Raw genomic sequence first — 288358 nt, forward strand, 5'->3', positions numbered from 1 at the left:
CGGTGTCGAATACCTTTCCAGAGTCCCGACCTTTAACTTCAGTTCGTCTGTCGTGCCAGTCTTGCCAATTTGCGCGCCGGAGAGTTTCTTCTTAATTACTTGACCAAACTTTCTCCAGTCAATCCTCCTTCGGCCTCTGAGGAGTTTGGATACCTCTGCGGCGAAATCTAGACAGAGAAGCATCCTACTATAATCTGAGAAGGATCTCTGATCAAAAGCTCTCCAGTTCTCCACCTTAAGAATTCTATTGTCGGCTAGTAAGGTAATATCACGGACTTCCTGCCAACCGCCACAATTCTCTGAGCAGGCGAAATGGAATGTTGGTGTACTGCCCCTATTACACACTGATAGATTGGTAGTAATGGTAAAATCAAAGAATGACTCACCTTTTTCGTTGATTTTCGAGCTGCCCCAAAGCATATGCCTTGCATTGGCGTCGCAGCCCATCAACAGGTTGGCCTACTTTGTTGGTATGGTGCTCGTCAATGAATTTTAATGATCATCCCGTTCTTCCACTCCCTGGGAAATGTCTCGGATTTCCAAATTTCCATACAAGTGGAAGTAGCAAATCTGAGGTAACTGGAAGTGTAGCGATAACTAACTCTGCGGGAAGATCTTCTAGCCTAGCGGCTTTACTCCTTTTGAGTGCATTGATATCCAAAATGATTTCTCTTCTGCTTGGAGCAACAATTCGTATCTGCATGTTACGGTGAATAGCCATTTCATCCACAAGAGTGTTCTTCCCACCTTTTCAGTTGCTCGTCATCGTGGATGAGAAGTCGACCGTTTTAGTCCTTCACAGGATCATCAGAATATTTGCGACCACATTGAAGCTCTTTTGTGATGCGACATACATTTCTGAAGTCATTGCGTTCTGAGTAATCTTCCACTTCTTCGTCCAGCAGAATAGTAAAACCCTTTTTGCCACGGTACATACTACCATAAACTTCTAGGGATTTTGTTGGGTATCAGTAGCAGTCAATAGAACCTTCAACCTCTTTCATTCATCAATCCACTTTACCGATTCCCTAGTTAGCCAGATCTCATGACGCCCCTTCGGGACGTAGCCGGAAACCTGTGTAGCACCCGAGAAAAGAGCACTGATGGCAGCCCAATGCTCATCGATATGCTCAGGTGGGTTACTCAGTATATTTGCCGTCCGATCATATAAACAGTCGATGTTGAACTTGCATGGTTGCAGCTCCCCAACCATGCGAGAAGTGGCGGACGCAACACGAAAGCGAGCGTAAGCAACCATCAGATGGTGATCACTTTCTAAGACGATATCAGTGCCATTCTTGTTCTGCACCTACAGGGGACAACTTCTAAATCTACTGTTGATCGCGAAGTGGTCAATACAGTTTTTTATACGATGGGGTTGGGTTTCAACTACCCTTATGCTAGACTCTTCGCTCGAACAAAGTGCCCCCCATTGACGAAGTAGTGGAAGCTGCAGAAATCCACAAACCTCCCACCATTGTCGTTACTGTTCCCAAGATCGTACTTCCCCATTACATATTCCGGAAAGATATTGTCAGAGCCCACCTTGGCATTCAGACCACCGATCACTATCTCTTCTCTCCACTATATCGGAAGTCTCCTTATATAGCACTGTACAAATTTGTTGCTCCTTAACATGGACGGGAATCTTTTAGTTAGAAGTTTGTCTGCAAAAGCATACGGGAACCTATTTTGTCCAAAAATATGACAGTAAGTTTGGGTTAACTTGTCAACTTGTATTAAGGAACAAACTTCATTAATTAATATTGAACAAATGAGAAACTGAGTTAATTATTTAAGTCGTAGTCCAAACTGTACCATTTTCTCCTGTTAGTTTATCTACAGTAGTTGTTAGTTCAGATGTGATAGTTAACCCTTTGTACGTTTTATGTACCAAGTACCGCCCCTAGGGAATAAATAGAATTTCCCTTCGCCACTTCAAAGAGGGCGGCCCCAATCTGGAATGGGCCAGTGCTGATGTTCCGAAGCAAATTGCAGAAGGGCACGCACATATGGAAATAAAGGTTTTTTTATTACCTCCAAAAAAACCATACTATCATCTCCAGGATAATTGTCATTGAAGGTATTGTTGAGAAATTCGCTGAGCCGTAGATTCCGACACCTGAATATTCCGCTTTACCGTACTGGTTTTGGGTAGATCTTTTTAGTTAATTCGTTCTAGAGATCCCTCAAGCCTGTTTGCCTTTCTTTAATACCGGTATTTTTCCATTTTGCATGAGTTTTCCTTATGGCTGAAGGAGAGACAATAAACCATTCCAGTTCATAACACTCTATAGTCGATTAAATAGATAGATATAATTGCAGGAAGGAAGTTGCAGTTCATCTACTCAAGAGCGATAAACTAATTAACTCTTTATAAAAAAATATATATGGCGGTCGTTTAAGGGGGAAACCATATTATTTCAGGATCAATTTTTTTTTATTACATAGATCGATAAATTAGCTATGCCAGAATATCCTAAAAAATCGTGAAACGAAATTCCTGTTCCTTTTGATTTTATGAGCGCGGAACCGAGCGTTTATCGGGTACGGCTCAGGCTCGGGAGAACAGGATTGAGTTGCTTTATGTCGTTACACTTGTAGCACAATGTAAATAGTGTATTTATAAATACTTGGCGTCAGTCCTTTATACGAATGTATTTGAATTTGTTATAGCTGCATTTTGTCAGCAATTAAGAGTGAAAAATGTTCCATTCCGAGGGGGCCTGTGGGATTATTTTTTTTTTAAGACGTTCCATCACAGGCAGGTGAGCATGGGGTTGGTCATGGATGTTCCGGAACGTAGGTTTACAGGATGTTAAGCACCACACGTGTTGTCGGTTCGTTTATTCTTTTTTCTTTTATTTTTCCGATATATTATTTCATCTTTGTATAAGTCCCAGATACATCAGAGGGGGAAGCATAAAATTGAACTCACTTTTCCGAAGCGGTTAGTAAAAAAAACAAGCAAATGCTTATCGATGAATCTTCTGTGGAGATACACAAAATGCTGACAACTCTTAATTATTTAAGAGCTTTGCCTCCCTTGTTGACGATAATTACCACGAATATTCATTTTGAGTATAACCAACTAATTAAAATTTCTTAAAATAAATTTCAAATGGTCAACAATGCCACTTGGAAATTACTTGCCGAAATCAGCTTCTATCAACCCTGGTATAATCAAAAATGGAAAGGTGACCTTACATTGTTCTGGGTGACTTGCCTTCATCGGTGTTACATAAATATGTGACTTGCGGTTTTATCATCAGACGCTCAGGCCTGAATTTTACTACACGGTTTTTGCTCACCGGGAGCAAATGCACCTTGTAACCACTTCGGCCACGCTGCTCCCAGGACAGAGGTGAGGCAGCGTCTGATGAGTTGCCTCTGCCCTGGACGAAACCGCAAGTCGTATACTTTTTGCAAGTTGGGTGCTTGCCGTGGACCCCAATTGTGGAAGTATATGTTGCTTCCCAACTGGTCCGGTCCGCGTTAAGATAGGGTTCGAAAAGTAACCAAAAGTCAAATAGATTGTTACAGGCAATCCCATGGTGAAGTGAAGAGAGGGAGTGATTACATCACGCCTGGAATTTTCATGGGGGAGGAGGGTGGGATATAGTCTTGAATAAAATTTGATCGGTAGGGACCGATGTCCGGTTTTTGACGAACCACCTTGTCCGTAAACAAGAGACGCGTGGCAATTAGGTTGGCTGAGCGTTTGCCTCTCGATTTTATTGGTTTTGAATGCCGTTCCTCATGGATGTTCGTTTCGTCTTATGTAAGCTAATCACTTGCACAGCATTTAAACGTGATGATAATGAAACTGAAAGGCTCTTTGGAAATAAAATGAGAAAAGTAACAATAATATCGAAGAGACTGTGCTGATGCTCTTGATTCCACAAAGGAATGAACAGCAGACATACTATAGGTGTACTTAGCTTCTCAGTAGAGCAAAAGTGTTTGGCCAAATAGTTCCATATGTTTCACGGGATAAGCTTTGGATTCTGGAGGATGAAATTTTAAATACAGAAAGGCAAGTTATTTATTTTAGAAGACAGTTAAAAAAACACTCAGGAATGGCAAGTATATCCGTTAATTGGTTCAGACAAAATTGTACATTAGGCTTGTTAGTGGCCATCGAATAGGAGCGAAAAGTCCTAGTGAATTAGTCAGTGCCCGTTAGAACACTTCCTTCCGGGATAACCTACAATTTTCAGCCCCTGGGTATGTTGAGTGTACTTGAAATAGTGGGAAAATCAATGTAGGCAAATTTGTCGAAGCTTTTCTTTAGACGCACATAAACGGAGTGTCGGTAACCACCCATAGGTTTCTCACACTTTTCCCCAATAAGGGAAGAAGGTATCCGGGATCTTCTCAGAGGCCCGGAAATAGAAACTAGCAAAATTAGATCGGATTAAAACTTTGGAGGCCTGCATAGTTTCCACTCCGGTTTCGTATTTTCTCTCTATGGCCTTATTTTGCGGTTTATGTAAGAAATACCATAGCAAAACCATTGGCAAATCTCGCTTAACATAAAATCACAAAATGATGTAAAATTGTTAAATTGGTGGGACATTAAGGCGTGAAGATGGAGTTTTACCCTGTAACTAATTAAGACAAGGAACGTTGTTCATACCATCGAATTCTTAATATAAACACGAATAAGGCTCCATAGAGACTCAAGACTGATCTATTTATCTAGGCGCTTGGTGCGTTCCAATCATTCCCTTTAGTGGGCATGGTAACAACAGAATCCTAGCTTTCTCTTGTTCGTCGTTTCCGAGTTGACATTAATAGAATCAACTCGGAAACGACGAAGGGGAATAAATAAAAGACTGCAACCTCATTACCATACTCGAGCAGAGACAACTTATCCCCTGCCTGGCGTTGAAGCTGGATTTAATACAGCATCGGAACCGGATGTGCGCCCAATATACTCAACGTACGTATGGTAAGAGATATTATTCCTCTTTGGTTAGGAGGCCCTAAGGCAGTTTGTGTTGGGTCAGTTAGAAAGTAACAAAAATAACTTATCCGGTGTTGCGTGTTTTTCATGCTTTATGTTTTTGGCAAATCTTGGATGTTTGACAAACACCAAATTTCTCTGCGCTAGCTTGCAGATTTTTTAAAAATATTGATGTACATATTCGCGTCTATATTTCCCTTCAATAATATCACATTAGCCACGCCGTCCGCTCTGTAAGAGACATCTCACCATAGCACTCCCCTTGTCATGCATTCCACCTATCGCACGGAATAAAAATTTTGTCAATGAATTCAATTAAGTAAAGTAATTTGAGTTTGCTCAGAACTATCTTTTTGAAGATGATATACTCTTTGTCGGCGAGGCTAAATTTAATGTATTCTCCAGCGATGGAATAGTAAAAGCATAGACAAAGCCTAACACAAAACTGTAGCCGAAAAATCTGAAAATCACATAAGATGGGAAATGTTAGGGTGCGGTACTGGTACACGTACACCTTCTTTTACCCCTTTCTGAGCACAGCGTACGACGGTGTCCGGATTTCAATTTTTCTCACCGTATGTTATAAAAATAACTGATTGAGATCCTGCGTGGTATCAATAGTTGATCATTTTGCTTCTAAAAGGACATTCATTTAGAATGATTTGGATTCCGAACTTCAGCTTGTATCGATTTTCGGTAACTTATTCAAGACTATAAACGGTTGAGACAAAATTTTAGAATAGAAGCGAACTTTATACTGGGAATGAGCCCAACTATCCTAACTTAGTAAATAACACGTGTTTCGAACTTCCTATCGCCATTCATTTTAATATCTAAAACAAAAAAAAACATCAACTCTGTAAATTAACCAATATTAATAGTCGTCTTTATTTTTAAATACAAACAATCTATTCAACCAGTTTTTGTGCCCTCAAGGATGATGACCTGTTAACACGAATGGCACAGCCAAGAAAAATGAATCATTCAATTTTACATATAATTTTGTCTTATTTCACTACTTCTCTAAATCTAAACGTTCCAAAGCTATTTCATTCATTCCAGTCATTTTTTCTTGGTGTGTTCAGCTTATCGAGACTATTTTTTCTGAACCATGTTGAATATGAATGTCACCGGTTCCAACCGGAGGAACTGGTGTTAGAAAATGCAATAAAGTTTCCGTGTATTTCGGCAAATATACAAAACTAGAGAAGGTGACCAGGGCAAGAATTACGATAACAGCTCCATCTGAAAACAAAAAAAAAAGATAAGCATCTCAATACACCTTTATGGTTTGTATGTATGATACTTTAAAGTTTAGAAACATAGCTAATTTTTATTGCCAATATATTCGTAGGACGACTTCGAATTTAATCATCAGCTCCAATGGAGCTGACTCAGTCGGCAATTTTGAGTCGCCGCCGCGAGGATCCTTCGAAACGTCCCCGGATTTTGATCTTCGCCGAACTTGCAACGCGCCTACTTAGACGTGAAACTTGCCCGTCCCGTACAGATCGCACTGGTTGCGGACTGAACCCAAATAAAGGGCTGGCAGCGAAGTAGAACAGTAAAGGCCACGGAAAGTCCCACGAGCCCAGATTGTGTAACTATGGGTTGCTGGTGGACTTGCAAAACAAGTCCCTTATAGATCCCACGACCAACCTCAATTTGTCGGGCCAAATGGCATCCCACCCAGGTAACAATTTTTCCGTACTTTTAGAAGACATTACCGACTCTCGTGTTCGGGCACTTCTCTAATAGTTCAGCCAGATTACCACCGGGTGTAGTCTCTCTAAACCAGTGAAGCTCAATGTGCAGCACCACATTAACACTATTGGTTCCTCGAACTTGCGGTGCGTCCTCTACCACCCCAGAAACTGGCTATTGCACGGAAAGAGTTTGAACAACTTTGAAGACCCTCAAACAGCTGCTGGTCTTCCCCACTGCATATGGTCCCTAAGCCAAACGGCGAATGGCGCCCCTGTGGGGATTACAGAAGGCTAAATGCACACTGTTCCAGACCGATATCCAATTCCGCTCATCCACGACTTTGCGCATAATCTCGCAAATTGCCGCATCTTTTCGACCTTGGACTTAGCCAAGGCATATCATCAAATCCCTGTAGCTTCAGAAGACATACCAAAGAAGGCAATATGCACACCCTTCGGACTCTTCGAGTTCACTTCGGATTGTGCAATGCGGCGCAAACCTTTCACTCAGTCCTGCGAAACCTCGATTTCTGTTTCGTGTACTTGGATGATGTTTTGGTCGCTTCTTCCACTGAGTCTGAGCACTTATCTCGAGTGCATTTTTCAACGTCTCCTTGAGGCCGGTTTAGTCCTAAACGTTGAGAAATGCAAGTTCCTTCAAAAACAGGTGAGATTCCTCGGCCACTCCATTTCCCCTGAAGGAATACAGCCCGACCCAGGCAAGGTGCAAGCAATTACAAGCTTCCCGCGTCCGAAGACAGTGAGGGAGTTGAGGAGGTTCTTGGGCATGCTAAACTTCTACCGTCGTTTCCTGCCCAAGGCCGCCCAACACCAGTCCGCTTTGAACGCGTACTTGTCTGGCCCCAAAACAAAGGACACACGAGAGATTGTGAGGTCTGAAGAGGCTGCCTGCGCGTTTGACAAATCCCATCAACAACTGGCCGACGCTACACTTTTGGCATTTCCTCTGCAAGATGCACCCCTAGCCATTTTTGTTGATGCCTCTGACATCGCAATAGATGCTGCTCTTCACCAAAAGGCGAATCAGTTCTGGCAGCCGTTGAGCTTCTTCTCTAAGCAGTTGAACCCCGCTCAACGGAACTACAGTACCTACAATCGTGAACTGCTCGCCGCGTACTTGAGCATCAAATACTTCCGCTTCTCCCTAGAAGGCAGGCCGTTCACAGTATTCACGGACAATAAGCCTCTCAGATATGGTTTGAAATGAAAGCCCGACAAAGCGTCCCTTCGTCAGCTTCGACACCTGAGCTTTATAAGCCAGTTTACGTCAGACATCCAGCATGTGACCAGCAAGGACAACATAGTTGCTGACGTTTTTTCTCGTGTCTCCGAGGTTTTCATCCCCGTCGCACTGGACTGGACTATTGCCAAGGCGAAGGAGGATGACGCAGTAATTCAGAGCCTCAAATCCAACCCCAAATACAAATTCCGGCTAGAACCTCTCTCTCTGCTGCGAGGACTCGGAAAAGGGACCCCGGCCATACATTCCAGCCACTTTTCGCAAGGAAGTGTTCCATGCGGTTCACGACTTAGCGCATCCAGGCATTAGGACAAAGATCGGCTAGTCACCGAGAAATACTTCTGACCCTCCATGAACAAGGATGTTAGCTCGTGGGCCAGAGAGTGCATCGCATGTCAGAAGTGTAAAGTCACCAGGCATGTAAGGAAAGAAGTGGACTCATTCCCTCGCACTACCGAGCGGTTTCACACCCTATATCTCGACATGGTAGGACCTTTGCAAGGCTCGCACGGTTACAAATATTGCCTTACAATCAGCGACAAGTTTACGCGGTGGCCTGAGCCAATATCTCTCCCTTTTCTCCGAGTTAGGCAAACTCCTGGCAAACGCCAGTTGACTACGGCATACCACCCGCAATCCAATGGGATGCTAGAACGTTGGCACCGGACGTTGAAAGCCGCCATTATGGCACGCGACGATCCGTCCTGGATCCAAATCTTGCCTCTCGTCCTACTTGGCTTACGTACAACACGCCGAGAGAGAGCTGGTATACGGGAGAACACAAGACTCAAAAGTGGTCCGGTCTTCGATAAGAGATCGGGTCTCAGAGTCGTGATTGGTGCGTCTGCTGAGGGACAATCTTCGACGCATCAAAGCCACGCCTCCCACCCAACACTCGTCCGCACCTGCGCCCAAGGAAATGGACACGTCCTGGACAGGACTGATGCCGTCCGGAAGCCTCCATATGAAGGCCCGTACCGCGTTCTCGAGCGGGGAGAACATTTCTTCCAGCTCGAGATCGGGGGACACGAAATAAATGCTCAATCCTGCTGCGCCACAGATTTGCAAAATAAATTCAACTAATTCTTCAGTTCAATATTTGACACATGTGAAAAGCCTTCCATGGGCAAGAAAATAGGGAAAACTAAATATAGTATGTATGTATGTATAGCATTCAGGGTTAGGTTATTATTTCTTTTAGAGCCACTCGCACACTCGCTGCCTATGAAGAATGTTTCTTCCCCTCTGAAAGCCATTGAGCTCCAGCGACATAATTGTTGACCCCCACTTTCATTTCTTAGCGTTTGACTTAGAAAGTTATTTTTGGGTACGATTTATCTGAAATCACCAATTCAGTACAATTAGACATGACCGGATGTATACGGATATAAACCGATATATTTATCGGCGACTAAGTCCTCCATAAAACGACTCTTGTAGAGAACCATTAAAATGAAGGTAACGCTGTTGCAAACCTCCTGAAAATCAACAAAGATGCTTTAGCTCTAAGTGAAAATCTGCGCATATTCAAATGCCGTTTGGGATGTTCAATAAGTATAATTCTGAAGATAAAATAGTTATCGCGGATGCATTTTTGAGATTCCATGAAGTTGAAGCGCCTTCAAACAAATAATGTAATTGGAACCACACAGAGATTCAACTAATGGAAAAAGTGGGTTTTCAGGGTAGGAATCTGCATTTTCGCGAACTTATCTGAAGGGGCAGCAACCGAATGGTATCAAACCAATATTTGTAGCCAGAACTTCACTTCAGCTCCACACATTACGGTCTTTTTGATTATCATTGTTGACGAGCAGAAGCTCACGTATCTTATTCCAAAGTTCTAGACCTTAAATATAGCAAAGTGCACAAACGGTCGACTGTGCCGATGAAAATTCTAGAAACTTTCCGCAGTTTAGTAAACTCATTCCTTGATTTCCGCTTCGGTAGTAACATAAAAGAGAAAAACTAATTGATATTAGCAATCACGGCCAGCCATAATTGTCGCAATCACGTTCCAGCGCAAAATACGTAACTCATCGTCATCCACTTACTAATCAATTTCCGCTCCCAGGGCTCGAACATGTAAATGCAAGTGGCCAGCTCATAATGGAGGTACAAGTAGGCCATCCATTTCTTGATCAGCTCCAGCATTGTCGCGCTTGTTGTCCTCCGACCTCAACCACGGATTCTGCGGGCACTTATTCGAATCGATGCAAGGCCAATTTTCACTTCCTTATCGGGCGAGTTACGACTTGTTACCGCTTTATCAACGACCAAAACAAGACCTTGTCTGCGCAGTGCAGTGACACTTGTTTACAACTTTTGTCTCATGAGTTTGACGTCTACGTCGGGAGAAATGACACTAGCGCCCCTGTGGTGATGGTATCTAGCGGTGCCTAGCGGTAGTTGAAGACAGTTAACCAGAATTCATTGTGAACACCCATAATGAGGTTTACGTTTATCATCACAGTTTGCAACTAAAAACAGGTCCGAATACCTGAAGCTGGAGGCTGCAAGGTTTTTGTGCTTATCTTACGTGAGGAATCTTCCTTCCACGTTTTCTACTCTTAATAATATAATAATAATCGTTGGCGCAACAATCCATATTGGATCAGGGCCTTGAAGTGTGTTAGAGCACTTCATTCAAGACCGCAACGGTACACTAGGAGGCAATGTGGTCAGCATTGCGCTCGCCCGAGATTATTACCCTGATTTGACTCAGGTACTCATTCCCAGCTGAGTCGACTGGTATCCGACGTCAAATCACGATGCAAATTCCACTGCCACCAGTGAGATTTGAACCGCGACCTTCTGTATGACAGCCTAGTGCTCTAACCACTGAGCTATCCGGACACTTCTACTCTTACATAGCTAAAAATGCAAAATATTCCGTCATATATTTCTAAACTTGAAGATCATAAGAAATATATACAGTTAAGAATAAGGTTTGTGTAAAACGAAACCATATTAAAAACGATTTACTGGCGGTCTGTTTGGCTGTCTGTCACGCGCACTTTTCTCCTGAGCGGCTAAACCGATGCAAAAGAAATTTGGTATGGGAACTATGAAATCTCACTCCAGGCAAATCAACAACAGACTAGATTTTTCCTCTGTGGCAAGCGATAGAAAAGTTGTTGGATGGTAGCACCATCTTTTCATTGACTTTAAAACCGCCCATGACAGCATAGCCAGGATAAAACTACACGGCCATGATAGAATTCGGTATGCCGACAAAATTGGTAAGACTGACTATGCTGACCTTGACCAATGTCGAAGGTCAGATAAAAGCAGCAAGATCACCCTTGAGACCATTCGACATCAACAATGGTGACAACGGCAATCTTGTGTTGCAGCCGATTTAGTAGCTTTGGCCACTAAATTTATTGTAAGTGGGTGAAACTTGTTTGATTGGAAATTCCAAATAACACACAACCGCTCGAGTTAGTGATATTGTGGAAAGGGATTCTGATATCCTCAATGGTTGTAGACAGCACCAAAAACCAAACAACCAACAACATCTGGCACTGGTCAAACGAGAACAATAAAGATAGGAGACTACAACTTTGATAATTTCTCCAATCTAGAGTCGAAAATCACAACCGATAACAGCTACGACTATGAACGGTCCGGGAACGGTTGTTGGCTGCCAACAGAGTATATTTCAGCTTACAAAAGTTGTATCGCTTGAAACGTCTCACCATAGGGTCAAGGTAATGATCTTTCCAGTCCCCATGTATTCCTCGGAGACCTGAGTTCTTAGCGAGAAAAATTTCGAACTCTTGGCCGCGTTCAAGAGAAGAATCCTCTGAGGAATTTGTATGAGGATGATCTAGAAAGGGTAATATTAATTGTAGAAACAAGGGTAATATTAATTGTAGAAAAAGAAGACGAGGCAGGCTCTGCCTGAGATGGACCGATGGCGCAGGACACCAGACAGCTTTTAGAGATATCGAATTGGTGTCTGAAGTTCCTTATCAAGGCAGGCTTAGACCGGTTGCTGCGCCGTTGATGATGTTTGTTTGTTTGAATTTGGGGTGGCCTGCGGCGTCTAGGTGATTTTCTTGATCACATAGAAGAGTCCCGCGAGGCCGGTTGGTAGGCTGTGCTAGCGATATCGATAATTTTGATTTTGTTTGAAATGACTGCTATTAAATTATATGTGCATATCCGTTTGTGAGCATGTATTTGCATTTCGGCCTGGTGCTCAGAGGTGGCGGCGAGCAAGATTGGGCGGCAACCCTATCGGCCAAACCAAAACCAAGTGGCCGAGGAGAACCTGTAATCACTTTGGTTTGCCGGCCGTGATTCAGTAGGCGAATGCTCCAAAGGCCTAATCAGGGCGATCAGACCCGAGTCTGCACGGGGACTCATCTGAAGTGGCAAATTGGTCACGAAACCTGACCAGGGGTATACTAGTACCATGGGAACCGGGAAAGCCCCTGGACTCACATACTTCGGGTGAACTCCTGTTGTATGTGAGGACAGCTCGGTTATTTGCGGTTGGCCCCCCTAGTGGGAGTTTCATGGTGGTTGTGGTTGTGCTCAAGTGAGAAGAGACTTTCGGGCCTCGACGTGGTGTTGCGTATCAACACGGGTGCCGTACCCCATAGTTCGGTAGAGATTTAGGTAATTCTTGCATCCACCAGTATGAATGCTAAGCCATGCACTTGGTATAGACTGGTACCATTGTTGCTTGTCTCAGCGGGGCTCTGATTGTGGTCACAAAATCAATCCGTGTCTTAAGAGGACCGTAGGATTAAGTCTCACGACAGGTACCTACGTGAAACACCATTGACTTAACTGTATTTCAGCCTGGTGTGGTATCACATCCATTTAGTAGCTGAGTAGGTGGAAGGGGAAATTGTTTCGCTTTTGTTTGTGTCCAAAAAGTTGGTTTCAGGTTGTGACACTGATGAATGCTGTGTGGTATTAGATATCAATATTTGAGCTTCAATGAAAGATACTATTTTTATCATATTATCGTGTTTCATGCGATGCAATTGGGAGACGGGTTAGTTGGAGTGCTGTGTTCCAATGTGGTTTTGATTTTGGTTGACTTGGTGGGTGAAAGATATTTCCAAGGGCTCTGAAAACAGTGCGTGTAACCATTCTCAGCTGAAAGGTTTGGATAGATATTCTCAAAAACTTCCTGTTGTAGGTTTTAATTTGATGATTTCTTTTGCTGTGAGAAGTTGGGAGGCTGTAAATATGTCCAGTTTCTTCTTAATACAATTTTTCAAAACATGGACATCATAATAATTGGCAGAATTCCATTGGACTTCTTCAATTATTAAGTTCTGTATGCTAGTTATGTGATTATGTTGAGCCATTTTGGACAATCTTTACTCCGAATTTGGTTATCAGGGCTGCTGCAAAGCGAGCATTTAGGGCTTTCGCATGGATCATTGCATGCCGCGCTTTTCCCACATTTTAGATATTTTTCATTGGAAGCTTTGCACTGGCTAGAAGAGTGATCTAATCTTCCACATTTGCCGCATTGTCGGGGTTGGAGAATGTGGTATTCTACATTCAGCCGTGTATAACCAAAGATTTTTCGGAGAGGTCAGATTCCGAGAAAGTGGATTTCGCAGTAATAGACGGAAGAAACTGCTCGGGGTTTTCCCTTCCACTTTTACAACTTTTATTGGGGAGGTGATTCCTTCGAGGATTTCCTCCTCCGTGAAGGAAGTTGCTATTCATTTCATAATACCGAAGCGATAAATATAGTTTTCAGGTATAAAGGCTCTCAGGCCTTTCTCTTTCAACTTTTCGTCTTTGACAAAATCGTTCGCATTTTTAGGGGTGTAAAGGGTGACACGAAAACACCTATTTTCTTGGCGCCGGTGATACCATTTAATTTGAGATTTTTTATCGCTTCGAAAAGTGGAAACCAACCTGGTTTTTCCTGGTTTCGTCTGGGCAAGAAACGAAATCCACACCGAACCCTTTTCATAAAAGGTTTAGAACTTAGAAGGTTAACACGGAGAACAACATTACCTCTAGGCAGTCGAGAGTCGTCACGGGAGTTATGTTCATTCTAGTGCAACACTAACGGAATATGGGGAGATGTTAGACGACTTGATGTTGAACGCTAAGGACAACAGTCTTAAAATTATTGCCATCGATTTTAACGTGTGCGCCTTAGACTGGGGAAGCCGAGTGGTGAAGATCAGGAGCCAAAACCGGCTTGAAACTTCCACGGAGCTGGGCGTTGTACTGGTGAACGTTGGATACGTCCACTTTTCAAGAGAGGGCTAGGCTCGATTGTCGATCTGACTTACCTCATTACCTCGTTAGCAAAAGGGATGGTCTGGCGGGTGAGTAAATGCTACATTCATAGTGACCACCAGGTCATCTGTCTCGACATTAGCAATGGAGGAGGCGACTGTCGAATGAGCAATAGAAGTGGAAAAATCTGGATAGCTGGCTGGCCCACTGGAACTTTCGAGGAAGAGACATTCCTGGCGGCTTCAGAAGGAAGTCACGATCTGAAGGGGATGGCACTGGAAAAAGTGAGCCAGCTATGCCAGCGGGTAGCTGAGGCATGCAGCTCAACAATGCCGCGACACAGTAAGAAGCCAAACTACTGGTGGAACTGTTGTTGAGAAAATCGTGTCTGCAAGCGAGAACATCCGCATTCGGAGAAAGAATACCACGATCTTTGAAGTAGCCTTAAGAAGGGTATACGGGAAAGTAAGCGGAATTGCTACAAGCAGTTGTATCTTCAAGCAAATATGAACCCGTTTACAAGGTTGTAATGAAGAAGATTCGTGGATAAAAATCATCCCAAGTGACGTGCCCGCGACTGTTATTTAAAAGAATCGCAATCCTTTTCTCATAACGAAAAGAAAGTGGACCTCAGCCAACGGTTCAGGACGTTTTCCTAATCCCCGGGCGACTGAAGAGGAACTACGAGAGATATATGAACGAATTGGGGGTAATAGGGCTCCGACATTGGAAGGGATTCTGAACAAATGGCTATTAAAATCAAACAAGCACATTTGAATCATGCCTGGTGAAAGGAGTGTTTCCCACCCAGGGGAAAAGGTACTACTCAGACCTCAAAAACTAACCGGGGCACCTTCTTCATATGGCCCTCTGTTAGACACTATGGAGAAGATGTTGGAAAGAGTGATTTACAACAGGCTGCTTTCGTTCGTCGAGTTAGCGGGTGGTCTAACGAAGCGACAGTATGGGTTTTGCAGAGCGCGATTCACGGTCGACGCAATAGCAACGGTCGTGGACCTGGCTCAGGAGGCATCGGCCACTGGTAACTGCTGCACAGTGGTGACACTGGATGTCAGATATGCTTTTAACTTGAGTTGGATTAAAGACACCCTAGCTAAACTGGGTGTCCCTGGTTACTTAGCTCGGATTATGGAGAGTTACCTCTCAGAGAGAGGTTTTTGGTACGAGATGAATGACGGGCCGAGGGAATATGTTATGACAGCAGATGCTCCGCGTGCCAAAAGAAACAACGTTGATTTGTTTAGCAGATGATCTGGCGGTGGTAGTACTTGCAAAATATCCCGAGGGTCGGCTTACCGACCAATTGCACTGAGGGCGTGCGGCGCATATAGGACAGTATCCAGTGAGGGAGTGTGTGTCGTCGCGGGATGATTCCCTTGGACTTTTAGCGAATGAGGCACACTGTCTCTCCCGAAGACGGAGGGCGAATCTGTACAGGAGACAGCAGCAATGGTGGAATAATTCCGAAAAATGCGGCGGCGCACATATACTGATGGCGTGTATTGAGAGATGAGTCAAGCGAAAACACGGAGAATTGAAATACCATTTAACAAAATTCCTTACGGGACACGGTGGATACAGGAAGTACTTTGGATTGGATGAACCCTCGGACTGTCTCGAATGTGTTGCTACACCCAAGGACCTGGAGCATGTTATGTTCCATTGTCCAAAATTCGCGATTGAAAGAGAGAGGAGAAAGAACGCCTTCAAATCACTTATTAGACCCCATAGTCTTTCTGAGGTTCGGAGAAAATCGGAGTCCGATAAACGCAAGAGCAACTGCAATTCAGGAAAAGCTACTTGAACTGGGTCGAGGCTGGAAAGCGTGGCTTAGTTGTGTTGGTGAAAAACAGAACCGTTCTTGCGGAATAATACTTCACGGTGGTTCCGCGGGGATATGGGCGGAGAAGTGGGAGTGGTTTTAGTTAGTGAGAAACTCACACATTGCTCCAGCCTGGCGCAGTAGCGTTTCAAAAAATATATATATATTCAAGTACAACCCATTGGGGATCTCAGAGGCAATGGGTGAGAACAGATGAAGTTTGTTAAGAATCTTAGCCAGTATAGTGGAGTGCAAGAGTTTGGCGAAAGATACTTTTAGTGAGCTGTGTTTAGGTGCGAGTGTACCTGCACGGCCGCAAATCGGAATCTTTGCATGCAAATTTTAGCCCTGTCCTTGTAGCTCATAACAGTCAATGGAGAAGGACTGCACAAAGTCAGTGCTCCAAGCTTTCACCAAGCATTGCTAAATGCAAACCCAAAAACAGAAGAGAATCGGAATAGTTGAGATCATCTGCATTCCATTTGCTTCTCTTGAGGACCTGCAAAACATGTTTGAAATTAACTTCTAAGGAAAGATATATTTTAATTAAAACGCTTTATTCAACTTACATTTTTTTCGTATTTTTTTCACTTAAATTCTTAATTATGTTTATATAAAATTCACAATCGGATTCTCATTATTCTTTCTTTCGGAATGGTTGGCTTATAAAAAGAGGAAATTTTCAAAATTAATAATTCCTATTTTGAGTATTGCATTAAATGTTTATTCAGACTTTTCAAACTTGAAGAAATTGGATAGAATTTATTTATTTAGCACTTGGTATTTGGGAAATATCTTGCTAACTTTAAAAGGAGGATCAGTTACGACTTTAATTGACTGTGATTATGAATATATGTTTTCAAACTGTCAAAGCCAAAAAAGAAAGTAAGATAGAGTAAAAGCATAAAATAATTTAAGTACTTAGTACTGATCATATACATTTCAAATCGGTCCTAGCCATTTCATTCGTTGTAATATTTAGACTTTTAAAGCTACGGCCAAAACAAATCCTTTGATAGGAGACCATCCTATCAGAAGTTGATTGAAGATTCCAGGCTACTGTTTTTCATTTGAAATTCGAGTATTTTGGTGAATGAATTATAGACGAATTAGTTCAGTGTTTATATAACTGGAAATCTGTGATAATTACTTTATTTCTAGGATTTTGTTTGTAACTTCTGGGGGTGGAACTGTATTTTCTCACCAGTCTCTGGAGCCCGTTTTGATGAGTTTTGTATGCCCACATAAAACTAAGAGTTATTTACATAATTTATTTACACATTGGTAGAATATACTTTCAATAGTCTTTTGATAATTTTTCTCTAGTTTAATAAATCTATTTCACTATTTTTTACAATAAGTTGTTTGGAGAGCACTTAAACAAGTTGGAAACAACCATCACTTATTTATACATTTTTCACTGTCTATAATTTATTAAATACATGAAGCATGTATACCCTTAGGAAACTTACACTTAAGGTATGAATTAATAATTAATATCACACTCTACCGTCAAGAAATTTCGAAAATTTCATGGATTACTTTAAAAATAATTTTATTTTTCGCTTGTTTGATTTGGTAAGCCATTACATAGCATGGGCGCAGAATCAAAGTGCTTACTGGGAATGTGAGCGATATTTAATTTTAAAATTTGTAGGATTTTGACTGATTTTTGCCGAAATATAAAAACCTATTAGGTTTTTAGTCTGGATGAGAACATGCTTACAAAAGTAGTTTGCGAGTATAAACAGGTTGTTTGCAACAGGAAAAATCTTAAGAAATTGCACGTAGAAAGTAGCTAGTGAGGAAACTATTTATGAACATGTATAAAAAACTACATCGTAGGCAGGCAAGATCTATTTTTGAGGCAAATGATAAAGTTCTCGGCGATATCTTAACGTTAATAAAATTCCAATACTTTATTTTATTCTCGATTATAGACAATTATTTAAAAAATAGGCAACAATAAAACATAAAATCTCTATACAAAAAAGATAATTCTATCCGACTTACGAAGGTAATGCTATACGTGATTTTTATTGTATCTTACTGGAAACTATGTGAATAGATACAAAATTTCAAGGGGAAAGCCTTCCAACTGAAATCATTGCGGTTTAAGTAGTTGAAATATTTTTTTCGAGCACTAGCACTATTATTACAGATATTAGCTCAGAGGGAATGGTCACGTGAAATCACTTCTATTCCTGTCTGTCTAGTGAATAAATAAAAATACAACTTAGCATGTTTTAACAATTTCACATTCGCTCGAATTATTAGGCATACAAGTAATTAGGCGCAGTGAGGCAACAGCACCAGTTTACCGATGAAAAATATTTCGTTTTGGTTATCTTCAAAACTTTCCACGGATCTTTGTGTGACAGTCATGGAAATCCTCATTCAATTAATGCTGATGCCTCACTGTAACTTCACTTTCATTTACTTAGCACTATATTAGCATTAGCAATTAAATAAGTCTGTTACAAAGATAATATTAACATCTAACTAGGCTAGAGTCACATGCGATAATAAAATTTATCTCAGTTCTCTGCTTCATACATGTACAGTTAGCACTTCGGAATCGACTATGGCCGACGGAATCGATTGGCAGTTTATCGACCGCTTACCAAAATCCTTGTGCGGACTTTCGATTGAGCCTACAGTATTCTTCCTCATATCTGAATTTTGTGTTTTATGTAGAAGGATTTGTGAGCTTCGTCGATTGTGCTGAACTTTCGGGTTCTCGATGTCTTTATCGAAATCGGATTCGCAAGGCGGATAGAGAGGTTGAGATCGATGTAAAGCACTTGGTCCAGCTATAGTGGAAATCGCTGATACTTCGGGAGCTGGGGTAAGACTTAATTCCATAGCACCTCGTAAGGAACTCGAACTTCCCTTCAGCGGGTTAGCGTATCTTCGAAGATTCTCCTCATTCTGTAAATTATTAGATTTTTCCTCGTCATGTCGGGAGGTGTCCATTGAAGGTGAAAGGTTAGCTCCCGAACCAGAGCGTATTGAAATTCTTTGTTTCCACACCAATATTAGAAAGGTTGCGAATCCAAAGGTTACTATTGCAGCACCGCATAAAATTCCAATTAAGAGTCCGGAACCACTTCTTTCATTTGATATTAACGCCGTCTCTACTTTTACTTCCAATACAGACGTAAGAGCAGCCGCTTCGGGTTGATTGCGGCTACTATGTCGCGATAAAATTTCGCCCATCAGTCGAACGGCCAGCGACAATTGACTATCTTCAATGGTCGATGAAGACTGTAAATTAAAAATACTTTTTTACAATTGCAACTTCATAAATAAACTTCAAGGCATCTTACCATGGTCACTTCTATAGTATCGTTACTTCCACTTTTTATGTCACAAAGAATGATCAACTGAGCAGTGGACGATGGATGCCTGACCAAACGAGCAGATAGTAAAGAACGCAGATTTAAGCAAATCCCTTCAACAGAAGCTCCACTAATTATGTGCTTAGTTTCCAGAAGTATTGATATTCGAGCACAATTTTCATTGAGTATTGCTTGATTCGGCCAGCAATCAGGCGAGGCGGGCAGCTTTGGTGGTGCAACTCTTTTGGATGGTTCCAGTGAACGACAGTCGCCGCGGGGCTCACATGGCGGTGACAGGCATGTTTCCTGCAATGACGGCACGCAAACCTAGAATAAAGAGATATTTATTATCAAAGTTCGGACTGAAAGTTTCCATAAAATTAAAAAGAGTCAGCCTATTTACTGAGAGGTAGGGAAGGTTAAAAGAGGGAGAAGATTGAGCGAATTTCGATCAAATAAAGGTAGGGCGATTATTTAATTAGGGTGCTCGCTGACCGATGATTTGAGCGCCGGAAATGAACTTCGGTACTAAAGTCTCTAGGTTCCCATATTGTCCTACTGAGAAAGCAATAACATGAGTTGCTAGCTTGATCAACCAGCTTAACGTAAACACAGAGGAGTTACTTCAGCAACTCCAGTATTCTCTATTTTATTCGTTAGTAGCAGCGATCATTTCGAAAGAGTTTACTTGAATGGCGCGGAATTAGGAAAAAACCATACCACAATGAAATTTCTAAAGTTAATTCATGATTGGGAGTGTATTACTGTGCTTGATGAAGGATCACGAACGGAAGGTGTATGTCGACTCCGTAGAAAAGAAAAATAAAACACATCTTGAAGCTTTTCTTGTAGTGAGTATCCACCGCTTAGAACTTTTCGCGAGCAAGATCGCAAAAGCTACTGATTTTAAAATTGCAGATCTTAAACTAACCACAGGTTGTGTCGTAATTTGTGGAGATTTATCGGATTTACCAGATTCCGTTCGGATTCGTACCGCAATCCTGGAGACGCGCGCGTGTAGTATTTATACCGAAAGGAGCTTTGGCTAACTAGCGTCACTTTTTCGTGACCTTAGAGTGCATCCTGGACATGCACTTAAGGACGTTCGTAGAGATGAAGCCACATAGAACGCTGTTCACGAATTAGCAAGGTTGCGTGATCGTTACTTTACAAGCAGAATACCTCAGCTGCCTTCATGAATTTTACACTCATTCAAAAATGTTGGTACCAAGGCCATTAATTAGGCTCAGACCAAAAGAAGCTTGGAGGGATTTCTTACGCATTGGATAGTATCCATACTAAGAAGTAGGATAATCAATCAGATCTGAGAGGTAGCCACTTGACCAGAAATGCGAGAAGAGGGACGCCCCAGGGTGGCGCCGTATCTCCGCGGATTTAGTCGAGAGCTATTAATGAAATTCTACCGGCATTGATCAGGAGCGGAGTGAAGGTGGCAGCGTATGCCTTCGACCTGGTGGTATTGGGGGGCTCTGTTAGAAGTGAAGTCATGGATGGCGCTTTGGAAAAGAGTGTTGTTACACTACGTGAGTCCGGATGTTGGACAACGAAGCCTTACAGCACTAGTAACATCAGAGACGAAGTGCCTCAGGAACTCTGAGCACTCCCAACGCCACAGAAATTTCGATGTGGAGTTTCCAACCAAGTTTATGATATAGTATTCTTCGTTGATGGATCAAAGATAGTCTGTGGAGTCGGGGAGGGGTTTTCTCGTAGTAGCTGAACCATACGGTTTTCCATGATTCGGTACTGTATTCCAAGCGGAGGCAGAGGCGTTACTGGAAGCTTGTTCATAGCTGGGGCGTGATGGGAGCCCCAAACGTAACTTAGTCATTCTGATCGATGATCAGGCGGCCATTAGGAGTTTGTAAACATTGGCTAGTGTCGCTATGCAGGGACGCGCCGAATGGACTATGCGGTAAGCTCAAAGTCACCCTGTTTTGTATTCCCGGTCATAGGAACATATAGGGGAATAAAAGGGTTGCCGGACTGGCCAGGGAGGCCTCTATTCTTGACAGTTCCCAGGTAGGTGCAGTTGCCATCTCGGTGGCGACTGTCAACTGTGAAATCTACTCGGACTACTTAACAGCCGCTGACTTCACATGGTGAAGGATCACCACCTGCGCCATGTCAAGGAGGATTTGACTGTGCTAAAACAAGGCCCTGTCGCGAAAGCTTTTAAGCCAGATGGGTGCAAACGTGTACCGGGCTGCAAAACAGTTTGCACGGGGCATTGGCTTATAGGGGACCATGTCGCCCTGAAAATTTACATTGTCGAAGTTATGGGGAGGAGGACGAAACCCTCAGGCATTTCCTTTGCGATTGGCCAGTTTTAGTTAGAGTCAGGTTTCGGACACAAAGTAAACAATTCTTTGGCGACTTCAAAGAGATCTCTAGTTGCAGGATGGGGGAGCTGTTCCAGTCATGTAGCATCAAAACAGCGCACCACAGCGCTAATTGGACTCCTGGCTTTTTAGTAGTTAACTTAAAAATCCTTGTATCCTAGCTTTCTGGTAGCTCTCAGCTTGTATGTGTCTTGTTCACTCCTTTTGTGGAATATAGCGCGTCCAAGGTCTCTTTTTTGATATTCGTCTTTTATATTTTTTGTAGTGTACTTCAGTTTCGCTATCATTATACTTAATGTTGTGCAAGTGGTAAACCTAAAACAGCGGGTTAGTATAAAGACAAATACAAAACGCTGATATTCGCCCTCTCGACTATTGCACCGCCTCAATATGATTTTTCCAAAAAGTGGCATTCCGATTATGCCAGTTCTCGCCATAGGAAATGGGTAGACTGAAATGCCGAGAACCCCCGTCATCACGACCTAACTACATAGCTAAGATATTGGCAAGGAAACATGTGTCGGTCAACATCTTTGAGCAGCTATATTTGAATGCGTGTGGACCTGCACTGACACCATAGCCAATTTTCATACCAATACCAATACCCGCTATTTGGCGGTTGAGTTCTAGATGCCTGTAACACCTTATACTCGTAACAAATGGCGCTTAATGTAAAATTGACAGCAGTAGGCCCTAAAGAAGCAACACTCATGATCTGAGGCTATTTTATCTTCAAACTTTTCTTTGGACTGCTTGGAAGATAAAATGCAAAGCTCAACATTTTGATCTAAACTAATTTCCTACCGCACTTATTCGGTTTCTCTGGGAGAACCGATCTAGCAATTGATTGGTTTCAGGACGAATTTCTCGTAAAGCAAATGTAGGGTACAGAAAAGTTGCTTATCCTTTAAGAGTATATCACGATTTCATTTTCGTTATTGGAATTGTTATCTGTCTGCTTTGCCTTGAACTGATGCCTTGAAGGTGAAAGTATGGGTTTTCGTTGGTAGAAGCATTTTGACTTTCGAGCATTCGAGTTGTTTCTTTACCAACCCTTTCACTTACAAGGCACCTCACCTAATACTCCCACGATGTCTTTGATGCATGACTTTGTTTGGTCGCGACTGCCTAAAGGATGAGTAGATGACTTCTGCTCTAAAAGAAAGACAGATGGGAAGCTAAATGGCCCCAGACAATCCCCACTACGCTCACCACCATGCCATTTGTACAAGACCTACTTTCTCTTCTGATATCAGAGTGCAAATCCTGCGTCCCTTGAACTTCAGCAGGTAGTTTGCGTTTTTTGCCGATTGAAGATTTTGGAGAGATCAACATTAAAATTGAATTGTCAATTGTTATATGAAGACGCATACATGCTTCTTTATCGAGATCTTGCTGTTTGGGATTTGTAAAAATGATCACTCTATCGGATTTCTGCTTTAGTAGAGGCAGGTTCATCCTCAAATAAAAAGCATATGATCGTTTGAAGGTTGTTGAGATGGATATAAAATTATGAGTTAGATTTAGAGTAGAATATTCGTCACGAGACTTTGTGTGTCCAGAGAGTCCATTTGATGTGGATCTCGCTTTCTGTATTACCGATATTCTGCTTGATTTAAGCAGTTGGCTAAATCCTTGTGAGAGCGGGCATGATAAATTGATCACATATAAACTGCCGCTTAATACGACCTCACGGGGGCCTTGAGTTTTCTCCGATCTAGAGGGGTTGGAAATTTGCGACGTCATCAGCGATACCATTTATAAGAAAGACTTTTTTTTGAAACGGGGCCTAGTTTTTCTGGTTGTGGTGTACCAAACACTTTTATGCTATAATGGCATCGATAGTCAGATCTAAAAAAAGCTGGAAGGAAACTTTCACCGGATTAAGAGATAAGCTCCCTTGCTGTCATAGCCTCAACTTGTTGAGCTTTTCAAAAGATCTGATCTTGTTTTATCAACAACTCCTCATTTGGCATTTACTAAACTACCAATGACCGTAACAAAGTCGGCTTTGTTAATCTTGAGGCTGTTACATATATGATAACAATATTAGCGCACTCAAGCACGGGTAGTCGGAATTGAGGAGGAAAAGAACATGGTTCCTCGTTTGCGTCAAGGTCAAGATGCAACCGTTGACTCTATTGTTCCGCAGTTCTAATTGGCGGTTTGCTTCAAGTTTACGTCCAGCTTGTTGGGGTGACGAGCGGAATCTACTTGTACTAGCTGTCTTTTGTTGATTTCAGATGGCTCATATTCATTACTTTGTGCTAAATTTTTGTGAAGAACTTCCTAAGGCACAATACAGACACCGTAGTTTATAAACTAGACACGCTCGAATGCTCACAGGATCACAGTGATTGATACTTGGCCAATATAAGAAATTTCGATGAGGAAGGCAAGATGTAGCTCTAGTTAGTATCAGCACCGGACGTTAGGTAAATCGTTCTTTGGGAACCTCCACTCCATTACTTTGACAGCCGATAGCGACGGGAGTCTCCAAATAAAGATAGATATTTCACCTGATAATTATTTAAATTAGGGTTCACACATTTCAACAACCATGGCTACATTATGTAGAATACAAATTTTAATGGAGGGTTATTTTTCAGTTCTACCATGCAAAGTAACACAATCAAATAAATTAGATGAAATAGTCTACACTTACCTCGTGACTTTCACATGTCGTTGAATTAGCCAAACAATTTGGCAGTCCACACCAAATATTCGTGCATTTCGGTCTTCCACTTTCGCAGATGCATGCATTACAATTCTCCTCGTTTGAGCGGTTCGAATCGGTTGTTTTATTTATTTCGTTAGTTGGTAACCCGAGGGGGTTGTAAGGAGATAGGGTCGTTGTATTCAAACAAACAGATCCAGGATCTGAAAGCACTGTAAAATGTAAAAGAATTGTTTTAGTTTAGATTAAGTTAGCATTCTTGTGCTGAATATTATAACTTACATATCTCGCATCTCATCCCATGCCTTCCAGGTGGGCAAATACAGGTGAATCCTCCAATACCATCCTGACAGGTGGCCCCTCCAAGGCAAGGTTGTGGAGAGCATTCATTGACATTGATACGACAATCTGGTCCAGAGAAACCTCGAGCGCAGACGCATCGAAACCAACCAGGACCCGATTCACAAGTACCTCCATTATGGCAGGGCTGACCTTGACACTGATCTACCGGCTCAGCACAAAATTGACCGCCCCATCCTGAAGTGCAACGACACACTGATACTTTATTTATTGGCACGCATGATCCACCGTTCAGACATTGTCCAGGTAAACACTGAGTAGCTCGTTCTGTACAGATTTTACCTGGAAAGTAATTTTCAAATTACATCAATTTATACGTAGATACAGAAGAGAACAGGTTTCACAAAGCATAACATTGAAAATCGCCCTCGAAACGCAACATCAAGGAATCTTTCACTATACCCAATATGCAGGCACTTTGCACGCCCAAGGATCAAAGATAAGCTTATCCATACCACGATTAAGAATTTAATTAAAATATTTCACGTTTCGGAGCCGCCGGTACGTGTGGAGAAGAAATAAATAAATATGAAGAACGGGTAAGAACTGAGAAAGATATGCTTGCAATGTTCAATGTTGCAGAGGACAAACGAACGTGGAACAACCATGGAATCCAGCAGATGAGAGATACCTGTGATTTTGTATTTATTAATGGATGAGTTGCCGTTTAAACTTTGAAGCATATGTTCGGCTAAAATCTCATTTAATTTGCAGAGTCTCCTAATTTAGTGTGTTAGATAATTCACGAGGTATTTAGGTTTCACTGTATTAATTTGATCAAATATTGTGAACCACAAGCAGAATAACGAGCATTGGGAGTTCCAATGGTTGAGTTTTTGGTAAATACATATATATGTATGTAAATTTGTTTCCGAACAATCAAATTTACATAATTGGAGTTTATATTTACTAACGAATGAAAATTGTACATACAAAAAGTTAAATATGTAATCGCCATTTAAATTTGCGATAAAAGTTTTTAGTATTAGAAAGTTGCTGGCTTAAGTCTTTTGTTTTCATTCAATAAATTTAGGATTATGGCGAATGAAATATACTTTCAGCATTCACAAGACCGCTAGCAGTTATGCGTTTAGCAACCTGAAAAAATGAATAGCGTAGGAAAGGTCTATAAACTAGTTTGCTGTGAATGCCATAATGGAGTTGACAACACGTCTTGCTAGCAAGAAGCGAACGAAATACATATATCCAAACATATGAAAATATTGGTTCTTTTGAGTTAATAGTCCAAACGAAAACATCCAGATTTTATTGTATTGTTCCCACATCAATCTATCAATGCATAAAATATGACAACCCTGGTCATCCACTTTCCTGCTTCGGAATAGGTTAGATAAAAATATGCTTACCTGTCCATCCTGAGGTGCATTCGCATGTAAAATCACCATCACCATCCAAACAGATTCCACCATTCTTGCATGGATTTGGAGAACATTCGTTAAGATCTGCAAATGGTGTTGGAGACAAGAAGAGTTTTTAATTAGCATTATCCACTTTAGACTGGCCATAAAACAATAACAGCAACAAAACAAAGCTGATATTGGATATTTTGAGTCAGCATGCATAAGAAATGAGTAACAAGTAATGCTTAAACTTACTGTGTTCGCAATATAGTCCGGTGTAGCCTGAATGACAACTACAATGAAAGCCACCATTATCTGTTGATTCGCATTTACCATGCCCACTGCAGGGTACCGAATTCAAGGTCTCATTAGCTGGCGGTGAACATCCATCTGTAAATTCAAATCTTTTCAGTATCAGGTGAAAATGACAACACGAAAAAATGTTTTAAAATTCTCTTGATTTAAAAGTCTGGCATTTTTGATTCTTACACCAAGGTTGGACGGCGCTAAGGGTATGTGTACAGGGCACGTAAGCATGGTAATTTTAACAATTCTGCAGTAACTAGGTATAAATTGCAGAACGTTCTCCCATAAATATAGTACCCATTTCATTAAATTGAGCTTTATTCAGAATTTGTGCTTCAAAGGAGAGTATTTTCTTGGAATAAGTCGAAGCTACAACCTAACACCTTCTTCTTTATATAATATAGTAATTTCTGAACTGAGTGATTAGGACCCAAAATCATTTTTCGTTTTTATAAACCCACCCTAATCTGTGCATTCAAATACCTTCGTGACAGCGTGTTTGCTATCACTATTCCCGGCTGCAACTTAAAAATCAAATAAAACCCATATACAACTATTACAGGGCCTTCAGACGAACCTAAAGGTATCCCATCGAATGGGAGAGAAAAAAAGAACATGTGAATCTGTGGCTGGAAAAGAAGAAATAAGAAGTGGAGCCTGAAACGTAACGATTGAGTACGGTCGTTCAGCGGGATCGATTGGCTTCTTTTTACGGATACAAATTAGCCACAGCTTCAGCAACTGGCCACCCGTTGTGAATAAAATGAAATGCTTGAGAACTACGAAGTAATAAATTTGAAGCATATGCATGTGTATCCTTTTTGGAGCGAGCGAGTCATGTGATGTTATGCGGCATCAATGATTTCAACGTAACGTATCTGCTCATATGTACATCTTTTTCCACTAGTAAGGGAAACGCTATTTATGCTTCTAAAACGATAAGGTCAACGGGAAGATATTTCAGATTAAGTTGAACAGGTACGACGTGAAAAATTTAAATACTATTTTTTATATAGGCAGTTTGTGAGGCGTATCTAAAATATGGAGGGCATTGTGGTACAATTAAATTTATCTTCTTCGAAGTTTCGTGCCAATGAAGAATTTATATTTCGCGTGAGATTTGGATAGAAGCAACGAAATGATAAGCGGGAATTCTTACGAATAGTTTCTGTGCATCTCAAAGAAATCTATGATAAGCTTGATGCACTGATGGAAATTCGAATATAAAAGCGGCAATCCGAAATAGGCCCAGAAAGCCAAAAATACCAGAAACCTAGAAAAACTATTAACTAAAGTTAAAATGAAAAATATCGGACTATTCGACTCCGCGGATTGATCCGAACTTCTCAAATGGAGGGAATTTTAAATCAGTTCGCCTCTCCCTCATCCAGAGATGTCATCAGGTGAGGCTTTGGGAAAATCAAAGTGACTGGCCTTATAATGTAATCAATCTAAAATTTGTAGTACTGATGAAGGGAACAAGTGGTTCCCGAAATATCAGTATATGCAAATATAATAAATAACACTAGTGGGAAAGCAAAACCAAGCCTTAATTATTATAAACAATCTAAATGAGGACTAGATCAGGAGCGGATCGTAGACCGGGGGTAGATAGTGCGATTAGACGGTGGAACCAGAACGGCATCTTCAGAATAAGAATGTGCCACAGCAAGTCTAAGTGCTTTGAATACTTCGGCAGAGTACGGGAGTTGAGCCTACCTTCTCTGGATCACCATAAACGGATAACCATTAAGTTGAAATTTGTATCCACGTTTTTATTTTTTACATTAATTATAGATTAAGATAAATTTTTTATTTTCTGTGGCATACAATTGTTTCGGGGACCATGTGCCTCCTTCATCAGTGCTAATACCTAGGCACGTGCTCCCTGAAACAATTGCATACTATAGAAAATAAAGAAAAAAATACAGAATAAGGAAAAAATTAGTTCTTTTCTTAATCAATGTCTAATGTTTCGATCTTGTTTCAGGATCCGTAGTGCAGCTTCCGCTTTATTAAGAGTACATAGAGAACTTCTACCAGCACTAACTGGTCTTGAGTAAAGTAGTCATCAGCATGAGACCCTGGCTGGCTTCACATTTAGCCTCAGGAAGAGTCAATTTGTTATGAATATTCACTACTTAGGACACATCTCCGGTATAAGGACTATTTGTTTTGGACCAATCTTGACGAGGTACGTAATATTTCGGACTTTCTGCTTCCGAAAATTGTCAGATAACTGCGACAGTTGCTCAGAATGTGTAGATATTATCGATTTGTGTCGAATTACGTTTCGCTAGCTGCACCATTGACGTACATGCTTCGGAAAAGTGTAAGTTTTGTTAGTCTGAGGAAGCTCAGCTTGACAAAACGGTTTACCGCGAGCATGAGAACAAAATAGTTGCAGAAAAGAATGCTTTATGTGTTTGGGATCCCAGAGTCGAAAAAGATCGCGTATATATCGGTGCTGATTATCTTTTGTCTGGGCAGAGGTCCAGAAACGTAACCAACAAAAACGGGACATAAGCAGCTCTTCAATCTAATCAAGCCGATCAAAAATCCATAGGATAGGTAGGTATCAGTAGCCGCGGCGAGAAGCCTAATGAGCGCTGTGGTGCGCCGTTTTAATGCCACAAACTCCTAAGATCATGACTGCTGTGGTAAGAGCAACGAGTCAGGACCCCAACGGTTCGGCATACACGAAGGATAGCAGCTACCACACCCTGCAAGTAAAGATTTCCTTAAGGTCCTCAAAGAATGGTTTACCTAATGTCCATAGCCTGGGTCTAGATAGAGCTGAACAATCGCGAACGAAGTGCCTAAAGGTTTCACCCCCTTCTCCGGCAATATGTATTGTCGGGTAGGCGAACTCTGGAGCTTCATGTTCGTCTACAGACCACCGTACTCTTGTATGAATTTACATACGTTTGGTACAAGAGTTCTTGCAATCTTGCACCACTAAGTACAAAATCTTAATAGCCGCTTTCCTGTCAGTTATAATGGGTGTGTTACACTTGGGGCTCGCCTGCACTTTAGCTTGAAATACACTAGTGAATTTTGGGAGACCGTAAGACTCGGCTATGTTTTGTGTATGAGAGAAAACTCCTGCGGCGATTCCACAGACCCTCTGGGATCCGTCGGTGAAGAATAATCTTGCAACACGTCGCCGGTCTTCCACTCTGTCTTGCTTGGAAAATCCAGAGCAAAGTCGCTTATGAAGTTCGGTTGGCTTGTAGCGCAGCCCGTAGAGAACGTCAAGAGTTTTTGGTGCCAGTGTGGTACGACCAGGATGCTTCAATGGTCGCAGGATTTCACTACTCAACATCCGGACTCACGTAGTCCGCCAGCACTGCACGCCTATTAAAGGTGGAGTTCTAGGAGAAGGAGCAGTATATTAAGGGAATATTAAGAAAATCTGCCGGGCATGCAGCACTTTGATGCCACCTGTATCAGTACTCCTTAAAATGCAATTAAGTTTCTTTCCCGGATGCAAGACTGCGTCTGCTTGCTTTCGATATAAAACCACGCACGTATTTCCAGGAGTGCAGTACGTATCCGAAACAAGTGCGATACGCATCCGAAAGGAAAGGAAAGGAGATTTACGTACGAAGAAATTCTGGGCTTTAACCACCGGCTTTTATCCGCGACAATTGCTGATCTGATAATCTCACATGACTGACGCTGCATACCCTCCAAGTAAGACTTTGACTCACAGGCCTCCTCGCTCGTAAGGAAATGCGTCTGAACTAAGAGCTCCAGGGTCTCCGTGCAGGAGCCTTACGACGTTTTAAGAAATTATGGACTCCCATGTTTCTTGGTATGGCTTGGCTGAAAAATTGTTTAATTCAGATTTATACATCATCATCATCATCAACGGCGCAACAACCGGTATCCGGTCTAGGCCTGCCTTAATAAGGAACTCCAGACATCCCGGTTTTGCGCCGAGGTCCACCAATTCGATATCCCTAAAAGCTGTCTGGCGTCCTGGCCCACGCCATCGCTCCATCTGAGGCAGGGTCTGCCTCGTCTTCTTTTCCTACCATAGATATTGCCCTTATAGACTTTCCGGGTGGGATCATCTTCATCCATACGGATTAAGTGACCCGCCCACCGTAACCTATTGAGCCGGATTTTATCCACAACCGGACGGTCATGGTATCGCTCATAGATTTCGTCATTGTGTAGGCTACGGAATCGTCCATCCTCATGTAGGGGGCCAAAAATTCTTCGGAGGATTCTTCTCTCGAACGCGGCCAAGAGTTCGCAATTTTTCTTGCTAAGAACCCAAGTTTCCGAGGAATACATGAGGACTGGCAAGATCATAGTCTTGTACAGTAAGAGCTTTGACCCTATGGTGAGACGTTTCGAGCGGAACAGTCTTTGTAAGCTGAAGTAGGCTCTGTTGGCTGACAACAACCGTGCGCGGATTTCATCATCGTAGTTGTTATCGGTTGTGATTTTCGACCCTAGATAGGAGAAATTGTCAACGGTCTCAAAGTTGTATTCCCCTATCCTTATTCTTGTTCGTGTTTGTGTTTGACCAGTGCGGTTTGATGTTGTTGGTTGATTCGTCTTCGGTGCTGACGTTGCCACCATGTATTTTGTCTTGCCTTCATTGATGTGCAGCCCAAGATCTCGCGCCGCCTGCTCGATCTGGATGAAGGCAGTTTGAACGTCTCGGGTGGTTCTTCCCATGATGTCGATATCGTCAGCATAGGCCAGTAGTTGGGTGGACTTGAAGAGGATCGTACCTCTTGCATTCACCTCAGCATCACGGATCACCTTCTCGAGGGCCAGGTTAAAGAGGACGCATGATAGCGCATCCCCTTGTCGTAGACCGTTGTTGATGTCGAATGGTCTTGAGAGTGATCCTGCTGCTTTTATCTGGCCTCGCACATTGGTCAGGGTCAGCCTAGTCAGTCTTATTAATTTCGTCGGGATACCGAATTCCCTCATGGCCGTGTACAGTTTTACCCTGGCTATGCTATCATAGGCGGCTTTAAAGTCGATGAACAGATGGTGCAACTGTTGTCCATATTCCAACAGTTTTTCCATCGCCTGCCGCAGAGAGAAAATCTGATCTGTTGCTGATTTGCCTGGAGTGAAGCCTCTTTGGTATGGGCCAATGATGTTCTGGGCGTATGGGGCTATCCGGCCTAGCAAGATAGTGGAGAATATCTTATAGATGGTACTCAGCAACGTGATACCTCTATAATTGCTGCACTGTGTGATATCTCCCTTTTTATGTATGAGACAGATTATGCCTCGCTGCCAATCGTCAGGCATTGATTCGCTGTCCCATACCTTGAGCACAAGTTGATGAACCATTTTTTGTAACTGGTCGCCTCCATATTTAACCAATTCGGCTGTAATTCCATCGGCTCCTGGCGACTTATGATTTTTTAGCCGATGAATTGCACGGACTGTTTCTCCTAAACTTGGTGGTGGCAGTATTTGTCCGTCGTCTTCAGTTGGCGGGACCTCCAACTCGCCGATGTTCTGGTTGTTCAGTAGCTCATCAAAGTACTCAACCCATCGCTCTAATATGCCCATTCTGTCGGAAATCAGATTTCCCTCCTTGTCTCGGCAGGATGAGCATCGAGGTGTATAAGGCTTCATCCTGCTGACTTGTTGGTAAAACTTCCGCGCCTGGTGCGGTTGCTCCCTGTACTTTTCTAGTTCACAGACTTGTTGGTTCTCCCAGGCTTCCTTTTTCCGTCTGTGAAGTCGCTTCTCCGCTCGACGGAGTTCGTGATAAGTCTCTGCGCGTGCCCGCGTTCTTTGAGAATGCAACATTACTCGGTATGCGGCATTCTTCCGTTCCGTTGCTAGCTTACATTCATCGTCAAACCAGCCGTTCCGACTCCTTTTGCGGCTGGGGCCAAGTATATTTGTGGCCGTATCCATGATAACGTTCTTCAGGTGGTTGTGAAGATCATTAGTTGTTGCTTCATCTCCAGGTCCTCTATTGACTGCGGTTATTGCGGCATCCATTTCCCTCTTATAGGTGTCGCGGAGAGTTGTGTTGTGGATGGCTTCAGTGTTCACTCTCACCTGATTGTCAGAGGGGATTCTAGGTGGTATTGTTATTCGAGCTCGGAGCACCATGCCAACGAGATAGTGATCCGAGTCTATATTGGCCCCCCTATATGTTCTGACATTCATCAAGGCTGAGAGGTGGCGGCGTTCGATCAACACGTGGTCAATTTGGTTGAAAGTGGTCCCGTCTGGAGAGGCCCACGTATGTTTGTGGACCGCTTTCCGCGCAAACCAGGTACTTCCAACAACCATTTCGTGTGACCCTGCTAATTGAATAGTCCGCAGTCCGTTATCATTTGTTTTTTCGTGTAAGCTATGGGAGCCAACGTATCGCCTGAATACGGGCTCCTTCCCTACTTGGCTGTTAAAATCCCCAAGTATGATTTTGATATCATATCTTGGACAGGCTTCGAGGGTTCTTTCTACTGCCTCGTAGAAGGTATCCTTCTCCGACTCTGCAGTCTCCTCTGTAGGGGCGTGAACGTTTATGAGGCTTATATTTCTAAACTTGCCTCGCAAGCGCAGAGTGCATAGCCGTTCAGATTTATACAGTGCTTCGAAAAGAAAAGGCTGAACGGAGGACAGCAAAATATGCAGAAGAAGTGACCAATGGTGCGACGATCGACCTGGTTGAGCAACATACTCCTAATCTCATTATCCTCGATTCGAATTTCGATTCTTGACGAATGTTTGCGTTTTCTGCTTTGTATTGGTCTGCTGCTGTAGGCTTGTCACTTGCATAGTATTATGTTTAACGATAATGAAACTAAAACACAGTCTCATTGGAAATCAAACAGGAAAATGAAGAAACTGCGGCGATGTGCTATACTTCATAAAGGAGTTAATAGGAGACTAACAAAAGATGAAACTTGGCATACTTCAGTCCAGAAAATCTTCAATATATGATATTTTAAAGACTTGCCCAATGTACGTCAATTTAGGGTATCTCTTAACAATACTGATTTGCACAGTCCGTTTTTATTTGATGCCGACTTATATTATGATACAAAGAGCAGGGGTCTAGATAATTTGGCAGTGTTTCATAGTAGTGTCATGATTCAAATATTATCTACATATGTTCCTTTTATGAGGTTCTATCAAAAGCAACAATTGGTTTCGTTATAAGCTGTGCCACGCAGGAAATCCAAAGCTCAGTACCTTAAAAACTGCGTTACCCAGATTATGCTTTTTAGTGTCTCACAACAGAATTATTCTCAAACACATTCGAATTTGGGACTATGATAAATCTGAAGATAACAGTGTCTCCGTAGTCTGATCCCAATGAAGCCAACATACTGACGGTTAGTAATAGAGATTTAATTGAAACTGAGCGCTTTACGTATCTCGTATTTTCCATTGCGATTGGCGCATTAAGAAACGCTTGAAATAAATAAAATAAATTTGCTGTTTTGTTCAATCTAATCTTCGTCTTATTAACTGGCCTCTCCGTTGTTTTATGCCGTTATTAAACAATTTTCTGGAAGAAATCAGAAATTGGTAGGATGACCTGACACCTGACAGTTTATGCAGCTTTGCTGATTTTCTTTCATGCAGGTTATCCACAGCAATATCCCAGCGTAATATGTAAAATAATAAACTTTTAATAGATCGTATTTCAATCTTTTCGAGTTGAATAGTTTTCCATCTAAGCTATATTTACATGAGTCGGTGAGAAGTGTCGCGGCTTAAAACCTTTAAGACGTGTTAAGTCGTTCTTCCAGAAATTACAAGAATTTTTCCTTATTCTTTAGGTCTGCCTTAGGTTCATTATACCCAACACTGACTACTATTTCCTTATTGAGCTTCAAATCGAAAGAACTGTAATTTTTACTAGCGACACCATTAAAGCTATATGGTAGTAACTATGGACCGTATTTTAATTTCTTGGAGACCCTCTGATGATGGCAGCTATTTGCACCTAATCGGGTTATTACCAGGGTATTAGAATTTCTTAGCTATTGGAAAGAAGTCAGTTTTTCCCAGTTCTATGATTTTCTCCCCAGTTTCGTCCCTTATCCTTCTTCATCAAACTAATCCATTACTCGTTTTCTAACACTCTCTCTGATAACACCATAAAACATTATATTGTGTAAGGCCCTGTAACCTTAGCGTACAAAGCACCTAGAATCCAGCGCACGCAATAAATCATATTTTCTATGTTCATTTCGAACGCGTCTGCGTGACAAATTTCTCCCGCAACGTATAATTTCTGTACCAGAGAAAATTTCACACAAGATGTTCAATTAAAATCGAATACGATCTATCTTCATGAATCTTGCTTGTTCCAATACTTTCAGGTGTTTATCGACAGGCAAGATACAATTCGTTGTAGCGTTAACGCGTTTATGTCACCTTTATTGGGAGAGTAATTTAATACGAAATACAGTTTGCAGAGATGCTTTTTGAACAGATTACCTTAGTGAATTTGAATTGGTAATTTCACAGGGTCTGAGCTGGTATAGCATCAATTCGAACATAATTTACTAATTCATAGTATTTTAAAGTAATTTTTTAGTACGAATGCTAAATGCCAAGCTAAAGAGTCTCATACGGATAGAAACAGATTTAGAATTTATACCGGGCATTGGTATTTGAAATGTCCTTTTGCAAACCATGTACGATATGCAGCATTAGGCAGTGTTTCTTGTACCTTCTATAGCATTTTCATCAATATCAATTTTATAAGCAAAACTCAAACATTTGCCGCATATTCTTCTACGGCCATCTTAGGAGCCTATCTTGCGTGCAACGCGAAAAAGCGAATTAATTCGCTAAATTCCCTAAATAAAACTTGTATGAAATCTCGCCAGGTTTAGGTTTAGTAAGCGTCTGAGCTTGACTACTGGCTCATGAGGCTTATCGGATAAATGAGATTCTCTGATGCTAACACCGACAAGCGTTTGGTCAGTCAGCTCATTAATTTATTCATTGTACCTAGTCGCCAATAAATTTGTACAACTCGATGTTTTCCACCGATATCTGCTTGTAGGCTCCTTCATCTTCTTCTTCATAAACGGACCTAGACATTTTCTACTTACATAGCGTCGGCTACGAGTATTTTCGTCTTGAGCTTGAATTTCTTTTCATTTATTTTTTTGGTTCCGTCCTATGTAGAACTAAATACCCGACAAAATTCTACATGAGGTTGTTGTGTTACAGTCCCCAATACAGCATACATGGTAGGAAATATTTGCAAAGCTAAAGACTTATTAGCGCTTATTGGCGCAAGAGGTAGAGTAAAAATGTGTGGGGTATCACGCAATGTCTTAAGGAATGGTCTTGAGCGTAGGCAATCTGGATACACATTAAGCAATTATAATGACATAAATAGCAAAGGAATCAATAGGTGTTCTCAACAGGTTGCCCGGGAGTAGCTACTTACTATTTATATATACATAAATTGAAAATTAAGGGTAAAACCAAAGTTTTTTATCTACTGGCCTAAGTCTAATCCAACATATATTATTTCCATGTATGACTACTCTAACCAGAGTTCCTTACATCAATAGTCATCCTAGTGCTGATATTGCTAACATAGAACCCTGAATGAGACTCCGTATGTCCCCCAGATTCATCCAACACAAAGTTGGACGTTCACATTATTATGGAAATGGTTGCCATGATCAGGTGAATTATAAATCCTCCGATTTAAGCTCCCCATAAAAAAGTAACATCGATAAGCCGCCGAAAAAGCCAACAAAAAACGATTCTGTGTATTTTTTTTCTGTTCTTTTATTAAATGAACACCAATTTGAAGCTGTTAAAATTTCGCGAGATTAAATGGATTGGATGCGCGGAATCTCCTCACTGGTTTCCTTTCGGTTAAAAGTTGAAATGATTCTGGATGATGTGCTCCTCGGCCAATCTGCATATTTTAATTAAAGTAATTTATGATTGTAATTCGAATTTAATTCGATGGTTGGTTTGGGTTGAAACATTCGACATACAGCAGGCAAAACGTAAAGATTATATTATAGGAAATGGTATTTTTTATCTGTGTGGAAATTATACGTTGTAACGGGGCCATGAAACGAATTCATTGTATGTACAGATTCGGATGGATGGATATAAATTTGCCGTAGAAATGGCTGCATAAAATCAGGCAGCTTCTGGTGTAGAGATCAAAAGGCGGTTATGAATTAATCAATTCGGGGAAATGTATGAAGTTGTCAAAATTAACTTTTAAACATCATTGTGGCTACTTTTGTGAAAGGTTGTTGCCGTTTTGTCATGTGCTCTTATCTCGGTCTGCTGAAAAAGATCAATGCATCAAAACAATCTGATTCGCAACAATGAGTTTGATATGCAACAAGGTAGCGTTTTGGATTTCTTTAATGATGTGTTTTTGTGGAACAAGTTCTTTTTTCCTCTGGCTTATTAATACGGTGAAATTGACCAGCAACTGATCCGAGTTGAAATTTTGAAAATGACGTTCTCCCCAGGAAGACTAACTTTTTTGATAGTGATATGTGAAATGAGAGAAAACACTATACTATCACCAGACAACTTTTTACAATCATATAAACTGAAAATTTTAAAAATGTCTAGAGTGGTGTGCGTTGACGTAATATATACGAAGGAGGGTGACACTTTGATGAAGGTCGTCAAAAATAGTTTTTGATAATGAAATAACATTTTTGAGACTGCATGAGAAACTTTAAAAATGCTTTCGGGATATAATTTACCACTTAAGAAGTGCAAGCACGTTTTGTAACACAAATGAATTATTAAAAGTTTCCTGAAAACCAGATATTCCACCTGGTAAGTGCAGTAAATCCTTCGTTTTTTAACAAACTGTGGGATGGTCACGCCTTTCTCTATTTGTTTTATGTGGTTCAAACATTGACGCGTTAAACCCAAGGTGGTTGGCTACATATCTAGACTATTTCAGACCATGTTCTTGAAATCGAGAACTTAAACACTGGGCAAATTACCTAGACTGTTTATTTTAATGCCAAACCGGGGCGATAACTCAGACGATAAAGTAGCGGACTCTAACGCTTTTATAGGTTTTTGGCTGTTCTACACTTCTTTCAAAAGTTACATGGTGTGTAAACAATTGAGTTTTAGTGTTGAAATGAAATGAGTGAATGAAAAACATTCAATAATCGCAGGACAACAGATAACACTTGATGGCCACCATGAAAAGTGGAATGTAAAAGGCTAAACCAAGTTTGTGTAAGCAAGGTCGAAAAAGTGGGACACTTTATAGACGATAGGAACCTTGATACAACATGGTTCAAAAAGTCCTTGGCCCAGAAAATTGTTTTTTGAACAAATTTCGATTTATTCTTTAATATAGTCTCCCAGCTATACAGTCTCATTCTTCTCCAACATTTCTAGATCTATGTATCTGAAAAAAGGACTTTGCTTGCTTCTCAAAAAACGCTTTAATGGCAGCGATGACTTCATAATTGGGTTCCTTTTCTCTAGAGCATTCTTTTGGACATTTGAAATCAGGAGACGTTGCTGGAGGCTAAATCTGGAGAATATGTACAGAATATATGTAGTATGTGCCGAAGCGATGGGATGTGTAATTAATGCATTTAACCATTGCTGCAATGGACTTGTGACACAGTGCATTGCCTTAATAATATAGCTCTTCAAGTATAGTGATTTCTGTTCTAATACTTCAATATAATATTCGCGGTTGATAGTTATTGCTTTTTTAAAGTAACCGACCAATATTATATCACGTACATTCTAAAATACAAAGGCCAAATGTTTTCTAGCTGGCATTTCCGTTTTTAGTCGCTTTGGGCTGACAATACTGACCAGATTGCCTCCAAGTGTACATTACGGTCCCCAATGACGTGCTCTAAAATGCTTCAAGGGCTAAATCCAACTGGATGTTTGCACCAATGAATCGTCGGCGCAATGTTGTGCGTTGCTTGATTATGATAAATTATTAGTACAAACCCTGTTACAAATATCACAAATATTGTTATTTTAGGAAAAAGTTGCCTCCTGGCTTAGCGCTTCTAAAACTGTAAGGATTATAGTGAAGACCTTAAGAATTATTTCCGAAAAAATTTGACGTTTAGAATCCTGTTCGCGTTTTTCCAAGGCATAACAATTTGATGAGGACTGTATAACACATATAATTTTTGGTGTTACTTGAATACCTATCCACTCATAAACGCGTTACGGAATGCTACATAATACAAAATATGTTCCAACAGGTGATGGTTAGGCAACACCGAATGCTCACCTAAGAATCAAATGTCCATCCCTATACATTTTTCTCGCAATATCAGACCTACCCAGATGTGAAACTTAAAAATTACTTAGAAGACACCAAACTAATACGTGAAATTCAAACACATTAATAATAATAATCGTTGGAACAAGAATCCAATTGAATCAGGGCCTTGAAGCGTGTTAGAGCACTTCATTCAAACCCGTAACGGTACATTACAGGATTACAGTACCCCTGTAGGAGACAATGTGGTCAGCATTGCGCTTGCCCGAGATTATTACTCTGATTCGACTCAGGTACTTATTCGTAGCTGAGTCGACGGGTATCCGACGTTAAATCACGATACAAATCCCACTGCCGCCAGTGAGATTTGAACCGTCACCTTCCGTACGACAGCCTTATACTCTAACCATTCAGCTATCCGAACACATTGCATTTCAAAACTGAGGTCACTCAGGAGTTACCAGACTATTAGCATATATTAAAAATTATGTTTGAGGTAACTTTGAGTTAAGTGAATGGGCTGTTAACCAATTGATTACTGCATAGACCCAAGCGCGGAACCGAGTTCATGTATCTAGGTCCCTAACAAAGCAGCGCAACTTCGATCGATTCTCTACCTGCATGCCTTTTTGAGATCTACCAATTTTCTGGATTTTTTTACGAATCTCCAAAAACTATTAACCTTACCTGCAACCGGTATGAGAAACCGATTCGTAAAAAATCCAGAAAATTGGTAGATTGGTAGATTGGTAGATCGGTAACGAATTAGAATTAGAATTGGAACCCGAGCTTCTAGGTGGTGAACCTAATTTACAACGCTACATCAACCACTACACCATATTGTATATCCTAACGCTAAAAGACGCACAGTCATATAATCTGTTACTCCTTAACAGGATAGATGACAAACTGAATCAATGTTTTCTTTCCTAACTAAAATGCCCACCTCCACCTTAAATTGCGTAGACTCCTTGAAAGCAGACGGACTTTCCACATTTTATTAATGACGATTACATAGTCATCACTACTAACATTAAAAGGACTCTTATTTAATTCTCAAAAGAGATAATATACAAACTCTACGCTAAAATGAGGATTTCGCTAAACCGTAAACTAACACTACCGTTGTTATTTACGAATTTTCCACACCGATCAAAAATTTCTTCGTCCAATTAATCGAAAACACCACACCCTGCTTGTTTGGAGACCTATCATGGGTTATTTCCAACTAGTCTGGAAGTGGATTTCTAGATGAGCTATCGCAAACTTCCTTCATTTTGTTCTTTTTTTTGTAAATTTGAACAAAACCGGGACTATCTATACTTGATGTCAAACGTAGCAAACAATTGGTGTGGAAATTGAGAAAATAAATCCTTTCAAATGAAACTGAGGGAAAGGAGGCGTAATTGTGAATTGCTCATATTGAGTTACTTCAAGATTAGAACTAAGGATTCAATTGTCATAAAAGCAAACACGTGCAAAAATGGTTCATCAAATGCATTCACATATTTCACCAGATCTCCCATTTGTGTAATCGCCTGGGCTCATATAAATTTATCATCGGGAAAGTTGTTCGTTTTATCTAACACAACAGTGGTAAGATCGTTTAGCTTGACACCGTAGGATACATATTAAAAATAGTATGTTATTTGAAAATCAACGGCGTAATGGTTGCGGAGTTGGTTTCTTCACTTGAAATAATTGCAACCAAATAACTCCAAATTTGACAAAATATAGTATTCGATACCAATCCAACTATGGACCACTACTGAGTCCTCTTATTTGATTTCTGACTGAAATGACACTCTTTTAGGACTATCAGGGCAAATGTAACCAAATGAACACGAATGAAGCAAATAACGCTCACGCGCAAGAATCTGCAGCGATACTATCCCAAAGCATTGGAATCTCCCATCTCCCCAACCTAACGTATCGTCACCTTCAACTCCACCTCTCACTATCACATTTCAGGCATACAATTTGCTAATCACGAACTTTTTAACTTTTTAAACTAATGTCTTCTTCAAGCCAAATTTATAGGTCACGCTTTTTCATTTCATTTGGCAGATCATGCCGCCGATCATGATATGGACGACAAGAACGAGGATCGTCATCGTTGGAATAAAGTGCTATCATTATCTTCAATGCAGGTATTGGATGCTAGAGGCAAATGTCGATGCACTGGTGGGTACTTACCATTACACGATGGATTTGCACATGGAGCACGTGCCAGCTCACAGTGTTTTCCGGATCTACCCGGTGGACAATGACAATAATATCCTCCTGGAGTATTCAAGCAACTTCCCTCGATACAGGGTGATGGAGTGCAATGGTCTTTCGCCTCCTGAAACAAAGAAGGGTTGATGATAATTAAAGGGACATAGTAACTTTTAAAAACTAATGATTTCAATATGCGTAATGAGATGTTAACAACTTATAATAAATAGTCTATTGGAATATTCCGGTGTATTTTCTACACATTTAGCAAGATCTGAAATGCATTTACTTAAATTGTGCATGTTTTCCTAAAAAACGTTAGTCTCAAAGGCAGCGCTTACAGGAAATAGTACTGCTTGAAAATAAATGCCAGAGAAGCATCGTTAACGCTATAATTAATGGTTTTCATTCATCTCCAGCACAAATCTTTTCAACCAAGAGATTTATGACAGTAGGTGCAAGTTTGTGTGAAACTGTTGCTCGTAAAATAGTAAAATTCTTTCCTATTTGTTAAATTTTTACTTTGCCAAGTATTTCTTTAGGAAGCAGAAAGGGAGGAGAGAAAAGGGAGGAGACAAAAGACAGGAAAGACAAAATAGAGAAAAACTTTGGAGACAATCAAAATGTTATATTTGAGATGGTTTTCGTTTTAAATAAACAAATTGACTAAAGTACGTGCTCGCCCACCTTCGAACAAACACAATAAACAAAATATAGGCTGGGTTGAGAAAGTACAATATGTCAACGGAACGACACTTATAAGATTTAAGATAAATCCATTTTCGTGATCTTCAATCAAATCTGTCTATAGCTTTTTTCAGAAATTGAAATCTTTGACTTGAAAGTGATGAATGGAGGATATCTGTACAAATTCTATTGCTGTATTATTTTCATATCTTACGTGGATTGAGTAAATCTTTCTTAGCTAATCAATTAGCACTTTTACTCCAACTCTAACTCCTACGCATATGTTTTATTTTGTAGCTTGTACTTTGAAGTTGATGAGTAATTTTATTCGGGTATAGCCATTACCATTTATTTGTTCACTGGATGTTTAGAAATGAAGTGAACCGAAGATGCTTTTAGATGCAGTCATCATAGGACTTGTATGTAGAATTGATTATCTATGTACATATCGTGGAAACTGAAAAGGTTGAGGCAGGGAAGATCATGAAGTCAGTTGAGGTCGGATGTTGTTATGGTTTTAGCCGAAATGCCCCGTATATTTACGTAAAATATACAACCGAATCTACTAAAATAAAACCAGATAAAAATAGTTATTTTTTTCCTAAAAACTAGATGTTTTATTTTATTGGTATGCACGCATTCCGGGCATCAGTTCTGCGTCCTTCAGTACATAATCAAATCAATGTTGGTGCCCGAAATGCGTATATAAAATAACAAATCCCGGTTTTACGAACAGCCACTACTGTAAAATTACAGATGTGTATTTGAAACGGATCTATAATGTGAAGTGTAAATATTGCTGCGGAACATAAAGAAAAGTACTGATTGCACGTAATGAGAGCTTTATTACAGAAAGGACACACAAAGGAATAAGAAATAGAAAGGAATAAATTAGAACGGCTACATTATATTGAGTGAAGTTTAATGTTACAGTGCCTAAAACGTACTGCATTGATTTTTGTAGAAGAAAATGCGTCAAGATTTCTAATGTTATTATATAATGTACTAACTTGTTAATACAGGGGAAAGATACAGCCGCTTGCTTCAGGTATGAAAGGCCTCATGTTTTCTTATGTGGGGGACCATCCTTTGGCATTTGATTATAAATAAGTAAATTGTGCACTATTTTTATTTGAGGATAGAATGATCTTGGGTTCGTTATCTACATAATGGCAGACCGCACTAACTTTGAAGAACAATTCCTTCCTCGTAGTGCGCGGGGCCCCTTTTTTCTTGGGGGCAATGCCCAATTCTTCAAAAAAGTTTTCACATTTAACAATTTCAGTCAATTTTTTTTAAATCTCTCTTTCCATGTATGGAAAGTCCTTTTTTAAACTCCAAGTAAAAGATAACATTCATTGCATCCGTGGAATTTCACAGTTTCTGTATGTCCGTCAAATTTCGTTTCAATTGACAGAGACGCTGCGTGTGACAGACAGGTATTAAGCAGAGGCATATCATGAAAACATAGCCCAGATTTAGAATCTAAAGAGAATTCAGTTGAATATCGTTAATAAACGATCTACAGCGGAAAGTTACCAAATTAGTAAGGAACATTATTACAAATCGATTAAGGTCTTATTCAAGTCGGGAAACCGGAAGCTGGACGCTTCAGGTATGAGAGGTTTTGTGTATTTCTTTTATAAAGACATTTGAGTGTGAATTTTTCCCATTAGTATGTAACACGTAATATACGCATATATTATGTGAGAATATTCACTTTCGGGTGATATTGAAATTCAAAATCTTGAATTTCGAAAGAAGTGACAACTTTGACCTATTATAACTTTGTTAGTAATAGTGCGATTTCCACCAAATTTGGTAGGATCATGCTCTATGCTGCAACTTACATTGCTGCAAATCGTTATTCTCGGAGGAACTTAATGGGGGTTTTGCAGCCAATTTTATTTGAACAGATATCGGTATGGAAGGTATTTCAGAGCCTAGGCCATATAGTGGCAGACTCCTGATTTTGTTTCAGATTTTTCGGTTGTGTAGTTTCTGAGAATGGGTTCGTTAAAGAAATGATCACTTTCAACCCCCGAGACTCCCCACCTTTCCAGCAAATGTCAAAACTAAGAACAGCTTCGAAAAGTGCTAACCGAGACCTTCCATTTGACACCCCACGTAACTATATTTGGTGAAAAAAAATTTACACCCCCCTTTTGCCTGCATGGGGACCCCCCTTAAATTCGACGTAAAAGGATGTAATTCCCTATATGCGTGAGGGTTCACAGTTCTCACCATTCTACCAAATTTGGTGTCAATGGCTATAACCGTCTCCGAGAAAAATGCGTGTGATGGACAGACAGACAGATGCGCCTACCGAACAACATCTTATGAGGCAGTATGCGGGGATGATTCCAGTAGATATTCTAACCGATGAGGCAAGTCGTCTGTACGAAAACTAGGAAGCGAGCCTAAACATGCAAAGTGAGCATTTGCGGTTACTGACTGCATGGCAAACGGCATGGGACCAGGCGGAGAATGACCGGTGGACACACAGGCTTATTCCAGACATAAGCATGTGGACTAAGCGGAACTACGGTGAGACGAGTTACGATCTGACTTAGTTCTTAACTGGACACGATGGATACAGGAGTAACCTCTATAGGTTCGGTCTAGATGACTCCCCCGATTGTCCTACGTGTGAAGGTACAGCCGAAAATCCAGAACACGTGTTCCTCGCCTGCCCCAGATTTCAAAGCTCAAGGAGAAAGCTTGAAACAGAGCTAAATACCCGTTTAACGGTGGAAAATCTGATAAGGTACATGGTGCAATCAAATACAACATGGGACGCGGTAGTTGCAATGGTGAAACGGATCCACCAGCAACTAAAAGCAGCAGAAGTGCACCGGAGACATAGAAGGGAGGCTACTGCAATTAACGCCACGCAAAGCGGTAGCAGCTCGTTTGGAGTGAACAGCTAAGAACTGAACAGCCCCGCGAAGCAATACCGAAACGGTGGTGCCGCGGGGAGAGTGCGGAGAAAATATGGGAGGTTTTAGTCGGTAAGAGTGCGGCATGCGTGTCCCAGATTCCGGATGCGTATCTATGATCGATTTCCTCCAGCCAGAAAAAAAGACAGACAAACAGACAGGCAGTAAACCGATTTTAATAAGGTTTTGTTTTACGCAAAACCTTAAAAACATTCAGCTTATGGATAGAGGCACTATTGGGATAGCTAAACGTTTAATTTTAATGGTTGACAGATATACTTAGGATCAATGTGAAAAGTAGATTTGGCGTTTACAACACAGAAAATAGAACCTGAAGGAAATCAAGATGATATTAAATGAATATCTTAAACGATTGAGCATACACACCATGGTTCTGTTTACGCAACGATTTTTTTGTAGTAAAGGCTTTTCCTCACTCTAATAAGAAAAACTGCCTGGTTTTAGTTGACAGGTTGTTTCGTTCTGATGAAGTTAAAGCCTATAAGGTCTATACCTTTTCGAGTTTAGAAAAGGCATTTTAGATGTCAAGCAAGTTGGTTTCTAAAGATTTTCTCAGATCTAACCATAAATGCAAGCTTCTTGTGCTGCGTGAACTTATCAAATTAAATTGGCAAAAAAATTTCTCATTTGTCTTGATTTTGTATGTCGTTTTGGTACTTGGTGGGGACTTTGAGGGAACAGAGCTACCATCTTTGGATACATTAAAATTGAAGTCCAATATTTTCCCTACAAGTCTAGATTCTGCTCTAAATGCTCTTGGCCACGGTTTGTGAGTGAGAGCGATGCATTAATTGTAACAAAAAAGATGAATGCCACGAAAAATGTGCACTTATCGTGGAAAAAATGCCAGAGAGGTGCCTTTGAAGTTATGGACATGTAATTCACGATCAGATCTTTGACCGAGCAAAACGGTTAAACCGATCAAGACAAGCCGACTCTGATTTTGAATAGGACAAACATTCAAGAGCAAGCGGATGTTGGTAAACAGGCGGCCTTATGCAAAGTCCTTCAACTCAAAGGGTTTGTGTTTTATCATCAACGATTCTTGCAAAGCCGTAAAAGCAGAGCAGTAAGGTCGAAATGACATAACGCGAATAATCCAAATTACCCTAGTCTCTCAAATCTCAATGCAATCAGTCAACAAATTTTCAAACATGCGATTCTCTATCCCATCTATTACCCAACTTTCCTCTTTGAATAAATTTGATAACTTGGTAGCTACGACTCCGTGCAATATATCGCATGAATAAGACAACTGGCTTAGTAATCAAGTTAAAGCGACCCTGCTCAAGACTGTTAATAAAACTCTATTGGATCATCAAACTATCCAATAGTTTTGAAGGGTATAGTTGAAGCTAGACTGGAAAACTTCCAAGTCCTTCTGGGGCGATTATATGCCTACAGAAGGTTTAAGTTAACCAGTTCATGTTTCGCTCCTTCCTGTTGCGGTAGAAAAAAGGTAAAAACGGAATGTCCAAATATGCTTATCAAAAGGTTGATATCAACTTTCTGCAAAACATACGTCTGTAGCTTTTCGTGCAATTTGAATTATGAAGTTACAATTCTAAACCATAATAGAACAACTAACAAGGCTGCAAATTCACTTCCGTCATCTTAAATTTTGATATGGTCTTCCTTGAACTAAATAAGCAGATGATCCTTCTATTGCCAGAAGATGAAGTAACATTTCCAGATTATGCTTCATAGTGTCCGTGAGTGGTCAAATTTACACATAATTGTTCTCGATAAAAAGGGCATTTTTCTTTAATTACACAAAATGGTAAATTTTTCGTTTCGTGTAGATGTTGTTTTAGATTGATTTTGAAAGCGTTTGGGCTAATAAGGCCACCTTACTCTTTCTAGATAAACATGTATTCTCCATCTAAGAGAACGGTAAAGCAGGTCACGTTAACAGAAGTGCTTGGAACAACTCAAAAGTGCTGCAAATAGTAAGAAAGGAAAGGCATATTTTGAAAGGAATTAAGAGGGAGGGCATTTCGCCATTGCCATGTTAAGTTGGAAGTGAACTGTAAAAGAACATTTTGCAATTAATAGAACGGAAAATTTGAATAAAAAAAAAATTAAGTAAGGAAGCAAAAAGAGTTTTGCTAGACTTCTTATTTTGTCTTCCGAAAATGCCCCCATAATATTGTCGTCAAAAGTACTTCAAAAGAGTATCTTCTTCCTGAATGGGAATCTAAGGCGCTCTATACAGATTTTACGTTTCTGATTGGTGCTTTGTTTTTTGTCCCTACTCTCAGCACCTACTCTCACCATGAGTAATGAAGACGTTATCTCTGCTAAAAAGGATAAATGTAATTTTTGTCATTTCCTTGAGCTTAGATATATGGATGACGCTGATTATGGAGCTCATATTAAAAGGAAAGAGGAAGCTCGTCAAGAGAAGGCCAAAAACAAGTCAAACAATGATATTGTTTTCTGCGTTGATCTACAAGCCGTATTGAATGCTTCGAAATTGAATGTGGCTTGTACGTGTTACAAAACAAAACTATTTGTTCAAAATTATTTACAATTCAAAAACAAACAACAGATCCTGCTACGTTTGGAGTGAAAGTGAAGGAGAGGAGTTCGCCAGCATTGTAGTCCACTTTTTTAATTATCAAAACTCTTCCACTCGCTTCACTTGAGAATCGAAAGGTCTTTATGTATAGTGATGGTTGTACAGCTCAAAATAGGAATCTCACATTGGCAAATGCATTGCTAAATCTTTCCATGATTCAAAATATTATAATTAAGCAAAAATATTTGGAAATCGGACATTCCTAAATGGAAGTAGACTTCATGCACTTGGTAATTGAGAAAAAAGTCAAACCATGGGATATAGATATGCCAGCAGATTATGCCGAATCCGTAAATACACACGAAGGTCCCGACCATACGACGTTTACTACTTCACATATACTTTTTAAAAAGTTTCAAGGAAATTGAATTTATGATGACGATATGACCTGGCCTTGTAAGGAGTGATCCCAAGGCTTTTTTTATTTTTATTTTAAATGTTTTCACGGTAACTGCACACCTTTTTAGGTAACAAACATACGGGCTATTCAACCCGGATGGTTTTAAGGTGCGAAAATCTTATCTAGCCAACACAACCTAAGAGATGCATTGGGCTAATCAAGTCAACTCCTAATCCAATGTGAGGTGTATGGATAAGATACTCTACAAAAGGGAAGTGGAATAATTAGGCAGGACATTGTGATTAAATTGTAGATTTAAGTTCTTTTCGGATTAGGAGGAAGGAAGTAGGGAGAATGAGCGCAGATTTGCAGTTTTTTTAAAAATTAAACCGTATGCGGCGAAATTTGTACTTGTCAGTGCAGAAAAAGGATTGGAAATTTTTCATATTTTCAATATTCTTGACTTCTTAATGAGCAACCCTTCGCAAGTGAACAAGTGCCAATCTTACGCCCAGCATTTCAATTTGTTGGGATAGTGAAGTGAAATATCTATATGTAGCGTCGACGCCGCATGCTATCCTATTTTGCGTGTCTATCTTCCTAACTTCTAATAGTAAAGTCAACATGTCCGCTTTATACTGTCAGTAGTGGAGAGTGTTCGGAATTCTGAAATTAGTTGCGATGCCCAAGTTTGATAACCTGACTGTATAGCCCTTTCCAATAAAGGGGGGGGGGGGGGGGGGAGAAATTGCGGGATTGAATTTGACTGTCAGGTCCGTTAGTATCCAAGTGCATGGATTCAGTTCTTGGTCCTTCATTTGTTCATCTGATACTTCATCCTGATTTTTCTTCCTTTAATCCTGGCATCCAGGTTGTTTGGCTCCTCCCACTCGATAAAACCGTTTATGCGGGTGCTTTGTTGAAATTACATTTAGATGTCCGCGGACTTTGATAGCCAAGAGTCGACTTGGATTACCGTTCTGAGCATCCTAAACCAACCGGTTCATTATTGTTGGCGTTGTTGTTATGCAGTAGCCAAAAACACATAAATCGTCTTCCTAGATGCGGCGTTTTCTTTGAGTCAGATACCGTGGTCAATTTCAAAGGGTTGAATGAATGAAGGGCGGCTAGCTTCGACTTTATATTCAGGAGGAAACATTTTGGCGATATAATTGTTGCCGAGCCTTGGAAGTAGCATCTAACTCTAGAAATAGCAGATTTTTTGAATAGGTCGGCGATATGATGAGTAGTGGGCCACGAACCACTTCTGGAGGGTAACTTATCTGCTCAACTAATTAAAAGTGCTCACTTTGGAGAGAGAATAAAATTATCGATTGGCGGTTTCCATACTTAAGCTTGGGGATGCCATCAGCTAAGAAAGATGCCTAACGTCAGAATGAATAATGGAAAAATGTGAAATGTGTGATGCAGTAAGCGAATGCTCCAAAAGCCTAATTAGGGCATCCAGACCCGAGTTCGTACGGGGACTCATCTGAAGTGGTAGTAGGTTACGAAACCTAACCAGGCGTACACTGGTTCCATGGGAACCGGAATAGCCCCTGAATTTACATGTCTCAAGAGAATTCCTGTCTCATGTACATTCAGCTCAGTTATAGCGGCTGGAGTTTCATGGGGTTGTGGTTACGTTCAAGCGAAAAGTGGTGTTGCACTCCTTAGTTCGGTAGAAATTTAGATTCACCAGTCTGAATATACTGAGCCATGCACTCATTATAGACTTGAAGTCACAAAATCAATCCGTGTCTTAAGAAGACCGTGGGGTTAAGTCAACTCGACAGATATTCACGTGGACCAGCAGGGACGTAACTGCAACTAGTTATGCACATACAAAGCAAAATAATATTTAATAGGGCAAATTGTACACTTTTAGTGTTGATCAACTTTCAATTTATATAAATTTTTTACTTAACTCTTCTCTGAACAAAAATTTTAAAAATCTTCCAACTTACCTCACATAATGTTCCTGAATATCCAACCGGACATATACACTTGAAATTTCCAATTAAATCCACACACTCGCCACCATTTCGACATGGTGAATTAACACATTCGTCGATGTCTGTCTCACAATCGCGACCTGAATAATAAAAGCCAGAAAAGCGCCGTCAAAAGAAATGTTGATAATCATCAACGCAAGATGAAGAATTAGCTTCTTATAATAATAATTACCTGTAAATCCCGTCGCACAAGCACAGTGATAATCATTCACCAAATCAATGCATGTCGCACCATTTTTACACTGTCCCACACAATCATCTAAATCCTTTGCACAGGTGGGTCCGCCCCAGCCCTCAAGGCATTCACAAGAAAAGGCTCCAGGCGTATTATGACAAGCTTGGGCGTTAATGCATGGTCCCAGGCTCGAGGCTGGATTCGAGTCGCATTCGTCGACATCAAGTTGACACACATCTCCGGTCCATTCAGGTGGGCATTCACATCGAAAGCCACCGATCAGATCGATGCAGGTGCCTCCGTGCTCGCATGGACCTCCAGCGCATTCATCGATGTCTGCAATGGACGAGAGAAAAAATTGAAGATGTTAAAGTGGACAATTTGAGTTGCTATACAACATAAACTTAGAACTAAAGAAGACTTGAAGGCAACCAGCTTTTTAAGTTTTAAAAATAAGGCATTATTGTCATGAAGAAGATACCTTTGTTAGTCAATAGTCAATCCTGAAAGTCAAAGAGGTTCATCGGAGTCCATACAAAATATTGACTTCAGACCTACCCAGTGGAGGGCTAGGTCGAAACGGCAACTCTTACTCAAGACATCCAGAAATTAATTTAATAAGCAGAAAAAAAATTAAGCAGAGCATTAAGAAATGTTATAAACAAAAACAACAAGACAACAGCAACAACAATCAAAAAACAAGTTATCAAGTGATTTCTCCAACGAGTTGATTTACACATCAAGAAGTGCTCAGGGTTCAAGTGGTCTCTTGACATGGGTCCGAATAGGAACTCGAAGCTCCACCAAAACGGTCATTTGTCCTGCACAGACTGGGTATTGGGTACTGAGAGAGTACTGTACGTACTGGAGAGTAGACGCAGGTTTTTCATATTTTTTTCATGATTCTTCCTCGTGGTTACTTAAAGAGGTCTTAGAGAAATCAACATTTCTTTTTTTGTTTTCAAGCAACTACTTGACGACTTTTTCATTCAGTCTTTTGTATATGACGAGAAGTTTGTTTACATGAGCATTTCTCAAGTGATGTGTTTTATACAAAAGTGCATCCATTTAAGTATCTTTTAACTGCCTAGTTTTTAGCTCTCCAGTTGGGAGTTTTTTTGTATCTTTCTAGGCCGGCATGTAAAGTAAAAACAGTGGACAAGACTGCGGATAGCTTTACGAAGAAATTATGTAGTGTGCTAGTACGAACATGCACTTGGAAGTCCATTAACGCGTGTTAAATCACTCAAAAAGAAAAATAAAACAAAATATGTACAATAAAAGTTAAAGAAAATTTGAAAAAAAATTTAGGCTGGACTTCTGCAAGTGTTTAATGTAATGTGTTAATTTCTTTCACACATCAGTGACATGTAAACAAGTACATTATTACATGTTTCTATTCATATTGGACTTCAATTTTGGATTGAATCCAATGGGGACTGCATTCCAAGCCGGTTTTTAGTAATCGGAATTACTTCCATCTTTTTTCTTGTGGTTCCTATGAAACAATACACGAGTTTTTCAACGAAATTGTCATAATTCTAATTATATTCATATTTCTCAAGAAATACTTGGAAATCTCTTCAGATGACTCAATTCATGCCAACTGGAGACAGTAGAAAGGAATGAGGACGTGCATTGAACAATATGAAAATAAAGTACATACTCAAGACGAGGTTTTCTTCTTTCAATATATAATATTTGCGTTCGGTTGAAAAGAAATAATATTGTATTTGAAAGTTGACATTTTACATCTCTAAGAGGAAACGTATTTCCCATGTGAAATTGATTTTATGCTTTATATCTAGGACGCATGTGAATTTAATGGGAATTAATTTATCGAGAAAGTTATACACCAGCATCTCGAACGTAGCTCGAGAAATGAATCAGTGGGAGGCAGACAAAAACAAAATGTGACCTCTTCGTTGTGCCTTCTGGATAACCTAGTTCCGCCACAACTGTCCTTAATCATCGGTATCAGAATTTTTTGATTTCCATGCTTTCGCAGGCCTTCTCCGGACACTTTTCGTCCATCCCAATGAAAATTATTATACTTTCATTGAGAAATGCCAATGAATGCTTTAACTGGTCGATACCGATCACTTGAATACATCGCCCTTTACACATGAGGAAAAGTTCACTATTAGGCCAGCACACAATACTCAAAATCATTACCAATTTGCTTTGAATAGATTGGCAGAAGACTGTCAGTGTGATAATCGTGAAACTTGGTATTTCCAAGTGTCTTGGCTCAGATTGGGAGCTGCAGTACTGAAATGGAGTCTCGATTGGTGTTCATCGAGTGTAAGATTCAAGACAACGCTGCCAGTTACCAACAATGCCTTCTAAGGGCAAGCCTGATGAGAGGGGTGGAAAGGGAATGATTCCTCGGGCTTGAAGTTTTCAAGAGAATTTAACAAAATGAGGTGGATTTGAGGTTCTAAGTCTTCTACCCTGAGATCGAGAATCAGGTCTCTGTTTAATCGTCAAGATTCTTCATAATCAAAAGTTGACCGAGAAAGAAGAATATAAGTGTCATCTAAGCATTGGTGGCTTTAGTAGTCCTTACCATACCATATATGCATGCTAACTGATAATTTTTTAGTATTTTTGGGTCCCTATTTTCTGCATTGATGTTGCAATAATTAAGTTGAGGAACAGCCTTTGGTTTTGTACTCTCCCAGGTTCAAATCATGATTTTGAATATATGTACATATGTATGTATAAATGTACATGTTCATTTCCAGAAATAAGGTGATTTTAGACAAATTACGACAACATTATTCTAGAAAAGGTAGATGCTTATTTTTAAGGCTTTTTTGGAAACAAACCCCCGGTTCAATGTCTGTCTGTCTGTCCGTCTGTCACACGAGATTTAGTCCTAAACAGCTAGAGCTATCGTGACAAAATTTGGTAAGAATATGTGGTCTGTGCACTGCTACACGTGCAACGAGTGGCATCATTTTGTGTTGACTTTAAGGGGGGCGAAAGATGGGAGCAACATTTTTACAGAATATAATCACGTGTTAAATGAAAGAGCTCAATCAGTATTTTTCGAAAATGGTCTTTTTTTATATTGGATAAAACACAGAGGACAAAAGGTTCAATAGATCGCGTTCACAGGACCTATCACACCGAAAAATCTGAACGAAATCACAGTGCTGCAGTTATACAAAATCTAGGCCTCAAAATACAAAAATGCATCGATATAAATGATAATAATAATAATAATTGTTGGTGTAACAATTCATATTTGGATCAGGGTCTTGAATTGTGTTAGAGCACCTCATTCAAGACCGTAACGGTACACTGTAGACAATGTGGTCAGCAGTGCGCTCGCTCGAGATTATTACCCTGATTTCACTCAGGTATCCGGCATCTAGTCAAGATAACAAATCCCTAAACCACCAGTAAGATTTGAACCGCAACCTTTCGCTATGAAAGCTCAGGTCTCTAGTCACTTGAGTCATCCGGACATGACAATAGTATATATAATTAATAAAGTTATAGAAATTCAGAGTTTTGTATATCATGTCAATTTAATGCACTCCAAGGTGTGTACGACGTCACCGTCATATAAGTGAACTTATATGAACGGTGGAGTAGGAGCTTGGAGACTTATCAACGAAACGCGTGGAAAAACGCGGACATGGAGTTGCTCATATAAGATTAACACAAAACTTTGATACCCGAAGCGTCCAGTTTCCGCTATTCCGACTTGTTTCTAGTTTTGCAGATAAATTTTCTAACAGGATTTTTGATGCAAGGACTAGTACCATTTTAACCAAAAGTGTTTTGCCAATTATTGTAATTTTACCAAGAATAACATAATATGAAATTGATTTTCAGCACATAAGCTGAATTAGGAAGCTGGAGTCGTGAAGAGTCTTCATTTATATATATATTTATATATATACATTATCTCTTTCTTCGTTGCTAGTTGTCATATTTTATATTCAGTGAGATTGTGTTCAACACCATTAGATTTAATACTGTACCAGTGATGAACCTATATCAGTAGGACAAACGCATGACGCAATAGGATTCGAAGTCAGAGTTTGAAATCAAGGGGATGACGTTCAGCGAAATTGGTCATCGACTTCATTGTAAAAGAAGCCCATAAAAGCTTTCATACCTAGAAAGCTCACTCATTCGATATGTTAAGGTTAAGGATTGTGTCCTTTTATATTTCTCATGAAGCTAATCCAATCAGGTATTATAAGATACTATTAACCATTAGAGTTAATTTCGTTTTGAAGTAATTTTTCAATTCCTTATAAACTATGTATTTTTTGAAATGAAATATATGCAGAGATATTAATTTTTTTCATTTTTGATTTCTAAATTTTCATTAGATAAACTCCCACCGTATTTCAAACATTCTAGGAAATGTGGACAAGTAAAAATCATTGGCGTTAACTGACAAATCAGCGAAAAACTTTTTCATCAAAAGGAGGTAGCAATTCTACATCTAATATTCATACATATTTTCACGGATTTGCTGAATTAAGCACCATCCATATAAATACTCTCGCTACAGACTCCCTCTGAAAACGTTAAAATACCAAACAAATTTTCAAATAAGACATCAAAAACAGACACCATTATCCACTTCTCTGATTCACTATCAATTTCATTGGTAGAACATGAAAACATCTTATATGATAATTTTTCCCATAATTTTAATTAGTTGCTCTGCAAATCCCACATTAGCTAATCAGTTTATATCAAAAACATTTCGCTCATCGTGCTGGGACTACAAAAATGCAATAACAAGTTCATGTCGTCCGTTTCTTAATGTTTATGGTCAATTAAAAATTATTTACAAAACATAGCGTCACATCAAAAACGGAACTTTATTGTTACTTTTTTATAGAGTCTAGTATTTTCATCTTTGGAATTTCTGAGTCGTATTTTTGGGTTCTGTAATGGAGTTCTTGTCGTGCTCGGTTAGACAGTTAGTGGCGATTAGGACGAGAATGAAATGTCGATTTATCGGTACAAATTTAAATAATTGGAATGGTTAGTCATTTTGTAATTATCGAATGGTTAGTTTGTGTTATGATATCTAAATTGATATCAAAGTCGAAACGTTGCGATTGCATGCATTGAAGATGACGCTAAGTTAAATAACTTTACGACTGAACCTCCTGTTTTAAATAAGCCCCTTTTCAGACGCAATTGATTGACATGCATCACGTTGCGGGCTCTTGATGTGACCAGGGCAAAATTTCAAGATTTGTAGTCATTAATCTAAAAACAGGTAATTTTTTCCTCTTTAGGATTTCGGTGTGAACCCGTTGAACCCTGAGGCCATTCTATTGGTGCCATATCGTTTAGTCAGCAAACCTGTTGCTTGTGAATGATTCTTGTTTTACAATAGAACATCTTTCCGAAACCTGTATATTCACATATCCATATGTATCCATGTTGCAATTTAGCTATTTAAAGTTTAAAGTTCTTTTGAATACTTCTGGTGATGTTAAAATGAGGTGGCATGTTTCCTAACACTTTTCAGACTTTGTTTCTTAGATCATAACTTTATGAAGCCATTTATAGTTTAATTGTACAACACGTTCATTGAGTGTAGGGGTTAGTATGACAGTATATATGTAGGTAAAAACTTACGGTTAAAAATCGTAAAAAATTGACTTACTTATTTCGCATGTAGGTCCTGTCCATCCTGCGGAGCAAGTACAAGTAAACTCCGCAACTGGTGGCGGTGTAACACTTTTTAATAATGTACTGCTGCTAGAACTTCGGCCATCCGCTTTTCTTCCGCTACTCCCTACAGGCTTACCCATTGAACTCATTCCTCGCATCCCACGTACAATCATTGATGTAACTGAAGACGATCCAGAGCTACCTCCATTCCTTTCGGCTGATCCTCCACCACCTCCAGAATCGTTAAAATCAGATTCCTATAATTGTTAATTTTCGAAGCTATTAGTATCACTTAGAAATATAAACAATGGCTTCATCGAGGATCTGATCAACTAGTTCAAATATTTTAAATGGAAATCGTGTATTACCTTCAGGGTGCACGTGCCACCGTTCTTGCAAGGCTGCGTTGCACATGGATGTTCAACAATCTCGCATCGGATACCAGATAGGCCTTCGGCGCATGTACACCGGTACTGATCAGGTGCTGTATTTTCACAGGTACCACTGTGCATGCACGGTTCATGGGTTCCACAGTAGTTGAGATCTGTGAGAAAAATGAAAGGAAAGTGTTTAGTGCAGTTTTGTCAAGGTTACGATCGAAGTACAGTTCTAGATGTTGAAATTCGACATCACTTTTGGTCTTAGTCTCACCGGTAAGGACACAAGTGCGCAAGTCGGAAAAACAATTTAACTACTTCTGCAATTTTGTTACAGTGTGTCGTTGGGTAGTTGGTTTGTGAATTTTGCTCATCTTTATGAACTATTGGGAACATTAATTTATTAGAGGCTATCCATCCTGTCTATCACTGCTGAATAAAATTGCTTTCAAATTTAACGTACATACCACTGCTTTTTCAAATACGCAAGAAGCCAAGAGTGCTAAATCCATGTCAAACCACTGTACCCAATGTAATTTATTCATTGATAAACTGACTTAAGAATCGATTTGCTCATGTATATATCTGAACGAGGTAATGTTTTCCGAATACTATGTCGGGTAGACACTATGGAATTCCATATATCGCTTGCGGCTCTCACGTTCTCAACATTGTAAATCTCCGGCTTACCTTGATCGCATAAAATTCCGCCCCAATTTGTATCGCACAAACATTGCCATGCACTTCCATTGCACGACCCATGTTTACATCCTGGATAAACCATACATTCGTTACATAACGGTCCTCGCCAACCTGGTCTACATCTGCAATTTAAGAATAAAAATGATATCAAAAATTGGATTTTATTTGACTTAATGATATTTATGCAAATCTTTTTCGGGAGAGTATGGTTACAGTTGAACAAATCCAATCAATTAATCAACGTATAAATCAAATGAAGCGAATACATATTCAGATATTCGAAGGCATCTTGTTACTATGTATATTCTCTGGAAGTGAGATTTAAATTTCTTCTTCTTATCGTCACCTCAATCTGATTTAAATTATTTTCCATAAGATGAGTGTCAAATATGGAGAGTTTAGTGACGCGATAGGTATTTGGTTCGCGATTTCTTTATCTGATTTGTGTGGACAAGTATTAGAAAGTTGGTGCAAAAAATGATAAGAGCCAAAAGTATTAATAGCTCGAGAAGGCTAAATTGACAGATTTGTAGCGTTAATGGCGATTGACGTGACTTTGCTTCTCACTTATATGTCTCTGTCTGTCTGATACTTGATCCTTTTTCGCTAGGGGAACAAGTTTTCAACATAGTTAAATTATTTGGTTAGAGAATGGTCAATAAGTTTTAGTTGACAAATTCGAATTAGTTCATTTGGTTTTTCGGAAAATCATAAGTAGATACAGTACAGAAAGACTCGATCGCATCTCTGTCATAGGTTGTGAAGCTTTCATCCGACATTCCTACAGGTCAAATTTCATCTTAATCCAAAGACTTCCATATGTAACATTTAAATTTGACAGATTTTATTTGATTGGACATCCCAAATGTTTCGAGTAATATTTGCATGCTCTTCAATTCTAGTATAAAAGAGTGTGTTTTAAAGAGTTGGTGATGAGGAGTGCTTGAAAGTTGGGTCCTTTCTTAGAAGTTATTGGAAAAAGTTTATTGAAATGGCTGTGTCTTCTGCTCCACAAACAAACTATGAAAATCAATTATACCAATTCCTATTGGAACTGAGAAAACCTCTTCTGGTATTGTCAGGAGGACCATGAGCAGAGACAATTTCCACGTATAATAGTTATGCACGCCCTGCACTGTTAAAAAATCTACAGACAAGTTGTATTTAAAAAATACGCCAACCAGTTGATTGGATTAAAGGCACCATAAAACAACTAGATAGACTAACGGGAAATGTGAGCTTTTGTGACTCAATGATTTTCTGGCTTGGATTTGATTTTCAAATAATATAATATGTATCTTGGGGTATCAAGTTAAACAACCTTAGCACTGTAGATAAGAAAGGGACACCGAGAACTGAGTCAAAATGATCACCCTAAGAAAGTAGTAAACGTATTCCCTACTCGACTTCTGATGATTTTATTAAAACGTAGTATATCTAGCCCAATCGTTCAAGGGAAAGTGAATGGGTATGGGTGATGCCTAATCGAATGGCTAACTCTGACCAAGTTATTATAATGTATTGTAGTTGGGTCATGTCAGGCACATCATCATTTGCGGCCCCATAGAAGATTGATAAAGTGAAAGGACTGGAGGAATATTTACATTATTTCCAATAAACACGGCCCACAAACTGACAAATTTTCAAGTTTTAGAGACTAATTTTTATAACCAAAATACGAAAAGAAAGTGATCGTCCTCAATTTGTGTAGGCTTCAAACAAAAATTAGTTGAAAAGATAGATAGTTGCGTTTCTATATGGACATGTAACTTGTTTTTCAACATAGTCGTCATGCTTTTTTCCGTTCGCCACCTCACGGCAAGGGGGAATTAATTTTTGATGCCTCGTCAAAAAAAGTCTCTATCAACTCCTTTTCCACCTATGTGCACCTTCAGGGAAGTAGACAGATGACAATTTTAAGGCACTAAGTCAGGGAAATGCATTGGGTAGTTCTAAAAGTCCCATCTAAACGAGTTTAGGAGTTGCTTCGTGGCGTTCGCCGCATGGTGTCTGGAATTATCTTGCAGCAGGGAAACTCCTTTGTCAGCATGCCCTTCCTTCTATTTTGAATCGCCCCTTTCAATTTTTTCGAGGTTTCACAGTATCTTGCCGCAATGATTGTCTCCCTCTTGAGCCAGATATTCAGTTAAATTTATGCTTTTATAGTCCCAAAACATGGATGCCATGATTTTTTCGGCTAAAATTGTGGTTTCAAATTTTGTGGCGGTCGGTGAAAGGTGTGACACCGTTGTTGAGACTGTCTTTTGATTTCAGGTGTAAAGTGGCCTCTGATTAAAAATGTCAACTGATGTTTTCCCTTCACAATGAAGTAGTGGATTTCACACTTGGCGGCGGGAACTTGGATCGACATTTTTTGCAAGAAATGATCATGGGAAGCAAGTTTCCAACACATCTTCCGGTCGTGGAAGCCCGTTTCACTCACTTTTTTTGAGGTGCCTCGTTTGCCTGGAATAGAGCAATCCGATCAGTGAAGTTTTACTACTACCTCCTAGCACAAGATCCGTCAATTTTATAGAAAACTGGTCAGCTAGGCCTTTGAAAAAGCACCATCTCTAAAAAACATTTTTAAGAAATAGGCTTTACTTATAAACTTTCTGGCACGAATTGGTTAAACTTAGCACTTGAAGATAGACCGCATCATTTCCGCCAAGCACACAACCCTAACCCCGGAAACAAAAAAGATATCGGATCCGTCGAGTAAGAGACATCCGAAAAATGTGCAAAATTTGAGGGTAAGCCAGGGATATGCTTTGAACCCTATTTGTGAAATCTTTCTTGTTCAGAGCAGGTTGCCAAGAAATAATATTTTTATTGTTCAGAGGTTACCTCATGTTGACACCATAGTGTTGGCCGATTTCCGTCAATCGTGTATAAATCATCATTAATTTCAACTTCTCTGAAGAAATGCTGATATAGTATGGAGGCACTTAAAATACGGCTTGTGAAGCAGTCATTTAAAAGGTGTCGATGTTCGAGTTATTAAGGTGGGGTATTAATGCAACGATTGACATTACACGATGTTTTAAGGTGCAGTAAAAATTGATAACCTCGGATAATTGTAGTTTCTTCCCGATTTTGACCGTTTCGAAAAGATAAAATCAATCAAAATTACTTTTCCGGGAATCGGAAAACGATAAAATGTGAGTCGATATCAGCAACGAATCAGGCTGACAAATCGCGAAAAGGAGCTTAAATAAACTCTCTAACCACCAAGATGCTTAACTTCTTACATACAAAAAGATGCCTAACAAAAATGTTATTACCTCAAATGTCCTGTCGCAACTTGACAATGGGAGCATATCCTCTTCATAAACGATAAGCTGCTCACTGTAGGTGTGGTTGGCAAGGGCTCCTGCATCTTTGCTGTTGTTAGTACTGTCAGAGTTCAAAGTCGGTATAATATGGAGCTGACGGCTCTTGCCTTTGTGGCCACCCCAAGAAGACTATATACAGGAGAAGGAACTCCGGCGGCAAAGGGACACGGAATATCATTGTGGACCTTTCGGGTATGGACGAGGTAGGTAAGTGGTGCAAGACCCATGTGGTTAATGTAATGGTGTCAATGTCGTCTAGATTGATCTTGGATGCATTTATTTATTTCCCCCTCACTTCCTAGGAGAGCAAACATGGATCTGTTGCCAAGAATGTTGCGTGTGTTTGTTTCCATTAAGCTTCCCATAGAGGAAATTTGAAGCATCATTCGCTCAGTGATTCCACTAAGATTCACTACCATCAATCCGAAATAAATCTGTGAGGAAGCTCTGTCTTTGGTTTATTGCTTTGACAGATGCTGTCACGTGCTCGCAACAATTCGCAGCCATGTTTTCGCAACCACGTGGGCGTACACGCGTCAGTCGAACCTAGGGCAACGAGATCGAGAGGCCATCGCTCTAACTCTTCACTCCTCGTGCAGTCCATAGATTTAATATTGGAGCCAAATATTTTTTTAGATTTTTGATTGAGAAATTTCTATGAATGAGTCTGGTCCCATTATGAGCCTGCGCTTTCTGACGCATCTCTTTCGCTCTTTCTAAGCGTCGTGGAAAAATTTTATAAAGCACCAATCGATTTCTTCCTATATAATACAATGACAGTGGGGGGAAGGTATGGGAAGCGATAAAAAGCAAGGAGTCCTAAATCAAACCTAAAGAATAAGGAAAGAATAGATTGCATAAGGGAACGGCAGATATTTTTACAATCAATTTCAAAGTTTGAAAATTGACTTACAAAGTTAGTTGTCTGCACCACTAATTTTATTGTTTGTTGAATTTTACTTTACAAGCTTTATATCACAGTTTGAGACCTATTCATAGTTCTCAATAAGGACTTTGTTAACTTATAGTCATTTATTTATTTCTTTATTTAGAGAAAAAATATACAGAGAGAACCTAGTTGAACACAGTCCTCAGAAAATGGGCCTACGCTTAAAACTATAATAGGAGGAGTGAGCTGTAATGAGTTGTAACACCGTCGCGCCTTAGCCTCGGGGAGAGGAACTAAGAGCCCTGGTATTCCGAAAACTTCTGCGTGCGCTATACAAAGCCATATGCGACACAAAGTTATAGGCGATCTCAATAATAACGGAACAGTCCATGAGATGGGTAGAGAGTTTAAAGAGAGTACACAAGTATATTGAGAAAGGTTCTGCCCGCTTAAGGTAAAGGAAAGGATACTCTTTTTAAAGAAGGTGGAAATTACGTTCACCTTTTTGAAGGTCAAGGCAATCACAGATGGACGAAGGGGTTCAGATCATGGAACAATATTTTATGATGGTTCAAATGAGGCTTTCTCTTTTGTTTATTGCTTTACTAACGTGCAATCGTATATAAAGAATAATTGCTCTCCCACCCACAATAATTTTTTTCAAAGCGCTGAATCCCTGTCATAACAAAATTCTACAGATTTATGTACAAAACAAAGCTATGCATTTGTTTGCCGAGAAATATTGACCATGTCTGAGAAAATAAGAAATTATAATTTGATTTTACTATTCACCTCATTAACTCTTCTCCAATAAGACAAATATTAGATGGAGAAAACATGCAAGAGACATGAGTGATATTATACGTATGTCCAGCGACATTTTGCCGCATTCACACTCAATTGAAGGCATTCTGTTGGAACAGCTCTTGTGTTTACTGAAATCATTAAGATCGTATTGGTCATTGCTTTTGCCTTGTTTCGCTCTGTTTAATGGTCACCATATGTGTCAATATGTATTTTTTCTAGAATGAGTGCCATTGACCACTTCAAACATTAGTACTTTTCCTTCTAACGCTCTTTTGAGCACTGCAACGTGTGGACAAGCAAACCAAGAAAAAGTGATATTACACAGAACTCTGGACGGCTAGTAATGGGTTAAAATAAGAACATACAAACAATGGTTATTTACTGTAGGACTATGGTGTTTGTGTACTCGCTTTCGTTGAATGATGGAAGCAATGAAAAATGGATAGAAGATTCTCATATTGTAAACCTGATGAGCTGGGCTTTACAGTCATATTATGTATATGTATATATAGAATTTCTTCTCAGTCACCAACACTGTGTAGTTAGGACAGTTTAAACACTAAAAATAGATATAAAATGCTACGGGAACTTAATCAACTATTATTTTCAACACGTTGGCTATTTGTAAGAGCTCTCATTATGTTTGGTAAGAACCATGGTCGTAATGAGAAAATCCGGTCCCTGGGCTCTGGAGAATACTCCTAGTCCAGCGATGTTCCATTCACACCCTCTTTCGTCAGGCCTGGTAAGAGAGAACTTAGAAACTTGGTCAACATATAGGAAGCACATATGTAACCCTTCGTTCAAAATCTGTTGCGTCAAACAGTTATGATAGAGTGTAAGGGTTTGAATTGAACTGGGTATAAAGACAGCCCTTACAGTGAGTTATCGGCCTCAACTATATGAAGAGTTTGCAAAAAGCTAATGCATTAAGTGGATTGGAACTTCGAACGACTTAAAATTTAAAACACTAGGAAAGTGCACGATGGAACCTAGACCATGATAATCGGTTAGCCGGTGGATTCAGGAAATTAGAAGGCTTACACTGTGGGCTTCAAGGGAGTTAACGCTTATTGCACATACAATCAACTGGGTAAAAGCTGAACAAAGACCTTCATAGATCGGATTGTTGCAGAATTTGGCGACGGGAGCTATTCCACAGAAACATTTGGATGTTGGCAACATTAGTGTAATACATATGCCCATTTCGAAATCACATATTCGACCTACGTTAATTCTATTTATAACAGTAAGATTTGCACCGAACCTCTCAGTTTTATTCACTATATTAAGGGTTTATGGGACTTAATAAATCCCTCAAGTCACTGTTAGACTATCTACATGATTTTCGATTTCATCCGAGAATATTACTGGCATTTATTTTGCAGCGCAGCTTTTATGCGGCACTTTACTTGACATAAAATTCTAAAACCTTCTCTGGTAAAAGGCAAGCGAAATGAAAATAACAGCAGAGCGTTGAAACTGTAAGGAAAGCACTATATAAAAGATTCAGTTAGAACTACTGATTGTTAACTAGGATAAATTTGATTCAGAAAAAGAGGGAAGGGGGAGTTGCAGCAGCAAGCAATCAGGCTCAGCTCATCGTTCTAACCTACCAGGAGTGACTGAACATCTATATTTGTGAATCTGTGAACGCCTTTTTAAACCAGAAAATGCGAGGGTTCTTCATTAAAAAAGACTTTCCCAAGGTTTTTTTTGAGGTCTGGGAAAACCGGGCCACTGCATATGGAGCGCAAGGCCTTTGTGACCTCTTCTACATATTAGTTCAAAGCCGAGCCTACCACGTAAACTTTCTTCAGATGGGGGGACAGTGTCTGTCTTATTAGAAGTCTTATTAAGACTTTCGTTACCCTCCTTTTAGAGGGATACCAAAAAGTCATTTTAGAGGCATGAGTTTCCCCATTTGGTTGCGAGAATTTTTCGAACTTTACCCTGAAGAGCAAATTTCAAAGGGGACGCCGCTTTAGGCCTACCACTTGGAATGTTAACTTGTAGCGCCAACTCGTCAGTTTGTTCGATATCAATGATGTTTCAATGACCTAACACCCATATAAGGGATGTCCACACCAATTGGCTTGATATGTGTTGATAATGCCGAATGTCGGTCGAAACAGATTCGAATGGTGGTCCCAGCCAGTTTGCGCTGAAATTCTATAATTTTATGGCTTCATATATGATTGCAGATTTGTATTCATTTTATTATCTTTTAGGATATCATAGTGCGTGACAAAATGAAATACACACAGTCAGTGCGAGAATAAACGTGTACTTTGATTGTCAGCTTTCATTGCTAAATATACAGAATTCAGATGACCAATTTAGAAGTGAGCATTCACAAAAATGAGAAGAAGTAACGAAAAGGAGTTAGTATGCAGGTCCCAGAGAAACGAGGTAAAACGCATGGTGGATGGAAAACCCTCTACAGTACTATATAGGCTTCCAAATGAAAAACTGCTGGTTGGACTTCGAGACAACTTTAGGTACACTGACGTATAACAGATGTGAATCAATATATTTAATAAAATCTTCTCTAAAATAATAGAACACCAGCTGAAATATTAAGCAGACGTTATTATTTGTGAATAAGTAGACTTTTGAAGCGATCTAAAGACAACAGATCCGTTATTCTAAGTGACATAGGTGGTGGAAATTATTGAAAGAAAGTCATCATGGAAGCATGGCGATGCCCCGGCGTCTATTCTATTCAACCTGAAATTGAATTATGGTACATGTTTATAAAGAAATTGCAGTTCTCCTTTGGTCCTGTCAGAAAATTTTGGCAACGCTGATTGGTAGTGAATTAACACAGACGAGACTTTGTTAATAATGGAAACTTTTCTCGTAGTGTCTGTTTGTGTGAAATATGTCCATAAGAATGCCTGCCAAGTGCACACTGTAAACAGGTTCCTTCTCGTTGAAGGGTAAAACACCGATCGCATTTTTTTCAAGAATCAAAACTGGTTATGGGGAGCGTTTGATGAAACGAAGGAATGTGAATTTAGGGGTATAGGAAATCCTAAAAATCTTAAGAAAGAAATTGAAGAAACAGACGGGCACGTTGACGAAAGAAGTGTGGCTGGTGAATATGGTGATATTTTGAACCACTCCACCTACTCCCCTGTCACTTTCCACCAAATTTTAAGTCAATAGGTGTAACTGATTCTGCGAAAAGTGCATGTTACAGACAGACAGTCGGACAGAGGTACAGGTGGATGGCTAGACAGACAGTAAACCGATTTAGTATCCAACAAAATCTTAAAAAAATAGTACTCTTGCTTTCGCGCTGCGTATGGTATTAGTAAAGTGCTAATTAGTCCTTAAATAGAGTTGTTGATTAAGCCAACTTACATATTAGTGTACATGGATTGATGGCATAATGACGCTATTGATGTCTCAAAATCTTAACCCATCTCGTAATCAAAGTCAGGGAAAACATTACACCGGCCCCATTAGCCAGGGATGAACCGTGGTAAAAATACAAATGACCGGGACAAAAATCAGTGAATCTCATAACTAAAAAAACTTGTTACTTAATCCTCCCAACAATAAAGTCAATAAAAGTACATATGAAGAGATCAAGATCAATATGTACATATATATCAATCATAAGACCTACGTTAGTATTATGTACGGATGCGGTATAACCATGTCTGGTAGATAATTTGCAAGAGGCAGCAGACGTTTTTGAACAGTAAGGAAAGGTTCAGAATTGGATATAACATACAGTATGCCGCTGAGTTGCAGGATTAGAAATAGAACTATCGACTCGAATCGACTCTGGTGAGGTTATGAAAACTGAAGTTCTGAACTGAAGGTCGAGAAAAACAGTCTATAGGACAACCGTGTTAAAGGGCGATGACTCAATTACTGCCGACAGCAGATTAATTTTGAGACTAGAAAATGCGATCATTGAGCTGACAAGGTCGGTGGTTCCCATATATGCAAAAGGCGGCTTGGGGTGAAATATAGTCATGAGGGATACCAATTGAAAGGCCTTGATTAGTATTTTCCAAAGTTGGACTCATTTTTGACAAAGCAAGAACGGGAAAGTGGCCCTTGCTTTCAGGAACCTGAAGCAAAGAAAACACAAAAATGCCACTATATAATTTGGACATGAAAAAGCTGTGTGCAAGATTGATGGCGCATTTGCTCATACTCGAGCAAAAACAGTGTTGTGAGGAGGAGTCAATTGAGTGTTTAGCGAAGTTTCATTGGGACAAAGCAGAATTTTTGCATCGTTTCATAACCATGGGCGTAACATTGGTACACCTTCACACCCCAGACAAAACAATCAAAACTATGGATTCCAAAGGGAGAAAAATTTTCATTGAATATCTAAAAGAAGGAAAAACAATCAACGGCGGAGTATTACGCGAAATTATTGCAACATTTGAGCAAAGAAATCAAGCAAAAACAGCCACAATTGTCTAAGAAGAAATTGTTGATTTATCAAGACCATGCACCAGCTCACAAATTTGTTATTGTATCGGTCAAAATTAAAGTTTGAGTTGCTACCTCATGCACCCTATTTGCCAAACTGAACTCTCTCGGATTATTTGCTGTTCCAAACTCGAGAAAATGACTAAGTGGCCAAAGATTTTGCAACGACGAAGAAGTGGTGTCAGTAGTTAATGGCTTTCAGGGGCAAGTCAATTCTTATTATAAAAACGGTATCGAACTTATTGAACATCCGGCAAAAGTACATAAAGTTGAAAGAAGATTATGTTGAAAAATAAATATATTTTTTCCAAAATGTTTGTGTTTTCTTTGTCACAACCCTCATATAGGGCATGATACTACCAAGTTTGGTGGGAATCGCACTATCACTAACGAAGTTACTATAGGTAAAAATTATCTTTTTTGTGCAAATTTACTGCAAACTAATACTGAATGTCAGCACCACGCTGAAGTGAATAGTCTGACGTATTCAATACTATGACGAGCTAGGCATAAATGGGACAAATGTACACTCAAATATTCTTACATAAGAAACACGCAAAACCTTTTATAGCGGAAGCGCCGAGCTTTCGACTTGTTTTGAGGTAATTAGGTTTTGAAGGCAGTTTAGTCTCTGACCCTAGGCATGAATGTAGCCGAAAAGGATCCTGTTGATGCTATATATAATTCCCGCAAGTTTTCTTAAGTGAAAGTATCAATGACATGAACATAAATTTGGGCAACTGCTGAAGATAGAACTAGAAATTCTGCGATTCTCTGGCTCGATCCTGTGAGTCCCATGATAGGGTTATAGGGACTTATAATGCAGGAAATTTGAGAATCTGTGAATATTTGGGGCATACAACAATGATTGACATAAAGAATTTAGTGAAGTTAGCCACAATTGGCCTACAGTGTACTGTCCGGTGGTGGAAGTATGGTGGGGTAGTGTCCTGCGAAATTTCGGAGAAGAAAGCGGGCCAGGAAACGAGTTCTAATAGGTTACAATATCACATTGTGGGTTATGAAGTTTCTCATTTTTATTAAAGAACCAAGAACACATGCGATAGATAAAAAGGCGATACGATTGTATTCGGTTACCAAGATAGGTAGATACTGTAACTGTAGAAAAATATGCTTCTATGCTTAGGAGAAAGACGCGTGACCATACTAACATTGGAATTCACATATGTATTTTCGTTGTTATACATTTGATCACTACATTGCTAATGATAATCAAGGAAGCTATCATGAATTGACAACCATGAAAGATTACATTGTGCTCTCGGCATTCCAAATGAATTAACCAACTTACATTTCTAGTATGTAAGCATTTAAGACCTCCACGGTTTGCCTAGGCATGCTCAATCATCCAACTGCATTTCTCATCCTAGGCACGACTGTACACAATATTTCATGAAACATGTAAAAATCTTTAAAAGCAACTACCATTGAGTCATACACCCATATTGGAATGCGTAGAGAAGTTCCGTGGAGAAATTGCAGAAAAACTTTGTCGTTGTATATTTTTGTAGGCACCGTGGGACCATTTAAAAGTGGCATACACCAAGTAATTTGCATTTATCTGGCGATTCATCAGCAGGTTCTGCACAAACGGAAGGCTGTCATCTGCATTTCGTTCAACATGTCGATTTTTATACTTGAACCACATTGTTTTGCTACTGGGCGTATCTGCATCTGTATGTACGTTGGATGTTGATAAATTGTGCTACGCTCGTCTGCGCTATGCATATAAATAGGCAGAGATGTTTATTATTGAAGATGAACTGATCATCCACTGAAGTGATCCGTAGATGCTAGGTTCAAGGCGAAGCAAGTCCCAGAAATCTGCATTTATATTCTAGGATGAACGAAATATCGCTTTAATTAAACACGTGCGATCGCATTTTTATGTAAAGTCGATACTGCAGATGAATTTAAATAAGCGGAAATTGTTTTTCATCCGAATTCCTTTGAAAACAGCACTCTAAACCCACTTTTTCTGAATTCCTGCATTCTTTATAAGAAGTTAAGTATGCACCGAGGGTGTTGATTTAACTAGAGCGCGTAACATTAAGATGTGGGGCAGAAAACGTCCTGAAATAAAAAGAGAGCTTTGTTCTTTGATTTTTTCATATTCGTTCATCCTAGAACCACACCTTATTGACAAATGCCTGGTTCAAAGAAAGGAATCCCAGAGGAATGATCCGGAGCTGGCATTTAGACTCACTGAAATCATATGTCAAGCAATCACACTGCAGTCAACGTGTGCATATCATGAAGAAATGAATGAATAAATTCAGTTTCAGTTTTAATGCGATTTCCATTCAAATGCTAATGACGTGCAAATATGAAGGAAGCCACTGAATCGCAAACTCTTTTCATTTAATATGTGCACATCAACGACTATTTTATTGCGTACTCGTACAAATGGGCCTCCAAGTTGTTTTACCACACATTCTGCTTTTCTGCTTTTTCCACCCGTTCTGCAACGGCTGCCACACAGATCATGAAGAAAATGTCGATTATAATACTTGTGATATCTCGAATACCACAAGTACAGCATACACAGCATACAAATTAAAAGAAATTATCTCGTGATCTGACACAACTATTGAGCGTCTGACTTTGTAATTAGCACATTCACTTAAATAATAACGATAATGTTTGCAGGCATTTGTATGGCATAAAGTATAAACAATAAGAGATTTCCCCTACGATCTGAAGCGGAAGTTCATGTGTTTTTGTGTTTGTTTAGCAAATGTGATAAAAAATTGAATGAATGAATGAATTTATGTCAATTGGATATGTACAATATTTATGCGGTTTACGTACGAGTAATTGATCAGCGGCCAGCATGTGAGTTTATTTTCCGGAGAAAGCTGATAAAATTTGCAATAATAATTTTATAGTTGATTATGGAAAATTGTTGATTTGCTTTTTAATTTTTCTCTTGAGAATTTCTTCAAAACCTATTGTCAGGTAGACCTCTTTTGAAAGGATCAAGGAGGAAAAATGAACACTGCCCTTCCTTGGGCTTACACGGCATACAATTTTTCGGCGTCCATCCCGATTACTTACGTGACGACTCTGAGTCTTTTGTTGAGGATGGCGGGAGCCCTGATTCCGCACCCACTTGGTGACGGACCGGACCACTTGGAAAGCAACTTTCTTCCTTTTGTAGTCCACGGACTCCACGGTGCGGACTCAGGACTCCCGGCATCCTCAACAAAAAATTTTACTTCGGCCTGGTTTAGGTCTGGACTTATGACGGATTTCACTTGAATATAATTCGTACCCATAACGTGTTTGTAAGATTCGCAAGATTATATTTAAGTGGAGCGATTTACATCTGTCTTTACTTTCGGTCACGCTGCTCCCAGGGCAGAGGTGAGGCAGCTTCTGATGAGTTGCGTGCGCCCTGGACGAAACCATCAGTCAGCTTTTTCGTTCTTCTTTGAAGACTCTCAGTCATTATAAGATCCTAGTATTACTTCCTATGTGTCTGGATAGACCAGTGGTTAAAGCACTAAGCTATTGAAGGGAAGGTCGCGGTTCAAATCTGACTGATGGCAGTAGGATTTGTATCGTGACTTGACATCGGATACTAGTGGACTCAGCCGTGAATAAGTACCTAGTCAAATCAAGGTATTAATCACGGACGAGCGGAATGCTGACCGCATTGCCTCCCACAGAGTACCGTAATCTTGTAGTGTACCGTTATGAATGAAGTGCTCTAACACACTTCAAGGCTTTGGCCAATTGGATTGTGCCGCCAACGATTATTAATATTACTTGCTATACTATCAGTGTAATAGGTGTCCAGTTGACTCTCTCTTATATTCTTCTTGTTACCAGTTTTATTCTCATAAGTTTCCTAAGTAAATTCAAGTCAAGGGAGTATGTTAGTTAATATTTGAAAAAATGTTCAATATTCCAATACTATATATGTGAGGTTTCGCACTCTGGGGTTTGAGTTTTTGGCTCCGACACCTTTCCCTTTTAATTTCATCACTTCAGCTGGTCTTATGATTGCAAACGTGGAGTGCGCTCCTGAGTTCGTGGGACCGAGAAGAAGTGAAGTAGTTGACCTAATGGACAGTACTTCAAAGATGTTAGGTTTGGTTACACACTAGCGGGTGCTAGACGAAATCTCACTGTGAGATCAGCGATACCTAGAATTCGGTCTGACTACTGCGAACTGTCCGTAATACAACGACGTGTTCCTAGGAAAACGGATTGATCAAAGTGAAGTAATGAACTTCTAGGCAGCTCCCTAGGCGACTAAGGACCTTGGTGGAAACGCGGACTGCAAAAATTCAGGAAATCAACCAGACAACTTTTGAATCGTGCTTGTAGAAGCAATAAGAACGAAAACTGAATGACAATGTGCCACTGGCAAGATGAAAATTGTAATGTAAAATTAATTTGTTTATGGAAAAATGGATGCCCGTATCTTTGCTTATTGAGATTGGGAGCCATTCCGGTTTCGTTCACATTTTGGAATTAAACATTATACTGTTCTTTTTCGTATCGACCTTAATTCAATCTAGGTGCTTCTGTGCCACATTTGGCTCAGATACTTTTTAATTCAAATCTTTTGTAGCTTATCTTTCTTTATGAAATAATTTCTTATCGCGTTCTTTAGTTCGTCTATTAATTTTTTAATTCCTTAGTTGTCCATTTCGCTTCGCCTTGAGTGTCAAAGGTACCAATTAAATTCTTGCGAATTATTGATATTATATTCATTTGAGCCATTTGTAATACGACTCTCTCAGAATTTAAAGAGTATGGTATCGTAACGGGTGAATGCCTATTTCGACTAACATAGAAACAGAAGCATGGTCACCTAGAATACAGAATGAATCTGGCTACTTTATTTTAGCAATAAGTCCCAACCATGGCGAGCGTATAGTCGATTTAGCGGATACACATGACCTTGTTATTATGAACGAATGGTTTATCAAACGATTGTCTCATCTTCCTACATTTTATAGTGGGAACCATAAGACCCAAATCGACTATATTTTCATAAGACGCCGACATTTTGCCACCGTCACTGACTGCAAAGCCGTTCCCTATGAGACTGAATCAATCAACCGATAGAGCAGTGAAGAACGCATTGGCCCACCGCATATTAAATGTTGGCGATTTCGTGAGAAAAGAGAGGGAATGATCTCACCTACGCGATTACCAATCATTACGAATGTGGAACAAATTTAAAGACATGATTTTCAGAGCGACCTATGTAACCCTCGTGATTACTAACCGAGGTGAGCCATTCATCAACCGATATACTTGGTTTTGGAATGACGATTCTCAAATGAAGGTCCGTGAAGAGAAACGCCTCTATCGCTATCTCGACGATAAAACGGCGGCAAATTGGCAAATTTACAAGAATACCAACCGGAAAGCAAATCGAGTTGTCACTCGAGAGGTCCATTTCAATGATATATACGATAAACTGGACACTTGGGATGGCGAGAGAGATCTGTATCAACTTGTCAAAAGCCGACAACAATGTGAACATGATATCGAAACGAAAACGGTACTTTGCTTACCAACCGACGGATATGACGGATATATGGCGAGAATATTTGAAGCAGATTTCAACTTCCACAAACGTTGCCGAAAATTGGAGTAATTGCAACTGTTAGCCCCGCTGAAGTCGTGAAAGCAACAAAACAAATGAAATCGGGGAAAGCAACAGGCCCTAATGACATTGCATTTGAGGTCTGGAAAGGGAAGAACTGGGACCCAACACTGTGGCTTAGCGAATTCTCCAATCGGAGGATTAAGGAAGGTAGACCACTATCTGACTGGCAAGAAAGTACCACAGTTCCAATAAGAGAAGAGAGAGCTAGTCAAGCAGAATGTTCAACATACCACCCCATCCAGTTGCTGTCCCATACCGTAAAGATTTGAACGCTTTCTTTACAACCGTATTCGCAAAATTGTTCAAATAACTGTGAATCAATACGAGTTTATCAAAAACTGCGAAACCACTGACGCAATACACGCTGCGCGGTTAATTATAGAGAAACACTGCGAGAAATATTACCCTCTTTACGTTGTCTTCCTGGATCAGGAGAAAACGTTTGACCGTGTGCAACATCAACTCATCTGGTTTGCTCTACGACACCACCACCAGAGGAACTCGTGCGCTGGGTTCAAATAGAAGGATGGAATGATCGCCTCATGTAACACGGTTTCAAATTGAATCTAAATGTAACAAATCAAAAATTGACCGCGATGCTGTCCACCACGTCACCCTCTATGGTTCTGAATATTAAGAGACTATAAAATACTATAAAAGACAATGATGGGAAAACTGTTGGAATATGGACAACAGTTGCACCATCTGTTCATCGACTTTAAAGCCGCCTATGATAGCATAGCCAGGGTAAAACTGTACACGGCCATGAGAGAATTCGGTATCCCGACGAAATTAATAAGACTGACTAGGCTGACCCTGACCAATGTGCGAGGCCAGATAAAAGCAGCAGGATCACTCTCAAGACCATTCGACATCAACAACGGTCTACGACAAGGGGATGCGCTATCATGCGTCCTCTTTAACCTGGCCCTGGAGAAAGTGATCCGTGATGCTGAGGTGAATGCAAGAGGTACGATCCTCTTCAAGTCCACCCAACTACTGGCCTATGCTGACGATATCGACATCATGGGAAGAACCACCCGAGACGTACAAACTACCTTCATCCAGATCGAGCAGGCGACAATTGGCGCGAGATCTTGGTCTGCACATCAATGAAGGCAAGACAAAATATATGGTGGCACGTCAGCACTGAAGACGAATCAACCAACAACATCAAACCGCACTGGTCAAACACAAACACGAAGAAGAATAAGGTTAGAAGAATACAACTTTGAGACCGTTCATAATTTCCCCTATCTAGGGTCGAAAATCACAACCGATAACAACTACGATGATGAAATCCGCGCACGGTTGTTGTCAGCCAACAGAGCCTATTTCATCTTACAAAGACTGTTCCGCTCGAAACCTCTCACCATAGCGTCAAAGTTCTTACTGTACAAGAGTATGATCTTGCTAGTCCTCATGTATTCCTCGGAAACTTGGGTTCTTAGCATGAAAAATTTCGAACTCTTGGCCGCGTTCGAGAGAAGAGTCCTCCGAAGAATTTTTGGCCCCCTACATGAGGATGGACGATTCCGTAGCCTACACAATGACGAAATCTATGAGCGATACCATGACCGTCCGGTTGTGGATAAAATCCGGCTCAATAGGTTACGGTGGGCGGGTCACTTAATCCGTATGGATGAAGATGATCCCACCCGGAAAGTCTATAAGGGCAATATCTATGGTAGAAAAAGGAGACGAGGCAGACCCTGCCTAAGATGGAGCGATGGCGTGGGCCAGGACGCCAGACAGCTTTTAGGGATATCGAATTGGTGGACCTCGGCGCAAAACCGGGATGTCTGGAGTTCCTTATTAAGGCAGGCCTAGACCGGATACCGGTTGTTGCGCCGTTGATGATGATGATAAAAGACAATGAACGGCGTATTTCTGTAATGGAGACGAAGATGTTCCGTTGGACTATTGATGTAACACGCCTTAATCACATCCGAAATGAGGATATCCGCGATCGGTATGGGGTTGCACCCATCGCGAAAAAATTACGAGAGAGGCGTCTTCGATGCTATGGCCACGAAATTTGCGCTAACAAGAATTCACTTGCCACTTGGTGTGAACATTGAAGTCGATGGTAAGCGACCAACAGGCCCGCCGACATAATGGTGGCTTCATACGCTGGATGGTGATTTGCAGTCCTCGCGAATATAGCCAAATCAGGCCTTCGATAAAATAAAATGCGGCAATTGATCCCACCGAGCCGATCCCGCTTCTGAACAAGACAAAGGCTAAAGAAAAAGAAGAAGATCGTCGGTTTACTGAAATATCTATTACTGAAGACTACATTATTTTTCTATTGCTCTGGACTATGCTCCAACTTCATGAACAGAAACTCTATTGTCAATGTTTCATAATTAAATTCCTATCTAAACTATAACGGCGAATATTCTAATAACTCTCCTTCGAATTTAAACTAGAGAGTGAAGAGCAAGCAAAAATTGTCATAGTTCATTATAAATTTCTATCATAATTGTTCAACTAACATCCATGGGGTGGAAAATATTAAAGAAATTATTATTAGAATGGCTAACTCCTTCAACATCAAGGTTAAAAACGACATGTTATGGTTCAGGGGGAAATATTTGCTAAAACTAGCGGATCGTTAACATAGTTTAGGAAAGGACGACAAGCTTGAGGAAGGGGGGGGGGGGGGGGGGGAGGGTAATTCAGTGTGAAATTTTAGTATGGGCCGAAAAGGCTGATGTAGTGTTGATGATACGTCGTTTGAGAGAAATATACTGAATGGTGGAATTCCACATACTTCATTTAGTAAACCACTAGAACGCTTGAATCCCACAATCCGCTTTCTCTGCTCTTTGATATGAATTTCTTCATGCTTCGCGACTAAACCATACCTGACAATGAACAAATTGCTACTTATACGGTCCGAAAGAATGATAAGCAATAATAATGTTGTATGTCATTATAAAAATAAATAAATCACCTGTCTGTCACCATCACCTGTAGGCGAATTCTAACAAAAAGAAAGGATGAAAAACTAGTCGACGCCAATCTTCTCAGCAGACCAATGCACTATATCATTTCAATGTTGTTGCTTCCATTCCATTTCTCCATCAATAGAATGAATTGTTGACAACTGTGTCGTCTATTTAATCGTTTTAGAACTACAAGGGTTGGTGATTCAAGGAAGGAAAATCACTTTTTACCCGTGCGATTACTGAGTTAGCAACAGTTGTTTGAAGTATTGAGTTTGAGTAATTGAATTGTTTTGATTTTGGTGGCACAACTGGTCAGATTGTCTATAGGTTTTCGACTATAAGGACATAAATTATGTTTAGCATCTAACATTAGCGTACTAGTCGACTAGTTATCTAATCACTAGCAAAACCAATATTAATCAAGCACGATGGTCCACAATAATATACTCTAAAAATACCTTTCGGAATGGTTTTTTTGAGTTTGCTTTTTTGAGCCCAATAATTATATTTTTGGATCGACTTCTCTCCTGATTCATCAATTCCAATCAATAAATCGGCAACTCTGGTGTTGTTTATATTCAATGTTGTTATATTCCAGAGCGAATTTCTTACAAATGTTGTGACTAGTTTAGCCTCCAGTTAGCCAACTCGTATGTTTGTAAGTTATGCATGAATTGCCCTCCATACGTACACTTATATGTGACTATACTGCGTGCAAGTGCAGTACCTTAATGTCTATAGAATGCAGGTCTTATAATCCACGCAATTAACAATTTCCTTCTGCCTGGACAACGTTGACGACAGACAGAATAACGACAACGTTTTCTTTCCACTTGGCGTTGGATGGATGGTTGCATCTGCAATGACAGTCATCAATCGAATTCACCTGAGATGGTAAATAAAGTTGCAGAGCGTCTTCGGTCCAGTTGGTAAGGTGCTTGGTGAGCTGATATGCTGGCGGGTTCCGGACTCTATTCCAATATTGTAATGAAATGGTGCGTTGGGTTTTCTCTCGTTTTTGTGCCCGTTTAATTAGATTTTCTTGGATTATAGCGAAGCGGAAAAGAAGACGAGCAAGAAGTTAGGGAGTGCCAATGGAGGCTTTGACGGCCGAGCAGTACATTCATGGACATGATGGCCACTATGATATTATTACCGAAGCAGCTTCAATTAAGCGGAACGCAGCAGACTTTGGGAATTATTCTAAGGGTGAGTGTATAGTTAGGTGCAACTAAGATTAATCTACAAAATATTGTATCCCAGCAAAGTGAGCAACAATGATGCTTGACTCATTGTAGTCATATTGTAGACAAAGTTTATGTCGCTAATGTGATATCAAAGCAGTCAAATAGGTATGTGATATGAACGACATAACTGATTAGAGTATGAAATTTTGGAAGGTTACGACAAGAAGAATGAGTTCAGTTCCTTCCAATTTAATTTGGGAGAACTAAATATGCATCGCACACACAAACTCGAAACGTCACGCCAATTTCTTTATTAAATTATTATGTCGAGTAAAAACTATATTACATTCTCGCAATTAGCCCGACAAAGACGACTTCGTTAGAATTTTACTTCCGGAACTTGAGTTCAGGGGTTCCATACGAACGACAAAATGATTTGGTTTTTATCATTTCATTACTTTTGATCAAATTATAATAATGCTCAGTTCCATGATTTATATTTTTGGTAAATAAAGGGTAAACTGCCGAATATTACAAGTCAAAAATAATCTTCTATAGTTTTCAGTGTTGGTCGACTATAGAAGACAATGAACGGCGTCTCGCGGTAATGGAGACAAAGATGTTGCATTGGACCAGATGCATAACACGCCCTGATCACATTCGAAATGAGGACATTGCACATGTCGTGGAAAAATTGTGGGAGAGGCGTCTTCAATGATACGGATATGTAATTCGGACCCACGGGAACTCACTTGCCAATATCAGTCTGAACATCGAATTCAATGGAAAGCGACCCTTCTATCTCAAAAGCCTTCTGTTTCTGTATACAATATAATTTTGTATACTCAATGATTACCAATGATCCTGAGATTTTTGGTGGTTCAAATTGAATAAAGTTCATCATCATAGCCACTCACATTTTGTTCATTTTTACTTATGTGTTACCAGCCTTTTTAGGCTGAGATCGATGAGAAACCAGTCAGTCGCTAAAGCTAGAGAGATGAACCTAAGTGTATGTGGAGCATAGCCTAAATAGTTTGAGAGACTAATTTAATTTTTATTGGACTGCCTAAAAGCCAAGCTTGGGGTTAAAATATTTTTGAATTTCATTAATGATGTCCAAATGGGACCGTCCGTCCTGTTGCAGTCTATGATTCTGAGGGTTGGCCGACTACAAAAGACAATGAACGGCGTCTTGCGGTAATGGAGACGAAGATGTTGCGCTGGACTAGTGGCGTGATACGTTGTGATCACATCCAAAATTAATATATTCGCGATCGTTATGGGGTTGCACAGATCGTGGAAAAATTGCGGGAGAGGCGTCCTCGATGGTATGGTCACGCAATTCGTGCTAACGAGAATTCAGTTGCCAAGATTGGTCTGAACATCGAAGTCGATGGTAAACGACCAAAAGGCAGGCCGAAACAACGGTGGCTTGATACGCTGGATGGGGATTTAGAAGCCTCGAGATTGCACCCAAATCACGCATTCGATAGAGCCAAATGGCGAAATTGATCACGACGAGCCGATCCCGCTTGTGAACGGGACAAAGGCTGAAGAGAAAGAAGAAATTTTTAGACATACATCATTCCGAAACGATAATGTCCGGCTGAAGGGCACCCATCCAAAAATAATGGTATTCGCAAAATCCGACTTAAGGTTACCCGCAGGTTGTTGGACGTAAAACCATGTGGTGGCCTTACCTGGCCAAGAGGAGAATTCCAGTTGTATTTTCTGCCACGTACTGTACAACCTTTGGAAGTTCACTAGCTTTTCAAAATTCTTGGTACCAGGCTCATGGCAGCTAATGATTATAATGAAAATCATACTGAAGGGTAGGATATAGCTGACCACAATAAGAAAAAATTGCAAGTTTGGCAATACCTCGGGTGGACATCCAACATACTAGATGTCGCCGTGAAATGCCTGATTTTATAGATTTTAGTGTAACGATAAACACTAAATGAAGCTAACTATTAGTACAACCTGATTTCGACAAGAATTGTGATCGTCCATTAGCTTTAGTATCGTACGGTTACGCATTACAAATGGGCAGATTTTGAATATAAAAATGATCAATGGGCGAACAGTTTAATTTGAACCTTGGCCTTGAAGTATGTTAAAGCACTTCATTTCTAAACCGTAGCGGAAACAGTATGGTTGGCATCGCGCTTGACTGGGATTGTTGTTCTGATTTGATCCAGGTAATTAGTCCTCGCTGAGGCGATTGATATCGGACATCCCGCCTACAATACAAGTCCATCTGATGCGAGTCAGATTTGAACCTTTGTGCTTAGTAAGACGAAACCTTTCAAACTATTTGAAAAAAAAATGAAACCAATCAGGTTAAGTACCACGAATCGGGTTAGGTATCACAATGATGCTATAATGTTCTTTCTGCAACACGGCACATTAAATGCTGAGTACTCACTTTGATTTCCACCAACTTGTTTAAAAATGAAAAAGTGGAAATTAATACCTGCATTGTATTTTAAATAAATCGGATGACCATAATCTTCTGGGGCCCTATTTTAGCGAAGGAGACTTTTTGTCAAAGGTTGATTGAATTAATGAAGGATCAATCACTCTCTTCTTAGAAGACAAACAAACGGACGGATACGCAGAAAATCGCAGTTAATAAGTTCTTGTCTCTACGAAATTATAAATCTTTATTTTCCAAGCGTCGCTTACTGAGCAGTCACGGATACGGTGGTTGTGATGATTGAGCATCAACCTTTCGATCTCATTACCTCGGGTTCGAATCCCGGTCGTCTTGAATGTTTTTGTTCGTATTCATGCTGCCCCAGTGTTGCAGACTTATGAGTACCATAGCATTAAGTGTGATGATAGTGTAACTGAAGCACAGTCAGACTGTCTACTTCACAAAGGAGGAACAGGGAGAAATATATATATATACTGAGTAGTTGAATTTTTACCCTAATATGAGTTCTCAGCATAGAAAAAACAAAAATCAGCCAGATTTGCTTTGAATTCTGCTTTGATTGCCCTCAAAATGTCACGTCGTGATATCATAAGATATTGGATTGATTTTGGTGAGTAGATGTCCTTATTATGGGACTATATTCACAGTAGAATGCGAGACTGAATCACTTCTTCCTAAATACAATTTGCAGAAGAAGTTTCGGGAATTTTTGTTGTTCCTTCAGTTTCTAATAATCGTTAAGCGACATCAGATACAAGAAAGCACAGATTTTTTCATATGAGACTATAGCCCAATGTCGGTCCTTAGCCTTTCAAATCTTCGCTTCCATTTTCCTTAGTCAAACTGCATGTGGCTCGGGAAGTTATTGAGTCTTCTCATCTGTTTCTGACTTTGAGTAAGCATCAAAGAATTCCTTTTATTATCTGTGCCTTCTGCCTGATCCACCTGGAGCTTTCATTTACTCCGGGTGATTTCAGTGTTTCTAATGCCCACCTTAGCTTAGATTCTGAGCATATCTCTTTCGCTAGTTTCCAGTTCTCTTTTCTCCCCGTTTTGTTCATTGTTGGGGTGTCAGGGTGAATGTTGAAAAGGACCCCGGGATATAAATTCTGAGAAGCAGGTGTTTGTCTTCCTCCTCGGTAAATCTGTTATCTTCTTTATTTACACAGAACATATTGCTCTGTCTTTGGCTATAGCTTTGTATGTATGTTTACCGGGTTGTTTCCAGTTTTGTTTCTACGATCGCGCTGCTATACCCAGTTAGTGCTTTTTTGTACCTCGGCTAGTCTCGAGTTTGTTTTGCCCGGTTGAAGAGTTTTCGTACCTCTGTTTTCATTCTGACTAGGTTCCTTGTCCACCAGGGTACATTCCTTGATAACCTATTTTAGCCGGACAGCTAGCCTCATAAGTGTCAACGGTGACTTTGTTGAGGTATTTCATCAGTGTTTCCAGTTCCAGTTTAGTCCTAATATCACAGCCCCTCATTAGGAGAGCATATTGTTGCTCAAGTACGTTATATGGGAGTTCCAATCCGTTCTTCGGGGTTTCCCTATTATTCTTTTTATTTCGGAGTTGCCCTCAAAGTGGAATCTGATTATTGTGTGATGTGACATAAAAGGCATATCCAATACCCTCCAATTTCTGATCAGTCGGTTTATCAGCGTATTCACTGGGATTATATTTGTTATTCCTATTGCTTGTTATTCAACGTCATTACCTCATTCTGACGAGAATGCAGTCGTCGCAATTTGCTCTGCGATATAGCGAGGCCTATGTTCTTTTGTGAATGATGCGCAAAAGTGAGGCAAAGATGACTGCCGCAAGCGAATTTTACCAATCAGCGTTCTCGTATGTTATATTATGTTACAAAATTATTATACTAAAAAAATCATAGTTACATTGTTGCAAAGGTATACTTAATAACCGCTGGAAAAAAAAATGTGGTGATGATATAGTTAAAATTAGCGTGCAGAAGGCTCCTTATATACACTTTAAAGCCGTTATTAATCATAATGGACACTGTCTCACAGCGAGCTCTTGGCATTCTTGAACATCACTTACGTTATCGTACAGCCACCCTTAACCCAACTCTAAACAACATCTAACAATCAAACATAAATTCCATCTTTCTGAATTTGATAATCTCATTACAGGCATACATTTGATGATCAGAAAAATTCAAGGCAAATTCTAGACATTATTGCATTTTCGAGCGTAAGCACGATACCGTGGCAAGAAAGAACATCCTTTTGACCAGAACAAATTTGATTATGACTTTTGGTTTTTATTGTTCATCAACAGCAAATCAGTCGAGAACGGGGAGAACCAATTCTTGAGCATCCAATACAGATTACGTCTTTACGATTTGTGAGGGGTATATAATCCAATTACCAGGAATAATTTTCTTCTCATCTGTAATATGTATTAGGACTGTGTTGGTTCGAAAAAATTTGTAAGATGATTTGACATAATTCATTAGTTTTTTCATAGGCCGAAATTGTCGGGTAGCGGAGAGATAGGGCAGTTTGTGGTAGTCCTTTTTATTGAAAAGTGTGAGAGGAATTTGTCGAACTGCCGAGTACCATATATTGTGTGAGTTCCTTTTAGATGAATGCAACTGCATCTTCCTGAAATGAAAATCAAATCATCTCCAGAATAGAAGGGGTATTAGTCCCAATAAAAAAAGTGGGTGATGAATCGTAGGGAAAAAATCCAGGTCCAGATTGAAAATGATGCGACCTCAAACCTAATTTTTTTCAATTGCTCTATTTTGAGGCCCTGAGAAAAATTAGGTCCCGGGGAGCCAATCTCTCACTCCCTTTCCGCTCATTGGCGGGCCTGTTCAGGACTAAAGTAACATCCTACTTTTCCAAACTCAACTCCATAAATTCACCCTCAATCCTCCACTCCTCTACTGAAACTCTTATTTTTCAAAACCTTGGACCCAAATGAATTGACGAGTTATACATCAATAAAAGAATCGTGAATAAGACGAACTGAAGGTGTTAACTTGCAATACTAATGATGATTCGGGTAATTTAATATAATAGTACAAGAAGCTATGACCAGCAAATCGCTTTTTTCTCAAAGATACTTCATAAGAACAAACACAAAAATGGCTTGTATTCATATCTGAGATTAGATTAGAAGTCGGTCACATTGTAACGATCCATACAAAGCACATAATCAAGAAGCAACTGAAGTAACCATGGTGCGCTTGAGACCAAATTAAGAAGAACAGGTTTTCGGAATAGTGCGTTGAAAAAATGTAGATATCATGTACTACACACAATGCATACATAGATTTCAAGCATTTGTGAATAAAAACTTTTGGTATTATGATGACTATATGTCAACGCAATTAGTAAATGTACAGTATAAGTTGGCATTTCGAGGTGTTGTCAACACCTGGACAACTACAAATTGTTTTCCATAGCGAAATGTGAAAATGGCAAAGTATCAGAATGAGAAATTTAATTCCCACGAGGGATACCATGGATGCTTAATGGCGGCGACATGTGCTCCACAGCAACCGTGGAATGCTTTGAGTTAATGACAATGATATGTCGTAAAATGTGGGATACGTTAAGAACAAAAACAGTTAAGACCATGGTAAACTTGCTCCCATTTTCTCAAGTGGTTAGAGTTCGATTTCGGTGAAATTTTAATTGTGATGACGAGAAACGGTTAACAACTAGAAAGTTAACAGGTGACAATGTGAAGTTCTTGTTGCTGGAGTAACTACTTTTATTGGTGCTTTGAAGTCATTCAGTTACTTGTTGGATGTTTGAAAGTACGACTAGATACATGTGCGCTATTCCGTAAGAAAATGGCATATAATACCTTGAATCAATTCTGATGTTATTTAAATAAAAAAACTCCAACGCAGCGATTGAACAAATTGTCAAGAAGCATTCCTAAGAAAGACCTCCAGTTGCAGAACTAATCGTATATAGGAATCACCGAGATAGATTCAGTCCTATTACTGTTTGTATGTTGAAGAAATCCAATGACCGTATTGCACGACGCTTCTGTTCCGAGCTAAAAAAATGTAAGGTACAACCACGGAAACAAATCAATTTCTTCACGAACGTCTTGTAACAAAAATGGAATTGAAAATAGATAAATAACATGAATAGGCAAAGGAGTGCACATTTGCACTATATATGCGAACCCTTTGGTACTTGTCTCCAACTATCTAAACGCGATTTTAATTACATCCTCGCGTCTGCACATTCAATGTTTCGCGCATCAAACGGCTGGCATCAAGCAAGATTCGCAACATGGGCCAGTTGTGTTTTTTCTTGCGCCCAGTCAAAGGGAAACAAACGTATCACACGCCGTCAACTACATAGATACGTGCAGGCGCTTTTCAAGACGAAAGGCGACCACTGATACTATTCTCCTTCGCCAGACTGATAGCCATTTGCATAAAGAAACAGCTACGAAATTTGCCGTTGCTCCTTGGCATCACTAACAACAGGAACCCGTAACTGCAGCGTCTTGTCGAAGAACGTAATTGGACAAGCTTTTTGTGCATAAAATGCTTTGCGATGGAAAAAGTTTTGTGCAACATTTGGTTGATTGTAAAAACTGTTTTTCCTCGATTACGTAGAAAAGCCTACACTCCGTTCTTACTACGCTCTTGTGTTCCTATTTCACAATTACGATAATTGCTTCGGCAACACAAGACCATTTACATACCAGGAAAGCGTATTTTTTTTCGTAAAAACCACGCGGTGGCCAACAGTTATTTGCGCTGGTGGTACGAGAATGCGAATTAAATTTTGTAGCAGAAGCATGTGCTGGGGCGTTTCTACATAGTAGAAAGCAAAAGACTTGGATGCCTATGTACTCGTATGCAGGAACCCTGTTATTCTCTGAAAGTGATTAACACCACGTCAAGCAACTAGTCAGGGGTTAAAGTTGGAATTATGCAAGTCAATAATTGGAAACGGGAGAATTGATAGTTTGTTTTAGTTGGAGGACGGTACCGGCTTTCAAAATGAGTGATAAAATCTTCCTGCCATCTTAGTTTTTTGGTTAGTTTCCGGAAAATTCCTCATTTCGTTGCAGTGTTTTATGTCGCAGCCATAAAAGTAATTACAGGCAAAGTGTGAAATGTGATGAGTCGCTACCTTTGTTGGTTCATAGAAGCGTCAGAACACTACCATTGTTGCCTAAGTGGATAGAATGACCAAATAGGCCAATAAAAGTGCTTGTATTCCGTTGCCTTTTGTCTTGAATTTCTATTTAGATTTAGAATTCAACCTCGCAGAGGACATCCTCTGAAAAGAATCTTTTTCTGTTTGGTAGATTTTTCGTAAGTGTTATTTGATTCTAGATCGATTAGCTTAGATATTTTTAAACAAATTTATCATCCCCTCCTATTTCCCATGGCTTTAACCTCATAACAGAAAAACTTGCTTGACCCCATGCTAGATTTCTGGGCTCAAATACAGTATCCAGTGTCCATCGAATTATGAATGGTGAACTTTTTTGAGAAAATTTACTATATCACTGGGTTTTTGATTCTGAGGAAAAATCAAAATGTGCGGTCACCTCCACTTGCACTTCCACTACCTATGGCGGGATGTTAAAATATAATTAGAACCGTTACTGATTGGCACACCGCCTGTCGCTTCATTCTGATCAAAATCGTATTCTAGCAGTATTTCAGGACAACAATAACTTTTCGTGATTATTCTAGGGAAAATCGGGAAGTAAAGCTTAGGAAAGTTATTTGCGAGGTTTGTAGTGTGCTCTGAGTTTTATAACAACGACAAATTAATAGGAAATGGGTTAAAAACACACCAGTGGCTGAAATAGCGTGAAGATTCAGTATTGCTCATGATAAATCCGAGGTTTTTCAGAGTAATCGAAAAAACTGCAAAGGGAAATGGAAGTCTAGTCAAAGAAAACCCATTAATTCTGCGAAAATTTCAAGAGACGCTGAGAGAGAGAGACGTTGAGTTACACCATCATACACTATCCAGGCGTTTGAAAGAAAACAGGCTGAAATGAGGGAGGTCCGCTAAAAAGCCGAAGTTAACAGAAGCTATGCGGATAAAAATAAATTGGTTAAAAATGCTTTTTTCGTTTTTAAATTTTTTTCTTTTTAATTTTTTGTAGGCAGTTTTTAGTTACGAAGGTCGCCTAGAGGCGATGTTTGAGGTGGCAAATTATGTTTGGAAAAGAAAGGGTGAACACTTGTTTGATGTATGGTTAAAAAGATTAAATATGCATTAGCAGTAATGATTTGTAGCTGCATTCCTGAAGAAGGACTCGATTCTATACAGTTTATTGAGTATACATTGCGCAACATAGAATCACTACGCAAACAAATTAAAAAGAAAACATAAAGGATACGTGGTATATTGGTGTTGATTTAAAAACAATGGTTAGAAAATGGATTTGCAATAAACTTGATCTTAAATGTTAAGAGATGTTGGGCTTCAACAATATTACACACATATGTCACTTAAATGATCAAGTCATGTTCTGTTAATCTAAAATGAAAACTTTAGTTTATATAGCTGCCTAAAGTTAAATTTAAAGCAAGGGAAATGATCATACGTGGTTCATAATCTATAGCGTACTATATGCATCTAATATGCCAGGCTAATTTTTTCGTTCCCCATGTAACTTGCCGTGGAGTACATTCAACGAAAAGACGCAACTTTGATCTACTATAATTTTGTTGATATTAGGAGTATCTGCACTAAACTTTCCATGTGCCTTATATTAGAGCCAACATTGTAGCGATTTTGCACCGCTAGTATGGGGGCTTCCATTTGACATATGCCAATAAAGAGGATACTTTGAGGCCTAGATGTCATATAGGGGCATCATCCTAATTTTTTTTCTTTAAAACAAATGACCTTCTTTTAACCCCCGCACTTCCTTCCTTTACAACTGAGCTCAAATTTAAGTCAGATTTCTGAAAATATGGATATATTCGGTAAAAAAATGTTACCCGTCCTTTTCCATGCATGGGAATCCGTCCCCCTTAACCTCAACTGTAATTCACTGCATTTCTTGTAATAGGTGCAACCGTTTCTGAGCAAAGTGCGTATGACAGACAGAAAAACTGCCGGACAGGTAGAGAGTAAACTGATTTTAATCAGATTTTATTTTGCATAGGAGATTCTGAACAAAGTGTGTCGAAATTTACGATTTACGATGGATAATGAAGAATATGGGAAACTCCCATTTCTAGATTTGAGAATTTTTAGAGGAGACAAAAAAGGGATTTTCTTTGACACGAACGAACGATTCCTGAAAATTTTTACCATTCCCGTTCACATAAAATGCCGCCATTTCGTACAACGATCCACAGATTGTTCTAAGGAAGGAAGAAGAAATATATCATCGACACCACGGTTAAGAATGGCTTTAAATCGGCCATTGGAAACCTCATGAAGAAAAAAGCGAAAAACTAAGAAGTGCGAATGTTTACATACCTATTGTCAGGTTTTATACTTCGCTCCTGCTCTGATTTTGACTCTATCCAACCCCCTTCGCTCTCCTCAATTCCCTCGTGAAGAATACTCTGGAGTACTGCTCCGTGATCTGGTCACCTTCACGTAACGGTGATTGTCTTGCACTTGAAAATGTGCAACGTAAATTCACTTGTTCCCTCTTCGTTAAGAAAAGCTTCCCTCGTGTGAACTATCCCTCCTGCCTCCGCCTTCTGAACCTCCATTCCTACAACAGCGTAGATTCTATCTGGATTTATTCACATGTTTTAAACTGTCCTCGGGTTTGATGGACTGTTCCGCCGCCGTCCTGCGTCTTATAACACACGTAACGGAAACATTTACAACGTGCCCTTCGCAGACCTCGAAGCCTACTTCCATTCCCCGATTCCTAGGCTTTGTCGACATTACAATACACAACAGATTTGTCCTTTTAATTTCTCTACTATAAGTAGTTTCAAACATAGGATAAGATTATTGCTGTCTCCTTCTGAGGATAATAAGCAATTGGAGTTTACTCTATTTGCTGTCCGTTAAATAAATAAATAAATAAATACCTCGTGGACAACCTCAAATGAAGAGAAGATTGATGAAAGGGTTGAAAATTGACATGATACCATTGAGTAGGCTCAGGGAATCCAGGGACATAGACTGGTTTCGGTACGTTGGGGAAAACACCCGAACGAAGCGGAAGCGACCACAAAAAATATAAGGAAGAGCGCATCTCAGAAGTTGAGTGTAGCACGGGATATCAAAGAGGAAGAAGATAGCGTCACATGGGACCACGTGTATGTTGTTAGGGGATAAAGCAGTAAGTACAGCACTAATTCATGAAAACGGAGAATTATTAGGTCGAACTGCTGCAACACCACACCATCGTCACTGACCAGTAGTTCATTGGCGGACAACGTGAAGCAAACATGCAGGCTATAGAGGGCTCATGTAGTAATAGTAGTAGTAGTTTTGATTCAAGCGACACGCTTAGTTGTGCGAAACTTACATAAAGACTGAAGATGCTCGATCTAAGCACCGGAATGTATATTGAAATATGTATAACAAGTTGGAAACCGGGAGCGCGGCGCTTCAGGTATGAGAGGTTTTGTTGATGTTTCATGTAATAATATTCGGGAAGGGAGTAACATTTTGACACAACATAGGCAATCTACTGTAACTTTGTTAATAATAGTAGGGTTTCCACCAAACTGTAGAAAACTAGGAGTGGGGTATTTGCTAAGTGAACTTCGGACATGCCGTGTTTACCGAACAACATCGGGAGAAGCAGCATGTGTCTGGGAGTCCTCCTCATAGACATTCCAGCGAAGGAAGGCCGGCGTCTCTACGATAAAACGTATGCAGCCGGCGAGCCTAGCACATGGCGGGAATCTGTCGTAAAATGGCAAAAGAAATGGGAATTCGGAAGAAAATAAGAAAAGGAGAGAACCAAAACGAGACGCAGTTAGGAACTGATCCAGTCCCGGGACACAGTGCTTTAGAACAGTCCCGCCGGAAGAGTGCAGGAAGAAGGAGGTGGTTTTAGTGAGTAAGAGTCTCACATTACTGCATAGCGGGAACCGGCAATAGGTTTCGAAACTTTTCACCTTCCAACGCTAAAAAAAGTTAGACAGACAGACAGTAAACCGATTCTAATAAGATTTTGTTTTCAACAATAAGATACCGCACCACTCTCTAGCGGATCTTTAGATATTGTCTTCAGTTTATCCTTTGGTGAGTCGCATTGACGTCGGTGGCAAAGTCGATCGGGAAATTTGTTGTTATTCTGCTACTTTTCCTATTCTTATTTGATTCGTATACACGGGAGCACTCTTATCTTTTTGTTGTTTCAACCCTTGAAGATTGTTTTAGTTTTTACCACGGCACAGAGAGCCTCCGTTTGAGTATAGCTTGAACACAATCAGTCAATGGCGTGTATAATTTAACTCTGCAATTCGCGTTCTTCTTCGAGGAGAGTTTAGTCCAGTTGACTCATGCTACGGCTCGAAAGTTTATGTTGCTTTGAGAAACTATTTCGGTTATTTGTTACTAGAATTGAGGCGAATTGGACCATTTGAAAACTATTCCAGGTTGTAGAGAGCTTCACAAAATCAACTTTCACTGAGTGAAGTTACACTGATGTTCTACATATATTGAAATGATAATTTGATAGAAACTGGGTTTCTGATTCTGACTTGATGATATTTGGAGCTAGTCAAATCAATTTTTATTTTACCCAAGGAAAATTAAAAATAGGGGCGTGGTACCTTGCATTGTTGGGGAGGTGGATTACTTTATTTTGTTTACACCCAAAAGATAGAAGTAGTATTCAAAGTGAAAGGTATGTCATTTTAAAAGAAAACAAAAGTAAGGAAATCTAGAAATTCGAAAGGATCATCATTAGAAATTTTTCTGATCACAGAGTAGATTTGTCACAGGTGAAATTACCTTTCCCTTTCTTTATCTACTCCAATCTCTTAGCCCCGTAGAGGGGAATCAATATCTTGTTAAATGTCATGATTCAGCATACAAAATTATCCCTTTCCATTAACTATTGAAGTTTTGGAAACTTCTCATGAACCGCGGCAGTGCGGCAGAGATTGTCTTAACAGTCACATTTGCCTTAGGACCACGAGGATTCTTCGCAGTTCATGCATTTGTTATGTCTCTTTTGTTTTCTGCGTCCCGGACCACATTGAAGCCATCATCAAGCGTTGTAATCTTATCACATGTATTACTTTACTGATCGAAAAAGAGGGCACTCCGAGATGTCCACCATTTATCTTCATTTTTATATTGGGCTTAGTAGTCGACATAATTTCAATTTTCTAAGGGGACTGCTTACAACGAAACACTAATTCATATTTGATTCGTCTAGTATACACAGTAGTTGAAAAATAGGCAATTAGTTCCTCTTATTTATTTCAAATAAGCTCAATAGCAGTAAATTTTACTAAGCGGCTTGGATCCCTTGTTGAAGAGCCCTAGATATTCTCTTTTCACCAAAATTCTAATTTATCTAATTTAGAGCCCCTTTTTTGAAAAATCAGATATACCTAATGAAATTGGAAATGAAATAATAATTAAAATAATGTCATCTATATCGCATGAAAAAAAAATATTATAAGTTTCTCTGCTTGCGAAACTAAGAAAACTGTTGTAAATATAATATGAGCTTAATCCCGAATAAAAGAACTAATTATTGTCAAAGAGGGGCGCAATCTGCATAAGTTGAAAGCTATTCAAAGAAAAACGTTTAATACAATCACTTTTAATAGAGTGATCGATTCACTAAATGATTTGTTGAGAAGTTATGGAATTTAGATGAGATAAATTCAAGATCAAGATGGAATTGGTTTTGGCCGACTTGAGAATGGAATCGTGGACTAAACTAGGCATACACAAAACTTTAATTTGACTCGTTGGTGCAATAATCCAATTGGATCAGGGCGTTAAGATGTCTTAGAGCACTTCATTCAAGACCGTAACGGTACACTACAGGATTACAGTACCCTCTAGGAGGCAATATAATCAGCATTGTGCTCCCTCGAAATTATTACCCTGATTAGACTCAGGTACTCTTTTCACAGCTGAGTTGATTGGTATCCGACATCAAATCACGATACAAATTTCCCTGACATCAGCGAGATTTGAACCGTGACCTTCCGTTCGACAGCCTTGTGTTCTAACCACTCAGTTATCCGGACACTCGTTGACAAATTTGGTGTGGCTAATTTTGGCTGACTATGTTAGTTGGTTTAAAAATATCTCAACACAGATAGGGTGGTAGCTTTCTAATTTTACCTCAATTTTCAAACGAATTCAAAATTCCGAATGGAATACAAACTAGGTTCCGCTAGATATTCTAAGAAAATATTGGGCAACCCTGTCTTCCCTCTTTTTCATCGTTTCATTTATCTGTTTTCCTAAGATCTTTCCTTTAAAATCAACCCCAGCTCATACCGCAGAGCCACCTATGCCGTTTTGCCATCTTTGTTATCCTGCTAACTTTCTCATTCCCACTTTATTCATATAAACGGGAGCACTCCTAACTTTTTCTTCTTTCTTTTGTAAAATGGTAATTTGAAGGCAAGACAAAATATATGGGGGCAACGTCAGCATCGAAAACCAACCAACCCCAACAACATCAAACCGCAATGGTCAAACGGGAAGAATAAAGATAGGAGAATACAACTTTGAGACCGTTGATAACTTCTCCTATCTAGGGTCGAAAATCACAACCGATAACAGCTACGATGATGAAATCTGCGCACGGTTGTTGTCAGCCAACAGAGCCTATTTCAGCTTACAAAAACTGTTCCGCTCGAAACGTCTCACCATAGGGTCAAAGCTCATGCTCAATAGGTTACAGTGGCCGGGTCACTTAGTCCGTATGGATGAGGATGATCCCACCCGGAAAGTCTATAGGGCAATATCTATGGTAGAAAAAGAAGACGAGGCAGACCCTGCCTAAGATGGAGCGATGGCGTAGGCCAGGACACCAGACAGCTTTTGGGGATATCGAATTGGTGGACCTTGGCGCAAAACCGGAATGTCTGGAGTTCTTTATTAAGGCAGGCTTAGACCGGATGCCGGTTGTTGCGCCGTTGATGATGATGAATTTGAAGTTAACGGAAATTCTCTTTTCCCATTGTTTGCGGATTTCCTTAAACATTTTCTGGATTTTTCCAAACGCCAACTACTTTAACGTTTTTCTAAGTAACAATAAAATGTTGGTTTCTCTAATGAGGAATTTGTCCGAGTATTATATTTTTAAGGTCCGCATTGTTTTATTTTTCCATCACCTAACAATTAAGGAGGCATCTCTAGTCTATTTTTTTGGGAAAATCGATTTCCCAAAAAAACTGGCATAGCGTTCAGTATACATTCAGAAACAGAGTACAGTAATTTATTCAAGTCTAAGCGCTCTAAAAATGTATCTATAGCGTATATTCTGAGCGTAAGTGTGATTTTGAAAAAAAAATCGACAAAAAAAATATGAAACCTAAAGTTAAGACGGACACACTTGCAAATAAAGTCGTGCTAGTGTTGTCAAGATATTACGAATTAGCTGTTCGGCGAAATCCAAACTTTGTTGAAGATATGAGGAATGATATTTGGGCAATTTTCTACCACAAGATTTCGACTGATGATAAGCCCGAAAAGTCTATTAGGGCAATATCTATGGTAGAACAAGAAGACGAGGCAAACCCTGCCTGAGATGGAGTGATGGCGCAGATCCGGACGCCAGACAACTTTTAGGGATATCGAATTGGTGGACTTCGGTGCAAAACCGGCGCGTCTGGAGTTCCTTATTAAGGCAGACCTAGACCGGATACCGGTTGTTGCGCCATTGATGATGATGATAAGCCTCAACATATGAATTGCCCTGCTGCGCCAGACTTATGGTGTAAATACTGATTTCTGAAGCTACCGGCAAATTGGAAAATTTTGTACACCCTCCCGCGCTAGTCGAAGAAATTCAACCTATTACAAAAGATTTATGAAGACCTTATCACCGACGATCTACTAGAAAGGTACATCGGAGCACACACACAAAACAGAAATGAAAGCTTCAGCGCTTGTGTTTGGAATATAGCTCCAAAACACATGTTTTCTTCAAAGAAAATCATTGAAATTGCAACCCATTGTGCTGTGTGCGTTTTTAATGAAGGACTTCAACCAAAAATTATGGAAACCATGGGTATTTTGATTGGCAACAGCAGCTCATTTTGTGCAGAGATAGGATAACAAACGGATCAAGCAAGGCAATCATCGCTGCATCGAAGCTTCAAAAGAATGTCGACTGGAGCTTAGGAACGTTAACGCAAAGGAAAATGAGGAAGGAATTATGTATGGAGCAGGTATCGCTGATTGAGCGTAACATGCTTATTTCTTAATTTTTTTAGACAGTTTAAGAAAAAATATTTTAAACGCGTTTTTCATGAAAAAAACGTTTTTTGACCTGTTTGACACGATATTGCAAAAACTATTTAACCGATCGAGCTAAAACTTTAAGGGGCTATTTGTCACATATATGGCTCGTAGCAGAATCATTATCCGTTGTCATTTGAGCGCCTTTTTAAACAACATGACGTCAAAAAATAGGTCGACAAGTCGAAAAGTCCTCCGTTTTGTTATTTTTCACTTAAATTACTTGATTTTGGTACGGGCTATAGCGACTTACTTATACTTTAAAATGCATTTTGAATTTTTGTTTTCAGAGGTTCCTGAGTCGTGAAATCTTGTCATATATGAAAAAAGCAGGCTTTGCAGTGGCAGCCATATCTGGGTCATATTGAATTATAACAATTAAAAAGAAATGTACATTTTAATATGTGTTTTTGCATTTGTGAAAAAATTAAACTATGGTAATAAAATTTACTGTAAAGAAATCTTGAAAATATGTGCAAAAAACTAGAGATGCCCGCTTAACTCTAATTTGTTTTTGTGTGAATACTGTGATATCTTTGAGGATTAATTATACTTCTCAACATTGGTATTCAAAAATTTATCAAATTCAAAAAAATTGCCAAGCTTTTGGGCCTAGCCAATAAATAGAATAGAGATGAATGGATACTGTCATTAAGTTACACAAAGATACATCTCATTTGTTGATTACGGGTTTGGTTTACACTATTATTCCTAAGGTAAACAATGATAAGTAAGTTTCTACTCAATAAGTTGCGAAAACTAGCGAAAATTCTGATATGTCCCATTTTTTGTCTCGAGGTCTAATATGGGAGGCCAAGGGTGTAGCGTCCGTTTTTGATACAAAAAGATTCCATTTGCATAGAAAATCCTATCCTATTTTCGTATTTGTGGAGCAAAAAAGAAATTTGCGTAATAATCCAAAAAGATAGATATTACTCTTTTGAACGGCGTTTTTGAAACCTTGAGATTGTATGTTATTTACTAAATGTGGCATGAATAATATAGGATAAAATTATTCTCAAAATACTTACTCGCATTCACCAGGATTATCACATTTCCCATGCACTGGATCGCATCCTAGCTTACAAATGGCTTTCTCACAGTTAGCCCCCTGCCATCCAGGGAGGCAGACCTTTTGACCTTCATCGCCGCATGTGTAATGACCAAATTGATCATTTCGTGGTCGACAAAATGTCGTACACGTCGTATTGTAATATGTAGCAGCGCATTGCACTCTCACCCTGTACGTGATTCGTGCATTCTTTCCTATATGATCTAATGTTTTCCATTCGGGCGAAGGCAATATTACGCCCGAGAACGATGTTTCCTCAATTAGTTGTTCAGAAACTGATCAACGGCGAAGCAAGCCAAGATCGCGTCGTATTCAAGATGATTGCAGATTGCAGAGTAAACGACCCGGAAAATAAAATGGAAGAAATAATTAGAGAAACGTATTTAACTGGCTGTAGAAGACGTAAAGTACAAAGGTAAAATCGGGGTTAATTAAACCTACAAAAGCATCCTCCCTGCATTAGTACTAATGGCTGTGGTGTGGCGCAAAGATCGATTGCGCAATATGCTAAATAGTAGACCGATCGGTACGACAGGGAGAACATAGCTTCCCTAACGATGACTACATTATAAAATGGCTACAGAGGAGTAGTGGAATAGTGTACGATAATTACCTGGATAGGAGGTGTTATACAAATCCAAAGCTTGTAGTATGAGCGTAAATGCTTTCTGAAATAGAAGAAAAGAAAGTATTAGATGGCGGTGAAATGCAGATGCCTAGTATGCATGTATAAGTTCACTAGTCTTATTATGGAAAGTAACGAGCCAGAAAGTTGGTTTATGTCCTTCGAATTGCAACTGTTATGCAGATCTGACTATAGTCAGACATGGAAACAATAAACTTACTTTAACACAAATATGTATTGTACAAAAGTATGTACTCTTCGAGTAGATACAAAGATACATCATGTAACTTGTTGTATTTCCGCAGCCTAAACTTGAAGTTTGCTGGAAAGTTTGTAAATAAAATAATTTTTTCGCACCGATCTCCATTCAAGCTTTTTGAAACCAGCGTTCATTAAGCGCTTCCATTCCAAGCATTCATCATAACAAACTATTTTATGGTCAAATGGGAAGTGCCTAAATATTGATGCGCTACTTATGCGTAATTCGATGACAATAGTTGCGTATGATCCGCACACAATACCCCCAAAGTCGTATGACAAAATATGTCCCGGCTTACGCGATTTCGCCAGTGATGATAATCACATGTGATGTGTCTGGTGAGATGATCATGTATGATTGTACTTACATCCATACACACGAACGATTATCAGAAAGAGGATGAGATCGGTATCCGTCTTAATGAGAATTTCCTGGCTTCCAGTGACGGAATATCTTTGCATTAATTGCGCTCCGTTGGAGATTCCAATGGATCAATGAATGAATGCATGTCTCGATCATTCATTTTAAGCGTATTCAACTCATATAAACACACAATGATCACATCATACGCGAGTACGGTGAAGGAGATCGTATGTACATTCATTCGAGTATAATGTAACTATGCAGGCTAATTGCGACCACGGTGGTATCATGGGGATTTGACTGTCGTATGACATATGTACGCTTGAATTGAATCAGGCACTAGCGCTCTTCGAATCCAACATCCAAGATCATACGTTGATCGTTTGTTGGCTAACTTTTACACTTGACTTTTCACATGTGGGAAACCGGCATTTGATCACTTGATCATTTCAACAATAAATGTGCCATCGTGCGATCCATTCAGCGTTTAATCGTTAAGTTTGTGTCGGTCGAGCATTTTACTCATGTATCTACCTTTAGAATGTACTTTGCAAATTTATTAGTAATCATGGAGTAGTTCAATGGTTACTGTACAGACATACATAGTTAAATGATGGGGCTAAGTTCTTACACTACAGATTTCTACACATGTGTAGATATTAATTTTCATGAATGAATTTGGGGTTCACTTTTACTGTTCGTTCGCAAGTGTCATTGTTTTTATAACTCTGTGGAAATACTATAATAAATGCTTAGTAAATCGTGACAATGTCAACTGCTTATTCTGTTTGCATAACACTGAGATGGCTTAAAAAGTTATGAAATTTGGTAGAGATTTCGGAAGTGTCAAAATCTAAGCGAGGAATGAAAAAGTTGATTTATGTGATTTTTTTAGAGGTTTTCTATACATGCGAAAATCGAATAACCTTTTTATGATACTTAGATGTATCTATTTCTATATTTTCTGAGCATAAGTACTCATACTTAGCAAAATTTCATATAAGCTTCAATGGTTTAGAATGAGAGACAAGAAACAGGTTGCATGACATTCATGACGGTAAAGTTCCTTTGCCAGGTCGACGAGTTCAGAAGCGAATTGGTACTGGATCTGCTTGTGGAAGTGAAACTAGCACCTATATACGGTATGACGTTACTGAGTAACTATATATTAACGAATGGAACAGATCTACAAAAACGAACTCAAGGTCAGAACACTGGAGATTAAATGCAAGGCTAAACTAAGAGCAAAGGTTAAAATGAGGAATGAGGAAAGCATGAAAAGTATCCCATGATGGTTAAACTCATGATGGGATTGAACCACAAAATAACATTTGCAAACAAAATATCGAAAAACTGATCCTGAGAAAAGTTATCAAGTATCTGTGACCAAAGACTGGATTACATCAAGTTGAGGAGCAATTTGAAAAGTGGAAAACTACTCTATTCTTCTAAGTGGGACTAGTTGGAAATAAAGCACAACTTGTGAGTTTATAATCAAGGAGAAAAGTTAGCTAGCTTCCTTTTTTTCCAGTTTCTGAGAATGTGTTCGTTAAAGAAATCATCACTTTGGACGCCCTGTACTTCGCGACTTTCAATCAAATGACAAATCTAATACTGGCTTCTAATGGTACTAATCGAGACTTTTCATTTAATAAGCACCATACTTATATTTTGCATGCATGGGGACTCCGCTTAAAATCAACCTATAAAGATGTGTGTGGGGCATTCACAATTCCCACCTTCTCGCCAAAAATCCTGTGTCAGCCGGTTTAGCCGTTTCTGAGACAGACAGGCAAATAGATATTAAACCGATTCAATAAGGGTCAGTGAGTCCGGAGGCTGATAACAAGATTCCATTAACGCTCTTAATGAAATTTGCGATATTATCTGCAATAGGCCAGGTCAGTTTCGAGTGGGGGAGTACATTTTTTTTATTTATGCCACTCATAACCGTTTGGTCCTCTGCCGATTATATAAATGGCGTACGTGTTATTTGATGAATGACAAAGTAGATAGAATAGTAGTTTCTGATGAATTTCCTTAAGGAAGCTGACAATAATAACATTCTTCTTCAAATTTCTCCTCGATTGGTCCGGTCTGCCATCAAGTGGATGAAGGTCCTCCCAAACAAAAAAATAGATTAGCTTTGGTCGGCAGTTTTTACACCGAAAATAATTCATACTCATATCATGCTTATGAATTTTATATAATGGAGCAAACAATATCCGGAAACTTTCTCACCAATTGATCTAGACCGCCATTAAATGGACGGTGGACTCAAGAGTTCCTCATATCCTAAACAAGAAATTAAACAAAGCTAGTGTTATTAACAACAGATACGACATTGGACATTCATTAGAAATTTATAACGTAGGTGCTCTCGAAACTCTAACTTCTATGAGCACTTCTCGGCCCTCGGCAAATAATTTAAATTTGAGACACATTAAAAAAACTTGAGAATTTTGTTAATGATGCGTGTCGCGACCTTGTACATAAATTTAAAGACATCTGTCTTTCTAAGTAAAAAATTGTTGATTAGTTTTTCCCATAATAATAACTGCGGTCTTCTTTTCCATAAATAGATTCAGTTTTACTGGAAGTTAAGCTCCGATTTGGCCTGAAGAAGATCCTTGTTTTTAGGATACCTTATAATGGGGAAACGGCTTGGCAAGACGGTTAAAGACAATGGACATTTGATCTTAGTTCAACTTATCTACTCACGAAGCAGATAGAGTTGATTTTAACGAAAATGAACAAAGTAAAGATGAGGAGTCGTAAGCAGCATCGAAAGTACATAAGACAGTTCTTAAGCTTTAAAATGAAGAAAGTCATTATGTATCAACTGATTATTAAGCGACATAATTTATGCTCAACAACAAAGGGAATTATAAATTTTTGCGCCAAGATAAATACATTTCTATAGTTCGGAAGGGAATGATGTGTACTAAACCCGGTGTTATTGCGCTATAAATCCTACTCCTGTTTTTATATGAGACCTCATAGCACTTATGGAACATGTAGCGGAAGGTGAAACAAGGTGCTTAAAGACAAATACCTAAAAATTTCCCATAGAGACCACAAAAATAGAAAGCACTCTCTTTAACTGAAAGGATAGCATAATGAATACAATTAGGTCATGTTGGCTTAGGAAAATGGGGGAATGAAAGTTCAAATATCTGGGACATAATATGTGCATCATAATACCAATTTTACGTGGCGCCTATTAAGATAATTTCTTAGATTTGATGATTGTAAGCAGAGTTATGGACGCCTCCTAAAGGCAGATACCGTGTAGGCAGCAGACCAACTCAAATTTGAGGTCTAAAATATAACAAGATGATTTTGATTTTACGAGAGGCAGCATTAAAATAAGCGAAAGTATATTTCTCCACGTATCAATTGACTTCAATCAGACACTGTTCATGATCAATCCGTCAAACAAAACCCGCACTTATCCACTAGGACAGAACCGTAGAAGGACTTTTATTTGCCTAGGGTTAAATGTAGCGGACACATTCAGACATAGAACGACGGTGGGAAAAATTCTATGCAGCCAGAATTCGATTCGGGCTGAATCAAGGAAATGGCCTGGATCCAATCAACTCGACATTGGAATAAGTATTAAAAAAATACTAGTTGACACAATAGATATGCTACTGATGACATAGATATAATTAAGCCATCGATGCATTATGCGAAGCAGGGATTTTTGGATCTAGATTCGGTAACAGAGGAAGTTGGGTTAAAAATAAACAAATTAATAATAAAAATATTAAATCAGAACTGGTAATCGAATGTTGGGAATAACGTATACGGTATAGAACTGAGTTGTAGCATTGGTACGACAATCTACTCGAACTCTTGTAGAGGAAGTGCAGCGTAATGACAAATGCAGATTCCAGAGTAGAATCTTTACAATGCACAACTTTCAATGTGTTAAGAAAGATCTAGGGCGGCCAAACGCACTTAACGCTTTCGAGTACACACCAGTTGAAGTTGGTGGTAAACATATTTATATTTAGGTGAAGGAGTTAAGCCATGTAGTGGCAGGATAGGCATTTTCTTCTTTGGCTTTGCCGTTTTCAGCAGTTGATCAGGCTGATGGGTTGAAGCTGTTGTAGACAAGCCCGCATTAGCTGTTGCATTATTTTGTTTGAACATTGCTCGTGTAACATCCTCATGGTTTTTAGCAATTCTCTGTTGAGCTGCTTTGGTGCTCAGAGGTGGCGGTGAGGAAGACGGGGCAGCAACTCTGTCGGCCAAACCAAAACCAAGTGGCCGATGAGAACCTTCTTGTCGTGGCACCGGGAAACGCTGTATACACTTTGGTTTGCTGGCCGTGATGCAGCGGTGAATACTCCAAGGCCTATCAGGGCAAACAGACCCGAGTCTGCACTTGGGATCATCTCAAGTGGCTTCGGTCACGAAACCCTGTCAGGGGTATACTGGTGCGATGGGAATCGGGATAACCCTTCAATTCATATGTTTCCGGAGAATTTCTGGAGGATATCAATTCAGCTCGGTTGTTGCGTTTTCCCCCCTAGTGGAAGCTTCATGAGGGTTGTGGTTACGTTCAAGCGAACAGTAATCTTCGGGCTTCAAACGTGGTGTCGCATTTCAACACGGGTGCCGTACTTCAAAGTTCGGCAAAGATTTAGGGAGGTCAGTATGAATAAAATGAGCCAAGCATTCAGTATAGACTGGTACCGTTGTGCTTATTGCAGCGGGTCTCTGATTGTGGTCACAAAATCAATCCGTGTCTTAAGAAGACCGTCGGATTAAGTTCACCGTAAATCCACAGAGACGTAACTGTGGAGCTGTATTATAGAGAGCGCCTTTTCAAACTTTTTCTTTACCTTTCAAATAATCTATAGTAAAGTCAAATTTCTATAAATCACGTCGCATTCTGATAAGTTTAAATAATGGATTTCTCATGCTTGTTTAGTATGAGACTAGTGGCCTGTAGTCAGTTTTGACGACGAAGTAATTTATACTTTTCTGAATTAAATTTGAAGTTTTGAGATGTCAATTTTTGAAACAACCAATTACGATATCGATGTATAAAAATGCGGTTTCTCTATAGTCATCATGCGCTGAAATTATTTGGGTTTATGTTAAGCCTAAATGGCAGTCTGGTATATTGATAGTACCCAGTGTTTGTAGAGAATGCGGTATATTTTTGGGAGTTTGTTTCTAGAGGTATCTGGTGGAAATCTGACATTAGGTCAAGGGTGGAAAAATATTTTGACCTACCCATCTGGTCTAGTATCTCGTTTATGCGAGGCAAACAGAATTTGTTCCCCGGAACCTTTTTGTTCAAATTTCTGAAGTCTATCATTAGACACATTTTTGGTGTGGTTATATTTTTCTGGAGTAGGAGGATTGGAGAGTTAAATTCTAATGTGGATGATAGAACCATCCATCCAACCTGTATGATCTCGGAGAGTTATTCGTTGCTTGTAGAAATTGTTGTGGGAAAAGGGTATGTTTGGTGTTGCGAAAAGGTCGCTGTACTTCTGGTATAGTTGTTTAAGGTCGTTTAACATGTAAGTAGGAAGATTTAATTTGTCTATTATTTGTTGGGTATTATCGGCTAATTTTTATTGATAGTCTGCTAATGATGTTAATTCTATTTTAATTTAGTTTAATTTGAAGGCAGGTAGGACTCTGTCCACTAAAACTAAAATCGGGAAAGTACGCATTCAACTTCACTCTCCTCTTATTCCTGTATGGTGGTGCGAAAGTCTGAATTATGTGCACTGGTACTAAGGAGTCGGACACATGACAAAACGAAAGCAACTAAAGCTGTGTTTTGTTAGTCGCACCAGCTAAAACAGCCCCGTTAAGCATATCGCGCAAAAACATTGGCCAGGTGCCCTAAATCTATTCCGAATGGAAAGAAAGAACTGAGATGAATATATGCAATTGATGATGCAATTGATAGTTTTTAAAAGAAATCTGCTTTATATTTGAATATTTTTGTTGTTCTGCCGGACACATAATCATAGTTTCGGTAGTTACAGGATTTGGAGATTTTCATGTTGTGGATATCAGAGGCAACAGGCTAACATACATGAAGACTTGTACAAAAATTGTGAAGGAATGGACACTTTTCTAGAAATGCCAGTGCCGGTGGATATACACAAACACTTTTCACCATTTTTAAGGTTTTGTGTAAACTCAAAACCTTATTAAAATCGGTCTGTCCGTCTGTCTGTCCGTATGTCTGTCTGTCTGTCTGTCCGTCACACGCATTTTTCTCGGAGACGGTTATAGCGATTGACACCAAATTTGGTAGAAAAGTGGGAACTGTGAACGCTCATGCATACAGTAAATTACATCCTTTTACGTCGAATTTAAGGGGGGGGGGTCCCCATACATGCAAAAGGGGGGTGTACAATTTTTTTTAATCAAATATAGTCATGTGGGGTATCAAATTAAAGGTCTCGATTAGTACTTTTCAAAGCCGATCTTGGTTTTGACATTCGTCGGAAGGGTGGGGAGCGCGGGGGGTTGAAAGTGATTACTTCTTTATATTTGACTACCAAACCGAAAAATCTGAAAAAAATCAGGAGGCTGCCACTATATGGTGCCGATATCTGTTTAAATAAAGTTAATAATAGTATATTACTACAATTTTTTGTAATTGGTTGGAAACCACCCTTAAGTTCATCGTAGTACCATGAAATTTTGCAGTGATATAGGCTATATTGTAGAGCATGATCATACCAAGTTTGGTGGAAATCGCACTATTAGTAACAAAGTTATAATACCTCAAATCTGTTGCTTCTTTGAAAATTGAAGACTATGAATGTCAATATCACCCGAAAGTGGATACTCTCACATAATATATGAATATATTACGTGCTACGTACTAAGAAATACACAAAACCTTTCGTACCTGAAGCGTCCAGCTTCCGGTTTCCCGACTTGTTTAATATTGAAATTTAAATCTGCTGCTTCTTATTGCAACAGAACAGATTTTTTTGATAGCCTGTTCGTCGTCTTAAGTGTCTCAATTTGGTTGGGCATTTGATTTTATTTAGTCACCTCGACTTGGCTGCAATGTCATGTCAAGTAAGTACTCTAGTTAATTAAAAAACGTATATTGTGTAATAGTAAGAGGACGTGATTACACCAATTGGGGGTATGGACTTAAATTTGTGCCGCAGGCTTGATGTTGCATATCAGTCGACTTAACTGTAAATAAGTATCTAAGGGACATAAGTTTAATAGAGAGCCTCCTACTGGGTCATTATAGCTTTGAAGAAAATTTTCTAACACCTTTCTAGAGCTCAATGCTAGGACATCATTATCAATTTGAATCTACCAAAAATGTGAGAATTATGTATGCATCAAAACTTGTTAACTGTATTTTTGCCTATTTTCAAGGTAGTAGTAGTTCGCCCACTCTGTTTAAATATATGGAAATCAACGAGTGCCAACCAGTTTTCTTACGAACTTCTTACCATCAACCCCGGGACTTACCCTTTTTAGGATGCTTGTTTATATGGGGCTTGTTTCCCAGCGATCCCTAATTGCAACACATATGTGCTAAAAGATTTCCAGGCATAAAAAAACAGTAATAATAACAACAAGGCAAAAATTCTTCCTTTTTAGCGGTCCAAGCCTTTGCCTTCGGCTTAAAACGAATCCCCTAAAATTAGATCATCTTGTCAAAGATACCGTGAAAATGTCAAAGGAATACCAGGACCATAAATCTTTGGAAGGTTTTCAAATTAAATTTCAATAACTATGATGGTGGCTGTTAAAGCCCATTAAGTAGTTCCTTTCCAACAAAACTTAACTGATGTTATGTTATGTTATGTCATTACTGCTTTCCTACTTTGTATTCTCTGACCAAGGTAATCCCGCTTCTGAAAACAAATGGTACAATTTCGTGTTAGTTACTCTTACTATGCAAAATGTTGCAATATTGAATAGTGAAGGAGTAGTGACTTATAACGCACCTGGAAAAAAGCTAATGTGCTCCTCCCACCTATTTCAGATAAATCGTATCCATTTCAAGAACCAGGTAGCAACAGAAATGTTTAATCCATTAGGCAGATGATAATGCCGACAAAACGATCAACTATTGTCTACCATTCCTCAAGTGTAAGCTGCATCGCCGGCTGATGTGACAATCACACACATCGTTGCACTCTATTAGCATCTTGTATGCAATTGAATTGCAATGCTAACTAACTACCGCAGCATATCGTACATTCTTGACAGAAGTGCAAAAGAACTATCCAAATTCTGAGAATTCTTCCTCGATTTGATGGAAGCACTCACCCAAGGAGACATGGCTTTTAAATAAGCTGTCTTGGGAAGCACTACCATCCAATAGCGTGGCCACTCTCGGTACTTATGCTCACCGTACCGGCATCCCGGCACACAGTACACTTACTGAGTTTTCATCAGTAATCGGTTTGTTTTGATATGGCTGATAGGCTACGCGATATTTGGTATGCAAATGGTGTTTTATTGTTCCCTTGAAATTTGCGCACAGATGAAGATAACGTGCGATGTGGTGACTCGTATGAGGTGATGGAATGATCATGGATAATGGAATTACACTGCCGATGGATAAATGTTTATGGAAATTTGATACGGACTGCGTTCACAAGACTGATATGTTTATACAATTACTGCCAATGGTTATGATATGTAGTGCCGGGAAATGGGGGAATATGAGAATATTTTTATCCTAAACGAACCTGTAATTAAAGTTCTAGGTCATAAATTCAATTTAGTCCAAGATATTGAATATGCAGATGTCTGCAAAATATCTTATAAGTTTATGAAAATTTTCAAAGCCGATCTTCAATTAACATATTGAATTCAGGGATTTGATATTATTTGTGTTCAGATTTTATAAACTCCGAAAATGATCCTGTACAGTCGACTGCGAGTTTCTTGCAAGAGATATACTTTCTGTATTATCTTTTTTATAACAGAAGACTTCAATTCCCATCAAGCCAGCCAATTCCCATCCGTTTCCCACAGCTCACCAGACAGATACAGTTTCCTAGCACAATGGCATGAAAAATTGACAGTTTATGCCCACGTAAGTCATGCCCGCGTTCTCGTCGCTGAATACTAAATGCACAATAAATGTGTAACAATATCATCTGCATAAAATGTAGAAAAATCATAAAACAATGCAAATATTATTTATCCGTTCTTATTCGTAATAGTACAAGTATGAAATGCTGTTGCCGCTGTACAGGACAATCAGAATCGTGACTTTGAAACTTAGTTCGCGCAACAGGTACACTGCGACATTAAAGATACTCGAGTTTGGTAAGCATTTTCTTTATAAATATATCAGAAGAACAATATGCCCACTCATTGGACAATTTGTGTAACGAGAGCGTAGAAAGGTTCTATTAGGACGAGCAGTGAACTTTGAGGGAGTAAGTATGGTGAAAGAGTATCTGAGGGCGGGGTAGACGCTTTTATTTGGTTGTACTTTATGAGAAAACATTGTTATGAAATGTCATGAATATTGGGTTCGGTATATAGTGATTAGAGCTGGTTTCTTTCCAGGTATAAGAAGAGCTATCATCCTCTGCAGTTACAGAAATATGGTAAAAAAAAGGAGACTAATCATTTTTTTATATGGCAGATATGAAATATGTGAGAGTATATTTGAAATGTTATGGAGAAATTTAGTGCTGCGTAAACTAAACACTGATTATTCAAATTTTGATTTCATTAAATTCAAACCTCTAATAGACGTTTTGGGGTGCTTCATTCAGGACAATTATTTGCTGTATAAGGAGGTTTTCAATTCTCTATGAGAAGAAGCAACCAAATTATATCTGAGCTAAATTGCTAACTGGAAGGTAAAAGCGAAGGATACTTTCCTTCTCATTTTCCGAAAAAAATATGTATTTTTTTCCTACGAATACTCCAGCACATTTAAATTTAAAAAAATAATAAGTTCCATTCTGATTTCGAATATAGTATTGAAGGTCACATTAAGGGAGCGTGATATTGGGTTGGAGAAAAAGAAATGTCGTATTTGCGATCGAAATTTGAGGCTTTATTTAACATAGAATTATCCGATTTAAGTCAAATATGCGTCGTTTTGTTCGCAAACTTGTTGGCATTTAGAAGGCAATTTCAATTCAATAGAGATGGTAATCACTTGGTGCCGGTGGGTGCAATAGGACATCCCATTCGAGTTCCGGTAGCTTCTGGCGGGTCATCAAAAATGTGTGAGGCCGAGCGTTGTCCTGGTGGAACACAACACCGTTCCTATTGACCAATTCTGGCCGCTTCTGGTCAATCTCCTGTTTCAGACGGTCGAGTTGCTCACAGTGGAGGTCCGAATTGAGGGTCTGGAAATAGGTGAGTAGCTCATAGTGGATGATTTCCTTCCAATCCCACCAAACATTCAGCAAAATCTTCCTGGCCGTCAATCCGGGCTTGGTGATGGTTTGGGCCGGCTCGCCACGATCTTTTTCACTTGAGGTTTTCGTACGTGATTTCACTTTTCATCATCCGCTTCAAAAATGGGTCGAATTCGTTCCGTTTCAGCAGTACATCGTAGGCGTTGATTCGGTCCAAGAGATTTTTTCCGTCAACTCGTGTGGCTCCCAAACATCCACCTTTTTTTGGAATCCAATCTTCTGCAAATGGTTCCAAACGATTTTATGGTCTACACCCAGTTCCTGGCTAATCGAACAAATGCTCACATGTCGGTCTATTTGGATGATTTCGACGATTTTATCGGTTTCTACGACGATTGGCCTACTAGTACGAGGTGTATCTTCGACATCCACTACACCAGAATGAAATCGATCGAACCAACGCGGTGCTATGCGAATTGTTACAGTATCGGGTCCATAAAGTTCACAAATTTTTTCGGCCGCCTTCGTTACATTTTTACCTCTCAGGTAGTAGAAACGTAAAATATGATGAATTTCTTGTTTGGTGGACTCTATCTTTGACGCGCTATATTTGAGATTGAAACGTACGATCACAAAACTGTCAAAGAGGCACTTAAAATCGCCGTATAAAATGACCCGATGCAATAAGTATATTTAAGTTTCGCCATCTATTGACAAAATACGACATTTTTTTTCCCCAACCCAATATAATACGGTTGACTAAAGTGGTTAGTTTTAGCCAGCAGAATTCCAAACAATACTCCGAGATTCGATTTCTGGTCTGTGCAAGTCCTTCAACAACTAGGTTAATTTTAAACACAATTAATAGGCGACATAGTTAAAATTTATCGATTTCAATCAGCCAAATATTCCACAATCAGATACCCGCTACAAAATTACGATAAAAGAAGCTAAAAGTCAGGATATGGTTATAGACTTCATCTCCTTCTTCCTCTTTAGCCTTTGTCCCGTTCACAAGCTTTGAGTCAATGGAAGAGAAGTTATGGGGTGATATCAATAGACCCGTGAAATCCAGTCGAGAATTTCGTTATCAAATCCATATCACAACTACATGCAATTGCTCTTCGGATGACGATCAGACGAACATCAGGAATTTTCAGCGGGAGCGTCATAACAGGACTTCAAAAGTGCGCATAGATGAAAATACAACCATTTCCCATCAAATCAAGGCAATAACCGGAGATCGAGTCGAGTCAATGGTAAATAACAAATAAGATGTATGCCCTATCCAAACAATTATAAGACATATGGTACGATATTACTATATTATATGTTAGTATCGCTATATATTTGATGTCTATTGTTCACTCCTTTGGAGAGTGAAGTTTTCAGTTTGCCTTGCAGTGATGATTAATATATATTCTTTATTAAATCTTATTTTCAGTGAACAGAGTTAATGCTGTGCGAGTCCTAAGTTTACAGCAGAGAGACAATAGTCAAAGATGAAGACAAACATCCATGACCAAGTAGAATTCGAACCGTGGGTAACAAGATTGACAGGCTGGCTCAATTAACTCAGGCGCCGCACCATCCATGAAAACTATGAAACCAAATAGAAAAAGGTCCTAGATTATTATTTCTGTGGCGGACTAGATGCCCCGCTGCAAATAACATAAACCAAAACGCTGGATTATGTTACCGGGAGTGACACTGATATCACTGACAGTAGTAGTCACTAGTTTGCTCTTTTTAACTATGCCCAACAATTCAGTTTGTTAATGTGTTAATATATATATTATCTGTCTGTGATGGACTTTCACAAAATTTATATTTATATTTTTTATATTTTATATGTGAATTGTAATCCTTTCTTCCAGAAAATCACACGCTTAGCTTACACACTTTACAAAGATTTAATCTAACCTATACTATAGAGTGGCGACCTTCGATTTCCGAAGAAACTTGGTAGCCAAACAAGGAGTGCCGTTTTCTTTGCTCCTATTCATCATCATGGCAGTAAAGGAATTAACTTCCTCAGGTGTGCTATTAGTAGCAAAGATGCAAAACTCAAGAGCGAGCATATTACAGTAACAACTGATTTTGCGAAATTAGAAACTATCGCCTATCGGCAGTCTCCTGGGAGTAATGAATTTCCATAGACTTTCATAATTAAAGGCGGCTAGCAAGTAAATAGTTCTCTATGAATTAATATCAAATTCAAAGAAAAAAGGCCAGCATCTAATAACAACTTTTAAGACCTGCAAGGCGTCTCTACATCTGTCTACAAAGAATATCAAACATTTTTGTTTCATGGTGGAGCTTCAAGTTCCAGATTTTCCGACCATAACAACTTGTCAGAGAGGAAATAAGCCTTGTTCGCAGCAGCTATGGCAATAGGACTTTATAAGTCAGCTCACAATCAACTTGGTCTACGTATCCGGCAACGAATACCTTATTGCGAGTGAACGTTATACGATTGCCTAGAGGGTGTCACCTGAAAAACTGAAAATTTGATTGACAGCTGCAAGCACTGGGTGATGACTAGTCTGAACTTTCAGAAACTTTTAATTTATGGAAGTAATACAGTGAATTATTGATATATACGTCCTACGTGCAATTCGCAAGATCGGTTTAAACAGAGCATGGTAGCTCACACCCTAGTATTAAGTTACAATACAGTCATCTGGCACCAAACCATATTCTGGCAAAAATCAACCGAGTTTCGCATATGCACGTCAATATCGGCGACCTGTTGACCCAGTTAAAATTGGATTGTGTAGTTCAGCACATCCACGATAATCACTGCCAAAATGGGATCACACTTTAAGTCAAAAATTTTCCGAGGGTTCGCTGCTAGGGTGATCCAAGACAACAGTTCCGAACGGCAGGATCGGGCGTTGCTATAGGTTGCTGAAAACAAAAACTATATACCGTGGATTCAAATCTGAGTTTCGTTCCAGTTTCACGGATTGTCAAATAACATCCTTAAGAGATGATGTACGGGACGGCATTAGGACTCTTAGAGGTGCTTTTCGTAGACCACAAATCGAACGACCAGTCACCAATTTCTGGTAGAAAACACTAAAATTGTATGTGCAGCCTGTACGTAATGCCATCGGCTCGTCACTGTAGACGTTTATTCTAAAAGTCGTTGGGCACCAACACGCAAGTATTCGTGCCAGGCAAAGCGAAAGAAGCCTTTTTACCCCCGTACAAGTAACTCAAGGGATGTCAGATCGCGTTTTTACAAGTCGTAGAGAAGCTAACTACCACCGTTGATCATTTAAAACCAGCCTTTCTGCAAATAGAAGGAGAATCAACATCAGAAAGAATCAACTATTCTGATTTATATTATCAGCACGTTATAAATTCGCATCGCGCCTTCGTTGGCAGTGCCCTGCATCTTACATCGATGTTGCTTTTCAAGAGAGTAATGTGGGAACATGGGAAAAGCAAAGAAACTGATCGACAGGAAGAGTAGATCGTCTTAAAGAACAACTTCTTGCTCCTTTCTCCTTCAATAAGTGGATGCATGTGATCAAATGTTAACATGTATCGTTGATTTTAGTTAAGCCTTTGTTCACTGAATTGTCTAGTGATAGAGCGAATATCGATATCGAAGCCTTGCATTAACTTGAACATAGGTAGAAAATACGAATGAAAGTTTCTAGTAACCGACAATTGTAGCAGATTCTGGACGCAGACTTTCTTTGGAAGAGGACGGGCATTTGAAAAATTCGCATATGTATGTTTACTAGAAAAAATCGTCCAATTGATCAAACATGACATCTCAATAAATATTAAAATGATCGTTTTCGACTACAAAGGCTAAATTTCAATGAAAGGGATGATGCAGCGATAACCGACACGCTTGTGCCAACTCGATTGCTCCTTCAAAGAAACGAAAAGATTTCTTTTGGATTAGAGACAACCCTATTGTATTTAACTGCAGATATCGATATTTCGGGAGTTTACAATTGTAAGCTTTGAGGAAGGGGGCAATTGTTAGCACTGAGGAAGAGAGTAACTGCCTCCCGAAATATCGATATCTGCAATTAAATACAATAGGGTTGTCCCAACCACAAAACATAACCTCAGTGTTCCTTCAATTATCGGTTATACTATTGCAATAGTGTGTGCAATTTCATTTCTGGTTTGATTTTCTGATAAACTCCTTTGAATTTCATCCAATGATTGTAAAAGCAACGATGTAGGTCATAATATAAGGCACAATATTGGAAAATTTGGTGTAAGTCCTCTCCTTATTAACAATGTTATAGAAGATCACCGTCTGTTTCTTGTCAATTTACTGCATCTTAAGACATCAAAGAATGACAGTATTACATTTAAGTGAATATTCTGACATGTATCACCATAAAGTACATTAAAAGGTTCTTGACAGATAGAAATGTTTTTTGGCATGCACCCAAAATTAATAAGAAAACCACTTTATTCCTGAATCGCCTATCTTCCGGTTTCCAACTTGTTTTAAAATCAGTGAACAAATTGATAGATATCACGAATCGAAATTAGGGATAAACAATTGAGCACTGAAAACTCTTAAGGAAAATAGGTGTATTTCGTTGGAAATCAATGCATGTTTCCTAATTACAGTAATTCCCTAATTGACAAGAAAAAGAAATTCGTGCGATTTCCACGGATATGTACACGTTAAAACATAACTAACAAATACGTGAATTATTCTTTGCTTGGCTTCGCACGGTTGAACCAAATCATTTAAGATTTTTGAAAGACATTCATTACAAACGTCTAAACTTTGTGTGTCCATATCAATCACGCACGACGAGAGCAGGCTTCAATTTATTCAATTACTGATTGAGCGCAAGTAAAGGTCCAAGTTTCAGAATAATTGCTTGTTTCATAATGACCGCGTGCGTAACTAATTCAAGACTTATTCCATTTTGTGAATTAGATTCTATGATTATTTCTCCGTATAGCATTGCACTCAACCAATTATTACTAATATCGTGGAGACAACTATGCGTAACGTATTTTGTCCCTGCAATATCCGCTAACCGGCTCCCAACCACTGATCTCTACTTCAACTGGGAAACGCCAACTTTTAGCATAAAAACATATTTCGAACCTTTAACAGGTCTGTTATGTAAAAGGCACAAGATCATGGAAAACTTAACTCTTATTTTTATTTAAACGTTCAAACATTCAGAATGATTGATTGTGATCTCGAGTAATGAACGGACGCATCATAAGCTTCACCGCATGATTTGCCGTATATTCTCCGTGTGAAGGTACCAAAGATGAATGGAACGGATGAAAAATTTGAACAATTTATTAAAAAAAATAGAGAGCTGTATTTTTTCATTGTAAGTTTAATCTAAGCTGTAATTAAGTTTTGGCAATGGGCGTAGTTAAAAAAAATACGACCGAAAAAGTGAAACTGACATAATTTATTTGATTCAGTGCGCAAGATTGTGAGTCGAAGTTGGCAAGATCAAAGATACAAGGTGAAGATCTCGTTTGGTTGGATATAACAGTGAAAAGGTTTAGTGGTTTTAACTTAAGGGATTCGGTACTTTCCAATGTTAGCAAAATTTTATATGCTGCCTATTGTGTCTTTTGGCTAATTCTTCCTTCTCTAGGTGCTCTTTGACTTGAGCATGCACCAGTCGTTTTGTCTGGCCAATGTATATTTTGGGGCAGCTATGACATTTCATCCGGTATATCCCGCTTTTTTGTTTGTCTTGCTTCCGGCCCTTCTCTGTGGGTAACCGGTTCTTGAGCGTATATTCCCTGCTGGAGCCCACTAGCTCGATGTCATATTTTGACAAGTTCGTCCACATCTGGTTAAAAATTCTTTAGAATAATTGATACCTACCCTATATGATTTCCATTTACTTTTTTCTTATTTGTATAAGGTCATACGGAAGGTAACGCTTCAAATCTCACTGGTAGCAGTGGGATTTGTAGCGTGAGTTGACGTCGGATACCAGTCGACTCAGCTGTGAATGAATACCTGAGTCAAATCAGGGTAATAATCTCGGGCGAGCGCAATGATGACCACATTACCTCCTGCAGTGTACTGTAGTGTGCCATTACGGTTTTAAATGAAGTGTTCTAACACACTTCAAAGTCCTGATCCAATATGGGTTGTTGCGCCAACGATTATTATTATTATAAGGTAGTGTAATTTTTTGTTGGTAGTTTTGATTGTTTTTTCTTTATTATTTGGTCTATCATTCGGGGGGGCAACAAAAAACGGACTCAACCGTGGGATTGCATAACCCACTGGTGAAGGTAGCAAATTGCTACCAAAATGTACAATACATTTGGAACCATAAACCGCGTACAGACTTAAAAGGAATAATTTTGGTTTTTCCAACCAACTTATTTGGAAAATCTCACCAACCCACTTGAGTGGAACTTCTGTCATATTGGGATTGCAGCTTATGTGGCAGCATTGATCTTCAATGAAGGTTCTTTGCTATACTAACCTTCATGCAAAGCCTGAGAATCAGTAGTGGACTAAACGCCCATGAATGGGCATGATAAGGTAGAATTCGTCGTATTCAGGAGCATAAAGGTGCTACAAACATCATGGATGATAGCAACATACTTTATGGACCAAGCATCAATTATTCAGTGTGAACTAAGCTGATGAAACTCAGTTATGAACGTTCCATTCCAACTTTTTTTGGTGTTTTTCCCACAACTCACGTTTTTAAAGTTGGTGCCCCTCATAACTCTAAAATGACTGTACCGATTTTGAACCGATTTGAAATTTTGAACACAATTTCTGTACGAAATTTACAAGGTAACGCTTTTCAAATATAATATGTTAATATTTTCTGTTATATTTGATATTTTTCACTCCAAAGTAAAAACTGAAATATCGAGAAATACTCCTAGCGTCACCTGGGGCAAGCGAGCATCTAATGAAAGGACGTTGATTTGTTGATTTCGAATGATCCAGCATCAAATTATGAGGGGCATGGCAATCCTACTTTTTTCGGAGACCCTTCAAAAATCACAAAATTAGGCCTGTTTTTGCATAAATTAATGTTACAATTCCCCATTCAACCTACAGTTTAAAGAGAATGATAGAATACTCTACATTATATTTCTAAACTTTGGTTTGAGTTGTCGGTGTACCGCTTCCAGTTGAATTTTCTATCAAGGTATGTTGTCAGGTATTTAACGTCACTTCTTTGGAGCATAGCCATGTTATTGACTTACTTTAGGATAATATATTTTTTGCATAGTGGGGCTTCAGCCTCCACATCTGAACCCCGATTTCTACTTTTTTCAGATACCAGTTCAGTAGTAAGAAGCTAGTTTTGGGTGTGTGTTCGAGCTTAAAATTACGATCAGCAAAGGTATTGCGGTTGTTAGCCGATAATTCGGTGCATAGATAAATATTGGACCCAACATCTTTCTCCGAGGAACTCCTGGTTCTATCTTATTGTTCAGTTAGTTGGTATTTTACCTTGAATCTGCGTTTCGCTAAATATGACATAGTTTATGGTTACAAGCCGTTACGACCCGTATGTAAAATCTTGTAGAATATTTGTGTCACATCTAGGAAGATTGCTTTGCAATATTTTTTTCTGTTTCTGATACAAAATGGTGAACATATTAGAATATGTTGTGCTGCTTTCTAATATGAAGTTATGATCATGTTTCACGTTGCTTCCTTCTAGGATTAGCAATAGTTTCTGGAGTAGAACTCTTTCAAATACTTTCGACGGGGTGGAAAGACGACTTGCCCGGCTGTACGGTTTCGTTTGAGTGAACAAATTCTTCTTCTAGATGAGCTGCGTTGTTCTTATTACTTTCGGGCCAATTTTCTATCATGCATTACTGGAGGCATTTTACAATAACAGAATAATCCCAACCCCATTGACGTCGATTCTAAAAAATATTTGCGTTTAAATTTTTGGCTATATATAGCCCCTATCCTAATTCGAACACACTCGAAAAGCTTTGTCTTCTCGACACGTTCAACTAAATTACATCTTTTACTGAAGATATATCCTTATCGTAAAAGATCGGTGTACACCTGTATAACATCTAAAGTTTGCTTAATTTTTGATATGTAAACTTTTTACCGAACTCTGTTGAGGCAAGATATTGTATTAGACATTTTGTGTAGAAGGCGGTATCAAGACAGCATCACCATATTCTATTGCCGGCTCAAAGGATCACCATGGATTGACCAGGCACGGTTTATCACAACCCATGCTCAGAAAATGTTTGACCAAAACGATCAATTATAATATGTGCTTTCCTTTGTTGGCTTATGAGAAAAATTGGTTGTAAACTCCGGATATCACATTGATGCTTATTTTGTGGTGTCTTTCTAGTTAATTTGTCCTTGGCTTTTCGCGCTCGGGACCATCGTTAGATGATTATTCACATTCTTCCGATTATTCACATTCTTCCGCGATTTATATTACTTTACTTGCGATTGGATAAACTTAATGGTTTGGGATAATTTTGGTCCTGTATGTAAAGGAAAATTACTTTAAGTTACCTTATATCTCCGGCATTTATTTCAACAAGCTTCCCCGATATTTCAAAATGAAATGAATTTCCAATGGGGTCGTAGGCTGCTACCTATTGGAAAGTTCTCCGAAAAAGGGGCAAACAACTTTCTTTGTACTTTTATCTATAAATAACCCATTCCTTTCTTGACAGATTAACAAGAAAATAAGAGATAGACTCATCGGGGTCAAAAATAGGAGCGGAAAAAAATGTTTTTTGTTGTGTTCATGTGGTTTAGAACCTGCATGGCAGTGCATGAAAAATGTTCGTAAAAAATTGTTGGTGTTCTTATTGCATTGAAACCAAACTGAGGGTTGTATATTTTAATTCTGAAATAAGGAAACCTTTCGCGCATCTTTTGCACTGATCAGTATTTTTCGTTTGATAGCCGCGTATGGTTGTGTTCGCGAAAAAAGTTTTACAATGTCCACTCAGTTTTAAGATATTACGACGTTGCGTTGTCTATTACGTGCTCGCCGTTTAACAGTTTCTACACTCCCATTAACTCTCATAAATTGCTTCTGAATCTAACCATAAACTGCTTGTAATGGAATTTTATGTTTTTAAGAAAACCATGTACGGTATTTCTGTAGCATCCATTATTATATAAAGTGTTAAAAACTCTCAATCTGAAGTTCGTAGCCCCTTAACTCGTAAGCCCAAAACCACAGTAGCGAAACTCATCAAGTACCTACTCTGAAAAACCCAGTGGTCGCGTCGTATTGACTTTCGTTTTGAGTTATTGTTTCATGTGAAGGATTTCAAAACTCATTTGTATCTTAATGACAGAGCGTAATTGCAAAAGGTAAAAAATCTGATATACATAGATTGTGGGCCGAAAAGTACCTTACCTGGAAATTACAAGTTATCATTAGTCTACATGTCTCTGATTTAGCAAAGATCTTAGGTAAAAATGAATGAGCAGCACATTGTTGACCTCGCCACCAACATAATTTTGTGCGTAATTAACTCACAAAAGTTATGGTTGCAATTCGACAATTGTTTTAGGAACAATTCGTTGAAAAGGTTCACCGAAGGAGTGTTTCGAAGGTAACTTTGTTAGGTAAGATCATTAGCTTTGTTGTTTCCAGTTCAATCAGAGATATTGCAAAAGATTTGTGTACGCAGTTATCTGGAAACAAGCGTCATGAACTTGATTGGTCCCCAGCGTTTGTTGAAAATTTTATTGTGTTTTAGTTGATTGGGACAAATTAATTCGTCTTTCTGAAGAAGAAAAGCAGTTATTTAATTTCGGCACAGTCCCCCCCTAATATTTCAGTTGATGAATGATCAGCAATGATTGATTAGGCTATGGTTAAAAAACCCCTTTTAAACATTCAAATTTCAGGAGGGACCGTGAACGATGAAACGTAGGCGTGGCTGACGCGCTGTGCTCCATTTGAGGGTATAGGTATATACATATATGAGCCAAATTCAGTGAAATCTAAATGCTATTTCTTATGGAAAATAGAAATCTGGCTGCATTTCTTAAGGGTTCATATTTTTCAAAGCTGTTGTATCTGACTGCTTATAGCTGTAGAGAAAACACATATGACTACCACTATATAAGGAAGATGTTCAGCAAATCTTCTATACACGAACTAGCAGTTCATGCAGTCTTCTATATGTTTTCGGTCTTTAGTGTGGAAAATCAATTTTCATTTCCTTTGTGGATAATTACGAATCGGTTATCGATTCTTCTGAATGCGAATGGATCGCATCTAACATTATGTCGGGAAACTCTATATATAGTACTTCTGCTCTTGTTGCCGCTCTTCCTTAGTTGTTATTATTGCACTTTCTACGCTACCAACGTATCAATCTTCTCGCGAACGGTTGCCATGAGGTCATTGTTTTAGCTGAAACAGAAACAACTACAACTTTTCGAAGACGAAAGAACGGTCGATTCAAATTCACCATCGTCCATCCTATAGCCACGGAATGGAAACGGCAATTTGGTAAGTAGAATGTACGAACATGTACATATGCACACATAAGCTGGTACTTTCAGGCAGGAAGGCTCATATCAAGAAGTGGTTGAGGTGAAATTGAAGTCTCGGAAGAGTTATTAGCAAAGATAGAGAGATTGGCGTAAAGATGCGATAAATGGGAGTACTGTAGAATTTTAATAATTTCGATGGAGTTTATGTGAAAATTTTCCAGTAGAAACGTGTTTTTCCCATCGGTATTAGGAATAATGGCTTTAAATTATTGCAATAAATATATACTTATATCAGTGTAATTTATGTTTAATTCATAGTTCTTCATATTAGTTTGCTTTTCATATAAAGCAAAGTAAATACAGAGATCGGTGCGTTGCAGGAACCTCTATCAATCTATTTTGAATCTCTTGTTTGAGGAAGGTACAGTTTCAAAGTACACTTGATACCCTAAAAAATATACACCCATATATACCGAAATGATTATTTTTAGTTAATAAGTCCGTGAAAGTTTTCTGTAAGGTCGACCGATAAGTATGTTGTAATTCTGAGATCCGTTTCTTAATCTCCGGAAGCACTATCTTCTAATATCTGAAACTAATTGGATTATATTTAGTAAAACGGTTGGGGTTTCAAAAGTTATCCATGGATAATAGGGAATAATAAGGGTCTAAGCACGAAACCCTGCGGGGGGTGTGATTAACAAGAATGTTAAGATCACCATATGAGAAAAATTATTCGTTTGGCTTTGGGGTTCCCAAATTTTGTGGAAAAGTCTACTAATCGAGAACTGGAGACCTGGTTTAGTAGCCAGAATATTATTGTGTTGATTTCCCGAAATATTCCATTCTATTTAAGGACAGTAATCATGGTTTTAAATGTGTATTTCAACCCTCTCAACATTTTTTTAAATTGCCAAATTAAATTCAAGCTGTTCAGCAAAAGAGAAAACCTAAGAACCGGCTGCAAATTCTGTTGAAAATCTGGGTTCAGAATGAAAAGTATTATTTGACACGAAAACCTCTACGGGCTTATTAGACTTCAAGAATTATTTCTTCTATTTAAAATTTTTCAAATTTCTAATTAACATTTGATCTTTGTAATGTTCATATCGAATTACGGGACCTCGGCGCAAAACCGGGATTTCTGGGGTTCCTTAGGGGGGGCAGACCTAGACCGGATGCCGGTTGTTGTTGCGTTGATGATGATGATGATGAATGTCCATAGAATTCTGGATGTATAAAATAGACATCCAAGGTTACTATTATCAACCACAATGGTAAAGCAAACCGAAAAATTAAACAAGTTGGAACACCCGAAGCTAGACGTATAAAGGTTTTCTGAGGAATTCCGTATTCCCCTTTTCCCATCCGCGTATACCTATAATTCAAAATATTCCTCGATACGCATATGTATTTCCAAACTGGAACTCCACCGTTCATATGAGTTCACTTAGAGTGCCACAAATTCACATGAAATACACAACTTAACCCTTCTATAACTTTGTTAATAATAGTTGGATTTTTGTCAAAATTTCCAAAATTATGCACTATATTATTACTTATAGGATGGACTTAAGTGGGGTTTTCGGGAAAATTTCTAAAATATGGTAATATGGTATTACTAACTTTATTTAAGGAGATATCGGAATGGGATTTGTGATTTTTCGGTTGGATAGGTTGTGAGGTTCTGGGGATGGGTCCTGTTTTTGGGGCATACATTTTGAGCCTTCACTCCCCTATATTTCAACCAGTATCAAAAATATCATCAGTTTCGAAAAGTACTAACTGAGCCACATTTGATACCCCATACGACCAGATTCTATTAAAAAATAATTTACACCCCCTTTCACATATATGGGGAGCTCCCTCAAACTCAACACAAAATGGCACCCTTTGCATATGTAAAGAGATTCATAGACCACACTTTCTCACCAAATTTAATGACAATTAGTTTAGTCGTTTCCAAGTAAATCGGGTCTAGACATCGACTTGATTCTAATAAGCGAAATTAGTTATTTAGTTAATCTTTTGCTTCGACGGTAAAGTAAGTATTATTTATGTGGGCTATGCCCTATCCGTGAGTTGGCATATTATCGCGGAACACCTCTACAGCTTAATATTTAAATTTCATGATGATGTGGTGAGCTCATGTGGCCACCTTTACATGGTTTGGTGTGCACTCCGTATAGAGCCATTGTGTTGGAACTGTTAAGGCAGTTGCTTTTTGGTCCATTATCCACAGGGATTTACTAGAATGCAGTGATAAATCTAACTATCAGGAGACGACTAAAGATTCCCTCGATCTAACGCAGTGGATAAGTCTCCCTCATAGTGACTCTAACACCTTAGCGTGGGTAATGCCAAAGACGCGCCTTACCAGGTTTCATCCCAAAGGTATCCGGCGAAAACCAGGCGATTTGCTACTCCCCGAAAATAACCATTGATAATATCCTGTCAATCTCCGAACAGAGGAGCTAGATATGTCTTAAGTGCTCAGTTTCAAAAGACGAGAAGATGTTAATGGCAGCATGGAACCTTATTTGCTGGTTGGACGTGTTGATTTTCGTCAATGGCATTTTCCACTAAATTAGACGAAGATGCAAATAAATCAGATGTCGGTCCCGTTCATACAAAATGAGCACCAAGATACAAGTTTTGTGTTAAAGACGGGATGAGGATTATAGACTTGTGCTATTAGGAAACATGATGGCAGTTGAAACAGGCGTGCGGTGGAGTGGTTTATTCCCTCAGTAGTGCTGAGATCAATCTTCACTTGTTCCCCACCGCCTACGATGATTTTATTTACGAAATCCGCAGACAAACAGCTAACGGTGGCTAAAGTGTTGATTAGACTTGAGACCTTGTGCTACGCTGTGTTACATTCGCGTGTGGGTGAATGACATGACATAGTCTCCATTAGGAATATGGTGTTTTAGGCAACTGGTAAGAGAAGCCGTCGAAGCGTTTCAATGAGCCCAATGGTTGGGCCCAACATATTGTTGGGCAATTTCCCACAATTCGTCAAAATTTTCTGTCCAGCTCGAGTCAACGACGTGTCAAGTCCCAGATGCTCAGGTTTGACAATTGGTTGCTGTACGAGTTCGCAACGCTGCTCGCAGGGAACACTATATTAAACCATGGCCATAATTTAGCACAGACATTATCACACTATCACAGCCTGCATTCGTGCTGTGCCACAAGATCCACGCTACTTTGAAACAAGATCTGGCGCACAGTCTTAAAAGTTCCACCGGGATGGTTTTTGGCTGGCAAACGAACATCTTTTCCAAAAATCTGGCCGTTCGAACACGGAATTGAAGTAAGATGGCAGAATGAAATTTGGGCGGAGATAACACCAGCGCACCATTATAAGGAACATCCACGTCGTGGAGCAGAGCGGGATGGTAATTGTCTCCCTTTAATCTTGTTGAAAATGGCAGTTCCAATAGGAATGCCCGCTTAACTTTCTTGGCTCATCACTGTGAGATGGAGTAAATCGGGGTGGTAATTGTTTTCGCGTTAATTCTAGCGAAAATGGCAGTTTCAATACCGCTCCGCTTAACATTCTTGGCCATTGTGTCAATGGCGACGACTTCAGCCTCTCAACTTATTGTGACGTGCCCTGCAAACCGTCGGTTTGGTATGACTCCTGAGTGTGAATCGTAGGGTGATGTCGCCTTCTTCAATTTAGGTTATCTATCCTCCGCGAAGCTTCTTTAACAACTCGGACAGATTTCTACTCTTCCGCAATAGCTGGGCATATTCACTAGGCAGACTGTGTCAGCAGAGCAGTGTCTACTGGGTTTTATCTTCTATTTGTTATCGCTGCACACGTTAGTGGAATTTCAGGAAATAAAGGTGGACTAGGTAGCACTTCCTGATAGCCGTTGCGTTCTGTTCGCTGAAAACGAGACTACTGTTAGACAGTGTACTAAAATCAGTCCGGTAGGCATATGGTAAACTGCGATGGGAGAAGGATAAGTCCGGTAGATATACAACAATATTCATGCAAAACGATAAGTGCAATGCAACAATTGATATTATTAATTTTTTCGGTAATTTTTGCGATAGACGCAAACTTACAGGACGTTTTCCTACAATTCCATGTTGGGTCACTCCGTATGTGTCGATCAACCCAGTATTTAAGTGACATGATACTTCATACCCAAAATTTATGTTAAGTGCAATCACACATGTTTGCATTAAGAACAGAAATGGCACCACCTCCGTATTTCATAGATAATTTACCCGCATCGACCTCGTCGATCAACCTATTTAAGGCCACCATTTAAAATATAGGTAGGGAAAGCTTGAGAGAGAGAGGCAATCGTCTACGCGACGTGGAGTCTCAGGACGAACAAACAAATAGTAAACATCTTTGGGAACACTATTAAAATCTCCACTGCACAGCGTGGAATGAATCCGGGAGGTTTAAAGGGAAAAGGTCTGCGAATTTTGCTAGCGAAACTGACTATCTACCATACATTCGCTATTGGTGAATCTAAACGATGGCCGCTATTTTAGTAGTGAATAATAGGGTTCATTTGGATTGATAGAGAGCCAAAAAGGCAAAATTATGCCATATTTGGAAATTAACGAATATTGAGAAGTGCTAGCCAGAATTGTGAATGTAGAATGTGCGTTAATTATTTAAGCTCCTAGTCTACCCCGCACAGAAGCGGAAACTTCACTGATAATGGAAGCTACGAAATGTTACCTGAGTTTAAAAATAGCGGCTTAACCGCTCGTGGAGCGGCAAACGACGGAGGGAGGATCCATGGTAGATTATATGCACACTCAGTGGAATCCATTTAACTGGAGATTCCCACCATTTAAGTATAATTGAGGTCTTGAAATGACAAGGTGGAGGAGGACACTTTTATCGTCATCGCACAGTGATAATGTTCTGAATTTGATTTGATTATTTTAATCAAAGAATCCAAAATAGTCCATTTAAAGGAGGTCGATCTAGACGTCCTTGGTGAGTGCTGTATGCAACTTTCCAATGTATCTAGTACCGATTGGTAGTCCAATGGCTGAGAATAGCATATTAGTGAGAAATTCAAGGTGATTACGCGCAAAGGTGTCTAGTTGGCTTGTTCCAATAGTATGGACTCTAAGCCTATATACGAGGAGATACAGGAGTTCATCAAGGTTTAGTTGAGGGCAGAGCCAACTTAATAAGCTAAATTTCATGAACAAATAGAGATAGAAGTTGGGATAATATTTTATTATCGTCTTAAGCATATTTGGCGTTATTTTAATAGATCTGAGGGAGTAATAGTTACATGTATTCGAAAGCTAAGAACACGTACAGAATAGCATAGATTGATATCATAAACTAAACTTTCTGTGTTGTATAATATTAAGAACCGAATATGCGTCTACACAGTTTCAAAAAAACTACGAAAGTTATCGGGTTTTTCCTGGCCATTTCTTACCATGAATTTGGTGAAGTGGAGTTTGCAGTCACTGACATCGATATTCCACCAGTTCCACCAGTAAAACATTTCATGGTATACACGAAAATATTCCTATTAAGGTCAACTTCTGACACCAAGGCTTGTTTGAGTGTGAAACTCACCTGAGAGTTTAATTAAACATGCTCTACATTTATATTCGACAGAAACTCCACTTCCGGCCTATCATTGAGTCATTTCTCCAAAAGTATCCGCTAAAAGAATTCTATTCGTAATTACTTCTACTTCATCTTCGCCGCAATATGACTGCTCACACACAAAAAGTGCTTTCAGATGTTAAACTAATTTTGGCATTCCGGATGGATTCCTCAAGTAAATCCGAATGATACTTTATTCCAACGCTCTTGAAAAAGAAAGCTTGTTATATCAATTTATACGTCGTGTGTGCACACGATATAATGCTCTATAGAATGGACCCAGAAAAGTTAAAAGATCTTAAAACACATTTCGTTCATTTAGAATATTTTTTTTGTGGCTTTTGAATATTCCCAGTGGAAACTGTGCTTATGGTGGAATATCGAAGAGGAGACCATATCATAACGGTCTTTCGTCTCCATCAGCATAAGATGATTGTTCATCTTGCCCAGCCACAACAGCTTTAACCTCTTTTGGCTTACATTCCTCTATTAACATTATCTTAAATAGTTTTTGTTGGTTTTCAGATGTACTTATGCTTGGCAGAATGGATACATATACAGTACATCTTGAAATTGTGTACTAAGTTTAGGAATGATCTGAGAGACAAAGTTGTGTTCAGAGTTGATATGTTAGTTCCTTGGTAACTTCAAGGAGATGAAGCCTGATGAACTTAATAATTTGTTACAGAAATCCTGTTGCGATATAATACCATTCACTACGCTTAATTTAACTCACCACTCGGAAGAATAAAACATTTGCTCGGAGGTATGACTAACTCATATAGGACTGTGGGAAAGTTTGAAGGGTCTTTGTGAATATGGACGGGATTTTACTATCATCCCTGTTACATATACGTGAATTGCTAAAGTCATCCGTGGCATTTTTTCGTGAAAGCAGGAAAATGTTCTACCAGATCAATATCGACCTGGGAAGTTTTCTTCAGCACAAAAAAAGATTCTCGAAGATGTTTGAAACCATATTCTAAGATTATTTGACTCGTGTTCCATCCGAAAAGACAGTTGAATCGTGATCTCAGCGAACGATAAATTTTTCTGTTTGAAAACTCTCATATTGAGACCATGCACGAGGGTCTGACATATCGACTTCCACATACATATACCCATTACTAAAGATTCCGGAGCTCTCGGGGTCCGACACCAAAAAAGTAAGTTGGCTGAGTTTGAATGATCTTTCACGGGAAATATCTTCAGCATGTGTACGTACTTCTGCGACGACTACCTCTTCTTGTTCAGATCTTCTTGGATCGTTCCAATGTCAAGCTTGACTTATTTTATTCTAGCACTTGTTTTTATGCATAGTCAAATAGAGGACCCATATTATCCACTTCAGCGTTGCTGCCTTCCAAAGATCACTACTTGTATATGAAATCGCGTAGTCATGACTTTGACAAGAAAAATTTTCATATGACTGAGTGAGTCGATCGGACAATGAATGAGCATTGAATGGGCCATAACTAAGTGATGAAAAGTACAATGGCCTAATATTTTGCCTCTTTAGGTGTAATCAACATCATCAGAAGCAATGGACATGGACAGATCGTGTTTCTGTGGAACTGATGCTAGAACTGGAGATTTTCCTTTCAGATGGCATGATATTTTGGACATTTACGTTTCGTATGTGAGTTACCAGTTTAATTCAATGTTAGTGATGGTAACCCAAGAACTGTGAATTCTGCTCTCCTTGAAAAAAGCTCAAATTTTAGGGTATTGTGTTGATAAGTGTGTAACCCCCATAACCATTGTTACTGTCTTTGAATAATATCATATATCTCTTCACCTGCATCCACAATGAGTCGCTCTAGTTTAGTCTTCCCCTTTCAGTTTACCTTCGCTACCCATAAGAAGTTGCCAACCCCTTTTGGAAATCCGCAATAAAAAGCTTGGAAACTTTAAATGGTAACTCTTGCTGTACTCCAAAGTGCCTCTTCTAGTTCAATTCACATCGAAGAAGATCCCAAGACGTCCGATCAAATCTACCGATCAACAATCTGATCGCGGTGATTAGCTTTGGAGCGCGGATCTTTTTCCTATGATGCATCTGATTTACAATCCGGACATTTTTATTGTTCGTTACGATAGATTTATATATATGTATACACACAACAGCATTGTAATCCCTTAGCCGTATCTAAATCTGAATCCTCTAAATTCAAGACTGACTAATTGGATAGCAACTTTTCGGTTTGTTATCTGATATGACTTGGCTTGTTTCGTGACTACTTTTAGATACGGAACAACCAAAATATTTTGGAGGTGTCTAAAGATACAATAGCAGGTATAATGTAGGAGAGAAGCCATTTGAGGGGGTTGAATGATCAGCTCGGGTGATATGGTCATCTGATCTGCCTGGTTAAAGTGTTGAAGGTATTACTTTTAAATTTATTTCGACTGTTGTAGTTTTCAATGACATTTAATGGCAACTTCGGAATTTTTTGTTGGTATGGGATAAAATACAATAAATTGGTTCACAAGAGAACAACAGGTAAAACATCCTTTTGGGATTAGATTGGGGCTCGGAATTGAAATTCGGAACTAAATCAAATGTGGAACGACATTTTTTAATAGAAATCTCCTGCCTAAGAAATATATTTTCAGAGCGGATTAAAAGCTTTTTAACTTTTTTAAAGTAAACGTTTTCGGGCTTTCACTGAAACATTATGTTGCCCAGTTGGTTAAACGTCATGGTCTCATTGCAATAAATTCGAATCCCAGTCCGTTATGGATATTCATATTGGTGCTATAGGCTAACTTCTTATAAAGCGAACGACGTAACAACTGTCCGTGTGTCCTATACTTTATGAAGGAATGAGTAGGAGACATAGTAGCTCCCAGCTTATTTGATACAGTGACTTTTTTTCATGTTATATCACTGTTATATCGAAGCTAGCAGACTTATATATAAATTTTAAATGCAGATGTGTAGGAGCATATTCAATAAGCGAGTTTCAAGTAAGCGGAATCCCTAACAATGTTGTTCGCTGCATACAAGGCAGATATTCTAGTTAGTCTGCCAAATTTCAGCTCACAACTTATTCGATGCAGTCTCCTTCAGTTTCAGACAGCATTCGTTTGTCACACATAAGAGCTATCTTTTGGTTTGCGAGTTTTTTGTTGTGTTTGGATCAGTGTTGGATATTCCAACATCACATTTTTTGAGTGATTTTGGAAAACTGAGTGCAATTATTTTTTTCTAGGTGTAGTCGTATACTTTTGTCACACAATTGAACAACGTTAAAAGGAAGAAAAGGAAATTGTCTGTAAAACTACTGAGTAACGGTTCAGCGCATAATTGAGGGCTTTGTACATCGACCGATTGTAAAATAAGGGTAGACAATTTTTTTAGCGAGTCAAACGAACGATGCATTATTCGAAAAATCAAAGCAAACCCCAAGCTATCTGCCTCGTAGTTGGTTACTGAGGATCATGATGAACTGGGAAAGTCATGCAGTGATGAAACAGTTCGACATTTGCTGGTTTAAACCATAATTTAAATGCCTGAGTAGTTCGAAAGAAGTCTTTTACATGACAACAATAAACTCGTAACGCCGACTTGCCTTTACCAGGAAGCAAATAAGTAAGGATTGTACGTTTTCTGCTGACGAGTCAAAATTTAGCATTTTCGGCCGCGATGGAATTTCTAATGTCTGCCGCAAAGAAAAAACGACCGAAACAAAGAGAACCTCAAAACAACTATGATGTATGAGGGGTGGCCACATAATAGTTTGGACTTGCTTGTCCCCAGCTGGAGTGGGTAGCTTAGTTTTTATTGAAGGTATAATGAACAAAATGGAGAACCTCAATAGATTAAAGAAAAAGTATTTCAAAGTGCCGAAAAACTAGGCATGCAGGTAGACTTCCTCTTCTATCAAGTTAATGCTTTCAAGCGCAAGTCAGGATTTGTGCAAACTTGACTGATTTGGAACTGGCCGCACTTAATTCTACCAACGACGCAGTTCCCTGATATAAATGTTATCAAAAATGGGCAATTTTGGAGAACAACCTAAGGAAGTATAACGTTTCGAATAAGGAAGACCTCAAACAAACCTTGCTGCAGAAGATCTTAAGGTTACAAAAATATTGCGTATCAACCATGGGTTGATTGTAAAGAAAGTTTACATAAAGAGCACTTTGCTAATTAAAACAAAACCGTGACCATGATCTTTTCATTGTTGCAAAATTTCGTGGTGCTGGGATTAACTTAAGAGGGGTTCTGCAGACAATTAATTTGAATTAAATTATAGTAATATACTATTATTAACTTGATTTGAAGGGTTAACCGGTATGGAAGGTATTTCGGAGCGTAGCCACCATATAGTGGCAGCCTCTGGATTTTTTTTCAGATTTTTTGGTTGGGCAGTTTCTGAGAATGGCCCCGTTAAATAAATGATCACTTTCAACTCCCCGGAAAGACCTTTCATTTGATACCCCATATGACTATATTTGGTGGAAAAAAATTTACACCCTCCCTTTGCATGTATGGGGACCTCCCCTTAAATTCGATCTATCAGGATGTATGCGTGAGCGTTTATAGTTCCCACCTTTCCACTCAATTTGGTGCCAATCGCTACTACAGTCTTCGCGAAAAATGCGTGTGACGGACAGACAGACAACAGCAAACCGATGTTTGCAGCTGATGTTCACTTCTTCATACCCACTTACTTTCATGTAGTTTGAGACCATTTCGATATTGACTTTGGTTCTTGGGTGGGGATCATAGCTCTGGTTTTCAGCCTTTTTACAGCCAGGAAACTCTTTGTATTTTTTTAACGTTTATTGTTTCTATTTTTATTCTATATTTAGGAGATCTGGAAATATTAGGAGCAATTTACACTCCTCCTTAATTGAAAGCGGCTCTTTAGGCAATATTCAACGTACTTTACAAAAGGTATTCCCATGTTCCGTGTATCCATATCCGGATAGCTGTCGTACGGAAGGTCTTCGTTCACTTAGCTGTGAATGAGTACCTGAGTCAAATCAGGGCAATAATCTTGGGTGAGCGCAATGCTGATCACATTGTCTCCGATAGTATATTGTAGTGTACCGTTACGGGCTTGAATGAAGTGCTTTAACACACTTCAAGGCCCGGATCTCCAATTGGATTATTATGCCAACGGTCATTATTATTATTATTTTCACGTTGCATACCGAGAATTTCGGGAAATTAACAAAAGACGATATTTCAGCGGCATTTGAAGAACAAATTTTGAAATGATCCTGACGACCAGTACCGATTTCAGTCTCGGTTCAGGACCATGTTTTGAACTTGGATTCATCGGTTTGACCCAAAAACCAAGCAACAAATGATTTTTGAGGCATCATCGAACTCTGGAAACAAGGTGATTGACAGTGAATTATCTAGATTGAAAAAGAGCTACTATAATCGCCCCTTACTACACAGGCCAGATAATAAGGTTACAGGGCTTACAATTACACGATTGATTATCCACATCTGCCCTCGACATCCACTACTACCCTTGCCCTAAAGAACTGGTTCGAGGCGGAAGTTTGAGGATGACAGTAGTAGAATGGCTGCTGTAAAAAAGGTGTTTGATCCACAAGGCAAAATATTCTTTTAACCTCTATTTAAGCTTTAGAAAATAAATAGACCAAATTTATCGATCTCTTGGGCCAGCCATATGACGCCTTTCAAAGTTGAAGGTGGTTTTTCAGTGGATCCTTGAAATAAATAGGATGTGGAAACCTTTTTTGATATCTGTTATATATGACCATATTATATATCTGTGCGCATTGTCCACTTCGCAATAAGAAGCAGGAACTTGGTTCCCATTCTCCAGGATTAATAGTATAGTCATAAGGTCATATTGCGTAAACTTGATTTACCGTGATGTTTTCTAGTCATACACTCTTGTAAACAGGATCCTATTTGTGCCACTAATGACTGCACGGAAGATTAAATTAAATTCCAATTTATAGCATAACCAGCCGCACCCTGACCATCGGTATGGCTGGCTGGTATCTGAATAATATCGGTGGATAATAGCAGCTCAATAATCCCTGTGATTTTGGAAAAAAGGTAGCTATCAATTTCATACATACAGCCCTCTGTGCATTGACGCCCACCAGTATGAAGTTCGTGTAGCCAAATTGGACAAGGACAATTTGTGCATTCGAACGACGTCGTATTTGATTATGCTGTGAACACAAACCTGCTCGATATTCGGAACATTCAATTTGATTGCTGCTACACCGGAAACCTTTATTTTGTAAGCAGGAATAGATTTAATTATTTAAGAGCAACAGCACACAAAAGGATAGAAATACCAATTACGTATTGGGAAAACAAATATATTTTGCTACGTTTGAAACTAAGAAGAGAGGCATAGCTAAAAGATCCAGCCAGGTTGGAACACCGACATAATCACGTAACCAGGGAATGAAAGCAGGTATTGAGCTCTTCAAAGGAAACCTGGAAAATGCCCGCAGTACGCACATTATGAGAAGTAATGTGAAAGATTATGTCGGGTAATTACAGACTTTGAAACGAACACACTTATTGAGCAGGATTGAGGTTGTTGTAATTAGAGGAGATTGAGAGTGCGAAGCCAACATGGCTGGTGTGCATGGGGAAAGTTCCTTTTCAATTGAATGCCCACAATTGTGGAATGAATATTAAATTAAATAGTAATATTCCAGGATATTGCCAACGGATGGCTGTTAAGGAGGGCTGGATTGAGGTAAAACCGGAAGAGACGCGCGGCATAACACCACATAGTGGGGAAGTTCTGTTTGAATTCTTTGTCTAGATCCAAAATTTTTTGATCAAGGTCCATGGCTTGGTGATTTTCTTTCGAAATTTATATGAAACCTGTAATACTACTCTTTTTTAAGGCTTTCAAATCAATTCAAGATTAACACTGTCAAAAAAATGGAACAAACAGGAATAGCGCAAAACGCAAATCTAAAGAGAACTATTTTGCTGTATCATTTTTTCGTTTTGGAACTTTTAAAAAGTCTCAGTTTTCTAAGATTTCAAGATAAGTAACTCATGAATGTTTCAATTCTGCACATACGGCAAAGCGTAATTTCCACTTTTAGATGTTTGGTAGAAATTCGGTGGAATCCGGTTCTCTCTCTGAAGCACTGTGTACTAATTGAAATTTTCATCTTTTCAATTTGGATGGTATATTAGTAAAGCTCATATTCATTGGTGTTACCCTCAAGCACCTGCCAAAGTGCTACTTTTACTTCAAATTGGGAGGGCTTTCCATAGACCTAAAGTTGGATCTACACAGTCTATCCATAAATACTCCCCGGAGCATGGCACAACGAGAAATTATAGCCTCCATACGCCATGGTGGTAACAGTATTGAGAACACTTTTGATGCTCCCCATATACATTTATAACTTTGCGAGCCGTAGCAATCGACACGATGGAGTGGAATAAGTATCACATTCGCGTAACTATTGCTGGTTTGTTGACGTTGGGGCAGAGCGTCGCAGACATACATAGTACAATAAGCAGAATGATCGGCTATATTATCACTCATCATATGAAGCCAAAGACAGAGTTCCACGGGTCCAACGAGGTCGCCATCCTACGTCTGCGATAGTTTGGTGAGGACTCTCTTGGAAAGATGTCACTCTTAGTCATTGCTGCACTTCTGGAGTCAAAATTGCCGCTAAAATTTACGAAGAAACTATTCTCGAACGAGTAGTCAAGCCACTCAATGATACTCTCTTCATTGGTGAACACTGGTTCTTCATACAAGATTCAGCGCCGGCGCATAAGCCGAAACGTTGTCAGCAATGGCTAACGGATAATGATCCAGCATTTATCCGTGCTGAAGCCTAGACGTCTGGAACGATAGAAGCCCCGACGGAATCTTCTGGACTACGAACTATGGGACATTTTGGGGCGAAATCCATGCCAAATACGCTATCCAAATCTTGAGTCGCACGAACGAAGTATCGTCGCAGAAGCTGCAAAAATATCGTTAGAGACTGTGCGTGCGTTTATCGCTAAATCGTCCGAGGGTTTACGGCTCTGAATGATTTATAGCTCATTCGAATTGTATTTTCTTCCTTATTGGAAAAATAGAAAACAAACATTTTGCGTTCGATGTTTTGCTCATGAGGTATGGCGTTTTGAAGTACTGACAGTATTTATGGTTAGACTGTGTGTGATCATTAAAGTCCAGCCTCCCCCGCAAACTTGCTGAAACTACATGAGCTATGTGATGCGCTTTCGAGGAACGTAATCGGCAAAATTCATTTTTGTTTTAAAGGGCAACTCACGGTGGCTAGCCAGGAAAGCAGTTTTGCAACATCCATTAGCGTAGTCCTTCATGTATCCTGTTTATTCGATGGTTATTTTTAACTGTTTCATTTTGAATGACTCACTTAGCTTATCCCCTTATCTGGGCAAAGTGATAGGAGCATCTACTGGTATTTGGATCAACAATCTTGTTTATACCATTAATTTTAAAAAAAAAATATTTGGGAGCTACCAAGCTCGCTGGTGCAGTTCACTGTATGTACAAGGTAATGCTTGGTTATCTGCAGCATATGGGCAAACTTCTGTCGGCACAAGTTAATCCTTTATTTTTTGGTTCCTCAATTTTTCAATTGCCTTGCAGGACATACAAGTCCAGTACAGTTGATCAGGATCGCATCAGCTGCAGTAAAAGCTCCTGTCTCAGGATTCGTCGATACTTAAAAGGTAAATGATTCTGCTTGGGCGGGTTAGTTCCGAATCAAGTAGTTCCGGTCTAGAACATCGCTACGAATACCAGTGAGGTAATATGAGGTAGTCGCCTCTGCTCTGGATGAAAAAGCAAACGAACTCCACTTAAGAGGTAAATATTCAGTGGTTTCGCATGGAGAAAGCGATCAAGGGAGATTTCGCATTGTCAGCAAGAACTGTCCTCACATTACAGAGATTTAGCAGTTTAGAAGTTCAATCTTATACGAATCACGATATAATAACTTTTGTTGTATCAAAATAGATTTTAGATTTGGTATGAAATTTTGAAATTTTACGTTAAACCTGAACCCGATTGAGAACAAATAAACATGTAACCTTGTTTCAGGAAACAATCTCAAAACGGAGTAATAAATGTAAGAATAATTCATTTTTCCAGTTTTCGGTCTAACATCATTGTATCTAACCTTAACCCTCCACGATCTTGAAGCAACATTTCAATTCAGCGTTTAAATGAATTTAACGCCATCGAGCAGTTTCCAGATTCACATGTAAATCACATTTTTATGACATAATGCGCTATGACAGAATTTCTCACCGTTCCCATTTTTATATGTGCCTACCACCGTCATTGTAGAACTGCATAGTCTTGTCTGCAATTCCCATAGCCGTCACCGACATGTTACTCGCTAACCTGGCTGACTACTCGGATCGAAAGCGTACCGCTAGAAAGAATGTTATTCTATTATATTTCTTCATATTCCAAAGCAACCTGTCACTGATCCATGAACCCGTCAGCAATTCTCGTAAATTAATGCAGCAATAAAATGCTAACGAGGTAGAAGGATTCATTCGATAAATCCATACATGATTAATTTACAGCATTTAGTTAGTCGCCGATTATGTGACGTTCGCACAGAGCAATTTAATCGGAATTGGGGAAAGAGAAAGAAGGTTGACAGAGAGTATCGGAAACCTAAATCTCGGACTATCGAGAAACTTGGAGAGTTATTTCTACCGTTAAATCTTCCGTGGTTTATTCAATTGGACCATGAGCTCATTTTTCAGATACGAAAAACAAAATCCATGAATATAAAGTATGGGTACCACAGCTCTGATATCGATTCTCAAAGTCTCTAGCTAGACCCTGATACATAGCTTTCCAGAGACAACAAGTGTTTGGAAACATAATGTTATTATACATTCCATCGCTTCGCGAGATATAGTAGTTTATGGAGGCGGTTGATAGCCGTAATAATCAGAAAATATATTCACATAACAATTAGTGGTATACTTCGAGTAACAAATCTATCGGAAACTACAAAAGGAAAGCCTGTAGACATGGGTAGAACTCGTTAAAATATTGAGATAATTTGAAATGCCTGGAAAGTAGTTCAATAAATCACCTATCACCACGCCTAACATGTTGATTTACTTGAAAATAAACTCACTTTTGTCTTTATCAATTAATGAAAAAAAGTTACCGCTGGTAAGCGGAATAAACAGGAAAGGATTAGGAGCTTTAGTTTACTTGTTCGGTTGCAAATGAAGGAGGACTTTTGGGAATAAATTTACAAGTGAAAGCGAATCCTCCATTAAAAGGAGAAGATTGGTTCAAAGAGTGGGGTAGATAATTTGAAAGAGATCTTTACTCGACCGCAAATGGTTTTATTTTTTTAAAAGAAGCTCGTTCACCAGTTTACCAGTTTATAATAAAAAAACTGAACGGCGGACTTAATGAAATTGTTCTGAAGACGGAGCACACTAATTACACACGCTATTCCGCACCACTAGGCGCTGTACATATTTACCAGCAGCACTGAACTCTTCCTTGCCTCCAATGGGACTCTATGTCGTCATTACTATGATTCTTCCATTCTTACGATTTCACGCTATTGTATAATGACTGGATGGTTGCAGTAGAGCATGAGAATGTCACCTTACTCGAATAACAAACATCCACATATTGTCGCCATGACCAGCAAGAAAGTACTATAGATATCATAAAAAAAAACCAGTTGTGGTCATATCAACCTCCCAACCTGGAAGCCAACTGGCTCAAGAGCAGCCAATATTACTGTCTAGTTAATTGTCCAGCTTGGCCGGTCAATTCGTAGAGTCTTGGTGGCCAATATGTTGACATCTCTCTTTGTGTTCATAAGAATATCAATGGAACCACATGCACCATATTGTGCCCCGTTGAAAGTGGTCCCCTCATTGGGAAGACCGAGATGACTTGTCGTCTTCTTGGTGTTTGTATTCATACAATTCACTAGCGTCGTTCTGCTCAGCTGATTCGCGATAATGAATTTATGTAATCAGTTTGCCACGCTTTGACCATGTTATTGTGTTAGGAAGAGAAGGATGTTATCAAGCAAGCGACACCCCCGCATTTCGGAAGCAAGATATCAAATTTTCAGTTTTTTGCTGAAAATTATCAGCATAGCCCGTGCCATTGAAATTTCTAATGTACATTTATTTTACAATTAAATTCAGTGCGTATCTCTGTAGTATGTTGGTATTTACTGAGCTATCAATTCAAACCAGTTGTTTTTAGTTTCAGTTCAGAGATGTCTTTAAATAATATTTCTTTTTGAATAATATGCAAATAATTCAACTTACCGTCCATCGAAAGGTAAATGGCAATACTATTGAACCTATTTCTGGATCGCTCAGCACGAAACTGGATCCGCCCAGTATATCCGTACTAGCATTTCCAAACGAACATCCAGTTAAGATGCCTTGTTCCGCTGGCATCGAACTTTGATATTCTTTTAAACACAGCCTAAACGCGGTTGAACATGGCGGACAACCTGAAAAAAAGAGGAATTATTTATATTTTGAAATTCTACCAGTAGCGCAAATTTAAAATCTAGAAAAATCATTGCTGAACAAATAATAAATTGTTTTCAAGGCTAAATGTAACTCATTGCACTAACCCCGAGATAGCATATGAGATCCTACCGGTTCAATAGACGCAAATGTCAGATGATGAAAGCAATAGACGCAAGAGTTGCAGGAATCAGCGGGCAGTATTGTTACCAATCATTTGCTTTATAGTTCGTTCACTGTAAATTCAGATAATTCGGAATCATACCACCAAAATTTCTAGTGGCGAACCCGAGTTAACCAAGAAACGCTCAATTAAACCAGGGAAAACCAATTTCCAAGAAATTATTACGTTCTTAGATTTTCCAAAGTTGTGAATGTTCTATCGCTACAGGCCATTATGTCTACTGTCGAAAGTCTCGGGTTTGTGAGGCAGCAAAAGTAAAACACTCAGAGAGAAACCAGTATATGAGGAATAAAATTCATTATTCGGTATTTTAAAAATAAAAGTTGTCTTGTTTTGTTCATCACTCAGAGCGGTTTCTGAAAGTCAGTGACAGTAAGATTATTCAGAAAAGCCCTTCGAAATAATATTGACTATTCTGCCCGGTCTATATTTCACTATATACTGGCAGTTGCAACATAAAATGCATATTCTTAGCTTAACTTTGTGACCACTGTATGCAGTCGGACTACAGTGAATGAGGAAGGTTACTGGTAGTTTGTGTCATAAAACAGGGTATTGTCCGACTAGTTCCAAACGTAAGGGGGGATGAAGTAACAACTCAACCCAGTTGAAAACCATTGCTACGAAACTAGAAAAACAACCTCGAGCAGGATACCTTCAACGGCAAAAATTTTAGTAACGGAAAATGGTTTATTACTTTGAACCTTGGAAAATAGGTTACTTAAATGCAATCGGAGTTTTGTGAGAATTCTTCAAGGAAGGTTCGAGTACAACATTGTTTATTCTGACTTTCCAAGAAACAATGCTGATGCCTTATTACTTTAGCTAGTGATCCAAATATGGCATCCGCAAATAGACCGGCCAACAACAAATGGTTGCATTTTAAATCAAATGGTTCATGAATTGGTTGGAAAATGGGTATGAATACATACAGCATAACTACTACTACATACGACACTACTCTGCAGCGTTGACTGCGATTTTGATCAATTCTCAGTAAGGACCATCTGGAGGCGCTTTAATGCCGCCTAACTAAAAATTATCACGTGAAATGGATGAGGCCTCAAAAGTTTGAACTAAGTAAACTGAAAAAACATAGGGAAGTGGCAGAATATTTCAAAAAGTTATCCAACTATTTCGACAGCAAATCGCAGTGAAAGTGGATATCGAACAAACGTGGAGGAAACTTAAACACACAATAAACTGGTCTCGAAACCAAACCTATTCATTATGGCTGGTTTGGCAAAGAATGATGCAATTAATAAAAAGGTCATGCTCATCACAAATATAAACGAGAATCTTGTGTATAATGAGGTTAGACGGACTGCAAACCGAATACTTAACAAAAAGCATTGAAAATACAACGAATTGTATACCCTCTAATGAAGGATTTTGAACAAAGATTCTCACTCACTGAGAATTAAATAAGGCTCCGAGGATCGATGGTACTCTAACTGAATTGCTGAAGAATGAGGGGAATTGATTGGCTACTGAAGGAAATTCAGCAGCTTATTTTAAAAAATTAGATGAAAGGAAACTTCCCTATCCTACGGCCAGCGCATGAGCGTAATCTGTCCAATAATAAACCTGACTTCGGCAGCTACAAAAATGACCCAAGCTACCCATAATTAGCGAACACGGTTTTCAAAAAAGACGATCTACGATCGACCATATTTTTACAGTGAAATGTAGAATAGATATATATCAGCCTTTTTTGTTTTTCCAAGTGAAGTCCTAGAACACATCTAACATCATGCTAACTTCATATCCACGAAATTGTTCGATTTACTGAACGCACGGTGGCCAAGCAGCGGTACTAGGTGGATTAACGCAGGGTTTCTGAGGAAAATGTGTGGCTAAAATAAAGAGGTGAACTTGCCGCATGCCCTGCTCCTTAATATAGCGCTTAAGTATGGTCTTTGTAAGTTATCATTGAATAAAAGAGGAACATTTTTTATGAAATTTCAAATTTTTGGATTCGCTGACAATATAAATATCGTAGTACGATCCATTGCCTCTGCAGAAGAGGTATTATTTGAACTTAATGAGGCAGCGTTAGAAATCTGCCTAAAAATCCATGAAAATAAAATTCATTGCACAAACGAGAAGGCAAACAGACCTCAATACGAAAGAACTTCGCAATGGACGACTTTAACTTTCCATGAATTCGTTTACCTTGGTATAAAGCTAGCGAAGGATGGTAGTGGGAATAACAAGTTGCGCCGGTGAATAATAATAATGATGACAAACAAGGCTTACTACTGAGTGGGTCTATTGAGAGTGGAGTGGAAAAAAGGAAAGGTGGTTCCACACGAGCCCACAATAAAGATTTTAATGAAAAAAGTGATAACTGGCGGCCCGGGCAATATTCATCGCGGCCCAATTTTTCTCTACGGCATTGCTATTCGGCAATCAAAATAATGGATAGTAGAGAAGTTCACAGAAGAAATAACTTCCGGATTGTCAAAACCATAATAAGGCCTATTGACAGGTTCGAAAGTAAAATTCGGCGAAAAATTTTCCCGAACGGTTTTCGAAGTAACTAAAGGACCGCTCAACGCCCGGAATGCAGCTTGAATATCGCTACAGAAGGCGATGCACCTGCCCTTCAATCGTCCTTTAATCACCCAGGTTACTGTCCTTAGACTCACATACACTTCAGCCTGAAAGACCGTTACATGTTGTCCCAAGGGAAAAGCCTATTACTCGTTTTTAATCAAAAGGTAGACTCCTGCCCCAGAACTCTGCTCTATTTTTAAGCCATCAATGTAGAAAACGTCAGTATATCCTGACACGCAGCCTTCTGATCCGTCTCAATTTTCAACATAACTTCACATTTTCTCGCAAACAGATGTATGGGGATCCAAGAATCCGAATCCATTGCGAAAAATGGATTTAGTGCTGCCAATAATTCCTCCAATACTTTGTGCCCCCCTACATCCGTTGTTTCTTCATAGGTCTAAGCGAATTAATCTATGAGCTGTTCTCATTTCAGTACTTTGAATAAATACATGCAAGGCCTGCAAATTGATTAATGTATTTAGAGCTACGCCGAATGTCGTGCTCATGGCACCGGTAATGCTCTGAGACATTACTACCTAAGGTCAAAGTCCCCATGTCGAGGCAAAGGTCCGCCTACACAGACTATAAGCTTTAAGAGCTTGTTTCATCTTTACCTCTACATGTTTGGCCAAAGAAGATTCTTGTTTAGAATGACTCTCAGATATTACACTTCTTCGGAAAGTCGAAAGGGGACAGAGTTGGCGAAAATAGAAAAATGATGGTACTAAAAAATGTGGCAAAAAGGTACTAAATGCTACTTTTGTATGATCATACCTATGGGACGAGGCAATGAATAGACCAAAACATTTATTCCCACGTAATGCGGATAGCACAAAGAAGGCAAAAAAATGAACATTTGAACAACAAGAAAAATTCAGGGATTCTAAATGGAAACTAATCAAATTCGAACTTCTATTTTTATGTTATGTACGCAATTACCACTTTGAAGCAATGCATCGAATTGGAAAGGTATTGAATCAGATCGGGGGAAATACCTTTATGAAATCATATTTGGGAGATGTGCCATGCATTGACCTGGAGTTCGATCAAACCGATTGAGGTATAACCATTTTCGTGTCGAGAAGGAAGTGTACTTGGGGTTGTTGTTATATCGGAACACCAACGGGTGCTCTGTGCCTAAAGTGGCGTTCTGTAACAAATTAAAGGCCTTGAAGCCTCAGCTAATTCCCACCGCCGTGTTTGAGGATTTCGTGTACTAGTATTGGCTTACCTGTTGTCTCCATTATTTTCTGACGGGGCGATAATGAAACTACGCTACCTCTAAGTTCTAAAAGTGAACATGCCCACCCGGACATGTGGTGATATCTTCCAATGTCATAGTGTTTTAAACGGACTTTTATGAAAATTGTGCATAATATCACGTTGTTTTTGAACTGCTAGCTCCGCAGTGTGGCGTGCCACCTATATCCCACTTAGTGAGTTATTTTATACCTTTTATGATGTGATGGATTACATTCACCGGAAAGGCTCCTTTGTTTTTGCGACTTTACGAAAATTTGGACATATTTCACGAAGTGACCATAGGCAGTGAAACATTATCAGTCCAAACTTTCGGTCATTTAGCAGAACGTGATATTGGCAAATATTAACTTTGATTTGGATTCTGTTGGAAAGTCCTATTTTATTAAAAAAGTACTTAGAAATGAGCAAAAGTACTAAAGTGTTGACGAACTTCAAAAGATTGTACCCCTTATCTCTGGAAGGCACAGACCATTTAGTTTCGTCTTTTTTGTGAATAATACCATCCTGGTTTTATTTTGATTTGCCTGAAGCACCAACAGTCAATCAAATCAACGGCGCGTTGTGTATTTCTACCCACCCTTCCGAGATCTGGATCATCCGCATAAACTTGAGCGTTTATTGACAGATTTTGCAGTTCGCAGTTGGTAGTGAGTCGATCAACATATTCCACAGATATGGCGTCATCATATCACTTTGAGGGACGCCATTCGTATGTGTTAGCATAGCCTAGATCCACTTAATGAAAGTTTCGTTAACACTATGCTCGCTGGCGACATCACAGAGCTGCCCACGAACATCCCTATCACGTACTCGCCTTTCAGAGTTGCGTCCTCTTTTTTTGAAACCGAAGAGTGAACAGTAGACTCCGAGGACTTTTCAGGTTGATAAACGTGTTTCAATTAGTGTATGCGACCTAAGCGCCTTCTTACGAATGTGACGCTCAACCAGTCTTTCCAGACATCTCAGCGAAAATGATGTTAAGCTGATTTGTCTGAAGTTGTTTTGCATTTCAATACTCATCTTTCCGAGGCTTAGTTATGAAGGCCATACCATTGCCAAGAGGAAGGCTTGTAGCCCAGACAAAGATATCCACCTAAAAATGTCTCTTAGAAGCTGCTCTAAGTGCTTAATTCCCTATTTTAGCATCGCTGAATAGATGGCATCTGTGCGAGATGTTTTGAAATGTTCAGAGGATAAAATAGCAGCTCTGTTGTCTCTTCATTGGTGACAACCGCTCTCGCTGCGTTCCAATTCCCTTTCCAACACTTTCATCTTGAAGGGTTTGTAGAAACCGCCAAGTCTCTTTCCCCCAATTCTGTTACCTGTTCTCCCGGATGGTGTACTTTCAAAAGAGTCTGGATAAACTCAACTCTGAAGTTCGTGAAGATTTCAACTTGGGTGGAACTACTTTATCTACCCGGTCATTGTGTTGTAGATGGAAATGAAACCTTGGATGCCCTAGCAACAGAAAGTTCTAGCGTTCGAGGGAATTGCTTGAGGCTGCTATCAAAAACTGGGAACAATGTTGCTAAACACACCAAACATTTCGTGTCAGAACCACACAAATATACTGGAAACTTTATTCTGTAGAAACACAGGAAAATTTGCAGAAATATTGTGGGCATTCTGATTGGTCATAGTTCACTAGCTGGGCATAGGGATTCTTCAAGATATGTGTCCATCTTATAATGAGGAAACGGGATCCATGGAATATTTTCCATGCGAGTGTCCCGCCCATCGACGTCTCGTGCGTAAAGGAAATCTTGCGATACATAAACGAATTCGGGATATTCCGTCAGATGGGGGAATCGAGCACAATGGACCGCTATTTGTTTTATTTTCAGTTGGAAAATGTTTCTTGTAAATGATGTTATTCAATCTTGACTGCTAAATAGATAGAACAAGCCGGGAAACCGGAAGCTAGACGCTTCAGGTATGAAAAGTTTTGTGTATTTCTTTTATAAAGAAATTTGGGTGTGCATTTGTCCCATTAGCATGTAGCACGTAAAATATGCATATATTATGTGAAAATATCCACTTTCAAGTGATATTGGCATTCATAGTCTTAAATTTGCAGAGTAGCGACCATTTTGACCTAGTATAACTTTGTTAGTAATAGTGCGATTTTCACCAAATTTGGCAGAATTATACTCTATGCTATAGTCTATATTGCTCCAAAATTTTGTGATTCTAGGGTGAACTTAAGGAGGGTTTTCCTGCCAATTATTAAAAATTATAGTAATGTACTATTATTAACTTTATTTGAACTGGTATCGGTGCGCCGAGTATTTTGGAGCCTAGACACCACATAGTGGCAGCTCTCTGATTTTTTTTAGATTTTTCGGTTGGGTAGTTTCTGAGAATGGGTTCGTTAAAAAAATGGTCACTTTCAGCCCCCCGCACTCCCCACATTTTTAACAAATGCCAAAACTAAGAACGGCTTCGAAAAATACTAACCGAGACCTTTAATCTGATACCCCACATGACTATATTTAATGAAAAAAAAATGTACACCCCCCTTTTGCATGTGTGGGGACCCCCCTTAAATTCGACGTAAAAGGATGTAACTCACTATATGCGTGAGCGTTCACAGTTCCACCCTTTCTACCAAATTTTGTGCCAATCGCTACAACCGTCCCCGAGAAAAATGCGTGTGACGGACAGACAGACAGACAGTAAACCGGTTTTAATAAGGTTTTGTGTAAAATGAGAAAAAAGAATGCAAGCTAGTGCAATTAACTGTGAGCAAATAAACTTCTGAAGGTGGATTTCGTAATTATTGAGTTAAAAAAAAAATGGTTAACTGCTATGTTATGTTAGATTTGCATTAAATATTGATTTATCAGATTTTTGCTCATCTATGACCGTATTATGATATCCTATTGGGCGTATTTGCCCTCAAAGTTGCCCTAAAGGGTCAGTCATATTTACATATATATGTATATATATCTTAAAAAGAAATAATGAGAAAAATGTTTAGCCTTGCGGAATATGCTACTAAAAAAACCTATTTCACTTTCTAAATAAACAAATTGTTGTTTTTCGTAAATGCTGGTCTCTGGTAAACAAATTGCTACTGTATCTTAAAAGAAATATTGTAAAATATGATATAATTAGGAAAATACAGAAAAAAGATAAACAACTTACCAGTAGTTTTTGTACTTCTTATTTCTAAAGGAACACCACAACAGTAACCAGATAACAGGTGACTATTTGTGTTTGATATTTCTAATATTTGCAGCTCGAAATTTCCGGCTGTTAAAACCTGAAAAAAAAACAAACAAAAAGTAAGTTTAAAATATACGTTAGATTTGAAAAAGCGGAATATCTCACGGACCTAACGTAACATCTTATTTTCAACGCAACCTCAAATTCGACATCCATTCGCCGCTCAAAGGGCATGGAATTTTTGCCAATTTCATGCTAAATTATCACATAATTAATCCGAATGTGAACAAGAGGAAACCATCTGACAATGAGTACGACCAATGGATGTACTGACGCTAAGGTTCAAGCGCAGAAATTCGGAACGTACTGTAAATATGGGCACTTTTTTTTTAGATGTGCCATATAACATTTGTGTATGGAGGAAGACAAAAAAGGCGACGCTATGGACATTATAAAATTTTAAATATTAAATCCAGTTTCACAAAATGTTTAGTAACAAATATTTGGGTTGAAATAATGAGGAAGCTGGGAGGAGGAATGATTTGCACCAACGGTTTGGCGTTTAAAACGGGTGATAAAGTCTACCGTATTAGAGAAATGATTCTCTTTTCGGACCTTTAAAAAAATGAGGTGAATTTATTGCAATCTTTTTTTTCCAAATTTGGATCAAAATTTAATTGAATTTCTTGGGATCCCAAGGTACCCATTTGTACTGGAAATAATAGTTTGGTTTTCTCAAACAAAAAAACCAGAGTATCCTTCCCTCCCAATAGTAACTTATCTATTCTGTCCGTCAAATGTTCATGAGCGTAACAGTACCAAATCGTAATTTATCCCAGCAATTGACAGGCGGAGTGTTTTGTGCCAATGGTAATTTAAAAGAAAAAGGATGCGCATGAAATCTACAATATGTGTGTAGTCAAATATCCAGAATGGTGTTCAAAGGAGTGGTGTGCAGCACCTCCATCAAATCCAGATTGGATACGAAATCGGCTTCTAGAAAGGTTTAATTTTTGATTTTCCACGGAATATAAACACACAAGACAGAAGATTCATCTGGTGTTTTATGAAAATGTTAAAATTGATAATTTCCAGATAAATTATTATCCTCTTGAGTGCACGCTGAACGTCAAAAACCTCTTGGAATAATTGAAATCAGCAATGGATACTTCGGCACGGTGACTAGTGTAGCAAATTGGCAAAAATGTAAATGCTGATGGAAAAAGGGTTACGGTATTTTGTATTTTTACTTTATTTTACGGCTATTCGGATAACAATTGATGTTTAATAAGACAATAATTAATTTTCCGCTGGTCCCAAGATCATATTTCTTTAAATTTTATGGCGCTGTTAATTGCGAAATTCGTTAGGGGTGGGAAATGTTAGTAATAAATTTTCATGATAAATCCTCTATGGCGATAAATGTTGTCTAGTTGATTTATATCCATTTCATTTAATTAACTTTTTGCGATATTCTCGTCTGATAAGGAAGAAGAACATTAATGGGGTTTACAATAAAGCACACGTGATATCAATACTGGCAACTTTTTTGTTATCGTCAAATTTTTGAAAAGACGGATTTGAAAGATTGGAAATGTATTTTATGTTCTAACACAAAATAAGAAGATATTCCAGAATGAATGATGTATAAGGTGATGTTATGTAATGATGTAAAGGCAAGAAGACGTCCTTATTGAAGTTTCCGAGGTCTAAAGGAAAATTTCAGAGGAAATTAATGGTAAAATTATGAATGCCTGTAAAATTATTTGCCAATAAGTATACCAGTATAAATCAGTGACCGTCACTTCAGTCTAATAAAAGGAGAGAGTCCAAATGAGAAGTTGTGCAAATCAAAATCCACAATGGTTGTGTTCCAAAAAGTTTAGAAACTTTAGAATTGCAGTTGTGTAAAGGTAGACTTATTCAGTCTTCGCAAGCCGGGGGCATTTTGGGAATCCACTCTTTACCATTCAACAATCCACGATTTTCTCCAGGGAAGACAAAGCGACGAGAGTCCCACATCGGTGAGGTGGTTAAGCCTTTCCTATGACACTATTCAAATCATATTCGCAGAAAGTTTGACAACCAGGAAAGTGTGCAAGAAGGTTATCCCAACAATTTCGACTATAAGCAAAAAGCGAATCGCTTGCAAATTTCAACAAAAATTTTGAAATAAGTTAGTGAAAACCCAAGTTACTGGGCACGAAATTTGTTGCTTGCAGATGCGGCTCCGGAACGAAACGTTAGAGTTCACAATGGCATACAATCAACTCTCCTGGTCCGAAAAACCGGACAGGATAACCAGCTCCAATTTAAACACCATGTTTTTGGTCTTTTTTGATCATCGTGGTGTCAATCACATTGAATTGAAACCTCTCGGACAAACCATGAATACACAATTTGATGTAAAAGTGCATAGTTGCTCGCGAAAACCACACATCACTAGTTTGTAAAAGGTCCACCACTGGGCCACACCGTTATGTTGTTTGTCTAAAAGGGGCCACGAAGACCTGACGATTCGACTACATAGAGAACTTCCAAGCCGCTATAACAAGGATTCTCAGCAGGATTAGGACAAATGACTTTCAAAACGGATTTAATAACTGACAAACACCTTATACTTGGTAAAACCAACCAAACCAATAATTTGAGCAATAAATTACTTAATCATTCCTACTGCAATACTTATTGATCACACCATGTATATATATGGTATATCCTTTTTCACCCATTGTATTTTCTATGACAACAATTAGTTTCCGCCTACTCTCCAAATAGAAAGCTTCATATTTTTCTAGATGGTAGTGCAGATATTTTGAAACTACCTGGGTAGCGGCATCTGCATTTAAAATAGCGTTACTATTTGCAAACGATGGGATTGTCAAGTTGAGTCCAGTTGGTAGATGAGATAAAGGGTCGGCTCTTGAGGAATTCCTGCCAGAAATGCTATAGTCACGTGACCTAAAGCTTATTGAATTGACAAAAACTACCAGAAGCATGGTCGTTTTTTTATTCAAAAGAGCAATACACAGAAGGTGACGTTCTGTCCTCAGAGGAGTAAATAGGTTATTCTACGCCCCGAAGGAAATTTCGAAACTGTCCGCACTACGTCCGCTGCGAAAAGTAATGCGGAAAATAATATGCGAGAAGGGATAACTGTTCTTTGGGCAATTAAAGAGCTTGAAAAGAATGCACACATGAAAGAAGATTTGGTGTTGTTATAGGTGGTGTGGGGAGGGATGGCTCCCACAGGAAAAATATTTTTTAAATAATAGGGATAAGGTTAATTTGCGCCATACAGCGTCAAGATCAAGACACGTTGGCGAAAGGAAAAGTAAACTCAAGAATTGTTGCAGGAGTTGAAAAGTGTTGAGGAGGGGAAAGAGAAACGTAGGATAAAACCAGAAATTAAAGAAACACGATTAAGGATGTCGACAGAGTGAGGTTTGAAGCAAATCATGTCGTCCAAAGTTAGACCTAGATTTTGCAAGGAGAAATGATAGAGGTTTTTTACCAAGAGAGTATGAAAAGAATGTTGGGAACGATTTGAATAAATTTCTGACACTTAAAGTCAGACTGTTCACCGAGCCCCAAACGCACCAAAATATCTTATTTGGAACGCAAGAAAGTACAAAGTAAGTAAATGAAACAAAGGTAAACCATTTAACGTTGTTTTGGCAAAGCAAGCACGGCCAGATGAAAATAGTAGTAGTAGTATAGAGCCTTAGGGAATGAGAAACAATTAAAGAAAAGTTCGAAGAGTTTGTTAGAAAGGTAGAAGGCGAGGCATGTGATAAATCAAGGGAGAGAAGTCGAGGAAAGAGAGTTTGGAGAGGAGGATATTGTAGTCCGCTAAATAAAATGCCTTAGTATAAATCTCGGTATAAATGACTTCTACCGTGAATTAAGACATTTAGCAAACGACGCTAGTGAAATCGAGAAATTTAGAACCAGTAATTTGATGTTTCATAAAGCCATGTTCCTCGTTTGCTATCGTCGACGTGTCTCTTAAGGATGGGTAGTCCACAGCTAAAGTAAGGTTACTGCTTCTGGGAATAAAGATAGTAAAGCCCTTTTCTCAAAGGTGTGGAAAGTGGCATTATTCGAGACTTTAGTTGAAAATTATGCATAGCAAGAGGGACTATACTGTTTAGAGGCTAGGGAGCCCATTGACACCAAGAGGGTTGTTATGGGGAATTAGCAATGGAGGATATTTGGAAGCCAAAAACTTCTCCCATTGTGCGTATTTCAGGCGAAAGTTTCTGAGGATTCCGTATTTAACTAACTTGAATAAGAGCGCAGATATGTGGGAGAAGAGGGAACATAACAGAGGAGGAGATCGGAAATGATGTAGCGAATGCTGAGAGTAGCTTATATGCCATACCAATTGATTGATGATTAACCTGAGTTGAGAACGTCTAAGCTGATATTACAAAATTGAACTTAACTCTTTTTTGTGGAAGGTTGGAGTTGACCGACTCTGCTTCGAATTTAAGGACTTGGTAGTAAGCATCAATTTAAAATACATGGATTAACTAAGGAAATATTGATAAATAACCTCCGGGCAGGATGGAAAGGAAGAGATCCAGAACGCAGTTCAAAAAGTAGTCTTGTGGGTAAAAATGGGCAGAAAATTGAAGTACATAAACAACAAAGCGAGTCCTCAAACAATTGGTGAGTTAATGAGTTCACGCTGAAGACATTTAGCTTAATTTGTAAGAAACTGCAGTAATTTATCCAAATAAATAAAGCAATTTAATATAAACAGAATTGCCCAAGAGATCCAGCAAGAGATATTTGAATTGAAGTAAACGCACTTCACATATTTTACTAGAAAGGTTTGACCTCAAAGAGACTTTCGCGTTGTGAAAGAATCAATTTTAATTTCCGTTAATGTAAGCTAATATAAAGGCAACTTGTTTTACGCCATAAATTATTTACCATTTTCCCATTATGTTTGGCGACCTCAAAATATATTTTTAGACTGAATATTCCATTAGTTCATCTAACTTTTACAACCAGTTAACTAGTCTTCTCTGGCCACTTTCATCAAAGGTTCGTGATCGTTCCTCGAAATAAGCTATGCAACAGAACGTAAGATAAAATTAGAATTTTGGCTCTAAAAAAAACTAGACGGACGACGCCATCACCACCACGTTACCACCAGAACGTGTAACTTTAATAAGTTTCAAGTTTAATCCGAAGTAATTATGATACACGTATCGTAGCAAAATTTTCGTTTTGCATTCAAAATTCAATATTCATTAATAAAAATTTAGTCTTTTCGGCAAAATTCAACTTCCCCTCCTGGAAAAAACTAATAGCTGGCATTAGCACGTAGACTGATTGACTAGCTTGTCTTGCTTTGCCTTACAATCCAGCCGGTTGTCTGGTTAACTATCTTTTCTTCGTCGCATTTACAATTTGTGTCTATTAAAATTCTGGAAAAAAAATAGAGACACTCAAAATCAGAGGCATATCCCCATCTTAGAACAGCACTGGCCTTACTATGTTTCAGATAAAATTAAATTGAAAACCAGTTCTTGGTCTCTCAATCTGATTATCTTGATCTTTCATTTAGTCGAAAACCGAAAACTGCGAAATTAATGGTAGGAAAGATGGTTGAAGAAAAATAACAAGTGATTGGTGGTCAGCATTGGTACAAAAATTTGGTAATGTATGGATCATCGTTGTTGTTGTTATTTTGTCGCCGTAAATACCATTTTGTGTCCGTTTCTCATGGCGGTAAACTATGTTCCACTTGATGGATACACAAGTCAATATCTTGTGTCCGATGATATCTTTTTATTTTCATTGTGAGTGATTTTAAATACCAACAGATGTTCTAAACTTGGAAGTAATAGCGGGCAGGATCCGATTTTGATTTGCATATAAGGCACTGGTTGCCTGAACGCTGCCGCTTGCCTTCAATTCGAAAATTGACGCAAGGACAGTGAAAATAGTTACGCAAATTTTGTTGGTCCTTTCATTCGAAGGATTCTAAGGATCAATGAGAAATTAAACCAAAACAGCTCAACCACCAGGTCTGCTAGGCAATAGCACCATGCATTTACTTTGCATATGACAGAGTCGTGGCTACCGCTGAAGCAGAGGCTACTTATACACTCGAACCACATGGCTTATTAATGAAGGTATATTACGACAGAGGTATTGCTAGGAATTAATAATAATAATAATCGTTGGCGCAACAATCCATATTGGATCAGGGCCTTGAAGTGTGTTAGAGCACTTCATTCAAGACCGTAACGGTACACTAGGAGGCAATGTGGTCAGCATTGCGCTCGCCCGAGATTATTACCCTGATTTGACTCAGGTACTCATTCACAGCTGAGTCGACTGGTATCCGACGTCAAATCACGATGCAAATTCCACTGCCACCAGTGAGATTTGAACCGCGACCTTCCGTATGACAGCCTAGTGCTCTAACCACTGAGCTATCCGGACATCCTATCCGGATTGCTAGGAATTGGCTGATATAATTTCGATTTGTGGCTCCCAGTTTCAGGTTAATAATCCTGAACCTGCATAGTGGCCTACTTATAGAAGAAACATTTCTAATCTCATCGCCTTTATTGTTACTAAGAGCATCAATAGATTAACAAAAATAAATATCCCAGGAGCATCTCTTAATCTAATATTGAGTTTATTATCGCGAGGGAAAACAAACTTCGCAAAAAGTGGTATCTGCACTGGTTTTTTAAACCAAAAAGACTGCTTTAATCAATGCTTGAACAAAAGAAGCCATCTGGAATTATTTGAGAACTAGCCTGTCTTTCACTTCAGAAATTGCTACTAAAAATCTTAAAAAACCGCAATAAATTGATCTAATAATAAGACTGGCTATGGATGATAAAAGCCTGAAGAGGTTGAGCCAAATAACAGGGAAATAGAAACTATTAATGCAGCATTCAACTTGAAGAGAATAAGGCCTTTTAGAGTCAGATACAAATTGGCCTATGAAATGATTAAACACAGCTTAACACCTGAATAACGCGGAGACCGAAAACTCCATCTTTCAGGTATAAAAGAATTTGGGCTCAAGGCAGCCAACTTTGGAGTTCGGCATCCAGTTACAGTGTCGTGAATATTAAAGGAGTGCAGTTAGGAATGATCACTTACACATGCTAATATTTTAGCGAAGAAATTGGTGGTGATCTTGAAGACTTAACAAGTCAGAAACAGGGAGCTCGGCGCTTCCAATGCCAAAACTTATAACTGCAGATTGCAAAATTGTTGACCCTTACTTTTGTCAACTTATTGTTATTTAGTCGAAAGATGTCGGTTAAGATCCTTCCGACCATCCGACCATATACGATACGATATACACACAGCTATTGAACCAACATGTGCCCGGATGGGTCAAGTGGTTGGAGCGCTGGGCTGTCGTAGCAGAAGGTCGCGGTTCAAATCTCACTAGTGACAGTGGGATTTGTTATCGAGATTGGATGTCGGATACCAGTCGACTCAGCTGTAAAGGAGAATCTGAATCAAATCAAGCGAGCGCAATGCTGACCACATTGTCTCCTACAATATACTGTAGTGTACCATTACAGTCTTGAATGAAGGGCTCTAACACACTTGAAGGCTCTGATCCAATTGGATTGTTACACCAACGATTATTATTATTAAGTGCAGTGGCATATTTGGATTCACTAGGAATATCTCTGAAACTTATGGTTACGAGCTACTCCATTATACTCTGTCATAAATAGTTATAGTATGCGCTCGCACCGCGGGAATAGTTTAACTGCACATACAGCTATCCTCAGACTCTATGGCAACTCAACAAACTCTATCCTATCCTGAATTGAGATCAGTTTAAATAAATAGAGATTCGCCACACATACCTCAATTTTCTTTCTTTGATTCCAAATGAGATGAGATCAAAAACGTTGCGAAATATTATCCATAGCTCCGCCTCCCGACTCTTGTCCTCATTTCCACATGGGGACCACTGAATGTCATTTGTCAATTGCGAACCCTTGGCCGCGTTCGAGAGAAGAATTCTCGGAAGATGAGATGAGTATGGACGATTCCGTAGCCTACATGACGACGAAATCTATGAGTGATACCACGACCGTCAGGTTGTGGATAAAACTCGGCTCAATAGGTTACGGAGGGCGGGCCACTTAATCCGTATGGATGAGGATGATCCAGTCCGTCAGTCAGTATCAGTATATAAGGGCAATATCTATGGCAGAAAAAGAAGATGAAACAGACCCTGCCTGAAATGGAGCAATGGCGTAGGTCAGGATGCCCGACAGCTTTTAGGGATATCGACTTGGTGAACCTTGGCACAAAACCAGGCTGTCTGGAGTTCTTTGTTAAGACAGGCCTAGTTCGGAGACCGGTTGTTGCACCGTTGATGATGATGATGATTCAGCGCCGTGAAACAGAACCCTATTGGACTAGTATTGCAGGGAATCAGCCAGGGAAGGGGAAATTAGCCTCGATTTAACTAGTCGTTTGTTCTGTCCCGAGTCTCGAACTAAATTTTTTAGCAATCGTTTTGTATGTTGGGGGAATATATTATCTAATCGTTCGTTACTTAGAAAGAAATGACTGAAGGACCTCTATAAATAAAGACTGGCGTGATAAATGAATAGATTCAAATGAATTTTTCTTCATCTTTTCACAGATCAAGACAGAATGGAAGTGAATATATTTTAGTTTACGAAGACAAGGTAAGAAACCTTCCTAACATCGTGACAATGCCTTATTAGCGATGGATGACGAACAAAAAAAATTGAATTTTCTTTTTTGCATAATCTGAAGTCCGGGTCAGTGAACCTATAGCAGAAATGTGTAAAATTAAAATTATAGGAGTGGTGTGGAATCGGCAGCAGAAGCAAGAATGAGGACCTCCTAAGTGAACTTGAATTTAAGATAAATGGAAGACTATACCATATAGGCGAATTCACGAAGCGAATTCAATTGCTGTGTTAGAGACAGTCGTCATTTTTCATTGAATACAAATTGGCATTTTTTTTTTTTTACCTGAAACTGACGACTTCACACAGAGTTCAGTATATTAGCGCTTCACCATAGTGTATGAACCATGAATTGTCCTACCGCAAGTCTGCTTTTCTTGGGAACTTCTCAACGTAACCACTGCAAACCAGCTTGATAATATAAATGATACCTTTACGCAAGCATAAGTTTATTTATGTATAATGCAATGGTCAATACTAGCGCTATACCGCCTCGGCTGCCCAAATCTCTCGTTCAAACTACAAATGCTGCTGCCAATCTAGTAATCTCTTCGAATCAAACTATGGATCCTTGCCATCGCAGCACTGCAAGCTACACCTAGTTTCACCACTCAAACATCTAGGCGTATCCTTCTCTTCCGATTTAACGAAACCAGCTCATCTACGGTGCCTCTCTCGTGTATAAAGCTGACAAAACATAACACTTCGGCTGTATTACAGCTCCCTTCAAGGTGGCGTATCCCCACCGACGCAACCCTATAGCCCAGGCTTTGTTCTTACCACAGGCGGTTTCCATCAAACGCTAACAAAAGAACGAACTATCTTGCCGCCTTGCGCAAATAAATTGCCTATTAGCTTAGGAATTCTTTTGCCAGAATATGAGAGGTCTAACAACCAAGCTGTTTGTCTTGGTTTCCTAGCATCACATAATTTGTATTTCTAAAATCTGGCTAGATGGTAAGATTTTGAATTCTGGGCTCCTCGAAACGCACTCCGCCTTTCTCTGTGATTCTGATCACTGTTGATTTTCCCTTCCGTGCCGAGCCCATTTTTCTTCGTCCGTTTCTCCTTACAACTGTGTTCCCACATTCCTTCGATCAACAGCGGCTCATTTGTTATATCCTATATGCCTTGTCTTAATCAATTTCATCTGCACGAGTAGTGGGGTAGTGCGAGAGATTATAGAAAATCCTAACAGCAGTTTTTCCATCTCACTCCTTGATTGTTTGTGGTGACTCCAATTTTACTACGCACTTGAGAGAGTTATATTTACTCTGTAAATATTGAATTGGATCTAAAAGTTGTGTGTTTAGTGTTTTTTTTTTGGGAGGTTTAGTCTACTGACACCTCAGCTCTCGTTCATCAGGTTCCCTAATGATGCCGAGGAGACTAGAAGAAATGTCGCTATTAGAACCTGATAAACGTCAGGGCAGAGGTGAGGCAGCGTCTGATGAGTTGCCTCTGCCCTGGACGAAACCGTCAGTCATTTTTAATTTTTAATGCTTGGGGTGCTATGCTCCAAACTAGGGATCCATGGGCTAGAAAACATGGGAGTAAGTTGCTCCTCATTTAGTCCGGTCCACCATCAAGTGGATGTGGGCTTAGGATCCCGCATATCCTAAACAACTACCTAGTCTAGTTACGGTTAGATATACCTGAATATAAAATAGATCTATAAACTAGCTGCCTTATAAAAGATGAACTTACTAGCAATGTTTCAATAATATGGCACACCTCTATTATACTATCCTAACACAATAAAGGCCAAATCCATCCTCTCACCCCTTAGTCTGCATTTTAGAATAATGGTTTGCAATTATCTATTAAATATTTCTAATTTGGAAAGGCTTTCACCCGTACACATACAACTTGTTGACAAACTCTGCCCCCTTTCGTACTATACTGCAAAGAGGGAGATTCCTCAAAACCTGAAATGCTGACCAACGGGGTCAAGCGTGTTATGATGTTGTAAGGAACAAATTTAAGCTTTGTGGGATCTCTCACCTGTGTGCACTAGATGCCTTAACACAAAATCATGAAGATTCTGACCACTCTAGATGCCGGGAAAAACTTCACTTCAGCATTGTACTAATGGCTTGCGGCTCCAGAAGAAATTAATTGGCCGAATTAATTTTTAATTATGTTATAATATTGTGATAAGGCAGATTTATACGTCATCATTTTTACAAAATCTTTAGAATGTCGAGTTACAGGAAAGTTCTAAATTGATAAACTGACTTAAGAATAACTTCATGTAGCTATGTATCTTTTTCTTCTAATTGAGTTTCTAAGCTCTTAAGGAGGAAGATAATAATGATCTCACAAGTGCATGAATATTTATGAATGGAAGAATGTGGAATAATAATGGGTAAGGCTGATAATGGTAGTTAGAAAATCGTGTCTCTAATCTTCTTTCTCTGATATTCGGAGAACAAATGTAAAGTAGGAAACCCATTTTAAGATCGCAGCGTAATCTACTTATAAACCATTGCGTAGAAGGTATTTAAGCAATTTGGAAGGGAGAATACTTTTGAAAATTTAATGCGGAGCTGCAACATATTGCCCCATGATAATGTATTCACATTATTTTAGTAGCCTGGCGCTTTATTTATTGCATTTCAAAGAATGAAAAATGTCCGATTCTTTACAATATTTTAGATTGGATTTTCGAATGGCTTCCAACTACTTGATATATCTCAAATTTCAATTTTGGCCTTGGCCTCTACAATGAACTGCTTGACGAAAGTGCGCTACTCAATTCCCATCTGTATTCATCATTTTCAACCCCCGAGCGACACATAAATTACACTAAACACCACATAAATAAACAATCAAATTCAAAGAAAGTCACACCTGACGTACTTTCAACAAAAGTCAAAAGGAAGACTTCAGGCGATACTACTGTGCGGTGGTTATAATAACAACACAAACCACATAATAGGGCCGGTATAGGTCTTTGGCCCATTCTGCTGACCATAAGATTCTGTGTTTTTTTTGTCCTCTTCACTTGTTAAATCTTCATCACAACGTGAGTATGGCAAACGAGCCCTTTCAATTCAAGTAAAACGTTTAAATATCCATAGCATATCTGTGGATGATGATATGGACCTACAACAACGTACAGGTTACAATTCGTGCAACAAATAATACGGTCTTTTTTAAAGTCGTTATGTTGTGTATCATAGCATTTTGTATAATTCAGAAAATTGGCAAAGAGGAAACCAAAAAAATGTGACTATAGGCTGTGAACGGTTGTTGTTGTCTTTCAGATTTGTATTTTGGAATATCTTTTTTGGGAAAAGACCCCTGCAATATTTGAGTTGAACGTGTTCAGGGAGCAGAGTTTTTAAAGCAGTCATATTATTTTGCCGATATTATATCAGATAAATTGATGGATAATTATCAATAGACCTGAAATATAACTCAGGTTTGAATCATTAGGACGGGGGCCTTCAGTAAAAAAGATTTCATTTAGAATATTCTACTTATCCCTTCCGTCTTTTAAGTGATTATATTACAAATCGCTCGTTTTAACTCCAATTGAGTATTTGATTTGGGAGGAAGGATTTAAAGTTAAGAAAATACTACCATAGATTTCAAATACCTCATATAGCTTCAGTAATCGCAAAGGGGCCCTGTGTGAAAATACGATTGCAGAAGGCATTGCCTTTTTGCTTTTAATTTAAAAAGGAAAAGGAATAATGTCAGACGCTGATGGTGATTATACTGAACCGAATTTAACAAGTACTGGCTTCCACGCTAAAAAAGGTGGTGTTGGCACCTGAGACCAAGAGATTTAAAGTGTATTGAAATTTTCGAAAAGTATGGAAATTGCGGGTCTACAGTAGGCCCAGAAGTATGTAATCAGATGAATTGGTTTTTTTTCAGACTGGTTCAGATTAGGAAAACCATGGACATTCATGACAATGGAGTATTATGCGTATGCGATTAGCTTAGCGAATTATTGTCAAATTAGTCGAAGGAAGGTAGATGGTTAATTAGGATATTCTGATTTGTCGATGATTTGTCTGAGCCAAGTTCCAATCCAATTTGACGTTAACAAATGGTTTAATTCCTAATAGCCTAAAAAGTTTGCCAACCTTTCCTTCCTCCTTTCTAGTTGAAATAACGCGTGGCTGCTAGATAGATAGATGATCACCATATATCGAAAAATGATGGAAAATCATTTAACATTAATGAGCGTAGTCAGCGCTATGTATTCAATAAGAAGTCGGAAGCATGGTGTAACTACAGCTCAATGTGGGCGAACATTAGCCCGAGGAGTCACTCTATACAAGGTCGGTTCTTAAGGAAGCATCGTAGTGGCACCAGCTATTAGCGTTTTCAAAATTAAGTAAATGTTTCTACCTAATTTTTGGGTTCCTACCTTTCTTCTTTCGTCCTTGTATCGAAAATTTAGTCTTTGGTCTGTTATGTTCCTTGCTGGCTGTCACAGAGTTTTTCTGTCATTATTTAGCATTTAGTTTTTCTGTCTGCCCGTCTCTTTGCTTAACTGCCTGTTTGCCGGTCACACGCACGTTTCTTAGAAACGGTAACAACTATTGGCTCGAAATTCGGTAAAAGGTTTGGAACTGTGAACCTCCACACATACAGTGTATTATATTGCTGCGTTGAACTTAAAGGCGGTCCGCACACCCCTAAAGGAGGGGTGCACAATTTTTCTTCACCGAATACAGCTAGGTGGGGTATCAAACGAAAGGTTTCGATTAGTAATTTGTAAGGTAGTTTTGACAATGTTTGCATGGGGCAGGAATGCCGGGTTCCGAAAGGGGGTACGTACTTCAAGGATCCATTCTGAGAAACCGCCCAAGTAAAACATCTGAAAAAAATTATGGTGTTCCAAGTGCATGGAATCAGGGCATCGACACACTCTTTTACGATGTCTGCTCAGATAAAGTTAAAGTTCGAAAATCCACTTAAGTTCATCCTAAATTCGTAGAATAGAAAGTTTGGTGGAAATCTTATTATTAATCATTAAGTTGCAGTAGGTGAAATTTGCCTTTTTTGCGTCAAATTACTACTTCCTAAGAGATAAAATGTCAGTACCACTTCGCATATAATAATCATAATCGTTAGCGCGATAATCCAATTCGATCAAGGCCTTGAAGTGGGTTAGTACACTTTATTCAAAACCGTAATAGTATACTGCAGTGAACCGTAGGAGGCAATTTGGTCAGCATTCCGCACGCCCAAGATTATTACCTGGATTTGATTCAGGTACTCATTTACAGCTGAGTTGAATGGTATTCGATAAGAAATCGCGGTCTCCAGTAGAAATCGAACCGCCAACTTCTGTTACGACAGCCCCGCGTTATAACCATGTAGCCATCCCGACAACATATAATATTGGGTATATTGAACGTAAATACATTGCAAGCTGTTTATAGATGGAGCCGTCGTGTACCCAAATATTATTACACAAAAAGTCAAGAAAACTTTCCATATGTGAGGCGCCGAGCTTGCGGTTTCCGACTTGTTAAGATTACCGGGAGAGTCCTTAACACTTTCCTTAGTCTCTGGTCTGTGATTTGCATTTCTTCACCGAATAATATTTTAGATATGATTCTCAGGCAATTCCATAAAGGTCTTTTTACCATATAGCGGAAATGTCTTGCCATACAACTTGAAAACTCAAAACTCTGGGTTGCTCATTATCTGCAATCTGTCAATGTCATTCTAATACTGATAATGATGCTTCCCAGATATGTAGGAGTTAAGCCACTGTAGCGCCTTAACAAATGAGCCCATTTTGGGTTTTTTTTTTTCAATGGGCTAATGAAGTAAACTAAAATTCTGATAAAGGATCATAACAATGCATACGATAATCTATTATATGTAAATTACTTTTTTCAAAACAATGCAAAAGAAAATGGCGGCTACATAGCTTTTCTTCGAAGACCCTTTCTTTTTTTAAGGTCCCGCGGTCGAACCAATTTTACTTGCAATCTTTAATTTATGGTGGACAAAGAAATTGTTTTGATTATATACATTCATAGCTGTTTTGATTATATACATGTAGCTGGCATTAACAACGTTCGTAGGTATCTCTTACGCGACCTCTTTTCTTAATCTCTCCTACTCCTCTACTCCTCTGAGTATGTTATTTTTAAGGTAATAGTCCTTTTTTTCCGCAAAATAAAGGATGGATTTTTTCAAATTTCCACAGTGGCTCCTTAATAAATGTTTATTGTGCTTATTTTTAATAGGTAGTATTTTTATATTAATACTTTTGAAATTAGTTTGAATATTGCTTGTCCTACTGTCGCCCTATTGGTGTCCATTTGGTTCCTCTCGATTGTGCGCTGGTTTTACTTACTAATTTATTCAGCAATGTAATCTACAGTATTGGCGATAGCTGATATGCTTGTTACCTTGTCCATGAGGAAGAATCCACATGCACCGCAACTATACAGGTCAGCAAAGTCTGCATCTCTCTAGAGTACCTAAATTACTTCCTATCAAATGCCTTTTACTGTCTGGGATTCTTATATTGTTTTATATATATTCAATATGCCCTCAAATTCAACGGATACAAAAATCTCTATATGTATTACTCGTTGTTCTCCAGTCGAAAGATGTTTATTCTCCCCTAAAGAGAGGGTTGCAAAGAGCGAGTGCCTGAACTTTTATCGGGAGCTCGAAATATAAGTTTCAATGAAAAAGGTGGATAATATGTGGACTGACATCATTTTTATTCCAGACTCCTATAATTTCATCTCGGATTTCCTCTCTAAGGCACTACGGCCACTACATAGGTCAATTTTCCGGTTGTTGTTCGATTTCTACAATGTAACTATAAAGCTTTCGATTGTTTTTCATTGCGAATTTCTGTTATGTATAATAATATTGTTTAAGCGGGTCATCCCGTGTGTCGGATATATGGGCAAAGTGATTTCGTTCGGAAATTACAGTGTTAAACAGGTAAAATGTCACATGCCAGGTTTATGTCGATCGTGATAATAACAGATTAACGGTCATTTAAGATTTAATGGTTGAAAGTCGCATTCTACTTTTTAAATGCGTTTTTCTCGAAACTGCATGTTGAAAATCTGCTGCCACCATAGCCTAAAACTATCTAAAGAAATTCTTTGAAACTTTCACGAACATATTCAGAACATATTTCTACGATCCGCTAGGATAATTAAGGAAGCCTTGAAAAAACACCAAAATTCCCAAAAAAAGTTGAGTTTTCAATATTTTTTAATAATCTTAGGTTGCGGGCAGTGGTTAAGTCTGCACGTCAAAATGCCGTTTACATTTTTTCTTTAAGATGGTCGCAGCACTCTTTAGCGTGGCACCAGCAAAAGATCTTTTTTTGGAGATGGGTGTATAAGTTGCTCTGTACTTCAATAACGAACGATGTTATCATGCTGAACAAATTACTACACATACTCGAGACATTAATAAATATATGATGGAAAATTCATATTTGTACTTTTATCCAGTTCGTCACAAAAAAATATAAAAAAAAACAAAAAAAGGACCTTCACACGGGATGTCCCCTTTAAGTTATAAATTGTTTAGGATTGAGAATTTTGTTTTAAGTTCTCTTCTTCTGACTGCTTCTTCTCATATTCCCTCAGAGATAATTTTTAAGGTTTTACGTACAGAAAGATTTCATTAAAGTCAGTTTACTGTTTGTGAAACGGTAACTGCTATTGGAACGAAATTCGTTGGGAAAGTGAGAAATGTGAACCCTGCATGCAGAGAGTAAGGACAATTTGGGGGGGGGGGGGGGGGAGGGTATGGGGGAGTCCATATATGTACTTGCATACAAACTCGGTGTGTACAATTTTTTCAAACTGAATATCGTCATGAAGGGTATCAAATGAAAAGCCTCGATTGGTACTTTCCAAAACTAGCAAAGCTTCGCTTCGATATTTAATGCAGAAGGAGGGGGCTGGTAAGTGATTATTTCTGTCACATACGCATTCTCAGAAAACACTCGACCGAAAAATCCAAAAAGGCCTAAGGAAACTCTCTTCTAACCGATATTTCCTCAAATAGAGTTAATAATAATATGCTATTAATGTATATTTTTTAGAGATAGACTGGAAACCCCTTTAAATTAAACCTAGAATCATTAAAAGCTATCGTTGTCATCGTTTATCACTCGCGACATTCGATACGCCTCCATGACCCGTGTCTGCTATTGGATCGTCGTGGATGTTGCTGTCAATTTGACAGTTCTCTCGTCACTCGGCCGAAATCATAAAGGTGAATGTAATTTCAGAGAATCTAAACTCGAAATTTCTTGCTGCAACTAAGTGAGTCCAAAAACATGCCATGGCAGTTCAGATCGTAGTGCTATTCCATGTGAAGTGTAAATCAAAAAGCGCAAACTCAAATGAAACGGTAATCATCGCAGTCATAAGCATTGACCCCGCGAAAGCCACATGATACGTGGGTAATATAGAGCATGATACCACCAAGTTTTGTGGAAATTGCACTATTATTAACGAAGTTATAATAAGTGAAATTTATCGCGTTTGTGCAAATTTACTTCCATCTAAGACTTTGATTGTCCGTATCACACTAAAGTGAATAGTCCGACGTAATATATGCAAATACATTACGAGCTGCGTACAAATGGGACAAATATTCGACCGCCGTCCGGTGATTATTTTGACCACAAAGAAAACCAAAATCAGTAGAACTTTTTTGGAAAAATTGAAGCATTTCGAAAACCATTTGTTCACTTTGACCAAGTACCAAATACTGTATAAGCAATAGGAACATAAAATTTAGCAAAGCAAAAGGTACCGAACAATCTTCGATTGGTTTCTAATCCAAAAATTGTCCTACAAATATATTCCATATTCAATGTAGAAAGCGAGATTATTATTTCACCCAATTGACACGCCCCCACATTTTGGAAATATTCATTGAAGGACTTACGACTTTTATCCATGAGCAGGAAAGGACCCTTGTTTCGACTTTTTGCAACGGAAAATAGAAAAAAATACTGTTGACGGTTTATTTTTAGGACAATAATTAACACATATTATCTTCTGAAGTAATTTTATTTAATACTTTCCCAATCACTCCCGTGTTTTACTTCGACGAAAATTTTTCAGTTGTACGCTAAATATCAGTTACCGGACACGAAGCCCTCAAACCAATATTACAATATAACCCACATTGTATTATTTAGATGTTTATTGACGAGTGATTAGCTACACTATTAGCATGAATGACTTTATCAAATAACTTTCCCTATTTTTGATAGTTTTTCGTAAAAAATAAACTCGAGACACCTGTGACATACCTGGTTCCCTAAGAGGATCTTTTTTTCTATCCTGGAGGTCATATCAGATCATTGTTCTTGTGGGCATCAACCAGTATCACTTTCAGAGTCCGATAAAACTGATACTGGCTAGTTAGGGAAGGGTATCAATTTCAAAATCACCGGGATAAGATGTCATCGGCTACGCATTTTTCACTTTTTTTTCCACACAAGCCATATTGTCTCCGAAAAAATATCGTACATTTTTTGAGATGAGTGTGGACAGAAGAAATGAGTGTGTGATACTTGGAGATAGTATCTCTTGACCTGTGGACTAACCTGTTGCTGTTGTTTGAGGAAAGTTTTTGTTTAATTTTATGTTATTTGAATATGTTGAGTGAATGAACTGTAAGTTTGAGTTTACAACTTGGCCATTGCATTTGGTTACCACCTACATGGCAGAAGAAAGAAAGACAGATCCATGTACAATCACATGTAGATCAATAAACCATGCATTGAATTGTCAATGCGGCGACATTTTTGAATAGAATCAAATCCATTCATCAATGAACGACTAGATTTGAACGCAACGAACAAAAAGCAAAGCATGGGAACCTTAAAACGGTCCGCCTGCCAAGAATAATAAATAAATTCTTATGGCGTAATGTACTGAGTGTTTGTAGAGCAGAGGAAGGAACGGTTGGCTTGTGCGTTGGAGGTTCATTGATTGAAAGTGGCGGCGATCTTCAATGCAATATAGAAAAAGTTTGCTATACTTGGAGCAAATCTGCAATTTGTGAGGAGCTTTTTCGATACTGGTCTTTTATTCAAAATAATCTTTTTTGATTGGGGCAAATGAAATAACCATTTTTAGCGGTGTCCGAATGAAGCACGCGTTACTGAAAAAATATAACAGATTTTCCCTTTAATTATTTCCTCTCTTTTCTCACTATCCCCTACTGCACTTGTTCAGAATAATTTTCCAGAAACGAGGCTTCAGAACTGATAATTTGCAAGATCGTTAAAATAAGCAACCCACAAAAAGGCGCAGAGCCATTGTGCATAAATTTCAGGTTGTACACTACAACCAGGCTACAAACATTGCACAGTCACATACCTTCATATACTCGAAAGACCATATCACGATAAAAACTGTATGAAAAAATTCCTTGGCGATGCAGGTTGGCTCTCACATAAAATTCTAAATAAAAATTAATAAAACTTGCGAGGAAAAAAATAAGACGGCCAAGAACATGGGAATTGTATAAGATTTCTGATTTTATAACACCAAGATTACGTGGGTTTATTGAACGAAGAAGCGGCGATGCGACGGTTTGGGCTGGAATTAAAACGAGGGAAGTGAAAAGACAAAAAATATAAATTAAATGAAAATATTGCCAGTTAAGAAATGCATCAATCAAGAATACTCAATCGTATCACGTTGCCGATTTGGGTATAATTAGCGTTTTAGTGCTAAACGTTACTACCAATACTAATTTTTGTTGATTTGTGAGATATATTTTTCAGGTTTATGGTTCAAGTTATTGATTAAAGATTTATTGGACCGAATGATTGGATATTATGTTTGAGTAAGGAGGTTGTGCTTTATAAGCTTGTCTATATTCAGAAACAAGATGTATTTTGCATATCTAATTGGTTATATAAGATTTACAAGATTGCTCCTTGTTCGAATTTGTTCGAAATACTGATGGATGTGGGCGTACTAAGAAAAACGCGAATATTTTAATCAAATTATACTTTTTAATTGGAGTAGTGTTTTTTCATAGTAGCTTGATAATGATAAGGAGTCCACGTAAAGGAGGGAGAACGCAAAGGCCTTGAAAATGCACAGGGTAGTAACTATGAAGTTTTAACCGAACATATTTTCGCATGACACATGAGTTATCGCTTATCAATTATTGATTGTTTGCAAGACCGAAGCAAATGCGATATTTCTAAAAACACTACCTCAGACATCATTCTATAGAGAAAACCTAATCATTTTATAAACGCAAGTATCAATGGAAAGCTCGAGAACTAAACATTTCTTTTGAAAATTCTTCGAAAGTGGCAACTTTCCACAAATTGTATTTGCGAATAGCCAGTTTGTCGAAACTCAACATAACAGAGGTTGCAACGAAATTGGGGCGAGATCTTCTAAATTTGGAACAGATTTTGAACAGTGTTAGCATGTATTTTTCTAAAATTGGAAAAAATATAATATGACATTGCAATTTAATTGTTATTTTTAAAAGGCAATACATCTCTAGAACAAATTTCGAATTTTGTGCGGAACAGTTAACCATAGAATAGTTAGTACTAAAAAGGCAATACCATAAGGGAACAAAGACATAGACAAGACATAGGTAAGATTCTGAAGATATCAAAGGGCCCGAGAATTTGCAAGATAATTTGGATATGAAAAAAATTTGTTTCAAATGGGTGTCGAATGGCAAGGCAAAATCTCTGTTTCACCAGGATAATGCGCCGATTCGCCGAATTCGATGAAAACGATGGGAAAATTGCACAATTTTCGATTTGGATTGCTCCCATACCCCCATATTCACTAGATCTGGCTCCATCTGACTTCTATTTGTTCGCAGATCTCAAATGGAAGTTTCAGGGAAAGGGATTTGGCTCCGATGAATTTATGGCCTCAACTGAGGCCTATTTTCAGACTAAAGACACAATGTTTTATAAGAAAGGCTTCAAAAGTTTAGAAAAACGCTGGAATGATTGTATCGCTATGGAAGGCAAAACGAAAATATGCGTTTTTATTAGTTAGTCTTGGGACTTAATGGTCATGTTTACATGCGCACTTTCATCGCTAGGAAATACAAAAATATCTCAAATTTGCGTCTTAACGATTTTCACGGCCAGAGTTGTCCACCATGCTGGTACGCGTATTGTGCTTTCAGTACAACAGGCGACTGGATGGACTGTCGACTGTTCAGACATAACTGAGACGCCTGCCGGATTATGTATAGCCGGTTTCAGTTTTGGATTCAGAGCATGAATGATGTTTTAGTGACTATGAACAAAATAGAAGACCTTAAAAAACCACGGTGCACAAAAATTGAAAACACAATCTGGAAGCCAAAAAAGAAAGGTGAGTTATTCATTCTAATAATATGACTAGATTGAAAACTCGAGTACAATTTCTTTAGAAAACCAACAATCCCACAGCATACGTCAAACACGAATGGAGCCCTCAACTTTACCGAAAAAGTGGAATACAAGTTACAGCTTAAAAAATATTAAAGATACAAACAATCAAAGTCAACCAATAGCTGAGAACAAGACGGTAATCTATGATAGTAAAAATTAAGTAGTAGATGCCGAGAAAGGCGGAATTTATAAAATTACTTATTCAGAGTGCAGCATAACAGAGGTAGGATGAACAAAATTAGTGACAAATACAAAGGTCGCAAAGCATATCAAGGAAGTTAAATATGCATAAAGCTTCAGTTATTATCGCTCCCAGCATCAACATTTTGCAAACCGAGGCCACAAACTCCTGAATCCTGACGATAAGTAACACGGGGGTGTTCTAAGCAAGAAAAATTGCGAACTCTTGGCCGGTTTCGAGAGAGGAATTCTCCGAAGAACGTTTAGACTTCTACATGTGACCTATATAAAGATAAATCTCGAATCAATAGGTGGCGGTGGGCGAGTCATGTGATCCGTATGGGTGGGGATGATCGAGCTCGGAAAGCCTACAAGAGCAATATCTACGCATCTATCTAGAAAAAGAAGATGAGGCAGACCCTGCCTCAGATGGAGCGATGCCGTAAGACAGTTTTTAGGGATATCGAATTAGTGGACCTGGAGATATTTGGAGTTCTTAATAAGGCAGGCCTAGATCGGATATCGGTTATAATGCCATTGATGATTATGATATTTTGGAAGGAACAAACTAAAAATTAAAAACCTTTCACACTGAACAAGGAAAGATTTGGGAAATTAACTTACGACCTAGGCTAATGATGAATGAACATTTTTAGAACAACATGATTAAACGCCTACTAAACCGTTTGGAGTATGGCAATAAATTTGATGGACTATAAGGTTACCGCCCGTGTGTTAGCTAGCACCAAAAAATGACTTGGTAATTAAAATATCCACCCTTTTTATTAGTCCACGCTATGGAGTTTGCTGATGACAGAAAGTCATGGGAATGCGTTGTTTTTCACATAAAGATTACAAGCATTGCAGAGTTTTATTAAATGTATCATATCTCCAGATTAAGTTAGTTTAAAGAAATCAGGGAACTGTAGCTCTAGGCGCTCAGGCATTTTATTGTTACCTGAAACGTTCTTTCAGGTGGTTTCCAACCTGTGGCGCTCGCAGATTGTTCCTCCCCTAAAGGGATGAAGCGAGGGACTTTTCGGTAAAGAAGACCTCTTGAGCGAGGTCTTCGTTTGAGGTCTGAAACAGTCGAGCTGCTGTACTTGTACATCATATGCCGAAAAAAGCGCAGTCACGATTTAAGATTTTAGGAAACCTAATAATATTTTCATGTCTCCCTTCTCAAGAAAGCCTAGAATTTATGCTCTAGGTGCTTCAGGTTCTTTCACGAATATTTTCTCTTGACGAAATATGATCAAATTAATCTGGTCATCTTTGAGGCTTCCTCCTTAAGAGCAAACTTAACCCCCATTGTGAACTCAAACCACTGACCAGAATTCTTATACTAACGATTTAGTTAGATAAAACACAACTCAGTACGACTTCAAGAAACTCTTTTCATTAAATAATTTTCGGACCAATTGTTTGCTGGTATTACTGGATAATTTTAATTATAGTCTTGAATAGCCATCCTTTGTGAATGCCACCTACCCATTGGTGAATCAATTCGTAAGGTGATGCTTCAATCGTGTCAAGATTTTCAGGTATCTTGTCTCCCCTCTTTAGAACATTAGCAATGTTTCCATTCTGTTGTCCGTCAGGGACCATTTCCTTTACCCAGACTATATTGAAGGATAGGTATAGCAATTCTGCAACTTCATTTGCATTAGTTTTAAATTCACCGGTAGGCAGGTTATCGTTCCCTCTCCTGGATTGCATTTATGATTTCTTCAACCAATCAACAGTGGGTCAATTTTCATGAATTTCAGAGATCTCCTGATATCGTCCCTAGCTCCGTCAAAAGTGGAATGGTATCGCCGAACTATTTTTTATCGATAGTTATTATACCAATTTGCCGTATTTATCAGTGATCAGCGGATTGTTTCTTTGTTCTTCGATGTATGATAGATGTCCCAAAAGCTTTGTACTTTATATATGTTCCCTTCACATTTCTTTGTAGAGTATAGAACATCGACAGTTTATCCCAACTTACTATATTTCTTTGCCAATTTTATTTTAAACGAAGTGTACTTCAGTTTAATTATCATCGCACCTAACGCTGTGCAGGTGATAAACTTACAGCAGCTGTCTAGCTATATATATATTTATTTTAATGTGCATTAAAATGTCGGACATTTTGGAAGTTCACAAATAAACCCATTCGAAATGTGCTAACAAAAATTAAAGCCAGGTTGGACGCTTCTTATGGGAAGTGTGTCCTACTAGTCAGCTAAATTTAAAAGTAATGTAAATTTTTTAAAAATTTGAGGGTGTCCTGTGTTTGATATGGCGGACAGGACTATATGGAAAGAAACTTTCTTTCACGTTTTCTGGTTCACGAACCCTTCTGTTCTGGGCTAGCACACCAAAATTAAAAAAATAGACGACTTCCGGTTTCGTTCAGGACAGAGGCAACCTATCAGACGCTGCTTCTGCTTCTGCCCTGGGAGCAGCGTGACCGAAGTGGATTCTGTTTGTTCCTTTATATATAATTCATAAATAATCATGGCTGTGAACTATATTCATGTGACGAAAACACAAGTTGTCTACCTTTCAAATTTTGGGCCCACAGAGGGGCTCGTGGACCAGAAAAGGGAAAGAAGGAAATGAATTGATTGTGCATCCTTCATTTTACCTCAAGGTAGCCTCGAATGACTACTGGAATAACTGTACTGCATGAAATTTTACGTAAAGGCTCAGATCGGAAACAATCCGCGAAATTAAATAATTTTTTAGGGATGATAGATAGATAGGGGAACCTATTTTATTTGGAGGTCACACCAAGCATCTGGAGAATGCGGATAGTAATCACTAGCGATGTATAGTGATTTTATGGGCATTACCTTAAAAAAAGAATACAAAACCCTATCAACAAAAAAAGCCAAATTCACAACAATGTCATACAGGCCGCCCTTTTTAACTAAGTCGGGTGACTTACTTTGAGTGAGACTCACATGACACTTCTATCATCCAGGAGTACTTTCCATAGGTTTTGTGTTACCTTCGTGATGCTGTGCGATGCAAATGGCCGGATCTGTCGAACAGGCAATTGAAAAGCTGATCATGATAACGCATCCGATCATTCTTCACACATGATTCAGAGCTTTTAGCCAAAAGGAACGCACACGTTATTCGCAAACCCGGATTTTTCTTTCCTCGCTTCCAATAATAACTAGTTTTTCTTCAAGTTGAAATGCTACCCAATTCTAGATCAGAGAGAAAAATGCGGCTTGCACTCCTTGCACCTTGCACACTTCCCTTGCACAGCATTTTAAAAGTTAATTACCAGCCTTGCTTTCGGCAGTGGTAGGACCGTTGGGAAAAATATGTCACAGATTAAGGGGAGTACGTTTAAGTAGGAAACAATGTCGATTTTATAAAATGCTAGATACTTTTTAAGGAAACTTCTTATGAGTATGTTGAAACTTGAGTACCTACAATACTATATTTATTGCTGTTTCATTTTGCTATTAGCCAGATTACGTGATTTTAAGTTGGACAATCAATAGGCATTATCAATGTAGAGTGCAGAGCAGAAATAAGGGATAAAATGTTGGATCATGAGCGAAAGTAAAGAAGCGAGACTCGCTTGTAATTTATAAATACACGACCAATTTTTTTAAACACAGTAATATTTCTGCTGTTCACTGCTTACTTTCTTGTATTGTTATTTTCTTTCTGTCTGATTTTCAGTGAGACTGTGCTTCCGATTCATTATCTTGACACTTAACGCTATGAGAAAGATAAACAGATAGAAGCAAGCGGGACAAATACAAAGATCCACGATCAAGCGGGATTCGATCCTGGTGCAATAACATCGAGTGCCTCGCGATCAATCAACTCAGCTCTGTCGCTTTGGAAAAATGGGCACATAGTAATTTTGCTAGCAAAAGGACCTATTCACATGAAACTATAATTTCACCCTTAAAATGTGGACGTATCCGATTTACCAATTTCTTAACAAAGGAAACTTTTGTTTTCCTAAAACAAGACCTTGATATAGTATGAAAATCTTTTTATTTATATCAACAAATAATCCGGAAATTACCCTGATATTTTTGCTAATAATTAATTTTAAAAAAAAGGTTATTGTTATCAACCTTCCACTAATATCATAAAATGGACGTAGAAAGCAGTTATAGAAAAAACTATTAAGCGATGTCTTTTTAGAAAAAAAAACTTAAAATCAAACCAATAGAAATATGACCTAATCAGTGCCATAAATTGTTTCTTTATTGGGCATATATATATACTTATGTATGAAGCTGATGATTTCATCTCAATAACTTTTATATATATCAACCAGTATTCATCAAAGCTTTTGTTTTTTGAGTTTAAAATGCGAGATATTATCCTTTGTGTAAATGTTAACAAACACGCCGACTGTTTATGTTTGATGTTATCTCTGAAAGTGTTGGCAATGAATGACTTTATGAAACTATGGCTCAATTAGGAGCGAATTGACATTAATAAATAATCATCTGAAGCATGGATTGCTTTTCAATAAGATTAAAGAGCAGATGTAATTATTTTCACATTTTGCATGTACCAATATTTCGGAAGCAAAACACTTCTTTCTTTAGCATTTTTACAAGGTTTTGTTTTACACTAATATTTAACAAAAGCTCAATAGATACAATATCGTTATATTTCATGATATCATTCGCTAGAAATATTTTTACATTCAACTTTAGAGGTACATTTTAGTATAGTACCAAGTCAAAAAAAAGTCAAATAATGTTCTTCAAATAGTTAATCTCAGATAAACCCGCATACAAAGTAGAAACAAATTCGCTTAATACGCAAATCTATAGATCGGCCACTGCTGTTTATCGTTTACATTAAACGAGAAATCGATTACAGATTTCAAACAAATAAAAAATTCAAAAAGATTGGAAGAAAATCTGAATAATATGTGTCCTAACAAGTGATGCTCATATGTATACATAAATGCATTGTATATATACTACTTAAGAGATTATCTTGTGTACAGCAGCATATCAATATCAGCGGGGATGTGAATACGCATCTGAACATATTCAATAGCATTAGATCAATGGATAAGATTTAAATCAATCAATGGATAATCTCGCGGATAAGAGTGTGTGATTAAATGGCATTACTATCGCTGCGATTGAAGCAGTCAGATATTGAAGGATTAAAATGCCACAAATATGGTTGGAGATTTCACAGGAATAGTGAATAATCTGCAGAAGCCCATGGTTTCGACTATGAGCTTCATTTCATTTCCCATTGAAGTTCTGGGGGTTTCTGGGGACAGCATTTTATGGTTTATTAATTCCTTCCATCGTTTATTGATAAATTTATCAAGAAAAAATATCTGAAACCTGCGTATTTCATCTTTATATAGAAGTTTTGCTGAAAATACAATACGATTTATTAATCTCATTTAAAAATGAATCGGAAGTAAACATGCACAACTTTCATGGGTACTACATTGCACACAAAACAGTTTATCTAACGAACACAATTATTTTACATTATCTGAATATTACAAAATACATGCACAATCTTCTATTTGATGACTGTGTACAAAAACCGGCGCATACTATGTATGAAAGCAGATATAAACTTAGCTTAACGCCACAATATATTGTGTGTTACATTTATGACAATTTATCACTTGCTCGCATGCCATAGTGGCATGCCAACAAGATAAAAGTACTCAAATAAATGCTTATTTTGGACTCAGCATATTTTCGCCTATTAAGTGCAGATAACACAACTAATCAGTTTTAATTTAATTATTTTTCATAGAGCATATGAGTAGATGAGTTAAAATACATTGTCTACTGAATTTTTAGGAAAATTTCATTTCGATTTGTTTAGGACGAGCTGGTCACAATGAAATCTTAATAAGGGTATTATTTGTAGCATTAAAGAGGATTCATGAGTGAGTACTATCTCTTTTAACCTCTATATGCAACAAATGCATTTTCAGGCAACAAAAATTCACCTATTATAATATAATCAGATTTAAACCTCTAAACAATGCTACCTTGTTAGCTAAAGTGGCCAATGCATGATTTATCAATTTCAAATTAGAAACAAAATAACTAATTTAGTATTTAATTCAGTTTATCGAAGGTGATAATTGTGTCAGCAATATTTCGACCCCAACACCTTTGCTGTCGGTAAACAAAAGACTTAAGCGAGAAACCTTGTGATTCACCTGTTTGCATCGAGTTCCTGTTAAAATTTGTTGAGAAAGGTATTAGCTGCGCATCTGATGCCATTTATTGCTGATGTCTTTTCATATCAAAATATTGTATCTGATTATGCAAATTTAATTAAAATGAAGCTAAAATTCCAGCATTTTCTATTCATTACAAAAGTTGTGTCTGAAGTGAAGAAGTTCAATGTTCCGCGGAAACAAACATTCAAAACACCGACAAACCTGAATAGGTACCATGAAAAAGACCTCACTATATAAAGAAAAAATGTCTAAAACGGAAAAAACTGGAAAAGGCTTCAATAGATCATAGAAACACAGCAGAAAAAATCAATCTGTATTTAACACTCTTAGGAATAATAGCAAACTATAATAAATTTTGCAATTTTCTCATTTTGTTTTAAGTTATGTTGATAATTTACGATAAGTTGACATTATAAAATGATATTTAATATATTATTTTGGTAGTTTATTGAATTTCAAATATATTATTGATTTGTCGGTTTGGTTTTATGTGAAATTCCAATGTGCATATTTGCATATGAACTAAAATAATTTGCACTGACTTTATCATGATGGATTACAATGGGCTGCTAAATGCCAATATTGCACATTGCTATTTGCAAACTGAATGCATAAAACAAAGGAATAAATCAGAATGGTGTGAGAGATAAATAAAATTTTCACCATAAGTGCCAATTTGTAGTGATTTAACGCTTGAAGGTGGTCATACTTGAATAGTATTGGTTTGCTAGAGGGTGGCTTCTTGAATACAATTTATTTGAATAGATGTTATCTGACTAATCTTGGAATCTTCCTAACGTACAATGGGTTGATTAGGGAAAATTTAAATGCTTTTAGGATTGGAATATATGCATAGTTAATATGAGAAGCAATTTATATTCAGAGATGTTTACCCAATTAAATTTGGTGGTCGAAAGAAATATATTTAAACACGGTCTGGGAGTTTCTTTTTCATTCTCACTAAATCGACACTTTTAAGTATCTACTTTGCGGTCCGGGCTAGCCTCAAACTGGGCTATTGCGCCATCGATTATCATTTGCTTTGTAAATCTACAATCAAAATTATGCTATCGTCCACTTTCTAAGCTGCCCTTCTATGTGAACCTGCCAAAAATTATCAGCACATATATGCCATTCGCTAGAAAGTGCTGTCCAAATTTTCCTAATATTTAAAGTTTGGATGAGTTCCATAGAACGTCATTATCCTAACGAAATTGCCAGGCGCTTTACCGGCGAAAAAAAATCCTCTTCATATAAAAAAAAATTAAAGCTCCCGATCAATAAAAAACGTCCACAGTCTTTTCTTTGCTATTCTTTTTTCCCATTTAAATTATCATTAGATTATGCTTCAGTGTCACTGTAATTACACTCTGCAAGTAATAAAGCTACAGCTGCGGGACAAGCACCAGCAAAAATCCTATGATGCCACCAGATTCGAACCCGGGCAAGAAACTCAGAAACAGATATTTAATAACTTTAGCCATCGCATGTTCATCCATGCTTGCCAAGCGTTGGATAGCATCAAAGTAGGATTCCCATGAGAACTAGTCGGAATAGTAATAACCAGGACTAAAACCATTAAGGACTAAGCACAAATTCAAAACAATTCCGCAGAAAGCTTTCTAATGAAGTCAGGGCTTATACAGAGAGATGATCTCCCTCTACGACTTTAATGTCATCCTCGAGCCCGTATTCAGAGACATCGGAAGTGTGCTGTTTGTAAAGTCCACATAACTGATGGCGTATGCAGACACTAAGATATAGGCGAAGGAAGTGCACTAAAAATTAGAAGTTGATGAAATAAGAGACGGAGTCAACGAGTCAAACCAAAACACAGGGCAGAACATTAGGAGAGGAATACAATTTCGAGCACTGTGGCTAGTTCACCTACTTAAGACATCTACTTACCAGGGAGAGCAAGGAAGCTTATGAAAAAATTTGAAAGCGAGATTATAAGAATAAGCCCCCTCAGCCAAGGCGTGGAAATATAGGAGATCTTGATCAACACAAACGAAGGATTGCTTCCACGGAGGACATGCTTCCGGGAGGCTAAGCCTCGATATGGCCTGTAGCGCCACCACGTCATTCATCAAAATTTAGGTTTGGAACAGGTGATGGTAGGTGAACTTCAAACATTGTCGCTAAATCCTTTAGGGTTTCCAAGATAGTCTGGAATTCTCGTGAAATTGTTTCCACATGATGTAAGAAAGCACCTTCCCGGATGATCTTTTATCTTAAATTAATGCAGGATGCGTTGCCTTTCAATTGGTTATGATTTATATTTGCTAACCGTATTTTATTTGGGAGCGGTCAGCGTAAGAAATTTGGTGGGGAAACTATAACATCTCATGCATGCAGTTGCTGCTATAATTGTTGGTTGAGTCTATGGGAACTAGAAAGGAATTTAAATCCAATTCGGAGTTTTGTCGGAATTGTATTCTGTGACCGATGTTTTTTCTTCTTCTCGTTATTCATATCCATCATGCTACCTTCTTTTCGGAGAATCAGTGTCTTTTCAAAGAATAACGCTTTTTCAGTTCTGATTATTTGGCGCTAGCAGTGCTATGGTTACTTTGCAAACCCTTCTTCCCCCCCCCCCCCCCTCCCCTTCTTCCCTTTGTGCAACATTGATTTCAGGTAGTGCCAATTAACAATTTGCTCTTTTTCGACACATTAACTTCTGTAATGAACGAACCGATCAATAACTTGTCAAGTGAGTTCATTATATAGAAATGACAGGCGACGCTGCAAAATATTCTTTGCCAGGCAACTCGGACTCATCGTTCAAGTGTGTATTGCCGGCTACGAAACCGTATAAAGATATTTTGACAGGTAATGCAGTTCGTGGTCGCGTCGCGTAGCCTTGATACGGTCGTACCCGAAGGGAATCACCCCCTCTCCCGTCCCCTCAGTTATGAGTGGAAGGAACAATTCACCACAATTCTCACTAGTATAGCATCCAGTGATATTGCACGTCTCATGCTGTCGAAATATTAGGGTACGCGCAAAAGTATAAAAAACACCTCGAAACTTTTGTTGAGAGATAACAGGAATATGGCATATGGAAGTAAATCTATTTTAGTACCAAGTGTTTCATACCAATGCTCTGCTATGTGGGGTAGCACATGAAGAAAGATGAAAATTGTTACTCAAAAGTTTATACCTCTCATGGAATCATGTATGGACTCAGACAATGACATATGAAGAACTTAGTTGGCATACGAGTCAATTGTCATGGACTGGTTGTTAAGAAGGTGGAAATGGCAGAGGATAGGCCACATATTGAGAATAGGCGTCCAATGGCCGACGAGAGGGTATTGCAAACATCAGGCGTAGAACAATACAGAAAGAGTACAAGCTTATCAGAGAAGTTAAAGAACATTGTCATAATAGGTATGGTTGGCACGCCGTGATCCAGATAGGACTTTATAACAACCATTTAAATTCTTGCTAGTTATGAACTACTGAAAATCACACGAATAAATAAAATTAAGTTTGGAGACTTCATCCCTTATAGTTTGCCACATAAGAACACCACAAAGCTCTTTATACTGCAAGCAACAAATTTTCTGATTTCCGTATCGAAAATAATAACTGACAGGAAACGACAAGAGTATCTCTAGGTCAATCAGCATCTGCTATTAAGTATTCTCCCAAGGGCATTAACCTACTTTGGACAAGCGCTGAACACTGTCTAAGAACATGTATGGAGGTTTCGCCACTTTGCTCATAGAATCTGCAAACAGTGTTCGTAGGTATTCGTAGTTTTCCGGGTAAAAATTTAGCCTGCAATAAGCAATGAGTGTTCCTATCATGGTCCTAAGGTTCTTCTTGGTGAGATCCTGCAAGAGTTTGGGTTCGTATCCTCCTATGACCACCTTGGACTATTCCATTTAAGTTTATTCAGAGGGAGAAAAAAAATCGGGGGGGGGGGGGGTTAAGCAAGGCGATAGACCATAGAAGGGATGGTGGGATATCCTTTCCTCGGTTGGTTTAGCTTTGGAGGGAAAAAATGGAAGTTAAAGGCAAAGTTAACCAAGAGCATAAGTTGATGAACTCCTTGGTGTGGTCTGTCGTCTCTATATTTAACCAGTTTCGCTATAATTCCATCGGCTCCTGACTCCTTGTGAATTTTAAGCCGATGAATTACAAGGGCCGATATTCTGGTTGTTGAGGTCTCGACAGGATGAGCATTGGGAGGTATAATATATGGCTTTGAAACACTAGTGGAACTAAGTCACTGGAGCCGCGGGTATTAACTAATTTCTTTAGTTCCGATGACAACCTTCCTTTGCTATTTTCTTTAAAAAGAGGTAAATTGGTAACAACGTGAATGGTCAATTCGCATTTCAAATTCAGAAACAAATTCTACAAAGTGGACACTCTTAAAATCAGTTCAATGTCTGTTTGTCTGTCGCACGCAATTTTTTCCGAAACGGCTATACCGATTGATACAAAATTTGGTAAAAAGGTTGAAACTTTGAAAGCCCGCATATGCAGTGAGTTACATCTTTCAACGTTGAGTTTAAGGGGTAGTCCTCATACATGCCAAAGGGGGTGTAAAATTATTTTTCACCGAATCTAGTCATGTTGGGTATCAAATGAAGGGTCTCCATTACTACTTTTCGAAACCGGTCCTCATTTTGACATTTATTGGAAAGGCGGAGAGTGCAGGGGGTCGAAAGTAATTTCTTTAAAGGATTCATTCTCAGACACTGTCCAATCAGAAAATCTGTAAAAAATCATGAAGCTGTCTCTATTCGGTGTCCAGGCTTCAAAATACTTTTAACATCGATATGTACTCAAATTCAATGCTCCATATAGGGAAGCAAATTCCAATTTGTTCTGAAATCTTTAAAACTGGACTGAATAACTTAACCTTTTCTAAGGAATGAAGCTTAAGCCGTAAACTATCAAAAAACAACTGACAGTGTTGTCGAAACTCTACCGAAAAATCCCACTCAGACCAATGACACATTTTTGATGTGACTTGAGTGAGTGAGGGGTCCGAAAAATCACGTCTGAGGAACAATTACTCCCGAATTTATTAACATATTTATATTGTATAGTATGTTAAAAATTTCAAATTAGATTAATTAGAAACATTCAGAATTAAAATGATGAAAAGAAATTTTTCTCAAACCCATTGAAATATATCTGGCTTTTATCTTCCAAGAGTATTTTTCTTCTAAGCTATTAATTCTCGTTGTTTCTCAATTATCCGAAAAGTTTAAAAGTTTCTGAGAAAATGGGTCCATCTAATCGTGGAATTTTTCAAGAAGGTATTAGCAATTTGCATGAACTTTCACACATGCCGGTATTTTATCAGCCCAAATAACAACACATCAGGAATAGTAGAATAAAATTAATATAAATTATTATAAAGATGGAAGAAGGCATTCTCAAACATATAATTAATTTTTAAATGTGCTTGTCTGTAAAGACGGCCGTTTACGAATTGACGAACATGCTAATTTTAACACAGAATAGATAAAATATGAAAAATTGCACGATCAGTATATCTAGAAAGTTATTCTGAAACTATTTGCATAAAGCTATAAAGTATGCACGTTTTCTGATCTATTCAGAGATTAGACATTAGAATCGCTGCCAAATCGCAGCAGAACTTTCTAATTTGACAAGGCTAATTCTTGCGACACAATCTGTATATTTTTTCATAAAGGCAGCAAACTAAAAGACAAAAAAAGTAAATAAATTAATAAAATATCCCTGAGGCAGGTATACCATATATTTGCATAGAAGTCTCAACCATAACTACAAATTCATGTGTGTTATCACTTGATCACTCAATTAGATTATTCTAAAAGTCTGTCATCATCCTTGCGTTTTTAACTCGTGACTGGCATTCATTTAAATAACAAAAAATGATTTTCTTCAAATATCGTTTGTTGTGATAACTCTCGCAGGTGACTTTTATATCAGAGCTATCAAATTCATTTAAATTTAAATGAATGTCCAATAATATTAACTAATCAACTAGGTCTCGGCAACTTGCTAAACTTTGTCTATTTTAACGATCTTAGCCGCTAACATTTTGGATTTTGTCACCAGTGTACAGTTATGTCTATTTATTAGAACCTAATGAGCTTTCTGTATGTGGAATGCTTTCAAACATATTGAAATGTAAATCCTAATGGAAATGGGTAAGGTTAATTCCTAGCATGGATACATTCGCCATTTTTTTACTAACAATATAAAAAATTTATTTGGATTACTGGGCGTGAAAATTCAAGTGTTTCCATTAATGAAGTGAATTTAATTCAATTAAATTTTTTATGATAATTTTTGAATGAAGAACGTCTGAAGTTACCGAATTTGAAACAGGAAAAAACTTGTGTTTCATTTTAATTTAAATGACTGACCAGGTGAGAGGGTTGAATGAAAACATGAATGTCAAAGACTAAGTTCTCATAGTCTATAACCTGTTCCGTGAAACATGAGATTTCGGGGAGTCTGTAATATATGTTCGTTGAAAAAGCCGAATAACATAGAAATAAAACATAAAAAATTTGAATACATACAATTTTATAGTTTTTGAGATTTACAAGATCAAGGTTAACAAACAAGAACTTTCAGGGTTCGCGATATAAATCCTATTCGATACCGAATTATAACTTAAATATCGTGTCCATTGTTTGACACAATAAAATATCCAAGTTTTTGTTACATATTACGTAAATGACATTTAATTGTCTCATTCTCTTTCATTTTCCTACTCTCGATGACACAAATGCCATAAATAATAATTAAAATAATACTTCTAGACTTTTTTGAAATGAATGCGCTTTATATTAGTGTATAATGACCGAAGACCACACAACAGTGAAGCAGCGGACACTATGTTTACAATCATAGTATCGCATTGGCATGAGCACCAGTCATTAATCTTTTCAGTAAAGAAATTGTTATCGTATTTCAGAGTTTTGTGGTGAAGACTTCGACTCACTTCCGGACTGACAATATGCGGTCTGCAATTTAAGGTAGCACCTTTTGTTACGAATTTCCCAGAGAGTGGGACGTCTATACAACCTTACGTTTGCAGTAAAGGAAATATTGTGCTGCAGTTTTCGATTTAATATTTTCCTTCGTTAAGGAAGTGTCGTCTTCTTACCGCTCTTCGCACTCCACTCGTCTATACGCGGAATAGTCACCTCATGGAACACGTACAACGAGTAAGTTTCAAGACAACGGAGTTTCTGGCGATCGATCCCAATGATCACTGTCAGTTGCCCGTTTTAAGTATCTCAAGCCATTAGTGAACTGAATCACAAAAATATTTCTCTATCAATTATCATCGAAATTTCAGCTCCGTAGCTGTCGTGATTTCCCCATACGTTGTTGCCCTCTATGGTTCAGTATATTTGACAGCCACTAAAAGCAACGACCGCCGCCCAGAAGTCATGGGGGCTCTAGATCAGTGGAATAACTTGCTATGGTAATATCCCAAATTAAATTTTTCGATGAGTGACGTGTCGTAGAAATATTGCGACAGAAACACCTTTGATGATACGGTAATGTCGTACGCTCTAATGATACTTCACTAGCTAGCATTGTCCTGAAAATGCAAGTAGAACAAGAACCGAGAAATGAAGCCCTGTTTTTAAAAGCTTATGACCAAGAGCTCAAAAATGCAATAGATATGGGTCGACCCCGATATTAAATGGCTAAGGCGAAACCCGGTAAGAAATACTCCTTCAGTTCATTTTAGCAACTTCCTTATCTTGCATAAGGGCTAATAAATAAGGTGCAGCTAGAAAGTCGTCACGATCTCACAGTTATTAATAAAGTATGGTAATGAATTACAACGCAACACCGTCTTTGTCGCTAGTAGGGACGATATATCGGGACCAACTTGTTCCGGGAATATCGATATAAGTCAAATAAAAGTCACTACTAGCGACCGTCACGTTTTAATCTATAAAACTTTCGCTAGAAACACCGTCAGGACACAGTGATTGTAAAATCCCATACAGCATACAAAAACACAACGCATGTTATAAATTTATATCAGGAAATCTGACAGTGAATAAGGAGTATTACTTGTATGCCATGAAACGCTTGTGTCAACCTATTCGTAAGAAATGAAAGGTTATGTCGGCAAATAAGCCGTAGATTTCGTATAACGACAATACACTGTCACAAAATGCTATTTGCAATTCAGTAGCCATCAAGGTCAACTGGCTTGGTCCCTTACGATTTCATCCCACAATAGGAGATGAGGTAATGTTCACATCTAGTAAGTGCACCACCGCTTTTTCATCATCAATTTAGGAGACTTTATTGTTTATTACATAAGAAGAAAAACATTCCAGTCTTTTCTTAGCACCGCTCCGTTGTCATCTGGAACAATCATGTATATCTTTATACACTTTCTTTGGTATATCACAGCATTTATTGTTTGACTGATAAATCTTCCATTCTGCATCTTGAATCATTGGTTAAAATTCAACCTTAATGAAATTATCCTAATTTATTACTCCCTTAAAACCATAAACCCTCAGTAAAGCATAATGAGCATTTGCTAATATTAAATACCACTTGCTATTATTGCCATGCTATTGCTGTCACTATTGACAATTAGATGGATGGTTGACAAATTATTTGTTTGAGTTGATGGTTGTTGTCCAAGCGGATTCGAAAAAGAAACGAGAAAACAACCAGAGAAAACTTTTCTTAAAATTTGACAAAAGACCACATTTCTACTGGTCGGTTAAAAAAACGTTGTTTTTATGCTCAGATGGATGGATTCTTTTTAGATTAAACCGAATAATATAGTTAAAATCGCTAACTAATGGCTGATGGGCGGTGTTTCTAGCGAACAGGTTTAAGGAAATCCAACATGAAGTGGATGTGCACTTAGGACCCTGCAAAATATGTTCAGGTCTGGCTAAGCTTTAGTCCAAAGTATGGGCGGATTTACGCTCAATATAATTGTAGTCATGTTGTGTTCTGCGAATTATATAAAGGAGAACTTAACATGTGCGAACCGCTTCTGTCACGCTGCTCCCAGGGCAGAGGTGAGGCAACGTCTGACGATTTGCCTCTGCCCTAGTAAGAAACCATAAAACCGTCATCTCCTAACATAATTCAAATTTAATTTCCTTAAAATCACAATTTACCTTTTATGATAACATGTAAAATATAATACTTGAATGCAACCAAAAAAATTATTTTACGACGATTTCCAGTGTAAGTTTGAAGGAAATCCTGTTATTATTCACGAAGTTATAGTAAGAAGACATAAAATGTGATTTTCAAGTAAATTTACTGCAATTTAATATTTATCAATATTATGAGAAAGAACGATATCTCAACGGATGGTTATTTACCCTATGCCAAGTTGCCGCAGTAAATTCGGACGCCTTCACTGCACCCAAGTTTTAAAAAAACACAAAAAATCTATGTAATGACAATATACAAATTATTGTGAATTGTGGAAAGAATTATAAAAACATTAGTCCATGAATGCGCATACGCATTATGAGATAAAAGGGGAACGTTCTTTCACTAGCTCTAAGATAAGAATAAGTTGCGATAAAAGCAATGCTGAGATGTGTACAACAAATTTTTAGATAAAATTGCTATTAATACCGCTCAGTTTCTAGATTTTCTTTTATCATAAATGTGTAGTGGCTGCAAAAAGTGGATTGCAAGGTGACATCTCCAAGTATTTTCAATATATTCAGTGAGTCAATGTTACCCCGGTTAACAGCCGTTCCTCAGAAAAAGGTAAATTTATTAAGTTCGGTTATTAACCGCAAGGAAGCTATCATGAAGTGGAGCTATTATAAGCGAAAAACGCTGAAGTCTTTCTCTTATAATAGGCTCGTATTTACGGCAGCTTCTATCCAAAAAATTGCTTAATGTCTCTTTCTGTTTGGGTATTATTTCCGATAGGGATCTTTAAAATATTGATAAATCGAGGGTCATCATTGCAGCTGAACAACTCAATTTGTTGTGGGTGTGGTTTCAGTTAGGAGTTGGTTTGTTAACCATGGTTTAGATAAAAATTACCGGGTTGAAAGGACCTTTCTTTCCTGGCTAAAAATTTGATGAAAGAGCAAACACCGTATTTCGGGAATCAACTGACCCCTGAAGCTGCGGTAGACGGCCCATCTAATCCATATAGGTGAATATGATCCAGCTTGGCAAATTTACACGGGAAATATATATGCCCCAGATGGAGCGATAGCCTAGAGTAGAAAGCTAAACAGCTACTAGGGATAATAAATTAGCGCAAAAACGAGATGTTTTGATTCCTTACTAAGGAAAGCTTAGACCGGGTGCCGGATGTTGCATCGTTGATGATGATGAGTCAAAAGTGTACACTAGCTGGAAGGAGAACTCGAAAAATTACTGAAAAGCATACAAGTGGCGGCCTAGACGACATAAACAACTGGGGAAGTAACTGACGCTATCACTGAAAAGTGTAGAGTTTGTAAAAGTTGGAACAGCATCCATACGACAGAAGTAAAGAAGATCTAATTTCCTTAACGAATAAATGAAAGCACTAATTGAAAAATCAAAAACGAACCATTGAAGCAAGTTTACATCTACCCTATTAGCTCAGAAGGACTCGGGATATTCTGCGGACGGTTGCAAAGGAATTAAGAAGATAAAACCTACTAATTACAATCTTTCAACAGGGAGAATGGTATCCGGGTAAGGGGTTCTAAAGAAAAGACCAGATTATTTGCAAGGCACCTCAAAGAAGCTTCTGGACGCATAAACAACTGACTGCGTAACACCACTTCCAAAGGATCATCATTTCCCAGTACAGCGAATAAGTCTCAACGAGCTCAAGAACGAAATCAAACTGAAGATGAATGATGAAAAGATATCAGGCCCCCTTTAAACTCTACGCAAATTTAACACTTACTGTATGTGTGGGAATTTATAATCCCTACATGTCTACCAAATTTTGTTTGAATCGGTGTAACTGTTTTGGAGAAAAGTCTGTCTTACAACCTTGAAAACGATCTATATTTCGGTAAACATGATGTTATCCTTAACTTTAAAAAAAATATCTGGCTTTTTCTTCGGCCGCACTGCCTAAGGCAGAGTTTGTGTTCTCCATCCATCTTTCTGTACGCCAATGACCTGTCATCTTATGATTAAACTAAAACAGGGACATTGCTGGCGACAGTAACATACGCACGACAGCACATCTGGAAGTGGGGAACATACTAAAGTTCCTGACGGTTACAGGCCTACTTGAGATACTATGATCAACAGGTACACTATAACCAGTAAAAGGGGCACAATAGTTCTTCAAGGATGCGGTGCGACTTTCCCTTAACAGAATAATAATAACATACGCACTACAGGGCATATATAAACTATTCTAATTGCAGAAAAAAGGACGAGCTAAATATCAGATATGGACGAATATGCTGGCTTATAGACAATAAGCTATCGATTTATAATTAGACTACAAATCCGGTTTGGATGGCATCCAGTTCTGGGAGTATACAGACTATACAGACATTAAAAAATAAATTATTAGGAATTATAGCGGAACATCTTCCTACATAATTATGAAGACGTTGATAGGAAACTATTATCTAAACGAAAATGAGATGGTTTAGATTTTTTTCAGTTTCGCGAAACATCCATTCCGAAGGATTTACTTGAAGCTCGCAGATATCAGATAGGTAACATAATAAGTAAGACATACGATGTTTGAACCGAAAATCGGACAGAAAAATGTGACTGCGTCAATCGTTTATATAGAAAATGGTAGTTATATCCATTTATGGTGAATTACTTGCTATAAAAGCGATCGATAAGGAAAACTGAGAATCCTTTTTTTTGCTTGCCAGAAAAATCCCGCTTTTCACCCAATTCTAGTTTGTTTTATTTAGTGGTGGTTGTCCGAAAGTGTTCAAATTATGTATTGATCTGATGATGCCACGATCCACTTATTACGTCGAATGTAAAAGTTTCCCACGATGAAACTTTTAAGCTCAATTTCATCAGTTTGACTATGCCTATTGAAAGTTTGCTCTTCATTCCTTTGTATAGTACAGGACATTCACATGGTTCCTTGGTTCTTATTGTCCTTCCATCCATCAGTGAGATTGTGTTTGAGTTTCAGTATTATTTGACGCTATACAAGTGATAAGCTCACAGCAACGAGGTAAACACAAGGTGAATACAAATCTCCATAGGTAACTAGATTGAAACGCTAGCGCTCTACCTCTCAACTATCGCACCTATTGGCATTGACAGGTAATTTCGCCAGCAACAGTCTGATTGCTGAAAAACATTGAATATTGAATAACATAGTTTCTCCCACCGTAGGCGAAGCATCATCTTCCTTAGAGGAGAACTTAGTTTGGTACGAAGCATGATTTACTTACCGAAACAGACAGGCCTTCATGATCCATATAATTATCAGGATCAAACCGTCTCTTTGCCAATAATGATGTCACCATAAAGAGCGCAAACGTTGAGGGAAAATGTTTTACCTCGGTTGCTTATTCTTCTTCTACCCCATGACAACTCTTGTCTTTATGAAGTTTTCGTCCACGCTCTTCTCGGTAAACCAATCGCATCCTCCAATTTTGGAAACCGTGCAGTGTGAAACTTGTATTGTCCTCCGATATGTTTCAGAGTTTTTCAGGAAGTCGATTACCTTGCTTTTGAATTGACGTCCGGGAATTCTCTCATTGTTCATCGCCCTACATAGACTGCGCATTGAAGTCTTTGAATATTAATATATTTCAAATAGACACTTCTGGTTCATCGTATAATAAATACAACTCACTGTTGAATCCAAAATACAACTCACTGTTGAATCTCATTCGTCATCTACATCCGCCCCCCCCCCCCCCCCCCCCCCACCTTCACTGGGTCAAAAGCTACTCCTGGGGATTCAACATTCAAAAGCATTGACGTTTTGCACTCAGGCCTGCTTTGCTGTTCACTTCTTGGACCCAGCGAATCCTAGTTCTATATATTATGAATTTTGTTTTCCTGTGGACATTTTTATTTTTTAGAATTAGTAGCACGAGGTGGAATGTTCTGCTGACAAGCATGGACCCTCTATTGATTTCGTCCATTTCATAATTGTCCTTGGTGAAATCTGTGCCAAAGCACATCAAATTGTCGACTTATTCAAAATTGCAATCGTTTAGTTTCGTGTTTTTTCATGTCATGATTTTGGTATTTCCTTCCTGTATTTTTACACCAGTTTCCTTCGCTATATCATCAAATTTAGATGGTGCCAGGATACTTATACTAGCCGCGTAGGCCATGTTTTTGATTATTTACTCCAGAATGGTATTAGAAAATGTTAGGACCAGCCCATCTCGTTGTTGTAATTCGGAGTCTGCGCCAAAGCTTTTCATTTTGATGAGCCTGATCAGATTCGCCTGAACTTCAATATTTTGTACAGTACTGAAGAAACGATACTGTCTTATGGTTGTTTGAATCCGACGAGCATTTGATGGACATCGACGTTATATTCTCAACACATCTTCAGTATCTTTCAGGGAGAATATCAGATTAATTTTAACTTTTCACATTGGAATTCTGTCAGATATTCACTAACGATATTTTTTGAGAAGGGTTCGAGCCCTCTTTTAATTGTTTTTTAAACAAATTTGCAATATGTCCACAATAACCTCGGTAGTTCTCGCAAAGCTTGTCATCTAGGACAAATGACACTTTTGCACAATGCTTCCGACATAGTTTCGTCAAACCAAACAGCTCATGAAGCTTGATCGCTATCCCCGTACTCTTTGTTTTTAGTACCTCCAGAGGTATTTCATCCACAACAAACGCTTTCTTGCTTCTGAGCGTTTTAATTCCGTCTTCGACTTTTTGATTGTAGGGCGCACCATAGGCATAATATCGTCTTCCTCAGATGAGAGTGTTATTTGGTACGAGGCATTGTTTGCTTATCCGAACTTAGACGTTCTTGGTCCATGTCAGAGTAAGGTGTAAACTGTTTTTTCACGAATAGCGTCTTCACCGTCAAGAGCACAAATGTTACTTCAGAATTAAAATAAAATAAACAAAAAAGCTGTCGAAAGGATCCTGCTGTTTAGTAAACTGATAAACTTCATATTTAAGGCTAGAAGTAACTCATATTCAAAATTTAAAAACTTGAAAAGGTAGTCAAAACAGCGATAAATAACTCGCTCACTTCCAAACCCAGGAGTAATTTGTACAATACGCTATATTGAATTTATTTAGTTTTCATCATCATCATCAACGGCGCAACAACCAGTATCCGGTCTAGGCCTGCCTTAATAAGGAACTCCAGACATCCCGGTTTTGCGCCGAGGTCCACCAATTCGATATCCCTAAAAGCTGTCTGGCGTCCTGACCCACGCCATCGCCCCATCTTAGGCAGGGTCTGCCTCGTCTTCTTTTTCTACCATAGATATTGCCCTTATAGGCTTTCCGGGCGGGATCATCCTCATCCCATATTTAGTTTTGGTGACCCTAATGGATAAAAATATTTTTTACGCGATTTAAAGACAAAAATTCACAAGATTAAAGAAGAGGATTTTCGTTGGTGTCGTCTAGTTTTACTCTTACAAGCCTCAAGGAGCATTGCAAAAAAGTATTGCAAGGTGTTGCGTTGTATCATTGGCGGAACATGCCTTGATTACATCCAAAATGAGAATATCAGCGATTAATATGGGGTTACACTGATCGCGGAAAAAATGCGAGAGAGGCGTCTTCGATGGTATGGTCATGTCACTCGTGAGAGAGTTCATTTGCCAAGATTGGTTTGAACATTGACGTCGATGGTAAGCGACCAAAACGCCGGCCGAAACAACGGTGGCTTGATACACTGGGCGATGATTTAAAATCCTCGCGCCTGCATTCAGATCAGGCCTTTTATAGAATAACCGATCATGACGATCATCCCGCTCGTGAACGGAACAAAGGCTAAGGAAAAAGAAGATTGCCGAAAGTCAACATTGATTGCATTTCGTTGAGTTTATTTAAGATGAAAAAGAATTTCGCTTTTAAAGGGGTAATACCGTATGAAGGCCGTTTTTTTTTTGCTTTTTTTTCTAGATTTTTTTTGTGAAGAACCGAATAAAGATACAAATACGAATATATATTAACATCTTCAGCATGCGTAACAATTTTTCCAGTCCGATAGTATAGTTCATTATTGAAATACAGAGGAACTTATACACCCATCTCCAAAAAGGTATTTTTCTGCTGCGTTGTGATCATCTCAAAGAAAAGAGTAAACGGCATTTTAACGTGTAGACTTAACTACAACTAGAATTATTAAAAAATATTGAAAGCTAAATTGTTGATGCTTTGTTAAGCTGTTTTCTTTTTGTAATTTTGGTGTTTTTCCAAGATTTCTTAAATGAATAAAAAAAAGTACTGAATGAATAGCAATTATCCTAGTTTGCGAACCGTAGAGATATGTTTTGAATAAGTCATGACAATTTCAAAGAATTTCGTTGGATAGTTTTTGGCTATTGGCGGCAGCAGATTTTGAACATGCAGTTTCGAGAAAAACGCACTTAAAAAGTAGAATGTGATTTAAAATCTTAACTAATCATTAATCTGCTATACCGAAAGCATAAACCTTAGGTTTCTTGAAGAAACAGGTGTAAACCTTTGGTTTCAATTCTTGTCCTTTTAGCGAAGTAATTCGAACGTCATTCGGATCGATAAATACGCGTTTTATGGCATGTGACATTTTACCTGTTTAATACTGTAATTTCCGAACTACTTCGAATATCAAAAAATCACTTTGCCCATATATTCTACACTATATCTAGATACAATTGATGTCATAAAAAACAGATTCCTCGGATCCGACAGGTGGGATGACCTCCTTAAACGAACATAACAACGCGATCGTTTGGACAACAAGCAGTCTTTGGAGAAGAGTGGGGTTTTTAGTTATTTCCGTTAATATCTGCATGAAACTTGTAGAAAATAAAATTTGCTGTTTATATGTAGAAAATAGACGAGCACTTCATAGTACATCGTTTGGGCCCATCTCTGTCACCGATTTCAGTATCAGGAATCGCCGGCTTAAAACTATTCTAGGATCAACCAACAACCCAATCGATCAAGTGACCAAATCGGGTGTAGACAGATCCGAATAAATGTTGAAACGAGGCTCGGTGAGTAGTCAAGGAAAGCGGAGCTAGCAGGAAAAAAGGGTCAACTGATTTCTGATCAAAATTAGAAGAGCACATTGCCTAAACGACCTTCTCCTTTTCCAAGGAAGATGTAAAAATACGGTAGATTCCCAATAACTCATGGGGCTGACGATTTGGTACGACATATCGGGATTGCAAAATAAAGACAGTTAACTCTGAACCGGAAAATTCGTACGAATTAGCCGGAAGTAATCGAATAATCGATGTATACATTATCGAGATTCCACTTTATAAGGAAAGTGGACGTATCGGAAAATATAAAAAAACCGAGGCAACGAATATTCCTGGCTTTTCAAGTTTATCAGGAAACATACTCGAAACATCAATTGTATCTATGCCATTCTCCCTGGGAGATAAAGAAACAAAAGGTAATGAAAATTCAATTACAGGTCAAGTCTTTACTCATCCAGTTTGTAAAGCGAGAAACATGAATCTGAAGATTCTAGATTGCTTTCTTCTTCAGAACTTTAGCACTGAGAAAGGCGACAAGTAGTATATGCGAAAGGAAACAATTCGACCTTTAATTTATTTTATATCATTTGACATGGCATACATTTTGTTAAGTAACTTGCTTATTTTTTTGTAAATGAAGGTCATGTTTTTCCAAAAGGGAGAATTCTATGATTTCAACTACTTTTTTTTGGGCTTCATAAATGATTCCATAATCTAGCAGGTAAGTTATTCTCCATATTATGTAGCTCGCCAGGGGAAAATTACGTAGCTGTCTGTAAAAAAGGAGGTTTTAACTAAATTTGGCAGTTCAATGAGGAAATCATCGAGAAATTCGTTCACTGGTTGAAATTTTCTTTGAGGAGAATGGCTTTTATGTCCTTTCCATTCTATCAGGAGAGGCACTCTGTGAAATGTTCAGAATTTACTGAATAGAGCTCTTTATTTTACCCACTAACTGTATAACATGCTTATGAAGAAAGTAACAAATAGAAAATCATATTTACCTTATTAACTAGCGTAAAGAGAACAAAAGCGACTATCCAAAAACAGTCGCTTCGCCTCATTTTTCTATGAATTCCTTTAAACATTCTAGTCAGTAACATTATTTAAGTACTCCACAAATATCCTTGTGGCGTTGTTGCTAAGATTTAACGTTGAATCTTTCAACCCCGCGCGAAACCGTATCTAATCCGTTTATTCATTCAGAAATTCATGAGCACTTTCCACTGATAGGAAATATGTTTGAACGAGACGTCGAAGGACGCAGCATGATCACACCGTCTAAGATACTCCACTATAAATCAGCGAGACAATTTCATCCTTTTTCCATCACCGAGAGAATTTTCCAAATTTATGGAATTGTCGTACACGATTTCCGTTAAAATGCAACAACAAACATGATATCTCATTATCAGTTGGGCACAATATGAATCCCGGTCACTGGCACTATTAACCACATCCTTAAAGCACTTTCGAAATCAGGTTTCTTAGAAACTATCACCGGTGAAAATCCGTCAGAGGCACACGTAATCCTTTGTCACCGAGTCAGGTGTAACGAACAGATAGTGCCTCCTGAACACCAAAAATTCCAAACCTTTAGGGCAGATGTCCGGATCTGAACGAGCAAGGATCCTCGTTACGGCGCCAAATTATCCAATTTCGAGGGGACATGAAAGTGTAAATAATAGAAAGGGTTGGTTGGTAGCACGCGATAGTCGCCGTTGCCGGCACCGTCAGCGCCGGTCTACAAATTCTTGCACTTCCTTAACAGAAACCTCCGTAATCCACACTACGAGTCCCCGCACGGAACTGCGTTCAAACCACAAACTGACCAATAAAAGTGAAACGGACGCACAAAAACAAATTTAACCCTTACTTTTCAGGTGGCTACAAATTGTAGTTCATTTGACGTTGTATACTCGCTTTTCTGCGGTTTGTCCGGAAAACCATTGAAGAAAAAATGTTAAACGCACGGTCAGATAAAAGGACACCAAAAACTACCGGATGCGACGGAAGTAGCACTTCGGCTGGAAGGGACGCACAAAAGATGATCCTTCGAGGCACAATAATAAATCGAGTTACACGCGCAGCGACAGGTGAATCAGGTGAATGCAATAAAACACTGAAGGTTCCACAGGCGCACAAAGCAAACGTAACGACTAAAAGCAAAAAACCAATCCCAAATCTGTACGCGTACGACGCAACCGCGACTCAAACCACACAAACGGCAACGTGAAACTGTTTCCGTAATTCACAGTCCTCGGGCAAGACCCCAGGGTCTGGGCGGAGCAGCTTACTGCAGCGGCGGTGGATTCACGGCTTCTTCGCGGCTTAACCGTTCACCTTTCTAAGCAGTTGGCGCGAAAGAGACGGTCACCAATGGAAGTGGAGGCGCTGCGAGCACTCAAGATGCTGAGAACGGAACCGGATCTAAGCTTGGCTTGAATCGGCGGCAACAACTCCGGTCGCGAGAGAACCCCGGCTGCAAAGGGGCAAAACAGCCGCCGCGATTGGTTCGCCGTGAACACGACTCTCCGCAACTGGAATCAACGCCGAGGGGAACTGGAAGCGAAGAAGCCGACCAGTGCACGTTCGCACTCAAAGTGGGAAACGGAAAACCCCTCCTGAGCATCTTAAATCTGAAATCACGTTCAGAAGCATCTTTTCAGCCCAGCGTCGCTGCATCCGTACATGCGCGGATGCTGGGAATAGGGACGCATGGACCGTGGACCGGGTGTGCTCTGTGCGTGCGGCGATACGTTGCGCTCTAAAAATAACTTCTTGGGAGTTGTGCCGCGCTCGTCTGAATCTAAAATGCGCCTGGAACCTGATGTGGAACTGTTGCTTTGACCCGACTTCCGACGAGAAGTCGCCCTTGCCCGAGGGTTGATCATCATTCATATCTCGGATGCAAGCCTTCAACCCGGGGTGCTTTGACCTTTTGTTTGCGTCCGAACCGAAGGCGGTTATTTCTTGTTTACAATGCACTAAGGTGAGGGTTGTCGGCAGTATTTGAGCCAATCCAGGCCCTCGTTAGTTTCGGCGACGTGGTTTGGCTGAAGTCGATGGTGAGGTGATAAGTTGCTGTGATAAGTTAATATGCATTGGAATTGAATTAATTTAAGATTTTTCGTTTAATTTGAATGCGTTGCACAGTCGTTGCATTGAAACTACAATTAATTAGTCCCGAAAACTGATAAAGTAGTCTGTTGATTGCTAGTCCATCAGTAACTACTGAGGATTGGGTTTGCTATCATTTATAGGCCCAAGTAACTATCTTGAAATTGGAAAAGTATCGAATGCGAAATTTATAGAGTGGAATAGGGAGCTGAATTAATAACCCAGAGGACCACTGTTGTATTCCTATGTCTTGTTTAACAGAATACTCAGTGAAGAAATGCGATCAAATATTGAAACAGTTTTCTTTAGAAATGGGTAAGTATTCGGAAGGGAATTAAGTGTGCCAAAATTACCTCAAGTTAAAAAAAAATTAGATATGAAATAGGAATGCCTCAGGTATGAGAGGTTTTCTGTTTCTGTTGTATCTTTGGGAGCACTACTTTTCTATATGTACGTATAGCGGCCAGCCCAGGTAAAGGAGGAGGGTTTGGGGCAACGTACTCTGTACTTTCTTCAGTAAAACAAGAATAGAATGCTAAGATCAAGGAAAGTGGTAAATAGAGTATAGTTGGAGTTATTCATTATGCTAAATCCTACCTGATCTGGTGACAGGTCCCGCGACAGGCAGAAAATGCATACAATGTCGTTAGAAACAAGATAATTGGATTGAGTCACAAGCCTCGGAGAAATGCTAGCACGTCCACCTCAGCCGACGCGGCAGGACAGGCCCCGGTCCCGTCGAGAAATGGGCAAGGGTTCTTGATGCATGGACGGCCTCAGGACGTAAGTAAGTTAATGCGAACAAAACGAACAAAACAAATACGTGTCTGCACGTTAAATGTTGGTACCCTAACTGAAAAGACCGGGGAACTCGCAAGAGCACTTCGGAAAAGGTGTACTGATATCTGCGCTCTGCAAGAAACCCGATGGTCTGGTGCTCGGAGGATCTGGGATCGCGATAAAAATGGCTATAAACTTCTCTATTTTGGTAACCTACATACTTAATATGGTGTTGGCATTGCCATCTCAGGGGGTTTCCGTGATGCCATTAAAGAAGTCGCACGAAAAAGGCAGACGGTAACAGGTGCCATGGGGGAAAGGGGTTCGGAACGCGTAATGAGGGTGGCAAGCGTATAATCGATTTTGTGGACACCCATGACCTTGTACTTACGAATATATGGTTCATCAAACAATTGTCTCATCTTCCCACATTTTATAGTGGGAACAGTAAAACGCAAATCGATTATATTCTCGTAAGACGCCGACATTTTACCACCGGCACTGATGGCAAAGTCAAAACCTCAACATCGACCGTTGATTGCCATCCTATGAATTAAGCCACCGATAAAACAGCGTCAGGGACGCACTGGCCCCCGCGCATTAAATGGTAGCGATTTGGGGCGAAGAAAGAAGAAACGATCTCAGTCATACGATTGCCGACCATTGCGAATGCGGAAGAATCATGGAACCAAATGAAAGACGCGATCCATAAAGCCGCCTCTGGAACGCTCGGGGTCACCAAGCCGGTGCATCAACCGAGATACTTGGCTTTGGAATGACGATGCTGAAATGAAGGTCAGTGAAAAGAAACGCCTCTATTACAAATTTCTCGCCGATAAAACGCCTGCTAATTGGCAACCGGGAAGCAAAGAAACCGGGTCCCTGTCACCCAAGCGAACCATTACAAAAATCTTTACGATAAAATGGACACTCGGGATGGCGAGAGAGATCTGTATCGACTTGCTAAAAGCCGTAATGAACGTACACAGGATATCGAACACTTCTGTTGCGTTAATGATAAGAACGGTGCTTTGCTTACCAACCGTCGAGCCGCAACGGATAGATGGCGAGAATACTTCTAACAGATTTCAACTGAAGAATTTGCTCATCCTCCACTTCCATAATCATTGCCGACATTTGGAGCAATTTCACCTGTCAGCGCAACTGAAGTCGAGGAGGCAATAAAACAAATGAAATCGGGGAAAGCAACAGGACCTGACGACATCGCATCTGACCTCTGGAAAGCGAAGAGCTGGGACCCAACACTGTGGCTCAGTGAATTCTTTCACCGGGTTATTCAGGAAGGAAGAACACCATCTGACTGGCAAGAAAGTACCACAGTTCCAATATGGAAAAAGAAAGGTAGTTCAGCAGAATGTTCAAATTACCGTCCGATCCGGTTACTTTCCCATACCATGAAGATTTTTGAACGCATTCTTGACAACCGTATTCGCGAAATCGTTGAAATAACCGTGAATCAAGCCGGATTTGTCAAAAACTGCGGAACTATTGACGCAATATACGCTGCGCGATTACTCATGAAGAAACACCGTGAGAAGCATCGCCCTCTTTACATTGCATTTCTGGATCTAGAGAAAGCGTTTGACCGTGTACCACGCGAACTCATCTGGTATGCTTTACAACAATACTTAGTGCCAGAAGAACTCGTGCACTGGGTTCAATTGCTTTACCACGACCAGAAAAGTAAAGTTCGAAGTATGGCGGGTGTATCAAAATCGCTTCGTGTCTCTGTTGTTGTTCATCAAGGAAGCGCCCTCTCATCACACCTCTTTGATTTTATTATGGAAACCATCGCACGGGATATCCAACGCCCTGCGTCCTACACATTGCTTTATACAGATGATGTTTTCCTAGCATCTGATCGCAAAAATGATCTCGAGCAACTTGACCAAAAATGGAATGATCGCCTCATGCAACACGGTCTCAGATCGAATCTAAACAAAACTGAAATTTTGAAGACTGATCCATGAAACAGGTTCAATCACTGCAGCGGCAGTGATCTGCCCAGAACTGAGCGATTTGAATACCTCGGGTCAACGCTGTCAGCCAAGGGAGAACTACGTTATGAAATTGCTTCACGCATTAACGCAAACTGGATAAAGTGGAGTTCCACAACTGGTGTTCCTTGTGATGACGTATCAACGAACGTATTAAATCTAAAATATACTGCAATGTTGTCCGTCCTGTTGCTCTTTATGGTTCTGCGTGTTGGCCGACTATAAAATACAATTAACGACGTCTTGAGGTAATGGATACGAAGATGTTACGTTGGACTAGTGACGTGACACGTTTTGATCACATCCGAAATGTGGTGCTCAGAGGTGGCGGTGAGGAAGACGGGGCGGCAATCCTGTCGGCCAAACCAAAACCAAGTGGCCGAGGAGAACCTCCATAGTGGTGGCACCGGGAGACGCTGTACTCACTTTGGCTTGCCGACCGTGATGCAGTAGCCGTATGCTCCAAAGGCCTAATTAGGGCGATCAGACCCGAGTCTGCACGGGAAATCATCTAAAGTGGCAATTTGGTCACGAAACTTTACTAAGGGCATACTAGTACCATGGGAACCGGGATAGCCCCTGGACTCTCATACTTCGGGTGAACTCCCGTTGTATGTGAGTGCAGCTCGGTTGGGGGACTGTTGGTTATGCTCAAGCGAAAAGAGACCTTCGGGCCTCGGCGTGGTGTTGCATTTCAACACGGGTGCCATACTCCTTAGTTGGGTAGAGATTTAGGTAGGTCTTGCATCCACCAGTATGAATGCTAAGCCAAGCACTTGGTATAGACTGGTACCGTTAAGATTCAATCTGAGACCGTGTTTCATGCGGTGATCATTCCATTTGTGGACAAGCTTCTTGCTCTTAGCAGACTTGCGGGTGTGTCAACGAACGCTACATTCATAGCGATCACCAGATAATCTTCTTTGAGGTATGTATGGAACCACAGAGCATCATGCCCGAAACCGAGAAAGATTTCAGACTGGTCTGCAAAAGCTTTGAATGAGCAGACCTTCACAGATCGGATCATGGTAAAGCATTTGAAGCCAGCCACGAGCTCTTCTGGCACAAGGTGTTGTCTTAGAGCATACCAGATAAGCCGGTGTGCCACACGGTCAAAAGCTTTCTCCAGATGCAACGTAAAGAGGACGCTGCTTCTCAGGATTTTACTTCATTAGTAACCGCTCGCTGTGTATTGCGTCAGTTTTTATTGATTTTATTTTCAAAATCATTTTGATTTAAACCAAATATTGAACAATAATAATATAGATCGAGAAAAATGAATGAAAAAACAATCGTATAATCTAACAAGAAAAAAATGGAATAAACATTATGGCCACTGAGGGCACTCCGCTATCTTGCTCTGCCGGACAGCCCCATATGCCCAGAACCTTATTAGCCCATACCAAAGAGGCTTCACTTCACGCAAATCAGCAACAAATCAGATTTTCTCTCTGCGGCAAGCGATGGAAAAACTGTTGGAATATGGACAACAATTGCACCATCTATTCATCGACTTTAAAGTCGCCTATGATAGCATAGCCAGGGTAAAACTGTACACGGCCATGAGGGAATTCGGTATCCCGACGAAACTAATAAGACTGACTAGGCTGACCCTGACCAATGTGCGAGGCCAGAAAAAAACAGCAGGATCACTCTCAAGACCATTCGACATCAACAACGGTCTACGACAAGGGGATGCCCTATCATGCGTCCTCTTTAACCCGGCCCTTGAAAAAGTGATCCATGATGACGAGGTAAATGCAACAGGTGCGATCCTCTGTAAGTCCACCCAACTACTGGCCAATGCTCACGATATCGATATCATGGGAAGAACCACCCGAGACGTACAGACTGCCTTCATCCAGATCGAGCAGGCGGCAATATGCCCGAGATATTGGGCTGCAGATCAATGAGGGCAAGACAAAGTATATGGTGGCAACGTCAGCACCGAAGACGAATCAACCGACAACATCAGACCGCACTGGTCTAACAGGAAGGATAAGAATAGGAGAATACAACTTTGAGACCGTTGATAATTTCTCCTATCTAGGGTCGAAAATCACAACCGGTAACAGCTACGATGAGGAAATCCGCGCATGGTTGTTATTAGTCAGCAGAGCCTATTTCAGCTTACAAAAGCTGTTTCGCTCGAAACGTCTCACCATAAGGTCAAAGCTCTTACTGTACAAGACAATGATCTTGCCAGTCCTCATGTATTCCTTGGAGACTTGGGTTTTTAGCAGGAAGATTTGCGAACTCTTGGCCGCGTTCGAGAGAAGAATCCTCCGAAGAATTTTTGGCCCCCTACATGGGGATGGACGATTCCGCAGTCTACATAACGACGAAATCTATGAGCGATACCATGACCGTCAGGTTGTGGATAAAATGCGGCTCAATAGGTTACGGTGGGCGTGTCATTTGATCCGTATGGATTAGGATGATCCAGCCCGGAAAGTCTATAAGGGCAATATCTATGGTAGAAAAAGAAGACGAGGAAGACCCTGCCTGAGATGGAGCGATGGTGTAGGCCAGGACGCCAGACAGCTTTTAGGGATATCGAAATGGTGGACCTCGGCGCAAAACCGGGATGTCTGGAGCTCCTTATTAAGGCAGGCTAGACCGGATACCGGTTGTTGCGCCGTTGATGATGATGATGAAAATGAGCACAATACAAAATAGTAAAATAGGAGGAGGTGAAAGTAACACCCGTATAATATTTATATTATTTACATAGTCCCACCAAGAAACAAATGGCAGAACTGAGCACGGCCGCCGCTAGGCGCACCATTCAAATCTGTTCCGACAGTCGGGCGGCATTATCAGCACTAAATAGTAACGACATATCAAGCCAGTTGGTGTGGATTTTTCATCAGGTGCTGCTGAAACTTGGCCGACTGAACGAGGCATTCCTGATGTGGGTGCCGGGGCATTCTAGCATCGCTGGTAATGAGGAGGCTGGCAGACTGGCTCGCCGAGGGTCTGGATCCACAATGGTGGGGTCAGAACCAGCTCTTGGGATCCGACCATCTACTGTCAGGTCTACTCTGAAGGGTGAAATTGCAAGGATTCACGCAGCCGCATGGAGAAATTTGGACTTTTGCCAGCAGGCGAAAATCCTTGTGAAAGAGCCTAGAGCCACTAGAGCGGCATTTTTGTTGTCCCTTAAGAAGTGGGACATGAAAACCCTAGTAGTGCTTTTAACGGGACACTGCTCCTTAAACTACCATATAGGAAGCATTGGGGTAGTGGTTTCGGTTATGTGCAGCCAATGTGATGAGGAGGAGGAGGAGACGGCCCTGCACTTTTTATGCAGCTGCCCGGTATCCTCAGATCTCAGACGAAGACACCTTGGCAAGGTTTTTTTCAGTGAAGAATCTTCACACTTTCTGCCTCCGGAGAATGTTCTCAGATTCGTTAAAGCCTGCGAACACCGTAGGCTGGCGATTGATCTTTTGATAAATTAAGCACTAGGAGGTTTTATTAGTTAGTAACAGTTGAAAAAGTAGAATGAACAATCTACCACCAACGACCTTAATTGAGTTTTTAATAGACCTGCGATTACCTACAAATCATATGGAATTGTTGCAAAAGGTTTAATACGATGGAGTTTCGAAAATTTCAAGCATATTAATAATTATGGCTATGATCCGATCAGTTTTCCGGCTTTTATTAATTTTCGTATAGTCAAGTGAATTCTCCCTTGAAGCAGGACTCACTACCCATTAACTCAACGATGTTCAATGATCCTTGACTATTTTATTTCCTTCTATTTCGCCATCATACTTCCTTCCTAGATACACATATATCCTTCTATAAAAAACTACTTCATAGACCAACTGACACACTTTTTTCGGAGTAATTTAAATGCACCCTTCGCCTGTATGTTCACAAATCTGGCAAAAAACTGTGTCAGTTGCCACTTGAGAAGGTTCTCGTCTGTTAACTTTTTTGCAATACGCACAACTGGACTCTCAATAGAAACGGAACAGACGAACAAGTGTTACTGTTCCCTGGTAGAATAAATGTCACGCTTATGAACCCCTTTATCACCAAAAGTATACGTATCTATTTCTACTCAAGAGTTTCAGCTATAAAGGGAAGGGTTGATTTTATAGATATGGGCGGGTTAATTGTTGGTTAAAGGTTAGTTCGTATACAAATTTTCATGTTGATTTATGCGGCAATAAAAGGGAATGAGAAATGTATAATTTGTGATTTATTTGAGTTGTTTCGTGTTTTATGTGGTAAATATCTAAAAGTTTAAAAATGGGGATACAGTTGATCAATTTTTGAGAATGAAAAGGGAGTGATGTGTTTTCATCCTTCTAATAAGTTAACATTTACAGTTTTAATACAAAGATTTTTTCGAGGAATTATATATATGTTATACACATGTATGTGCGCAGTAAATAACTTTCACTTAGTCATAAATCATACGAATGTTACTATATTATATACCCGTACATATAAACTTATAATTTGTTATTAATAAATTTAACGGAACGGAAGGCGAAGCGAAAATCATCGTTTCTCACTCTCCTACTATCATTGTTGTCATACTAATCAATTTATCGGATAAGACCCAATAAATAAACGTTAAATCGATTCAAATTTTCAATCATAATCCATCAATTCACCACTAGCTCAATGAAGCACAGCAGTTCCGATAATATCCTTAAAATTTTATTAGCGTTTACCTTATCTAACGTGATTTGTCAAATTTTCCCTATTATCCTCTTTTTGGCGATAAACTAACAGAAAACTACCGAACAATAGCCTGCTAATCTCATGCACCCTTAGGGTAAGTTACAAAGTTACAAGTGGCCGAGGGTGATGATGATGTTCCTTGCTCTCTTGCTGATCTGACCTAATCGCTAAACAATTGACGCTTGAAGTGGTGTACCACAAGGGTAGGAGGGTCGCACTTTGATGTTTTGCCAAACTGACATTGAGTCTACTTCTTCCGTGTGGCAAGTGCAAAGATGGTATCGAGGGTTGAAATCGGTGCCGTTGTGAGGGTGATTTTTCAATAATGTCATTTGGGCACTGTTCACATACAAACGTATGAGTTTGAGATAGTTGAAAGGAAGGTTCATTACTTCCGATATAGAATAAGCCTCTAATTGTTAATTGTGTGGGCAGATGTTGTTATTTTGTCGGGTTGGGGGCAGTTAATCCGAGCAAGAATCTGGACCAGATGATAATGTTTTTTATTGCATTTGGAACCTTTGCAGATGATTTATTGTCGTGCACTTGATCATATGCTTCAAATTATTTTTGAACTGATATCATTGATGGATTGGTTTAACTTTGTCTTCTAGCCTAAATGTGGTTAGAAAAACGGATTCGAGATGATGGGGATATTTTGAAGGACAAATCTGAAAGAAGGAAAAGTTAGTTTGTAAAAGTATGTCCTGTTAATGCATAGTAAAAGATTCCTCACTGTAAAATCTAATAAAATTGGAAAAATTCAATATGGAGGTGAATATGAGCCAACTATTAGCTTTCTGAAATGGCCGCCAATTCCATGCGGTTATCGTGGCTTGGCATAGAGGGGAATGAATCCCGGATACCTTGGCAAAAAAGGATACAATCTCCTCTATGGCAGGACTGGAATCAGCAAGTCCGTATCAGTACCATTAGCCAATGCCGCAATCATTAAATGGAAACGGGCTTACTGCAAGGACAAGTGGTAGAAGCTCAATGCCGTTAGACGCAAAAAAATGCCCGTAGGAACCACTCAAACTGGTCATCTGTTCAGAAGAAGAATTTTGTGCAGAAGGCGATATGACAGAGTTCCAAAGGTACATAAACGAATCCAAGATTTTCCGTTAGACATTAACCAACTACAACTAAGCCCTGAGTGCTCAACCTTTCCAAAACACTCCCTGCGATCTATAGGTGTAAGAGGAGTTAAGAGAGGTGTTCAGTAAATTTTCAAAATGTAATTATATACTTTTATCAACTTTATTTGAGCAGATATCATAACAGAGAGTATTTTGAGGCCTAGGTACCAAGTGCATGGATCACCATAATTTTTTTCATATTTTTCGGTTGGGTAGATTCTGAGAACCGGTTCTTGTAATAATTCATCCTTGCGAACCCCCGCACTCCTCCCCTTTGTAACCAATGCCAAAATTGATACCCAAAATAACTGCGCCCTAAAGAATTTAGAGTTCCCACCTTTCCACCAAATTTCGTATAAGGTGTGACAAACAGACAAACAGTAAATCGATTTTAATAAGGTTTTGTTTTCAACAAAACACCTCCTCCAATCAAGGGTGTCATGCAAACCATGGCCATTCGATAGCTTGCAGTAGCGAGTTAACAACTAAATACGAGCGGAGATCAGAATGTTCGACGTCAGGAAGGAGTCACGCCTCATGAGCGCAGGAGATAAATGGTATCTCCGTTATCTGAATGAAGGCCTGAAGCCAGAACAGGTCATTAAGAAGCCTCAGCACTGACCTAATCTATCATTATTGGAACAAAGCCGAAAACAGCGGAGATTAGCCCACATGCGGGAAACGCCCGGTAAAAACAGGGCATATTACCGGAAACATTTCCGGAGCAAGTGAGGAGTAGGGAATAATTGAGGACATCATGCCCTGTGTGCTGGAGCTTAAAAATACCCTCAAAGTCTTCCCTACTTGTCGCAAGAGGCAACTAGAAGGGATAGATAATTGTGGACTAGCATCCAGCATAATTTGAAACTTGATTCCTAGATAATATTTAGAATTTCGAGAAAAGGAGCTTAATTCGTGATCACTCGTATAGAGGAGAGTTAGGCCTTTCAAATGGTATATGGGTGTGGGGGTGTAAATGTCGGGAAAATGGCCGGAAAGTTGAGGAATCTTTTGAAAAATGTTAAACACTCGTATCTCGGTTAATATTGAGAGTTGCGAGAAAAGGAGCTTAGTTCGTAAGCACTCGTATAGAGGAGAGTTAGACCTTTGAAATTGCATATGGGTTGGGCGGTGTGGATGCTGGGAAAATGGTCGGAAAGTGGGGGAATCTTTTGAAAAACTTTAAACGCTCGTATCTCCGTTAATATTGAAAATCTCGAGAAAAGGAACGTCCACAAGGCTTCGAATAAGGGCTGACCTCAGGGCGAAGACCTTTGCCTATCAAAGACTATGATTGGTTTCTGGAATGTGCGTACGCTCTTCGATGACGGTAACGACCCCCTGGGCCTTAGCGAAGTAATATGGTGGGATTCTGGAGAGTACTCCTCTCCCTCTTGTGGCTATCTGGTTTTGCACTCTGGAAATTCAAGTGGTAGCAGACGACTCGGTGTCGGGTTTTATTTTCAGACGGCTACTGCAAGGTGCCCTCTCTTGACCTGGACACCGGTTTCTGACAGACTGCAAGACCCCGGTCCAGGTTAAGGAGCATCACAATTGTACAATCTAAAGCCCCAACGGAGATTATCGATGTAGTGGAGAAGAATGCTTTCTACGGGCAATTACATGCAGTTCAGCGGAAATAAGAGTGCCTCCCGTAAGGTCAGTTGTGTTTCAACTGATCGGTAGCATACGAGCAATCAGATCAACCATTTCGCGGTCAGCCGTAAATTTACGAGCTATCTGCTGGTGCTGATAGCCGAAAGCCGTCATAAGATATGTCTGACTGCTGAATCGTGGAAACGGATCGATGAACGGAACAGATTGAAGGCCCTAGTAATCGCTGAGAATGACGGCAGGTCCGTCCTGCACTCCGATAACGAACGGAAACCCGGGAAGTGCAGTGTAGTTTGTGCCGTGGCAAGAGAGAATTTACAATTGCGCTGGTTAGGGAAGTGGAAGTTGCCTCAGAACGCAATGGTTTCAGAAGTGTATATTACATCATGAAAGAGCTTCCAAATATTTCTATGGTCCTGTGAGAGGCGTCAATGTCGACTTTTAATCCACGATGCTGAACAACCGACGAAGAGGTGGAATGAGCAATTCGCCACGGTCCTTAACCATAACCATGTGGATAAAATGGGTAGTCACCGTGCTATGCGGATACCGACTGTACTTCCAAGCAGAAAAGCAATATTTTTGGACATCAATGCACTCAAACGGACTAGAAGCGCTAAGCTCGACACCTCCCCGCAGAGTTATTTATTGCCGCACCTGCAATTACTGCAGATTTGCTACTTTCATTCGTGCGGAAATGATTGAGAGATTGGAAGATGGAGGTCATCATTTAAGATTCCAAAAGAGAGCTCTGGTTTTGAGTGTGATAATCGGAGGGGTGTATGCGTGCTTCTTGCTGTTGCAAAGATAATGACTAAAATATTCCTGGAATGCATCAAAGAACATCTAGAAATCTCGATCGACTGAGAGCAGGCTTGTTTTCCCGTGGAATCCACTTGCATTGACCATATTCGCACCCTACGGATCATTTTGGAAGAGTTCGCGGAGTTAAGATCTTCTTTGTATTTGTTCTTCATCGATTTCGAGAAAGCTTTCGATAGCGCGAGCGTATCTGGCTAACAGATATTATTAGAGCGCTATGGGATGGTGCGAAATGTCATGGGCTGCACCGAGGTAAAATCTCAGAGGAATTTGAGGTCCAAAACGGACTCCGACTTCTTCTTATTGGTAACGTACTTTATGCTGCTTTTTCCGTTTTTCCTCGAACAGTTTGCTTAAGCTGATGATATCTGCTTCTTCTCTCATCGGGTCATGAACCTTCGGCAAATGGCTGCTGCTATGGAAAGAGAGGCAAGTAGAGTTGGACTAAAGATAAACATTAACAAAACCTAGGTTCTCAGTCCCAATCGGCATTACCCTGTCCGCTACTGCTTTGATTTGATCGAAAAGCTCATCTTCGAGTTGAACATTAAACTAAGGTATTCAGCTGGTTTTGACTCTATAGTTAACTCGCCGATCGATATGGAACTCAGGGGCGCGAGATTCTTTCTAGTCAAGATGACTTCTTCTTTTTTTCCAGCGCAAAGTTGAAACCATGAGCAATCATCCATCCGCTCACTTGTCGTATCAATATACCAAGTCTGCTTTGCGCCCCGTTCAACAGTGCATCCGACAACAAGTGCCGCAACGTCGTTTGCATAACCGACCAGGCGCAACTCTTTTGGCATGGCCAGTCTTAGAAGCCCATTGTAGGAGGAGTTTCAGAGATCCGGCCCTAGGATGGATCCCTGTACTACTCCCGATCTGATCTTTATCCTCGTCTGGCCGTCTAGAGTCTCCTAGAGTAGGGAGTGATGTTTCAGATAATCCCTTAATATTCGAAGGAGATAGCTTGCATGTGGAATGAGTTTTTTAATGTGCCTAGCATATCTGTTCATTTTTGACATCAAGCGTTATGAGGAGCACCATCCGTTGAGATAAGTGGCTGTATGCCTTGGTTTGATGAACTGCATGCACGACCTCCATAACAGCATCCACCGTGGATCTCCCTGTTCTGAACCCGGACTGTTTTAGGGATAAGTCCCCGGTAGCGTGGATTACTTCAGTGAGTCTACTCCTGATGAGCTTTCCCAGCACTTTCTCGGTTGTGTCAAGCATGCATAGCGGTCGGTATGCAGACGGCAGCGACGGATCTCCTTTTCCATTGCTGATCATCGCGAGTGTCGCTACGTTCTAGCGACAAGGAAAAATGCCCTTGAGGTGAGTGTTGAACGACCCGAGTAGCAATTCTGGCCGTTGGCGGAACCCCAGTTTGCAAACTTCCACCGGGATACCATCAGGATCTGGCACCTTCTTTTTTTCATAACGCGTACCGCTTCTTCGAGCTCTCTCATTGTAAAAAGGGGGCAATTCTCGACACTTCCCGTGCTATTCACATCAACCCGTACGGGATGTCTGTTGAATAGTGCCGTACAATGCGGTCCATTTGGTCGGTACTTAGTATGCAGGGCTTTTGCAGAGGCCCGACTTTCCGGGTGACAACTTTATAGCCAAGTCCTTTCGGGTCCTCATTCACCACGTTGGAATCTTCTTTTTGCTGATTTATACTCTGCCTTTATGGCACATGCTTCTTCGTTGACATCTGAACGTTGTGCCAAACGGCAGAACTTATGACATTCCTCTCGAAGTCGGCAATTTTTGCCGAAGGAAGGCTTTTCACGGAAGGAGCCCATCCGGGAGCTGGTAGCCTCACACGTTGTTGTTATCGACTCTGGTTGTTCCAAGAGCGTCGATAGACTTCCCCATGTTCGCGCTCGCGACGTTCCACAGGCATGGGGAGTGTCGTGTTGGTGCACGTCGGCAAGTAGCGTCAACCACTTCGAACACTATGTACTGGTGATCCCTTTCCGAGAAGGCTTACAGGAATCGCGTATCACTTCGGGCACTTTAGTCCTCGCTGCCTCTTTTGCTGATCGCTGCGATGAGCGACGCATTTTTGTGCTGCGCCCAGTCAGCTCCTCCTCCTTCCCTGCTATTTCGTCGACTTTTTTCGTGTTATTATTCTCCACGGAATTTTCATCAGCGCATCGTGTGCCAGGGAGCGTGCCGCAATAGTCAGGTACTTCAGTTCCCTGAGTCCTGGACATGAGGTTTTTGGACATCAAATTAACGTTTGATAACACATCGCACACAGACACACGAGATACCCTGATACATAAGGGAGTGGCCTTTTGGATGCGTAGCATGTTAGAGAGTAGGTAAATAAAAATACCGAGAGGTATACACTCTATTGTAATGCATAGTACTCAAGTTTGTCACCAAGATGGGTACTATAACCGCTTATGTGGATTGTGGTAGTGGATGAACTCCTAGGAGAGTTAACAAACACCGGAATACAAGTCCACGGTTACGCTGACGACATTGCTTTAATCTCCAGGGACAAATATGAAGATATTCTATGTGATAGAATCCCAACTAGACTAGCACTTGGTGCAGGAAACTACTGTAGTATCATCCACTAGGAAGCGCAGGCTTGATCACTTGAGAGCCACTAGATTACATAACATGAAGGAGAAACGGGAAGCCTTACCTTCATCAACCTCCGAATGAATTATAGGGGAAGAACGTTGCTATTTTGATCGGCAACCAAACCGCAATCAAGGCGTACTCTAAACTGGTATGCCTTGAGACACCTTTATACTGATCAGAACCCTTCTGTGGAATCGGAAACGGGTTCATGACTCTGACATTGAAAAATGAAGAGGATCCGTTGAAGGAACTATACTGGGCGAATCCACCAGGGGCAGTTCAGGCTGCTCATGGGTAATACAAACCTAATTGCTGAAAGGATTACTTCAACCACACCAAGAAGAGATCACGTTCAGCTCATAGCTTAGAATAAAATATTTTTGCACTTTAGTTACCCAAATGTTAACGTGGTTTGAATACCACATTCTCCGCAAATATTTGAAACTCAATTATCCTTATATTTATTGCATTAGAATGGTCATCAGCCATCCATAAATAATCGATTGAATTCCAAATGTCTCTTCCTTATTTGAAGTGAACAAACTCAATTTCAAACAAATCGAATTTCTTGCAACACGTCGCGTCGCCCTGGAGCAAAAGGTCTCCCCAAAACAATGCGACATTCCTAGACTTAAATAGTATAGCTGAAGAAACAATAAGAAAATAACAGTGAGGCATATTACAAACGGTTTGTACGCCGTCTACAACGACTGTTTGTATGTGAAAAAAGAAAAACTGTGTTGCTCTCAGGCAGTCATCCGGAAAAACTACAAATCCGTGAATTAATTTGAATACGATTGTTCACTAATTAGTCTCCGTGTTTTTCCCAATTGTTCGCCAGGAGCTTGCGTTGGTTTCGGTTTAGCTCACCAGCCAGACCCAACTTAGCATATTACATGCGCGACTTTGACTATGGAGTCAAGTAAAAGATGAACAATTTCGCTCAAAATGTTGTGTGGGGTGGCGACAGTAGAATGTCTGAATTACAACTATATTGGGATTCGAGTTGTCATTTGGGGGCAGATTAGAAGGATACGTTGTGGGTTTAAACAACGCCACAAATTTATATTAAGATACTCCTGTCGGTATAGTTAAGTAGCGCCAAAAGTTCGATAGCAATTTCGCAAAACGCAGGATGAACAAAATGGTGCAGTCAACATTGTGAACACATCTTACTAGGGAAGAGATTTCAGTTTACTTATTTTCATCCCCATTCGAGAGAAATATTATTGAAATTACAAAGCTTCATAGTCAAGCCCTTTTCTTTGGGTTACTATTCAGAGCATCGTGAATAACAAATAAATGCAGATACTTCAGAAAATCGGGGCAAGCAATTTCTCTCCAATGATATTACGAATCATCAGCCGAATGAAAATATGTAATACCTTCAATGGCTTTCTAGTTGTTTCCAGCACGCTGGCCATAATACAAAACAGTAGCCGTTTTTAAACTAGTCCAAAGAGCAAAATCAACTCACTTCTGACGTTTCATAAATATAAATCAACATCATTGCATTCATCTCAATTGCTTTCGAGTGCACTCAGAAGACATCGTTTTTGTGGTTTAATAAACACTCGAAACCTGAATATGAAGTGCGGAGTGTCCAAGAATAACATGCGGTTTCCTCCAGGTAAATCATTTGACCGAACCGATGTGCAGTTGCACTGGTGAACAGCATTTTGTTATTGATGTTTGTGATTTGATTTGAATTAATATGGAGTGATTTAGGAGATAATTCATTGTGGTTGTTTCAATGGTTTCAGTGAATAGCTTTTATGTTTGCATATAGCTTCAGCCTGTTGCATTTTTTGCATCACAGAAGTTGTCTTTCACCATGCATTTTTTGGTATATTTTCTCACCAATAGTAGTAGATGAAACAATTAGGGTTTTGCCCTGTGTCTAGCATAGTAGCAAATGGTCAAATAACAAGTTAATTTAAACAGAGATACCATAGATGTTAGCTGTTGAAACTGGAGTATATCAGCACCAAAAACCTGACGTCTGATGCGTCCATTGGCAAAGCATTTTGTAGATCCTGCTTTTTAAGGTTTTGTGTGAAACTAAACCTTATTAGAATCGAATCCAATGTCTGTCTGCCTATCTGTCTGTCACACCCAATTCATTCGGAAATTGCTAGACCGATTATCACATAAATTGATGAAAGCATGTGCTCTGTTTTTCCCTTTACAAATAAGTGGCACCATTATGTGTTAAGTTTAAAGGGGGCTCCTCATACGTGTGAATGGAAGGTGCAAATTTTTTTTTACAAAATGTGGCCATGTGAGGTACCAAATCAAAGGCCACACTTAGTACTTTTCAAAACTGGTTCTTATTTCATATCGGATGCAACGTAGGGGAGTGAGGGCTCAAAATATGACCCTCAGAAAGTGTAACAGGTCTCGGTCTCACAGCTTATCCAATCGAAAAATATGAAAAAAATCACAGTTGCGTATCTAAACGAAATCTAGGCCTCAAAATACAATACATCCCGTTCCCAATATCTGCACAAATAAAGTTAATAATAGTATATTAGTATATTTTAGAAATTTAATCGAAAACTTCCCTTAGGTTTTTGCTAGAACTACAAAAGTTTGCCTTTGCATAGGGGATAACATTAAGCATAACCTTCAGTTTGAAGGAAATCCAACTTTTATTAACAAAGTTATCATCATCATAAACGACGCAACAACCGATAGCCGGTCTAGGCCTGCCTTAATAAGGAACTCCAGACATTCCGATTTTGCGCCGAGATCCACCAATTCGATATCCCTAAAAGCTGTCTGGCGTCCTGACCTACGCCATCGCTCCATCTTAGGAAGGGTCTGCCCCGCCTTCTTTTTCTGCCCTTATAGACTTTCCGGGCTGGATTATCCCCATCCATACGGATTAAGTGACCCGCCCACCGTAACCTATTGAACCGGATTTTATCCACAACCGAGCGGTCATGGTACCGCTCATAGATTTCGTCGTTATGTAGACTACGGAATCGTCCATCCTCATGTAGGGGGCCAAAAATTCTTCGGAGGATTCTTCTCTTGAACGCGGCCAAGAGTTCGCAATTCTTCTTGCTAAGAACCCAAGCCTCCGAGGAATACATGATCAGTGACCAGTTGATCAGTGCGGTTTGATATTGTTGGTTGGTTCGTCTTCGGTGCTGATGTTGCCACCATGTATTTTGTCTTGCCTTGATATGCAGCCCAAGATCTCGCGCCAATTGTCTGCTGCTCGATCTGGATGCAGGCAGTTTGTACGTCTCGGGTAGTTCTTCCCATGATGTCCATATCGTCAGCATAGGCCAGTAGTTGGGTAGACTTGGAGGATACTACCTCTCACATAAACCTCAGCATCACAGACCACTTTCTCGAGAGCCAGGTTAAAGAGGACGCATGATAGGCCATCACCTTGTCGTAGACCGTTGTTGATGTCGAATGGTCTTGAGAGTGATCCTGCTGCTTTTATCTGGCCTCGCACGTTGGTCAGGGTCAGCCTAGTCAGTCTTATTAATTTCGACGGGATACCAAATTCTCTCATGGCCGTATACAGTTTTACCCTGGCTATGCTATCATAGGCGGCTTTAAATTCGATGAAAATATGGTGCGACTGGTGTCCATATTTCCATCGCTTGCGCAAAGAGAAAATCTGATCTGTTGCTGATTTGCCTGGAGTGAAGCTTTTTGGTATGGGCCAATGATGTTCTGGGCATATGGGGCTGTCTGGCCTAGCAAGATAGCGGAGAATATCTTATAGATGGTACTCAGCAACGTGATACCTCTATAATAGCTGCACTGTGTGATATCTCCCTTTTTATGTATGAGACAGATAATACCTCTATGCCAATCGTCAGGTATTGATTCGCTGTCCCATACCTTGAGCACAAGTTGGTGAACCACTTGGTGTAACTGGTCGCGTCCATATTTAATCACTTCGGCTGTCATTCCATTGGCTCCTGACGACTTATGATTTTTAAGCAGATGAATTGCACGGACTGTTTGTTCTATGCTTGGTGGTGGCAGTATTTGTACGTCGTCTTCAGTTGGCGGAACCTTCAATTCGCCGATGTTCTGGTTGTTAAGTAGTTCATCAAAGTACTCAACCCATCGCTCCACTATGCACATTCTGTTGGAAATCAGATTTCCCTCTTTTTCTCGGCAGGATGAGCATCGAGGTGTGTAAGGCTTCATTCTGCTGACTTGTTGGTAAAACTTGCGTGCCTGGTGTGGTTGCTCCCTGTACTTTTCAAGTTCACAGACTTGTTGGTTCTCCCAGGCTTCCTTTTTCCGTCTGTGAAGTCACTTCCCCGCTCGACGGAGTTCGTGATAAGTTTCCGCCCGTGCCCCGAGAATGCAACATTACTCGGTATGCGGCATTCTTCCGTACCGTTGCTAGCTTACATTCATTGTCAAACCAACCGCTCCGACTCCTTTTGCGGCTGGGGCAAAATATGTTTGTGGCCGTATCGTAACGTTCTTCAAGTGGTTGTGAAGCTCATTTGTTGATGCTTCATCTCCAGGTCCTCTGTTGACCGCGGTTATTGGTGCATCCATTTCGCCATCCATTAAGTTTTGCGAAGGGTTGTCTTGTGGACGGCTTCAGTATTCACTCTCACCTGATTGCCAGAGGTGATTCTTGGTGATGTTCTTATTCGAGTTCGGAGCACCATGCGAACGAGATAGTGATGCGAGTCTATATTGGCCCCCCTTCATGTTCTGACATTCATCGAGGCCGAGGCGTTCAATCAACACGTGGTCAATTTGGTTGAAAGTGGTCCCATCTGGAGAGCCCCATGTATGTTTGTGGACCGCTTTCCGCGCAAACCAGGTACTTCCAACAACCATTTCGTGTGACACTGCTAATTGAATAATCCGCAGTCCGTTATCATTTGTATTTTGGCGTAAGCTATGGGAGCTAACGTATCGCCTGAATACGAGCTCCTTCCCTACTTGGCTGTTATAATCCCTAAATATGATTTTGATAATTTATCTGGGGCAGGCTTCGAGGGCCGCTCAACTGCCTCGTAAAAGGTATCCTTCTCCGACTCTGCAGTTTCCTCTGTAGGCGCGTGAACGCTAATGAGGCTTATTTTTCTACACTTGCCTCGCCAGCACAGAGTGCACAGCCATTCGCTTATGTTTTCAAAGCCGATAACAGTAGGTTTCATTTTTTGGCTGACTAAGAAACCTACTCCGAGCACATGGTTTACTGGATGGCCACTATAATATATGGTGTAGCTGCTCTTCTCCAGGAAACCGGTCCCTGTGTGGGAGCTTTGTTTTATTATCTTAGCTTGAAAACTACAGTCTCACATTGGCGTCATCTTCACTATGCATGATGCCAATATTGAGACGAAAACACAGCGGATAGACGGATTCGTACAAAACAATTACGAGACGCATCACCTGCAAATTTGACAGGGACTGTGTTCGAGAGACCAACCTATCGTTTCGTTTTCGTATTCGTGCTGTCCGGCTGCTTTCACATTAAGTGCGATGTCAATGAAACTGAAGTCGGGGAACATTGAAACCTGGGCGTCCAATACTCCACAAAGGAGTGAACAGGAGAAATACATACCTTCAAAAACGTATGCTATCCTAGTATAATTAATCTCAAAATTTTTTGATGTAACTTTGTTTATTGTTCTTCCAAATTATTTTATTTTAAAAACTTAACATAGGCATAGCAAAAGCGACATCTTTCATATAGAAAACGGCAGCCTTTGAAACCACCTGCTCCAGACTAAATTTTTCTATACTGCTTAAGTCAGACACTTTCCATATATTTTGCTTCAAATGAGATGAAACAAAAGGTACACTTAACAGAAAACGACGGCCATAAAGCAAAACTTTTCCAGTTTGATCGAACCCCAGGCTTTGCACCTGAATAACGCCGTTAGTCATCAATAAGTAATTATCTGGTTCTAAGGCGGATATCGACATATCAGGCAAACAGTCGATTTTAGTTTTATCCCGATTCTGCAATTTAATCACCATTTTAGCCAAATCCCTTAGCGTCCAACTGCTTTCTGACATCTTTTTCATCATCAGGACTTCTGTTCTGTCGACGGATGAGTGGAACTTGAATCCACCAACGTTTTCCAGGCATTTATATTTAATAAGTGCCTCCTCCAGGTGCAAAAGATAATGCACGTTGTGGTCCACATTATCGTCTCCATAGAGAATTGCGTAATCTGCTACAAACCGTCGTAGTAAAATTCCACAAACCTCATAGTTTGCCGCTTCACAATGTTTTGGATCCAAAGCAATTCGCATTGCGATACTCAAGTAAAAAAAGTTTAGGTAATGGGGTGGAGATAAAACGTTACGTAGGACAAGAGGTCCGTAGTAAATCAGGAATTGTCGATAGTCGTATGCTGTCCAGAAACGATGGTTTCGTATTCCTTTTGGCTCCCATTGGAATTCTACTGGGCATGATGGGCCGAAATGAAGTAATGCGGCGTCAATGGAGTCAATTTCCTTCGGGGTGAATTTATGCTGCAAAACCCCGGACATCCAAAAATTGATAAGATTCTTGACGACTCCGAGGCACACAGTGTATTTATAGTCGATGACAACATCCGAAATAAGCCCTATCCCCATCCGCAGGAGAACAGGAGTCGTTAAGTGATGCTCCGAGTTTTCCATTTCAGAATAGAAATCAGAATCGCGGCGTAAGTCGCTAGCCACTGTCGTCGGAAAAATCGTTTTATTCGTTGAAAACTCGAAGGTTGTTTCGCATTTGCATTTACTACATCCATACAGTGAGCTTGGCCATGCTGTGCAAGTTACCATGCTGTTTGTAACAGGATCTGTGATTAAAGAGTTAACAGCGAAAGATAAATAGCGTTCTCCGAAGCAAATATAGTTATTCTGAAGACATTGCACTTCGTCGACTAAGGGCTCAAGTGTTTCGTTTATAGAACTGTTGAGGGAGAAACTCCCATAGTAAATACCAATGATGAATGATCGACCAGAGCCCAATTGCTGTCCATATATTACCAAATACTTTGGCCAGGGAGTACTTCCTTCTATCACATGTACTACATACATTGCAATGTTGATTTTGATAATTGTTGCAGAGGGTTGCGCCGGTTCTTCGAGGTACTGAGCAATCCCGAAGTGCACATATGTTCCCGAAGTGCATTCCAACACGCGGCAGGGCAATCGTAGAATATGTTGGGAAAAGTCGTAAGGGGCCTCAGCGAAATTATTCTGCTTCATCAAAACATTTACTATCTTCGAAATTTTCGTAAGCATTTTACGTGGAGGATATTTCACTAACTTTTTGTGAACGATGGTTTTTTTCGTCGTCCGTTTGGCAGATTACCCATCTGTTTTCTGATGTATCTGGAAGTAGTTGACGTCTAAATAGAACGTCCAGAAAGTCTTTGCGATCTTTTAGTGGCTTCGTCCCGTCTATCCACTCATAATGAAAATGATCCGTTAATGCACAAAGCTGCTTTGCTATACGACTTTTGTTACTAGTCAAATGTCCGGAAACTTTTTTTGCCATCTTTTCCCTTTGAAGTTGTTTTCATTCAAGAATAAACCCAACTGAATGTATAATCCAAATTATTTAAAATTTATAAGTGTTATATTTGGCTTAAAAGTTAAAATTCTAAATTTAGAAATTCAAGGAAGGATCACTTCTACAGGTAACTACCCTGTGAGGAAGGGTGATTTTCAAATTGATAAAAGATCGGCAGGGATACTTCAATATGTATGTATATCTGTTGGTGGAGTGTCAAATTAAATTTGAAAGTTTGTCTGAAGAAATTAGTGTTTTTCCTTTTATTGCAATAATTAGTAAATAAGTTTGGCCAGGAGCCTGAAGAACGATGAGAATCATTTTTCATCCATATAAGATTTTTATGCACTTTGTCGACATTATTCCAAACAAGTCAGAAACAGGAAGATTCAACTATTGGAGATTTTGAGGATACCTTATGTAAGAGGATTTGTGCGTACGATGGTTGCATTCGCTCTCATATAGTGCGAACTGTATACGTGTTAAGTAGACTTCTCCTTTTACTTTGGCACTAGCGTTACTGATTTTTTACGGTGCAGTGAACTTACACGGAAGAGCAAATTTTATAATTTCCACCAAACTGTTCAAAATGGTCTTCCATATTACGACCTACCCTACCGAAAGATTCAATTCGGGGGTGAATTTAAAAGGGGTTTTTAAATTAATTAAAATTAAGTAATATAATGCAGTACCAGCTGGAAAATTCGGGAAAAGAGTTTTGGCTAATTCTATTTTCTTATAATTTCTAATTTCCAAGCAATTTTGAAAACGCCAAAATCCGTAAACTTAAAGTTAGGAAAAAATAAGATTAATTTATTTGGTCTGGGATAGCTAGGATATTGAAAGAGCTTTCGTCAAGCTATGTTTGAAAGACTGTTTAGATTGGGCTAGAAAATAGTGTACGCTCAGTGAGTTGAAGGTTCGACAGCATCTATTAACGGGTTCGTTATATCCATAGGCGGTCGAGTGTATTCCTTGAACAGAGTTGTATGCCTAGTGCGTCTCAGTTGATCATTGAATGCAATTTTATGGGCAAGAATATCAATCACTGCTTAAGGGATTGGAGCTTCAAGAATGGCTTCATCAGAGTGTGTGTGGATGGCACGGTGTAGTTTCAAGTCATCAGCATAAAAAAGATGGGGGATATCCGATAATAATCATGACAGATATGAATATATTGAAGAGAAGGGGAACAAATGGCTACCTTGTGGAACTCCAGAAGATGCGAGGACATTTTTAGATATATGACCTTGATATTTGACGAATTGAGTTCGATCAAGAAGATAGCAGTGAATCCAATTAACAATTGGACCGGATATACCAAAGTTGTATAATTTGTTAATTAATATTCAATGGTCGACCCTGTCAAAAGCCATACTAAAGTATAGATTGTATCTACTTGATATCCCTTTTCCGTTTCACAGAGGTCGTCAGAAACAAGTATTATGAGGTTTGAAGTAGTCGATTTGCCCCTTCGAAACCCGTGTTGTTGTTCGTTGAGAAGAAGGTCGACAATGGGCGTGAGTTTATTACAAACCAATTTCTCGAAAAGTTTGGGGATTGCTGACAAAATAGCAACCCCCCTGAAAATTGTCCACTAATCGCTTACCACCGCTTTTATGAATAGGTATGAAATGCGAGCATTTCCAAACAAACGGGAAGATACCTTGTGAAAGTGATTTATTAAAAATTATATGTAAAGGAATCAATAGTTGGTCAACACACTGCTTCAGAAAGTGCGGAGGTATTAAGTCAGGGCCGGGTTCCTCCTGAGTGAGTATTAATTCTTTAATAAGTGGGGCTGTACTATCAGTTATAGATGTCGACGAGCTCGGAAGTTTAGGTTGGGAGTATGCGTTTTGGAAATGGTCTGCAAAAAAGTTGCAAATTTTCTGTGGAGACAGTGGTCTGGTCATGGAAGCAGGGAAACCTGTAGTTTTTCGTTTCAAATTAACGAAGTCAAAGAATTATTTAGGGTCGTTGATAATGTTGTCTCCCATTGAGTTCACATATAACTCATATATTTCGCGGGATTTAATCAAAAATTCTTTGGTTAGCTCATCATATTTCTTCTTTGAGTCCTCGCCGATGTTGAGATTGTTTTAATAGCCTTATAAAGTTTATTTCTTTGGTTTTTTAATTGCCTTAGTTGTCTATCTAGCCAGTGTTTTGCAAGTGTGTTACGTTTCCTTATTCTGTACACATGAATGTGATGGCGTGGAAAATGATCTTGTAGAAGGAAGATATGGATGCACCTAGATCTAGCGATGACAGTGTGGTTGCCCAATCTACAGTATCTAGATAATTTTTTTTAATACTTCCATAGTCACCATTTAAAAAATTATATACAATTTGATTGATTTGATTGAGGAAAACAAAGATGTGTAGATGAAAGTTAAACCGTAAGGCCGAAATGATGAGCTGTATTATAGAAAAGATTCTCGGCGTCCATAGTTGGACTAACAACTACTTCGTCATAAAAATGCGTGAAGATCATATCTAACCATTTGCCATTCTGGTTAGAAGTATTAGTATTCAAATCCGGTCTCGCTGTACATTTTTGAACGTACTATTACCAATTTCAGTCTCATTTCATCTTTTGACTTGGTAACAAGTGTCGTCCTTTATATAATTTATTGCTAATAAACCTAATAAAAAGATTAATTAAATGTGCGCTGATCCTTATTTCACGCCCTTTGAAGCCAAGTTACGGGCCCAGGGCATGAAGTAAACCTAAACGAAAATGAGGGTGCAAGCTTGTTCGGAACAGAATCCCTAACCTAGATAGACGTAGATAAATATAATATAAATATAATAATATTAGCTAGTATCTGATCGAAGGATTTAAAAAATATATAATTTTCACAAAATGCCGGAGAGTCAAAGTTAATTGTTAAACTTTTCACTGAGGAAAATATCGTTTCTGGGCGATACTACTTTTTCTATGTATGTTATGTAACAAGCCTGACAAATTAAAAAAACATCGGTTCTTGTAATTTTGGTCACCGGTTTCAAACATGTCATTTGTAGAAAAACCCATTCAACTATCACATCTCAGTCAATTTTATTCGCATCGACTTGAAATTTTAAGGGGGTCATCCCGTGTGAAGGCCGTTTTTTTTGCCTTCCTTTAAAAAATATTTTGGAGGACTGGATAAAGATAGAAACGTGATTTTTTCATCATATGTTTATTGATATCTGTAGTATATGTGATAAATTTTTCAGCTTAATATCGTAGCTAGTTTTCGGAATACGTGTCAATTTATGCACCCTCTCCAAAAACAGGTGTTTTTCTGCTGCCACGCTGGAGGGCGCTGTATGCATCTGAGGAAAAAAAACTAAACGACATTGTAATGTGGACAATATTCCACGGTCCGCAAACTAGGATAATTAGAAAATATTAAAATTATCCTAGTTTGCGGACCCTAGAAATATGTATTAAACAATTCGTGAAAATTTCAAAGAATTTGGTTGGATAGATTTTGAACTATGATGGCAGCCGATTTTCAAGATGCAGTTTCGAGAAAAACGCATTTGAAAATTTAAATGTGATTATCAACAGTAAAATTTTAACTTCTCATTAATCTGCTACACCTGGTCCATAGAGAGCACCCTCCGTTTCTTCAAAAAGTCTTGTAAGCCCGATTGTTGCTCTCTGGTTTCAATTCTGGCTCTTTTAGCGAGGTCGGTCGATCGTCGTTCGGACCGCCAAATTCGAGCTTCATTACGGCGGTCGATATAAACTTGACATATGTGACCAACTTGACATCCCATTGTCACCAGGATTTTAAGAAGGCCATTAAATCCTTCATTGAAAATAATTACAGCCTGAAAAGTGGCTATTTCTACGACTTTAGCCCCAGAATGAAGGTGTTTAGGAGGGAAAGTCCAGATCAATGCATTTAACGACTCATGGTTATTTTGGGTCTCCGCTCCTGAACATCTGTGCAAGAGATCATCTCGTGACAAATCTTCGTAGATTGGTTTGATGACTGTTTGAACATCTTCAGTCAAAGGTGCCTTCTCGTGGTGGAAACTATTCAGTTCTCCTTTAGCTTCCGCTATGCGCCGTTTGCACCATTTGCACCAACTGGCCTCGTCTGCTGGACAATTTTGATAGTTGCCCAAATTTCTTGCTTCATTCCTTCTATCGAATTTGCGTGTCGACGAATAGCTAACCCAAAAAATGTAGTGAGGTCGTTAATAACCTTATCAGTAAGTTTTCCAGCTCCTTTTCCACCAATGCCTTTATGATTCTTCTTTGCATTTCTAAGCCGCGTTCCCATTCTTTTCTCGACATGTCCTACGCATTCCTTTTTTACTACCACGTATATTTTATTATTTGCAGAAATACCGGAGAAAACTCCAGTAAAATCCAATATACAATATACAGAACTTGTCGCAATTGGAACATCCATGTTCATGCTTGCTAAAAGTTTCTTTGCTGATGTTGATGCGAAGTCCTTTTTCTTCTCTGATAAGTATCGATTCCCATGAAATACTCTTTTTTTATTGCGAGCATGACGTTGAACGTTAAAGCGATCTCCCTTCGTACGATCCATTTAAAAAAATCGCTGAACACACAAACAGCACAATACTTACAACAAAATATAACTGAGTATAGCTTAAAAGCCTTTCAGTGCTCACTTTAGACTGGATTATCCTTTTTATTCCAAACAGCAAATAAGTTTAGACAATTGATTGGTTTTCCATCTTTTTATATTTATACCTGTGTTGGAATTTATAAGGCTCAGGTAAAAAACTAACAGGTAAAAAAAGATTCGATGCTCTTTCTCATCGAGTACTCTATCCGCGGCTGCAAACTCCTTACCTGTTTAACACTGTAATATCGGACTCGGAATATTGGAAAATCCCTTTGCCCACATATTCTCCACTATATATAGATACAATTTATGCAAAAAAAAATTCGATTTAGGGAGGTATTCTCACTGATAAAAACGCAATAAGAAAATGGATTTTTTTCATAATGGCAAGTGAAGTTAATCCTTTAACAAAGACAATTCCGATGTGTGAAAACACACTTGAAACCGGAACCTAGGCGCTTTAGATATAAAAGGCTTAGTGTTTCCCTATGTGAGGAACGATGAGTGCATGACAGTTCCGTGTGTACATAGTTAAAAATTCAATTGCCTTCTATTTTTTAAAGCGCCATTTATGCAAATACTTTGATCTGGAAGGCACTGTATGGATGGTTTAGTAAGTAGTTAATAGGTAGTTGGTAGGTAGTTAACCGCATGCGCTTCACACTAGTTCGACATTATTAGCAAACGTGAAGAAGCTCATAACAGATAAAAACAAGTCAGTAAACCGGAAGCTAAACGATTCAAGTGTGAAAGGTTTTGTGTTTTGTTTATATAAGCATATATTATACTTTAATAGGATACTGACATTCAAAGTCGTAGAATACAGTAAGTATGTTAGTAATGGCGCAATTTCCACCGTACTTTATAGTATCGTACTCCATAATATGTTTTTTATTACTGCAAAATTTTGTAGTTCTAGGACAAACTAAAAAATATACTTATAATGAATATTGTAATATACTATCATTAACTTTATTTAAATAGGTATTCGTATCGAGAGTATTTTTAGGGCTATATACCATGTGCATGGACTACCATATTCTTTTCAAATATTTGTGTTTGATAGTTTCTGAGATCGGGTCGTTGAAGTAACTGACACTGTTCGGGCCCCCGCACTCTTCTTTGCAAGCAATGTCAAAACTAATATCGGCTTCGGCAATTACTAGTCGAGGCGCTTCATTTGATACCCCACACGACTACAGTCGGTGAAAAAAAAATGTACACCCCCTTTTGCATGTATGCGGACCCCCTTTAACTGAACGTGGAACTATGCCTTGTGCATGCAATGAAATTCACAAGTTCCACTTTTCTACCAAATTTCGTATTAACAGGAGTAAGCGTTTCTGGGATATAATGTGTGGCAGACCTACGGACGGACAGGTGGACGGACAGACAGATATAAACCGATTTTAATAAGGTTTTGTTGTAGACCTTGAAAAGAGCTGGTTAGAAGTAGATTCGTCATGAATGGAATCTTAATATTTAACTCGAATGTCAATTATTCTCGTTAATTATGATGTCGGCATGGCTTAAGATACAATAAATTCTCGCGAAGCTGACAAGTTTGAACTGTTATAACTTTAATTCTAAGAACCGGATTTACATGAAGTTTGGCAGTATTATGCACGAAATTATCCTTCATGCTGGTACAGAAACTAGTACTCCTAGGATGAACTTGAGGAGGGTTTCCAGTCAATATCTAAAAGTTGGTAATGTGCTATTAGTAAGTTTATTTGAGCAGAGATCATAATGGGATATATCATATGAGCTCATTACCCTGATTTTTTTTTCAGATTTTTGGGTTGGTTAGTTTTCGAAAATGAGTCCGGTCTCACTTTAAGTGTGCACATTTCGACCCCTTACTCAGAAATTTTACAATTTAGGTCAAAACAACAGTTCTGGAAAATACCAATCAATACTTTTCATTTAATGCCCCAAATGACTACATTAACTCAAAAAATGTTTACATCCCCCAATTTCAGGTATAGGGAGCCCCCTGTGAACTTGACATAATTTGATGTCACTCACTGTATGCGTGGGATTTTATAATTCCCATGTGTCCACCAAATTTCGTTCAGATCGGCATAGTCGCTTTGGAGAAAAGTACGTGTAAGGGACAGACAGTAAATCGATTTTAATAAGGTGGGGCACAAGTTTTGGTTTGATACATTGTCTAACCAGAATGGAGAAAGGCTCCACCGGTTTCTAAAAATCGCTCAGCCATGCATCAACCTGTCCCACTTCAGCTTAGATTTTTTCACGCCTGCTGAACCACCACCAAAAGCTCTACTACCAAACCCTATCTCCACCTCCACGGAGTGATTGATGGGAGTTCTTTCTTAATGGGAAACTGCAGACGCAGAAGAATGAAAGCGCCTAAAAACGGGACAAATTGTAGCAACTGGTCTTCCAGGTTGGTGGTTGGGTAGGGCTGACAACCGTACACGGAAAACCGATGTTACGAAGCCACAAAAGGAGCTTCGGACTTGATTGACTATACAACGACGAACCCGGCAATGACAATGGAATAACGATTTGGGCATTTTCTCATGGAACGTGCTGCTGAGCAGCTAGCCGATATCCTATCCCAATATAAGGTTGATGTAACAGCGTTGCAAGAGATGCGCTGGGCAGGGACCGCTTTCCTGGAGAAGAGCTACTACATCATGTATTATAGCTACCACCCAGTAACCCATATGTAGGTAGGAGTAGGTTTCTCACTCAGCCAAAAAATGAAACCTACTGTTATCGGCTTTGAAAATATCAGCGAACGGCTATGCTCTCTGCGTTTGCGAGGCAAATTTAGAAATATAAGCCTCATAAACGTTCACGCCCCTACAGAGGGAATTATAAAACAATGGTTTCTTTTATTAAAGAGTTAATGGTTCACGAACTTCAACACAAGTATAACACCTAACGGTTTAAGGGCGACACTCAACTCAAGATACACATCCATTACAAATCTCTGCAAAGGTAAGGCTCAATATAGAGCGGCGTGCGATATTTTCATCAGCAGGAGGAATTCCTTAAGGAAATTGATCCACAGTTTAATGAATCTCAGGCAAAAATCAAAAATTGTGTTTCGAATAACTCCTCATCTGATCTAGGCCTAAAAGAAGGGAAGGGTAGACTCCTATTCTGGCTCTCGGTCGTCAGTTGATATTAGTCCCTACTATTCAAGTCCACTTAAACAACAACTCTATGGCGTAAATCAGTCGCGCGAAATATACGAGAAACTGTGGAATATTTCTTTCGCAACTTCATTTTTCCCACTTTCTGCAAAACTAACAATGTTGTAATTGAATCTTATTGACTACGAAAAACATAAATTCCGTTTGGAATTTCTGATTATTAAAAGGTTAGCTTTAGCAGTATTCTAAGGTAAAGGATAGACTAATTTTGGCAACTTCAAGGAGAATTATTTAACAAATTTCCGGAAAGAATATTGTGGTGGTTATCAAAATACTCAACCCATCGCAAAATAGGTACTTCCAACAACCGTTTCGTTTTACACTGCTAATTAAATTATCCGCATCTGTTCCAAAAGGATATTTCTAACTGAGGAATTTGTCTATAAAATTGCGACGAATAGCAGGGGACGCACCAATGATGATATGTTGGCCATATTTATTATGGCCAGTTATGAGTGCCGGAGCAATTAAGTATTAAGTCAACATAGTCGAAGTGAAAGTGTACAAATAGAGGGCGCGGCGTTTTTTCATTTTTAATTTTAAACTTAATTAAAATGGGTTTACTGTCTGTCTGTTTGTCTGTATGTCACACGTGCTTTTCTCTGAAATTTCGTGGGAGGGTGGGGCCTGAGAACGATCACGCATATAGGGAGTTCACGCAAAAGGGGGATGTGCAATTTTTGTTTCACCAAATATAGTCATGTGGGGTATTAAATGAAAAGTCTCGATTAATAACTTCCAATGCCTTCCTCAGTACTAACATTTAATGCAAAATGGGCGAAAGCGGGGGTTGCAAAGCGATCCTTTCTTTCACGGACCCATTATCACGAAGCTACTACTATACTACATACCAATATCTGTTTAAATAAAGTTAATAAAAGTATATTACTAAAATTGTTTGTAATTGACTGTTGGACCCCTCTCATTTTATAATTATGAGATTGAAGTAATATAGGCTGTAATATATAGCACAATCCTACCAAGTTTGGTGGAAATCGCACTATTATAAACAAAGTTATAGTGGGTCAAAGTTATCGCTTTAGTGCGAATTATAAGACTTTGAATGTCATGTCATGTCACGAGAAAGCAAATATTGCGATATAAAATATGCATATACATTACGTGCTAGTTCCAAATGGAACAAATGTTCACTCAAATATTTTTATATAAGAAATACACAACATCTTTCATTCTTGTAGCGTCCAGCTTCCGGGTTCCTGACTTGTTAAAATTTACCTTGCGTCCATTTACAATCAGGAAATATCGAAGTTAATTTTGCCTCCATTCAAGGATAATTTAATATTTACTGGGAATTCTCAATGTAGATGAAAAGTGAACTAAATACTTAATGAAAATTTACGGCAGCTTCTTTTAACTTCATTAGTCGAAGAAGCAGGTCAACAGAAAGAAATAAATCTAGTTGTCCTTAGCCACAATGATCTGTAACAGATATCAGTCTCAGGAGTGATTCCGAGAAAAATATAGAGAAGAATACTCATTACCTCGCTTTTGAAAAACGGTGAATCAAGGAGGGTATTTACTAGATTATTATAGTATCTAACAAGCTTATTGAACTGCGTCTGGCAGTCAAAATGATTTTTCAATTATGATGGCAACTTTTAAGCACTGATGAAAAGAAAACTCATCCATGAGCTCACTTTACCTCATAGTGATAATAATTTCTATTTTGGTCAGATTAATAGTACTCTCTAAAACATAAATTTTCATAAGGTTATAGGAACTACCATTTTTATATATATTTGACCTGAAAATATTAAAAAAGGGGTAATTATCTCCAGGCCAGATAAGAAATAAAGCCACACGACCTTATACTTAAAATTAACCTAAACCTATATATGTACATGCTGTTTTTTTGGACGTGGAAGCTTTAAACTGGTAGGAGTGTTCTGTGATAGTTTATGGTTGTTTTGAGTTTAGTTTGGTTTGGCATTCATCATTAATGGACTCGAGCCGTAGGACGTTTCCAGGTTTTTCAAACATATTTGCAAAAACATGGTTCAATCCGAGAAATTTATCATGTGCATTCTATGATGCTCACACTCGCCCTTTAGAGAAAGAGAATTGCTACTTTCGAAATAATGATAATTCTCCAGACATTTTTGGATTACCATAAAAACCAGAACAGGACAACATTTGGTGCACTCTATGGACCACTCGAAGCATTCGTCCATATACATATTTTCAACAAGTCGGGAAACCGGAAGCTCGGGGCTTCAGGTATGAACGGTTTTGCTTGTGTCTTATGGAAGTATATTTGAATGTAGAACTGTCCTATTTGTACGTAGCTCGTAATGTATATGTATATTTAGCATGTCAAACTACTCACATGCGATATTGATATTTAGTATTTTGGCTGGCAGTAAATTTACACGGAAAGGACAACTTTGAAGTACTGTAACTCATGCTTTATGATATAGTATATATTATTGCAAACCCTTATAACTCTAGGATAAGCTTAAGGGGGTTTCTAGTTAATTCCGCGAAAATATGGTAGTGTATTATTATTAACTTAATTTGAGTAACTATCGATATGGAGAGTATTTTGAGGCCTGGGTGCCAAAACTAAGACTGGACTCGAAAAGTAGTAATTGAGACTTTTCATCTGATACCCAACGTGACTACGCTCGGTGAAAAAAGTCTACACCCCCTTTTGTATGTATGCGGATCTCCTTCAATTTCAACTTAGAAGGATATAACTCACTGCATATCTGGGCGTTCATAGTTTACACTTTCTCATCAAATTTAATGTCAATCGGTATAGCCGTTTCTGAGACAAGTGAATGTGACAGACAGACCTGATGTGTGAATATGTGTGCACTTTCTTTTCTGACTATGCATGGCTAGTGTTTGCTCCTCTATGGTCTATGGACCAAAATGGCTATGAGAAGGATACCCAGAGCATAAAACCACCATGGAAGATGAGAGAAGGAGGAAGTTTCCTCCGGGACAGGGGTTCGGAAACCCGGCGGCGAGCATGCGGGCTCCCGGCCGTCGATATCCCCCGACCGCGGTGCCTCGGTGGCATATAATGCTACAAGAGATTTGGATTTGGAGAAGGAAGTGTTCAAGCGACGTACCGCTTCACCGAGAACACCGGTAAGAAGACTAAACAAAGATGAACTGAAGGCAGATCGTTGGATGACAAAAAAAGTGATAACACCTATCCAGGACCAAAAAGGAGACCCATTCAAAAGAAGCTCGTCAATTCTGAGATCTCTACCAATATCAAAGACAGTAACGGATAAGGTGCATGCAATATAAATAAACGCCAAAAGTGAAGGAGGATATAAAATGAGTAATTCCGTCGTGTCTCATAGAGAGCAGAGCCCCGATCTGGAGGAATTACCCTTCAGCTAGCCCGGGGCAAAATAGTTGGGCGGTCCGAGTTTATCAAGGACAAACTCAAAGTGCACCAAGCTATTAAGAATATGGTGGGGGCTATTAAAATTCAGATTACATTAGATCACACTAGCCGACCCCGCTTGTGAACGGGACAAAGGCTGAAGAAAAAGAAGAAGATTACATTATATCACAGATGGAGGAAAAGAATATTAAGGATACGCCGAACCCTACTGTGCCTACAGTGTCACAAGCGACCCAAGTGAGGCCTAACCGTAATAGTTCAGAAGGGGAGAGCATACAACAAACGTAGGAAAGTTGGTCAGTATTGCAAAGCGCATGACGAACGAAAACAATGGATGGACTAAAGTTCCCAACAAAAAAGCGAAAGGAAAAGTGCGAATTCAGTAAGGGCTCATCCCCCAGTAGAAGAATAAAGTACGGATGGAATGGTGAAATGACCAGTCTTCGATCAGCGTGTCACCGAGCCAGAAGAGCGGCTCGAAGAGTGCGTCTAAAACGCAGCCCATAAAACCCTCAGGCTCGCAAGAGGAAATGTTTCAAGGAGCTCTGCTTAGAAGCGGGGCACCGACCACAGTACCGAATAAGGCCCTTCCGTTTGGCATAAAATCTAGACCGGACATATTCGCTGAGTTGTTCGACGCGCATATCCGAGGGGATATTTCTAGTGGCATGGAAGCGGCAGAAGTTGGATTTCTGCTTAAGCTTGGCAGTACCAGCAGATATTGCGTGGTAGTAACTCTGGGCGTGAAAAATGCATTCAATTCGGCCAGTTGACATCTAATACGGAAATCCCTAGTGAAAGTTGGTATTCCCACCTATCTCGCTGTTATCGTCAATAGTTATTACGTTGAAAGGAGATTCCGGTATAATAATGATGAGGGATTCCAGGAGTATGTGTTCCACTGGTGTGTTCACAACAGTGTCTTTTGAAGATTTCCACCTCCTCAAAAAAAAACAGACTAACAGACAAACACACGGACAAACAACAGACCGGTGTTTTACAAACAAAACCTTAAAAATGACGATAGTCAAAACATTACAGTCAATGGTAAGAGGTGTAATTTATTTTATTTCTTGTGCTCTAATTAAATGGCATTAATGTGGCTAACATGTCGTTTCAAAAGGACACCCCCGTATGCCACGCAGCTCACAGTACAGTTTTTTTTTTAAAAAAAACCTTTGACGAACGATTATAACGGAAAATGTACTTTGTACCATCCTCAGTAAAACAAAAATAAAATATTGAGATCAGGGAAAGAGATAAATAAACTATAGTTGGAGTTATACCACTATGGTGAATCCTAGCTGATTGCCTTTCATGACAGATCGCGCGACAGGTCGACTAAGAAAATGCATCCAATGTGGTAAAAACAATATGATCGTGTAGAGGCCTAAGCCCCAATCGATGTGGCAGGACGGGTCCCGTTCTGTCGTGAAATGGGCAAGGGTTCTTGCCGCATGGACAGCGTCAGGACGTAAGTAAATTGGTTCGAGCAAAACAAATAAGTGTCTGCACGTTAAATATTGGCACCCTCACTGGAAAGATCGAGACACTCGGAAGAGTCCTTCGGAACAAATCACATTGATATCGTGTAAACATTGGGATGGTATCGTCTCGATGGTATTTTCACGTAATTCACTTTCCACGATTGGTCTGAACATTGAAGTGGATGGTAAGCAACCAAAAGGCTGGCCGAAACAAGGGGGCTGGATACGCTTTATGAAGACTTGAATGCTTGTTGACTGCATCCACATCAGGCCTTGATAGAACAAAATGGCGCAATCGATCAAGACGAACCGACCCGACGGGGATGCAGATTTTTGGTTTAGTAAATTTTAAGTGTCACCACTTGGTAATGAATGCTAGGTGTTGATTGATGTATGTACGGCGTTCGTTAAAATCAAAATACTCTGTTTTTATATGTGAAAATATTGCATGTACTATCTAATATCTTAGGATCCCATATTTTTTGCATTCTTTTCTTGCTTGTAAGAAAGGTTCATTCATTCTTCACTGATGCCTATAATATTTGGCGCCGCAATTTTATACTATGAATGTAATGAATTCAGGGCAAATCTCTCTAGTGATAAGTAATATTTGGTAATATCGGCTGCCAAGTGTTCATATTTGATGTTGATGATATAATATTATAAGTCTGGTTAGGGTGATGTTTGTGATATGACTTTGTAATGTAATTACTTTGTAATATCACCTTTTTCAAAAAGTGGTATTATGTGACTAGGCTTACTAAGGTGATGTTTCGCGCACCTCTACTTGAAACAAAGAAATTGTTGCTGGAAAAATGCTGGTAATTCTAAATCGACGAACATCAGGTTTTCGCTTACTTTACCTAATTAAAATTATACTTGATTTTCGAATGCCGCGATCTATGCATGATTTATTCAGATTTTGTTTGTACATATCAAAAATATTGGTATATCCAAAGAAGACTAAAAAGTTTTTATCACTCACTCCTTTCAAGCCTAATTTGTTCGAAGGACCAAAAACGACAAATTCATCAAGAGAAATTTACATTTTTATACATTTTTGATTTTTTACTAATAAATCATCTAAACCAAATTCATTCAATAAATTTTTGATTATTCCTTGGAAATCTTTTCAAAATTTCAGACAGTCTCATGCTGGGCTACAAAATGTATATTTGCAATCCATAAACCATACAATTTGGACTCTTCCAATTGTTTGAATTTCACACTTTTCTGTTGGAAGCTCCATTGGAACGCAGTAAATAAAATACATCAAATTAAAATCTTATAAAATTTATGAAAAATTATAACCAACCATAAATTATAAAGTGACATAATTTTAATTCTCGCTGGATTTATGTCAGCTATAAAAATGTATGTTAAGGAAATTAGATTATATGTAGCTATAAAATAATAATGGCTATCATGTCTAGCCACCAGAATTTGTTCAATAAAAAGTTGTTTTAACTTTTGTGATATCTTTTCTGAATTATATTATATTTTGGCTTTGGGTTTTTCGGTGCTTCTTGTGCTATCTTTATAGTGAAATGAGAAGGGAGCAGAGGAGTGAAATTTTCCCTAGCTTTATTTGTATACAAAAGTTAGAGCGCTTATATAATAAATGTACCTTATTTAATTAATTTTAGATAACATAAATTAACGTAGACTATCATCAACTTAATTTTTTTGTGAGGAGTGAAAATACGAATTATGAGTATTAAGTTATACCAGCTTTACCCGTGGTAAAAATTAAAGGAGTGTATGGAATGATCAATAGAGAAACATCTAAGCATTTGAGGGAGCAGATAGTTGCCAAAATAAACTGAACTTTTTTTCATTGATGTTGCGGAAAAATCATGATGAATATGAGATCTCAGGGAATAGAATGAAAGAAGAATAGTCAGTAAGGTTACTAGAACAACTGCAGTAGACGGTTAAATATAGATACAGTGAGCAAAATTGAAATACGGGATTGTGGAGGGGTTTCGTTTATTTTCAGACAATTGGACAATAATAAAATTCGTGTTTTTTCTATCTTTTGTCTATCTAGTTGTGTTTTGCCTATCTAACACCGAATGAGACGATGCCGAACTTTCGACGCAGGTTTGATGCTCTGGCGGACGCTATCTTGGACACAGAGAGGCGAATCCTGGACGGGGGTGACTTCAATGCCAGAGCACTTGAATGGGACATGCCTCACCCAGATTCCAGAGAGAAACGAATTCTCCAAATGGCGGCGAAAACAGAACTGGTTGTTTTAAATACCGAATCCGCCCCAACATTCCGGCGCCCAGGCTGCGAGGGAAGCATTCCAGACGTAACCTTTACATCGGAGTCACAGGTGTCGCTGGTGGACAGGTGGCGAGTTCTGAAAGAGTTCTGAGCCTGATAACGATGGCCTGCGGAGCTTCCATGCCCAGCAGGGCATTGGGACGTGGCAAACCTTGTATCGTACTGGTGGACGGCAGAATTTGCAAAGCTTCGGAAGGAGTGTTACAGACTCAGCCGCTTAACACAATGTCTAAACGACCGGAAGCAGGCATGTACCGTAATTAGAGAATACAGATCGGCGAAAGGAGTGCAATAAACAGGACTAAAGCTTGCTGATGACAGGATCTGGTCGACGAGGTGAATAGGGACCCGCGAAGACTGGGTTAGAAACTAGTAACCCGAAAAATGGAGGCTCTTTGGAAACTCTGTTCACTTAAGGCCAAGCAAATGCACTGCGAACTCCGTGCGGAATGACGACGTCAGTGCGAAGAGCGCCGAGGACCGCCCACTTTTCTCTATAAAAGAGTTGGAACAGACAGTCCTCTCTATGAAAAACAAGAAGGCGCCAGAACCCGATGGTATTCCATCAGACAAACTGGTGTAGCAGCATTGGCCAGATCTATTACTCGGCGCATTCAACGTTTGCTGAAAGTGGAAATTTTCCCTTCTGGTTGGAAGGTGGCGAGGCTTGCGTTGGTCAGCAAAGAAAAAGGCAACTTCAAGTTGCCGTCTTCGTATCGTCCACTTGTATGGTAGACACTGCTGGGAAAGTGCTCGAAAACTTCATCAGAAGTAGACTCGCTGAAGCGATATGCGCTGCCAGAGACTTATCCCGAAGGCAGTTCGGTTTTACAGCAGGGAGATCCACAGTTGATGCTGTTATGTAAGTCGTGCATGCCGTTCATCGAGCGGAGGCACATAGCTTGACGGATGGTGCTCCTCGTAATGCTGGACATCAGAAACGCTTTGAATTCCGTAGGGTTGAAACATATTCTAGGCACACGCTCTTACGGATATTGATGAACTATTTGAGGAACCGCTCCCTGCTCTACGAAACATTGGAGGGTTAGAAGAGGATGAAGGTCACGTCGAGGGTAGCGCAAGGATCGATCCTAGGGCCAGACCTCTGCAGCACTTTCTATGATATTCTACTTAGACTAACATGCCAGAAAAGTCGCGCCTGCTCGGTTATGCAGATGATGGCGCGGCGCTTGCTGCTGGATGCACTGTCGAAATTCCGACTCCGCGTCGCATATCGTTCGATGAGTCGATAATCAACTCTTGACTCAAAGCTAAGCTTCTTTGAGCAAATCAAAACAGCAGCGAGCAAGGCTACAGCTAAAGTTTCGGCGTTAATGCAAATATTGGAGGTCCTACGTCTAGCAGGCAACGTCTCATGATAAGTTCAACGTCGTCTGACCTACTCTGCGCAGAGGAGTGAGTTGACGCTCTTGACAAGGAGGTATATCGTAAGTGTCTCGTGCAAGTATAGAGACGAGGAGCTTTACGAGTGACGTCTGCGTACCGAACACAGTGATCCCAATTGCCCTTCTTGCCAAGGAGCGTGAAGCCATATATAAGTGCAAGGAAGAAGAGCCAAGGGACTTCCGACTAAACACCTCTCCATCGTCAGAGAGGTAGCCTGGAACCGTTTGTCATATTATTTCGGGCTAGCCCTCAAACTCTCCCGTCTTGCAGAGCCTTCAAATCAAGGAATTCCTTTCACCAACGGGAGGGGAGAATAGGAAGGGAACTGTCACCCTACCATTCGGTCCCTCCACTGGTCGAACTCTATCTTCCTTGCAACGTGAAGGACCCGAACGTAATTAGCAGATGGCTCGACCTGTCAGCACTTTGCAGCATCCCCTCGGCAATGTTGTCTGGAGAGGGATCCCCTGTATTTAAATAGAGCTGCTGACGAATTCCATCCCACCTTTCGCAAGAAAAAAAGATGTGATGGGCGGCATCCACAACTCTAGCGATTATTGGGTGCCCTGGCACCCATATCAGGAATGCTTCGTTTAGTTTGCCAAGTTTCAGCAGGAACTGGTTGTAACTCCACACCAACTGGCTTGATATGATATTGCTCTTCAGTGCTAAAAACGTTGCGATTCGAATGGTGCGGCCTCGCCATTTTTGTGGCAATTGTTAGCAAAAAAATGCTGGCAATTAAATACATATGTCCTCGCCTGGAATATGATCGTGATTCTTTCGAGTTGTTGGGCCAGTTCCATAATCGGATTAACCGAGAACATTCCTGGGCCCGATTCGGTTTCCAGGGCTAACCCATCGATGAAGATTATCAGGTCTCTAATCCCAAAAGTTTCCTAGCCATTTATCGACATTCTTCTCTTTTAGTACTTACCCAAGAGTATATCTTTTCAACCACGAATCTGCCGACATTAGAGCCACCGGATTTTTGCCGATTAATTTTCAAATAGATGCATCACCGTATGATTGGCTACCTTCCAAGTGTCAATGGTATCGAGTCTAAATGCGTCGTTGGTTGCTTTCCACTTCACCTCCAAATGATTGGGGGGTTGATTTAGGATAGTTTCGAATACCGCAGTCGGCGTAGTACTCATTGCTCCAGTAATACTTAGGCAATCGAGCCTTTGTATCTGCGTTAGTTGCTTCCTGCTGTTAGCCAAGTTCACTCTTGGCACTAGACGATGCATGCATACATCAAAATGGGCTTTATTATGGATGTATATATCCCATGAATGCATTGCGGCGAAAGTCCACAGGTTTTGCTCATCGCAGTCCTACAGCACCAGAGCAATCTTCAGGATTTCTGATATTGTTCCTGGATGTGGTGCTTCTTCGTTAGCTTGGAATTGAGATTCACTACCACATACTTCAGTATTTGTTCCAGCTGGATTTCCGCCCCTGCTAAGATGGGTAGTGCGTAGTTGCGTGTTTCTTGCGTTCACCGTGTGTAACGGAGGCACCAACTGTGGATTACAGGCGGAAGTTCATTCAAGCGATCACATGCTTTGTCCGCAAATGCTTGTGCGAAGACCTTTGTGTCCTCCAGGAGCCGTAGCAAGGTGTCCATTACCACAAGCCATAACAGGGTAGAAAGAACCCCTCTATGGAAAGCCTCTAAACATCTTACCGCAATAAACTTCTGCCCGATTAGTATGTGAATCTTTCTCCGCTTCAGCGTATAAAGGACCCAACTGACTAATAGCGATTCCATGTTGCCTTGCTGCGAATGAGGCATAAATGAAGGCACATTTGATTTCCACTAGTACGCCTGAAGCGTATTCTTTTTTGAACACCGCCTTCTCAATTTTTGCCGTGATTCCGAAATGCCCATTACGAAATCAATCTGCCTGTGATCCGAGAGTATGATGTGTTGAAACTTACGCAGTATATATGTTGGGCCTTGACATCATATCCTGCTATTACTGTATACCTTTACTTGTGGCATTTTTGATAGCTCTGATGAGCATCCTACGTGGAACTTTGTTTGCGTCATAACGAAGCACCATTGAATTTCCTTTATCTCCCTGTTGAAATTTTATGGTTGTGCCGTTGTCTGCCTGCCGTTGTACCTGAAAGCTGGGAGGTCTTTTGAGTTGATCATGCATGGGCATACAACAAGTTAGCATACCGTACCTTTAAACTTTTGACTAACTCACCCCCCGCATTGTTCAGTATCATAATAGGATGGATTGGTGTCATCATACAAGTCCCATTCATTAGCTTCGTTAGTCTAGGCTGCAAATGAAGACTTGCCAGACGAGCGCTCTTTTTTGCCTTTTGTGTCAGTTTCCCTTAATAGCAGGTTCCCCGGATGCTCCTTTGCCCCTTAAATTTGGTGGAGCTCGTGGGTTGCGATTTACCTGAAGGCAGTTTGCCTGAAGGGTGTTTGTGGCGCGGGGACAGATGCTTACCCCTGGGCAAGACTTTAGTCTTAGCAGGTGGCGCCAATTGGAGCCCGGGGTCGTGGGCCTGCTTCGGCTCGCCCATTAAGAACTGGGAAACATTCGCGTTAGTTCCAACATGAGTAAGTGGAGGTTCAGGTTCTCCATCGTTGAGCTCAATTTTGCCCTTTCATTCAGGATTGAATCGACACGGTCGAAATTTAAATTTATTTAAATTTAATTTCCACGACGTGGAGGGGTGAGTATTATTCACCCTTTACAATTATGTTAAAAATGAGTGATTTTAAGTAAAATTATAACTTGTAGTCATTTTCGGCTTTTGTATTGCGGCCAAGCCGTGCGTTGTTAACCGAGACTTTTGGTTAAACCTTATCAGACTCTTAACAATGGGGAGTAATCTAATCTGGATTAGTCACTTCAGTATTTGCCCCACAATGTTCACAGTTTCTTGTCTAAAATTTACTGGTAGAAAGGAGAAACACGAACTCGACTAACTTTAGCTTTGCCAATTATAGTATGATTTAAGGTAAATTTTTCAGAATCTTGGATTAACTTCGAAATTATAATTTTATAAAAATTTAAATTTCTCAGGCGTACTTAAATAGTTTATTCGGATCTCCATGAAATTATAACACAAAACTTAGAAAAGTGCAAAATAAAAAAGAAAGATATTTTTAAAAAGTGCTAGGCTGCGAAACGGAATTGATGGAGCACGTATACTCATCAAATAGCGTGATAATGAGATGAGCAGGGTAATATAGAATAAGCAGCCAGAGAGGCAGACATTGAATCGATTTTAATGAGTATTTCAGCACATGAATAATGACAGTCTTCTGAATCTATTCATTTGACCTGTAAATATCTTCTTGCTTTGGTTTTGCTAATTTGTTTCTGAATATGGAACTTTTAATTCTTAACTGAGTTGGTTTCCTTGGGTGTTTACCTTAATATTTTTCCCGGAATCTGCATACGTAGCTGTTCCATCATAAAAGCAAGTGATTCACCTGAAATTACTTCTTTGTTTTAGGTGAAAGATTTAAATCACACCAGCCAAACGATAAAAACTACTGAAGAATAGAGGAAAGCACTTAGGAAACCACTAAAATTCAAATTCTTTCTCAGGGATCAATACCAGGAAGAACTATAAATTCGTAATTAACATGTCTATAAAATGACTCCCTAAATTTACTTTTGCCATAAAATGATCAATAACGTCTTTGGTGGTGCCAACATCTACACAAACGTCTGCTAGTGTAAAACAGTGAGATTTCCTGCACATGTTCATAGGTGAACGGGTAATAGATATCGAATGAAGACGATAAACATTAACGAGGTTTATAACCACAATTATTTGGATTTTTCCCGAAATATTGGAAACCATTTGGAAAGGAAAATCGTGGGAGAATTTCAAATCTAGATCTGATACCAAGTGTTTCAGCGTCTTCCAAACAATTTAATAGACTGACCACATAATTGATTTCGATGGAGCACAGACGACCTATAAACTAAAAACAGGCACAAGATCTCCCATCTGTTTACACGTTGTGGTTGGAGTTGGAAGATTTAATAAATTGGTACGATGCGTGTATGAGAATTGATGATGCTAACACAGTTGATTTGGGGCTTGGAGTCCTTGAAAGGTTGAAATTTTTCCGGACCTCTATATTAACATATTGAAAAATATGACATTATGTTGATTTTAGCGATGCTCATGCATACATTCTGGGGAAAGGATTGACATTGAAGCAGAGTATATGTTCGAAAGCTTAGTAATTCATAATGTGATAAATAGATATAAATTTAGGCTCTGCAGAGGAACGCCTCACAGCTCCCATAAATCCATAGGCACCACGTCCACATATCTAATGTGCCTACACATTCAATTATAATACCAAAGATTGCACCACTTACATTACCTTCTTGGAACTACTAAATTTAATTGAAAGACAGCGAACAAAGGAACAATAGCCGTCGCAATGAACTATGTATGTAGTAACAAACGATCCAGCAATCATCCTAGCTCCCACAAGAAGTTTTCCTTATAAAACTCAGTCTGCCTTATGGTAAGTACCTACATAATTTATGACTGAACAGTCGTAACACATAGTCAATTTGTATTGTTTATTGTCAACAACTCTGGACTAGTGTTTTGATTTATGGCTGATCGGTTTCGATATAATTGACGCTTAGTTTGGTCATTGGGTGCTCATGTAAAATTTTTTTTTCTTACAAACTATTTTAGATTATCTATGAGAAAAGACTTTTAGCAATGGAACCTTTACCGGACTAAACTGATTTCATCTGTATGTTCGCCAGTATGTGAACACATCCATACGTAGATAAGTTACCTTGGAATTTTTGCACATATTCATGCATATATTTGTGTCACTTACAAATCCCTTTTATGATAGTAAATATTTTGAAAATTGACGAACAAAAATGTAGAAATATATTCCTCTATATTATGCAGGGGGTTCACACATAGTACCAGAAAAAAATGTGGCTGATTATACACTAAAATTAGAAGTCACAACAACTCTGATTTTGATTAACATTCATAATGTATCATCATCATCAACGGTGCAACAACCGGTATCCGGTCTAGACCTGCCTTAAACTCCAGACATCCCGGTTTTGCGCCGAGGTCCACCAATTCGATATCCCTAAAAGCTGTCTGGCGTCGTGACCTACGCCATCGCTCCATCTTAGGCAGGGTCTGCTTCGTCTTCTTTTTCTACCATAGATATTGCCTTATAGACTTTCCGGGCTGGATCATCCTCATCCATACGGATTAAGTGACCCGCCCACTGTAACCTATTGAGCCGGATTTTATCCACAACCGGACGGTCATGGTATCGCTCATAGATTTCGTCATTGTGTAGGCTACGGAATCGTCCATCCTCATGTAGGGGGCCAAAAATTCTTCGGAGGATTCTTCTCTCGAACGCGGCCAAGAGTTCGCAATTTTTCTTGCTAAGAACCCAAGTTTCCGAGGAATACATGAGGACTGGCAAGATCATAGTCTTGTACAGTAAGAGCTTTGACCCTATGGTGAGACGTAGGCTCTGTTGGCTGACAACAACCGTGGGTGGATTTCATCATCGTAGCTGTTATCGGTTGTGACCGACCCTAGATAGGAAAAATTGTCAACAGTGTCAAAGTTGTATTCTCCTATCCTTATTCTTCCTGTTTGACCAGTGCGGTTTAATGTTGTTGGTTGGTTCGTCCTCAGTGCTGACGTTATACATATATATATTTTGTCTTGCCTTCATTGATGTGCAGCCCAAGATCTCGCGCCGCCTGCTCGATCTGGATGAAGGCAGTTTGTACGTCTCGGGTGGTTTTTCCCATGATGTCGATATCGTCAGCATAGCCCACTAGTTGGGTGGACTTAAAGAGGATCGTACCTCTTGCATTTACATCAGTATCACGGATCACTTTTTCGAGGGCCTCGTCTTGGGCCTTGGCTTTTCGTCGACCGCTGTTAATGTCGAATGGTCTTGAGAGTAATCCTGCCGCTTTTATCTGGCCTCGCACATTGGTCAGGGTCAGCCTAGTCAGTGTTATTAGTTTCTTCGGGATACCGAATTCTCTTATCAAGGAGAGGGAGAGGGTACCATATGAAGTGACCATGAAAAGAAACTTTCCAGGAACGGTATGAAAGATAGGAGGAAAGCCAGGAGATGACTGAGGGAGGGAAGTCTTGTAATGAAAGTTTAGAGAGGAGAATGTTATGGTCAACGGTATACTCAGGGGGAGGGAAATGTGTTTTCTACAGTTAAGGAGGAAGAGCTTAGGAAGCCCATCGGGGCCAGGTGCGACATTGGGGTCAAGATAACCAAGGAGAACTCAACCAAGGAAGGCATGCGGAAAGGAATGGATTCGGAAGAGTCTGCAGTTATGAAAGGGGTAGAGGGTGGAGGGCTCGAGGGAGAAAACACTGAAGAGAAGTGGGTGTAGAGAAGGTCGCAGGATTGTTGTGGGGAGTTGGCAGTGGAGTCAGCGAAGCTGATAGAAGAAGGGAGAGATTGAGTTGGATTATGAGAATTGGGGGCGTGAGACCAAAAGGGTTTAAGTTACCACGGGCAAGAGCGGCTTCGACGCTCAATAAGTACCTTTTACACGCTTTTCTGACCATTGACTTCACATTAGAGCGTATAGCCTTAAAGTGAGCAAGGTCGGCATCATTCTTAGAAGCCCGAAACTTCCTCCGCAGTGTATGTTTCAAGCGAATGTTAATAAGAATTTCCGTTGTGAACCAAGTTGAGTACGAACATAGGCAGGGAGGGGAAGAAGAAACATAACAGAAGAGGAGATCAGACAGGATATTGTAAAGGTGTTAAGAGCTTGATCACACGATGAGTTGCTTAATATATGTACCCAGTTGAAAGACGCTAAAGCTGAGTTCAAACTGTCAAAATTGGCTTTGCAGAAATTGAATTTAGTGGGTTTACGCTTGGTTTTGTGTTTTGAATGAGAGAGCTCAGCTTCAAATTCAACCGCAGGGTGGTGAGCGTCAGTTCTGACATACGGGGATGTGCAAGGACATAAAGACAGGTGGCGCTCGGGGGGGTTGGGAAGGAAGAGATCGAGAGTGCGGCCCAAGGAGTTTTTGGTGGTATTGAAATTCAGGGCAGAGCAAGTGTTCATAAAGGAAGAAAATGGGAGGGAAGCATGGGAGAGGTTGTTGGAAGGAGTTGGAAGGCTAGGATGATTAGGCCAGTTGAGCATGGGGGGTTAAAATTTCCGCAAAAGAAGTAAGAAAGGGGGAAGGGGAGGGAATCTGACGGTAAGGAGTTCAGACAAACTATCAAACAGTTTTTCATACAGGTGAGAAGGGCAAGCACAGGGGACATATACCAAAAAACAATGAACGGGAGGAAATTGGGCGGGGAGACACAAAGAGCAATACAATCAAAAGGAAAACCACAGGAAGGGAAGACGAGTTCGGCGGGGAGTGTATCTTTTATTGCAGACAATTGGCCTTTTGCTAGTCCCGGTTTTAATCCATTGGACTACAAATTATGGCCAGTCTTATAGTGGAAAATTTAGACATAGTGTGTATCGCCATAGATTACTAGCCTTCTTCTTCTCAAAGCTTGTACCAAGGCTAAAGGCAGTTGAAAGACAGATAAGTCATTCGGGCACGAGTAAGGGTTCGAGGTAAGCATAAAAGCAGTAGCAATGAGGATGCTGAGAAAATATAATGTTCCGGATTAGCTCATATTAGGAAAGACATTTGAGGTTCTTTCAAAAAATCACCAACTGGACTACTGGCGTAACCAATATCAGAACTGCAGCGTTAATGGTATGATCGAGCGCCGGTAAGTTACATGGTAAGTACTAGTCCCGTCTTCCGGTTATTGTGACAACACATTGTTGGTTTGAACTTCGGATTAAAATCCGGAAGTATTACTTACCCTGTAACAAGGCGCTTACACAACTTGGGAAGAAGATCTCCGCGCAGAATCCGGGAAATAGTGGATAATAATAATAATCGTTGGCGCAACAATCCATATTGGATCAGGGCCTTGAAGTGTGTTAGAGCACTTCATTCAAGACCGTAACGGTACACTACAGTATACTGTAGGAGGCAATGTGGTCAGTATTGCGCTCGCCCAAGATTGTTACCCTGATTTGACTCAGGTACTCATTCACAGCTGAGTCGACTGGTATCCGACGTCAAATCACGATGCAAATTCCACTGCCGCCTGTGAGATTTGAACCGCGACCTTCCATATGACAGCCTAGTGCTCTAACCACTGAGCTATCCGGACACTAAATAATAAAATAAATATAATAAAATAAAATAGTGGATGGTCGGCCATTATACCTTCCAAGCAAATTCTACTATTCACCATCTAAGAAAGAACAAACATACACGCTTCGCTTTGCCAGGGAGCAGGCATGACGAGAGGGAGGTGTAAAGAGCAGAGGGAATTTCCCCCGGGTCTGGAGTTTTCCCGGGGACCCGGACTAGAAATTTCAATAAGAAAGTGGAATAATAGAGGGCCAACACAATTTTCACCTCTGACCCGTATAATTTTCATCCCGGGCCCGAATTTTCTTTCTACGGCTTTGCCAAGGAGTTAAGACATGTTACATATAACGATCAATCAATTGAAATCACACGATGTGAGTTTTTATATTCAAGGACCTAGCGACAGCAAGTCATCCCTTTATCCGTAACGACAGTCCAAAGAAACCACTATAACAACCATATCAGGGCCCATATCGGGCGATCAGAAGAACAGGCAAATTTTTAAAGGTGAATACTACGTAACATTACCGTTCCCATTAACTTATTTGAATGCGATGACCAACGATATCCAAGGAAATCTGCCGGAAAGAAGACTTGATGTTGAATAAAAATTAATATAAATCACAGATGCTTGCTATTTATCCATTTGTGGGGTATAGCGTGTTAACCGCACATACGCGTCATTTTTCGCCATTACCCGAAATGCGCTTCAGCTCATCTATAATTTTCCAAGATGCCCGCACTTCTCATTTGGTGTTCCGCGCCAAGTGGTCTTAAGGCGTGGACCATCTTGCGAGTTGGTGTTTATCATCAGTCTAACTTGTCTTCCTCTCTTGTCACTCTTTCCAAATCCAGAACCATTTGGCCAATTTCCATGATCCGGGGAGGGAACAAATAGATGATATCAGCATAGTCAAGATATTTGAGGAAAGATATCATCGTCCCTTGAATTCTTCTACGCCCCCGGAACAAGGCGGCATTGAGCAAGTTACAGATTGTCAGTCGTCGTCGGTCGATGCAGGACGATGAGAAATGGAAACCAGCTTGCTCTCTGTCGATTAAGTTTTCAAGATATTCTTTGATGTGTTCCAGGGTTCTTTTAGCTATTATATTTGCGACGGTGGACGGCAGCGAGCATGTGGATACTCCTCCAATTATCACACTTGGAATGGATACCTTTCTTTGGAATCTTAACGATCAATCAAGGTCTTGCAATCCCAGGATTTGCGTACGCGTGCCGGTATTAGATCTGCAGAAACCGTAAAGGCAGCGATAAATAACTCTGCGGCGAGCCTGAATGAGATAATTTTTTTTCTGCTTGGATGGCATTCAGATCACCCATCATGATTGCAATCTCTCTTTTGGGAATCCTGTCCGGAATTGCTTGTAGAAGGCATCCTTCTCCCCTATATTGGTGTTCAGCACAGTACAATTGTGATGCTCCTGTATATGGACCGGAAGTGATCGAGAGAGTGCGCCTTGTGGTAACCGTCCGAAACATCACGACTGTGGATTCGCGTCTGCTTGCACGGCTTTCCAGAGTACGGAAGCATATTGCCATAAGTGTGGGAAGAGGGAAAGGAGTACACTCCAGAGTCCCATCCCCCTAAAAATGAACATAACCAAATTAAATAAAAGTATTGATAGAATATGGAAAGTCAGCGTGAACCAGCCAAGTTTGAACATTCCATTTCAATTTTAATGTTATGTATTCGAATGCGATTATAAAACAACGATGCATAAATGTAAAATTTTTAAAACACGGTCTTTTACAAAAGTTTTCCTAGTTATTTTCGAAGGTAAACGGACGACCATGAATCTTTAAGACCCACTCGTCAATCTGTCCTAAAGTAAAATTGTCCGCCCGTGGATGTCATGACATCTTCTTCCAACGTGGTGGCCCTTTTAAGCGGACTTTTCTATAAATTGTAAACGACGTTACTTTGTTTTCGAACTTGCCCAGCTCCCCCGGGGGGTCTTTTCACTTTATGTCCAACTTAGTGGCTAACTTAAAGGAAAAAAATTGGCACTGTGAGTCGGAGCTTAAGAATACGCTCAAAGCCTTCCCTATTTTTCATAACAGGCGACTAAAAGGGATTGGAATTTGCGGGCTAGCATCATGCAAATTTTGAAACTCTATTGCCACCGAAGGGCCTCAGAAAGCTCGCTTTCTTAAACTTGACCGGGAATTCCAATGACATAAACTGGATATTCTGGGTCCAAGCGAAATAAGATGGTGGGGTTCTCCTCTCCCTCTCGCCACACTATTGGCAATTGCTTTTGTACTCTGGAAAGCCAAATGGTAGGAGACACGAATTTCGCGTCGGGTTGCTTTTGACGGCTACAGCCAAGTTCGCTTTCTTGAGGTGGGAGCCGGTTTATGACAGGGTTTTAACCGTAGATGTGGGTCCAGTTTAAGGAGCATTGCAATTGTGCTATGCACCAACAGAGACTTCCGATGTAGTGGAGAAGAATGCTTTCTACTGCTCATTGAAAGCGGTTCAGGGGAAGCTTTTGGAAGGTGACATTGTGATCGTGATGGATGATTTAAATGCCAAGGTGTAATGCGACAACATTTTACTGGGACATGTGATGGGAAAGGACGCTCTTGGCAACTGTAACGGTATTGGACTTCTGCAACGTCCAACCTGCCATAAGGTCGTTTGGGTTTCAACTAACCGACACCGTAAGAGAAACCACATCGACCACTTCGCGATCAGTAGTGGGTTTAGGAGTTGTCTTCTGGAAGTGGGTAACAAGAGAGGCACTGACATCGGCGCCGAAAGGGATTACCATCTTATGGTCGCCTCGTCTTCTTTTCTACCATAGATATTGCCTTATAGACTTTCCGCGCTGGATCATCCTCATCCATACGGATTAAGTGACCCGCTGACCGTAACCTATTGAGCCGGATGTTATTCACAACCGGACGGTCATGGTATCGCTCATAGATTTTGTCGTTATGTAGGCTACGGAATCGTCCGTCCTCATGTAGGGGGCCAAAAATTCTTCGGAGGATTCTTCTCGCGGCCAAAAGTGCGAAATTCTTCTTGCTAAGAACCCAATTTTCCGAGGAATACATGAGGACTGGCAAGATCATTGTCTTGTACAGTAAGAGCTTTGAGCTTTGAGGTATGGTGAGACGTTTCGAGCGGAACAGTTTTTGTAAGCTGAAATAGGCTCTAAAATATGGTAATATGTAATTATTAACTTTATTTGAACAGATATCGTAAAGATTTCGTAAAGATGCACCATTGTAATTTTTTTCAGATTTTTCGCCAGAATAGGTTCTGAGAAGGAGACCTGTTTCACTACTGGGGCAGTCATTTTGTCCCATAACTCTCCTAGGATTCACCTAATATTAGAAATAGGATCAGTCTCGAAAATTACTAATCAAGCCCTTTCATTTGATATCCCATATGCCCATATTAGGCGAAAAAAAAAACGTTACACCTGCCTTTCGCATGTATCTCCCCCACAAACTCAACATAAATTAGCGTCATTTACTGTATGTAGAGGGATTGATAGACCTCATCTTCTCACCAATTTCCGTGACAATTGGATCAGCCGTTTCCGAGCAAATCGGGTATGATAGACAGACCGGCAGGCATTGAGTCGACTTTAATAAGGTTTTGCTTCACAAAAAAACAGCGAGAGCGTGTCAAACCGCTCACTTTGGTGTGATATTGATACTGACTGTTGCGGTTTGCAGTATATTTAGACAGAAGAGATAAATTTGAGCTACTGTATCTTTTACAGTGGTAGCGCGATTTTGACCAAACTTGGTGATATTATGACTCATGATATACTCTATTTCACCACAAATAGTAATATTTATTGACTTGATTTAAGTAGATATCGCTGTGGAGAGCATTTTGAGGCCTGGGCACCGTATAGAGGCAACGTAAAGACTTCTTTCAGATTTTTCGGTTAAATAGTTTCTAAGAATGGGTCTGTTAAAGAAATGAGCATTTCCCAGCCCCCGGTCTCCCTGCCTTCTTAATAAATGTCAAAATTAAGATCGGGCTCAGAAAGTACTAATCGATGCCTTTCATTTGTTCAGTGTGTCCGGATACCTGAGTGGTTAGAGCACAAGGCTGTCACACGGAAGGTCGCGGTTCAATTCTCACTGGTGGCAGTGGGATTTGTATCGTGATTTGACGTCGGATACCAGTCGACTTAGCTGTGAATGAGTACCTAAGTCAAATCAGGGTAATAATCTCGGGCGAGCGTAATGCTGACCACATTGCCTTCTACAGTATACTGTAGTGTACCGTTACGGTCTTGAATGAAGTGCTCTAACACACTTCAAGGCCTTGATCCAATATGGATTGTTGCGCCAACGATTATTATTATTATTATTTTATTTGATACCTCACACGATTGCATTCAGTGAAAAAAATTGTAGACCTCCGTTTTGTTTTATGGGGTCCCCTTTAAACTCAACGTAGAACGAAGTAACTCACTGCGTGTGTGGTCGTTCATAGTTTCCACCTTCGCTCTAAATTTTAGCTCAATCGGCATAGACGTTCCTGAGAAAAGTGCGTGTGATAGGCAAATAGACAGACAAACAGATGGGCAGACAGGCGGACAGACAGACAGACATTGAACCGATTCTAATAAGGTTTTCTTTAACACAAAACCTTAAAGCAAATGTTAAAAACCTGGATTAACTACAAAGGACTTTCCTTTCTTCTCTGGTATTATTTTGTATTTCCTTGAAAATTATTTATTCATTAAGAACTTTTTATGCCGGAAACATTGTGCTTTAATGCAAAGCTAATTCTGTTGGCCTCGAATAAAAGACAAATCTAATGCTTACATGCATGATCAATTGCGCTGCTTTTAGTTGACAGGTACAGGATTACCCAACGAAATGGGCTAACAAGAGTTTCGAATTGTACCATTTTTTTTCGTAAATTATGTCGGGGTACGCATTTAGGTTTTTCTCGATAGCGAGCCAATTCATTCATCTCGTATCAATCGACAGCGTTCTTAGACGATGGACAAGAAAACTGCCCAAAAACCAGATCTTAAGCCTTAAAGCGAGCACAAAGATACCTTTCAGATCGAAGGCCTTTCCGTTCAAACCATCTTGTTTTCCTTTTAGATTTGTTATTGACTGGCTCAGCGGAAAGTTCAGAATTCCATCGGATTCCCCTTTCTGTGTTAAAGAAACGCAAGAATTGTGAATGAAAGAAGAGTCGGCGCTAATTAAAATATTTCATCTTGTAAGATGCTAAAATTTCATAGTTGTTCGGTTATCGGTTGCTGTTGATTTTCATTTCGGTCGTTCGTTCGAGACTACTAGAGGGCTAGACGTTTAGCAATGCTTAATCATAGGGTAACAAATTAAAGAGAACCAGACAGTGACTGCTGCAGCATTATTCACAGGAGCCGGTGGATGAGAGGGTTGCCAGATTAAAGTGGGGCATTTGCTACAATTTCGTTTCCTGTCTTGCAGATTGCAAAATTATCGCAATTTTTAACTTTTCGTTCATTCATTATCGAGCCAGCATCGAAAGCTAAATGTAATTCTGTATATCGCAGTTTATCTTTTAATATCGCTTCGATCAGAGTCTGCAGAGTGGCTCATTATTTACAAATCTGATTTTCACCCACTCAAGATTGAACTACTGTAGTGCGAGACGTGCAACACCTTTCAATCGTGTTCATGTTTAAACCATCAGTGGATGCACTTACAATCCCCGAGCTGCATAATCATCACACCTTGCAATTTTTTATGCAATGTCTTGTAATCAATTTTAAGTAAATCTCAACAGTTCGATCTTCTGCACACGGCCTGTTGCTATCCAACTCACCTTCGTTATTTCGAGCATCGTTTACTTACATTGATTGACTGACTTCGTTGCTCTGATAAGGCTGCCAATGTCACCGATCGTGTCAGGTGAAATTTTCCATCAAGATAACGAAACACTCCTGGAAGCTGGCGGAGTTGTGACTCAGTCCATGTATCCAACGACGACAATTCGATTCTCAATGCCGAGTATAACAAACATGACAATCACCACCACACCAAGTATTTTTTCCTTCAGGTTTTCTTATTTTCGGGGGCAATAAAAAAGTGATCGCCATCAATCGCAGAACATCTCGGAAATTCAAATCCTCTGAGATCAAGATCCTTGTCATGTCTCCAAAAGATATATTTTTATGGGATTCCGAAAAAAGGTACTGTCGGGGAGATTGGATACCAGTGTTCAATGTGGCTCTATGGGTCAATTTCGGATCATATGGAACTTTGCATTTGAATGGTCTCCCACGGCTGCTTTGAGGTGGTACCCTGGGACAAAAGAAAGAAAAGTGACGGATTAAATTTACCGCGAATAGAGATTATAGTATTTCCGTATAGGATTGACAATATTTGTAAAAGTGGTAAATGGGAGCATCTTGAATATAAATATATACATCTTTAAGGCGTATTTGGAAATTGTTCAACTGTAGGTAAGTATATGAGCCGTCAAAATGAATGACTTAAAGACGATGAAATATCTCCGGGGAGATGTGACACTATCTAGACTACAAATGAATGAGACAAAAGCTAAAATAAGAACCGCTTTCTAGAGGTTTTGGAGTTTCGAATTCCAGGTTCATAAAAAGATTTCGTATCTAATGCAAAAGTTTTTAAATTATTACAAAAAGTGATTGCGGATATTTGAAGAGTTCTGGCCGAAAAAGGACGAGTTAAATATAAAGTAATTTAGTGGCAAACATCGGTTAAGCACGTTTCGACTTACGTCATTTCGACTTATAATATCTGACCGTCGACTTAAAGTACCTGTGTGGTTTTTCCAGGGTAGAAACAACTTTTCAGGCATTGCCTACCTCGGCCTTGTGAGCAGCGTGACCAAAAGTGATATGAGTTGTTTGTACCTATTATATCGACATTGTATGAATTATACTGAGGGATGATGATATCTCTTAACCGATCACCTAGTGCCTGGTTTGACTTTTTCACCGTTCTGACCAATATTTCGGCCGATATGTTGGCTATTTACTATCGGAAGTTGGCCTTAAGTACGTCTAGGGTCTTTGTTTTGTTGGCATAAACCTTCGATTTGAAGTAACCCCACAAAAATAAGTCTGGAGCCGTTTAATCTGGCAAACGCGATGACCAATCAAAATCACAGTTTTTTTACATTAAACATCCAGGGAACAATCGTTTCAAAAAATTGATAGATTGATAGTGGCTCGAGCTGTGTGTGGTCGAGCGCAATCTTGTTGAAACCCAAAGTGGTACATACCATTATCACAAACAATTGGTATCAGAAAATCAGTTAGCATATCACGATGACGCCCCTGATTGACGGTAACCGCCAGCTTCATCTTCGACGAAGAACATTCCAATGATCATATCAGTACAAACACGGTTCCAGACAGTCAATTTGTGATAATGAGGTACCACGTGAACGATGGGAAAAATCTCTTCGACTGACGCTTCAAATGCGCTACGTCATTACTGGATCTGATATCTCTGTCAAAAGTTACAGTGTTGCCAGGTCTTTTTGACGAATATGGCCAACCTCATATGTACAATGGCAAACAAGGACAGAAAGGATACCTTTCAGTCTAAATTGTTCGGACTGATTTAAAGGAAATCAATTATAATGAAAATAATCACGTTAGAACCAATGTTCCTCCAATCCTTTTCACCATATCAGGATGCAAGGAAGTCAATTGCAACTGCCCTGTATCAATAGAAAGATTTACTGTGTAATGCAATAGGAACGAAAGGAGTAGTCTTGTGTGCATTTCTGGACATCCAACGGGTATAATTCGTTTGCCTAGACATTAGTCATAGTGATTTTTGGAACACCTGGAATTTATATAGGACGTAACAATTCAAACTGACAACCAATCAGTGGCATACTCAAATCAACACAGGTAGACTCTCAACTGGTACACAATAAAGTCTGATTAGACTAGTTTCTGGGCCATATTAGGTTATTTTATCCCTTATGCAAGTGCCAAATCTTGTAGTTCTAGAATGAACTTAAGGGGGTTTCCGGCTAAATTTCTAAAATATGCTAATATATTATTACTAACTTTATTTGTGCAGATATCGGACCGGGATGTATTTTGAGGCCTAGATTTCGTAGAGATTCACCACTGTGATTTTTCATAGATTTTTCAGTTGGATAGGTTCTGAGATCGAGGCCTGTTACACTTTGTGAGGGTCATATTTTGAGCCCTCACTCACCTACGTTTCACCCGAGATTAAATATGGAACCAATTTTGAAAAGTACTAAGTGAGCCCTTTCATTTGATATCCCACACATTTCACACAAAACCTTAAAAATAATGGGTTCGATCGCACCCGTAGACTTTCGAGTCACACGGATCACATCCTCAATTGATGCTTCTACTGCCTCAGATATTCATTAGTGATAGTTTTCTAGGTTAGGGCAGACCATTCTCCACTTTTAGGCACTGTAATAAGAAATGAGAGATATTCGCCAAGGAAATAGAGAAAACGTTGTTGACGGTGACGTAATTCACAGGAAGGTCTGATTCAGTCGTCAGCGTTACCCGAAATAATCAAAGATCATTTCAAAGCAAGATTTTTGTTTGTGTATGAATCCGACAGTAATTTCATAACAAATCGTGGTATGATCGCTACTTTGCCATACTCGTCAGCCAAGCGGGCCTCATCAATACACAGAACATGCAACTGTTGACATGGAAATTTTCACAAACCGAGTGAGACCAGCAGAATTTGAATTATCTGAGGCAGTCACGTGCATGTTGAGTTTTAGAGAAGCCACGTTTGCTTTCTGATACAAATGTTCCGGTCTAATAGAGGTGGTCTCCAATGACTTCACAAGTTTCGCCGCGCAAATCAACAAACAATTCGAGGTGTTGCTCCTGATCAGTGCCTAAGCTCTAATTAGCTCCTCACAAAAGTGGAGAATCAATACATGAACTCCGTCTGCAGACTCTTGTTAAGGAATGCGTCAAATGCGTAACTGAAATCGTGAAGCCACGGTTATCCAAAGAAAGAAGTAATAGAAGGCCGAAAAACTGTTTGGCAAAGGTTTGCTAACGTCTTGGCAAGTATGCCAAAGTGTAAATCTTCCGCACACAAAAGGTGATCCGGAAAGCTTGACTAGGAACATTCGCGATTGTGATGAAACTAAAACGCACGCGTCTGGGTACTATCAGTCTGGTCGATTTTTCGTAATCAATTGTACAAATCGTTGCTCTCCTGAAGTGCAATGGCAAGATTTGTATTTTCGGTGATTATTAGTTTCTGACTCAAGAATCGATGTTTGTCTCATTGGAAAGCAAAGAATCTTGAACAAGCCTTTCTCAAGTTGCAGCTTGATGTTGAAATGTTAAGATGATACTGACATTGGTCAAGATTTGAGCCACTACCAGGACTCAGAACTCGACGAAGATCAAGGCGAACCTGCCCCCTTGAATCGCTTTTATTTCAAGTACGTTGCTAAACAGGATCCAATTTCGGTATGGAGAGAAGTTTATGGATTTCTGCAGCGTCCACCGTCTCGTTACTGGTAGCATATGCTTCGAGCACAGAACCGGTCATAAGGTTAGTTGGATGCATTAGACAGCCGCTGATTAAAACGGAATCATCATCTGTTTGTCAAAAGGGATTATCATTTAATGTTCGCTTGTTTTCGTCCGGTGCAGAGCTTGGGCTAATGAGCTGAACACCAACCGCTTATATGATCCAGAAATATTATCTTGCTGATCGGAAGGCAAATGTCGTTAGAAAGCTCTTTTCTCGGGTGTTACTCAGATTGCTAGCTACATCTCTAATGGGTGTCATAAGATCTGGAAGCGGAAGGAACGACGGGAAGGCTCTATTGATCATTGCGAGTGGTGGCGTTCAAGACCCAGTTGAAGAGGTGGAAGGAGCACTTGACAATGGCTCGGGTCGGTCCGCCTGGATCGGTTGCGTCATTTTGCTCTGCCGAAATCCTGATCTGCATGTAGTCGGAAGTCTTTCAAATCACTATCCATTATATTAAGCCATGATTCTTTCCGCTGCGCTTTTGGTCGTTTCTCATCGAGTTCAATGTTCAAACCAATCTTGGCAAGTGAATTCTCCTAAGCACAAATTACGTGAATAGATCGCCGAAGACGCCTCTCTCGCAATTTTTCCAACTTTGGTGCAGTCCTATATTGATCGCGGATATGCTCATTTCGAATGTGATGAAGGTGTGTTATGACATTAGTCCAGCGCAACATCTTCGTCTCCATTACCACGGGACGCCGTTTATTGTCTTTTCTAGTCGGTCAACACTCAGAGCATTACAGAGCGACGGAGTGGACGACACAAATCTAAATTTTAGATTTGAGACGTTCGTTGTTATGTCACTCACAAAGAACACCAGTTGTGGAACTTCAGCCAGGTTGCGCTAATGCGCTAAAATCGAAGTTCACCATTGGCTGATGGCATTGATCGGAGATATTCCGAGATATTCCGATTCTCTGTTTCATTGAAATGGGTAGTCAAAATTTGTTGATTGAATCTGCTGCTAGCGGAAATCACCATAACAGCCCAAAAAACCCTGGAACGCATTAGTAATATTTTCGAGGTATTACGAAGGTTAGATTGGTAGAGAGTAGGCCGGTTCCCGATCTGGAACCTTATATGTTACTTTGGCGATATCAGAACTCCGGGGGATGATTTTAGAGCAATGTGTGGAATTACGTTTTACCTGGGTTCCACTCTTCACCCTCTCCTGCTTTTCGTCAAATTTTCTCGAAGGTTTCGACAGTGTTTGGAGGGAGCGTATCCGGAGTATATAACTGTAGCTATCATCAGAGCTGGATATCACGTGATAAAGATAAATATGAATATAAATAAGTGAGTGTTCATCGATCTCTTTTTATATATATATGAATCTATAATTTAAGACGTTGATTAATTTATATATGTCGGAAGAATTTTTCTGTCGAAGGTTGCACTGAATTTAATGTTATTTGACGCATTTACAGTGGTATATCTACGTTTGCTGTTTTGTCAGAAAGGTGGAAATGGAATGCTAATGTGCTTTCTGTGCCAATTTATTGTATAGTATATAGCACATGGCAAGTGATCGCTACTGTACCCGAAAACAACTGGCCTTTGTTAATACTTATCTGTGTCATGTTATGTGCTTGGCTAGACAAAATTTCGATAGAAGATTTTTGATCACCGTATGAGGCAGATTCCCGTGGACGTATTAATGAGAAAACGGAGGTGGCAGTGAGTTGATCATACATTAAAGAAGAGTGGCATCTTCATTGCTGGCTTCGTCATGCAATAAGATCAACTTTCCTAAGATGGCTCACTCGGTCTGACGAGAGGGGAGTCGGAAGGAACCGTAGTCTTATCGGAAGCCCGGAATAGCATTTTCAATGAAAAAGGGATAAAGTAATGGCCTGCATAATTTTCCCAAGACCCGCATAATTTTCATCCTAGGCCCAATTTTCTCCCATAGTTTTCAACTTGGGTCTGAATTTCTCCTCTACGGCCCTGCGCCTGGCAAGTGGGTCATTCCAAAACTATGTGATGCATAACAGCAGAGGGAAAGTGCAAGTTCTCCGAAGTTCCTGAACAGAATTAAAACACATTTCAATAAACAGTAAACGATGGCCGTAAGTAAGTGGTTGCCGCTATATACCCCATTTGGAAGAACATTCCAACCATATAGCCTTGGCAGCATTTGCAAAGAATGCAAAGATTTTTAGTAGTTCACATAGGTGGTATATCGAATTGAGCCGCTTATGTGCGAATTTCAGGAGGAAAGCGACTCTCGGAGGTTTTACGCGTCTTTTACTAAAAAAAATGTATAAATTAGAACGAATACATTATTTTGGAGCTCATTTGTTGTTGTTGGTGCATTATATACTGTATTTTGGGAACCATTTGTTTGTGAGGGATCTTCAGGAAAGATCTGCTGGTATCATCTCAAACTGAAGGAGGAACTGATGGTTCTTGAAATATTATATTTGGAATAATTCAATTCACAAGTTTTAGCCAAAAAGCGAAAAATCGTCCACTGCTTTACGAGTAAATTTAGAGACTGACTACCAAGTATACTGTATAATCAGCTACGATTTACGTATTGTTCCAAAATTTATCGTTACAACTCCAGTCCGAACTCGAATTTGTCCATTTTGCTACATGCAATTTATTTTCTTTTTATATTTTAGAATTATCATTAGACAATTAATCATTGAGTTCCAAAAAAGCATACTGGCAGCAAATGCCACCCCTTAAACAGAACTCCCTTGTTTTCTCGAAATTCCCAATGTTTTTATAAATGTTTGGATCACTCGGACTATGTATGCGGGGATCGTCAAGGCTTTGATATGCCGCTCATTAGCGCATACCAAATGAATGGAAGGATTCATTTTTACCAGATCTTCTCTTTTCTGATCACTCAGCATCGAAATCACCTCAAAACATATATACCTGAAATTGTATGCTCTGCTGGGCATACATATACCAATGCAAACTACCTCACCTTCCCATAGAATCGAACCTAAGAACAACGATTAGCTTCGATTAAACGTGGATCGTTTGATTGTTGAGAATCATTGAATCGCGAAAGGGTATTGAAGATTCAGAGAGCTGCGGTAGCAGTGTTATATGCTGACGTGGGAATTGGGGTTGGAATTTGAAATGAACCTGGTCTGGAAATAATTTAAATTTCTGAAGTGTCCTTTGTTCGAATTAATGACGCTGCATGTTATTAAAGATAATCAATAAAGTGTTTCTTTTACACGGGCTCTGGTTAAGCTGCGTTCTCTCGCGCGTAGATAGAAAATGGCCCGTTGTGTTCAGTTTGCAATTCCACGAATAATATATTCCAAATGATATTTGAGTCAGTCCAAGGTAGATTATATTCCTGTTCCAGTGCACATATTTATCTCAATTTAGAGACCGGAAAATCATCCTTCGCTCTGGCAGAATAACTTCATTTCGTTCTTTCGAAAACCCTCCATGTCAAAGAGTTTTACATTATAAAGATCCTTGGTTTATCGATCCCTCTATCTTCTGATGACAAATTCGAACCCCAATCAAGCATATCTAAATTCTCCTCGCTTCTTATAAACCCATCATAATATTCGTCCTACCGGATTTTTACTGTAAAAGAAATAATGCCAAAATGTGGTCCGCTGATACTCTTATCACGTTGCGTTCAGAATGACCAATTTATGGAAATTTAATCAGCTTATGTCACCGAAATTCCATAGTTTGATGATGTGAGAACAGAAGTAACAATAATACCCAAGCAGTTAATTAAAAATATTGAGTGGAAACTGTTTGGAATTTGTGAAACCGGGACAGCCTGTGCTTAAAGTGTTTATGATACCTAATTAACTGCCAAGTATGGAAATTTAATTAATTGAAATGCAACTCATGCACGAGGCATGTAATTTACATTGAATTCATTCAGGAAAACGAAAAGAGTTCAGCATCATAAAAAACAGTTAAAAAGTGTCTAATTTATCAGATACACTCTCAAATCCAGTGCTGAAAAACTTTCCGAATCTAACTAACCTTAATTCCTTATACGTGTTATTTATGTTTACTCACCTAATTACGTTCTAACAACAATTCATCTTACGAATTCTGCAGCGTATTTTTGGAAGAACAGTGGGTATCTGGAAAAGGTGTGAAAGGGTCAATTGATGCAACGTGAGGAACTCCGATCACTCACCGTACTGGACGCCTCATGGTAACTCAAATGAATGCTATGCAGAAATTGAAAAAAGGAACATTGATAAGTAGGATTAGATTTTTTTGATCCCTTAACCTCTTTATAATCAGAAATGAAGATAACCAGCTTTAACTAAGGGTGAGATCTGTGCAAAGTTTAGTTCGTAGAAATTCTTGCATTTCTATTCTGATCCAAAAAACATATGCCCCTTGGACGTGTATCTTTACTTTTAGAATGCAATGTAGTCTGGAAATACTTTGTACGGTAATATCTTAAAATTGTACCTTTTTACACGCTGGCCCAATTCTAACGTGAAAGAGGTGTAATTTTCTCTAATGAGATCGCAAGTAAACGCTCGTAACTAAGAAAAAGATTAGACTCGAAAATGACTCTGTTGGGTGCATCCATCGACCGGTCACGGAAAAAAGAGAATATCTCTAATCACAGAAAATTGGAAGCTTGTCCAGTTTAAGAAAACAATCTATAGATACGTAGCATATTTCTATGTTCAGTTAATACTTTAACCTGTTGTTTTAGCCTCATGAGTGGCTTCCACACGCAACGAGCTCAAATTGATGCTGAACGGACGACATGACACAAATTTATCGTACAGACTTTTCATTCAGTTCCCAGCATGATACCCATGTTGAGGAGGATGAAAGAATATCATTTCAAATACGTTAAGTTAATTGTGTAAAGTGGTAAGTTGTTTTTGCTAATTCGTAAAGTACTACATATGTGTTTTATATTTTTTGTGTTCAAGAATATTTCTTGCAAGAGTTTAAACTGGGGCCACTTTGGGAACTACTGACATATAAAAAAATAGAATCAAATTCTTCTGTTTTATGGAACAGGCGCTTTAAACCACACTTGTCCGTAGATAATGAACAGTAGATAATATATTTAATGACCATCAAAGGGTAGCATAGGTTCCAAAGCGAAAAAGTGGCCTGGTACCCACTATGGAGCATGAAACCTAGGAAACGCCTGCTAAACCAACATCAACAGTTCGGGTACCAAATGATAGCTGGGAGTTTCTTTCTTAAGGAAAGCCTGCAGACGCAGAAGGGTGAAGGCGAGTCTCCTTCACCTGAAAGCAGAACAGTTCTCCAGGTAGAGGGCTGGGTAGAGACGAAAAATCTACAAAGAAAACAACTTGTTACGAAGCCACAAGAGGAGCCTCCGACTAGATGGATATTACAACAACGAATCCAGCAACGGAAACGTCTATCCGTTATTCTGTCCCAATATAAAGTTGATGTAACAGCGTTGCAAGAGATGCATAGGACAGGGACTGGTTTCCTGGAGAAGAGCCACTACACCATATATTATAGTGGCCATCCATTAAATCATGTAGGTTTCTTAGTCAGCCAAAAAATGAAACCTGCTTTTATCAGCTTTGAAAACAAAAGCGAAAGGTACGGGCTCTGCGTTTGCAAGGCCAATTAACAATATAAGCCTATAGCGGAGACTGGACAGTCCGAGAATGATACCTTCTACGAAACAGTAGAACGAATCCTCAAAGCCTCCCCAGGTATGATATCAGAAACATACTTGGTGATTTTACCAGTCACGTAGGGACGGAGCCCCATAGATTTCATAAAAACTCCGCAGATAATGGACTGCAGATTATTCGATTATCAGTGCCGCCCTGCTCTATCGTGTATCCTTTTTAACCTCGTCCATCGAGACGCCAACGCAAATTGCACCGTCCATTGAGGGAACTAGGCCTCCGGGTTCCACCGCCAAAATGGTGACACCTTAACCGAAACAGCGGTTAGGGCGGTAGAAGGAACTTTATATAAAAGACTTAAGTGGAGCGCTGCAACGGAACAAAACCAACAATAAAACTAAATTAGTCACAAGGACCAAACGAATTCAAAGGGAACGCACAAACTCAAACCAATAATAAGGTTAAATCTATTGCAAGAAACAAACGAATTCAAAACGAACACACAAATTCAACTCAACCAAAAAGAAAATAAAACAGAACACGTCGATATCTGAACTCACAACAACAAAAATACTCAGAAAAATACAGCAGTGTCTGTTGAATGTTGGCTTGGTCATAAATGTCGACGCCCTTCACCAGTTGTTCTTTTCTTAGTAGCTCGTTCTTTGGCCTTAGTGGCCCCTGGGCCCTTGTGTAGATAAGTTGCGAATTATGTTCGATAACTTCGTCTTCTTTTTCTTCATCTTTTATTTCGTTCACAAGCGGGGTCGGCTCGTCGTGATCGGTTTCGCTATTTGACTCTATCTAATGCATGATCTGGATGCAATCCCGAGGTTTTTAAATCCCCATCCAGCGTATTAAGCCACCGTTGTTTCGGCCGGCCTTTTGCTCGTTTACTATCGATTTCGATGTCCACACCAATCTTGGCAAGTGAATTCTCGTTAGTGCGAATTATGTGATCATACCATCGAAGACACCTCTCTCGCAATTTTTCCACGATCGGTGTAATCCCATAACGATCGCGGATACCCTCATTTCGGATGTTATCAAAACGTGTCACGCCAGTAGTTCAAGCTACATCTTCGCCTCCATTACCGCAAGACGCCGTTCATTGCCTTTTATAGTCGGTTAACACTCAGAACCATAGAGGGCGACAGGACGGACGACATTGTGGTAAATTTTAGATTTGAGACGTTCGTTGATACGTCGATCACAAAGGATACCAGTTGTGGAAAGCCATTTCATCCAGGTTGTGGTAATGCGTGAAGCAATTTTATAACGCAGTTTTCCATTGGCTGATAACGTTGACCCGAGGTATTTAAACCGCTGAGTTCTGGGTAGATCACTGCCGCTGACAGTGATTGTGCCTGTTTCATGAGGATCAGTCGTCAAAAATTCAGATTTGCTTAGATTCAATCTGAGACCATGTTGCATGAGACGATCATTCCATTTTTGGACAAGTTGTTCGAGATCATTTTTGAATTATGTTCGATAACATGCTTGATTCAAAACTTCTCCTGGAGTTATCGAAGTATCGGCTTGGCCAACGATCCTCTTCACTGGACATCTTTCTGTTTTTATAATCAAAATGGAGAATCAAATTGAATTCCGCTGTCGGTTGTCCAAGATGTACGGCCGCTTGTGGATACCATCACCTGGTAGAAGCGTTGAAGTCAAGCACAGATTCACATTCCCCAGGAAGTCCTGAGTCACGTCAATGCGAGGCGCAGGGTTCGTTCAGGATCCGGGCAACCTCTGGGGCGAGTCCAAATGTTTGTGTTTACAATAATTGTAATTTTTATTAAAAATACGTTTTTGGTTCCATTTTTATTTTGCTTTCTTCATTAAATTTAATAATTCTTATAATAAATTAATTTTTAAGGTTTTGTGTGAAACAAAACCTTCCATACCGATATCCTTTCAAATAAAGTTTATAATAGTATATTACTATAATTTTTTTCTAATTGGCTACAAAATCCCCCTTAACTTCATCGTATTACCACGAAATTGCAGTAATGTAGGTTATAACATTGAACAGGATTGTACGAAGTTTGGTGGAAATCGCACTATTACTAACAGAATTATAATAGGTCAAAATTGTCGTTTCCTTGCAAATTCAAGACTATAAAAGGCAATATCACCTGAAAGTCACATAATATATGCATATCTTACGTGTTACGTACTAATGGGGCAAATGCACACTCAAATGTCTTTATATAAGAAATACACAAAACTTTTCCTACCTTTTCAACTTAGTAAGAACTCAAGAGACTGTCAGTCTATTCAGATTTTCGATTTTTTTTCTTAATATCATAAAAACACTTTCTCTGATGTCATGGCCAACATCATCATCATCATCGGCGCAACAACCGGTATCCGGTCTAGGTCTGCCTTAATAAGGAACTCCAGACATCCCCGCTTTGCGCCGAGATCCACCAATTCGATATGCCTAAAAGCTGTCTGGCGTCCTGGCCTACGCCATCGCTCCATCTTAGGCAGGGTCTGCCTCGTCTTCTTTTCTACCATAGATATTTCCCTTATAGACTTTCCGGGTTGCATCATCCTCATTCATACAGATTAAGTGACCCGCCTACCGTAACCTATTGAGCCGGATTTTATCCACAACCGGACGATCATGGAATCGCTTATAGATCCCGTCGTTACGTAGGTTACGGAATCGTCCATGCTCATGTAGGGGCCAAGAGTTCGCAATTCTTCTTGCTAAGAACCCAAGTTTCCGAGGAATACATGAGGACTGGCAAGATCATAGTCTCGTACAGTAAGAGCTTTGACCCTATGGTGAGACGTTTCGAGCGGAACAGTCTTTGTAAGCTGAAATAGACTCTGTTGGCTGACAACAACCGTGCGCGGATTTCATCATCATAACTGTTATCGGTTGTGATTTTCGACCCTAGATTGGAGAAATTATCAATGGTCTCAAACTTGTATTCTTCTATCTTTATTCTTCCCGTTTGACCAGTGCGGTTTGATGTTGTTGGCTGGTTCGTTTTCGGTGCTGTCGTTTCTACCATATATTTTGTTTTGCCTTCATTGATGTGCAGCCCAAGATCTCGCGCCGCCTGCTCGGCTGGTTCTTCTCATGATGTCGATATCGTCAGCATAGGCCAGTAGTAGGGTGGACTTAAAGAGAATCGTACCTCTTGCATTTACCTCAGCATCATGGATCACTTTCTCCAGGGCCAGGTTAAAGAGGACGCCTGATAGGGCACCTCTTTGTCGTAGACCGTTGTTAATATCGAATGGTCTTGAGAGTGATCCTGCTGCTTTTATCTGGCCTCGCACATTGGTCAGGGTCAGCCTAGTCAGTCTTATTAATTTCGTTGGGATACCGCATTCTCTCATGGCTGTGTACAGTTTTACCCTGGCTATGCTATCATAGGCGGCTTTAAAGTCGATGAACAGATGGTGCAACTGTAGTTCATATTCCAACAGTTTTTCCATCGCTTGCCGGAGAGAGAAAATCTGATCTGTTGCTGATTTGCCTGGAGTGAAGCCTTTTTGGTATGGGGCAATGATGGTCTGGGCGTATGGGGCTATCCGGCCTAGCAAGATAGTGGAGAAAATCTTATAGATGGTAGTCAGCAACGTAATATCTCTATAATTCCTGCACTGTGTGATATCTCGCTTTTTATGTATCATCATCAACGGCGCAACAACCGGTATCCGGTCTAGGCCTGCCTTAATAAGGAACTCCAGACATCCCGGTTTTGCGCCGAGGTCCACCAATTCGATATCCCTAAAAGCTGTCTGGCGTCCTGACCCACGCTATTGCTCCATCTTAGGCAGGGTCTGCCTCGTCTTCTTTTTCTACCATAGATATTGCCCTTATAGGCTTTCCGGGCGGGATCATCCTCATCCCATATTTAGTTTTGGTGATCCTAATGGATAAAAATATTTTTTACGCGATTTAAAGACAAAAATTCACAAGATTAAAGAAGAGGATTTTCGTTGGTGTCGTCTAGTTTTACTCTTACAAGCCTCAAGGAGCATTGCAAAAAAGTATTGCAAGGTGTTGCGTTGTATCATTGGCGGAACATGCCTTGATTACATCCAAAATGAGAATATCAGCGATTAATATGGGGTTACACTGATCGCGGAAAAAATGCGAGAGAGGCGTCTTCGATAGTATGGTCATGTCACTCGTGAGAGAGTTGGTTTGAACATTGACGTCGATGGTAAGCGACCAAAACGCCGGCCGAAACAACGGTGGCTTGATACACTGGGCGATGATTTAAAATTCTCGCGCCTGCATTCAGATCAGGCCTTTTATAGAACAACCGATCATGACGATCATCCCGCTCGTGAACGGGACAGAGGCTAAGGAAAAAGAAGATTGCCGAAAGTCAACATTGATTGCATTTCGTTGAGTTTATTCAAGATGAAAAAGAATTTCGCTTTTAAAGGGGTAATACCGTATGAAGGCCGTTTTTTTTTTGCTTTTTTTTCTAGATTTTTTTTGTGAAGAACCGAATAAAGATACAAATACGAATATATTTATATATATATTAACATCTTCAGCATGCGTAATAATTTTTCCAGTCCGATAGTATAGTTCATTATTGAAATACAGAGGAACTTATACACCCATCTCCAAAAAAGGTATTTTTCTGTTGGGCTGTGATCATCTTAAAGAAAAAAGTAAACGGCATTTTAACGTGTAGACTTAACTACAACTAGAATTATTAAAAAATATTGAAAGCTAAATTTTTGGTGCCTTGTTAAACTTTTTCTTTGTAAATTTTCGTGTTTTTTCAAGATTTCTTGAATGTATAAAAATCGTAGAGATATGTTATGAAGAAATAGGTGTAAAGCTTCATTCGAACGTCATTCGGATCGTTGAATACGCACTTTATTACGGCGATCGACATAAACCTGGCATGTGACATTTTACCTGTTATGTATGAGACAGATAATGCCTCGTTGCCAATCGTCAGTCATTGATTCACTGTCCCGTACCTTGAACAGAAGTTGATGAACCACTTGGTGTAACTGGTCGCCTCCATATTTAACCAATTCGGCTGTAATTCCATCGGCTCCTGGCGACTTATGATTTTTTAGCCGATGAATTGCACGGACTGTTTCTCCTAAACTTGATGGTGGCGTTGTTGCTGTCGAATGGTCTTGAGAGTGATCCTGCTGCTTCTATCTGGCCTCGCACATTCGAAATTTCCGTGACCGAGCTGATCGCATTGGAGTAGATCATACCTTTCGGAATCTGATTTGCCTGTCTGAGAGACCATCTTCTGTGGTCCGTGATTGTTACAAACCTATTGAATATGACCCTTTCGAAAAATTTGCCTATGCCGTTTAGCAGGCATGTAGGCCTATAAGGTTATGGATCACCCAAAGGTTTATTTGGCTTCGGGATTAGCACAAGCTTCTGTTTTCTCTGTCTCTCTGTCTGTCTGCCACACTCGATTTATTCGGAAACGGCTGGACCGATTGTCACGGAAAATGATGAGAGCGGTGGTGTGGTCTGTCGTTCCCTTTATATACAGTAAGTGGCGCCATTTTGTGTTAAGTTTAAGGTGTGGCTCCCCATATTTGTGGATGGGACGTAGGGGAGTGAGGGCTTAAAATGTGACCCCCAAAATGTGTAACAGGTGTCGTTCACAGAACTTATCCAACCGAAAAATCAGAAAAAAATCACAGTGGTGTATCTAAAAGAATACTCTATGCACGTTTTTTCCAGATTTTTCGGTTGGCTTGGTTCTGAGAACAAGACCTGTTTTACTTCTTTAGGTACATATTTTGAGTTCTGTCTCCCCTATGTTTTGCCCAATATCTGAAATAAGACCAGTTTCGCAAAGTACTATTCAAGGCCTTTCATTTGATATCCCACATGACCATATTCTGTGAAGAAAAAATTTACATTCCCTTTCGTATGTATGAGGAGCCTCAATTCAAACTTAACTTGGCTTGTTTTAATTCAATACATTTGGTTCGAATCTGTCCAAAGCTGTGAAATCTCTAGTCGATGTTGCTTTAACTTCTCCGATAGCAGACATAGACCCCATCTAGGGAGATCCGAAGTCCTAAATTATTTATGGTTGTTCGTGAAATATTCTTGCAACGAATGTTGACTTTTGCAACGATTTTATGCTGATTTATTTGCCTTTGGTGGCGACCTTTGGGCCCTGGTCTCTACTTTCTCCTTCCTTCAGACAATTATCTATTCCATTCGCTCATTTGATGGCTTTTGAGGGAGTGTTTCCAAGGCGCTGTGCTCGAAATGTTGCAAAATATCGCTAGAATTCATCACCTCCCTAGTCAAAAATTGTATGATGATTCTTCGCTCCAGTTGCTATTGACACTAAAGAGACCTAAGAAGGTTGGAGTTGGACTTACACCTTTCCTATTGATAAAGCTTGAATTGTGCAGTTTAGTTCAACAGGAATAGGAGTAGCGTCAGTATAATGGACTGACTATATCCTGGCAGTTTAGAGCTAATTACGACGTATAAAACTTCAGAGTAAAAGAAAGTACAAGGGTATTTGCAGAAAGCAGAAAGATGGAAAATCAACTTTTCTCACATCAACTTATTAGAAGTACACTATTTGCATCAAGTCCCTTTGGTGAAATATAATGAATAAATATCTGTCTATAAATGACAAACTATAGATCGGCTTGATATGCTTCATGATTCTCACGTTTCTATGAAAAATTGCTCAATACGAACTTCGCTCGATAGTAACATGCGTAACGCTGATTCCCACATGAATCACTCTCATCTTTACCAATCATGAGGTAGCACAAAAGAATTTCATGTAGATATCCAAGTTTCTCGGTATTTCGATTGATCAGCACGGCAATCTGCACATCAATTCCGGAATTGTTTGATCAGAAACCAATCAAAAAGATTCCCTTTAATTAGACCATATTCCATTTAAATTTATGCAATCAGAAGTAAATAATAAAAAATCTCGAAACATAAACAAAAGCATTACATTTTGATACAATCTTCTCAAACAATCAACAGGCAAAGATCTTAAGCCGTGATTCCGTAATTAAGTTATAATTGAGCACTAAGTACATGGCGGTTTCTTTAAGAGATCACAAGTCTGAGTTCCAGTCTGGGTTACCATACATGGAAGCATTACCGGTAATTTACCATTTTAAGTGAATCATTTATTGGACGGAGAGCAGCAAAGCGTTCGTGGTATAGCAGAAACGGGTTCATTTGCTTCAGCGAGTACACCTGAGATCGCCGAATCGAGCTCCATCTGAAACCGCGTATATTGGCGGCAACGCGAGGTTCGTTTGAGGCATTTCATACAATTTCGATCGTTGTCTTGCTGAAGGAGAAGAAGACTTCCTTGTTGTTATCGATTTAATTTCGATGTGTTTTAAATTGAAACATTTAATTGAGATACATTCAAAGACAATAAATTGGCATTACTCCCAAGATTCATAACGAATATGGCCTGGAATGTAGGTAAGATTTTCATGTGAGCGCGACACATTGTGAAACGTATGCTGTCCACGAAAAGCAACAGGTATGATTCGGAGAAGCAAATGTTGTCATCCTTTTGCTTATCTTCAGCATTGGTCGTGCATTAATAGCTTTCCAAACGTAAACATGAAGGTATTCTCTGAAGAGACAGTGACTCAAAAATTATCATTTTCAAGAGATTTAACTGCCTTCTTTCCAATAATTTTGTTCTGATATTCGTCGGTAATTTTTAGATAAATTACTGTGTATGTAAAACAAGATGGCATTGGAATTTCACAGCTCGGTAAAGCGGCCGCGCTGCGTGGTAGATGCAAAAATTGGAAGAAATATCCAGTCGAGCTGTAAGGATTTAGGTACTTATACATAGTTGCATAAAATCAGTAATCTTTTAAAAAGTATTCGTCAGTATCTGAGAACTTTTATTCTCTCTAAGACATTAGGTTGGTTGCAGCTGCCGTGCTTTACGTGCAATTTTGATGTGAGGAGTTAACAATTCTTGTATCAGAACATGAGTGTAAGTATTGTAACTTGCAGAAGTTAGTATTCTCGACTTATCGTAGAAGGCGACTAAAAAGGATAGAAATTTGTGAACTATCCAACACGCTTCGGATAAGGAGCTAGTTTACCTTCACGGATGCCTAATCGAAATTCCGTTCAAATATCACGGCTAAAAATGTCTACTATTCGCACAAGACTTCAATATCAGTATAAAGCTAGATATCATCTAAGTTCATCAAGTGTGTCAGCTCGCACTTAGGACGTAAGCCATGTTTTATTGTGAAACCATACCATTCAACACCATTCAGTAGCCATGAAATAGGGTTCAGCGCCATACAAAACCAAAGGGGACTCAACGAATATCCTTGGAAGATGCCTCTCTGTACTCGGCTGGGCTTTGAAGCGTTGGTGAATGCACGAAGAGGGTGGTATGCCACTCTTCCATTACAGTGTCGCCAAAAACAATTAATTTCAGATCAATGCAGTACAGATGTAGGAGTTCGATTGGACAGGTGTGCGGGGTGCTGTCAAAATCGATATAGCAACTAAAGAGATTTTTTAGCCTCTATTTGCATGTCCTGTAACTATCGAGTCGATAATGGGTTGCTTTTTGCAACCTCTTGAACAAATTCGGCAGCTTCTCTATTACTTGCACAGAAGTTTATTGGTCTCGAAGTGCGGATTGACTCTTCCATTAATGATGGACGTTGTGAATTTGTAGAGGGTTGGTAGTCGAGCAATCCTGTGTCTGCGGGGTTGAGCACCGTGTCCTTCTTAAGGGTAACGAAAAGGAATATAAATTCCTCAGGCCAAATAGTGGCGACCCTTTTGTATCAGAAATTGGAACTGGTGGTGATATAAATCAGCCTGGCTATTTTCTACCGTAATGAGCCACGCTATCGCTCCAATCGAATTATCCATGGTGGATATTTTCAGTTACTCAAAGCAATAATGGAAAAGCTAATCGCAGATGTTGTGTGCTCCTTTAAATAATTCGCAGAACACGACATGACTATATAAAGGAGTGCTCAACATCTGCGAGCCGCTTCGGTCACGCTGCTCCCAGGGCAGAGGTGGGGCAGCATTTGACGATTTGTCTCTGCCCTGGTAAAAAGCGGTAAAGCCGTCATCGCCTGAAATTTTTGCAAAATTTGGGTGCTAAGCCCTAAACGAGGGGTCCGTGGACCAAAAAAAGAGGGAGTAAGTTGCTCCCCATTTGGTCCAGTCCAGCATTAAGTTGATGCAGACTTAGGACCCCACAATTCTTAAAAAAATCTAATCTTATAGTCGTGTAATATCTGACAGCCAATAACAGTTGAGGAGAAGGGGCAGCCCCTACCTCTCACAGAATTTCATTAGTCTAGTGACTGGTTTCGGTAAGATCCGGGTGATGTCTCCTGGCGAGTAGTCTGATGCCATGACATTACTAAGTTCTCCTCCGTGCTTCCAGTAAAACTTGCACTACCACAAAGTCAAGAGCTTTGGAAAACATAAATATTTTAGATTGCATTTGCATTTGCAAACTCTTGGTTTTTCGCAGAGTGGTAAGAAATTACCAGCATACTTCGTCCTTTGCTGACTACGAATCTGCTTTCGGTACACCCAGGGCTCTGAGCCAGCACTATTTCAATGTTGTCCTCGGAGATTGCCTTTGCAATCGTCGGAGATGCAGCTCTTGGGGGGAGGAGGTTTACCTGGGCTATTTTCGTGATGCCCATTGGATCCGTTAGTGTTTGGAACCCTTTTTCACTGTCGGAGTAGCACTCTTGCTCCGACATGCGCTTTCCTGCATATCGCTCAAAGTCTAGTTTGTTCAGCTCACGGCCGTCACGTGTTCCTCTGGTATATCATCTCCAGCACATGTCGATAATTCTACTCTTTTCCAGCGTGCAAATTAGGTACCATTATCCTAATTCATTTCGTATTGTCTTCCACAGCGCTATCTACGCGCATATAACCTAGTTGAAAGGGTATGCCCTTGAAAACGAGCTTCATACTTCTTCACACATCTGCCCGGGATTTCCTCCTTTCTAAGGGCAGATAACGCAGATACTATTGGGCAACTAAGCCACTGAGACCTGTCTCCTTCCTGCCGTCTGATTTACTGATCTGAAACGTACTTTGGTTGTCCCTGTTTTTGAGCAGTGGGTTTTATTGGTTGCGATCTTCGCAGTGGGCCAATGTTGACCTTGGTTCCCCGACTTCTCAGTTTCCGGGTGTAATCACCGGGCTCTCAGTATCGCGGAGGCGTGCCTATGCCTGGTGGCCAGTTTGTGTCCTGTGGAGTCCAGTTTAGTTTATTTTTGTTGTTTTTCTTTTCGTCTTTTTTGAATTGCTCGTTCATTTGATTCCCATGAGGAGGCGTTAGGAGATCCGCCGCGTCATAGCCTCCCGTAGCATGCGATCCTGGGAACCTGTTTTTGCCAGGATCTAGACTGTGAGATTCCTGTTCGGGTGAAAAAGCAACCATGCGCAGTTCAGGAGAGACTTCTTAAGAATGGCTTTGGTACAATGATGGGTGATCTCAATGCCAAGGCTTTGGCAACATCTTGCTCGGATAAATCGTGGGGACCTTTGGTTTCTTGTTCCCGTAACAACAACTGTGAAAGTTTTTGTAGATTTGCAGAATTTTCACCACGTTGTCTATCGTGGTTTATTGTTCAAGCACCGGGCCAGTGTTGCCTAACATCGCTAGTATAGCGTGGTTGTAAATTTTTTTTCTGCTGTACAATGAAGAAATAGTTTCGAAATACGTCGGAGCGTCAGAAGAACAATTCTGATGATGAATTGACGCAAGGATGCCGATAGCATTGTTGTGAATCGGGGTCAGCTAAAAGAGACAGTCAAGGTGGCTACAAAAGAAAATTGTGCCTTGTAGCCAAAGGAAGAAGTTATTCGATGGATGCCAGCAGGTCATCAATGAGAAAAATGATTTATAAAATCAGTAACCAGACAAATACTGCGATTTCATCGTGGTTTTCCAATGTTCGGGACTACTCTTGGTAATTAAGATGCTTTTTCACGTAATTGAATTGCTCCATGAAACTTTGTTTGGCATCGATCTTCTGAGATAATTGTAGTCACCCACCATGAAATTGACAATGTTCATTCTCCTATGGTTGATGATAGAGACTACCGTTGTTTTTCGTTCAGTTCAGTGTGATCATTTGTAACCATAACTTGCTAATATTCATGGTTTCTTTTCAGTATAGCTTCACATGTTTTCGGACTGCTTTCTTTCCTAGATCATCCTGATAACCGATAATCGTCAAATGTGAGCATATGAAAGAGGTCTCAAAATGGAACCATGAGAAACTTCCATTGTGGCAACCTAGTGGTCCTTTCTTCGTTTGGTACTACTCTTACCCTTACTTTTTGATCAGTTCAGCTAATACCTAGTGCTACCAAAGAGTCCTTATTCCCCCCTCCCCTCCCCACTGTCGCCACTGATCCACCTTTCAAAGGCATCTCTCATGATATCTAAGAGAAAGAGGCGATACTTATGCGATTAGAGAATAGTCACCTTCCGAGTTAATCGAAGTCGACCACAAGGGCGAAATAGATTGCGGAATAGAATTGTGAAGCTCCACCCGCAAATACTGCAACTCCACTGAAGTGTTCCGTCGATACTCTCTGGCACGTGCTAGTCAGTTCTAGAATATGGGGAGGGGTTCTTTTGAATACTTCAGCCCCTCTCCAATCAGCTTTTACGTTTTCTTTAGACAATACACCACAGCAGAACCTGAAATATAAAATGACATATCGCGTAAAGTTAAAACAAAGCACAAAAACCGTAAAAACTCGAGATGCGAGTGCCCCGACAGAGTGGGAAGCCCTGGGATGGATCGTATAATGAGTTGGTGCTTTCCCCACCTCAGATAGATTTTGAAGGCTTAGTCGCGGAGTTCACCCCCCCCCCCCCCCAACCTTCTTTTGCATCTTCAGCCTAAACAATGGAGGATGCCCCTTCTTAGTGCAAGTACAAAAAGAAAAAGTCCCGTACATTGTGCTTTGTTAAAGAAGGAATATCTCATGAGTTTTTCCCCGTCGCAGAGTACAAAGTAACTTAATCAAGTAAAAAGGATACACAAGAATCCGACTTTTTCTGTTTGGAATACGTGAATAAACTGAGAATAAAAGATTGAACACCGAATTGGAGGGCTTAGGTCAACTGGCTTCGTGTTCTCTCAAATTTTAATATCACTTGTCGTCTGATTTCAACGAGCAAGAAAGAATAACAAACTTTTCAAATAAGTGAACGAGAAGATTGTCGTCTCACATGAAGATAGGGAAAAACACTCCTCAGAAGCTGGCATGGCAATTCCTTCCATCATAGAGCCGTAAACGCTTTTAAATGCAGAAACTTCACTAATGAGTCTTGAGTTATACGTTTAACGGAAAAGAGCTCTAGAGGGACACTTTCAAAGGAAAGGACAGTTACGTGCTTGGGGTTCAACGTAAATACCGGTCGAGTTGACTTAACCCGCTGTGGCAAGCAACAACGACAGTCTATACTGAATGCGTGGCTCAGTATTCATACCTAAGACATACCTAAATCTCTACCGAACTAAATGTTATGGCATCCGAGTTCAAACGCAATTCCGCATTTGAGGCCCTAAGGTCTCTCTTCTTGGTTGGACGTAACCATAACTCGGATGAAGCTTCCACTACGGACGATTCTCCTGGAACATGCAAATTGATAGGGCTATTCCTGTTCCCATGGTATATCCTTGGTAAGGTTTCGTAATTGAAGGCCCTTTAGGTGATTCCTCCTGCAGACTTGGGGTTGATCACCCTAATTAACCCTTGGAGTATTTGACTATTGAAGGAGAAGGTGATAGACAACTATATTAGAACTAACGTTCTAAAGTGTAATCTCCTACATCAGTGTCAACACGCTTACCGGGCAGGATGGTCAACTGAAGCTGCTCTGTATCAGCTGACGGATATACTACGGGATCCCATAGAAACAAAAGAAACAGCGTGTGTGCGTTTTTGGATATCGAAGGAGCATTCGACAACACATCGCATACAGAGATACAAAATGAACTGAGTCGCGAGGGAGTGGGAAACACCCTGTCTTTCTGAATGGGCAAAATGTTAGAGAGTCCGCCAATAGAAGTTCCGACAGGTACAAATTCTATTGTCGTGAATACTACTTAAGGTTGTCCACAGGGTGGGGTACTATCGCCGCTTATGTGGAGTATGGAGTGGACGAACTCCTAGACGAATTAACAAATACTGGAATACAGGTCCAGGGTTACGCAAACGACATTGTTTTCGGTAGGGGCAAATATGATGATACCCTATGTGATAGAAGCCACACTGGACTAAGGATTACTAGTGCCTGGTGCAGGAAGATAGGACTGGGGATCAATCCAGCCAAAACCACCATAGTACCATTCAATAGGAGATGTTACATGACATGGAGGTAAAACTAGAAACAGAGGTCAAATATTTGGGAATCACGCTAGACCAAAAACTACTCTGGAAGATACATGTCGGAAACACTTGTCGGAAAGCCACGAGGGCTCTGATGACTTACAGGTTCGTAGCAGGAAAAAAAAGGGGTTGCAGCCCGAAGATACCTATGGGGTGGTAACTTTGGCGGAAAGAACTGAACTTAGCATATAAGCCAGGGAGTTATACAAACTCCAAAGACTGGCTTATGTGTGTATCAGTGGGGCAATGAAGACATGCCCAACGGCATCCCTGGAGGCCCTTCTTCGCTTTGATAAGAAGTTTGAAACACGTTGGAGTAACAAGTTAAACTGGGAGATCGTGGCTGGGTCATATGGCTTAAACCAGCAACTGATTAATTGGTACACTGACGGATATCTTACAGCAGAAAGAGCGGGTGCCGGTGTCATTGGTCCAAGGAAAATCTACTTCGAGCCTATGGGTAGGTACATTAGCATATTTCAGGCGGAAATATATGCCTTAAACAGATACGCCTCCTTTAATCTCCAAAGGAACTACACCGACAGCCAAGCAGCGATCAAGACATTTAGGTCCAACCAGGTAAACTCTAAACTGGTATGGAAATGCCTTGAGAGACTAAATACGCTCGGCTCGTTCAACAAAGTCTGGATACGCTGGGCTCCAGGTCGAGGCATCTAGGAGAACATTTAATACCAGATGTTAAGTTGAAAGATTTGAAAGTATACTACTATATACTAAAATGTCTGATGGTTATAGGCTTCCTTGAGATACTATGATTAATGGGGCACATTAAGAACGCGGTGTGACTTTCCCTTAACAGAATGATAACTCGCCTATTGCATCAGGCACAGCAAGTCAAAGTGAGTTCAGCGTTTCCCGGTTACACCACGTGGAACTTTTCCTCGGCCACTTGGTTTTGGTCTGGTCGTCTTACGAGGTCGGATGGCTAAGGAACATTAGTTTTTGTGTAAAGTGGCGTGTAACCCAAAGTTTGAAACCCGAAGTGTTGCCCGCACGGTGGGCGTCATTTGTAATACCTTAGGACATTTAGCGATCGATTTGCCCTGTTAATCGACTTTAGCCAACTCCGATGACTTTTCGGTATCGGTCAATCTCATAAGTCATTACATATTGTCAAGCTGAACAGTGACTGCAGATGCTAGTTATTGTATTCTTAGAGCCCAAATGCTAGAGATTCGAAAGGGAAACTATGTATATATCGAACATACGCAAAAATGTATGCCAAACCGAATTTGATTTTCAGCGTGAATTCACCATCTCCATTTACATATTTCAAAACTAACTTTAAAACTATTGATTTCAAGGCCGTATAATTAGCGTTTCAATTCAATTCTTGAGCGATTTCGTCCATAGCAATGATCATGCTGTAATCAAATCAAATTACAAATTTGTTTGCAAAATACCAAAGGCCGCAGCTTAACCATAAATCTACGGAAGTAGTTCCATAAATCTAGAAGCAATTTGTTCGAAAGTGATCGTCTTAAGGAATGCCAGCCATACCCATATCAGCCACAATCACTCCCAACAAATAGAGTCGCTACTTCTGGAGTGAATAATTTGTCTCAGGAGACTCACAGAAGGCAATATGACTGGGAAAGATAATTGAATTAATTCTCCTTCGAGATTTTCCATGAAACAGTTTAATACATCGAAACCAAATCTTTCCAGTTGATTATTTTCATTTTTATCCAGTGAGAATTTTTCTCAGGCTATTGATCAACGCGCTAAAGTAGGGGTGAGAAAAGATCACGACAAATGTGGCTCCTTAAGCGTTGGCTCAATGCTCGAGTTTTATCTGCGACACTTGTACTTTAATTGCAACAACTACACATTGGAGTTCTACAGTTGTTTGAGGATGACCTTTCCGTGATCCCTCGGAAAAATCGGGCTGCTTGGTCCAATGGTTGTTAGTTTTTCAGAAACGGCTTTACACGATTCAGTTCTGGCTTTCAGCAGGTAAGGACAAACTATAAATCTTGAATGTGGTTTCAACAGATTTAGCGCTCAGATACGAGAGCCTACCTACTTAACATTCATCTTAGGAAGAGCTATCGAATCTTATTCTTTTGCAAATGTCACCAAAATCTCCGTACTAATTAGTAGGGACAGCATTAGTTGCAGAAAACGAGCAAACAAATAACGGTTAAGGAAAGGTGTCGTTTTTTACACATTTTTAGAGAAGACCTTTAGCGTAACATTTACTTAAAAGTCTAGTGATAATTTCAGTCACGTTTCAGCTTAACGCCGAATCAGAATAGAACAACGTACTTAGTCAGATTGGGAAATCGATTAATGTTTTCTTCTGCATTTGTTGTGGTTGCTCGTCTTCAAGTTTTTTTCAATTTTTAAAGAAAAGAAAGCTTATATGGATGGGTGGATTTTTCTATTTCTTTTTAAAGAATAGTTTTATGAGAACATATATAAATATTTGATCTTTCTTTTTAAATTGCACCTGAAGAACGGGCCAATTATTACTCTGAAGCAACTGAAGATACTACATCCCTTCTGAATGTATTTGTTGTTATTTTCACTGCACTTCCTGCTGCGTTTAGAGGCAAATACAGTTGCTGAGCTAAATTAGCGAATCAATTAATTAACAATCCTCGCATACTTTGCTTCGATTTGCTCGTATAATCTACTCCAGAGTACTAAGTACGGTACAAACCGTTCTCATGTTTAATACAGAATTTGAATAAGAAATTTTCTCAATCTTCACTGTATGTGACTCTTCCTATCTAGATAAATAATTGGCAAGCGGGAGTCTTAAATCTTAACTGGATTCGACTTACGACGACTAAACAACTAAAGTGCATTAAAACGATCATTACGTCGTTTTATCTATTTAATCACAGAGTGGTGCTCAGTTAGATACAACTTGAGCGGAGTAGGATTTCACGATATTTCCTAGCTGAACGGAGGAGATGGGGTACATGAACAAAGTGCAATTGATTTATGTTGGACAATGGCGAATTGCCCCGCGATTAGCAATAATAAACCTGGCGGGGTGCCAAAATTTAATTTCCATCTTTTAATCAATTTTCCGTCCCACTTAATCATATCATTTGAATGACGTCTTAATCCGTCTCGATGCTTGAAACTTCTCTTTCATCGTGAATGATAGCCAAGAAGTATTTAGTAATAGCCTAGAAGAAGTAAGTAATAAGGAAGTTGGCTAAGATTTAATCAGTAGAAAATTGCATTGGAAATAAAATTAGTAAGTGCAGAATTATTGGAGAAAATCGAGATAATTTCATTTTCAATTGTGTGTGAATTTGAAGTATGGAGCAAGTTTGACTGACAATTAAGGAAAGCATTACCATTTCATTTCAATTACGCATATATACCATATATATCCAATTGTTTTATTCGCGCCGAGAACTTGCAACCCTTGCCCAGGATGTGTGCAATTATTTATTTTATTTTACCGCAAAGCAGGCGAAGAGGTAGACTCCCGTTCTTTAATTTGGTTTTTTGGTGAACGGATGGCAGAACAATCAACGCAGGTATGCGATGAGTATTAACCTAACCTGTGTATTCTTTCAAGGAGCTATTTGGATTTTCATTCAGCGTAGAATCTGGTACAATTACGACTGACCATGAAATAAAGAGAGCGGGCATAGGGGTCATTGGGCCAGGTATAACATACTTCTATACAAGGAGTAATTAATTTATTTTAGGCGAAAATATATGCAAGGTGTGCCTCCTGTAACTTCCAAGGGAACTATAGGGAGGAGAATATTGCGATTCTGACCGGCGGCCAGCCGGTACTTATGCTCAATCAGGTGTATTCTAAACTGGTATGGGGATGCCTTAATAGACTGAATACGTGTGGCTTAAACAACAAGGTCTAGATACCCTGACTTCCAGGCCATATTGGGTTAGAATGCAATGAGGCAGCTGATGAGCTGGCCAGGAAAGGAACAGGAAGGTCTTTATACCAAAATACTTTCTGTGGAAACGGGAGGGGGACCATGGATTTGGCACTAAAGAATAAAGATGAGCAGCTGGTGGCCGAACTTACTAGAAATAGAACAATCCAAGGTGTTGATAGAGGATACGAACCCAAGCGCTCGTAGGGTTGTTCAAACCTTACAAAGAGGATTCTTAGCATTATAGTGGGAATGTCCACAGGTCACTGTAGGCTCAATTACTACCTGAGGAAGCAAAGGATATCTGTGGACATTGTCTGGGGGGGGGGGGGACTGATGAGACTTCCATACTTATTCAAGGTAACCAAAGTACTGTGCAAAATAGGCTAAGGCACTGTGGAGAATAGTTTAATATCAGATACTAGGTAGTAACACTTAGAATTAGGAAACATTTCAAAATTCCTGCCAATTATGAACGACATACTATAATCAATAGGTACACTGTAATTATCAAATGGGAGCTGCGAGTGTGATATATATTCTAATAGAGCCGCCAAGTTTAAGAAAAGTAACTCACTTTCCACCACAAGAAACGTATATTCGTCATGGCGCTATCAAACAATTAAAAGCAAATAAAAGTACTTCCATTCGGAAGCGGTTAAAGAATTTTTAGTATTGCACTACTTAATGCATGCAGGCGCTTATGGTTTTGAAAATCAATGAAGCAAGGTAAAGTCAGAAGGTTAGGCGGCAATCCTTCAAAAGTATTTGGAATAAGATCAGATATTTTAAATTTTGAAATCCAGCAAAACTGAACTCACAGGGTCGGAAACATTTCGGGAAATCGGATGCTAAGCAGTTCAGGTATGCAAACTGTTGTGTATTTGCTACATAAACATATTTTAAGTGGCATTTGTCCCATTTGTACCTGGTTCGTAATGTTTATGCATTTCGCTTGCCAAACCATTCACTTTAGTATGATGCTGGCGGTCCCAGGGCGAAATGTGGATTGCTACCCACGGTAGAGCATTCTTAGTCAGCCAAAAAATAAAACCTGCTGCTATTGGCTTTGAAAATATAAGCGAAAGGCTATGCACTCTGCGTTTGCGAGGTAAATTTGGAAATATAAGCCTAACTAACGATTACGACCCTACACAGGAGACTGTAGTCGGAGAAGGAAACCTTTTTCGAGGCAGTTGAGCGGACCCCTAAGCCTGTCCCTAGTATGATATCCAAATCATACTTGGAGATTTCAACAGTCAAGTAGGGACGGAGCCCGTATTCAGGCGATACGTTCGACTTTACATAGGGATACCAATGATAACGGACTTACGGATTATTCAATTAGCATTATCGCACGAAATGGTTGTTGGGAGTACCTAGTTTGCGCCAAAAGCGGCCCACAAACATTTGTGGGCTTCTCCAGATGGGATCACGTTCAACCAAACTGACCACGTGCTGCTCGAACGCCGTCATCTCTCTGCCTTGATGAACATATAACATTCATCAATGCTGAGAGATGACGGCGTTCGAGCCAATATAGACTAGAATCACTATCTCGTTGGCATACTGTTCCGGGTTCGAATTACAGCACCATCTACAATCCCCTCTGACAATCAGGTGAGAGTGAATACTGAAGCCATTCAGAACACAGCCCTCCATAACATCTATAAGCGGGAAATGGATGCTGCAATAACTGCAGCTAACAGCCGTACTGGAAAGGAAGCATCAATAAAAAATACGGCCACAAACATAATTGACCTCAGCCGCAAGAAAAGTCGGAACGGCTGGTTTGACGATGAGCGTAAGCTAGCAAAGGAGCGGAAGAATGGCGCATACCGAGTAACGTTGCATTTTCAAAGAACGCGAGCACGCGCAGAGACCTACAAAGAATTCAGTTGCACGGAAAAGCAACTTTACATACGGGGAAAGAAACCGTCCGTGCAATCCACCGGCTTAAAACCGATAAGTCGCCAGGAGTCGATGGAATTACAGCCGAATTGGTTAAATATGAAGGCGATCAGTTACAACAAGTGGTTCATCAACTTGTGATCAAGGTATGAGATAGCGAATCAATGCTTGACGATTGGCAAAGAGGCATTATCTGTCTCATACATAAAAAGGGAGATATCACACGTTGCTGAGTAACATCTATAAGATATTCTCCGCTATCTTACTAGGCCGGATAGCCCCATATGCTCAGAACATCATTAGCAAACACAAAAGAGGCTTCACTCCAGGCAAATCAGCAACAGATGAGATTTTCTCTCTGCGTGTTTATCTGGCAGATAAAAGCAACAGGATCACTCTCGAGACTATTCCACATTAACAACGGTCTAAGATAAGAGGATGCCCTATCATGCGTCCTCTTCAACCTGGCCCTAGAGAAAGTGATTCGCGATCCAGACGTAAATGTGAAAAGCACCATCCTCTTCAAGTCCACCCAACTATTGACGATATTGACATTATGGGAAGAGCAACGTCAGCACCGAAAACCAAACCACGAACAAAATCGAATCGCACTGGTCAATGGAAAACAATAAAGACAGGAGACTACAACTTTGAGACCGTTGAAAATTTCCCCTACCTAGGGTCGAAAATCACAACCGATAACAGCTACGACGATGAAATCCGCGCAGGGTTGTTGACAGCCAACAGAGCCTTTTTCAACTTAAAAATACTTCTTGCGGTCGAAACGTCTCACCATAGGTAAAAGACAATGATCTTGCCAGTCCCCATGTATTCCCCGGAAACCTGGGTTCTTAGCAAAAAAAATTGCGAACTCTTGGCCACGTTCGAGAGAAGAATCTTCTGAAGAATTTTTGGCCCCCTACATGAGGATGGACGATTCCGTAGCCTACATAACAACGAAACCTATGAGCGCTACCACGACCATCTGATTGTGGTTAAAATCTTGCTTAAAAGGTTATCTGGAGTTCCTTATTAAGGCAGGCATAGACCGGATACCGATTGTTGCGCCGTTGATGATGATGATCTTTCTAAATAGGAAATAACATTTAGTTTTCAAATTTTAGAGCTAAAATTCCGAGATATTCCTCGTCAATGCTACAGAATACATTATCTTCCAAGTATTATTATTATTCTGTTTAGGGAAAGTCGCACCGCGTCCTTGAAGAACTATTGTGCCCCTTTTACTGGTTATAGTGTACCTATTGATCATAGTATCCCAAGCAGGCCTATAACCGTTAGGAACTTTAGTATGTTCCCTACTTCCAGATCTTTCAGCTTTGCATCTGGTATTAAATGTTCTCCTAGATGTCTCGACCTACTTTGCACAAATGCCGGACACTGTCCCAGGACGTGTATAGAGGTTTCGTCCTCCTCCTCACAAAACCTGCAAGCAGTGTCCGTAGATATCCCTAGCTTTCCTAGGTGATAGTTCAGCCGACAATGACCAGTGACAATTCTCACTATGATTCGGAGGTTCTTTTTGGTGAGGTTTAAGCAATCCTTCCAAGTAAGATTACAGATTAATCCACATAGGAAACTTTTTTTCGTTGTTATTTACATTCTAGAATTTTATTTTTTTCTCAATCGACTTTCACTAGGCAGTTGCAGCCAGAAGACTCCTGACTAATTGATTAGGATAGGAAGCTAACCTTGCTCTCTCACTGTCACAATTTGATTGTCCCTGTGTATGTTTTCATTTTTAATGTACCAAGATGCACCAGGGATCATCCGTAGTAGCATGGATGGACTTCCTGCAGCAGGGAGGAGGGAGGGGGCTGAAGTACGTCCGGCTAACCTCGAGCGGTAGCGCGTAGTTGTGGTTGACGCGCCAATTCCAACGTTCACCCAAAACAAAAGGAGGTATTTTCTAAACTCCCTCACATTGAGCTGAAAAAATAATAAATAGGGGAGCATCAATACCGAAAGAAAGAACGAATTGATGAACGAATCTGAGCTTGATGCTTTGTGGGGTATGCATTTTTTCCTGAAAAAACTGTTGTGTCCCTTCGATAGTTGTAGTATACTTACTTCAACTTTAATATATCATTAGGTTCATAAATTCCAATTATGTTCAGATAATATATGTTGGTAAATTCCTCAGAAATCTGCTTGTTAAGTGGTAAGCATAAAATCTGGCCGTTGACCCAGGATGTGCATGAAAATTCTTCGTTCCTCTTGCACAATATGCATTCTCGAACATCTTCATTTCGATGTTTGCTAGTTCACCCGGGGGATTACGGCAAAACTAGGTTATTTTTGAATGCTTTTTTTTTGCATTCAGATCAGACTTTTGACAAAACAAAATGGCGAAACCAATCAAGATGAGCCGACCCCGCTTGTGAATGGGACAAAGGCTGAGGAAAAGGAGATTTACTACTCAACCGTTCTTCTTGAACTAACCAAGGATTCAACTAGGAAATGATTTGTGAAAAACACTAATCAGGTAGGCATACTGTAACTCTAGTTTAAATTTATTTTATTCAGGTAATTTACCCGACCCTTCTACCTGAAAACGTAAAATTTCAGAAAATATTCCATTGTGCATTTTTTTGGCCGCAAGTGTATATATAATAATTGGCAGATTCCGTTAACAAAAATAAGGCAATTATGGCCAGACTAGACGGAATTAAAGACCCACTTTCGCGCATGCTTACCATTGTCACCAGCTTCACCTATCTGCAAATAATTTTCGGAACGGCGGTTAGGATTTACATTCACGCATTTAATGCGTAGTTTAACAATGACTAGAAAGCCTATATCTCCTATGGTTTCTCGATCGCCCACATGATGTTGCCCGCAGTGGCGCAAATATTCATACAATCAGCCCACGAATTCCTTCACCGATCTAACCGACTGTATATTTAATTGTTCATAGAACCGAACACTCATGGCTTGTCAACAATCAAAAACATTTATATTTGGGGTAGTTTTCAACAAAACCTTATTAACGTTAATTAAGGTCTGTCTGTCTGTCACACGCACTTTTTTCAGAGACGGTTATACCTAAATTGTTTAGAAAGGTTGGAACTGTGAACGCCTAGTTTTAATATGAAACACCATAGCCCTGCTGTTATTAACAAAGTTGTTCAAAGTAGCCTCTTTCATGACAAATTACTACTACTACTTAGAGATAAAGTGTCAGTACCACATCGAATTGAATATCCAAATCTTTCATACCTGAAGTGCTAAGTTAGCGGTTTCCGATATATTTAAATATTGAACAAAAAAAATTTCGAGCCATGTTCATTGATTTTACATCCCTACCAAATTTGCTGTCAATAATTGTAACTGCTTTGGATTAATCTCCGTGTCATAGATACAAAGACAGATGGATGAATAGACAAAACCATCCATGTCTACATATTAAGAAAAAATTCCTAGAAAAAGTTTCGGATGAACAGTAGTTATCCTTCACGCTCATAAAACAAAAGATTTAGGTCAGAAACCTGAATTTTACCAGAATACACTTTGCTCTTATTCATAATGAAAAATTCTGATAAATTCCAGAGTGCGATTTGAAAATTAGTATTCAGCGTGGTATATTGAAAAAATTTTATAAAAAAAATTACATAAAGTGATGTGGATTTTAAGGGGGAGTTCCTCATATATTCAAAGGGGGATGTAGAATTTTTTTTCACAAAGCGTACCTATGTGGGGGGTATCAAATGAAAGGTCTCAATTAGTACTTTCAGAAGCAGTTTCAACGTAAATTGAAAAATGGCTGAGTGAGGGGTCAAAATGTGCAAACTTCAAGTGAGGCAGGATTCATTTTTTGAAATTACTACACCCAAAAAACCACAAAAAATTCAGGATGATGCGCTCTATGAAATATAGCAAATATGAAGCAGATTCAAAGTTCTATCGGAGTTCCAATGCTAATAGACTCAATTATAAAAATCATTTAGGTGGAGGACGCGTGCATCTAGCATTTTGTCTCGAATGAATAACTAATATATCAAAAAGGCGACTCGTTAAGTTGAATGGGAACTTTCTTCTATCTAACACCATGTGAGTCGATTGCGAACCTTCCTAGGCTGATTTTGGGCTAAACATACCCTTATTTCCAACGAAAAAACTCACCTGTCGAGATATCTACCAATTTATTCCAGGTTTTTACTACGTTGTAATTAACGGTATAGTGGACGTTTATTTATATTCTACACCACGTTTTCGGGGAAAAATTGTTCACCACCATAATCTCCTAAAAATCTGACCAAGAATTCTGATCGTTTGCTTGAGAGTTACGCGACATGTGTGAAAGCCCAATGAATGGGAAAACTTTATATTGTATTATGGCTATGAGTTGACTGTTGTAATTTATAGTCTCTAATTTTATTATTCTGGAAAATTATGTTCACCATCATAAAACGCAAGTAGCAAGGTAAATTACTGCATTGCATGTTGGCAATTATATCTAAGATATTTACAACCGATAAACGTGCATTTATTTAATATTCTAATACCCAATTAAGATTCTCTTAAACCGAATAGTTTAAGATATGTACATAAATCTAAATTTGACGTTGTCTTAGCGTAAATATAAATTGGTGTTGTGTGATAATTACTGCCGTTTTTATGTGCACATTGCACATGTTTTCCTTAATATCTACCGTAATACACAAAATTCATCTGAACTTCATAAACTTAAGTGTTACAAAATATGTTAGTTTCTGTAATTTGCCTTATTTGACAGTTACTTCAAAGTTAACGCGCCTTCTCCAACCATCTTACTATGAACCCTCTCTCCTCGTCATATGCCATCAAAGTGGATTTTCTTACACGTAGCCATCATGAAGACTCTGCTTACCAACGGTTACCTATATTAAAATTATCGCTCAAGATGTTTTACCGGACACACTCATGACATTTACGCTGATCCATAAATCATCCAAGCACCCATCCTAAATACTGGAAACTTTGAATAAGGAAAAGAAGGTCGATCCGTTGGCAAGCAACTAAAACAAAGAGAGTTCACTTGATTTACGATTAGATACGGTTTCGAACCGTGGCGAAATCTGTTCTATGTTTCAACGGTATTTGGTCAGAAGATGAGTAGTTATTACAATATAGAGACGACGTGCTTCCAGACGCTAGAATTTTGAAAATATCTTGCTTGATAATGTTGAAATCTAATCCAAGCATATTAAAATTGTCAGTTAGATAGGTCACTGAGAGAAGATAGATAGATGTTCATTTATTCTTCTGAACGATCTACTGATCGCTGATGCTTCTAGGGACGTGAGGCAATTCAGTGTAACATTTTAGTTGATAATTTGCGATCTGAAATGGTTTATGTATTATAGTTTGTAAATAATGTGAAAATTGGAATTAAACTTGATAAAATCCTAGTTTCAAGTAGTGTCTGGCTTTTTATACTTGTTACTCACATTCTGTTGGATTAACCGTAGATTGCCAACCCTTGGCTTTAGCCTGATATTGCCAACCATGAGCCACTTTGACTCATTTATTAAATTTAATCATTTTATCATACAATACCATTTGGTAAATCCCCTTTTTATATGTATAAATATATTTGTTAAAAAGTCAGCCAATTTTTCTTAAGAATTTGCGTTTAGATTCTTATTAATGTTATATATATTTTCTGTTAAAAATAAAAAATAAAACGTAATAAAAGGAAACAAAATACTTAGTGTAAGACTCACTTATTCACATAGAAGGGTAAAAAATCACAATAAACAATAAAATTAGGTACATTGAAGGCACATATTTTCTTATACTCTCCGCTGCTTTTTCACATTTTACACCTGGCCCTCGCTTTCCTTCTTTTTTGTAGTCGCAGTACAGTACTTCCTTGATTGGGTATTTTTGCTGCAGCTTTGACTTGGACTTGAATATTTATTTATTTGATCTGATGTCTTCATAACGCGAGCGATTCTTTCTCCCACAGATCCTGCTTGTGTCGGGTGGGAGCTTCTTTTTATCAATCAATATTTTGCCTGTTGATCTTGAAAATTTGTCCATCCTGTTTAGTGATTTCTCTGCTCCTTGATATTTTTTTATGAAAGTTGTGACAGTAAATCAAATAAACATTTATGTAGGCTATGTTTATCATGTTGTAGAAGAAGCACATAGGCCAACTTCGAGTTTTTCTATTAGCGTTTATGTTTTGATATAGTTCGTGAAAAACGTCCACTCCATGCTTTGTTTCATTGTAATTGTCTATTATCTCATCTCTACCCATGTTTGTGTTAATTGGTGAATTGCAGTGTAAAGTTGAAACTAATGTTACTAACTCCGTAGGTTTTGGCTTATAGGAAACATCCGTGACATGGGGTTGGGAATGGAAAAAAGAAGCTTCTGTGCATTTTTTACGATACTTAACATCTTTAAATTGGTAATTCTTTTTAAGGTTTTGTATAAAACAGACCTTATTAAAAATCGGTTTACGATCTGTCTGTCTTATTTTTCCGGAGGTGGAAATCTTCCAAAGACACTGGTGCATATATTTCAGCGTGTGGGATTTTTATCCATTAAAGACACCCCCTAAATCCTGTTCTCTTCCCAGCGGAACCATCACAAAGTATTTCGTCGCGGGGTGGACATGGCTCTAGCCTCTCCCCCTACGCCCATTGACTGCATTGGCTACCGCGTCTTTCTCGCTTCCTCTGCTTCTCTTAGTCTACACAGAATCCGCCTTACTATGTCGTTCACTACATTCCAGCTCTCCTGGCATGCAAGCATTTTTCCAATTATATTTTCCGATGCTAGTGTTCCTCCCAATATCTCCTCTAGCCTCTTCCTCTCCTCAACGAATCTAGGACAATGGAGGAAAACATGGTGCAGCTGGTACAGTTGGGTGAGCTGTCCAGTTTAAACCCATAGAGATACTCACGGTAACTGCCATATCCCGTGCGAAACTGCTTGATATCATAGTTTATCTCACCATGCGTTATCTGCTCCCCCTCGGACACCACCTTGTCGTGGTGGGGGAGCCTGTAGTAGTTTACTGCTACACTAAGGGTGTCCAAAATATGAATATGGAAACAATGGATATAAACTCTCCAAGTGGTAAGAAGTCACAGACTTCGAATCCACCCGCGACCATGAGCAATCATGTCGCGGCCGAGGCGCGGATTTTGGAGGCCTCACCACGTTCATATTTGCCTATAGAGCAATCTGTAGAAGGCATGCTTTCCGACTCAGTGGAAAGTTTGCATTTAGTGCCTACGGCGAAGTTAGCCAGAAAGGAAAGTACGGAAACTCTCAAATTGGGAGAAACTGGAAATCCGACTACGGCCGGCCCGTCCGCGGTACTACAGCCGAAATCTACCCGCAAGCGGAAGAGAAAGGCCTGGCAGAAGGGAACTTCGGCCACTAAGGAGGGGGGACTACAGGCTGAATCCTGCCTGTCAGAACCTTCTCCGCCATCCTTACTGGGAAGAGCGGAAGAACGGGAAGCTGGTGACGTGGACGCTACTGGTTCAACGCCAGTATGTGGAAATGGATCCAAGCGGTCCGAACACCGTGAACCTGGAAAGGCCCTAAGCCGACGGCAGAAGAGAGCACTGCGAAGGAAGATGAAGCACCTTGGGAATGAGGACATGGACGTGGCTGTACCACTAGGCGCGGTAACGCCCAGAGAAGTCGGACGCAAGGTAGCGGAATCTCCGGCGGAAGGTGGGGATAAACTGGAAACCCCGGTAAGATCCACACTGGACGTACCAGACTCTTCAGTCAGCGGTAATGCGCGCAAGAAGCGTAAGACCAACACATCTGCTGTGGCCGACGCTTTATTGTGCTCCGCACCAGGGCTTACATCCACGCGTCTCGCGGGGATTAGGACCGGTGTGCCGGGAGGTGATCAAATCAGCGAGAGAGATCTCAATGAAGCTGGTCCCTCCCACAGGAATACGAACACGAAGGCGGGAAGGAAGAGGACGTATGCGCAAGCTGCGGCCTCTGTTCTGACTGCTGCCGTGGGAGTTTCCTCCAAGGATGGCAAAATGTCAGAGGGACAATTTACCATCCTCCAGGAATGCCTGTGGAAGAAAATGATGGAGCCTGGAACGAAGCCACGATTTAACGATCAAGGTTTTCGTGATGGGCTTCTACATTTGGAGTGCGCTGACGAGGCTGCCTTAAAGTGGCTCCAGCAGGTAATCCCAACTTTGAGTTCCGGCGGTCGGCCCAAGTTCACTATTGTGAACACTGAGCTACGCAGGACAGAACATGTCGGATGTTGGCTGCCGGGCCCTCGAAGGAAGGCAGAGGACATCATCCGCTTGCTGGGTGAACAGAACCCGGGCATGGACTTTGGACACTGGAGGGTAAAGTTCATGAATGCCAGGAAGGACCAATCTACAAACGTGGAGGGCTTCAACTTGGTATTCGAACTGGACCAACAGAGTCTAAATGTGCTCAGGGGAAGTCACCATATGGTGCTCCACTTTTTCCTATATAGACTGAAATTCAGTCATATCAGGAGACTGTAGGGCATCATCTCCATTTTGAGAGCGAAGAACAATGATGGTCTTCGACTTACACAACATAGAGCAAATTGCAGCATCTTCGGTGCGCTCTCCCACAATGGAGACGTGCGCGGAGGATAGTGCATACAGGGGCGGAACCCCCGTATGGGGGCTCGCACTGGGGAAGGGACTACAGAGTGAATCCTACCTGCTAGTAACTTCTCCTACACCTTCCAAGGAACAGGCGGAAGGAAGGGAAGCCAGAGACGTGAACGAAACTGACTTGATGCCAGTTCGAGTGATCGAATCTATGCAACCCGGACACCGCAAACCAAGTAAGGTGCTAAGTAGAAAACAGACGAATGCTCTGCGGGATGAGGTGAGATCTTTCGTGGATGAGAACATCGGATTTGCGGTACTCCCAAGTACGGCTTTTCTCAGAGAAATCAATCACGAGGGGATCGAGTCTCTGGCGGTACGGTGTGGGGGAAACCCCGTCATACGCGGACTGCCGCATACGCTTCTAACTGTTTTCTATAAGACAATAGACTAAGTTTATGTCGAAGAACATAAAGATTGGTCAAATCAACCTGCAGCATGCCAAAGCTCCCTCCTACCTGTTGGCAGCGAGAATGACAAAGCTACAGGATTTCCCCTATATCTTTCTGGTGCAAGAACCGTGGGTTCGATTTAACAGAATCTGTGGTATTGGATCAGTAAAGGGGGCTAGGATCTTCTACGACGAAAGATCCATAAGACCGAGAGCTTGCGTCCTGATGTCAAGACGGTTAGAGGCAACTATGCTGAGACAATATTGTTCCCAGGACTTAGCTACGGTCATCATACAATACCAGATAAATGGCGAGAGGAAAAACATCATAGTTGCCTCCGCTTATTTACCCTATGATTCTTTGTATCCTCCACCGACGCAAGAACTTAGGGATCTGGTGGCGTATGCAGAATCAAGTGGTCTCGAACTCTTAATAGGTTGCGATGCGAATGCTCAACATATTTGTTGGGGCAGTAGCAAATGCAATCCAAGAGGAGAGAAGCTATTTGATTTCATCACTTCAGCTGGTCTTATGACTGCAAACGTGGGGTGCACCCCTACGTTCGTGGGACCGAGAAGAAGCGAAGTAATTGACCTAACAATCTGTACCCCAAAATTGTTAGAGTTGATTACACACTGGCGAGTGCTAGACGAGGTCTCACTGTCAGATCACCGATATCTAGAATTCAATCTGACTATTGCGGGCGAACAGTCTGCAGTACAAAGACGGAACCCTAGGAAAACGGATTGGGCACAGTTCAATGAACTTCTTGGCAATAAAGTACAGTTCCCTAGGCGACTAAGGACTCCTTTGGTGCTGGAAGATGAATTGAAAACTCTGAACTACACACTTTTAGAGTGTTATGAAGAGGCTTGCCCTATTTCCCGAGGCCAAAGCGGTAAAACGGTTCCTTGGTGGAACCGAGAACTGCAAAAACTCAGGAAATCAACCAGGCGACTTCTAAATCGTGCTTGCAAAAGTAACAAGGACGAAGACTGGTTAAATTTCAGGAACTCACAACGTGAATATAAGAGGCTCGTGAGGTGCTCGAAACGAGACTCCTTTAGAGCGTACTGTGAGGAACTGGAAGGCGAAAGGGAGACTTCAAGGCTGTGCAGAGTCCTCAAAAGGGATGAGTCGGCCAAGTTGGATTCTCTTAGAAAACCCGACGGTACTTTCACGAACTCCAGACTGGACTCAGTACAGACCCTCCTGGAAGTACACCACCCGGGGGAACGGGTGAGAGAAGTGGTAGGGGGAGAGTTGACGGTTCTTGAAACCCCTTCAACACGCAAGTGTTGCAAGAGGAACTGGAACACTGCGAAAGCGGTTGTTACCCTTGAAAAGGTGAGAGCTGCGATACTGTCCTTTGAACATTTCAAAGCACCTGGCATGGATGGCATCTATCCGGCAATGCTAAAGGAGGGTATGGAGCATTTAGAGCGACCTCTAACAAATATTTTTCGAGGATGTCTTGCTCTGGGCTACGTGCCTTCTTCTTGGCAACAGGTTAAAGTAGTTTTCATACCGAAACCTGGGAAAGATGACTATTCTAATCCAAAGAACTTCAGACAGATCAGCTTGACTTCATTCTTGCTGAAAGGTTTGGAGAGACTGGTGGAGCGTCACATTCGTGGAAAGGCACTTAGGTCACACCCACTTAGTGAAAACCAACATGCTTACCAACGTGGAAAGTCCTGTGAGTCTGCTCTTCATTCTTTGGTCACAAAGATAGAGGATGCAACTTTGAATGGTGAGTACGCGATGGGGGTGTTTGTGGACATTGAAGGGGCTTTTGACTGTGCGCCTTTTCAAAAACTTTGTGATGCCGCCAGAGCGCATGGTGTTGATGATGCTTTAATTAAGTGGATCCATGCTATGCTAACGCAAAGATTGCTGTGCGCTGAGGTAGGGGTCGATCGCTACCTGACTACGGAGGCAACGAAGGGCTGCCCCCAAGGAGGTGTGCTTTCGCCGCTTCTGTGGAGTATGCTGATCGACTCACTGCTATGTGAACTGCAAAATTTGCCAATACACGCTCAAGCTTATGCTGATGACGTGGCTGTACTTGCTGTTGATCGGGATCTTGGAACGGTGTGTAGGAATATACAGCGTGCCGTTGATTTGATAGACAGCTGGTGCCTTAGACATGGTTTGTCAGTTAATCCAAATAAAACCACAATGGTTTTATTCACAAAAAGGAGAAAACTGGATGGACTTTGTCTCCCTGAGATGAGGGGTACTACCCTTCAACTCTCCGAAGAAGTGAAATACCTGGGGGTTACTCTAGATAAAAAACTTCTTTGGAACAAACATGTAGAGGTAAAGATGAAACGAGCTCTCACAGCTTATGGGCTGTGCAGACGGACCTTTGCCTCGACATGGGGACTCAGACCTCATGTGGTAATGTGGATATATGTTGCCATCATTAGGCCGATGTTCGTATATGCATCCGTAGTGTGGTGGGTTAAAGTGAGACAAAAAGGTTTTCACCGTAAACTAGCTGCACTGCAAAGAACTGTTTGTCTGGGTATCACTGGTGCCATGAGCACGACATCCGGCGCAGCTCTGAATGCACTACTCAATTTGCAGCCCCTGGATATATTTATTCAAAGCACTGCAATGAGAGCAGCTCATAGGCTAATTCGATTAGATCTATGGGAAAACAACGGATGTGGGGGGCACAGAGCATTGGAAGAGTTACTGGGAGGACTGAATCCAGTTCTTACAATGCCTTCCGATTCTCGTGTCCCCATACATCTGTTTGGTAGAAGATATGTAGTTACCCTGAAGCGTAGAGAGGACTGGGAAGACCCAGAGGAATGCGTGGAGGGATATACGGAAGTCTTCTACACCGATGGCTCAAAAACAGAAGAGGGTTCTGGAGCCGGAGTCTACCTCTCGAATAAAAACGAGAAGTGGGCTTTTCCTTTGGGACAATATGCAACGGTTTTTCAAGCCGAAGTTTATGCGATCCTAAGGGTGGCAAACTGGGTGATTGACGAGCGGTTGAAGGGCAGGCGCATCGCAATCTGCAGTGACAGTCAAGCTGCACTGAGGGCATTGAGCAGTCCTTTGATCACCTCGAAAATCGTTCAGGAATGCAGAAACCGTTTGAACTCTATGTCTAGATTCAATACGGTGGAACTACTCTGGGTACCTGGTCACTGTGGCATAGAAGGAAATGAAATCTCGGACGCTTTAGCGAAAGAGGGGTCAATCTCCCCTATGCCGGGACCGGAGCCAGCAATTGGGGTATCAGTAGCATTGGCTAAATCTGTTTTCAAAAAGTGGGAACAAGTTTCCCATAATGACAGGTGGCAGAGCCTTAATGCTGCTCGACACACCAAACTTTTCCTGCCAGAACCCAACATACGTACCGCAAAGTTTATCCTGTCGAAAAGCAGGAGGACTTGCAGGTGTATTGTGGGCATTCTGACAGGACATAATTCACTAGCTGGGCATATGTTCAGAATAGGAATTACCGAAGATGATACGTGTCCCTCCTGTAATGAGGAAGCGGAATCCACGGAGCATTTCCTATGTGAATGCCCCGCCTATGGACGCATCAGGCATCAAATCTTTGGTGCCGATGTTCTCCAATTACGACGGGTAGCATCACATCCACTAACGGAAATCCTGCGATACGTTAACGAGTCCGGAATATTCCGTTAGATGGGGGACGCGAGTACAATGGGCCAACACGGCCTGAGTGCTCAGAAGCTGTAGCTCCTCCCCACCACACACACACACACACACACATGCGTTATCTGCGTCCACACTTTGATACTGGGAATGAATCTGTGCGTCTATCAAATCTTTTTCGCCTGCCTTACCTCATATCTATCATCACTCCAAGGTATTTAATTGCGGGCTTTGAAATGATGATACGCTTCCACATTCTGATACGGATAGTGGTTTCCTTACGCCGCTTCGTGATAAGCATCGCCTCCGTTTTATCCGCTGCGAGTGCAAGACCTGCATCTTTCTGCCACTTCTTTATAGCAGTGATTGCTCTGGATGGATATAATTCCACATCCGCGAGATTTTTTGCAACAACAATCACCGCTATGTCATCGGCGTAAACCCTTATTGTGTGTGTGTATCTCGCTAGCAACTGGGATATTGAGGACATCATTATATATGATGTTCCACAATATGACTCCCAGCACAGAGCCCTGCGGAACACCCCAGAAGTAACTTATTCTTTGGCTCCGTTCCACCAGCGCTTTCTATCTGTTAAGTAGCTGTCGACTATCACAGTTAAGTAACTGGGTACACTAATCGCCGCCAATGACCTCCTTGTGGCGAAGTTGAACGCATTTTGCACGTCAAGGGTAATCACAGCATAATATTTGCTAGTGCCACCCCTTAAGTGCATCGCATTTTCAGCTAAGCCAGTGATCAGTTTGAATGCGTACGCCGTTGATCTGGCTATACGGAAACCGAATTGTCGGTCTGATAAGTCTCTCAGACTTCCTATAGTCAGAAGCAATCTATTGTAGATTATTTGCTCCAATATTTTCCCCAGAGTATCCAATAAACATATAGGCCTGAAGGTAGATGGTTCATAAGGAGGCTTACCAAGTTTAAGCAACAACAACAACCTTTGTTTTTTCCATGTCTCAGTAAAGTTCCATTCCGTCAAGCGCGCTTCAAAAAACTCTACATATACGTCTTTCCTCCACTTAACCGCCAGCTGACGGGTATTGTTTGGTATGCCGTCGAGACCGGTGCTTTGTTGCTTTCCAGCCTACCGCAAATCTCCAGCACTTCTGCCGTTATTACTGGGGGTATTCCAGCCACATCTGAAAATGTCTGTAGAGTGTAACGCTTTGTATTCTCCTGAGGGAACAAACCTTGAACGATTTTCAGTAGGAGATCGGGACATATAATTCGTGGAGCTGCTCGACCTCTAAATCTCCCCATCACAACCCTGTAGGCGCTTTTCCATGGGTCTATATCCGCCTCTACGCAGAGTTGCTTGAAGCAGTCCCTCTTGCTTCGCTGTATAGTTAGCTTCAGATTTCTTCGGGCTTCCTTATAAGCTCGCTGTTTCACCTCCTGCTCAATCCTACCGACCGAAGATCTGACAAATGGAATAGTTCCACCAGTAGTTGGGACTTCTACTGTGGAAAGTATAACGTTCGGCATCGATGTGTTGCATGCCTTCGCGATACACTCCGTGATATAGGGTATACCTTGTATAGTGTTCTAGTCCAACCACACATCTATGAATGTTTGCTCGTCAATTGCTTTTGCAGATCAATCTGACATTCTTCTCAATTTTCAACGAGCAGATTTCCAATCGCTTGTCTTGTCTTCAGGTCAAAGTCTATTGCTTGGTGATCATTATGGGTGTATTGTTCACTGACGTTCCAGGACATATCGCGAGCTATTGAAGGACTGTCAGTCTATAGACGGATAGAAAAATGTGTGTTGAAGTTTCTTAACGCGAGCTTCCGGTATTCCCACTTGTTTGCTGTATGTTTTACTTCAATTTATTCTATCTTCCTGATTTCGTCGAAAATGAGAGCGCCCTCATCTTCCTCGTCAACAATTACTGGTGGCACAAAATCGGGATCGAGGTCTGAATGATCAAATCATCCACTTCCAAGTTATCTCGAAAGTCTGAATCGTCACTAGTAAAATTCGTAAAATTTCCTCCTCGTTGTCTTCTATTGTCAAATATTGATTTTCTTCCATTTTTTTCTTTACCGTAATACAAATTTAGGTTGGCAAATAATAAAGATGTGAATTAGCACCATCAGTTCTTTCGACTCATCCTGATAACTCACATTTTGTCAATCATGAGTCAAAATGACCACCAATTCATGGTTGACAATCTAGGGTTAAGTCTTATCAGCTGAACGATTACCACAACAGTTGAACAAACTTGACCCAAATGGTTTCAGTGTGAACTATTTGTATTACATTATTATGAAATATCTGCAGTAAATGACCAAATATTCTGTAAATTGTACATATACACCGATGCCAAAAGTATTCATGTCTCTTTGGTTGCCTATGATATTTTATATTCCGTGGAGGCGGTGATTTTTAATACTCAATCCTTGCAAAGCTCTTAGGCGAGGAAATATAGTCTCCATTTCTCAGCAGCTTCAGCTCTCCACCATGATTTCGCGGAATGTCAGTACTGTACCTCCTCTATTTTGCGCCAAGGCGACTCATATGTCGTGGGACAGTAGCTTCCACCGCATGGCAGAGGCAGCAATGCAATTGTCGTCCATCCTTATTCTGTGACCTATTCACTGCCACGTCCGGCTTCCAATCACATCGTGTATGAGTGACTGTCCTGCGCGTCGACCATGTTTTTCATTTGTAAGACTATCTGGCCAGCTTTTTTTGATGATAAATCACAGACAAGTGTTCTTGAAGGATCGGAGCTTTCGCCATAGAGTTATGGTCTCCTAGAAACATAGAAAGAACGTTAGCAATAAATAGTCTCAAGTTCGTTTTATTTTTGTTTTTGGTGACATCCAGTTCGGTGTCACTATGGCCAGAAACCAGGCTTCCTTGATATACAAATTGATTGTCGTCTTCGATGCTCTGCTCATTAATGAAGATTGGGAGGATGTAATGACTGACAGCCTTCACTTTGTTGGCTCCAACTCAATTTGTCTCTGTTTCTAAATCCAAAGTCATTTGACCAAGGATCATGACCCGGTGAGAAAGAAAACGAATGCCACACAAGACTTGTTAGCGCTGATGAAGGGAGCAAGGGGTATTTGCAAGATAAATAAATATCACTAAGGAATAGAAAAAAGCAAGTACTAATTATTTCAAAGGAATGTCATCAGGGTAGTTGAGATGTCCTCCGAACAGGGCAAGAAGAAAAACGGTACCGATAAAAAGGAAATAATAGCAATGACAAGACACATCCCTGGCGGGTTACGCTTCGGTAGGTCCTGCATTGCAATAGATGTTGATTGATGGTTAAAGCGCAGTCAATCAAAAGTGATAAGGATACGATTTGATAACGTCATTTTTGTTGGACGCCCTTAGGCATTATGGTCCTTAATAAACCGTTCCCCTGCGTGGTATATATTTTCAATGATATGTATTGTATTTTTTACTCCAAGACAATATTTGTCGTCTTATTCTCCATGAGGATGATTGCTAGTCTAGGTTGTACAGGCAATTGTAATCAACAACTTCCCCAATAGCAACGTAGACTGCATACTGCCTAAAAGCTCATTGGAGAAATTTTTATCCTTTATAATTTGTGGGCTTGACCGCTGATACTAACCCTAGGAGGTCTGTTTACTGCATACCTTAATGACCAGGGTGTCACCAACACGCTGTCAGTGAAGCCTTTCTTCAAAATACAGGCAGACTACGTCTTTTTTTTTTTTGAGGAGGTGGAAATCTTCAAAAGACACTGGCCTGGACATGCCAGCGTGTGGGATTCTTACCCACTAAAACCACCCCCGACTCCCTCCAAGCCCCGTGGAACCACCGTACGGTATTACATCACAGGGCGGAGTCAGCTCATTTTAGCTTCGTCCCCTTTCGTCTCTACGCGGCGTATGTAACCGCGCTTTTCTGATCTCCTCTGCTGTTCGCAGTTTGCTCTGGATAGATACGACCATGGAGTTGATCGCATCCCAGTCTTCCTGACATATTAGCATTCTTCGCAGCAGATTCTCTGGCACAAGCGCCTCTCCTAGAATCTCCTCTAGGCTCTTCCTTTTCCTCCACAAACCTTGGAGAGTGGAAGAATACATGCTCTGGGTCCTCTGGGACTCCATCGCAGTTTTGACAATCGGGTGAGGTATCCAGTTTAAACCTGAACAGGTACTGGCGATATCCTCCATGCCCCGTGAGAAACTGAGTAAGATTATAATTAATCTCACCGTGTCGTCTCTCCAACCACTCCTTGATGGCAGGGATGAGCCTGTGTGTCCACCGACCCTTTCCCGAGCGTTCCCAATGCTCTTGCCATCTATTTAACGATCTCTCCCTTTCGGCGTTCTTCGTCTGCGATAAAGGGGAGATAGACTTCGCATTATATATATTCGTCATCTCGTCTGCCAAGATGTCAATGGGCATCATTCCAGAAATGACGAATGCTGCATCATCTGAGACTGTCCTGAATGCCGAGCACACTCTTAGGGCTGTTCTTCTGTAGACTGAACTCAGTTTGTTATCGTTAAATGTAACCTGCAATGCCTTTCCCCAAACTGGAGCTGCATAGAGCAGGATCGAACTCACTATCCTAGCTATAAGCAACCTGGAAGCATGCCGTGGCCCCCCCACGTTCGGCATCATTCTTGCCAGGGCCACACTCGCAGTGGATGCTTTGTCATAGACATACTGCACATGTGCTTTATAGCTAAGCTTCCCATCTATCATCACTCCCAAGTATTTGATGGCAGGCTTAGAAGTGATGATATGATTCCCAATTTGAATACGGGCAAAATTTCTTTTACGGCGCTTGGTGATAAGGACCGCTTCCGTTTTTTCCTCCGCAAGTGTCAGACCAGAACTCTCAAGCCAACCCTTAACAGCACTGATCGTTTCGCATGAGTATAACTCAGCATCTTCGAGATGCTTTACGACAACCACCAGCGCTATATCATCGGCGTAGCCCACCACCGTGGCTTCCTCCGGAAGGGGAAGATTAAGAACATCGTTGTATCATACATGATGTTCCACAGTAGTGGGCCCAGTACGGAGCCCTGTGGGACACCCGCGGAGACAACGTACTCTTGGAGTCCGTCATCGGTGTCATACCAAAGCCTCCGTTCTTGTAAATAGCTGTTGATAATAGCTGCAAGATAAGCGGGAACACCAATCTTCGCCAGAGATTCCCGTATTAGGTTCCAATTGGCCGAATTGAATGCATTTCTCACATCCAGGGTCACGACTATGCAGTATTTGCTAGTACTGCCCCTTCCGTGGATTGCATTTTCGGCCAAGCCAGTAACCATTTTGATGGCATCAATGGTTGATCTGGCTTTACGGAACCCATACTGCCGATCTGAGAGACCTCCCTGGCTCTCAACAACCAAGAAGATTGCCTGGTGATCGCTGTGGGTGTAGTGGTTGCTGACACACCAAGACATACCACGTGCCAGTGCAGGGCTGACAAAAGTCAGGTCTACGATTGAGGTAGGCCCCCTTTCTGAAAGGTGTTTACACATCCTTCGTTGGCTAGAACGACATCCAACTGTGCGAAAGTGTCTAATAGACTGCGGCCCCTTGCATTTGTCTCTCTGCTACCCCAGTCACGGGCCCAAGCATTGATGTCACCAGCTATCGCCCTTGGACTACGACCCCTTGCATCGAGAACAAGGCTGTCAAGCATTTCCTCGAATTCGGGCAATGTCAGGATTGGTGAGGCGTAACAGCTGTACACATATACCCCGTTTATTTTCGCCCACACAAAGCCGCTGTATGTCTGATTCCCAGTACATTGTATGGCTTGTCGACCGCATGTCCACCGCTCCACCAGACGAATCTATAACCCACACGCCACCGTGACGGTTTTTATAGGGTTCGCTAATGATGGCAATTTCCACCTCGGATTCGTAGATGGTCTGCTCGAGTAAATCTTGAGCGACCCTACAATGATTAAGGTCCATCAAGGCAGTGCAAGTTTCTCCTTAGGATGCCACTTCATCGAGATCCTTGCACTGTCTATAGACCTCATGTTTTTGGGTCCGTACTGTGACATTCTCCCCAAGTGAGCTCTTAACCTGAGCTCGGAAGCCATCAGTTTTCCCCAAGCTGGTTTTTTTTCAGTTCAAACATGAGGTTACCCTTTTGGGTCCTGCGAATCTTGCTGACATTTCCGCCTAGATCTTTTAGGTCGGGGTCAGCTTTGACCTTTTTCAGTATCTCAGCGTAAGAAAAACTTCCATTGCTGGAGATTATAATCGCTTCTGGGCGAATCCGCACTTTTGTCTTTTTCTTCGCCTTTTTCCTAACTACTTTGGTCCAACCACCTTTTTCATTCCCCTTGGATTTCGTCGAGTCGATTGCCGGAGCTCGCACTTGGGGGACCTGCTTTCTCTCTTCGGTGCCTTTAGTTCCGTTTTTCGAAACTATTTGCATGGCTTTTTTCCTCTTAGGCGCCTGTCGACTTCCCAGAGGATCCACATCTCCTTCCCGCACACTCTTGTTTGGTGGCAGGCCGATTGCAACACGATTAGGTGTTACTTGGGTCGCTTGTGACACCGTTGGGGCAACAGATTTCGACTTGCCCTTGGAATTTTGTTACTCCTGCTGCGATTTGTTGTAGAGCACTCTAGTTGCTCTCACCATATTTTTTATGGCTTGGTGGACGTTGTGCTTGTCCTTGATGAACTCAGACAGCTCCACTATTTTTGCACCAAGCTGTGTGAAGGGTAATTCCTCTGCTTCAGGGCCCTGTTCTCCATGATGATTCCTAACCAGATTACTACTTTTAAATACTCCTTCACATTTGGCATTCATTGACCTTCCCTCCGTTTTATCTTTTTTGATGTTTGGCATTGGCGGAGATCTCAAAGTTGACGAACTTCTTCTGAATGGGTTCTTTTTCTGGTCCTGGAGTACCTCCTGTTGCTGCTCCTCTTGAATATGTGCGGTCGATGTTGTTGCTGTTTTTGTTGTCCAACGATCTGCTTTCAATTCACCCTTCTTCGGTTTCGTTACTGGTGTCCTTGGTAGAGTGGTACTTCGCTTGAACACTTCCTTTTCCAAATCTAAAACACTTGTAGCATTAGATGCCACGGTGGCTAAGTTGTCCACCACCGAGGCACTGCGGTCGACGGATGTCGACGGCCGAGAGCCCGCTTGCTCACTCCCAAAAGCCGCCGGTACTAGGGTTTCGAGCCCCTGCACCGTAACTTTACTCCTTCTCAGTTCGCCCATGTTGGTTTTATTTTCTGGGTGTCCTTCCCATAGCCATTTGGTCCGCGCACCAGAGATGAGCAAACACTAGCCCATGCACAGTCAGAAAAGAAAAGTGGATGATCACATATTTACACATCAATAGGTATGCCCTAATCCGCCAGCTGGGGTCGCGGCTGATGGGAGATCTGGCCACTCCTCACAGGCAGACTACGTTCTAGTCTTCCACGGTCACCCGGCTGTCGTTGTTGTTTGTTGATGCAACAAAGCCAAACCAATAAAGCCCCATCCCACCCAAGTTTCAGTCCTGATTGCAAATAGTTCGGCGAGGAATCCTACCAATTTATGTAGAATTTCGGGCAATGGTAACTTGCCTACCGTTGCATTTATCTATTGTTCCACACAATGCTTCAATCTAAATGACGTCATAACCATTCGATGTTTTAGCGTGTGCGGGTGAATTTGCTTCGTGACAATGGAGGCAGCGGCATGGCTGATGTTGCGGCATATCAGTAGCAAGTTGCCTCGCTACGTGCTTATTTCTGCAATAAGGAGTAGGCAGTTCACTTGCATGTGTCTATTTGTAAGACAGCGGGGGTTGACACAATCCACCTATTTCAATGTTTCAGTTCTCGGCGTAGGGTGAAGCTAGGTCGAGGGCGGATCGATAACCACGTGAATTGTCTCTGGCAGGCATTTCATTTTTGGTCTCACTGTGATGACCCCGATGCTATACATGGGCAGGGATAATGCTCTATGTAAGGCTATACATCAGAACCCAGCATACAGGCATGGGCTGTTTATGGGAACATGTCCGGTTTAACGAACATATTCCACTTCAGCTTAGTTCACCTTATGTTTAATTTCAGGGATAATCCCTTATAACTATAATATTTCTTCATTAGTAATATTATCTCAGTGAACCTAATCCTTTGTTTCTTTATGAATGAATGAAATCTTATTTCCTTCGGGGATCGCCGTGAAATATTAGTTCGCTGGGAGGGGAAGGGGTTCTGGTCTATTCTAGCATGTTGAGGTTACTCGTCTGGCACATTTTGCGGACTTGTTTTTAAGTTTCTTTTCGACCATGGCTATTACGACGCTAACTGCTATACAGTTCGCCTCTGACCCTAGCGTTACATTTAGAAGGTTGCTTGGTCCGATCAATTTCTTTTACTTTCCACGAATCTTGGGAAAGGATACATAATGGGCGCCGGGTTCTCCGATGCAACCACGTATTCGAGGTTATTAGGAGATTTCTGCAGTAAGAAATGATGCAGGTACTTCCCACCACCGCCGTGTCTGTGATAATTTGATGTCAGGTGGTAATTTGATTATCCGCGTCTACGGTTCACTCAGTTTTAAATACATTGGATCAGTGTATGAATCATCCTACCATGGGATTTCACCATCTCTGCGATAATAATTCAGTGATTTTATTCTGGCATTATAATAATAATAATCGTTGGCGCAACAATCCATGTTGGATCAGGGCCTTGAAGTGTGTTAGAGCACTTCATTCAAGACCGTAACGGTACACTAGGAGGTAATGTTGTCAGCATTGCGCTCGCCCGAGATTATTACCCTGATTTGACTCAGGTACTCATTCACAGCTGAGTCGACTGGTATCCGACGTCAAATCACTATACAAATTCCACTGCCACCAGTGCGATTTGAACCGCGACCTTCCGTACGACAGCCTTGCACTCTAACCACTCAGCTATCTGGCATTATCCTCGCTAAATATGAACTAGCCCTTGCTGACTTCTTCCTTGCCCCTTGGATTTCAACTTGTCGTCGAGCAAGACTCCGAGCCATATAATGAAGGATTTAGAGGCAACCTCCACCGCCATTAGGTCGTCCAGCAAAACCAACCAATAACCCATCGTATTGATGGGGGGTGCGGGGGGAACATTGAGGAAGACTTGTTTCGATCCATCATCCGTCTTATCTTAGAGACGCTTCTCAGAGAGATGATTTTCTATTAACCGAGCTAAGTAGACGGTGACATCCAGTTCAGCTATCGTAACGACCGTAGGACAGGTTCAGGAATCTACCATACTATCATACCACCAGTTTGTTGTATATTAGGCTCCTGGATATCTTTCCGATGAAAGATATGGTCTCTCCATTCTAGATCGAGTCGTCCAACCATTGGCACTTACTGCAACTGATTTTAGAAACACCGATTGCATTCTCATCAAAACTCCCATAAGACTAGTGGAACTCAAATGATACCATCGATTCAACTGTTCTATGATACACTGAAGAAGAAAATACGAGCTACCTTATTGCCCCCGAGCGATAGCTTCTAAGGTTTCCAGTATAAAAAGATCTTGTTGTGGGGACTAATTATATCACTTTCGCATTCTTTAATTGAAATTCACCACCTGGGTAGCTCAATCTGAAAAATAATCAAACTAGACTTTTCCATAACTCGCCTCTTCAGCCAAGTGGACTAGTGAGCAGTATTAACGCTAACAGAAAAATATCTTCGACGGTCAGCTTCTTCGTTCTCGAGCTAGCGAACGTTTT

At 39.8% G+C, this 288358-nt stretch overlaps 2 protein-coding genes and 1 long non-coding RNA gene across 3 annotated transcripts; 1 reads left to right on the forward strand and 2 right to left on the reverse strand.

Annotated features, from left to right (window-relative positions):
* Positions 1 to 5827: 5827 nt before the first annotated feature.
* Positions 5828 to 10271, reverse strand: LOC119651421 (serine palmitoyltransferase small subunit A-like). Its single transcript, XM_038055015.1, has 2 exons — positions 9991 to 10271; positions 5828 to 6214 (listed from the first exon to the last, which is right to left on the reverse strand). The coding sequence occupies exons 1-2, from the start codon at positions 10088 to 10090 to the stop codon at positions 6051 to 6053; spliced, it is 264 nt and encodes an 87-aa protein (XP_037910943.1). The 5' UTR covers positions 10091 to 10271; the 3' UTR covers positions 5828 to 6050.
* Positions 10272 to 16465: 6194 nt separating this feature from the next.
* On the reverse strand, positions 16466 to 184853 carry LOC119652452 (protein serrate). The gene is made up of 17 exons (XM_038056597.1): positions 183642 to 184853; positions 138943 to 139060; positions 131577 to 131767; positions 93195 to 93249; positions 92541 to 92856; positions 56366 to 56499; positions 55667 to 55842; positions 55291 to 55555; positions 49632 to 49970; positions 49412 to 49539; positions 40856 to 41003; positions 26368 to 26502; positions 26119 to 26214; positions 24674 to 25033; positions 24380 to 24603; positions 19340 to 19678; positions 16466 to 19277 (listed from the first exon to the last, which is right to left on the reverse strand). Exons 1-17 carry the CDS (start codon positions 183738 to 183740, stop codon positions 18561 to 18563), a joined length of 3840 nt encoding a protein of 1279 aa, XP_037912525.1. The 5' UTR covers positions 183741 to 184853; the 3' UTR covers positions 16466 to 18560.
* Positions 113778 to 114954, forward strand: LOC119652453. The gene is made up of 2 exons (XR_005249546.1): positions 113778 to 114670; positions 114724 to 114954. It is a non-coding gene; the product is annotated as an uncharacterized LOC119652453 (long non-coding RNA).
* Positions 184854 to 288358: the final 103505 nt, after the last annotated feature.

The sequence above is a fragment of the Hermetia illucens genome, chromosome 3 (genome assembly GCF_905115235.1).
Source record: "Hermetia illucens chromosome 3, iHerIll2.2.curated.20191125, whole genome shotgun sequence".
In the NCBI taxonomy this organism is placed as follows: domain Eukaryota; kingdom Metazoa; phylum Arthropoda; class Insecta; order Diptera; family Stratiomyidae; genus Hermetia; species Hermetia illucens.

Coding starts and splice junctions, on each gene's coding strand:
- LOC119651421 (XM_038055015.1), bottom strand. CDS start 10,090: ATGCTGGAGCTGATCAAGAAATGGATGGCCTACTTGTACCTCCATTAT. Junction 6,215..9,990: donor CTGGGAGCGGAAATTGATTA/GTAAGTGGATGA, acceptor TTTTGTTTTCAG/ATGGAGCTGTTATCGTAATT.
- LOC119652452 (XM_038056597.1), bottom strand. CDS start 183,740: ATGTTACTGACTAGAATGTTTAAAGGAATTCATAGAAAAATGAGGCGA. Junction 56,500..92,540: donor GATAATCCTGGTGAATGCGA/GTAAGTATTTTG, acceptor CTTAAATTGCAG/ATGTAGACCAGGTTGGCGAG. Junction 26,503..40,855: donor TGCAAATCCATCGTGTAATG/GTAAGTACCCAC, acceptor TTGAATTTACAG/ATGGATGTTCACCGCCAGCT.